Raw genomic sequence first — 287,838 nt, forward strand, 5'->3', positions numbered from 1 at the left:
AGGTGCTGCTAAGTCTCTGAAAATAGATTTTATTACCTCCATTATTACATGAGGCAGACTATGGTTATGAGTGTACACTTCACCAGTTAGCAATCCTTTGTTATATTTACACCAACTGTCTTCTTCTTTGGGACACAAGCTATGTTGGGGATTTTCATCGGTTCAAGAAGTATAAAAAAAAAGAGCCCAAACAGCCTTCTTCATTTCGTCGACACTTTGTGTATTTTGCATAATAGCCATTCCATAATAGTTCTGTATTTTGTCAATTACACTGTCAGTTAACCTTCCCTTCCCATCCAACCCTTTACCATCACTGAGTTTTTGTTTTTTGTACGAAGCTTTCAGTCGCCGAAGTCTTGTTCCCATTCGCTTCTGTACGTGTCCAATGCACTCAGATTTCTGCACTACAACATCATCACCATAGGGCTTCAGTCCTTGAACATGTTTGAAACTTTTAGAATCACCGTCACCAAAGTAATTAACATATCGCACAGCGCCACAGTGGGTCACGCCCATGTGGAACACATTTCAAAAAAAATTTAAAAATAGTTGTAGTCTTCGGAATTGAATAAATTATATATCTATTAAAAGGTAATAGTCTGCAGATTCAGAAAACGCAAAAAAGTAAAAATTGAACTTTTCATGATTTTGAGCCTTTCCGGAGCCCCTTAAGAAAGACAGGTTCAGAGGTTATCACCCTTCCAGTCACAGGCACAGTTAAGACAGCGATGCAGGAGCCTTTACAGTTGTTACCATGGAGGTATAAGGAGGGGAGATACCATGACGTCACAAACTTGAAGCCGACAGAAACCGAGCTCCGCTATTGCAGTTTGGTCAGAAGACTCGTTTCCGATTGTGCTACTGTGTAGAGCTGCTGAAGGTTTTTTCATTTTAAAATGCCGGTTTGCGTTGTTTACGGGTGTACTAACCGTTGGAATAGTGCTACCAAGTTAAAAGGAAGCATGTTCCATGGGTAAGAGGCCCCGTTCGTAAAATATTGTCGTTTATATTCGTGAGATGTGCGGCCTTGTTTACGTTTTGTGAAACTGTTTTCTTCTTATTTTATTTCAGATTTCCGATCAATGAAGCTCGTAGGGCTCTGTGGGTTCATATGCCTATTTTTCTTGACAAAGCACAAACTATGTTTGTATTTACAAATGAAATTTTGTATAAGTGTGTAAACGAGTAAGAAATATCATCCGGTATGTAAACTAGCATAGCTTTCGGGTTCTGCTTTCAGTTTACATCGACACAAATACAGTAAAAGGTGATTTGAGTTTGAAAAGAGCTTTGTACACTGTTATTTTTCATCATTCGAAGTTCGTATCCAAAAGAAACACTTGAGTTAACGAGACCAAATCAGTTGTAATGCTGGGGCAAAAACGCATTAAAAACAAAACGAAAACACCTGAAAAAGCTATTCTGACGTTGTGTTATGCATGTAAACATTGTAACACTCATCATCTGAAATTATTTCGCAGACATAACGTTAAATATTAAGAACACACAATTCTAACAAGAGCTCTGTCACTGTTTTGACCAATCAAACATGGCGGCCCACAGGCTTCAAACAGACGTACAGCAGACGGCCATAGTGCCATCTCCCCTCCTTATACCTCCATGGTTGTTACCAGTGATCAACTCCAGCATCAAAGATGTGACGACATACGTTGGTTTTTCTATTCCATACAATTAGAGTTTTTTGGTGGTGAACATTATGCAACCTATATTAGATGATGATTTTCTGTCGCATTTTGCACTGGCTGTAATCTTGGCAAATGCCTCCCTTAAAAGTGGCACACAACGTGAGAGGGAAAAGCTAATTCAGAACAACTTTGGACAATGTAACAGGAGTGATTAATGACGCAAGTAAACAGTCACCGTGCATAAACCAGCGCAGCCAAGCAACGTGAAGCACAATACAGTGCATTGTGTATGCACGACCCCTTGTCTGCCGGTTTCACAACGCATCCGTAGGGCAGTTCCAGAACAACTGGCTGCTACTGAGGCGATATTTGAGGATATACTCTGTGCTAGCATTATGCTAAGGTCAGACACCCCATGGTCACCCCTCTCACACAGCTTAGCACATGGTGCCCCTTCGGCGATTGCCACAGGCTGAATGCAAGATACTTATCCAATACCTAATATCCGAGAATTTATCTACTCTCTGGCGGGTGTAAAACTTTTCTCATTGTTGGATTACTGGAAATCTTGCAACCAGATCACAGTGGCACATACCGATGTTGCGAAGACGACAGTTATTACACCTTTCAACCTGTTTTAGTTTTTGTTTATGCCATTTGGTCTTAAATATGCAGCCGGAAACCCGGCAGAGATTCACTGACAAAGTTTTACAAGCCTTGCCATTTTGCTTTGCATATTCTGAGGACATATTAATACACTCCTGGAAATGGAAAAAAGAACACATTGACACCGGTGTGTCAGACCCACCATACTTGCTCCGGACACTGCGAGAGGGCTGTACAAGCAATGATCACACGCACGGCACAGCGGACACACCAGGAACCGCGGTGTTGGCCGTCGAATGGCGCTAGCTGCGCAGCATTTGTGCACCGCCGCCGTCAGTGTCAGCCAGTTTGCCGTGGCATACGGAGCTCCATCGCAGTCTTTAACACTGGTAGCATGCCGCGACAGAGTGGACGTGAACCGTATGTGCAGTTGACGGACTTTGAGCGAGGGCGTATAGTGGGCATGCGGGAGGCCGGGTGGACGTACCGCCGAATTGCTCAACACGTGGGGCGTGAGGTCTCCACAGTACATCGTTGTTGTCGCCAGTGGTCGGCGGAAGGTGCACGTGCCCGTCGACCTGGGACCGGACCGCAGCGACGCACGTATGCACGCCAAGACCGTAGGATCCTACGCAGTGCCGTAGGGGACCGCACCGCCACTTCCCAGCAAATTAGGGACACTGTTGCTCCTGGGGTATCGGCGAGGACCATTCGCAACCGTCTCCATGAAGCTGGGCTACGGTCCCGCACACCGTTAGGCCGTCTTCCGCTCACGCCCCAACATAGTGCAGCCCGCCTCCAGTGGTGTCGCGACAGGCGTGAATGGAGGGACGAATGGAGACGAGTCGTCTTCAGCGATGAGAGTCGCTTCTGCCTTGGTGACAATGATGGTCGTATGCGTGTTTGGCGCCGTGCAGGTGAGCGCCACAATCAGGACTGCATACGACCGAGGCACACAGGGCCAACACCCGGCATCATGGTGTGGGGAGTGATCTCCTACACTGGCCGTACACCACTGGTGATCGTCGAGGGGACACTGAATAGTGCACGGTACATCCAAACCGTCATCGAACCCATCGTTCTACCATTCCTAGACCGGCAAGGGAACTTGCGGACGTGCATTGTCCTGTTGGAACAGCATGTATCCCGTGCCACCCAACGTGCTCTAGAAGGTGTAAGTCAACTACCCTGGCCAGCAAGATCTCCGGATCTGTCCCCCATTGAGCATGTTTGGGACTGGATGAAGCGTCGTCTCACGCGGTCTGCACGTCCAGCACGAACGCTGGTCCAACTGAGGCGCCAGGTGGAAATGGCATGGCAAGCCGTTCCACAGGACTACATCCAGCATCTCTACGATCGTCTCCATGGGAGAATAGCAGCCTGCATTGCTGCGAAAGGTGGATATACACTGTACTAGTGCCGACATTGTGCATGTTCTGTTGCCTGTGTCTATGTGCCTGTGGTTCTGTCAGTGTGATCATGTGATGTATCTGACCCCAGGAATATGTCAATAAAGTTTCCCCTTCCTGGGACAATGAATTCACGGTGTTCTTATTTCAATTTCCAGGAGCGTATATTCAGTTGATGCATGAGTGCATGACAAACATATACATGAAGTGCGGCAGAGGTTGTGTAACTATGGAGTGGTAATAAATGAAGGCAAGTGTGTCATGCACAAAAGTCAGGTAATTTTCCTAGGCCACAAAGTCTCGATCGATGGCAACCGACATTTTCCTGAAAAGTTGCCCCATTGCGTAATGTACCAGCGCCAACCGACTATCAGCAACTTAGACGATTTTTAGGCATGGTAAGTTTTTACCGCCATCATTTGCCAGTAACAGCTGCCACCCAGGTACCACAAACGGATGCACCTGCAGGTAAGAATCCCAAGCACAAGCGAATATTACACTGAACACCAGAAATGAGTAACACTTTCAGATCAATGAGCCAGAATTGGAGAGACAATATTGCTTGCCCGCCCTGTCCTGGGAACAACATTGAACATTGTGGTAGACATCAGCCAGGTCGCGATTGGAGCAGTACTACACCAAGAAGTGAATGGACATTGGCAGCCTTTGAGTTTTTTTTTTTTTTTTCAGAGATGCTACAGCACAGACAGACAAAATGGAGTGCTTACGATAGGGAGTTACTGGCAATATATGAGAGTGTGAAACATTTTCGCCCTTACAAGAAGCCCAACCAAAAACGGTTTTCACGGATCATAAACCTGTCGCATTGTAAGTGACTGTTTATGTGTTTGTATGTTGGCAGTGCTATGTAGCGCTCTGCATTAATAACTCTGATAGTGCTGTGCGCACTCTGTAAGAGACTCTGCTGCTGGTCGGACTAGTAGTTGGAGGTGAACAGCCAGCAGTGATAGAAGTTGGGTGTGAGTAGTCAGCAGTGATGGAGGTTAGAGGTTAGTATTTAGCAGTGTCGGAGGTTTTCAGAATTAGCGCGAATGGACGATCTGGACGTGTCCGACTTGGAGATGATATATTATTCATGATTATATAATTTTGGAACTGGATGTCACGGACGATCATATATTTCTTTAACTGGATGTCATATTATTAAGGTAAAAATACAGTGTTTGCTTTACAACAAAATCTTTCCTTTGCTAACCACATGCCTATCAGTAGTTAGAGCCTTCAGTAGTAAGAATCTTTTATTTAGCTGGCAGTAATGGTCCTTGCAGCATTGCTGTAGTTTGGGTAATGAAGATTTTTGTGAGGTAGGTGACTTATGTAACGTATAGGTTATTGTTAGGATTTCCTCTAATTCTGGGCCATTCTTTTGTATTAATTATTTGAAGTCAGGCTACCAATTTTAGACTATGTGGATTTCAGTGTCACCACACAACCAGCTATCACTTTCTGAGCAAACAACAAAATCTTTCCTTTGCTAACCACATGCCTATCAGTAGTTAGAGCCTTCAGTAGTAAGAATCTTTTATTTAGCTGGCAGTAATGGTCCTTGCAGCATTGCTGTAGTTTGGGTAATGAAGATTTTTGTGAGGTAGGTGACTTATGTAACATATAGGTTATTGTTAGGATTTCCTCTAATTCTGGGCCATTCTTTTGTATTAATTATTTAAAGTCAGGCTACCAATTTTAAAGCAGTCAGACCGCGTTACTGTTGAATATTGTGGGTAATTAATGAATAGGAGAAGTTTGAGTTCTGTTTCTCAGGTCAAATTCTGTAAGTCAGTGTTGAAATGATAAAATAGCAATGGCTCAGTATGTTCAGTTTCACTCAGCAATTTCAGAATTAAATTAATAAGTTTCATCTTCTCAGTTATTTCAGTTTAAGTAAAAATTTACTAAAGAAATTTCAATATCAGCCTACCACAACATCAGCGACAAATCTTCGCCATGACAGTTCCAACACACGGAGTTCGTCAGCTAGTTCACTACAGACATACGACACATTAGAAGCGCAGAGAACACAGTCGCTGATTATTTTTCGCGAATACAAACAGAATGGCGCGCAGGATTGCGACTGGAACAAATAATAGTGCCAGGAAGCAAGATCAAAATACGGTGCGACACATCACAACAGAGGCCACAGCTCTACATTATGCAGCAATTCCGCAAAGTAGATTTTGACAGTGTCCACAGCTTACCACACTCAAGGGAAAATACCGCTATCAAGTTGCTAATTGGGTGTTTTGTGAGGTCTTCTATTAAAATGGATACGAGGAATTGGAGTCGCTCGTGCTTTCAGTACCAGCATTGTAAAGTAGGACAACATGTTCATGCAGAGGTCGGAAACTCTGCGGGTTCGCCGACAAGGTTTGGTCTCATTCACCTCAACGTAGTGGGTCTACTTTCACCCTCATACGGTTGTAAATACTTGCTCACTGCAGTGGATACATGCACAAGATGGGCAGAGGCTACACCAGTGACAGATGTAGCAGCCGAGACAATAGCAAAGGCATTTTTTGCACATTGGTTAGAATGTTTTGGATGACCCCTACATATTACAACAGATCAGCATCGACAGTTCGAATCTAATCTGTTCAATGAACTGGCTAGACTATGTGGATTTCAGTGTCACCACACAACCAGCTATCACTTTCTGAGCAAACAACAAAATCTTTCCTTTGCTAACCACATGCCTATCAGTAGTTAGAGCCTTCAGTAGTAAGAATCTTTTATTTAGCTGGCAGTAATGGTCCTTGCAGCATTGCTGTAGTTTGGGTATAAGACGGTGGAATGGAATGGTGGAAAGGTGGCACATAACACTGAAAGCAGCCCTCATGTGCCACCAAAAGAGTTGGACAGAGGTGCTACAACTAGTACTTCTAGGTTTACAGATTGGGTATAAGATGGACATAGGAGCATCAGTGACAAAGATGGTTTACAGAGAACTGCTGATAATTCTGGCACACTATCTCACAACAGCTGGCCCCCTGCTGCTAGTACAGTGCATTTGTGACCATGTGGTGAGGATGAGAGGGCCATCAGCATCCCGCCATGGTAAACATCCGATCTTCGTGCACAAAGTGTTGGTGAATTGCTCGCACATCATGTTGCGCACGGACGCCGTACGGGCTCCTCTACAACCTCCTTATGCTGGGTCCTACCAAGTACTGCGACGTGATGCCCATACTACAGACATTTCGAAAAATGGAAAAACTGTAAGGGTGTCCATTGAAAGAGTGAAATCAGCATGGATCGTACGATCGCCGATGCACGAAAGCAGTCCTTCAGTTTAGGATGACCGAGGGTCAGGCGCGTGTACACCCAACCGAACTGAAGAAACGAAACCAAGATATCAGAGGACTACAGAACAACCAGCCATATCTGCATTCACACCGACACAACAATCGATCGTCCGTACCAGAGCAGGACGAAAAGTCAAATTGAAGTACCCTTACAACCCATGTGCTGCATACTTTAAGGGTAAAGCTGAGCAGGAACAAGAGACTGACCAGTAGAGTGCATTGTTTATTCCTTGAAAGAATAACTGATTTTGAGAGTTGGACGTTTATTTTTTGTTTTTCTTTGGAGTTCTTACTTCCGACTGTAAGCTAACAGAGTAAATGTCTCGAAGTATATGTGGGTTTGATTTCTGACCTACAGTCCCATTTTGTGATGCCTCAACTAACTACGCCATGCTGCAACTCACCTATAAACAGCTTAATTTTGTATACTTTCATCGACGAAATTTCAATCACAGTTAATTACACAACATATCCTAATAATGACGACATGTTTTCATGACTGTTAAATGGATTGTTGCCTTAAATCAGCTTACTCACAGTGTAAGCGAGTTATAATGCGAAAATAAATAAATACAAAAATCATTTAACCACCAATGTGACGTTTCTCGTCATTCTGTTACAACAAATCGTACCAATGACGATTCGTTCCTCGAGATAATCAACGGGGTGGAGCTTAGAAACAGCAGATATTCATAGAGCCCAACGAATATGGGCTTCACAACAAATACAGTACAGTATGGCGTCCTGATTTCTGCCTGTGACGTAGGGAGTGATCTTGTTTTCTACCGGTTCTACTGAACGCGGCACGTTGCCGAAATATCGCAGAACTTATTTTGTGCTTCATGTGACGAGAAACAGGGGAACCGCGATCACAGAACTCGTAGAGCGTCACCTTAACGATCGTTCCGTGTGCCGACGGCTTTACAGCTAAATCTTGATGTGGAGTAACTTGACGTTGACAGCATGTGTGAATGCTGAAATACAGTGTGGATGTTTTCGATTTGACTTAGCGTGGCGGCAAGTATGAATTGAGCGACGGATGGATGCTCGGCAGTAGATTGTAACTGTGTCGTATGGACGCACGAAGATATGCACAGAAATATGAATAAACAAATCTTTGAATGTGGACCGACTGAACAATGATCTGTAGGATGTCGTTTGTTTCCCAATAGTTATAATATCTGTGTAAAGCAAAGATGTAATGTTTGTTGTTGTTTTGAATATTGTGCGCGTGTTGATGTTTATAATGTATAATAAGTTTGGTTAGAAATTGTTTTGTTAGTGGCACGTGACTGTCGTAAATATATAGCTTGTAATATTGTGTTCCGTTTGTGAGAAATGTGGGTCCTCAGTAATTCGAAAGGTAACTCTATTAGTAGTCAACCTTTCAGATTTTGGCAGACTTTCAACAGCATCAGCAAACTATATTTTTCTTTCAGGTGACAGGTATTATTTATTGACTGGGAGACAACATACCGTCGGACGAAAGGACACAGATTTGTTGTTACGGGAAGATCAGTCTATAAGCAGGAAACACGCGATACTAGATGTGGAACACAAGAGTGAGAATTGGGTGTGTGTTATTCAGATTGATATCTATCTACAGTTGAACTTATTTTTGCTTTTCTTTTTTGTTTACATATTTGTTACAATCTCCAGTTCCCCAGAATTTTTCCACAACATTTGGTATATAGTATATTTTAAACTACAGTAAAATCATCGGTCATACTGAGAATTTCTGAGTAGTTACAATTGGAGCTGGAATTAAAGTTTGTGAAACTGAAAATATAAAATGCAAAGCTGGTAAATACTTTTTTAAATAATGTCCATAGCTGATCGGATAATTTGCTGTACGTTACAGTCATCATATAGTGTGTGCATCTGTCTCCATCATAGAATTAAACCTTTAAAATAAGTTATGGACCAGTATTATTTTATCAGATCATTGGAGCATACTTCTGATGGAATGTCTGCTAATGACGGGAAACATTTAACAATATACCGCAACTATTCTGTTTTATTCCCCCACTCTAATTTCCTGTTCAGTAAAGTTGCAGAAGATATGCACCAAGCAGTGAGGAATACACCTTACATCCATATTAAAAATATCAGGCTTTTGATTCTGGTAATAAATTGATCGGTAGTGCCTTATTGAAAAATGTGAAGGGTCCCCAGTATGTAACTATCACCAGTTTTTGGATAAAAATTGTCTTTCTAATGAATTGACAGTAACATTTTCAGGTTAATATATAAAATATGTATTGATCTGCAATACTGTGTTCACCGTGGCCTTGTAATATCCACAAATCCAAGATGCACCAATTTCTTTGCTAATTATGTCCATCATGATGACAGATTGGTTATCACTGATTTGTCAAATAATTCCACGTGCAGTTAAAACATCCTAGTTCAGCTTTAACTGCAACCTTTAACATTATCTGAATAATTCTGGATCCATAAACCTTGAAATACACCACAGGTTTTAATGTTATGTGAACAGTGTTGGATGTGGCACAATATGATTTTGAAACAAATGTCTCCAAGAACTGCTGACATAGAGATTAACTTGTATGTAATAGTTTCTGAAATCAGATTTATTTGTTTCATGTGGAAGATATTAAGGATTAAAATACGATTGACACAGGAAGCAGAATCCCCTATATTCCGATTTTGATACTGAACAAGCCTTGCCCTTGTAAGTTGTTCACTCTACACATCATGAAGAGTATTTTGTGTTGCCTGATATGCAGACAGGATAGCATGATGTCTGTCACTAAATTGGTGAGAATCGTGGAGATTGCAGTATCCAGTTGAAGCTATGTTTCAAGTCCTTCAGTGTCTTATTTAATAATCAACAGTTTGTGTTGAGATATCAGGAATGATATTTACTTCCAAAAGTCCAGACGTTTTGATGCTTATACTGCTGTTGGTGCTACAGCATGATGCCTGTGCCCAGAATACTTTTCAATATAGACTTCCACGTTCTTCACTTGCAGTGAATCGATTTTGCACATGATTTGAACCATGGGCCCTGCTGAGACAGTGTTTCTTTTTTCTCTCTGAAATGGAGACTTTAATTTGAACAATTACTTTTGCTTTGTAAGTAGAATGCTACTGCATCCTCCAATGGTGAATTTTCAGCTACAGTCCCTCTGTTTCATCAGAGGCATGTTGAATGATCATGTCTATTACTAGCAAAACAGTACATCAATGTGCTGCCCCTGTTCTTGTCCATACTAAACTGCACTTGATGTACCCTTGTAACACAGCCAGCCATTAAATGTAAAACTGATTGTTTTATAGTTTGCAGGTCAGTATAGCACACATCTGTTATATGGACTAGTATAGTCAAGTAGTGTAATGTCAATGAGGGGAAACAGTTTTCCATCTGAATAGGAAGAAGTGTATTACTGCTGACATTTTTTCATATCCCAAGAAGTGTCCTACACTAGAAAGATCTCTCTCGTAGTGTTCAGTGCACTTTTCCTCTTTGCTTAATCACACAGTTGATTGCCCAAGTCATGTTCTTCATATTGCCCATAAAATTATTTGTGTGTTGCTGACTCATTAATTTGTCAAGCTCTTTTGTTCTGTTATCTCTGATCCTGTACACAAAAGAACACCCTCAGTTCCCATCTGGCAGGTCTGGCTAGGGCAATGGCTGATGAGAGAGCTTGCCGCAGGTTGACATTGTCTAGAGGGAAGCCCTAATTTTCCCCATTTGTCCATTGGGCTTTCAGTCTCATTCTACAGATGCATCATGTAGTTCCCATTGTAAATCACGCAAAATTTAGTGCACCTATGTTTCTTGCAGTTAAGTGTCAGTTACCCACAAATGAAAGCCTATGTTATTTTTCATTGTCAACTCATATTATCATCCTTTACCAATTTTCACATCATATTTACCTCAGAGTCATTTGGGATAACATGTAACATATGTGTCAATCAGCATCTTTCTAACTTCATGCATTTCATCCCTTATCATTACTTGTGCATATGAATATGAAGCAAATGTTTGCCTTCGCATAAGACACTATAAAAAGACTGAGTAGTCTGCAACTTATCAAAATGTTACTGAAAATAAGAATATCGAAGCTACAAAAACAGATGTATGAGATATTTTCCTGCAGCTATTAGTTTTTAGAAAATTCCTACAAAAAGAGAGCAAAATAAATGTGTAACTGTATACAATATTTTCTGTCAACCAAAATCTACATACAGATCAATCATAATTGTGAGATAATATTGTTGGTGATATTTTTGTGTCAGGAGTTGTATGTACTTAATGAAAACATATTTTACAAAGGAAACAAGAGAAATGACAAAAATGTGTAGAAATTCAAATAAACATTGTAATTGTTCTTTCTCATTGGTAGGTGAAATTAAAATCAGTAAAGCAGTTCTATTACTGCTTTCCATGCATGAACATTTATCTTTATAACCATATTGTAAATTTCATTTTATAACTGTTTATCAGTCCATAATGTCTGTCTTAAATATTTCCATACAGGGAACAAATGTCATTTGCTTTCACAATCCTTTTAAAATTCAACATATGGACCTGTTCCATCTACATCTACATTTATACTCCACAAGCCACCCAACGGTGTGAGGCAGAGGGCACTTTACGTGCCACTGTCATTACCTTCCTTTTCTGTTCCAGTCGCGTATGGTTCGCGGGAAGAACGACTTTCTGAAAGCCACCGTGCGCGCTCTAACCTCTCTAATTTTACATTCGTGATCTCCTCGGGAGGTATAAGTAGGGGGAAGCAATATATTCGATACCTCATCCAGAAACGCGCCCTCTCGAAACCTGGTGAGCAAGCTACACCGCAATGCAGAGCGCCTCTCTTGCAGAGTCTGCCACTTGAGTTTGCTAAACATCTCTGTAATGCTATCACGGTTACCAAATAACCCTGTGACGAAACGCGCCGCTCTTCTTTGGATCTTCTCTATCTCCTCCATCAACCCGATCTGGTACGGATCCCACACTGATGAGCAATACTCAAGTATAGGTCGAACGAGTGTTTTGTAAGCCACCTCCTTTGTTGATGGACTACATTTTCTAAGGACTCTCCCAATGAATCTCAACCTGGTACCCACCTTACCAACAATTAATTTTTCGTGATCATTCCACTTCAAATCGTTCCGCACGCATACTCCCAGATATTTTACAGAAGTAACTGCTACCAGTGTTTGTTCCGCTATCATATAATCATACAATAAAGGATCCTTCTTTCTATGTATTCGCAATACATTACATTTATCTATGTTAAGGGCCAGTTGCCACTCCCTGCACCAAGTGCTATCTGCTGCAGATCTTCCTGCATTTCACTACAATTTTCTAATGCTGCAACTTCTCTGTATACTACAGCATCATCCGCGAAAAGCCGCATGGCACTGCCGACACTATCTACTAGGTCATTTATATATATTGTGAAAAGCAATGGTCCCATAACACTCCCCTGTGGCACTCAGAGGTTACCTTAATGTCTGTAGATTTCTCTCCATTGATAACAACATGCTGTGTTCTGTTTGCTAAAACCTCTTCAATCCAGCCACACAGCTGGTCTGATATTCCGTAGGCTCTTACTTTGTTTATCAGGTGACAGTGCGGAACTGTATCGAATGCCTTCCGGAAGTCAAGGAAAATAGCATCTACCTGGGAGCCTGTGTCTTATATTTTCTGGGTCTCATGTACAAATAAAGCGAGTTGGGTCTCACACGATCGCTGTTTCCGGAATCCATGTTGATTCCTACAGAGTAGATTCTGGGTTTCCAAAAATGACATGATACGTGAGCAAAAAACATGTTCTAAAATTCTACAACAGATCGACGTCAGAGATATAGGTCTATAGTTTTGCGCATCTGCTCGATGACCCTTCTTGAAGACTGGGACTACCTGTGCTCTTTTCCAATCATTTGGAACCTTCCGTTCCTCTAGAGACTTGCGGCACACGGCTTTTAGAAGGGGGGCAAGTTCTTTTCCGTACTCTGTGTAGAATCGAATTGGTATCCCGTCAGGTCCAGTGGACTTACCTCTGTTGAGTGATTCCAGTTGCTTTTCTATTCCTTGGACACTTATGTCGATGTCAGCCATTTTTTCGTTTGTGCGAGGATTTAGAGAAGGAACTGCCATGCGGTCTTCGTCTGTGAAACAGCTTTGGAAAAAGGTGTTTAGTATTTCAGCTTTACGCGTGTCATCCTCTGTTTCAATGCCATCATCATCCCGGAGTGTCTGGATATGCTGTTTCGAGCCACTTACTGATTTAACGTAAGACCAGAACTTCCTAGGATTTTCTGTCAAGTCGGTACATAGAATTTTACTTTCGAATTCACTGAACGCTTCACGCATAGCCCTCCTTACGCTAACTTTGACATCGTTTAGCTTCTGTTTGTCTGAGAGGTTTTGGTTGCGTTTAAACTTGGAGTGAAGCTCTCTTTGCTTTCACAGTAGTTTCCTAACTTTGTTGTTGAACCACGGTGGTTTTTTCCTGTCCCTCACAGTTTTACTCAAAATGTACCTGTCTAAAACGCATTTTATGATTGCCTTGAACTTTTTCCATAAACACTCAACATTGTCAGTGTCGGAACACAAATTTTCGTTTTGATCTGTTAGGTAGTCTGAAATCTGCCTTCTATTACTCTTGCTAAACAGATAAACCTTCCTCTCTTTTTTTATATTCCTATTAACTTCCATATTCAGGGATGCTGCAACGGCCTTATGATCACTGATTCCCTGTTCTGCGCTTACAGAGTCGAAAAGTTTGGGTCTGTTTGTTATCAGTAGGTCCAAGATGTTATCTCCACGAGTCAGTTCTCTGTTTAATTGCTCGAGGTAATTTTCGGATAGTGCACTCAGTGTAATGTCACTCGATGCTCTGTCCCTACCACCCGTCCTAAACATCTGAGTGTCCCAGTCTATATCTGGTAAATTGAAATCTCCACCTAAGAGAAAATTCATGTGAAATGTATTCCAAATTTTCTATCAGTTGTTCTGCCACTAATGCTGCTGAGTCAGGAGGTCGGTAAAAGGAGCCAACTATTAACCTAGCTCGGTTGTTGAGTGTAACCTCCACCCATAATAATTTACAGGAACTATCCACTTCTACCTCACTACAGGATAAACTACTACTAACAGCGACAAACACGCCACCACTGGTTGCATGCAATCTATCCTTTCTAAACACCGTCTGTGCCTTTGTAAAAATTTTGGCAGAATTTATCTCTGGCTTCAGCCAGCTTTCTGTTCTTGTAACGATTTCAGCTTCGGTGCTTTCTATCAGCGCTTGAAGTTCTGGTACTTTACCAATGCAGCTTCGACAGTTTACAATTACAATACCAATTGCTGCTTGGTCCCCGCATGTCCTGACTTTTCCCCGCACCCTTTGAGGCTGTTGACCTTTCTGTACTTGCCCGAGGCCATCTAACCTAAAAAACCGCCCAGTCCACGCCACACAACCCCTGCTACCCGTGTAGCCACTTGCTGCGTGTAGTCATGTCATTCATTCATGTCATTCACGCATCACATTCAGGAAGTCTCAGTCTGAAAAAGGATCTTCAAGAGTGTGGGATGAGTCAATTTGTGTGTTAATAGACAGAAGCAGTGACTGCAGGCAACTTAATTAGCTTATACTAACAATAAATTACCAAAAAACCTAATGCTAATCTATCATACTGATAACTCTGGAAACTTCTTGTATAAGAGGCGATCAAAAAGTTTCCTTTCAAAGGCCATACAGAGCAGAGTCTGCACACCAGACAGCCAAAAGTACTGTGAGTACGGAGGCAATCATCCCACCAGCACACCAGTTTGAAGGTACCTGTTTGGTAAAACACTGTGCCCTGCTGCATGAAGGAATCCATGACAGCCTTCTGACATTCTTGTGTGACAGGACTTGCTGACCCTCCAAGGCCTTTTTGAAGGGACAAAAGGCATGATAATCACATGGGAAGAGATCAGGACTATAGGGCAGGTGCTCGAGTGTCTCCTACTTCAGTTGGCATAACTTCTACATTACTGAATTTGCGATATGGCATCTATTGTTGAATCACAAGCAGCACAGAACTTGGCATACCACTCCACAGTAGTGCTTGTCAACAGACACACTATTCCATACACATCCCTCATTCTCCGATGGATATGTACCCATGTTTGTTTGTTGGCAGCCAAGAAAAGAATAACAGCACATTGGTCCTGTCTGGGCACATTTGGTAATAACATCGCCATAGTTCATGTTTCGACATTTACCACATGCATGACAGAAAGACACAAATGCCACACTAATCCCATGCCTTCATGTTGGTGCTCATATACCTGCATCAGAGTCACATTACCGTATATTGCAGCAGTTCCCTTAAACAGAAAGTTTTTGATTGCCTCTTATTAATTGCTCCATGTATGTTTCTAAATATCAGAAGAAAAATGGAAACGAACCACTTGCTTCACCTGTTATTCTTTTACCCAGTACTAAAAGAAACTGTTTATGTAATTTTACTTGGACTACTATCAGCTGTCTAGATATTGGCTAAATCAAGATCTGTTTAGTATACACATTAAGAGTTACAATGAATTTACATTCCAGTCCAAAATATTCCTGTAAATTGCAGAAGGAGAGGCTGCTGTATTCTTCTACTTTTTTTAAATATTTGGGGATGTTCTATTATCTAGCATATATCTGTTGATAACATGTTATTGACTTATGTGCCAGAATATAAAGATCCATTCTAAATCATAGATAGAGATACATTGTCTGTATGCAAATTACTTTTACTTCTACCACTGTGATCGCGAATTGCACAATTCATCCTAAATTTGCTTGTCATTAACCACAAATATGATTAGTGAGTATATGTACTGGCCCATGAAGAGTCTTCTGTTAGATGTCTGGTTACCAACTTTACACAATATTCTTACTCCATGCTTCTGTAACAAACATTTTTTTTTTAATTATTTTTTTTATTCCATTGGAATCATTGTCCCAACAGATAAAGTTGTAGGACAGTATTGAACAAAAGTATGTGAGTTGTTCTCTGCAGTTCAACAAACTGAAGCAGAACTGAGCCTTCTGATTAACCTAACCATGTACTGGCGTCACCTCAGTGTGTTTTCCATATGGATGCTTAGAAAGTCTCTTTCTAGAAAGGCTCTGCTCATTGATCTCTCCTGTTACCTGTAAGTCATTTTCAATCAATACTAATAGTAAAACTGTGAAACTATTGTATCTGTTTGTTTGAACATTTTAATCTCCAAAACTCCTAGGTTAATTTTCATGGGGTTTTCACAGGTAACTTGAACATAGCTTGATGTGACATACAGGCCTGTGGCAGTCAACCTGGTCCCTACCACCCATTAGTTTGTTTTCCAGCTTTCATGGTGTGCAGTAGGCAGTTGGGGATTAAAGACAGGATTGCCACAATTTCTGGAAATCAGGGAATTCCAAAACGAATCAGGGAAACCAGGGAAATTTGAAAAAAAAAAAATACCGGAAAAATTACATCTTTGTCTCAGTAGATGAAACGGTTTGTTTTCTGAGATGTCGTCCATCATTTCTGGCTGGGTGCAGCTGAGTATGTGAGCTGCTTCCCTACTCCCTCATTCTTAGTGCTTTTCCCTGTCCTACCATTCCCCTCAGCGTGTAGTCAATGCTGCCACCACTTCTTGCCTCTAACCTAGCAGCTGCCGACAAGAGGGAGGGAAGCGTGAAAAGTGGTTTGTTTGGATCTGATTCTCAGAGATTATTGACGCAGCATCCGGAGACAGCAGTCAGGTGTGCATGAATTGTAGATGTGTGTATGCTCTCATTTTCTGACAAAGGCTATGATTGAAAATTTTGTCATGAGAGTTTGATTGTCTTTTCTATGTGCCTGACTGCAGCTCAGTAATCATTTTATGGTGAGTTGCTACTTATCCTCATTAGTATTGATTCTCAGAGTATTTGCGAAAGTTATCTGTTGCATTGATTGATCACTGCGGTCTCATTTCATCAACATGGTGTCTAAGACACATGAATAGCTGGCCACACAAATGGACTCCTATGACAGCCCAAAACCTCAGGCCATTTCTGTGGGTATCTCTAATAGATCGGGCCTGCCAATCTGAACCCATTGTTTCCCACTATTGTGCAAACCCTGCCCTTCAGATCTAGTCTCACCACTCTGCCTGCAGGCCAGGTCTGTTTGCATGTGAGATAATGTGGCTTATTTTTGTGGTTTATCCTGCTCTCATCAGGCCAGAGGCCATGGGTGATGGATTTCAGGAATTGTGACTGCAAGTACATTGTAAAGTGCAGTGTTTTATAAACATTTATCTAGTACATTTTGGCACTTTGATAATAATTTATATGTTAGAAAGTGTGGATGATAGGAAGAAAAATAGTGTGGCAGTCTCTATTACTCATATATTTCTCAAAAGAAAACTCACACTATACCTATAAAATAATAGACATAACACAGTGACTAGTAACTGACAATAACGAACGTAGTAGAACCAACACTTTATTGGCAGTCACCTATAGCCCTTTCAAGAGGCCTATTTTTTCTGAGATTATTTCTGAAATAAGTGAAGGTATTTTAAATTTCTTGCAACTCCATTGAAATGCTTATTTTTGTCACCAAAAGTGTTTTATTTTATTGAAATAAAATAACAACAGTGGTCTTAATGAAACATACATGCCTTTTGACTTGCTTTCTCCATATGAAAACAGTTCATTACAAAAAATGCTGATGTTAGTACTTAAAAGTTTTGCTCAAATTGGGGGAGAAATACAGAAATCCTTACTTTTTTTTGTCAACTTATGTATTTACTTACCCTTGAGATTTCAAAATTTGTCAGGAAAAGAACTTGTCTGGAAATCACGGAATTTCACTTGGGAAAACTTGTGGCAGCTCTGAAAGATATCTTCATTATGTTCTCATAAAATGTTGACATAAAGTATAGTGTAAGTAATTAGTATTATGTGCTTTAACTTATAGCAACTCTGCTTTATAGATTTTATAACATAAAGTTACTTTCCTACTTTGTAAGTCACCATTTTGGTAGAGCTAATGGGCGGGTACAAAATTTTGCTACTAACAGATATACAAAAGTGGTCAGTACAGATATACAAAAGTGGTCAGTAGGTAAAAACAGTTGACTACACCTGATACAGGCTTTATTTCATCTAAATAACACAGAAAAACACATATATGTATAATTTTATGTAAAATCTTCTGCTCAGCTTAGTAGTCTGGATGTTTACCTCAGTGACATGATCATCACAGTGTAGTATACCAAAGAACCAATAGGTGGTACTGTTATCTTTTCTAACTCAGTGACAGATGTATATTCAGAAGTTTGCATCGGTGACAGAACCTTACCTTTATGGATACAAACTAACAGTGACTTTACTAGGCTAGAATGTATGGATTTACTGATTTCACTTTGTGTATTAAAAACTTAATGACATTGCTTTGCTTCTTCTGATAGGTTTTATGTATATGCTTCACTAGGAAAATCCTATCTATTGATTTTGCTTTTTGATTTGAATGCTTGCTCATTACATGTTGATTTCATTTTGGTTACGTATAAAAATGCACAGTAAATAGTGAGCCTTTCAGAATACACCAGAAAGGCACAGTGTAACTCAAATCAAGAGTGTCACGTATTATCTTGCTTCTCACTACATATTATAAACAAGTCATCTGGCCATAGATACTTGGTGCTATCCAGGCAAAGCTGGGACAGGCTGCTAGTTGTATAATATGAGTCTTTGTAAGATAAGAAATTGACCTGTTTGCTGTGAACCAGTTGTAACCCTGTTTGATTATTCTACTGACTGTGTCTGGTGTTGGTGTGTTTGAGCCCTTTTATCAGAATACTAATGTAATCAGCAAACATCATAGTTTTTAGCACTGTCCTGATGTCCAAGGGAAATATTGTATGTAGTTTGACAATAGTAGCAGACCAGGCATCGAGTCTTGTATAGTCTCACTTCTGTTTTATCATTACTTAATGTGACCATTTAGTTTCTCTTAATAAGATATGAATTTATCCATTCAAGAAGAATGGCTTTAACAGCATGCCATTTTAATTTCCCAAGCAGAATTTCATGATCCACACAATCGAATGTCATTACAAAATCCCAGAAAAATTCCAATAGATTACAGTAATTATGTATGTTCATTTCTACTGGGCAGAGTTAGTGAGATCACATATCGCTTTCTCAGTTGATAAGACTGTATGGAAGCCAAACCAAAACGCTGTTAAAAGATTGTTTTCAGAAAGATGGGTCAATATTCAGCTGTGAACTCTTAGAACACAAGAAGAAGAAAGACATGACTTTGATTAGAGATCAGATGTTTATCCCCACTTTTGTAAATGGGTGTTATTATTACATACTTCATTCTTTCAGGTAATACTGTAAAATCCATTGACTGGTTACCGAGGTACCTCAATTGGGTACTACTATCAAATCAGCATAAGATTTTAGTAATTCTATTGAAATACCATTGTAGCCAGAATTATTACTGTTTTCCAGTGCCCTAATGATTTTTGTGATCTGTGTACCACATGATTTGAAAGCTAGCCTGGGGGATGGAGTATGCAAGGTAAGTTCATCCATCCCTTTGACGGGTCATTTTTGTTTTCAACTTCTGTTAGGGAGACATTATTGAATTTAGTAGCTAATGATTCAAATTTAATATTATTTGTCTAGCTGCTGCATTTTTCAGAGTGTTGAATATAATATGCCACGCTAAGTTTGTTCATTTCATGCCTAATAATGCTCCAAATTGCCTTTGCATTAGACAACTGCCACTTTTATACAATAAAACCTGCTACAGTCATCTCATTAGATAACTAATCACTCTAAACAAGATTGCTGTTTCACTTATATACATGAAATTAATCTCCCCTTTATATAGTACTCCTTTATATTTCTTGTTTGAAGTTTTCACTTCTCTTGTGTCTTCTGTTAATTGATATTCATTTCTCACAGTAATCTCTTTCCATTAAGTGTGGCTCAATATAAAATGCAAATAACCTTACAATCTATTTTCTTCTGCGTTGGATAGGGTGATTACATATATCTTCTTTCACTCTGAACACTTTTGACCCACTTCCTTTCATTCCTTACATCCTCCTATCACATTTTTTCCAACAACTTATTCACAGATCCTTTTCAGTCACTCCATGAGGCTTTCACCACCTTTATTCATGGCACTATCATCATCATGTTGTCATTTTCTGCTGTTGCATGTAAAACTGATTTACATGTTTGCTCCATCTTTAGTTTCCTATCCCACAAGGCTTCTGTATACTGTGCAAGCATAGCTTAGTCTTAATTCAAACCTATACCTCCACTAACATGGATTGATTTTAACATCCCCTTAGTGGATTTTCCAGTGCTCAGTTACCCCAGTGCATTCTGACTCAGTAGTTCCCCAATGCGTATTCCCAATGTCAGCCATTATCTCATTAACTGCCTTCAACAAACTGCTATTGCTCTTGCAAAACTTTATTCGTCGCAGCAACTCATTTCAGTACCTTATATACCTCCATTAAACCAGAACCCTGCTTCTCTTGAACGCTATATTCATCTTAAATCCATTACTCCATCACCCCCAATACTTTACCATTATTAAAATACCTTATCACATCTGAATTTGACACTCCCTTGGTCTGGAACATTACTACCATATGATTGCTCCACTATACACTATGTGATCGAAAGTATCTGGACACCCATATGTAATGCAGAATCGACCACTAGATTTTATGAGCAGCAGACTTGTTAGTACAGAAGGATGCAGTGAGTATTCTGTTGTCAGCAGAGAAACAGTAACACCAGATTCTATCAGTTAGGAGAGTTCAGTGACTTCAAACGTGGACTAGTCATTGGATGTCACATGGGTTACAAATCCATCAGGGACGTTTCAACCCTTCCAAAGGTGCCCGAGTCAACTCTTGGTACTGTATTTGTGAGGCGGGAACATGAAAGAACAACCACAGTTAAACCAAAGCCAAATGCAGGCAGACCGCATGCATTCGCTAACAGGGATTGTCATTGTCGAGAGTGATTGTGAAAAATCATGTGAAATTAGCAGAACGAATCATTCATGAATTCCAAGGTGCTACCAGCAGTCCAGCTAGCACAAAGACTGTGTGTAGGGAGTTAAAAAGATCGCATACAGTGGTTGACCAGCTCGTCATAAACACATTTCTATACACAGCGCTAAGCAATGAATTAGGTAAAGAGTGATTCCAGCAGACAGTGGATGGCTGGAAATGAGTGGTATTGGAGCAATGAATCATGCTGTACCCTGTGTCAATCTGATGGAAGTGATGTGTGTAATGAGTTCCTGGAGGACGTTACGTGCCATCACGTGTAGTGCCAACAGAGAAGCATGGAGGAGGTGACATTGTAATATGAAGGTGTTTTTCATGGTTACGGTGTAGTCCCCTTATTGCACTTAAGAAAACACTGATACGGTAACATTATACAGCATTGTGCACTGTGTACAGCAGAATAGCAGTTCAAATATGAAGATTGATTGTATCATTATGACAGTGCACCCTGTTGCAAAGAAGCATCTGTGAGACAATGGTTTGTGGATAATAAGATTCCTGAAAGGGATTGGCCTGCGCAGAGTCCTGATGTGAACCCGGATGTCTTAAGACATCCAGCATCCAACATCACTACCTGTAGCATCACATAAATATTAATCAGGAACTTGTTAAGTAAGAACCACAGAGATTGATAATTTCCAAAGAGTTTTGTGTGCAAATTATAAAATCACTGTTGACCTTCTTCTTTTCTTGTGACTTATGCAAAAAATATAAAATATTATTGCCAGATTTGCCTCTTGAGGTCAAAAATTCCATGATTGAAGCGGCTGTGTGACACGAGGCATTGTCTCAATGCAGCATCTACTTGTATGCAATGTCCAGCCCCACTTGATTCACCCTTTTCCTGAGTCTTTGAAGGACATCTTTGTAAATCACTTGTTTGACATCTTATTCTGGAGGAATAAATTCTTTTTCTCATGATGCCCCTACTGTCAAAAAAGCAAATCAGCATTGTTTTGATCTTTGACTTGCTCATTGAAGCTTTTTTCAGTCAGTATGCCACTCTTCACTTTGCTGCTTTGTCCCAGGACCATACCCAGAAATCCAGGAGTTAGAAAACTGCTGCGGAAGCAAAGGTAACTTCACAGCAAACATAAACATAGCCAAAGCCTTGCAGACAAACAAAAATTACGCAAAGCGAAATGTAGTGTGAGGAGGGCTATGCGAGAGGTGTTCAATGAATTCGAAAGTAAAGTTCTGTATACTGACTTGGCAGAAAATCCTAAGAAATTTTGGTCTTATGTCAAAGCGGTAGGTGGATCAAAACAAAATGTCCATACACTCTGTAACCAAAATGGTACTGAAACAGAGGATGACAGACTAAAGGCTGAAATACTAAATGTCTTTTTCCAAAGCTGTTTCACAGAGGAAGACTGCACTGTAGTTCCTTCTCTAGATTGTCGTACAGATGACAAAATGGTACATATCGAAATAGACGACAGAGGGATAGAGAAACAATTGAAATCGCGCAAAAGAGGAAAGGCCGCTGGACCTGATGGGATACCAGTTCGGTTCTACACAGAGTACGCGAAGGAACTTGCCCCCCTTCTTGCAGCGGTGTACTGTAGGTCTCTAGAAGAGCGTAGTGTTCCAAAGGATTGGTAAAGGGCACAGGTCATCCCCCTTTTTCAAGAAGGGACGTCAAACAGATGTGCAGAACTATAGACCTATATCTCTAACGTCGATCAGTTGTAGAATTTTGGAACACGTATTATGTTCGAGTATAATGACTTTTCTAGAAACTGGAAATCTACTCTGTAGGAATCAGCATGGGTTTCGAAAAAGACGGTCGTGTGAAACCCAGCTCGCGCTATTCGTCCACGAGACTCAGAGGGCCATAGACACGGGTTCACAGGTAGATGCCGTGTTTCTTGACTTCTGCAAGGCGTTCGATACAGTTCCCCATGTCGTTTAATGAACAAAGTAAGAGCATATGGACTATCAGACCAATTGTGTGATTGGATTGAAGAGTTCCTAGATAACAGAACGCAGCATGTCATTCTCAATGGAGAGAAGTCTTCCAAAGTAAGAGTGATTTCAGGTGTGCCGCAGGGGAGTGTCATAGGACTGTTGCTATTCACAATGTACGTAAATGACCATGTGGATGACATCGGAAGTTCACTGAGGCATTTTGCAGATGATGCTGTGGTGTATCGAGAGGTTGTAACAATGGAAAATTGTACTGAAATGCAGGAGGACCTGCAGCAAATTGATGCATGGTGCAGGGAATGGCAACTGAATCTCAATGTAGACAAGTGTAATGTGCTGTGAATACATAGAAAGATAGATCCCTTATCATTTAGCTACAAAATAGCAGGTCAGCAACTGGAAGCAGTTAATTCCATAAATTATCTGGGAGTGCACATTAGGAGTGATTTAAAATGGAATGATCATGTAAAGTTGATCGTCGGTAAATCAGATGCCAGACTGAGATTCATTGGAAGAATCCTAAGGAAATGCAATCCGAAAACAAAGGAAGTAGGTTACAGTACGCTTGTTCGCCCACTGCTTGAATACTGCTCAGCAGTGTGGGATCTGTACCAGATAGGGTTGATAGAAGAGATAGAGATGATCCAATGGAGAGCAGCGCGCTTTGTTACAGGATCATTTAGTAATTGTGAAAGCGTTACGGAGGTGATAGATAAACTCCAGTGGAAGACTCTGCAGGAGAGACGCTCAGTAGCTCGGTATGGGCTTTTGTTAAGGTTTCGAGAACATACCTTCACCGAAGAGTCAAGCAGTATATTGCTCCCTCCTACGTATATCTCGCGAAGAGACCATGAGGATAAAATCAGAGAGATTAGAGCCCACACAGAAGTATACCGACAATCCTTCTTTCCACGAACAATACGAGACTGGAATAGAAGGGAGAACCGATAGAGGTACTCTGGGTACCCTCTGCCACACACCGTCAGGTGGCTTGCGGAGTATGGATGTAGATGTAGATGTAGATGATCACATGACCTAACCATTTATTATGGTCATTGGAAATCCTCTGAAGAAGATCAGAGCACATGTTTCTTTGATTGTTCTTCAGCTCAGTTGTTAGGTTTTGCAGCACAAACCTTTTGCACGTGAAAACTTCGGTCAAAATTTGATGTACTGCGAAAGTGTTTAAGTTGAACAGGTCACCCACCATCCTTAGTGTTAAATGTCAGTCTGATATCATGAGGGCATGCACACATTCGATATTTTTGTTGGTTTTTGAAGTTGATGGTCTCCCTGAACAAGATTCATCTTCATTGTGTTCTTAGGGTACCAAAAATGATTTGTGCCAGCCAAAAACTTGTGCTCCTGATAAAGAATGTTTTCCATAGGCCTGTTCCAACTTTTCAAAGGTCACGCTCATGGATTCCCCAAGTTTAACGCAAAACTTGATGGCATAACATTGCCACTATTCCATTTTCGTAATATACAACTTCACTGATGACACTCTCAAAAATCACATGAAGACTGTACGGAGGTGACACTTGTACTGAGCATCTGGGACGGATGATGAGCACATCAGTGTATACAAGCAGAACAACATAGTGTTGCCAGATTGCTCGCATTGTTGTCAGTCTCGTTACTTTTGTCATACATCTTGTATGTATAATCTTATGACTTTATGAACTATTTTGTGAAGTTAAATCAAATATAACTTCAGAGTCATCTTTAGGTTCAGCCTTATCACCAGAGTGTACATAAAACTTGTTCTTCAAGAAAAGTGAATCCTCACGTGTTTTAGGTTAAGAATTTGTAATTGGAAGTTCAAAGTCCAGTGAACCAAATAGTCAGTGAAATAATCAGAGATATTATTATTATTGATCATTATTATGTATCTGTACTTTTGGTTTTGGCTCTTGAGGAAGAATTGGCTGCCATTCTTCCACAGACAATCAGACATTGCATTAAAAGTGTTCACAGTAGAGTTTAAGCTGTCATGAAGGTGAAGGGTGGACCCCTCCCCTCCCCATTAATGTCAACTAATATGTGCCTGGATCCTTTTGGTCAGCTGGTGTATATATTCACATTAGGCCTACCTGCTCTTCAGCATATGTGTTCCATTTCTATGGTGTTAACAATTCTTACCACATTTGTAACCAGACTACAGGTTGTCTTTTTGAATTATCAAGGCCTTCATTTCTCAGACAGATTTACTGCCAGTTATGTTCATTATTCACTTAATTTCTAGACTTATACCCACATGTATAAGTACTGATGCCATCCTCCACCTGAATTAAAGATTATACCCATTATTTGTTTACAAAATCAAACTCTGACACAAAAGTTATCTGCAGTATAACTATGTCTCTATAATTTTCTTCATTCATTGACGTTTACTATTAACAAAAAATAAATAAAAAAACATTTCTGATAATGCACGCAGTTCCAGTTTGCTGTCTATTTAAACAATGGAAACTCCAGATTGGAATAGCAACAAAGTAAGGAAAAGATAGATTGCTACCTACCATAAAAATGACACGTTAAGTTGCAGATAGGCACAATTAAAAGACACTTATGCAAAAGCTTTTGGCCACAACCCTCATCAGAAGAAGAAAGACAAAAACACACACACACACACACACACACACACACACACACACACACACACACACACTCTTTCATTAACACAAGCAAGCAACCCCATGCGTACATGACCAGTGTACCTCATGCACATGTGACCATCATCTCTGGCAGCTTGAACCAGAATCCATTGGCTTTGTGTGTCATGTGTGCATGAGGTGTGCTTGCTTGTGTGAATGAATGTGTGTGTGGTTCTTTTTGTGACAAAGGCTGCTGCCAAAAGCTAATGTGTAAGTGTCTTTTAGTTATGCCTGTCTGCATCTTATTGTGTCATCTTTGCGGTAAGTAGAAGCCTATCTTTTCCTTACAGTGTTGTTATCTATTTAATCATCATACTAATTTTGCTACCCTATGGTCAGATCTGGAGACACCTTGTTTTCTTACAGTTGACGCATCTATATTTTTTCTTGTCTTTCCATAAATCATGCGTATTCTAATCATTACTGTAGAGGGCTCTCTATTTTTCATTATATTCCTCTTGTGGTTCATAATTTCATGACCTCTGATCTTCTACTCATGTCTAATGATCCAGAGTGCAAGAAACACATTACATAAGTGTATATTAGGTGTGCCATCTGTAAGAATGTAAATAAGGTATGCTAGAATCATTTTATTTCCACAAAATGTATCCCTTTGAACCATGCGTAGAATTAGTACAGTTATCCATAATGACACTTTTCTGACACAATAAAGATCTATCCATCACCCACTAAAGTAAATAAAAAACAAAAATATGCCCATCATGTTAAAAGTTATCTGACTTCATTTTTTGTGAATAAAGTTGTCTAGATCACTTTTTTATATATTTCATTGTTTCAGCTACTGTTAACATCAGGTCTTTAATTAAGATTAAAGGAACCTAAGAATATCCACAGTGATCATGGACTTGTTCGGGACATTTGGTTCCCTTATTAACCAATGCCAATTTCTCTTCAGTCAGACAGAATATAGGTAGACAAACTTCTGCTTTAGAGCTTTGATGTATCACATAAGGCCTAACGGTGAAATGTACTACACTGAGGGAATCTCTCCCATAGCATTCTGCAAACTGTAGTCCAGGCATAGCCATGCATCTAATTGCAACTGAAAGTCTTTGTCCCACAAATCAAATTATTCATTTAGCAACTTTCCTTGCTGTTACATAACAACATAACATCCTCTTGTACCATGCTAAAGGACGCACACACACACACTCTGGAAGCATTGTGGTAAAATCTTGAATATTGTTTACTTTCTGCTATATTTGCAAATTTCATGTCCTATTGAGTTAACAGCTCATCTAGTCCCTTCTATTGTACTATTATCAGCAACTCAGCATATGAAAATAAATGCTGAGTGTCCATCCGACTGAACCAGTAACAATAACAGCTAAGGTGTGTCCCCACCAAGAAGGGGGGGGGGGGGGGGGGGGATTCTGCTTCCCCTCATATCTCCAGGCAGGTTGAGGGCCAATCATACAGATCCACCGCAGTATCGGCAGATTAATGTTGTGAGGTGGGGACATGGACTTTGCCCACATGGCATAGTCAGCAAGAGCACAATCAAAAAAGGCAAGGTTATTAGTTTGGGACAATCTGTCAGGAAGTTTTGTTATAGTTCTACAAAGTGAATAGTCTCCTGAAAATGTTAGTGACTTGTGGGATGTGCAGTGTGTGAACAAACAGCAGTAGACAGAATTTAAAAAGAGAAACAAGTGAATTTTATTCAGATAAAAATGAGTCTTTGTATGTACAAAACGGAGGGGCTAAAAATAGTAGTGAAGGGATTCTAAAAACAAAAGTCCTATTTCAGTTTGCATTCACAGTCATGTATATTGGCATTGCCAAACAACTAAACAGATATTGTCGTGTTAATTTACTAGACTGCTATGCGGGTTAATCATGCTCCCAGATTGCTTTTTTGTTTTGATTCAGATTTACATTTCGATTTTCCAGAATCTGTAACCATACACTCTTCTTATCTGTGAGCATTGGCACTTGTGGTAACTCGACCTCATATGTGCCAACCACAGTCTCCAGCATTGCTCTGGCACTTACTGACAGTAGGCAATACTAATCCATCAGCCAAATGTATGTGTATCAGTGCTGAAACACTACTGAGACATTTTCGAGGAAGTGGGTGAGTTGAAAGAAATCAGAAATTACATGAAGAAGAAAATATGCGTGAAGTAGGTACATGAAAATATACAGAATACCTGTGATTATTTCAATGCCTAATACATTTATTGTTTGCCAAGCCATTTAAATGACAGATGTAGAAGTGCATGAAAGTTTCAAGTGTCTTCTTGTAACAGAATTGCTGAAAACTCACTGGAGGAGACATTGGCGTAAGACCATGTTCAGAAGATTACTTCGAACTATTACATATTGAAAGTTCATTTTAAGTGAATATGTATCCTTTAAATGTAATACACATCTTGTGTTAACAATTCTAGAAAATTTTGTTAATTTTGGATAAATGACTCCTGCACTAGGGGAATTTAAATAAAATGCTACATTCTTTTACCAGCCAATTGTATATAGTACCACCAGTTGACTGTGTGTGAGCACAGAAACTACTTTCTTTGGGGGTTAAGCTACCTTTAACTTGGGCATTGTTTGGATGCTACTGTGCTTTACTAGGGTTTATTACTTCTTACATTGTACAGATATGCCTCATTCTTCTTCCAGCTTGAACAGAACCTCACCCAGCACTTTGTTGGGATATATACAGCTTTACATGAAATCCTACCCATGGTGCATTACTATAGGGGAACATCACAACATTAACTGCCAGAAAAAAATTGTAAGACCAACTTGTGATAGAACTACACACCTTTATAATTTAAAACTTACACACACAACCAGTAAACCACTTGAAATTTCCAGAAATGGTCATTAAGATGGTTTTAGTCAACCAACCATTCTAATTTTGCAGATGTTAATACTTAATTACTACTCAAACAATTCTCATTTTCAACTTTTTCCGTGATTTATTACGTTTCTTACTCTTTTGATCATTTTGTTATATCCTAGTCATGTATTTATTTAGTTCAGGCACTAATGACATTGCTCTCACATGCTCTGAATTCACACAGAAGCAACAATCATCAATCTGTTTGGAACCAAAGATATTATGCTGTTTTGCCGTATGGAGCTGTCCTAACATAATTAACATTGTATGTTATTGTGGAAATTGCACAATATTTCAGTGAGGCAGTAGCTTGTCTTCTGTAGGTGCGTCTGCAGCGAGCTGTAGTGGTGACCCAAACTATATGCTAGCTTGTGGAAAAGTGCAGATGCACAGAGGAGGGGTGGGGATTGTAAAATCATCTGACAGGAAGTAGACAATCAGAGGTCCCTGCTAGGGAAACAAACCACTCACCTTACACTGTGTGGCACAGAAGTCCTGGTTGCAACCTGCAGACCTCAGATTGTGCACTCAGCCAAGTTGCTAGTGTCCAACCTGCTCATGATGACTTTGAGCCCTATGGTGCCTTCTCACCAGATTCATTTCTGTGCAAACAGTGATGTCTTATTGCCAATAGGACTGATTTTGATGATTAAGTCATTCTCTATATGTCTTTTGACAGCTTCTGTCATGTTGGATTTTTGGTAAAAGATCTTGTCCTGTCCAGATTCCTTGATGTGTCCCGTATCTAGACAGTATTAGCAACAGCTGACCTTGTGTGGTATGACAACCCTCATTCCTCGCATCTATCTTTACCAGTGTGGCTTGTCTGGCCAATGTATGATTTCCCACAAACAGTTTTTGTGCTCCTAGGTTACTTGGCCACACTTGTGATTTATCCATTTGGAGCAGTCAGTTTCCTGGATGATTAAACTACCCATTCGTAACACCACATTATAAAAAAGGTGGAAGGGATAATGTAGACAATTTTAGATCTGTTTCTCTGCCATAAATTATTTACTAAAGTTATTGAAAAAGCTGTATATATAAGGGTATTTGATCATTCCAGTTCACATAATTTTCTGTCAGATTTACAGTTTCATTTTAGAAGTGATGTAACAATTGAAAATGCTACATATTCTCTTTTCTCTCAGAGGCACTGGATGGATTAAATGAAAAGTCATAAACACTAAGCATCTTTGATTTAACTTAGACATTTCATTATGTTAATCACAAAATATTACTGAAGAAGTTGGACCATTATGGAATAAGAAGAGTAGCTGCTCACAATTGCTTCCTCTCATAGTTTAAGAACAGGCAGAAGAAGGACATTCATCATAGTAATGAGAATGGCTATGACAGATAGGCTGATTGGGGCATTGTTAAAAGGGGGGATGGGGGTTCTTGACAGGTGATTCTGAAATATTTTTGTTTGCTTATAACACTAGCTTAGTACTGAAAGATGTCTTAAATAGTACAGTTCAGTGCATAAGTTCATGGCTTGTAGAAAATAGATTGATTCTAAGTCACAGTAGGACTCAGTTTTTACCATTTATAACACACAGTTTAACTAAAATTGGCATTTTGAATACACAGAATGGGCACATAATTAGTAAGTGAAAAATCCAAATTCTTAGACGTTCAGGTAGATGGTAAACTGTAGTTGAAAGCCCATCTTCAGTATTTTGTCCAAAAACAGAATGCTGCTGTATTTACCATTAGAATAGTATCTGCAATAAGAGTTAGTTCAACAGGAAAATTAGTCCAATTTGGTTATTTTCATTTTGCTTATGACATATGGTATTGTATTCTGGTGTAGCTCTTTCTGTTTGCAAAGCATATTTTTGGATGAGAAACAGGCAGTTCAAGTAATATGTGGGGTAAGTTCACAAACCTCCTATTGACTAATGTTCAGGAATTTGGGGATTCTGAAAGTGACCTCTCAATATATATTTTCTTTAATGTCATTTGTTGCTAACAATATAAACTTATTCCCAAGAATAAGCAGCTTCCACTGCAATCTGCATTTGGATTGCACAGCCTTGGCTTCTGTTTAGAGAGGTATGCAGTATTTTGCTGCATCCATTTTCAAAAAGCTACCACAAGAATTAAAAAATCCTAGCAGTAATCAATGCAATTGCAAGTTTAAATTGAAGAATTTTTTCTTTGCTTACTCATTCTATTCTGTTGGAGAGTTCCTAGAAAAATCAAGCAAATTCCTGTGTTATATTGTTGATTATGCTAGTATATACTCAGCAGCTTGTCATCTGCATAGGATCCATGAAGATTTTATATTATTTACTGTTAGTTTTTCTGATGTTAATTTCATATACTGACTCATTTCAAAACCATGGAGACTTGCTCCTCAGTTTGTTCCTGTGGAACTGCACAATTGAAATAAAAAGAAATTCTTAGACCAGAATCATCTTTTACAGAACCCGACATTGATTGCACTCACACTTTAGATTGAAAAACACATTTAATTAGGGTGAAGTGGGGTAAGTGTAACCATGGGGTTAGTGTAACCACAGCTTATGGTGCCTTAAAGAAGCTGTATTTTTACCTCTGACCTATCACACATGTTAATTTACTCTTTTCTTTGTTATATTGAACCATAAGTTGTCAAATCTGAAAATTGGTAATTAATTTTTGGACTTGAATTGACGTCTACATTTTCACTCTGTGAGTGAGTGACATGCTCGGAATTTGGTAGTCTGTCATTTTTGCAGTTTTAAAGATAACTGCACAATTTTTTGGTTACAAACTAACTTTTGCATGATAATTTCAAATATGAGATTCGTTTTACTCTACTGATAAAGCTCTTGATATGCCAGGCATGGTTACACTTACCCCAACTTTTTCCCATGTGTGGCAAGTGTAACCAATCGGCTGGGGCAAGTGTAACCAGGGTGGGTTAGATCAACTAAACTGGCCTTCCTGTACATATGGATACCAGAATACCTGATGTGCTGGATTTGTAGGCCTACTGAGTTTGTGTGAGATATATTTTATTTTTTATTTAAGTCTATTATATTTTTAAACCACATTTCCTTTTATAAAATATGAACAGAACTGTAAACAATGCCACAATTTCAATTACAGTACTGTATGTAAAGCATTGTTTGACTGACAACAATGTTGAGCATGATAATTCATTTCTGTGTTGTCTTTTCATATATGTGCCGGTGTATTGAGAGGTTGGACTATTGAGGGCACATCAGCAAAGTTAGAATGTATTTCTCTTAGAAAAAATAGTTACACATGAGTAAACCAAATCTTTCATAACCTATCTATCCCATTGTCAAATTGTTTTATTTCAGATTTGTGACTTAGTGTGGTAGGCCAAGTTTTATCTGTGAAACATAAAGTGCCAAAATGGTTAGGAACTACCAGAGGAAGACTAACTGTGCTACTTCCTACACAAAAGAACAGTTTTCTAGTGAATTGATGATATACAAAGAGGAATTTGTACAATACATCAGGCTAGTGCTAAATATCAAATACCCTACTCAACACTTGAGAAACACATAAAAGGTTCTCGTGGTGTTAAAAGTGTTTCTCAAGGATGATCTACAGTAATCCCATATGAAAAAGAATAGCAACTAGCAAATGGACTGACAACTTTAGAAAAGTGGGGGTGGGGCCTAAGCAGGAAGGAAGTTTTGGAATTGGTTGGGAAGTACATAAGAAGAAATAAAATACCAAACCCGTTCAAGAATTGTATACCTGAAGTTCCTGGGGTTCAAGAAAAGGCATAAACTGTCTATAAAAAAGCCACAGACCCTTGAATATGCACGAAAAAAAGCTGGCTCTGATCCTTTCATCATTGAGGGGTATTTTGATATTCTGAAACAAACACTCAGAGGCTTAGACGTTGAAAACAAACCAAAGCAGATATTTAATATTGATGAGACTAGTTTCTCTCTAGACCCAACAAAAACCAAAGTTGTTGGTAAAACTAATTCTCCATCTTCAAGAATCGCAGTGGGACCTGCTAGGGAAACTACCACTGTGTTTCTTGGTGGTAATTCAGATGGGGACAAGCTGCCTGCCTTAATAGTGTTCACGGGGAAGAATGTCTGGGACACTTGGATGGCACCACCGCCACAACCTCCTTTTCCTGAAACCTGCTATGCTCCTTCATAAATGGATGGATGGAGTCAGACATTTTTTTAAAATTATTTTGAAAAATCTTTTTTTGAAATTTTGTGGTCCACATAGACCTATCCTTCTAATCTATGATGGCCACACTACACACATTGATGACCATGTGATTAAAAGTGCTATTGAAAATGATATTACAATAATAAAGCTGCCCCCTCATTCAAGTCACATCCTGCAGCCAATGGATGTATCAGTGTTTAAGAGTGTGAAATCTACTTGGGACCAAAAGTTAACTTGTCACCAGAGACATAATCAAGGGGTAAAAATTAGCAAACGTGACTTTTTTTTCAAAAACAAAATGTATATTGTTTAAAAGTCAATAAGTCAAACTTTAAGCATGAGAAAGTTCAAAATCATATCTTCAATAACAAGTTGGCAATTTGGTTTCAAAGTTGACCTATGCCAAAACGTGGTTACACTTACCCCACTTCACCCTAATCATTTCTTGAAAAATCATGTCCCAAATGACACATCATCAACATAAAGTCAGGAAGACCATCCTTTTCAGGTTCTCCTTATGTTCTGGCTGCTCACCATGTGCAATGCTGCTGGTAAAAATTCATAATGGATCTGCTTCTCAGAATACTTATCCTGGACTAAAATATAACAGAGGTGGCAAAACTCGGCTGTTGACAAGCTCTCAGGGTCTTGCATACCTCAGGAGATAGGTGATGACACCTTGTAGAATAAATACATATCAGGTCAAATAATTGAAAATCCAAGATGGAACAACAGTGTTAGACGCGCACACACACACACACACACACACACACACACACACACACACACACACACACACCCGCCTGTTAGAGCCTGCAGTAGTATGGTGGGGACAGGGTGGTGGCAGTGGGCTTCATAGGTGCAATGTCGGGAGGCAGTGCTAGAAGGAGGAGGGGGGAAGGATAGGAGGTGGGAATGAAGGGGATAGAAGCAGAGAAGGGGAAAGGACTAAGCAGATGCACTCAGAGGATAGGTGGAGTGTACGAGGTTGGAGTGGAAGGAGGGAAGGGTGTAGAGGCAGGTGGAGGAGAGAGACTAGTGATTTTTGAGACCAGGGGGTTACAGAAATGAAAGATATGTTGCAGAGAGAGTTTCCACCCACACAGTTCATAAAAGCTGGTGTTGGTGGGAAGAATCCAGATGCCATGACCTTTGAAGTAGTCATTGAATTTGAGCACACTGTGTCACACAACATGCTCTGTAGTCAAGTGTCCCAAGTGTTCCTTGGCCACATTTTCGCAGTTGCTATTCGTGCAGACAGACAGCTTGTTAGTGCTCATGCCCATGTAGAAAATCACACAGTGGTGGAGGCCGAGGAGGTATGGATGACATTCCCAATAAACATAACACATGCTGTAATTTGCAGAACTGGGTCTTTATTTGTTGTCCAAGAGATGTGAGAAGAATGGCACTTGTGGATTTTATAATCTCATGCTGCAGGAGAATGGATGTAAGCCCATATCACAGTCTTGTGGGGAAACCAGATAAGCACACTTCTTCTGGATTGAGGGGAAGGGGAAATAAAAAATTACACTATAACCCTAGCAAATAGTGTAGTGAGGAAATACTAATCAGAGCCTGGTTTCAATAGGATACAGTAAATATAAATTGTTAATGTATACATTTTCCAGGTAGTTTACTAATGCAATTTCATTTACTTTTCAGGCAAATCCTCAGAAGCCTCCAGTTGTAAAATTGATAGAAGCTGGAGCAAAGTATGGCACATCAGTAATCCCCCAAGGTGGAGAGAAGCAAGCCTTACCTGCTGACTCAACATTCATACTTAAGGATGGGGATCAGATTCAGTTTGGTTTGCAGTGGAATCTGTGGAAGTATGTTTCTGTTTATAGCCTACAGTTACATATATTTTACCAGTATTCTTTCGTGTTACTTTAAAATTTTTATGTTCTTATGGACTAGTAGAATAATCTGTAGTTACTGTTTCAGTTTTGTCTCCTCTGATGCATATTTGGCGTATTTTACTTCCTTTCTTATGCTGATTATCCTTTAATTCATCAATTCTGCCATAGACAGTTTGTTTCTTCTGGCAGTTTCTTCAACATGGATGGGTGTCAGCAGTTCCTTTTTTCCTGAAAAGTTCTATTTATTTCCCAATTCAATGTTTTACAGATTTTCTCTCTATTTGTTTGCAGTGGTTAGCACACAGGATTCACAAATGGAAAGATGACGATTCAGATCTGCATCCAACAATCATGATTTAGGTTTTCTGTTATTTCCCTAAATCATTCCAGGTAAACACCAGGATGGTTTCTTTGAAAAGGCACAACCAACTTCCTTCCCCTTCTTTGAAAAAATCCAACCTTGCGATCCATTTCTAATGACCTTGATGCCAATGGGACATTGAACCCCAATCTTCATTCCTTTTCCTCTCTATTTGTTAGAAATTTCCCACTTTTAATAACATTACTTAATATATCCATTCCATCTGTAACTTCAAATGTAATGTCAAATGCAGTACAGACAGCAGTCATCAACAGATCAGTGCATATGTAACGTGATTTGGACTAAATATTCTTCCAGAAAAATTCTTGTTCTGTTTTCAGTGTCATCTCAAACTTCTGTAGGACTAACTTGGTTGGCAGTTCACAAACATTAGATTCGTATCTGTTATACCTGTCTTGTTCAGTAATGGAAGAGGAGGTGAGGTGTGGAGAAGGCAAGCCAGTGGAGAGGAGTGGTGTGAAGAGAACATGTTCTGCTTCCTAAGACAATGCTGATCATACATATGCACTGTGTGCTTCAAACCTAAAAACTATGAATAGAGAAAGAAAACATAAAAGTAAGCAACACTCACAGGTTTCACAAAAGTAAGATGTTGAAAATAGTGCCCATGATGAACTAGGAATTGCTTCATCACTAATTAACAGTTAAATGAGCAAACCAAATTCATGACCCAAACTTACATCTAAAGGCTACTAGAATCTTTCATTTAGTACTGTTACTTAAATTTCATGGAAAATAAAAAATGTGTACCAGGACAACTGTTCCTTAAGTGGTGGTGCACTTACCAGCTGAGCTACTTGAGCATTACTACCTGCTTCCACAACTTCAATTCTGCCAGTACCCAGTTTTTATATACCACGTGGGAGAAATGCTTCTGAAAGAGAGAATGTTATGGAGAAATAGCTTGGCCACTCCTGGCCTGCAGGATAACTCTTGTGAAGCATGGAACATAAGAGGGGGATACTGGTAGAACTGAATCCGTGAAGATGAGTCATCAATCATGCTAGTTGCTCAGTTAGTGAGAGCATTTCCCATGAAAAGAGAGATTCTGGATTCATGTCCCAGTCAGACACTCAGTTTTGACATGCCAAGAAGTTTCAGAACAGTGCACAATCCGCTGCAAAATGAAATATTTATTCTGGAGTATTGTTATGGTTAGATTGCTTAAATTAACAGTGACCAGACACAAAACACTATCAGATCAAAGCACCCTATCCTCACTATCCCACAACCTCAAAACCTTCTCTCCCATCTGCTTCATCCAGTCATCCTCAATAACCAAAAGTACCTGCTTTTTGACAGACGTCACCCCTTCCATGGCAGAAAATCACCTCCCTATTGGTTGGCTACCTGTGGATGGTGCATCTGCAGTGGCAATAATTCATTTGTCTGTTATGCTGAAGCCTCACCAACGCCTTCACAGACAGACCTGGTCCGCAAACTGATTTCACATGCTGTATCCTCATAGAACTCTGATACTCCCGCCACTCACAAAAATCAGCTTCAAAAGAGCATTATGCAATAGCACCATGGACTGTAGCAAATGAACCACATCCTTCACCAGGTCTCTGATTATCTATTGTTGTGCCCAGAGATAGACACCCCCTCCTGAAGTGGTATTGCATCGCCTGTCTGACCAAAGTGACATCTTGGTGTCAATTGCACTGCCAACTCCTTGTCCAGGTGTCATATCCCTGCAGAATACCCAGGTGCAAGAGCTGCCCAGTTCAATCACCCATCGCATCCTACTCCAGTCTTGTCAGAGACTTAGCCTGTTGCATCAGAGGCAAGACCAGCTGTGAAAGCAGTCATGCCACATGCCGTGTCTGCTACAATTACTGCACAGCATTTTATCTGAGCGCAACCATCAACCAGCTGTCCACCAGAATGAGTGGCCACTCTAAACTGTGTCCGAGAACAGAGTCAACCACCCAGTTGCACGACACACTGCTGAGCACAAGCTTGAGTTTAGTAGCTGCTTCACAACCTGTGGTATCTGGATCCTTCCCTCCAGCACCATCTTTTCTGAGCTATGTAGATGGGAGTTATCCTTGCAACACAGTCTTAGCTCCCAAAATGCTCCTGGCCACGCTCTCCACTATCTCGCTATCCTCTCACCCTCTTCACAACAGTTCCCCCTTCCTCTGTTCTGCCACACCCTCCCAATCCATGTGGTCTTCATCATGGGCCACACCTCAATTGCTCTGGTAGCTGCGTGCCACTTGTCAACCTGTCCACCTGCCATCCCTCTCTCAGGCATTCCTGTCCCGCACAACTGCTGCCTCTGCTTTCCCCCCCCAGCCATTAAATTCACCATACCCAAACTGTACTTTTACTTCCCATCCCTTTCTCCCTCTGCCCATCCCACTTGATGCAAGCCCCACCCAAGTTCACCTGCTGAACTGCAATCCCGGCATTCTGTGGCCAGCAGACACAATATAGGTGCACAAGCGGTTTTTGTGTGTGTGTGTTAGTGAGTAGTCTCCTTAACTCCTAAATTATTTATCTTCAAATTAAACATACATGTAACTTCATATAACTTGACCACTGCTTCATTGTATCACTGTTGTACATCTTAAAACATTTTCAGGGCTCTACAGGCTTGTGCAGATAACATTTGTTATCATACACTGAAGAGCCAAGTAAACTGGTACACCTGTCAAATATCATGTAGGGCCCCCACGAGCACACAGAAGTGCTGCAACACGACATGGCATGGACTCGACTAATGTCTGAAGTTGTGCTGGAGGGAACTGACACTATGAATCTTGGAGGGCTGTCCATAAATCCATAAGAGCACAAGGAGTGGAGAGGTCTTCTGAGCAGCATGTTGCAAGGTATCCCAGATATGCTAAATATTGTTCATGTCTGGGAAGTTTACCAGCAGCAGAAGTGTTTAAACTCAGAAGAGTGTTCCTCGAGCCACTTTGTAGCAACTCTGGACGTGTGGGGTGTCTCATTGTGCTACTGGAATTCCCAAGTCTGTCGGAATGCATAATTGACATGAATGAATGCAAGTGATCAGACAGGATGTCCATGTACATGTCACCTGTCAGAGTCATATTTAGACGTATTAGGAGTCCGATATGACTCCAAATGCACATGCCCCACACCATTATAGAACCTCTAGAGCTTGAACAGTCCCTTGCTGACGTGCAGGGTTCATGGATTCATGAGTTTGTCTCTACCCATACACATCCACTCGATACATTTTGAAACAAAGACTCGTCCGACCAGGCAACATGTTTCCAGTCATCAACAGTCCAATGTCGGTGTTGATGGACCCAGGCAAGGTGTAAAGCTTTGTGTCATACAGTCATCAAGGGTACATGAGTGGGCCTTCAGCTCCAAAAGCCTATATCAATGATGTTTCGTTAAATGGTTTGCACGCTGACATTTGTTGATGGCCCAGCATTGAAATATGCAGCAGTTTGCTGAAGAGTTGCACTTCTGTCACACTGAATGATTCTCTTCAGTTGCCATTGGTCCCATTCTTGCAGGATGTCTTTCCTGTCACAACAATGTTGGAGATTTAATGTTTTACCAGATTCCTGATATTCATGGTACACTCGTGAAATGGTTGCACGGGAAAAATCCCTACTTCATCGCTACCTCAGATGTGCTGTGTCCCATGGATCATACGCCGACCATAACACCTCGTTCAAACTCACTTAAATCTTGATAACCTGCCATTGTAGCAGCAATAACCGATCTAACAGCTGCGCCAGACATTTGTTGTCTTATAAAGGCGTTGCTGACTACAGTGCTGTGTTCTACCTGTTTACATATCTCTGTATTTGAATATGCCTGTTTAGATATCTCTGTATTTGAATATGCCTGTTTAGATATCTCTGTATTTGAATATGCATGCCTATACCAGTTACTTTGGTGTTTCAGTGTATATATTACCTGCAATCTGTGTTTGGTACATATATGATATTGACTGATAATATAATGTCAAACATGAGTGAATGTCAGCCACCCTGAAATACGAGACCTGTTTTTTAAGTAAGTACCATTTTGAAATTAAAAAAAGACTTGCTAAGATATCTCAATAATTTTATTTTTACATGAAAGCCTGTACCTTAATCTACTCACTGACGCCATTACAGTCTGATTCTTCCTTGTTTATGTTGTGTACTGAGTTTTTAAGATGCCTCCAATAATCGTGAGTCCCACTGACTGAAGTACGGGCTGTATAAGATTTCTTAGTGCTAAAGTCCTAAAATCGATCAATATTCATCGTGAGATCTGTGCAGTTTATGGAGAAAACATTATGAGTAATGGAATGGTAAGAAAGTGTGTGAGAACATTTAAAGATGGCTGCACAAATCTGCATGATGAACAACAGAGTGGGCGTCCTTCGGTTGTTAATGAAAGTTTGGTGCAGGAAGTGGACAATAAGGTGAGAGAAAACAGACGCTTTACGATTTCCTCCTTGCAGAATGACTTTCTTAACGTTTCTCACAGTGTTTTGTATGGCATTGTGACCGAGCACTTGAATTACCGAAAATTGTGCATACGTTGGGTACCGAAAATGTTGACGGACATGCACAAAATCAAATGTTTAGACAGTGCATTGACTTTCCTTGAGCGGTACCACAATGACGGTGATGATTTCTTAAGCCAAATTGTTACGGGCGATGAAACATGGATGGCCTACATCACACCACAATCAAAGCAACAGTCCATGGAAGTTGAGCAGGGCTTCGTTTTGCTGCAAGACAATGTCCGTCCGAATGTGGCAAATCAGACCAAAGATCTCATCACATCTTTTTGATGGGAAACTCTAGATCATCCTCCATACAGCCCCGATCTTGCGCCCAGTGACTACCATCTGTTCCTGCACTTGAAGAAACACTTGGGCGGTCAGCGTCTTCAAGATGATGATGAAGTCAAAACAGTGCTGATGCAGTGTTTAACAAGTCAGGCAGCAGACTTCTTTGAGGAGGGTATTCAAAAACTGGTACAAAGTTATGACAAGTGCCTCAATATTGACGGAAATTATGTAGAAAATTAGATTAAGGCACAGGCTTTCATGTAAAAATAAAATTATTGAGATATCTTAGCATGTCTTTTTTTTATTTCAAATCGGTAATTACTCAAAAAACACACCTCGTAATTTGGTACAGGCTACTGATTGGTGCTTATAACTTTCGTATAGGTACATTATTTCATACAGTTTTAACAACAATTGTGATTTAGTACCATTATTTCCAATGGAAATAAAATGTTTTATAAACAAGAAAATCACATGCATGTTTGGAAATATTATGAAGCTACAACAACCATATATGACCTTGTGCCTGACAGCCATTCAAGCATGTATTAAATGCTTAAAGAAAGAATAAGGCAGGGGCCATAAGTACCAAATAAAACATTTTTGTTACTTAATGAATTAGTTACTTGCATTTTCCATGGCCCATAGTTGTGATTTTTGCCAGGATATGGAAAGTTGCTGTTTACAATTGTAATATATGAGGGTTGCCCAGAAAGTAATGCACCACATTTTTTTCTTCAACAGTTCTTTGTGGAACATAATGGGAATTACACACACAAAAGAAAGGTGTTTTTCTTCACACCCAATTTTTTCCACGTAATCTGCACCCCATTCTGTGACATTCCTCCAGCGCAAAACAAGGGCGTGTATGCTCTGTCAGTACCAGTCTCTGTTGTGGTGGCGGACTGTGTGAATCACCTCCTCATTGTCCTCAGAATGTCTTCCACAAATGGCACCCTTTAGTGGTAAATGACATCAGCCCATTGCAACATGTCAGGTGTGTGTGACAGCTGTGGATGGTCTTCCCAACTGCTGCAAATTGTGGAGCTCCGCCAAACCACCTTCTGATGACCCACCTTCCGTGCCCATCAACTGACTGCACTTCTGTCAGCAGAAGATGCTCCATAGACTTTGCTGAAGTGTTTGTGAATATTTCCCACAGTTTCTCTCTCAGCAGGGAGAAATTGAATTCTCTACAACTTCTGTTGAAAACTTTGTGCAATTGTCTGGAATTTAAAAGATCAAATTGGGCCAAGTAGTTAATAAATTAAACATTTTCTGAAATTTCTTCTTTGCTTCTCTTGATGGTCTGGAAAACTACTGCAGATACACATCTGGGACATGTTTTATTAGATTCACCAGACCAATAACACCAAAATAAATGGAAATCATGCTTTACTTTAACCTCGTACAGTGTTGCGATGGCTTCATATTAGCAAAGTTGCTAAATTTCAGGCAAAATCTTTTATTAGCTGTAACTCCATAACTAAACATTTGCAGACCTATGTTTATATGAACTTTTTTCTTTAGTTTTAGTTGCAGAATAACATATTAAAATATTGGCCTATCACCCTATATTTGTCCAGTATTCTACCAATGAAACAAAGTCTGCCACCTGTCTTTCTTATAACTGACCCTATGTGATCATTCCATTTCATATCACAACAAATTGTTACTCCCAGTTATTGGCAAGATTCTCCTGTGTCCAGTTGTAACTCATCAATGTAATAGTAGAATATTACATTTCAGTGTTTTGTTAAGTGCATAGTACTACATCTCTTGAACATTTAAAGCAAGATGCACAAGTCATTGTACTAGTTTGAAATCTTATCAATATCTGATTTGATTTTTGTGCACCTTTTCAGATAGTACTTAATTATAGATGCCTGCATTATCTGCAAAAAATGTGAGGCTTCTATTGATATTGTCAGCCAGGCCATTTATATATAACAGTCGATAATAATTCAGGATATACAGTCCTACATCATAAGCAGAAGATGAAGATATAGAGAGAGTACATGAGGGTATAGAATGGGCAGCTCAGTTTGTAAAGGGAGATTATAAACTGGTAATCATGGGAGATTGGAACAGTGTAGTAAGGGAAGAAACTGAAAATTGTGTTATGGGAGAATATGGACTTGGCAGTAAGAAATGTGAGAAAGGTGAAGAAAATAATTAACTTCTGTAATAAATTTCAGCTAGTAGTAGTGAATACACTATCCCAAAAACACAAGAGGAGGAAGTATACTTGGAAAAGGCATGGAGACACGGGAAAATACCAGCAGGATTACATCATGGTGAGATAGAGATTGGGAAATCAGGTGGTGGATTGTAAGACATACGAAGGCCACACGAACACTAGGCTGAAGTTGCAGACAGTTGTCAGGAAAAATAAACATGGCAAGAAGTGAGATACTGAAATACTGACGAATGACAATATGTGTTTGATGTTCTTGCAGGCTGTAGATGTTGTGATAAAGAGTATTGTAATAAACAGTTAAATTGAAGAGAAGTGGTCATTTCTAAAAACGGTGATCACAGAATTTTGGTGGACAGTTGTGGGTACAGGAAAGGTGACAGCGAAGAAAAATTGAATAACAGCAGGTCCGGTTTAAGGTCCAAGCAACACAAGCTGCCACTGGGGCACCAGAGGCACCTCAGCTGTAAGACTTCTGTGCATGTCATTTCACAATTAGTAGTAGCCAGTTGAACCGCCAAGCTGAGAGGGGCACCATGGGTGTCCAAGTGCAAGATTTGTATTCACTGTGTGTCACAGTTAGTCTTACACATGTGAAAGGGTTCAGGGGAATAGGGTGGAAAGGGGAGCATTAAATGATAGCTCACATGTGTCCAAAAATGTTCTCAAACTGGCACTGGGTAACAGAAGAAATACTTCAACTGACTGACAAAAGAACGGAGTACAAAAGTGCTCAGAAAAAAGACAGGAATACAGCAGTATACCCCTTAGTAATGAAATTAAGAGGAAGTGCAGGAAAGCTAAAGTGAAATGGCTGCCAAAAAATGTGAAACAATTGCCAAAGAAATAGCTGTTGGAAGGACATATTCAGCATATAGAAAAGTCAAAACCAGCTTAGATGAAATTAAATTAAAAGTGCCAACATTGAAAGTTCAGGAGGAATTTCAATGTTAAACATAGAGGAGAGAACAATAGGTGGCAGGAATACATTGAAGGCCTGCATGATGGGGAGTAACTGTCTGCTGATGTGATGGAAGAAGGAATGGTAGTTGATTTGGAAGACATGGGGGATCCAGTTATTAGGGTCAGAGTTTAATATAGCTTTGAAAGGCTTGATACCAAATTAGGCGGAAGACATAGAGAATATTCCTTCTTAATTTCTAGAATCATTGGAGAAAATAGTAACCAAATGGGTATTCGAGCTGATGTGTAAAATCTATGAGACTGGAGATCATCAGAGTTTCAGAAAAATATGAGTGACACAATTCCAAAGCTGGTAAAGGAAAATAAGTGCAAGAATTATTGCTAGTTGGCTTAATGGCTCATGCATCCAAGTTCTGGATGAGAGTAATATACAGAAGCATGGAAAAGAAAGTTGAGAATTTCCCAGGTGGTGATCAGTTTGGCTGTAGGGAAGGTAAAGGCACCAGAGAAACAATTATAATGTTGCATTTGATAATGAAACTAAGAGAAGAAAAATCAAGATACCTCCATAAGATTTGTTAACCTAGAATGAGTGTTCTATAGTGTAAAATGAGACAAGATATCTGAAGAAAAGGTTTAAATTATAGGGAAAAATGGATAATATACTGTATGTATAAGAACCAAGAAGAAACAGTAAGAATGGAAGATTAAGAATGAAGTGCTCGAATTAAAAAGGGTATAAGATAGGAATGCAGTCTCTCTCCACCACTGTTCAACCCATACATCGAAGAAGCAATAACAAATAGGCTCAAGAATCGGATGAAAATTCAGGAATAAAGAATATCAAGGATAAGATTTGCTGATGCTATTGCTATCCTCAACAAAAACAAGGAATAATTGTAGTATATAGTGAAATGAATGAACAGTCGATTGAGCATAGAATATGGATTGATAGTAAACTAAGGAGAGAAAAGTATTGAGGAATAACAGAATGAGAATAGCTGCTGTGGCATTTATGCCCCATGTCAACACACATTTTATTAGATTTCATCATGCAGTATAGAAAGGCTTATGCTGCTATATGCCAGCAAGCAATTAGGACACATAGAAATCCCTTCTTCACATAAAACAACAGATGGGCACAGAGCATTAACAGGGAGAGGCGAGCAGGATCCTTGTCATACTGGAGCCTATGAAGGACACTGCAAAGCTTGGTGGCAAATATTAATATTAACTATTTAAATGTTTGTATACGACTCCAACTAGACTGCCTTCATTATTCGCACTGACAGCTACTTAACCATGATTTCAGTATCTCTGAAATCAAGCTCACATTTTAATTAGAATTTTATTTAAGATTGTCAGTCATTGGATAACTAAACTGGGGTAGAGCAGTTCTAAGCGCTTCAGTCTGGAACCGCGCGCCTGCTACGGTCGCAGGTTCAAACTTGCCTTGGGTATGGATGTGTGTGATGTCCTTAGGTTAGTTAGGTTGAAGTAGTTCTAAGTTCTAGGGGACCGATGACCTCAGATGTTAAGTTCCTTAGTGCTCAGAGCCATTTGAACCATTTAACTAAACTGGCCCATCAGGAACTCACCCTGTGCTGGCTGGCACGGAACACTGTGCTAGGTTACTAGACAGTCTTTGAGTAGTGTTCATGCTGACAACATGTACTTACTGTGAGGGAAATTTTTTATATCGTTCAACTATTAGTCAGCTTTGGGAAATGTTTACTAGGCATTCTGGTACTAATATTTGGAGAGGTAGTATGCATATGCAGTGAACTGAATATGTTTTTGCATAAAAGTGATTTAGTGAGTTAAAAGTGCCTCAGGAAATGTTTATGTACGAATTCATGAGTGTACAATTTCAGACATGTTATTAAATTCATGTGGAGATATTTTATGAACTTGAAATGGTGCTTGATATGTGATGACTAGAATCTGTGAGCTTAGATTCAAGTATTACCATTATACTGGCTCTAAAGATTGTTTTTCCCCTCTAGACGTTTCTGTTAACAATAAAAGTGGCATCCCATTATTTCGGGACTTTCATTAAAGTAATGTTGAGATTTTCTAATGTGCCACTCCATTGTTTAGAGTCAACTGTATGCTTGTATGGAGCCAAGACTTTTGGATTAGAGAAAGACCATTTGAGACATCAAGACAGCTTCACAAGATGTGATGTAAGCAAACCTCTTAATGGTGATTTAGGAAACCTGCAGGTGTGCTGGATCTTCTCTTTATGAGTTGGTCAGTGTAGCCATCCACATGCAATACTTCACGAGGAACAATTTGTGCTGTTAGCATGTCTGACACCATAATGTGTCACAGTAGGAGCACCCCTAATTAATAAATTAATTGGGAGTGGGTAAGAACCACTATACTGTGAGGCACCACTTCCTTAAAATATACTATAATTAATTAGAAGCTTGCCATCAAAATTGGAGACCACAAAGTAAATCAAATGATGGGAATGTGCACTTTGGAAGCAAAGCATTGCATAATAGGCAAAGCAAGGAGGACATAAAATGCAGACTAGCAGAAACAAAGAAGGCACTCGTGGCCAAGAGAAGTCTACTAATTTCAAAAATTGGCCTTAATTTGAGGAAAAAATTTCTGAAGATATATATCTGGCGTACAAGATTGTGCGGAAGGAAATAATGGACTATGGGAAAACTATGAAAGATGAGAACCCAAGCATTGGTGCTGTAGAAGGGTGTTGAAAATTAGGTAGACTGATAAGAAAGGAGGACTTTCTCCACTGAATTGGCAAGGAAAGAATGAAAAGTAATGCCTCCCCCTTCTTTAATTGAGTTTGGATGGGAATATTTTAATAAATCAAATGCAGAAATAATCCTTAGTATGTGATCTTTGAGTACCAATATTCACTTTTCCACATAATCACCTGCCTATCGGATACATTTCTGCCAACAATGAACAAGTTTTCTGAAGCTGTCATGGAAGAAGTCGACACTTTTTCTGCAACCACAGTCTCACAGTTCACTCAACATCTTCATTAGAAGCATAATGATGTCCCTGCAGATGGTCTTTCATTATCGGGTACCAATGGAAGTCAGATGGTGCTAAATCTAGACTGTATGGAGGATGCTATACAGTGGTGAGATTCAGTCTCTGAAGTTCTGCTGTGGTGGCACATGAAGTGTGTGGTTTGACATTGTCATGCTGCAGGAAAACATTTCCCTTTCTCTTTCGTACCCTTGTTAGCTGTTGTTTCAGAGTTCGCAGCATTGTGATGTAATGCTCTGAATTTATTGTTATTCCACAATCAAGAAAAACAACATTGATAACACCCTCTATGTCCCAGAACTCTGTGGGCATGATTTTTCCAGCTGAGGGCTGCGTCTTGAATTTCTTTTTCTGGGGCAAGTCTTTGTCTCGATATTCCATAGACTGACGTTTCGTCTCCGGGTTGTGATGGTGTACCCACGTTTCATCTCCTGTCACAATTGAATGGAGAAAGGCGTCACCTTCATTCTCATAACACGAGAGGAGTTCCTGGCAAATTTCAAGTCTGTGCGCTTTCATCTCGGCAGTCAGCACCCAGGGTACTCATCTTGCACAGATCTTCAGATAGCCAAGCAAAGCAATAATGTGACCCACACGTTCTTGTGAAATGCCTATTGTGTTTGCAGTTTCTCTCTGAGTGATACGACGATCGTCCTGAATCAGTCTAACATTTTGCTTGTGGAACTTGGTGGCTGCTGTCACAGGACATCCAACCCTTTGTTTGTCACACAGGTAAGATACTCCCATCTCAACATCTTTAAACTTACTTGCCCAATGACGCACAGGACTCACATCAACACAATCACCATAAATTTCCGTCATTTTCTGATGAATCTCCTTTTGAGTGACACCTTTTGCTGTCAAGGATTCAGTGACTGCACATTGCTTAAATCGCATTGACCGACCGTCTGCACAGGGTTCCATAGTTTACACTGTAACAATACAACCGTTCAGTGCTAAGGCTTCCCGCCAACTGGAGCTGTTGAGAAGAGGCTACGGAACAAGCCAGTACCTGCCACATACCAATGCTGCCAACTGTTGAAGAGTTGCAAAGATGGAGGCATTACTTTTCAATGAACCCTCGTATATGGAAGACATTGACAAGAAAAAGGGACAGGATGATAAAGGCTTTTGTTAAGACAACCGGAATTAACTTCCATGGTACTTTAGGGACCTGTAGAAGATGAAAGTGTAGGGGAAGACAGAGATTAGAATATATATTCAACAAATAATTGAGGATGTTGGGTGTAAGTGCTGCTCTGTGATGAAGAGGTCGCCACAGGAGAGGAAGTTGTGGCGAGTCACGTCAAACCAGCCAGAGCACTGATGATGACTGCTCCAGTTCTGGTGCCCACCTGTAGGGTCTTCGCTTCAATTTTTCTCTTTCTATCATCCCTTCACCATTCTGTTTGACGCCCTCACCCCTTTCTGCTGCTCAGTGACTTTAATACACGTCTGGGGCTCTTGTAGAACCTGTCCGAGAGGTGCCCTCTTGGCTGACCTTCTTAATCAACTCAAGCTTATCTGTCTTAACACTGGAGCATCCACTTTCCTTTCAGAGTCCTTGTTCACATTTCCCATTTGGACCTCTCGTTCTGCACTGCCCTGCATACCCGTTGTCTCAAGTGTTCCATTCTCTCTGACACGTACTCTAGCAACCATTTCCTGTGTGCCATCCATTTGCTGACTTGTACCCCACTCCTGTGTAAACCCAAGTGACAGCTTTCTAAGGCTGACTGGAGGCTGTACTTCTCCCTGACGATCTTTGCCTAGCAACATTTTCCTCAGTTGTGATGACCAGGTAGAATACCTTACAAACATTATCCTTACCGCCGCAGAAGATTTCATTCCTCGCACTTCATCTTTACCATACCATGTCCCAGTCCTTTGGTGGACTGAGGTGTGCCGCAATGCAATTCGCCCATGGAGATGTGCTTTCTGCATTTTTAACCGTCACCCTAGGATTGCGAACTGTACTTGCTATAAACAGTTGCATGTGCAGTGTCATTGCATTCTTTGGGAAAGCAAAAAAGCTAGCTGGATTTCTCTCACCAGTTCTTTTAACAATTCCACTCCGTCTTCTGCCATGTGGGTCAACCTCTGGCGGCTCTCTGGTACCAAGTCCATTCCCAAATTTCCAGCCTGACTGTAGTGGATGATGTCATTGTGGACCCCATTGCTATCTCCAACACTTTAGACCACTATTTTGTGGAGATTTCAACTCCTACCCTTTATTACCCTGTCTTCCTCCATCAGAAACGAATGGAAGAGGGTCAGGTGTTGCCCATCTCCTCTCAGAATAGTGAATGCTACAATGCTGCCAAGTACTATGAGAGAGCTAGATCATGCTCTCACTTCATCCTGATCATCTGCCCCAGGGCCAGACTATGTTCACATTGAGATGTTGCAGCACCTGTCTCTTGTGTACAAGCACTTTCTCCTTTGTGCATACAATCGCATCTGGGCAGACACCGTGTTTCTCAGACGCTGGCATGAAGCTACTGTCAAACCCATACCTAAGCCTGGTAAGAACTTCCTTCTATGTGGAAATACCAGACTGTGGCTGTGTTTTTTGATTTGCAGAAAGCCTATGGCACATGCTAGAGGACTGGTATCCTCCATACTCTATACACATGGGGCTTCTGAGTCACCCAACCCCTTTCCTTCAGGAATTTTTAAAAACAGAGTTTTCAGGTGCTATGTGAGTTCTGAATGCCAGACACCTTTACCCAGGAAAATGGGGTGCCTCAGGACTCCGTCTTGAGCATCGTCCTCTTTGCTATAGGCATTAACCCTATTAGGCCTGTCTACCACCAGGCATCTCTGGCTCCCTATTTCGTCAGCAATTTTATGATCTATTGCAGTTCTCCATGTATTTGTCTCCTTGAGTGGCATCTTCAGCAATGTCTGTATCATCCTTACTTGTGGAACATCAACAATGACTTTCGCTTTTCTACTGACAAAACGAATTTCTGTTGGCACAATGGAGCCTCTTGCTCTTCTATTCGCTGAAACTATGAGATTCCTAGGGCTCCTGCTTGATAGAAAACTTTCTTGGCCCTCCCATGTGTCTTCCCTCGCCACCCGCCACACAGTCCCCCAGTGTCCTGCTTGTCCTAAGCGGTACTTCCTTGGGAGCGGATCGGACCACCTTCCTCTATTTGTGCTGATCCCTTATTTGTTCAAAACTAGACTATAGGTGTTTGTGCACGTCCGTCCATCCCTTCGAAGTACAATCCACCATCGTGGAATCTGTTTGGCCACTGGTGCCTTTTACACTAGCCCAGTTGAGAGTCTCTGTGCAGAAGCTGCCAAACTATAGCTTGTGCAGGATATGGTGGCCAATGCACAGTTACCAGTTTTCGTCCAAAGCGCTGGGCGAGCTCAGTCATTTGTTCAGAATGGGAGGCTGATACATGTTTCCCACCTCTCATCCAGTGAGCAGTGACAGAATCAAGGCGTGCGCTCTGCAGTCTTTCTCAAATGACTTTACAGAAACTATTTGGTAAAAAAAATTCATTTTTGCTTTACTTATAGATTTACATGCCAGGTTCATTATGATGTGCCCATCATTTCATTAATGATCATAGTTATTGTGATTATGTGAAAGTAAGACACTGTGTGAAACTCAGAAAAGTGTGCAATTAAAATGAGAGGTCACTATGATTTTGTTTTTGGTGCATATTACATAATGTGTTGTCGCTTGTGAAATTTAGCTAACATATTGAATATTTCTTTAGACTTGGGTAGAGGTATCTGTCTGACACCAATCTCAAGAAAATTGATGTGATGTAACACACTCATTTGCGATCACACCATGCCAGCGATAAAGCCAGAGTGAAATATCCACAACATTCCTCATATTTTATAAGCAGTTTCAGATATCAAAATGAGATTATCTGAAAAAATTATTTTTAGATACTAACAAAAGCAGAGAGGACAGTAGATCTGTTTGAATGGTCATCATTCAAATGTGGGTGTGACGGGGCCCCACTTAATATTTACAAGAAATATGTGCATAGGCTTCAGTTTAGAATGGCACTTCCCCTCCAGCATTCGACATTTCCCCTACTGTCACTCTCCTACATTTCCCCAGCCGACTGCACCTCTAGCGGCCGTGGCATTTTGCACGCACTACACTGCTGTCGTACCGGTGTGATGTTCTCCTCAGCAGATATGTATGCCATTTATCTGCCATGCCTGGTCACCCATCCTATGCCTCCTTCTTCAATGACTCCTTTGACTGCCAGTATGTGGCACGTCTCTCTTCTCTGTAACCTCCTGGATTTCACTTTCAGCTATTGCTCCAGCAGCGTAACTTCACGCTACCTGCCACTTCCCTGAAGGGTGTGAACCGTTCACCACCTTAGCTTCATGTGGTGGTCCCTGTTCATCTTGGACTTAATTAACTTCCTAAGGAAACTACTCCAAATTGTATCTATTAGTGTAAGTTTCTCAACCGTCACGTGGAACTTAGCAATAGTACACTCCTGGAAATTGAAATAAGAACACCGTGAATTCATTGTCCCAGGAAGGGGAAACTTTATTGACACATTCCTGGGGTCAGATACATCACATGATCACACTGACAGAACCACAGGCACATAGACACAGGCAACAGAGCATGCACAATGTCGGCACTAGTACAGTGTATATTCACCTTTCGCAGCAATGCAGGCTGCTATTCTCCCATGGAGATGATCGTAGAGATGCGGGATGTAGTCCTGTGGAACGGCTTGCCATGCCATTTCCACCAGGCGCCTCAGTTGGACCAGCGTTCGTGCTGGACGTGCAGACCGCGTGAGACGATGCTTCATCTAGTCCCAAACATGCTCAATGGGGGACAGATCCGGAGATCTTGCTGGCCAGGCTAGTTGACTTACACCTTCTAGAGCACGTTGGGTGGCACGGGATACATGCGGACGTGCATTGTCCTGTTGGAACAGCAAGTTCCCTTGCCGGTCTAGGAATGGTAGAATGATGGGTTCGATGACGGTTTGGATGTACCGTGCACTATTCAGTGTCCCCTCGACGATCACCAGTGGTGTACGGCCAGTGTAGGAGATCGCTCCCCACACCATGACGCTGGGTGTTGGCCCTGTGTGCCTCGGTCGTATGCAGTCCTGATTGTGGCGCTCACCTGCACGGCGCCAAACACGCATACGACCATCACTGGCACCAAGGCAGAAGCGACTCTCATCGCTGAAGACGACACGTCTCCATTCGTCCCTCCATTCACGCCTGTCGCGACACCACTGGAGGCGGGCTGCACGATGTTGGGGCGTGAGCGGAAGACGGCCTAACGGTGTGCGGGACTGTAGCCCAGCTTCATGGAGACGGTTGCAAATGGTCCTCGCCAATACCCCAGGAGCAACAGTGTCCCTAATTTGCTGGGAAGTGGCGGTGCGGTCCCCTACGGCACTGCGTAGGATCCTACGGTCTTGGCGTGCTTCCGTGCGTCGCTGCGGTCCGGTCCCAGGTCGATGGGCAGGTGCACCATCCGCCGACCACTGGCGACAACATCGATGTACTGTGGAGACCTCACGCCCCACGTGTTGAGCAATTCGGCGGTATGTCCACCCGGCCTCCCGCATGCCCACTATACGCCCTCGCTCAAAGTCCGTCAACTGCACATACGGTTCACGTCCACGCTGTCGCAGCATGCTACCAGTGTTAAAGACTGCGATGGAGCTCCGTATGCCACGGCAAACTGGCTGACACTGACGGCGGCGGTGCACAAATGCTGCGCAGCTAGCGCCATTCGACGGCCAACACTGCAGTTCCTGGCGTGTCCGCTGTGCCGTGCGTGTGATCATTGCTTGTACAGCCCTCTCGCAGTGTCCGGAGCAAGTATGGTGGGTCTGACACACCGGTGTCAATGTGTTCTTTTTTCCATTTCCAGGAGTGTATTTTTTTGTACACTGATGGCTCTCGGATTGACTGTGGTGTCAGGTATGCCTTCGTCTTTGGCCCCGACAATTTCCAGCATCGGCTTGCAGGACTCTGTTCAGTATTTACAACAGAGCTCTTCGTCCTGTATCAGAGCATGCAGTACAACCGGCAACACAGGCTTTTCAATTGTGTCTTCTACTCCAACTCTCTCAGTGCCCTTCAGAGCCTCTGTGTGCTACACAGTCCATCCCTTAATGGAACGAGTCCAAGAAAGCTGCCACTTGATCAGTCTTGAAGGAGCCACTGTGATGTTTATGGGGTTCCTGGTCACATCAGTCTGATGGGAAACGAGCTGCTGACACTGCTGTAAAGGCTGCAGTCCTCTTACCTTGTCCCACTAGTTCTTCCATTCCCTCTTGTGATCTCTGTGTTGCTGCCTGTCAGCAGGTGATGTCACTTTGGCATCACCACTGGTCCTCCCTTCATGGGAACAAGCTCTAGGGAATTAAACCTTTCCCAGCGGCCTGGCTATCTCCTCTCAGCCCTCTCAATGCGAGGAGGTCATTTCAGCTAGGTTGCATTTTGGGCACTGTCATTTTAGCCATTACCATTTGCTAATTGGTGATCCCCCACCACATTGTGCTCATTGTCATCAACGTTTAACAGTTTGCCATTTTCTGACTGAATGCCCTTTTTTTAACCACTTACATTGTAATGTATATTTGCAGTCTGAGTTATCGGCCATTTTAGCAAATGACGCACGGGCTGTTTCCCACGTTTTGCAGTATGGCGAGGGGCATTTAATCTTTAGTTCAGAACGTCTGTTGTCTGTGCAGTATATTTTATGGACCATTCTCCAAAAGGAAGTCCTTGTTCTTAGCTCTCTTTTCTCCCATTGATTGGGCATACTTATAGTCATTTTTAACTACCTTTCCGTGTTACAGTTCTAAGGTTCTGACATGGGTGCATATGACCTTAATTGTTTTTGCATCCTAAAACAGAACAAAACAAAGGCACAAGTGAACAAGGGACAAGCGTGGGCAAACAACTAAAACATGGGTAGTCAGGGAACCAGGCCTAACGTACATTATTTTCCTACCCCGTCCGATAGCCTGTGGCAGGGGTGGCCAAGTTTCTGAATGTTGCAATAGGGCCATCTGGCAAATAGCCTTTACTGTTGTCGAGATGGTGTAAGAAGATCCCTGACAGCTAGCGGCCTTTCAACTGTGAAGCTGTAATAGCTTCAGGCAGAAACAGTAGCCATCTACAGTAACACACACACACACACACACACACACACACACACACACACACACACACACACACACACACCATTGTGTTATGCATTGAGAAATTCCTCTTTGGTGTAGAAGGAGTGGTCGAACATATGATTTCATGCCCTTTGTTTCATTATCTAAATGCTGAAGAAATCAACAGGTATATTATCTTCAGTATGAACATGCCAGTGTTTGTTTTTTGGTGACAAATGATCTGCATGTCATGTAATTTGTTGTTCAAAGTATCATCTGCTTTATTTATTGCTGTGCTGATGGTTCTAGATTAAAATCAGTTTTTAACTATATCTTCCAATTCTGTCATGTCATACATTTTTAGAAAGTTCTGACTCCACACTTTCATTACTGTGATAACTGTTGCATCTTCATGCAGTAGCTATCACCATCTGTTTTATTTTTCACTAAATTATAACAACTGTCTCCTAATACTCTCAACAAATGGTTGCTAGTTAGTTTTTTGTTCATGGTACTTGTTCACAAGATAAGGTCCATTGTTGTGTACAAATATTTAGCCTCTGTTTCAAACATTGTGCACCACAAGCAACTAAAGGCAGAATACACAACTGAAGGGGAAAAAAATATTCTCTGAGACTTTCTGCTGAACAATTTTGGATGTTGTTCAGGGATATTTTCTGAGTATTTTGTTATAAGGGGCCTCTGGTGGCTCATCAAGGATGAACTGCATTTCATTCAATTTCTTTCCCCATTTATCTTTATATATGTATTGCACTGAAAATATCTGCACAACAGTCCAAATGTTGGCAGTACATACTGGGTGTTTTGTTTGGAAATAAACTTGTTCCATTCACTCAAGAAGCTTGCTATTGACAACAGTATTTCCTCTGGGTTGTTTTCTTCTGGCAGTATTAGTTGCACTTGAACAGTGATACATAGCCAAATGGACAGGTTTACTGATGAAGAGTTGGTTCGTGTGGACCTCGTGTACGGGTTCATTGAATGCAGTGGAAGGGAGACGCGATAATGCTATACTGAGCTTTCCCACAACAATGCAACCACATCTCAGTACTTTTGTATCTGCATGTAGCCACCTATCAGAAACCATATCCTTCCATGTTGCTGTGTGTGTGTGTGTGTGTGTGTGTGTGTGAGAGAGAGAGAGAGAGAGAGAGAGAGAGAGAGAGAGAGAGAGAGTCCAACATCAACAGCGTAACTTCCTTCTTCCAGAGGAAGGAGGAAAATATGCAACCATAAATATATTTGACCACCTCCCTCGTGAATTAAAGATGTTGGCAAATATGGAAAGTTGTAAAGACAAATTGAAATCAGTTGTGCTTGACAACTCCTACACCATAGACAACTTTCTGGTTAGACAGTATCTCTGTGTGATTGGTTTACATTTATCAAATTTTATTGTATACTAAGATAAGGAAGATCTAATCATTTAAGCATTCAGAATGTAGCCATGTATACATAGGGAAACTGTTTCTTATTTATAAACCTACTGACGTGTTCCACATCACAGTGAACTGTCACAAACATGTGCTACAGAATGTGCAAGAAACTGAAATAAATAAATATATGAAGATAGTAACTGTTCTCGAAAGAACAGATACCATTGATGACCGTGCAGCTTCTCTACAATAAATGACAATTAATTGAAACAGTCAGGTGCCAACATTGAGGTATATCAACAACACCTGTCAGCAGATGAGGGTTTCAATTAATTATCATTTATTCTCGAGAAGCTGTATGGTCATCAACGGTATCTGTTCTTTCAAGAACAGTTACTATCTTCATACATATAGTTAAAGACTACCCAGCCATTGAGCTTCGTCTGTGCGAATGCGCACAGGTTGCCCGAACTCTTATGGGAATCATCACCTTAGTGTGCGGGAGTAACGAGTAGATGGGCAAATATGTATTAGGTACATTTTGTATGTATATTGTGGACAGTTGGTAATGTGGGTCTCACGGGAAGCATGCAAGGGATAAGTCCCTGCAGTCATCCTATTCAACTGTGTCCTCGGTGGCTCAGATGGATAGAGCATTTGCCATGTAAGCAGGAGATCCCAGGTTCGAGTCCCGGTCGGAGCACACATTTTCGGCTGCCCTCATCGAGGTATATCAGCAACACCTGTCGGCAGCTGAGGGTTTCAATTAATTATCATTTATTCTAGAGAAGCTGCATGGTCATCAGTGGTATCTGTTCTTTTGAGAACAGTTACTATCTTCACATATATAGTTAAAGGCTACCCAGTCATTGACCTTCGTCTGTGCGAATGTGCACAGGTTGCCCAAGCTCTTACAGGAATCGTCACCTTAGTGTGCGCGAGTAATGAGTAGATGGGCAAATATCTATTAGGTACATTAAGTATGTAGATTGTGGACAGTTGGGAATGTGGGTCTCATGCGAAGCATGCAAGGGATAAGTCCCCGCACTCACGCTGTTCATCTGTGTTCTCGGTGGCTCAGGTGAATAGAGCGTCTGCCATGTAAGCAGGAGATCCCGGGTTCGAGTCCAGGTTGGGGCACACATTTTCGGCTGGCCTCATGGAGGTATATCAACAACATCTGCTGGCAGCTGATGGTTTCAATTAATTATCATTTGAACTAAATAAGCTAGAGAGCGCAAGAGATTATTACTTGTAGTAGAAAAAAAGTAAATGCTCAGGAACTGGTGCCGATTTCTGGATTATTAACTGTACCTATTGTTCATGTTTAGGTGAGTGATTGCTTGTCCACCTCTTATGTGTATATTTTAAATAATATTGATGACAAGCCTTTCATTTCTAAAATATGAATAAACTTCCATGTTTACTGTAAACCCTCAGGTGCCACCCACACGTCTTCTTTACGTAAGCGGTACGCTTTGTCTGCTTTCTTTATTCCAACAGGTGTCAGATGGAACTTCTGTGTATGCACAGTGCTTTTATTATCTATCTCTAATGACCTCATTGTCAATTGGATAGTTATATGGTAAACTTGAATCTATTTTCAGTTTTCATTTAGCTATTTACAGTTATTTATTCAATTTTTTAATGTAAACAAATTAATCTTTTTATTCTTAAATTCGATAATGCAGTATCAGGTGGTTGAACTTTTCTTTATCACTTCTTTGTATCTGAGCCTCAGCACAGCACTTCAGTCATCTGCAAAACTATTCCTAGGTTTTATTAAACATTAAATGTTTCAAAATGGTTTTCCACGTGTCAACTAGCCAGATGTTTACTGGACATGTTTCACAAGAATCAACAATCAAATGTAATTCTTGAACCATTTTCACCTGTTTATATTAACTGAGAGCAGAGCCAGTGATCTGCTATTAACTTACAGTGGCAAGATCAGTGGGGCTGTGTAGGTGAAACAGAAGAGAGCTGTCACTACAGAGTTCTTAATTAGCCACATGTGACTACCAGAAACAACATTACTTGGTCAATTGGCAGAGATGTTACATTGCATCTCTTTCTCAGACTATAAGAGTATTGATTACCACAAAATAAAACTTTTAGCAATTCAGAAGTTTAAGAGCTCAGTAAGTCTTGTGAAATTTTCTTCATGTATATCCTTTTCTTTCTCCTGAACTTAGTCACAGTTACTTATATGTCTGTGTGAATATAAAGTAAAACATGCATAATTTACTTTATGGGTTGTATCAGTACCTATTTAAGTCATCCTGTGTAGAAGTTGGGCCCTTGAATTGCCCACATAGGATCTTTCAGTCACAAATTCACTACCATCTTCTAACTTATACATATTTCAATTCGTTCTCCCAAAATTCTATCATAAAGTGTAGCCATACAAACTGTCACACTTATCCTCTGCAACCTGTGCATAATTCTCTGTCTTCTTTGGTTTGAACCAAATGTTATTTAATCAATTTTCCTAGGACACCTTTCATCACCACAGATGTGTTTCAATGTATAACAGATGTTCTTCAAGTACCAACAAATTTATTGCTTTTAAGGCATGTTGCTGTTTCTCCCCTAGGTACAAAAGTCTTTTTATATGGTGAAATAGTTACAATTTTGACCCCATTCAAGCACTCCCTAGAATACGTAGTAGTGTTTTATCTATGTTCTTGAGTATTGTGTTCATGAAATGATGAAATGTAGCTAACATTGTTGTGTGAAACTTACATTACCTGTGAGAATAAATGATAAGAATGCAGTAACGGTACAGTTAGAAGAGATTTGCAATACAGTTTTTAAAAAAAAATATTCCCTATTTAAGTTCATGGTGTCGTAAAATCCTTTGTACTAAACAACATCTCTTAAACCAATATGAAAGGTGTATAAAATCGCTGGTGCATATCCAGGATGTCCCAGGAGGAATGGTCAATATTCAGGGACAAGAAAGGAACAATCCTTTGAAGCAAAAAACTTCATATGGACATATTACATGTTCCAAATGGTTTCCAAAGCAGAACACATTTAATATGCATCATTATTTATGTTATGTACTATTCAGTACCTTGTCAGACTTACACATGTACAACAGTTAGTAAACATTACCACATGCATTTTACAAAGCATCGATTAAAAAATACATATTTTTAACACATTCAACTGTAAGCATTATCATATACATCACATTACAGCTGTTGTACAGTTCACAATAAATGTTCGAATATCCCACATTCAGCTTAAGTGTGTTTGTCCACTCTCGAGAAAACATGTTGTGCTGGTTGCCTGAGTTCCTCTGCACATTTCTAATGAGAGCAGCAGTGTCCATGATGTGACCAGGCAGTTCACCCTACATATTCACCTCAGACTTTATGAACCCCATGAATAAAAATCTAAAGGCTTAAAGTACAGTGATCTTGGTTGCCAGTTCATTTCACTATCATGACTAATCCAGCGATTAGGGTAAATGTGGTTGAGATGTGTTCCCTCACACATCTGGTAAAATGTGGAGAGCATCCATTATGCTGAATGTAGATTGCAGTCTTCGTGGCCAAAGGAATGTCCACAAGGTGTTCAACAGACTAATTTTCCAAAAAATGCAAGTAATTCTGTCGTGATTAAGACATGTCACTAGTCCAAAAGCACATGTACATTAAGTGTATTCTATTTCAGAATAGTACATATGTCCATATAAAGCTTTTGGCTTCAAATGAGCATTTCTGCCATATCCCTGAATACTGACCATTCCTCCTGGGGCAATCTGTAGATTAATGTTAATGAGTAAAAGGATATAAACAGGTACTGTTTCTTCCCTTTCATACTTAATGCATGACTATTCTTGGAAGAATCAGTCAAAATGTCTGTAGGAAATTAATAGATCTTTACATAAAATTACCAGAAAACATCAGTGTAAATCATAATAGTCTTCCAAAAGTACAACTCAAAAAATGGGACAGATGTAGCCAAGTGTGTAAGTGACAATGAACATATGGTTGAAGTAGTTGAAAGCCTAGACTGAAGTAGGTTCTAGTCTCATCCCATTGTTGCTACTTGCCCCTGTCAAGCTATAGTGCCAGGGGGGAGAGAGAGAGAGAGAGAACAAGGTGAGCTACAAACCATTATTTTCAGTGTTGTGTCTGCCACTCAGTTTCTTCTCTGTTCGCTGAGTAGTGAGTAAACATTTGCAGTTTCTTCATTTTCCTTGTCAGTTCTACACTTACATAATTACTTTCAAAAAATGGAAAACTCAGGATGGAATGTAACAATATTATGAAAAGGAAAATTGCCACTCACCATATAGCGGAGATGCTGAGTCCCAGATAGGCACAAGAAAAAGATTGTCATAAATATATCTTTCGGCCTGTAAGGCCTTCGTCATAAATAGACCACACACACACATGACTATAGTCTCAGGCAACTGTAGCCACAGTGCAAGCAACAGCACCAGTGCATGATGGGAGTGGCGACTGGGTTGGGGTAAGGAGGAGGCTGGGGTGAGGAGGGGTAGGGATAGTAGGGTGGGGTGCTGGACAGTGCAGTGCTACTAGGGAACGCACAGGGACAAGGTAGAGAGAGGATAGGGCAGCTTTTTGCAGTCGGGAGGTTAGATGGAGGGCAGGGGACTGTGGAAGGGGGAGTGGAAAAAAAGAGAAGTAAAAATACCTGGTGGAATGAGGGCAGTATAGTGCTGGAAAGGGAACAGGGAAGCTGGATGGTTGAGGACTACGACTAACATAGGTTGATACCAGAAAGGTTATGGGAACATAGGATACATTGCAGGGAAAGTTCCCACCTGTGCAATTCAGAAAAGCTGGTGTTGGTGAGAAGAATCCACATGGATGTCATGTTTGTCAGTGTGCTCAGGGACCAGGTGGTCCACTTGTTTCTTGGCCACAGTTTGTCAATGGCCATTCATGTGGACACACAGCTTGTTGGTTGTCATTCCCACATAGAATGCAGCATAGTGGTTGCAGCTTAGCTTGTAGATCACATGTCTGGTTTCACAGGTAGTCCTGCCTTTGATGGGATAGATGATATTTGCGACTGGACTTGAGTAGGTAGTGGTGGGAGGATGTAGGGCGCAGGTCTCGCAACTAGGTCTATTACAGTGGTATGAGTTATGAGGTAAGGGGTTGGGAGGAGAGGTTGTGTTGGGATGGACGAGGATATTGTGTAGGATCAGTGGACGACAGAATACCACTGTGGGAGAGGTGGGAAGGACAGTGGGCAGGACATTTCTCATTTCAGGGCATAACGAAAGATAGTTGAAAACCTGGCGGAGTACATAATTAAGTTGCTCCAGTCCTGGGAGGTACTGATTTATGAGGGGAATTCTCTTCTGTAGCTGGACGGTGGGACTTTGGGAGGTGGTGGGAGACTGGAAAGATAAGGCATGGGAAATTTGTTTTTGTACAAGGTTGGAAGGATACTTATGGTCTGTGAAGCCTTCAGTGAGACCCTCTGTATATTTTGAGAGGGACCGCATGTCAGTGCAGATGCAAGGACCACAGGTGGCTAGGCTGTACGTAAGGGACTTCTTGGTATGGAACGGGTGGCAGTTGTTGAAGTGGACGTGTTGCTGGTGGTTAGTAGGTTTGATATGGACAGAGATACTGATGTAGCCATCTTTGAGGTGGAGGTCAACATCTAGGAAGGTGGCTTGTTCGGTTGAGTAGGACTAGGTGAAGCAACCTTGAACAAAAACAAGTCTCCTGTGCCTTATTTTTCCAGTCACCCACCACCTCCCAAAGTCCCACCATCTGGCACAGAGGACCATTTCTGTCATGACTCTGTACTGGAGCAACTGAATTACATTCTCTGCCAGGGTTTCGACGACCTCTTGTCATGCCACGAAATGAGAAATGTCCTGCCCACTGTCCTTCCCATCCCACCCACAATAGTACTCTGGTGTCCACCGAACATACACAATATACTCTTCCATCCCTACACAACCCCTGCTTCCAATCCTTTACCTCATGGCTCATACCCTTGTAATAGACCTAGATGTGAGACCTGTCCCATACATCCTCCAGCCATCACCTACTCCAGTCCAATCACAAACATCACCTATCCCTTCAAAGGCAGGGCTACCTGTGACACCAGTCGTGTGATCTACAAGCTATGCTGCAACCACTGTGCTGCATTCTATGTGGGCATGACAACCAACAAGCTGTGTCCACATGGATGGCCACCAACAAACTGTGGCCAAGAAACAAGTGGACCACCCGGTTGCTGAGTACACTGCCAAACATGACATCCTTCATTTCAATTACTGCTTCACAGCATGGGTCCTTCCATGAACACCAGCTTTTTTTAATTGCGCAGGTGGCAACTTTCCCTGCAATATATCCTACCTTCCCATAACCTTCCTGGCTTCAACCTTCGTTAGTCATTGTCCTCACCCATCCAGCCTCCCTGTTCCCATTCCAGCACTATACAGCCCTGATTCCACCATCACACCCAGTCTTTTTACTTCTCTCCTTTTCCGCTACCCGCCACTCGCTACCTGCAACTTAGCATTTCTGCCATATGGTGAGTGGCAACTTTCCTTTTCATAATACTGTTACATCAGTACATTCATCTGTGCCACTGCTCTTCCTGTCTGTTTGTCCTTTACAGCACTATATGTTTCCCAGACATATTGGGCCACACATTTGAATTGTAAAATGTTTTCAGCCATCTGTTTTTGATGTACTGATATTGAAGATTTCTTCAGTCAGTTTCTGAATTAAGTAAAGTACAAGGGTGAGTCAAATGAAAACCTTAAATTTGTAATAACAAATCAAAATTTTGCACCGTTATCCTGTAAGTTGGTAAGCGTGCTACAAACAGCATGCAGAATGGCCTATAGGGGGCAGCATAGTGCAGATGCACACATACCATCGCAGTATCAGTATACAGATGGCCGCCCCACTTGCGACTTGTACCAGGGAAGAACAGTGTTCTGTTATTCAGTTTTTGCGTAGTGAAGGTGTGAAACCTATTGAAATTCATCGACGAATTAAGGTTCAGTATGGTAATGCATGTTTGTTACAGCAGCAAGTCTACGAATTGAGTAGGAAGTTCACAAATGGTGTGACTTCAGTGGAAGATGCTCCTCATCCAGGTCAGGCACAATGAGTTGTGACTTCACAGAACATTGCAGCAGTTGAAGCCATAGTGAAGGAAAACCACTGACTAACACTGAATGACATTGCGGCATGTTTACAGATTAGTCATGGGTCAGCACACCTCATTGTGCATGATGTGCTCCAGTTTCACAAAGTGTCTGCAAGTTGGGTGCCATGGCAGCTGACTCCTGAAATGAGAGAATGACGTGTTGATGCTATTGAAGAACTTCTTTGGCACTTTGAGCAAGAAGGTGATGGCTTCCTTGCAAGAATCGTTACTGGGGACGAAACCTGGGTTCACTTCCACCAACCGGAAACGAAGAGAGCAAGCAAGGAATGGCGCCATTCCTCATCACCAAAACCAAAGAAGTTTCGAACAGAACCATCAGCAGGGAAGGTTATGTTGACTCTCTTTTGGGACGAAAAAGGCATCATTTTGGAGCATTACATATCTAGAGGGACCACTGTCACCAGTGCATCATACACAGATCTCCTAAAAAATCATTTGCGACCTGCAATCAAATTAAAGCAATGTGGTTTGCTGTCAGCATGTGTCCTTTTGCAACATGACAATGCAAGGCCCCACACAGCCCGTACAACAGTTGCAACAATCACAGACCTGCATTTTGAATATCTTCCTCATCCACCATACTCACCAGACCTTGCCCCAAGTGATTTCCATATGTTTAGACCACTCAAAGACACAATGGAAGGAAAGAAGTTCCGTTCTGATGAAGAGGTACGCCACGTGGTGCATGAGTGGTTGCGTGGACTACCAAAAGAATTTTTTTCTAAAGGAATTTATGCACTTTGTAAGTGCTGGAGGACTTGCATTGAGCATGGGGGAGATTATGTTGAAAAGTGATGCAGCACAATAAATAATATTTAAAAAAATGTTTAAGGTTTTCATTTGACACATCCTCACAAAAAATATTTGTTTGAAAATTTGTCATTCACATTACATTAACAGTATAACTGAGTTATTGATGTTATTTGATCTCCAGGTTAGAATATAAACCCCTGGTTGTGTCACTCTCTACCCTGTCATCAGAAGAGAAGAGGAATGTCAAAGCTGTGATATCGAAATTGGGAGGTCATGTAGTTGATACCTGGTCTTCAGCATGCACACACCTCACAATGTGCAGTATCACTTTGACAATTAAGGTAATGTATCAAAAGCCATTACTAAAACTACCATGTGTTATTTTTTACACATATGCAGCCAACCGCTGCTTATCTGTATTGTTTCTCACTTTAGACAATCCGTATTTTGCAACACTATATCTCAGTGCTTGGCAGGAAAGGAAAATTCTCACAGCATTGCTTGAAGTATGCATGCTTCATGAAGGGCGCCAAGTGTGAACATTTCTCATCTGGTACCAACTGGGTTAAGGTTTGTTGAAGTCAAGTTTTATGAGCTGGAGGCTAGTGTGAGTGATTCAACATTACTATACTACTTTTCAGCTACAGCTTCACCTTCATACAATTATGTCACATATTGCAGTCATCTCCTCTACCCTTTCTCTGTCCATCTCCTGCCCCTCTCTGTATCCATCTCCTCTGTCCCCTCCCAATATCAATCACCTCCCCTCTATATGCCCATCTCCTCCTTCCACCTCTCTCTGTCCATCTCCTGTGTCAGCCTGTTTTACAGCCGCTTCCACCCAAATGAGAGGTGGTGCTTACCCCCCTAGTACCCTCTTCCGGACAGTAAGTGATATGTGTACCAAGTTTGGTTAAAATCAGTCCAGTGGTTTAGGAGGAAATGTGGAACATGCAGTAGAACCCCTATTTAACGTTTTTCTAGGGACCAGAATTTTTTAACCTTAAAATGGGGGTTTACCTTAAATCGAGGTTTTGATAGAAAGCAAACCTTTTCCAGAACTCTTTGCCTGTATTGACATGAATTGCACCAACACACATAATTTACACAATAACAACAATAAAACAAGGAGATACCTACCCTACACACTATACTGCAATTACAACATTTTCTGTAGCACTAATACAGTAGTCAAAGATCATAGTTACCCAGCACATTACAAAATTTAAACATCCACAAAATACATACACAATTACAGTAATATAATAAATCGAGTTCCTTTTCCTATATACAACACATATGTACACAACTTTCACAGTGCCTCATTTTTAAAATACCTGCAATCAAAAATGGTGGTCTGCTTTTTAGCACTGTTGGATTTTAGGTTCAAAATGTCCATCTCCAATTGATTTACTCTGTCTATAACAGGTTTGTCCACTTTAAATGCTGTGACAAATCTCCAGACAATGTCTGTGCTGGCAATAGCTTCACTGAATGACGGTGTTTGCATTTCTTCATCCCTAACATCATCGTCTTCTTCGGTATCGTCATCATTCTGCTTTACTTCATCTTCGCAGATTTCCTCAACATCTCGGATGCATGTAGTGATGGCATCATCATCACAAGCCACAAATTCATCAAAAGTGATGGGTAAATTGTTAGATACCTGCACCCAGTCATGCATGTCCAGTACTGCTTCATCACTGTCATTGTCGTGAGTGCTCATTTCATTAAATCCAGCTTTATGAAAGCAATTTGAGATGGTTTCCATAGCTATCATTTTCCAAGCTCCTGTGAGCATATGCATTGCGTGCAGGATGTTCAATTTAAGCACTTCATTCTTATCAGTGAAGGCAAATGCCTTAAGGACAAGAGCTTTTCGATACTTGCTTTTCAGGCTATCAATAATCCCTATATTCGTGGGCTGGAGTCTGCTAGTGCAATTTGCAGGAAAGAAATGTACTTTCCCATTCCGCAGAAATCCTAAGTCTGTTGGATGAGCAGGACACTTATCCATAAAGAGAACAACCTTCCTGAATGAGATTTTCACTCTGCAGCGGAGTGTGCGCTGATATGAAACTTCCTGGCAGATTAAAAATGTGTGCCCGACTGAGACTGGAACGAGGAGATGAGATACTGGCAGAAGTAAAGCTGTGAGGACCGGGCGTGAGTCGTGCTTCGATAGCTCAGATGGTAGAGCACTTGCCCGCGAAAGGCAAAGGTCCCGAGTTCGAGTCTCGGTCGGGCACACAGTTTTAATCTGCCAGGAAGTTTCAACAACCTTCCTGTTTCTAGCACCCGTTCGTGCATCAAAAGCTTGCAAGAACTTTTTGAACAAGTCCGCAGTCAACCAAGAACTTTCGTTGCTATCTTACTTACATGGCAGCGTAGCACTGTTTTTAAAGCAACGTGGTTTGTGGAACTTTCCAGTTACTGTGGGATACAGCTTGTCACTGCCATCTGCGTTGCTGCATAAGAGACCAGTAATTCTCTGCTTGCTCATGGCATGCTTCTCCTTTAACACTTAAGGTTTTAGAGGGCATGAGTTGGTAAAACAGGCCTGTTTCATCCACTTTGCACACATCCCTAGATCCAAAGCCTTCCAATAGGGGTGGCAGCATCTCTTCGTTCCAGTGTTCAACACTTTCATCACTAACTGCAGCACTCTCTCCACATACTGCCCTGCAAGTTATCCCATAGCGTTTTTTGAACCTATCCAGCTTACCATTTGAAGCTTTGAATTCTGTTAGACCAAGTTTCCCTGATATCGTAGATGCTTTCATTTTTGTCAATGCCCCATCGATTGGTAAATTTTCAGCATGTGCTCCATTGAACCACTCCATTAGCTTCAATTCCATTTCTTCGTACGGCGACTTTTTAACATTTTTTTCTATGCTTTGCTTTTGAACCACACTGTGTTTCTTGATCCAGAATCTTCTCCCTATTCTTCAGTATTCCTGATAATGAAGGCTGCAAGTTCCAGGCGTCAAGCCATTTCACTTACGGGCACATTTGTGTTTGTCTCCATTTCCCAAATCAAGTTCACTTTCTCCACGACAGTTAGATTTTTTTCTGTTTTCTGCCATAGTCAACTTCACTACAACATCGAGCAAACTGATATACAGCTGGATTCTCCACGCAATACACAATAATACACGAACTGCGTAAACTGGAGCTATACTGTAATGCTGCTATGAACATACAGACTCAGGCAGAGCTCGGCCACGTGCAAGCATGCTAAGCGGCTTGAGTGTTAGCACGCTGTACATTGTTAGTCTTTGACCACGGTCGGCTTAAGTTCGTGCTTGCTCTTGCATGTAGCGAGGAATCGATATGGAAGATGATCGACCGTATCCAATATACTGCAAATGCTGGAGTTCATAGGTTCTTAAAGCCCATATTACTAGATGCTTGCATCTGGAGGCAAAGCCTATGGAAGTTCCGAAAAATCCCGCTAGAAGCCGCCGCAAGTACTGTAGTTACCGTATTGACCTGATTGCAAGCTGACCTCAAATGCAAGCCACACCCCAAAAGTGAGACTCGGGGAAATACACTCCTGGAAATGGAAAAAAGAACACATTGACACCGGTGTGTCAGACCCACCATACTTGCTCCGGACACTGCGAGAGGGCTGTACAAGCAATGATCACACGCACGGCACAGCGGACACACCAGGAACCGCGGTGTTGGCCGTCGAATGGTGCTAGCTGCGCAGCATTTGTGCACCGCCGCCGTCAGTGTCAGCCAGTTTGCCGTGGCATACGGAGCTCCATCGCAGTCTTTAACACTGGTAGCATGCCGCGACAGCGTGGACGTGAACCGTATGTGCAGTTGACGGACTTTGAGCGAGGCCGTATAGTGGGCATGCGGGAGGCCGGGTGGACGTACCGCCGAATTGCTCAACACGTGGGGCGTGAGGTCTCCACAGTACATCGATGTTGTCGCCAGTGGTCAGCGGAAGGTGCACGTGCCCGTCGACCTGGGACCGGACCGCAGCGACGCACGGATGCACGCCAAGACCGTAGGATCCTACGCAGTGCCGTAGGGGACCGCACCGCCACTTCCCAGCAAATTAGGGACACTGTTGCTCCTGGGGTATCGGCGAGGACCATTCGCAACCGTCTCCATGAAGCTGGGCTACGGTCCCGCACACCGTTAGGCCGTCTTCCGCTCACGCCCCCAACATCGTGCAGCCCGCCTCCAGTGGTGTCGCGACAGGCGTGAATGGAGGGACGAATGGAGACGTGTCGTCTTCAGCGATGAGAGTCGCTTCTGCCTTGGTGCCAATGATGGTCGTATGCGTGTTTGGCGCCGTGCAAGTGAGCGCCACAATCAGGACTGCATACGACCGAGGCACACAGGACCAACACCCGGCATCATGGTGTGGGGAGCGATCTCCTACACTGGCCGTACATCACTGGTGATCGTCGAGGGGACACTGAATAGTGCACGGTACATCCAAACCGTCATCGAACCCATTGTTCTACCATTCCTAGACCGGCAAGGGAACTTGCTGTTCCAACAGGACAATGCACGTCCGCATGTATCCCGTGCCACCCAACATGCTCTAGAAGGTGTAAGTCAACTAGCCTGGCCAGCAAGATCTCCGGATCTGTCCCCCATTGAGCATGTTTGGGACTGGATGAAGCGTCGTCTCACGCGGTCTGCACGTCCAGCACGAACGCTGGTCTAACTGAGGCGCCAGGTGGAAATGGCATGGCAAGCCGTTCCACAGGACTACATCCAGCATCTCTACGATCGTCTCCATGGGAGAATAGCAGCCTGCATTGCTGCGAAAGGTGAATATACACTGTACTAGTGCCGACATTGTGCATGCTCTGTTGCCTGTGTCTATGTGCCTGTGGTTCTGTCAGTGTGATCATGTGATGTATCTGACCCCAGGAATGTGTCAATAAAGTTTCCCCTTCCTGGGACAATGAATTCACGGTGTTCTTATTTCAATTTCCAGGAGTGTAAATAAATAAATTTTAGCCCGATTTCAAGCCGCACTTAAAAGTGAAAGATATGGCTCATCATATGATGGATAGAGTATTATGTGGCTCTACCTCTCAGGGATTTGGGACACAAAATTACAACTACATCCCAAAACACTGACAACAGTGAAAATTCATGATATCTATCGAAATACAGTATTCTGGATCTACATGCACGTGAGCTGTCAGCAGTGATGTCGCAGGTGAGCTTGCTGCACAGCATACCGGAACACAGTTGTGATTTTTCATGTTTTATTATTAATGCTAGCGACTCCTTGTCCCTACTTTCGTGCAAAGCATCATCCTCTGTACCATCAAGTGCATCAGAAATACAGTATTTTTTAAATGTGTGACAAACAGTTTCACTTGGGAGACGTATTCCAAGCTTGACTAATGCACATGCACACTTGAGACAAGCTTGCACACTTAACATGTCCTTTAGGCATTAATTGTCTATCTTCTTTTGTTAGGCACTGTGTATACATATTTTTCTGATTGTCCATAAAAGGTTCGTTTAAACAAACATCTAACGGATGCGGAATGGATGTCATCCATTCTGGAATTACAACTAAGTTCTTTGTACCCTCTGCTAACTTTTTTTTTCACAGCTGGTGTATAGTGACCTGCATACGAATCTAACACAAGCATACATGGCAAACCTAGCAAGGTACCAGGACGACGTTGCCAGACAGGTCTGATCCACTCTAAAACCACACCTTCCTTGAACCAGCCAATTTCATTAGCATGTACAACAACATCTTTAGGAAACACTTCGGACTTCGGTAAAGTCTGCTGTGTGAAATGAATGGTGGAAGTTTGTGGCCATCGGCTGTACAAGCCAGCATGAATTTCTGGTGCACAGTTTAATGATGTAGCGCTGAAATGTGATGAGTTTTTCCCCGCATTTTTCAGGCCCAATTGCAGCTCCCTTTAAAATCCTGGATTTTCTGACATGCTTTTACTTGAATTATTTCTGCCGTTACAGGTAAGCCCTGTCATTGCTTCCTCACAAAATCATTCACTACGACTTCCAACTCATAGTGGCGGCCACATTCTCATCCAGAAAATGCTTTTCTGTTGCTGGAACAAGCTGAAAGTTGTTACTTCTGCTGTCTCCATGCCTTACCAAAGTTCAAAAGCAGACTGAAACAAATGTTTTTGCGATCACTGCTCTCATTAGCTGGAGTTGTCGAAATGTAAAGCCATGCTTGTCAAGTTTCTTCAAAATGCCCGTTTTGATGGTGTATATGTAAAGAGTTTTTTTTAATTGTTATGAATATTTGAAAAATTGCTAAATTCGCCCATGATAATAAATACTTTAACATTCATTACTCAAAACTAACACAACTGTTTCTGTGGCGGCTCCTAGTGGGAAAAAGCAGCAATAAAGGCCACAAGCACTTACGGCGGCAACTAGCGACATTTTTCGGAGCTTCTTAGGCTTTGCTCCTGAATGTGAGCTGCAGGCGGTGTTTTGGATTCCAAAAACTGGAAAAAAAGTGCGGCCTACATTCAGGCCACGAAAGCTACTATTGTATTGTTTTCAATATTTAATATTCCTAACACTAAATATGGGTTTTGCCATAATGCGAATTATGTTAAATCAAATATAAAATAGCATTGCACACATATGGAATAATTTTCTGGACTTGAAACTTCTTCTGTTAAATGCGGGTTTACGCTAAATCGAGGTCACACAAAATTGGGGTTATACTGTACATACATACATACATACATTTTATAATATACTAGACTTTACCTATGGCTTCACCTGCATACGCATATGTCATATATATTGCACACATATAAATTTGATTCTCTGCTGTTTTACACCTTGTAATATCAGAGAGGATGATAAATTTATCTGTGTTATTCAGCCACAATGGTTGGCTGCATGATGATAGATGTTAGCTATGGTTTCGTCATAGAAAACAGAAAAAATTTTGATCCCTCCCATAATCTGCTTCCTCCTTCTATTTCTCTCCCACCTGCTCCATCTACATCTACATCTACATCTACATTTATACTCCGTAAGCCACCCAACGGTGTGTGGCGGAGGGCACTTTACGTGCCACTGTCATTATCTCCCTTTCCTGTTCCAGTCGCGTATGGTTCGCGGGAAGCCTCCGTGCACGCTCTAATCTCTCTAATTTTACATTCGTGATCTCGTCGGGAGGTATAAGTAGGGGGAAGCAATATATTCGATACCTCATCCAGAAACGCACCCTCTCGAAACCTGGCGAGCAAGCTACACCGCGATGCAGAGCGCCTCTCTTGCAGAGTCTGCCACTTGAGTTTGTTAAACATCTCCGTAATGCTATCACGGTTACCAAATAACCCTGTGACGAAACGCGCCGCTCTCCTTTGGATCTTCTCTATCTCCTCCGTCAACCCGATCTGGTACGGATCCCACACTGATGAGCAATACTCAAGTATAGGTCGAACGAGTGTTTTGTAAGCCACCTCCTTTGTTGATGGACTACATTTTCTAAGGACTCTCCCAATGAATCTCAACCTGGTACCCGCCTTACCAACAATTAATTTTATATGATCATTCCACTTCAAATCGTTCCGCACGCATACTCCCAGATATTTTACAGAAGTAACTGCTACCAGTGTTTGTTCCGCTATCATATAATCATACAATAAAGGATCCTTCTTTCTATGTATTCGCAATACATTACATTTGTCTATATTAAGGGTCAGTTGCCACTCCCTGCACCAGGTGCCTATCCGCTGCAGATCTTCCTGCATTTCGCTACAATTTTCTAATGCTGCAACTTCTCTGTATACTACAGCATCATCCACGAAAAGTCGCATGGAACTTCCGACACTATCTACTAGGTCATTTATATATATTGTGAAAAGCAATGGTCCCATAACACTCCCCTGTGGCACGCCAGAGGTTACTTTAATGTCTGTAGACGTCTCTCCGTTGATAACAACATGCTGTGTTCTTTTTGCTAAAAACTCTTCAACCCAGCCACACAGCTGGTCTGATATTCCGTAGGCTCTTACTTTGTTTATCAGGCGACAGTGCGGAACTGTATCGAACGCCTTCCGGAAGTCAAGAAAAATAGCATCTACCTGGGAGCCTGTATCTAATATTTTCTGGGTCTCATGAACAAATAAAGCGAGTTGGGTTTCACACGATCGCTGTTTCCGGAATCCATGTTGATTCCTACATAGTAGATTCTGAGTTTCCAAAAATGACATGATACTCGAGCAAAACACATGTTCTAAAATTCTACAACAGATTGACGTCAGAGATATAGGTCTATAGTTTTGCGCATCTGCTCGACGACCCTTCTTGAAGACTGGGACTACCTGTGCTCTTTTCCAATCATTTGGAACCTTCTGTTCCTCTAGAGACTTGCGGTACACGGCTGTTAGAAGGGGGGCAAGTTCTTTCACGTACTCTGTGTAGAATCGAATTGGTATCCCGTCAGGTCCAGTGGACTTTCCTCTGTTGAGTGATTCCAGTTGCTTTTCTATTCCTTGGACACTTATTTCGATGTCAGCCATTTTTTCGTTGGTGCGAGGATTTAGAGAAGGAACTGCAGTGCGGTCTTCCTCTGTGAAACAGCTTTGGAAAAAGGTGTTTAGTATTTCAGCTTTACGCTTGTCATCCTCTGTTTCAATGCCATCATCATCCCGGAGTGTCTGGACATGATGTTTCGAGCCACTTACTGATTTAACGTAAGACCAGAACTTCCTAGGATTTTCTGTCAAGTCGGTACCTAGTATTTTACTTTCGAATTCACTGAACGCTTCACGCATAGCCCTCCTTACGCTAACTTTGACATCGTTTAGCTTCTGTTTGTCTGAGAGGTTTTGGCTGCGTTTAAACTTGGAGTGAAGCTCTCTTTGCTTTCGCAGTAGTTTCCTAACTTTGTTGTTGTACCACGGTGGGTTTTTCCCGTCCCTCACAGTTTTACTCGGCACGTACCTGTCTAAAACGCATTTTATGATTGCCTTGAACTTTTTCCATAAACACTCAACATTGTCAGTGTCGGAACACAAATTTTCGTTTTGATCTGTTAGGTAGTCTGAAATCTGTCTTCTATTACTCTTGCTAAACAGATAAACCTTCTTCCCTTTTTTTATATTCCTATTAACTTCCATATTCAGGGATGCTGCAACGGCCTTATGATCACTGATTCCCTGTTCTGCACTTACAGAGTCGAAAAGTTCGGGTCTGTTTGTTATCAGTAGGTCCAAGATGTTATCCCCACGAATCGGTTCTCTGTTTAATTGCTCGAGGTAATTTTCGGATAGTGCACTCAGTATAATGTCACTCGATGCTCTGTCCCTACCACCCGTCCTAAACATCTGAGTGTCCCAGTCTATATCTGGTAAATTGAAATCTCCACCTAAGACCATAACATGCTGAGAAAATTTATGTGAAATGTATTCCAAATTTTCTCTCAGTTGTTCTGCCACTAATGCTGCTGAGTCGGGGGGTCGGTAAAAGGAGCCAATTATTAACCTAGCTCGGTTGTTGAGTGTAACCTCCACCCATAATAATTCACAGGAACTATCCACTTCTACTTCACTACAGGATAAACTACTACTAACAGCGACGAACACTCCACCACCAGTTGCATGCAATCTATCCTTTCTAAACACCGTCTGTGCCTTTGTAAAAATTTCGGCAGAATTTATCTCTGGCTTCAGCCAGCTTTCTGTACCTATAACGATTTCAGCTTCGGTGCTTTCTATCAGCGCTTGAAGTTCCGGTACTTTACCAACGCAGCTTCGACAGTTTACAATTACAATACCGATTGCTGCTTGGTCCCCGCATGTCCTGACTTTGCCCCGCACCCGTTGAGGCTGTTGCCCTTTCTGCACTTGCCCGAGGCCATCTAACCTAAAAAACCGCCCAGCCCACGCCACACAACCCCTGCTACCCGTGTAGCCGCTTGTTGCGTATAGTGGACTCCTGACCTATCCAGCGGAACCCGAAACCCCACCACCTTATGGCGCAAGTCGAGGAATCTGCAGCCCACACGGTCGCAGAACCGTCTCAGCCTCTGATTCAGACCCTCCATCTGCTTCGTTATATACTGTTCCCCTTCCACTTGCTTCTCAACACCCTGCCCCTCTTCCACTGCCTCGCCACACCCCCACCTCCTTCCAACAGCCTCATCACACCTTCTTACTCTTACATCTCACAACCTTTCCCTCTTTCACATGTCTCCTCAAGCCTTCATCATTTTCTGCCTTTCCACTACCCCTCTCCATCTTCTTCTTGCCTCCTATACTTCCCCCTCCTCTCCCCTATCTCTGTCCATCTCCTCTTCCTCCCCCTCCTCCCCCCCTCCTCCTCCTCCTCCTCCTCCTCCTCCTCCTCCTCCTCCTCTTTTTGTCCATCCCTCCTCCACTTATCCTTATACAATTCCTCCTCCCCCTCTCTCTGCCCATCCCTCCTCTCTCTCCTTCTGTCTACCTCATACTCTCCCTCTCTGTCCGTCTCCTCTCCCTCTCCTTCTGCCCATCTCTGTCGCCACTTCTTACTGTCCATTTTCTTCTCCCCTCACACTCTTGTCTTCTTCCTCCCCGTCTCTCTATCAATCTCCTCCTTCCCTCTCTCTCTGCTCGTATCCTCCTCCCCTGCTTCTGTCCATCTCTTTGTCTCCTTGCTCCTAGTGCATCTCCTCCTTCCCCACTCGCTGACCATCTCATCCTTCCTCTGTTCCTCCATATCAGGGTGTTTATGCCCCGAAACAACCAGGAAATCCAAGAAAAACATGGGAATTTTTTCATCTGGGACAAACTGGAAGTACTCGGGATTTTTTTTTTTTTTATTATTCCAGGAATTTTGCATTATTTTAGTTTTTAATTAAATTTCTGTTATTTTGTCTGGTGAGAACTGATACTCTAAGAAAGAATTTGACTTTAGCTGGCTACTACAGAATAATATTGCAGCAATAAAACATAAACAAGATAATAACACCAAAAGAAAACTTTAGTTGCAGAGAAAATGTGCTATTTACAGCAACAAAACACAGTGAACATACAAGCATGTGCCGACAGTAAAATCTGTAAGGCTTTAAGATGAAGACTGTGCAATACTTCGTAACAAGTCAACAGTAAAATGTGTCATAGACTTTAAGATGAAGACTGTGCAATACTTCGTAACAGCAAACTGCTTTCTATCAGTGTTACATCACAACTGTTTACGTTTTTAACAAACTGTGGGAAAATATTGAAAATGGTGATTTGAGAAGTGTTACTTTCAAAGTAAATTTCCTTTCATAGAAGACAAATTATGTTACATGTGAGAATGCACAATGAATTTCTTAAATCATGGAGCATTTGACTCTTTGAAAATTTAACACTTTGAGGAACAGCCTCTTGGAATAATTGGAAACCCGGAAGACCAGCCATTTATGCCATCATTTAAAATTTTACTGGCACATTCGTGTTTAATATACCATGAAGTGTAACAAGCACTAAAAAATACCAAGCTTCAAGGTTAGTTTTTCATATTTATTTCATTTTTTTCACAAATTACAAATTAAGCAATAACAATGACAAAAGTGTAATTACCCATAAAAAAAAGTGCAAGGTGAGTTATTGAGCAGTTTCACATGTAGTCAGCTTTTCTATGGAAATTTCAAAGTGCCCGACAGAACGTGTATTCAGCCAGGTAATCCATGAAATGTTCGATGCACAGCAGTGATTATTTACAATCAAGCATGTCAGAAATACTCGGCTACTGCAGTCTGAACTGTGCTCTTAGGATTCTGCCTAATGACATACTGAGAAAAAACAGCAAAAAATTATTGATGAACAGTATTATATGTGAAAGCTTAGCCTTTCTTTATGAAAAATATCATATAGTAGTCACATTTCACAAAGCAAGAATACATATTATTGTACCATATTTCCTTATTTTCCTGATTTCAGAGTTCTCAGCCAGGCCACTATGAACACTATTACAGTCTCATGTTACAGTATCACAGAATGGGCATCACACTACTTATATTTTGGTGTTCTGTGTTCAGAAATTACTATGCTGTATTTAATGAATTCGTATTATATTTTTGTAATACAAAAATATGCTGTGTACATGTTTCTGTACAATATAGGTCTTTTCAAAACGTGTTGTTTTTTGCTGGATGTGCCAGAAAATTCTACACCAGTGTATAAAACCTTTACCATTCAAAGGACTGATAAGTTTTACAGCTCTGATGGAAAGTATATTGTCTCTTAACACAGAAAAAATGTACTTTAGTCCAGGATATACAGGGTGTAAATTTTAAGTTGACAAACCAGAATAACTCGAAAAATAAGGTTCACATGAAAAAATGTGTAGAATCCAAAGGTGATTACTTTCAAGGGGGACATCTGCTGGTGCTAAAATTAGCCCGCCACCCCAAGCCCCCTGGAGGGGTGGGGCGGGAGGCAACTTTAAAATTTCAAATGGGCACCCTCATTTTTTATTGCAGAATTGGATTCTACATAAAAAACTACGTATATTTTGTCTTAAACATTTGTTTTGGTTCTTGGTAGTTGTTGAGGTAATCCAAGAAAATTTGGGTCAACATTTGTAAAACTCTTAATTCCTCTCTCTCAAACACTACCCTATGGGGGGAGAGGGAGAGTTTTAGTTTTAGCTAATTCAAATTTATAAAGTAAATAAGTATTTTTTATTTATCCATAACCATTTTGCACACAAAAATGGGAACATGGATTTTCTTGAATTACAGCACCAACTACCAAGAATCAAAACAAATGTTTAAGACAAAATGTACATAGCTTTTTATGTAGAATCTGATATTGCAATAAAAAATGGAGGTTCCCATTTGAAATTTTAAAGTTGCCTCCCACCCCATCCCCAGGGGGATGGGCTGGGCTAATTATAGCACCAGTAGATGGCCCCCTCGAAAGTAATCAACTTTGGATTCTACACATTTTTTCATGTGAACCTTATTTTTTGAGTTATTCTGGTTTGTCAACTGAAAAAACTTAAAGTTTACAACGTATAGTGAATTTTCCCTCAAAAAATTGCATTTTCACCCAAAAAAAATTTTTTAACTGAAAAATGTGGGGAAAATCTGGGAATTTTTTTCTTGTCCGCATATACACCTTGCCACATCCTCCTCCCTCTGTCTGTCCATTGTCTCCTCGACACTCTCTCCATCGTCTCCTCTCCCCTCTGTCCATCTCCTGCTCCACCCTCTCTCTTTCCATCTCCCCCATCCTCTCTCTCTCTCTGTTCATTTCCTTCTCTCCTCTCTCTGACCGTCTCTGCTTCCCCCCCCCCCCCCACCTCCTCGCTTCTTTCTCTGTCCATGTCCTCTTCTACCCTTTCTCTGCCCGTTTCCTCCTCCCCTGTCTCTGTCCATCTTCTCCTCTCCTATGTCTCTGTCCATTTCCCTCTCACTGTCCATCTCCTCCTCTGCCTCTCTCAATCCATCTCCTCTCACCCCACTTTCATACCCGTCCCCACCCCTGTCCATCTCTTCATATCTCTCTCACTGTCCATCTCCTCCTCTGCCTCTCTAAATCCATCTACTCTCACCCAACTTCCACACCCACCCTCACTCCCTCCCAGTGGGAGGTGGTTCTTACTTTGCAGACAATAAGTAGTATGTGTTCCATGTCTGGCTAAAACAATTTCAGTGGATTAGGATGAAATGTGGAACAAACATATGCTGACTCATTTCTATTTTTATGTATGTATGTGATGTGATCCAGAATATAAATGTAGATTGTTTGGTTTCATGATGGGACATTGTGTATTTCAAACAAAGAGGGCATGGAAGGCTCTAGAGACATGGTGAAGCCAGCTTTCTAAGGGAGTGACCCTAAAAAGAAATCCTGCCAGCTCAGGGCAGAACAGTGGCAGCCCCACTACTGCACTAACCCTGTGCAGTGCCTGTAACAAGGCCAGGGACATTTTACCCCCCCCCCCCCCCCAAAAAAAAAAAAAAAACAGAAATGTGCCTCGGAATGGGATGGAACCCCATAAGTCAAAAATTGCTAGGTACACTGGTTTACAAGTTGGCACATGGAATATTGAAAGTTTGTATAGACCTGGAGCTGTTAGGACAGTAGTCTCTGAACTAGAAGAGTATAAAATGGACATTACTGCATTACGAGAAACAAGATGGCTAGGGGAAGGGATATTATGTGAGAAGAAATCAGTGATCTGATGGTAAACATGAACATGGAATGAGATTTGTGGTGAGCGAGTGGGTGCTAGGGCTAGTGAAGGCCTTCAGTGGAGTCAGCAACAGCATATTGTGTCTAACTATTAGACATAGGTATGGCGATCTCACCCTTGTTAATGCATATGCACCAACAAACATAAGTGATGAAGATGAGAAGAGTGAATTCTATGATGAACTGAAAAGAATAGTGGGGAGCATTAGATATCATAAGATTATTCTGGGAAACTTCAATGCCAAAGTGGGACAAGAAGAGATGTATAGACCAACAGTTGGAAAAGAGAGTTTACATGCAAAAACATATGAAAATGGCCTGCTGGTAATCATTTTTGCATTAAGTCAGAATCTTGTGGTGAGCTCAACATCTTTCCCCCACAAACAGAGCCACAAAAGCACCTGGATTTCCCCATATGATAGCACTGTCAATCAGATAGATCATCTGCTGATAGATGAGAGGCACAAGAAGTGTGAGATCGTACAGAGGAGCAGATGCAGACACAGACCACTTCTTAGTCATAGCCAAATTACAGTTACAGCTGTGCTAAAAATGAAGAAGAACAACATGGCCAAGAGACAGTTTGATATTGAGAAGCTTAAGGATCCAGAGATGTGCCAGCAGTATAACATTAAAGTGCGTAACAAGTTTGAAGTATTGGCATCGGAACACGCTGATGCTAACAAGTGATGGGAAGAAATAAGGACCTCTGTAACTGAAATAGCTGAAGAAATTCTAGGAGAGAAAAAGCTAACAACTAAGAAAAATGGCTCAATGAGGCATTTGAACAAGCTGTGAACTAGGAAGAGAGCAAGGGCAGTGCACAAGCTGGACAGACGATGTGCGGAACAAAAGGAAGCTCTCAAGACTGTAAGAAGATAAATAAATAGGATTCTGAGAACATAAAAAAAAATTCATGGACAATATGATTGATGAAATCGAAAAGGCAAATTCCATATGAGACACGTAAAAATGTTTCAGATGTTGAAACATATGAGCAATGGTCACAGAAATGAAGCTTTAGCTGTTAATGATAAGGATGGAAATACGCTAACAGACAAGAAAAAAATTCTGAATAGGTGGAGAGAATATTTTGAAGAGTTATTAGATGCTGAAGATCCAGAGAGTGTCTTTCCACATGAGAAGAATACTGAGGGTGAAAGAGAAGCCACAAACATTCAAGTGACTCAACAAGATTTAGAAAGAGCAATGAGGAAACTAAAGAATAATAAGGTACCAGGAGAAGATAGGATAATGGCAGAGATATTGAAGGCAGGAGGAGAAACACAACAGAAAGAGCTGTACAATCCCGTAAAGGAAGTATGGGAAAAAGAGGAAATCCCAGAAGATTGGAAATCAGCTGTCATTATCCCACTTCATAAAAGAACAGTAATAGGAATTGTGACAACTGCAGAGGCATTTATCTTCTAATTGTACCTTATAAAGTTCTATCTTTAATAATACCTGAAAAACTTAAGCCTTTTGCAAAACTTGTTGTAGGAGAGTACCAGGTAAACTTCCAGTAAGGATGATCGACCATCGATGAAATTTTCACCAAGAGGCAAATCTGGAAAAAGTGCTGGGAATTCAACCATCAGTTTCTGGTACCATTTGTGGACTTCTCAAAGGCTTATAACAGTATCCACAGATTAAGTATGTGCAACATCCTGAGAGAGCTTGGTATACCAATGAAGTTAATAAATAAGGTCAAGGTGTGCACAGCAGAGACAAAAGCCAAAGTCAAATACCAAGGGAAGCTGTCCAAGGAATTCCATATCAGAATCGGTGTGTGACAAGGTGATGTTATTTCACCACTGTTATTTAATCTGGTTCTAGAGAGAGTAATCCAAGAAATGAAAAGGGAAAACAAAGGTGTGACACTAAATGGTAGGACAGATTTATTGGGTTATGCAAACGGCATCGCAGTTCTAGCAGAATCAAAGGAAGAGTTGGCAGAAACTGTAGAGGACCTAGCACAAAATGCAAGTAAGATCGGGTTACAGATTAATGCAGGAAAGACTGAGGTAGTGGAGGTATCAAGAGAAGCCACTAATGACATCCCATTACAGGTATGAATATGGAAATTTGCTGAAGTGGAAACTTTTAAATACCTTGGTACCTTGTTCAACAAGTGAAATAATTTAAAACAGGAAATAAATCAATGTATTGTGAATGAATCTAAAACTTATTTCAGTCTAAAGCAGATAATGTCATCCAAGAATCTGTCAATTAAGACCAAATTTAAAGCATACAATGCCATGGTAGTTCCAGTATTGTAGAGTGGGATAGAAACCCTAAGCACAACAAAGAAGAATGAAGAAAACTTGTTGGTCTTTGAAAGAAAAATTATGTTAAGGATCTTTGGGCTTGTCCAGGAAGGGAGCTCATGTAGACGTAGAGAAAACCAAGAATTATATGAGCTGATGAGGCAACCGAACAGCATTCAAAAACTGAAAGTGCGGAGAATAAGCTTGGCAGGCCACATTGCTAGGCGACCAGACACCTCTCGGGCAAAAGCCATACTTATGGGGAGACCTGATGGTACCCGTCCAATCAGAATACCCAGAAAGCGATGGGAGGATGAGCTACAGAAAGACCTTTGCCAGCTAGAAATCTGTGACAACTGGATCCAAAGTGCACAAGATCACCATCTACGGAGGAGAATTGTGAGGTTGGTGCACGATCTACAGGGTCCTCAGTTGCCGATTTGATGATGATGAAATAGTGTGCGTCTTGGTTAAACATTCTGACTGCAAAACCTCTCTAACTAAATTGTACACCAATGAAAATCGGCACTGAAACGAGATGCTTAAAGTGGGCAATCTCTATCCTATCAGTGAACGAATCTACCACCTGCTTTATCTACAACTGAACGTATGTTAACATTCCAATTTATATCATTGTGAACTGCTGCAGTCAGGTATTTGTATTCCAACTATGACTCATTGATATTGTAATTATATGACACAATATTTTTCCATTTTGTGAAGTGCACAATTTTAGATTCCTGAACATTTAAAGCAAACCACCCATCTTTGTGCCACTTTGAAAGCGTATCATGATTAATTGACTATTTGTGCAGCCATTTTCAAATAGTACTTTGTTATAGATAACTAAATCACTTGTGAAAGGTCTGAGGATACTACACTCCTGGAAATGGAAAAAAGAACACATTGACACCGGTGTGTCAGACCCACTATACTTGCTCCGGACACTGCGAGAGGGCTCTACAAGCAATGATCACACGCACGGCACAGCGGACACACCAGGAACCGCGGTGTTGGCCGTCGAATGGCGCTAGCTGCGCAGCATTTGTGCATCGCTGCCGTCATTGTCAGCCAGTTTGCCGTGGCATACGGAGCTCCATCGCAGTCTTTAACACTGGTAGCATGCCGCGACAGCGTGGGCGTGAACCGTATGTGCAGTTGACGGACTTTGAGCGAGGGCGTATAGTGGGCATGCGGGAGGCCGGGTGGACGTACCGCCGAATTGCTCAACACGTGGGGCGTGAGGTCTCCACAGTACATCGATGTTGTTGCCAGTGGTCGGCGGAAGGTGCACGTGCCCGTCGACCTGGGACCGGACCGCAGCGACGCACGGATGCACGCCAAGACCGTAGGATCCTACGCAGTGCCGTAGGGGACCGCACCGCCACTTCCCACCAAATTAGGGACACTGTTGCTCCTGGGGTATTGGCGAGGACCATTCGCAACCGTCTCCATGAAGCTGGGCTACGGTCCCGCACACCGTTAGGCCGTCTTCCGCTCACGCCCCCAACATCGTGCAGCCCGCCTCCAGTGGTGTCGCGACAGGCGTGAATGGAGGGACGAATGGAGACGTGTCATCTTCAGCGATGAGAGTCGCTTCTGCCTTGGTGCCAATGATGGTCGTATGCGTGTTTGGCGCCGTGCAAGTGAGCGCCACAATCAGGACTGCATACGACCGAGGCACACAGGGCCAACACCCGGCATCATGGTGTGGGGAGCGATCTCCTACACTGGCCGTACATCACTGGTGATCGTCGAGGGGACACTGAATAGTGCACGGTACATCCAAACCGTCATCGAACCCATTGTTCTACCATTCCTAGACCAGCAAGGGAACTTGCTGTTCCAACAGGACAATGCACGTCCGCATGTATCCCGTGCCACCCAACGTGCTCTAGAAGGTGTAAGTCAACTAGCCTGGCCAGCAAGATCTCCGGATCTGTCCCCCATTGAGCATGTTTGGGACTGGATGAAGCGTCGTCTCACGCGGTCTGCACGTCCAGCACGAACGCTGGTCTAACTGAGGCGCCAGGTGGAAATGGCATGGCAAGCCGTTCCACAGGACTACATCCAGCATCTCTACGATCGTCTCCATGGGAGAATAGCAGCCTGCATTGCTGCGAAAGGTGAATATACACTGTACTAGTGCCGACATTGTGCATGCTCTGTTGCCTGTGTCTATGTGCCTGTGGTTCTGTCAGTGTGATCATGTGATGTATCTGACCCCAGGAATGTGTCAATAAAGTTTCCCCTTCCTGGGACAATGAATTCACGGTGTTCTTATTTCAATTTCCAGGAGTGTATTAATATTTTCTGCAAGACCACTAGTATACAACATTAACAGCAAGGGTGCCAGCACACTTTCCTGGGGTGCACCTGAAGTTACTTCTACACTTGTCAATGACTCACCATCAAAGATAAGATGCTGCATCCTCCCTACCACAAAATCCTCAGTCCAGTCATAAATTTCACTTGATCCCGCATATGATTGTATTGTCAATAATAAGGATATATGTGACACTGAGTCAAATGCTATTCAAAGGTCAAGAAATACCGCATCTGCCTTGATCCATGGCTTTCAGGATGTCTTGTAAATAAAGATGTTTTTGGAACCAACATTGGTTAGCATGAAGGAGATCATTCTGTTTGAGATATTACATCTGAGTTCAGAAAATGTTCTAAGAATCTATTGCAGATGAATGTAAGAATGTTGGAGGGGATCACTTCTGCTACCCTTTTTGTGACCTGTGGTTGCTTCCAACTACTCGTCACAGTTTCTTGTTCTAGAGATCTACAGTATATTACAGTACGTTTGAAAGCGGTACCAACTCATCCGCAAATTCTGAGCAAAATGTGAAAGTTATTCCATTGAGTCTTGGAGCTTGTAATGTATCTTATCTCCACTGGCTGTGACATAACTCTCTCCCTTTAAAGATGTGCTACTGTGTTTGTTATAGTTTTCTCTTAAGTATTCTGAATTATCGATTAGGTGTTCACATGATCATTTTTATGTCTCCAATTGTCTCATTTTCACTTGTCTCAAGATAAACCAAGAAGGACAATCTTAATTAGTTCTCTCCTGATAGCTGTGGAACCGGGCAGATCCAAAGAAATTCATGCTCATGCTTCTATATGAGATTTGTTAAAATAAAATGATAATTCTCAAAATACATTGGTGTGGACTACATTATTCACTAAACTAGTCGGACATTTTATATCTATGGTCTGAATCAGACAAAGAAGTAACCAAAAGATTTTTCATCAGCCTCAGCAGCAGTAGAAAAAGTTATGTAAGAAGCTTTGTCAGTTTTAACAATATGTGCTGTTTTTCAGAAATACAGACACTAATATTTATTTTCCTCATCTTTGTTCAAAGCTTCTTATATAACTTTTTCTACTACTGCTACTGCTGCTATTGAGACTGACAGAAGAAATCTTTCCGTGCTTCTCTGCATGTTTCAGAACATAGATACAAACATCTTTTGGGATAGCAGTCTGTCACTCGTCTATTTAACACGTAAGGAGGTCATGTTGTGAAAAAAAGTCTTCATGGCTGGACTGGTAGTATTCAGACTGGAGGACAAAGAGTCAGTAATTTAAGATTCACTGTTGACACTACACTGTGCACAGAATTACAAGTGGAAGTCAAGGAATTACTGGGTGAAGTTGAGAGAGAACATGGGAAACTTGGGATGTCAGTGAATAAGAAAAAGACCAAGATCATGATAACTGACAGAGGTGAGTTATTACCAGCTACTGACGTAGTGTCAGAATATGAGGAGGTAGATCACTTTGTTTATCAAGGCTCAGTGGTTCAGAAAGAGAGTGGCTCTACATGGGAAATACAGTATATAATTGCTCTGGGTAGGGATACTGCTTTAAAGCTGATAGTGATTTGGAAAGACCAAGCCCCAACCAGACCTACTAAATTGTAAGTGCTGAAATCTCTGGCATTTCCATTTTTCCTTTATGGGGCTGAAACTTGGACAGTAATTGAAGGGGACTGCAAAAGAACTAATGATTTTAAGATGTGAACATACAGGAGGTTGCTGAGAATATCACTGATGCACAAACGAGCCAGCAGATCAGTCCTTCAAGAACTCAGGTTGGAGAAGAAGCTCTTCAGTATTTGTTTCCAGTGAATTTTACAGTTATTTGTTCATGTAGTTCGATCACATGGGGCTAACTTGGAAAAGATGATCATCCAAGGCAACGTTGAAGGGAAAAGATTGCAGAGTCTATCAAGATAATGGACAGACCAGATAAAGGAGAAGATGAACCAAACATTGGAGCATTTAGTCAATTTCTCCAAGATGGAGTATTGATGATGATCAGTAACATAACCTCTGTGTCATCAAAACCAAAAGTTACCGATAATAGAAACGTGCATTCTATATAGGCAGCTGGCACTTCTTTGTTCCCACTACACCTGGTATCATAAACACTCAAACAAAAACTCTCCACTCTTGACAACAGGCCAGTCTGAGGCCACTGTGCTATAGATTAAATTGAGCGCTGTTTGTGGCTCTCTCAATGACAACACTAGAAGACAACTGTCAGTCTCACACTTTAAGACATGCCCAATTAACAACAGAATAAAACAAGCTAAATTTTGTGCACTGAAATTAGTAAATAACATCTTTCTTTAAAAGAAAAAAAAAAAGGAAACAGAAAACTTTGCAGATAGCCATCTGTGATCCAACAGCATTTAATGTAGTTGAAGTGACTAAGTTAATTAAGTAAAAAGAACATCTGGAAGTTGATATTTCAATAGTTTATTTCCATAGTTGTTGGAAGTCTGTTGTAGAAGTTTTAAACTCACCCACTTTTTGACATGTCCGTGATAGCAAGTTTGGCAAGTCAAATCCAACAGCATCCCTACTTGTGCTGTAATTGTTCCTCACTAAGTATATGGTAAGAAAGTATGTGAGTGAGTGGAATTTTTGAAGTTAGCAGTTGCAGTGGTGAATATATCAGTACATTAATGTTCCATGCATTTTGAGAAAAGATAACTGTTTAATTAATAACACAAAGTGTTGAAATGAAACTGTGACCATCATTACAATTCTTTGAGCAGCCAGAAATAATTTCCAGAAAGTCTTTGAATTACTTGAGCAGATATTACCCCTTCCTGTATGCAACATAGCAACTGGCAACTATCGCTCATCTAATTATTGTAGCCCTAGGTGTTATGAGCTGGAATAACTCATAGTTTGAGTCGGAGTCTCCAAGAACATGGCATTGAGAGACTGTGCCCTTGTGTGGCCACATCAACTGGTGGGTGTTGCTATCCTCAGTGGCACCGCTGTTGTTTTCTCCAGAAGATGCATGTCAAGTCCACTAGAGATCAGAAATGGAGTGAGTATGAGTTCAGTGTTGAACATTGCATACATTAGAAATCAAGATGCCACATTTACTTCACTGCTAACAGGGTTGTTTCCTTTCTGTTAAAGTTCCACAAGTATGACAAGTCTGAGGAATGGGCATGGTTTTGGAAAGCATCAATCATGCGAAACTCAGCTTGCCCTTTTCTCACGTGATATACTGCAAATTATGGATGAAGGGCAATGGGCAGACACCATATTTCTAGATTTCTCAAAGATGTTTGACATGGTTCCCTATTGCAGACTGTTAACAAAGGTACGAGCATATGCAATAAGTTCACAATGGCTGGAAGACTTGTTAAGTACTAAAACCCAGTATGTTGTCCTCGATGCTGAGTGTTCATGAGAGACAAGGATATCATCAGAAGTGTCCCATGGAAGTGTGATAGGACCACTGTTGTTCTCTGTGTACATAAGTGATTTGGCGGACAGGGTGGGCAGCAATCTGTGGTTATTTGCTGATAATGCCGTGGTGTACAGTCAAGTGTCGAAGTTGAATGACTGTAGGAAGATACAAGATGACTTAGACAAAATTTCTAGTTGGTGTGATGAATGGCAGCTAGCTCTATATGTGGAAAAATGTAAGTTAATGAGGATGAGTAAAAAGAACAAACCTGTAATGTTCGGAAACAGTATAACTAGTGTCTTGCTTGACACAGTCAAGTTATTTAAGTATCTGGGCATAATGTTGGAAAGCGAAATGAGGTGGAAAGAGCATGTGAAAATTGTCATAGGGAAGGCCAATGATCGACTTTGTTTTATTGGGAGAATTTTAGGAAAGAGTGGTCGACCTGTAATGGAGACTGTGTATATGATGCTGGTGCTACCTATTCTTGAGTATTGCTCTAGTGTTTGGGATCCGTATTATATGGGATTGAAGGAAGACAATGAAGCAATTCAGAGACAGGCTGATAGATTTGTTACCAGTATGTCTGAACAACCATAAGTGTTATGGAGATGCTACGGGAACTCAAATGGGAACCCTGGAAGGAAGGCGACGTTGTTATCAGGGAACACAGTTGAGAAAATTTAGAGAACTGGCATTTTAACCTTATTGCCAAACGATTCTACTGCCACCAACGTACATTGCACATAAGGATCACGAAGATAAGATACATGAAATTAGGGCTTGTATGGAGGCATATAGAGAGTCATTTTTGCCTTATTCCATTTGCGAGTGGAACAGGAAAGGAAACGACTAATAGTGGTACAGGGTACCCTCTACCGTGCACCATATGGCAAATGCGGGGTATCAGTGTCGATGTAGATGAGAACAGTGGGACTGTTGTTGCTTACTACTTGTCAGCTTGTTCTCTCTTTCTGAAGTTTGGGAGTGTGGACTAGCCGTGATTTAGTACGGAAGTTGAGTGCACAACCTTGCTTTTGTAAAGCACTACTGGTAGTGTGATAATGACCAACTCTCAGGGTCAGACGGCTTGTAAAAATTATTTGTTTTGTGAGATTGTGTATTACATTGAAACTTGATACTAATCAAAGAGGTATGAAAATATAAAAATCTGAAAAGGGAGATGTACAAGAAAATTGTTTATGAAGTGTTAAAAACTAATAAAACATAATAAACTCTGTGTTTTGCTATTAGACCAGTCTTACAAACATACGAAATCGCCATACTGAACTCTTTTGATATGAGCTGTGAAACAAAAAAGATTTAAAAGGCACGTGACGTCTTGTGTGTCAATATCCAAAACAAAAAAAATGAGGTCACACAGTGCAGTGTTAAGACATTGTACACATTTGGGAGGTTAGTGAGTCAAATGTTTATTTTTATTTTATTTACATGTCAAGTTCCATGGGACCAAATTGGAGGGGAATCTCCAAGGTCATGAAACGTGTCAGTACATGAAATTACGACGTAAAAGTTATAACAGATAAAAATAAAATGCTTATGAACCCAAAAAAGTCAAGCCATAAATTTAAGTATATGCAATCCAATACAACAAGAATCACCTTAATTTTTCAAGGAACTCTTCAACAGAATAGAAGGAGTGATCCAGGAGGAAACTCTTCAGCTTCAATTTGAAAGTGTGTGGATTACTGATAAGATTTTTGAATTCTTGTGGTAGTTTATTGAAAATTGATGCAGCAGTATACTGCACACCTTTCTGCACAAGAGTTACGGAAGTCCAATCAAAATGCAGATTGGCTTCCTGCTTAGTATTAACTGAATGAAAGCTGCTAACTCTTGGGAATAATCTGATATTGTTACCAAGAAACAACAGTAAAGAATATATATGTTGAGAGACCAATGTCAAAATACCCAGACTCATGAACAGGGTTCGACAAGAGGTTCACGAAGTTACACCCCGTATTGCCCGAACTGCCCATTTCTGAACCAAAAATATCCTTTTAGAGTGGAGAGAGTTACCCCAAAATATAATACTATATGACATAAGTGAATGAAAATGAGCAAAGTAGACTAATTTTCATGTCGAACGATCATGTACTTGAGATACCGTTCGAATAGTAAAAATGGCAGCATTATGTCTTTGAACAAGAGCCTGAACTTGCGCTTTCCACAACAGTTTACTATCTATCTGAACACATAGAAGTTTGAACTGTTCAGTTTCACTAATCATATGCCCATTTATATCTACATTCTACAAACTACTGTGAAGTGCATGGCAAAGGGTACTTGCCATTTTACCAGTTATTCGAGCTCCTTTCCATTCCATTCACATGTGGAAAGTGGGAATAATGATTGCTTATATGCCTCAGTCAGCCAACTGCCTTACCTATAAATGACCCAATTGGATCATTCCATTTTGTATCCCCACAAATTTTTACAGCTAGGTATTTTAATGAGTGGGCTGATTCCAATTGAGCATTTTCTGGGACAACATCTTAATTGCAATATATGGAAATCGAGATACAGAGCATCAAATATTTGACATCATGTTTTCATTAATTTCAGTCCCTCGTACATGTACAAAATTACAGTCAAATAGAAATGCTGTGTTATTGTTTCAGACTAAATGATGTGATAGTGTACTATGTGCAACTTTCATACTGGTTTGAACTGATAATACAATACCACACTTAAATTGTTTTTCCATAGATCACTGTATAACATCAACAAGAAAATAACATTTTCCATGTTTTACTATTAAACAGTCGCTAAATCTAAAAGTAATGTACTCAGACCATAAAGCAACAAAGTATATTTTTATCCGACAAACATAATTAGTTTTCAAAACAAAAGTACACTGTAAATGTGTTCCTGAAAGAAAAAAATATATATATATATATTGCTGCTTGTGTCTGTATATGTGTGGATGGATATGTGTGTGTGTGCGAGTGTATACCCATCCTTTTTTCCCCATAAGGTAAGTCTTTCTGCTCCCGGGACTGGAATGACTCCTTACCCTCTCCCTTAAAACCTACATCCTTTCGTCTTTCCCTCTCCTTCCCTCTTTCCTGATGAGGCAACAGTTTGTTGCGAAAGCTTGAATTTTGTGTGTATGTTTGTGTTCGTTTGTGTGTCTGTCGACCTGCCAGCACTTTCATTTGGTAAGTCACATCATCTTTGTTTTTATATATATATATATATATATATATATATATATATACTTTCATTTGGTAAGTCACATCATCTTTGTTTTTAGATATATATATATATATATATATATATATATATATATATTTAAAAAGAAAGATGATGAGACTTACCAAACAAAAGCGCTGGCAGGTCGATAGACACACAAACATACACACAAAATTCCAGCTTTCGCAACCAACGGCTGCCTCGTCAGGAAAGAGGGAAGGGGAAGGAAAGACAAAAGGATATGGGTTTTAAGGGAGAGGGCAAGGAGTCATTCCAATCCCGGGAGCGGAAAGACCCACCTTAGGGGGAAAAAAGGACAGGTACACACTCGCACACACACACACATCCATCCACACATACACAGACACAAGCAGACATTTGTAAAGTCAAAGAGTTTGGGCCTCGGGACGGAAGTACAGAGGCAAAGATGATGTTGAAAGACAGGTGAGGTATGAGCGGCGGCAGATTGAAATTAGAAATTAGCGGAGATTGAGGCCTGGCGGATAGCGAGAAGAGAGGATATGCTGAAGGGCAAGTTCCCATCTCCGGAGTTCTGACAGGTTGGTGTTAGTGGGAAGTATCCAGATAACCCGGACGGTGTAACACTGTGCCAAGATGTGCTGGCCGTGCACCAAGGCATGTTTAGCCACAGGGTGATCCTCATTACCAATCTTCTCGCTATCCGCCAGGCCTCAATCTCCGCTAATTTCTAATTTCAATCTGCCGCCGCTCATACCTCACCTGTCTTTCAACATCATCTTTGCCTCTGTACTTCCGTCCCGAGGCCCAAACTCTTTGCCTTTACAAATGTCTGCTTGTGTCTGTGTATATGCGGATGGATATGTGTGTGTGTGCGAGTGTATACCTCAGATGTAGTCTCATCATATATCACACCAACAAACATAACACATAACAACTTGGTCTTAACGTAATCATACACAAAATGAAAGAAATGCATTTATTCAGCTGCAAACACAATACCATCCTCAACAATGATCTGCGACAGTTTGTGTGTGGTTACTAGGGATCACGTGTCTGTTTCGCATCCTGAGCAGCCATTGTCTGTCACAAGTGCAGAACTGTTGACAATATTCTTTAGCATTTCTGCATTGTCATCTCAAAGGAACTTGAGCAGTGTGAAGATATCTTTCTTCTTTGCATCCGGAATCCCAGGATGAGATGTCTTTGCCATTATCATGTCCACCTCCTGCATTGGCATAATACATCCTCGTTTCTTTATTTGGTAAGGACTGAATAACTGCATAAGTAGATGAGACGGAAAACGTGTTTCCATTGTAATACAAAATGACATATTTTTATTCCAAATAGTGTCTTTCCTTTGGGTTTTGTGACATAATATGGTGATAAAGCTGGTGCCCAGTCCTCAATAATGTCGATTCCTTTCACCACCTTAAAGGATGCTGAACTGAAATATACTGGTGCAATTTCTCAATGTTTTCAATATTCCTTAGCATTTTTCCATATAGGCCGAAGTTACAATCCCATGGACTGTATGACTGTCCCTGAACTGGAAATACATGTCGTTCGGTTACATTGTTTGATTCTGAAAGCCAAGTACAACATCGTTCCATGATCTTATTTTTATTTTGCCCTCCACACAGATCCGATAGAAGTATTATAATCTTAATTTTGTCTGGCTTGTGGAGTTTCCTACTTATGAAGTCATATAAGATGGAACAAACAGAATTCAAATCTTTTTTTGCTGAACCTTTGAGTAATCAATAAAATGCGCTTGATTACTCATTATGACAGTGAACATGGAATACATAGAGCCACAGTAGCCCCTCATAGAACTGTGCAGTAATGCTCAGTTTAAGCAGAGCAGGTTCTGTGCATAATCAGACTCGAGTACTGAGGTATCTGTTATAACGTCAAGTTTAACAAATATATTTCAGAACGACACAACACATATAAGTCACAGAGTAAGTTGACAAGCAAGACATGTGTACACGTTAGCATTGGAATGAGCACTGAATCCCAGTCTAGCGGCCGCTGCTCGGCTGGCCACTTAGATGGCACAGCTGCTGCCCGGCTGGCAGACAGCGCCGCACGTAGAGGACGCGCGTAATTGCGCAGCGACGCTTTGAATGATCAGCGAGTCATGACACTTTCCCCCCTTTGAAATTGTTGCACTGGTCTTGATGGAGGTGTCCTGGAGATGGCTAACGTTCATAGGCGTTGTTTGACTCACCGTAAAGTCTCAAGGAGGCGGCTTCCCGTACAGACGGAAGTGTCCCCGATGATAACGGGTCGAGATGACAGGAGACGTAGGGGTCGAATGTGCTGGGGCCCCCTGCACCAATCTGCCCATTGCGGCAAGTCCAGTTGATATAATACGAGACATGGGCGATGTGTCAGCGTCCGTTGGAGGAGGAGACGAGTAGATTTGCTCTAACAGAGGATGGTCATCCGGTTCCTGCATGGGCACGTCTCCTGGTGGCGTCCGTTCTTGCACTGGCATCGCGATGATGGTGAGAAGGCTGCGTTGTGAGTATTGAGAGATGCCTAGATCCCGAGCGTCAGGTAGGGCCAAAAGTGGTGTAGCGGCATTCGGAACAGGCGTTGCTGGCACACGAGGCCAAAGCTGGTCCGAATGACGCACTGCAACACCCGTGTCCGTCTGGATTTCAAACAGGCGTCTACCACGGTGTCTTAAGATGCAGCCCGGGCTCCATTTTGGCTGCCTGCCATATCCCCATACCCAGACGAGGTCGTCGGCGGTGAACCGGCCAAATAAAGGCACCCGCGGCCGTGAGGTGGAAGGCTGCAGAAGATGAAGTAGTGTGTGGGGCTGTCAGCCATGTAAGAGCTCAGCCCATGGGGGTGAAATGGTAAGACACCAGAAACTGAAGAAGCGCATCATCAGCAGCAGAAGACGTCAGAAGTTTCCACATCTGAGCCTTAAATGTGCGGACCAGTCGTTCAGCCTCACCGTTGGATTGTGGATGGAACGGCGGGGCCGTGACATGCATAACGCCGTGACGAGCACAAAAATCCGCAAATTCGGGGAGGCCATCCAAAGAAAAAATACGGGCGCGAGCACTGGTGGTGAGACGATCCAACTCCCGTTTTACCTGATCACGAAGGGCCACAGGAATGGGCCGAGCCTGAAAAAACTTAGGCCAAGCAGTGGGTTTGAGCGTGATATGAGCTTCAAAGTTGTTTGCACGGCCTAACCCAGGAGAAAAAAGGGACAAAAATGTCATCGACAAGGAATCCAGTTGAGCATAAGGAATAGCATCAGAGACAATATTGACAGAGTCATCGATGGAGAACCCAAAAACGCAAAAGGCATCGAAACCAAAAAGATTTTCTGCGTTGCTCTGGTCGACCACAAATATGGGAACCGTGCGAATGACAGATTTGTAAGATACCTCAGCATTAAACTGTCCCAAGAGAGAAATCTTATGTTTATTGTACGTCCGTAATTGCCGAGTGACAGGTGACAGGAGTGGAGAACCCAACTGAAGATACGTCTGAGAATTAATTATAGTGGCAGCAGAACCGGTATCCACTTGCATCCGAACATCTCGACCAAGGATTTGGACAGTGAGGAATAACTTCCCTGAAAGGGAAGAAGTGCAATTGACAAACAACACAGAATCAGCGTCATGTTCATGAACATCATGTATGCAGTCGGATTTGCAAACGGAAGACACATGACCTTTCTTTTTGCAATTGTGACACACAGCCCAACGTTGGGGACAATCCTCGCGTGAATGTTTCGTAAAACACCGCGGACATGAAGGAAGTTGCCGGGGGTTTTGCTGCAGTTTCGTAGCGGGTTGTTTACGGCTAGGCCGAGGCTGTGCGTGGGAGCACACTGCGGCCACGTCGGCCGGCGGGGACGCGCCGCACGCGTCATCAACAGTGCACAGGGGTTGTATTTCCCCGACATCACCCGACGCCTCTATTTGCGCCCCAGCGGCTCTAGAAATTTCAAAAGACTGTGCAATGGAGAGAACTTCATCTAGAGTCGGATTCGCCAACTGAAGGGAACGTTGCCGAACTTCTTTGTCGGGCACCGACCGGATAATAGCATCCCGTACCATGGAATTGCCATAGGATGCTTTGTGAACGTCAGTAACAAATTGACACTTTCGACTGAGGCCATGAAGTTCAACAGCCCAAGCGCGATAGGATTGATGTGGCTGTTTTTGACAATGATAAAAGGCAACACGAGAGGCTACCACATGCGTTTGCTTTTGAAAATAGACAGACAGAAGTGAGCACATTTCAGCAAAGGACAAAGATGCAGGATCCTTCAAAGGTGGCAATTGCTACAACAACCGATACATTTGAGAGGTGAAATCCAGGAAAAGAACAGAGACTTACATGGTTATCCGTCCGTGACATGAAATGCCAAGAAGTGCTGTCGAAGACGTTTTTCATAATCAGACCAGTCTTCCGCCGTCTCGTCGTAAGGAGGAAAAGGAGGTACAGCCAACGACGAGAAACGCCCCGCATTTGACGCCGCGACGAAATTGCGAATCACCGCTGTTAGAAGCTGTTCAAGGAGATTTTGCAATAGTTGCTCGACAGTAGCCATGGAACTCTGTGGGTCAATGGTGAAAAGGAAAAATCCACTACCTCATCGCCAATTGTTATAACGTCAAGTTTAACAAATATATTTCAGAACGACACAACACATATAAGTCACAGAGTAAGTTGACAAACAAGACATGTGTACATGTTAGCATTCGAATGAGCACTGAGTCCCAGTCTAGCGGCCGCTGCTCGGCTGGCCGCTTACCGTAGGTGGCGCAGCTGTTGCATGGCTGGCAGACAGCGCCGCATGTAGAGGACGCGCGTAATTGCGCGGCGGCGCTTTGAATGATCGGCGAGTCACGACAGTATCTGTGTTGCCAAGTTTGACCAACGTGAAAGTCGTGTCCTTGAGTTTATTGTACTCTGCAACCTTTAGTTTACATTATTCATAAACATCTTTACAAGACCATTTGCATGGACACTCAATATAACTTGATACTCCTTGCAGATATCACAGTTATCAGTTCATGGTTCTCGAAATGAATACAGATTATTCTCCCTAAAGAACTTATAAGTTTTATACTTCATCTGGAGTACTGTATTCATTTCATGGAGAAGATGATCTCTGAATGATGTGAATAATTTTGCAACACTAAGGTCAAGGTTGTCAAAATATTTCCTTTTGGACTTGCCTGGACAATATTGCGATGATTTGGGAGAAAACTGGTCCTGGTGAGCAGACCATGTCCCAAATTTCTGTTGCAGTTTTATGAAGTCTGTTGCTGTGTTTCCCTCTTTTGTCTTCTACTGTAAGAGCAGCAGCACCCAACACCTTTAAAACCGTTGTCAAAAGTCTGTCGGTAACTTTCAAGGTACTTCAGAATAGGAATTTACAGACTACTGTCCTATTATTGTTGCATTTTAGATGGTCTGTATAGATGGAGCTATGATTCCGACCAGACCTAGGTCTATTAGATATTCTTGGTGGTGTTTTCTTTTCAATTAAACTTAACATCAATGTATCTTTTGTATTCTTGCCACTAAAGCCAAAATCATTCATCTCTACTTGATCTTTTGGGCATATTTTTAGATAGCATTCCTTTGTGAAACATTCTTACTGACTGCAAATTTCTTAGAACAAACTCTCTTAACGGTTTTTGGTGAAACATAACACTGTCCTGAATTTCTCTTCTTCTTCGCAACTTCCGTCTTCCACTTCCCTTTCTGAATTTTACATTTCCTTCCAATTAGTTGGTTCTCATAATCACCCTCCAACTGGATATAATATCACAATCATTTCCCATAATTTGTTTACTTCCTAAGTGATCTTGGCAAATGTACATTCCATGGTACTGATGTTCCGTCACTGAAAAATACGTCTCAGAATAGCGCACATGCAACATTAGTACAAGCGATGTGGATGTTGTCTGCTGGCTACTGCAGCCAGTGGGATGATGACTTGGAACAGCACAGCCGTCAAATTTTTCTAGAGGGCATTGTGTCTGTCGGAGAGTAATGATAATTTGTGAGCCCATAGACTGGCTTGTACAGCTGCAATTACTGCAGGAAATGGAAAAATGACTTAATGGACACTAATATAACAACAAGAACGAGCAATTATTGACAGTATAATGTAAGTGGATAGATAAATAGATTTCCTTCTCATCCTGTCCAGTAAGTCTCCTGTGACTTGGGTTTTGGGTGACTTTTCTGAACTGAACCCCTTTCCCCAAACTTCTCCAGCCCTTTTCCTTCACACCTCTTCCTTCCCCTTCAACTCTTCTGCCAGAAAAAGGAGCCACTGGCTCTGAAAGCTTGAAAAAGTTAAACCATTTAGAGAGTGTGTGTGTGTGTGTGTGTGTGTGTGTGTGTGTGTGTGTGTGTGTGTTTTCCCCTACCACTTAATGGACATCAAGTTGTTTTTCCAGGAAACACCTCAATTGTGCCGTGACATTGTAGGTGTAAGATACTAATCTTCTGTGTCTGACCTTCCACATTTAGGCATTCTCTAGTTTCCCCAAATTGCTTAAGGAAAATGCTAGGATGGTTCTTTCTGCTTCCTTCCCTAGTGTGTTCTTGTGTTCTTTTCCTATGACGTCATCATTGACAAGACATTAAACCTAAGTCTTTCTTCTTCCAAAGTGGAGGACATGTCCCCAGCAAACCTGTTTACTACACTTTGGTAGATCTTCTTGCCAGAGGAGAAGGAGTTTGTGTTTTACAGAACGATGTCCTATTTGGAAGCGTGCCCATCTCATCTCAACTCATCTCTTAGGCTGCAAGTGGCTGCATTAAGCCTGGATAGTGGGTTCCACTGTGCTCAGCTAGTTGTCCTTCACGTAAGTTGCTCAGACTCTCTCTGAGCTTCAGTAGCAAAATCACTGCAGATAGAAGAACAGCTAAGTGTGTCAGAGGGAGGATTTTGGTGGTGCCCTTGGATGGGTGCTCCATTCATTGGTTCGTTGCCCAAATTTGTATGTGCCTGGAATCCAGCAGATTATCACTCTCTTTGCAACTTTTGTAAGTAGAGATGCAAGTCTTGGATGTTCTGGAGTTGTTTCTCTGCTGGGTACATGTACTATTGTCGTGAAGCATGCTCAAGGAGTTTTCACAGATTAGGAATTTTTAGCTCATATACATGCCCACTGCTCCAATTTACTCAGCATACTGTACTTAACTACACTATAGATTCTGAATCCATGTTATAAGTGGATGTTGAGGGCACAGTCATGGCAAATCATAAGGGGCAGCAGTTTAGACAGGCATATACTGATGATTCTGGTATAAGATGTTGTAAAACAATATTTTAAAAATGTAATCTGGAGTAAAGCCTTTTGTTCTTGTATTTCATTACTTATTTCTTCCATTTATTTTTTGCAGAAGACATAGATTTATTTCATTGTCAACTTTATACAAAACTTTAACAACAGTTATTCCAACTTGGACTTTCCATTGTTTTATATGATTTTTTTTTTTCCTCCTCTATTCTTCCAGGCAGTCTGTGCACTTGCTGATGGGAAACCAATAGTTACACCAGAAATGTGGAACAAATATTTGGCATCAGCTGAAGCAAACCTACCCATTCCAGATTATGAAGAGTTCATTCCTCCACTTGGAGAAACAACAATAAAGAAAAATGAAGTTTCATTCAAAGTTAATGAGAAGAGGAAAACTCTTTTCAGGGGAAAGAAGTTTTTGTTTTTTACCAGAGCACATTGTAACCAACACCAATGTCTTGTGTTGGCTGCAGGTATGGAAATATTATGTATTGTATGAAGTGGATCTTAGTAGCACAATAACAATTAAAAATCTGAAATATATAAGCCACGTAATGAACATAGATACTTATGATTTTTTATTACCATATTATAACAATAACAGGTTGAATAACACAGGTGTTGTCATCTGATTATTGGGACATTCAGTTGGGGTGTTAATCAATAGTTAATAGTGCTGCGCAGATATGTGGCAAAACAAGGGGTAAAGTGAAAGACAAAAAAGCCAGTTGGTGGAACGATAGAGTAAAAGACACAATTAAAAAACATAACATGGCAAAGAAAAACATGGAGTTTGAAAAAAGAAATCAAAACCAGGGTCTGGTGCCTAAAGATGAACACAGGGTGATAACACTGGAGAAGGAATACTGAAAAAAGAAACTCCAAGCAAAGAGAATTGTGGAAGAAGAAAAGGAGAAGAGTTGGGAAATAGTCAACCAGAATCTAGAGCAGGATAGCAAAGGGAATGAAAAACTGCTATATGGGTTATTGAAAAGTAAAAGATCTGGTAGAGAAGACATAAAAGCGATTGAAACAGAGGGTGGGGATATTATCAGGGACATGGAAGGTATCAGTGAAGAGATGAAGCATCATTTTGAAATCTTACTGAATGGGGAAGGTGCACAATAAAGTGACACTGAAGTCATTGAATTAGAGGAGGAGCAGGATCTAATCTCTTCGTTAGAAACTGAGAATTCCCTGAAACAGACAAAAAGTGGGAAGGCAGCTGGAGTAGATGAGCTGACAGCGAATATGATTAAAGCCACAGGAATCCATGGAATACGTGGTTACACCGGGGGTGATAAGGAAAGGTAGTAGAAAGAAATGCACCAACTACCGAGGAATCACACTTTTATCATACTGCATTAAGATAATGGGAAAGATCATAAAAAAAAGATTGCAGAAAATTCTAGGACACCAATTAGAGTAACAACAGCATGGGTTCAGAAGTAATAGGGGAACAATAGAGCTCATTTTCTCCCTCCGTCAGTTAATGGAGAAGTATTGGGAAAAAGGAAAGGACTTGATAATAGTATTCATGGATTTGGAAAAAGCATATGACAGTGTACCAAGGGATAAAATATGGGAATAAATGAGAAAACATAATGAACCTGATTCATTATTTAAAAAAAGTGCAGATGCTGTACGATGGTTGTGAGAGTAGTGTACAAGTAGGAGGTGGAAAATCAAAATGGTTTAAGACAAAGAAAGGTGTTTGGCAAGGCAGTTCGCTCTCCCCTTTACGCTTCATTACACTTATGGATACAATCATGAAAGAAATCAAGGAAGAAGAGAATGAAGATCTCAGTGTTTTTGCTTTTGCTGATGACATTGCCATTTGGGGAGAGATAGAAATGCAGGTTCAGAGGAAACTAGATTACTTTAACACAAAATTTAAAAAATTCAAATTAACTGTGAGTAGGAACAAGACAGTGGCAATGAAGATGAGCAGGACACCCACACCTTGTAACACCATACTGGAGGGGGAGAAGGTTGAGTGTGTGAAAATCTTCAATTATCTGGCTAGCATCATATCACACAATGGGAGTTCCAAACTAGAAGTCTTAAACAGGATAACAAAAGGATCTAGCTTCTTCCACCAAGTATGAAATCTAATCTGGGACAAGGAAGTCCCTCTAAGAACCAAACAGACCACGTATAAAACTTATCTCCTGCCAATCATGATGTATAGTCTAGAGGCCTGTGTCATAAATAAGAGAGTAGAGAGTCAAATACAAGCATGTGAAATGAAGTTCCTTAGGTCAGCTCTACAAAAAACTGGGAGAGACATAGTCAGGAATGATTATGTAAGGAGAGACCTGCAGGTGACATTGCTACAGAGGAGAGGGTGAGTGCTTTGAGATTGAAGTGGTTCGGTCATGTGAAGCGAATGCACCCAGCTTGAACTACACGTCAGTATTTGGGGATGGAGGTACCGGTAAGTAGACCAGTTGGGTGGCCTAGAAAGAGATGGACAGACCAGGTTAAGGAAGATCTCAAGAGGAGAGGAGTAACATGGGATGTAGTGGAGAGGGAAAAGCTATACTAGGACAGAAACCAATGGAAGCATATCGTTCATCAAGTTCCCATCCAGCTCGCTGGAAGGAAATACCGATGTAAGGCATATCTTTTCTGCATAATATTTGTCTCCTGCCTCAGAAGGTTCTGGCAGAGACTGTGGATGTGATTTTTTGGATTCTCCAACCTTTATTGTTTCACTAAAGCAAATACTGGTACTGTACTGGTACAAACAGCCACTGTTAATTTGTAGTCACATTATATTATTTGTTTTTTGCTACTGTCTGAAGAGTGTCAGAGACCACATAATTAAAATGAAGTTGGTAGTTCATCTCAAGTTAGTGGGTGAATTTAAGCAGTTTGCTTTGTTTCACCCTCCGTATGTTTTGGAGTAGTTGTAATTAGACTTGAACATAGTTGTGTAGAGGACTGATGACCTCCGATGTTCTGTCCCATAGTGCTCAGAGCCGTAGTTGTGTAGAACTGTGTGTGGTGGGCACCTGGTCCCAGTGCATGATTGGCTACTGCTGATTCATCTATGTTGCCTAGATAATAATTTGTCTTGAATTCCTTGTGTCAGGTGTTCATGCTTCTTTTAGTGGTACTTAAGTACACTTGAGTGCCATGGATGGCAGAGGCCGTAGATCTGAAGTATTCACTCAAATCCACAGGAAAGGTGTATGGAATTAATTGCAGTACAGAGAGAGAGAGTGTGTGTGTGTGTGTGTGTGTGTGTGTGTGTGTGTTTTGGCGCACACACGCACACATGTGTGTGCCTTTCAGATGGGTCCATTTAATTTTTATTTCTGTTAAATGGGTTGAACAATTCATTTCAATTCTTATATTAGGGAGGTATGCAGACCTCGATGTCTGCTGATTTAGCCATACCAAAAATGAGTTGTAACTTTTGCAATCAATTTCCACACTGGTAAATGCTATTTCAGGTCATGCTGAGGGCACAGGAAGACTGTATTTCTATCAAACTCAATGAAAACAAAAATAATCAATTACTGATAATATAATGTAAATGGAGAGACAAAAAAATCTACTCCTTTCAGCCCCATTGGCTCCTCCTTCTGACAGAAGAGTTAGAGGAGAAGGAAGAGGGATGAAGGAAAAGTACTGGAGATGTTTAGGGAAAGGGCTACAATTCAGAAAAGTCACCCAGGAGCCTAGGCCAGGGGAGATTTACCGTTGGTAAAGCTTGTAAAAGTTAAATCCTTTTGTGTGTGTGAGTGAGTTCCCCTGCCGCCACTTGGTGAGTAGATTTTATATCTATCCATTTGCATTAAACTCAATGAGAAGTTTGTTAACAAAAAGCCAGAAGTAGAAAAAAATAATAACCATTTTTAAGTGTTGTAGAGAAAATAGGATCCAGCTATTCATTAGAAAATGCGAGGTCGCATATGGAAGAGACAAAACGTATGTGACTTGGTAAAATTCAAATTCAGCCCACCTCTCCTACTGAAATTAGAAAAATAATAAATTCACTCAAAAGTAAAAGCTCCCATGGCATTTCCAGCAGAGTACTGAGAGTTTGTTCCCAACTGTTAAGTAGGATTGTGAGCCACATATGTAGTAGCTTACTGAAACAGGGCATTTTTCCAGGTAGACTCAAATATGCTATTATTAAACCATTGTAGAAAAGAGGGGATAGGTCTGAAGCTAACAACTACTGCCCAATATCACTTCCGACAGCTTTATCCAAAATTAAAAGTAATGTATTCAAGAGTAACTTCACATATTTGTAAAAATGAAGTACTAAGAAAATGTCAATTTGGTTTTCAGAAAGGCTATTCAGAAGAAAATGCTATATATGCTTTCACTGATCAGATATTAAATGCTCTGAATAACTGGACATCACTCATTGGGATATTTTGTGATCTCTCAAAGGCTTTTGAATGTGTGAATCAGGAAATTCTTCTAGATAAGCTTAAGTATTGTGGTATGTGTGGGACAGTGCACCAATTGTTTAATTCATATTTAACTGGAAGAATGCAGAAGGGCGAAATTAGCAGTACAGACAGTCTGCAAAAATCAGCAGAGTCCTCTAATTGGGGAGGTGTCAAGAATGGTGCCTGCAACACTAGAAGAAAGAATGATCTTCATTATTCTGGATTAAATTTGACCTCGGCACAGAAAGGGGTGAGTTATACTGCCACAAAAATCTTTTATCATTTGCCAAAAAGCATTAAAAGTCTGACGCATAGCCAAATAGCATTTAAAAATAAATTGAAAGAATTTCTGAATGACAACTATTTCTACCCAATAGATGAATTTTTAGATATGAAGTAGTAACTGAAAAAAATTGTATCAGTTAAAGAATACTTATGATAAATTTACACTTTCCATCTCATTACGAAATGTGTTCATGATCTATGGAACAAGTATTAATGTAATGTAATAATACCTTTGTCCAATCCCATGGGCTGGAGCAGTCATATGGATAAACTTGCAAGGCCTAGGTAATGGAGAACAGCATTTATGTGCTTTGATTGTCTCATTGTCGCAACATAGGTTCCTTTCAGTGCATCATATATGAATCCATATCGTACTTTACTCACCCATAAGACCTTTCACCCCACTCTCCTCCCTAAACTCTCCCAACCCCCCATTCCACTCATCTTATTCTCCAAACACAATTTCAAGTTCCCAAGCCTCTTATGCAAGGTGCTCTCTGATGTGATGTGACAAGTGATGTGAAGTGTGGCATGGCAGATACATGGCAGTGGTGTGACATAATAGGTAATCTACGTCAATAGAAGTGATATGGCATTCGTAAAAGTACATCATGTCTTTTTTGGATGTGGAAGGTGTTTTGGCTTTAGTCAACCTGATTGATGTTAATTAATGAAAGTCTGAAAGACATTGTTGAGTACATTCTTACTGGCATACTAATGTGAACAGTTGTGGTATTTTTAAGGTATTTAAAGAGCTGACTATGTATCCCTCTTTCCTTATTTATTTGTTTTTCCCAATGACACACTACCCATCAAAGAATTGTGGCTGAAACATCAAAGACAATATGAGAACATATGCAATCTGAATCACTGATTTAAATCTTGAAAAAACCAGTCACTGAAAACTGTGGAATCTGCTGAACTGTATTTACAACAGCAATCACATCAAAGTTAAAGCTTCTTTTAAATGTGGATAAATACCTTATAATTACAATTCATAGTCTCCTTTGCTTTTTCAGGTGCAGATGGATTATTTTTATCAATTAATATTGGGGAGTGTTGCTGGAACAAGTATGATAAAGTATTAAAAGAAAGTTCTTCCGGTAAATCATTGTTTGGAGTTGTGCTTCCGCTTCTGGAACCTACACTTTTGCCAGGACAAGCTTGCAGATTCCCTTATTTTGTTGCAGTTGTGCTTTTTGCTCTAACAAAACACATAATGAGAACATGCCCTCATAGACAACTAACTAATTAAAGACGCACATTTAATTACAGATTACCTAAGGGAAGAAGGTCTGTAGAATGTTAGGTTTGTATATTAGTGTCAGTGATTCAGGTTTGGATGGTTCAATAAATTGTGACATGAATATGATAGTTCAAACGATCTGTTTGTTCCATGTACCTGCCATTCACATAAAGAGATTGGCAAGCACTCAGACACTGAAGCATCACAGGGTTGCATATGTACAAGGTATTGTCTCTCTGGACTGCATCGATCGCAACAAGGACGACACACGGTAGAACAAGTGCCACCAGAGGTTCTCCTTGCCAGGGCCTTATTTCCTATGCCATGTCACATGTGTGGAACTGGATCAGCACAAATTCCACCACATCCTGGCTATAAAGGGTGGCGCAAGCCAAAGTGTCGGCAATTCACTCCATAGGAGATGTGGGCCAATTCATGTGCCAACACTTAGCAGCAGCCCATCAGTCAGAGCCCCATCAGAAGCCACCACAGCAGGACCTACGACTTTCAGCGATATCCTGAGACGTACCTGTTGGCCAGCTATGCCAAATGCTTAACCTCTGTCATTAGGGTTTATCAGTGGCTTAGTATTCACATCCACTACATTTATTCCCTGCATGTTCCAGGCATATGCCTGTTAGTGTCTGAGTAGTTGCGTTGTTTTTTATTGAAAAGAGTTTTGCTTCATTGTTAAATCTCTCTACTTCGGTCTTAATAAACCTGTGTTTTCATTTACCTGTGTCTTCTTATTTCTTATCACACATCTCCCTGTAGGCGATATAGCAGTTTGTTTCACAACATTATGCGTATTCATGATGGTGTATGTTTTAAAACAGCTATGGAGCACAATATAGACCACTCTATGAGAAATTATATCGAAAGCCAGAAAACCAACAGTGTTATGCAATTGAGAAATCAGCTGCGTAGTTTCTTTCTTAACTGAATTAGTGCATTGTCTTTTCAGAATGAAGTATGTATGTAGCTGCATACTATATACTAGGGATCCAGCAAATCAGTAAAAAGATTTGAGATAAGATTTATAGAAAACCACTTTATGTATTTCTATTTGGTTCTATACCTTCTTCCTATTCCACAAATAAATTAAAGGAATTTTGATTATCACCTATGCCTACGGTATTTCACATGCTATCATATCCCACACTTTAACTTGATCATAAATATGGGGGTATTTCTCCACAAGATCAACAAAGTCTGTCTTGACCTCAGGATTGTATGTCATTTTCCAGGGCACAGTGATAATTGCACGATAAAGCAGAAACATACCCAGCCTATCAGTAGCATAGACATGGCACAGTGCAAAAGTGGAGTTCACTGCATTCATATGGCAGTGGCATAGCATGCTGTACCACTCAGTTATGTTGTTTCAGACTGATAGATGGTGTTCCATTAGATGTATTTGTTCTGTCTGAATTTGCAAGTTAAATGCATGTTGTGCCACATCATGCACTAGATCACTTGCCATGTAACTCTGGTGGACACCCTGCTGTAGTAACTATTTTATTGCCTATACATTTGTTTGCTGTTTTTGCACGGGATCCAGCAAATACCTTCTAAACTTGCTGTTTAGCAACAGTCTTAAGTATGTAATTGTATCAGCAGAAGTTGTTACCCAGTCAGAGTCCCTTCTTACTGGACCCATTGTTCAAATGTCTTTTGTTCATCTTTCTCACTTTCCTAACACAACTGTGCCATATAATTTGGGTTTATTGTTACTGGCAGAAGTAAAGCTGTGAGTACCGGACATGAGTCGTGCTTCGGTAGCTCAGATGGTAGAGCACTTGCCCGCGAAAGGCAAAGGTCCCGAGTTCGAGTCTCGGTCGGGCACACCGTTTTAATCTGCCAGGAAGTTTCATATCAGCGCACACTCCGCTGCAGAGTGAAAATTTCATTCTGAGTTTATTGTTGTCATTTTGATCTCTTTGTGAAGGTAGTATTTGGAAATTGTTTAGTACAAAGTTATGTGAAAAAGTTAGTGAAGTGGACGTTAGTGTGGTGGAAAATGTTCCATTATTTCCCTTCCCACTCATCTTGCAATGAAGCAGTGGACTAGAGAAGCGGTCTCTATTTTTCAGCAAGATTCAACAAGATCATGTTAAGTAGTGGTCACTGCAGAACTATGAATAATTATGTAGATTTTGTAAATATATGCCACAAGACTTTTCAACAATACTGAAATGTTAAGATAGTTTTCACATGAAGGAATTTGTTTGTTTATTTCTTCTAAGAATTGTTGGGATTTTGCGAGATTAATGGCTCTACCACAAGGTGAACTCTTAACACTGGTAAAGTCCGTAATGGACATAATGCTTGGGATGCTCGATTTGATGGTAACTGAAAGTAGGTTCAGCTAGTTTAGGCTACTAGCTAGATTTTAGCGACATCCAAGCTGCCTATGTCAAACATCAATAGAGAGGAGAGACGAGGACTGAAATTGTTGCAGAAGGATGAAGATGTAGTTGTTTTACCTGCAGACAAGGGGAATGCCACAGTAATCCTCAATGCTACAGATTACCACAAGAAAGTTGGATTGTTACTGGCGGATAGCAAATATCGGATTCTCAGACGGGATCCCACATCGGTGCTCAGCAGGAAGACAAGGGAGTTACTAAAAAACTCTGGCCTCTCCGACAAACTGGTGAAGAACTTACGGCCAAGAGCACCTAGGCCACCAAGATTGTACGGTTTGCCAAAGGTTCACAAGGAGAACGACCCGTTGAGACTGATTGTTAGCACTATTGGCTCTCCTACGTACAGCCTTGCAAAACACTTAACTAAATTGTTGGCACCTGTAGTTGGTCATTGCCCACATCATATTAAGAATTCAAAAATATTTGTTGATATCATAAAACAGATGAAGATAGGCCCAAATAATATCATGGTCAGCCTCGACGTGGTTTCTCTGTTCACCAAAGTACCTGTGGATGACACATTACAACTGTTGGCTGCTCTTTTTTCCTCAGAAATTTTGAAATTGTTCCGGCATACCTTGACGACCACTTACTTTTTATACAGTGGAAATTATTATGAAATGATGGATGGACAGCCATGGGTTCGCCACTGTCACCAGCAATAGCGATTTTTTTCATGGAGGATTTTGAAGAACGAGCGTTGAGCAGTGCTCACCTCCACCCATCATGCTTCTACAGATACGTCGACGACACTTTTTTAATCTGGCCACATGGCAGTGACACGCTGCAGCAGTTTGTCGAACATTTGAATGGTGTACATCCAAACATAAAATTTACAGTGGAGGTGGAGAAGGAAGGGAAGTTACCTTGTTTAGATGTGTTGGTGGAGCGAAAACCGGATGGGCGACTGGGCCATTCTGTGTATAGGAAGCCAACGCATACAGACTTACATCTGCATAGCCACAGCTTCCATCATCCGTCTCAGAAGAGAGCTATGCTGAATACTTTAGTACACAGAGCCAGGACTATTTCCGACAAGGACCACCTCAGTCCCAAGTTTAACCATTTGACAACTGTTTTCCAGAGGAATGGTTATTCTGCTGGTGAAATTAAATCAGTATTGTCCAAGAAAGTAAGACACGATGCCATCCATAAACAAGAAGAGGACCAACACTTTAGCGCGACTTCCATTTTGTGGTGCTACAACAAGCAAGATAGGCAGAGTCCTAAAGAGGTAAGGAATAAAACCAGTTTTCTGACCATCTAGGAAAATTAAGGAAATGTTGAGACCAGTCAAAGATAGTCTCGGCTTAAGGGTGCCGGGAATTTATAGTATTCCTTGTGTATGCAATAAGAATTATGTGGGCCAGTCTGTAAGAACCGTTGCCGACCGTTGCATCGAGCACCAGCGCCACCTAAAATACAGGTATTTGGAAAAATCAGCGGTGGTTGAGCATAGCCTGCTTAACAAGCATAAGATTTTATTTGAAGAAATGAGAGTAATAGCCCACGCATCGAATTACTGGGACTCTGTGATCCGGGAAGCAGTCGAAATTAGACTTGGCGATAATAAATTTGACAGAGACAACGGCTATGCACTTAGCAACACCTGGAAGAGTGCACTGGACAAAGAAAAATTGCAGAGGAAAACTTCCCACTTTACCTCCTGATTCTAGGGATGGCGCTGCAAGCAACGCAGGATAGAAACTACATCTATGGAAGTAGAGGGCACCACTTCACTACGCGCCATATCGCTGTTGCTATGACGTATTCCAGCCAATCAGAAGCTGTCCTTTGCATATAAAAGTGGGAGCCTTGCTAGTTTATGACAGTCAGTTTTAGCCCTCCACAACCATGGAGGTAGTGGTCAAAAACTTGAAGTTTTATCCTGAATTCTAAAATAACACCTGACGCATAGTTCCTTCAACCCAAACTTGTGTGATTGCAAAAATGAGATAATTAACTTCAGTTAATGTGAATAGAAAGATGGTAACAATAACTCAGGACAACAAAACATTAAAAGAACAAATAACCACATTAATAAAAGACTTTTGTTTAAAAAAAAGACCAATTCATAAGATAAATTCTAACAGTTTCGGCAACAAGAGAAGCAGTGCAAAACTGGATTGCAAACTTCACACTTCTCTTACTACAGTTGAATTACTTGAAACGTTTAGCCGATCCTCTTCTCTGCGTATGTGGCTGCATCAATCACCACAACTTCTTTTCCAAAGAAATAATGCTGGTTAGAGGAACTATAAATGCTCTCTCTCTCTCAATAGAAATAACTCGGTACCCTCATACTTTCACTTCAGGTATATTTTCATCTCCACAAGTTTCATATATAAGCATACAAACTCTTGCAAGTCAACTACACCAATACCCATTAGATACAATTAAATATAATTACATTGTGATGGGTTTAATAACCACCAGAAATTCAAAAAACAGGTCTTGGCTTCTAGCAAGTCTAACACCAAAATTAAGTAAGAGTCTCTAGACACATCATGTTTCAATTATCTATAACAATTACAGTTATACGACAGCCAAGGAATAATACGTAGTTACTCCTTGCATCCTCCATACAGGTTCTATGGCATGAACAGCAAACACTTGTCAGTGTCGCTTGTCTGACGCAATTCTTATCGTCCCACGATAAAAGTCCATCTTGCACACACAGACATGCGTTGTGCAGTAAATAGGCTCTCTCGGTCACACTTATCTTTAAAACATCATGTGTTCGAGGCGGCAGAAGGTCAAGTGGTTCCAGACTTTTATGTGGAAATTCTCGAATCACTACATATCCCCTTCCTTAGATCGAACATGCGATATTGTATACATAATTACCATGTACATTAATATCACAAAGGATAACACTTCATTTTTCAATAATACATCTTTTTCTATTAATAATCGTAAATACTCTTTTTCTTATTACTTGGCCATTCCTTTTCTCCATTCTACTACAATTATAAAACGTGAACCTTTTAATCCACACTGGAGTTAGTGCTTTCAATATCTAAAAATCGAGAGGACCAAAATTTTTGTTTTCTGCTCTTTTTCCAGTCGTAAATTCCAGGTGTCGTGGACACTTAAATTTTTCATCATTTATTCTACTTTTTTGTACTATTTTTTCCTCAGTACTGACTAGTATCATTATTTATCGCCATCTGCAATCTGGAGGGACCCAGGGAAAAATGAACGTGTTCTTTCCGACATTCATAAAACCTAATAATGCTAGTGGCATATAGAATCCATACTTACCAGAATAATTCCTACAAAATGTGTGACTTCTGTCACGATACTGTCCTTTTCCCCTTGGATCAGTGTATTTACCTTACATATGGGTTGACCCTATGAGTGCACTTCCTCCTTCCATTTTGATAGGTACACCCATCTTAATTCTTATTCTCCTATGGTACAGGTCAATCCCCTTCTTGGTGCCCCTGTCCGCACAGTATAGGTCAGCCTTTCTTAGGTCTGCCTACTTGCCTTTTATATCCAATAAATGCTGGGTCCCCCCCCCCCCCCCTCCCCACCTTTATCCTTCCTGAGTAGGACTCGTGGTTCGTTTCCCAAGTATACATCTTTATGTACACTGTAATTAAATATCCTGTGGAAAATAAAATCTGTTTCACAGTTAACACTCATTTGTTAATACTCCACTACTCTTCCACTTCTAAACTTCCAGTAGACACCAAATTTATATACCCCATTCAATATATCATACATTTACTTATGTTATACTTGTCCCACTATCCTACAGTAACTATCACAATTAGTTCCTCCCTGACTTATGCTCATTAATTCCTCCTTGGTTTATGCTCTCCTTAATTGCTTACACTTCCTTCTTATGTATCCCTGATGTAGAATTATCATAGCTTTTTTATTTTATTTTATTTTATTTTTATCCTTGTGTATATATGCGATATAGAATCGTCATTGTTCTTTTTTTATATATAAGTTTCTTCCACGTACCTAGACAATGTAGAAATGTCATAGTAAATAACAATGTGTGCCTATTGCCTTAAAGTGTCTCTATATAACCATATATCCTAAGAAATTTTGGTCTTATGTCAAAGCAGTAGGTGGATCAAAACAAAATGTCCAGACACTCTGTGACCAAAATGGTACTGAAACAGAGGATGACAGACTAAAGGCCAAAATACTAAATGTCTTTTTCCAAAGCTGTTTCACAGAGGAAGACTGCACTGTAGTTCCTTCTCTAGATTGTCGCACAGATGACAAAATGGTAGATATCGAAATAGACGACAGAGGGATAGAGAAACAACTAAATCGCTCAAAAGAGGAAAGGCCGCTGGACCTGGTGGGATACCAGTTCGATTTTACACAGAGTACGCGAAGGAACTTGCCCCCCTTCTTGCAGCAGTGTACCGCAGGTCTCTAGAAGAGCATAGCGTTCCAAAGTATTGGAAAAGGGCACAGGTCATCCCCGTTTTCAAGAAGGGATGTTGAACAGATATGCAGAACTATAGACCTATATCTCTAACGTTGATCAGTTGTAGAATTTTGGAACACGTATTATGTTCGAGTATAATGACGTTTGTGGAGACTAGAAATCTACTCTGTAGGAATCAGCATGGGTTTCGAAAAAGACGGTTGTGTGAAACCTAGCTCACGCTATTCATCCACGAGACTCAGAGGGCCATAGACACGGGTTCATAGGTAGAAGCTGTGTTTCTTGACTTCCGCTAGGTGTTCGATACAGTTCCCCACAGTCGTTTAATGAACAAAGTAAGAACATGTGGACTATCAGACCAATTGTGTGATTGGATTGAAGAGTTCCTAGATAATAGAACACAGCATGTCATTCTCAATGGAGAGAAGTCTTCCGAAGTAAGAGTGATTTCAGGTGTGCCGCAGGGGAGTGTCATAGGACCATTGCTGTTCACAATATACATAAATGACCTAGTGGATGACATCGGAAGTTCACTGAGGCTTTTTGCAGATGATGCTGTGGTGTATCGAGAGGTTGTAACAATGGAAAATTGTACTGAAATGCAGGAGGATCTGCAGCGAATTGATGCATGGTCCAGGGAATGGCAATTGAATCTCAATGTAGACAAGTGTAATGTGCTGTGAATACATAGAAAGAAAGATCCCTTATTATTTAGCTATAAAATAGCAGGTCAGCAACTGGAAGCAGTTAATTCCATAAATTATCTGGGAGTACGCATTAGAAGTGATTTAAAATGGAATGATCATATAAAGTTGATCGTCGGTAAAGCAGATGCCAGACTGAGATTCATTGGAAGAATCCTAAGGAAATGCAATCCAAAAACAAAGGAAGTAGGTTACAGTACGCTTGTTTGCCCACTGCTTGAATACTGCTCAGCAGTGTGGGATCCGTACCAGATAGGGTTGATAGAGAAGATCCAACGGAGAGCAGCACGCTTCGTTACAGGATCATTTAGTAATCGCGAAAGCGTTACGGAGATGATAGATAAACTCCAGTGGAAGACTCTGCAGGAAAGACGCTCAGTAGCTCGGTATGGGCTTTTGTTAAAGTTTCGAGAACATACCTTCATCGAGGAGTCAAGCAGTATATTGCTCCCTCCTACGTATATCTCGCGAAGAGACCATGAGGATAAAATCAGAGAGATTAGAGCCCACACAGAGGCATACCGACAATCCTTCTTTCCACGAACAATACGAGACTGGAATAAAAGGGAGAACCGGTAGAGGTACTCAAGGTACCCTCCGCCACACACCGTCAGGTAGCTTGTGGAGTATGGATGTAGATGTAGATGTAGATGTAGATGTAGATATGTGCGATGTAGAACCCTCACAGTAAATGACAATGTGTGCAACCTTTCCTGATGTACGACGTTCCTGTCCCCCTACAACACTTGACAGTTCTCCCCTTTTTATGTGTAATATCATTATTTGTGTAATCGTATTTTTGTGTGTGTGTGTGTGTGTGTGTGTGTGTGTGTGTGTGTGTGTGTGTGTGTGTGTGTGTGTGCGCGTGTGTGCGTGAGTGCGTGCGTGCGTGCGCGTGCGTGTGTGCGTGCGCGTGCGTGCGTGTGTGTAAGTGTGTTTATGTAGCCTGATTCTTCGGCCTACTTATATAAAATAAGTTGTAGGTTATTGGAAACCACGGAAAATGAGAAGGACTTCTGCAATAGTAGTATATGAATATGGAAAGAGGGAAAGATAGATAGGTCCTCGAATGAGAAGTAAGAAAGGAAAAATTAGAAATGGTTGCTAAGATCAATGAAGAGAAAGAAGATATCCCAAAGACAGGAAACTTTTCCCACCCCCCTTTCCCAGGATCCCTATTTCACCGGTAATTGAGTGAGAAGCCGGAGGAGGTATTAAACATCTACTACAGAACAGACATTCTCACCTTCTCCTTTGAAGTCCCCGAACAAAAATCGTAGCAACACCTCTGGAATGGCAAATGGTGAAGAATCAGTCACACTTGTCTTCGAGGGTTGTTTGGAAGGTGTGGTGTGTGTTCTGTGTTAGCCATGTTTGTACTTACACTACCCACCCCTTCAAAAACTACTATAAACCCTCCCCTTTACATCAGATCTCATAAAAGATATAAAATATTTTATAAAAATAGACAATTATACACTACGATCAAATAGTTGTTTAGTTAATCACTTTACACTATATATATTTAAAAAGAAAGATGATGAGACTTACCAAACAAAAGCACTGGCAGGTCGATAGACACACAAACAAACACAAACATACACACAAAATTCTAGCTTTCGTTTGTGTTTGTTTGTGTGTCTATCGACCTGCCAGCGCTTTTGTTGGTAAGTCTCATCATCTTTCTTTTTAAATATATTTTTCCCACGTGGAATGTTTCCCTCTATTATATTCACTTTACACTATATTTTATACATACATAAAATACTCTGTTCAGTTTATGTTGTCTCAATATCACTCTGTTTGAATAGTACCATGATATTATTTTTCCATTAACTATGTTCTGTTCATTTAATTTCATGTCTAGGGATCACTGTTTATCCATGATTCCCTGGAAGTCTATTATTTTTCTGTCATATGCGGTTTTCTATGTGCTAAAATTATCGGATAGTTTAAGAATTCATTAATAGATAACAGAATAGTTTAAGATTTGAAGGGAATTCGGTGCAGGAAAAATAGTAAAGAAGAAACACAAAAACAACTCGTGATCTGACGGTCGTCACTCTGCCCATTAACACAGAATGTTATGTCCCTGAGGAATAAATGTGACTCCACCCAGATCCCATGGATCTGATATTAACTACACTTGAGTAAGTGCAGACCAGCACTCCTTATTAAATTTTATGTGTAGGTCTCCCCACAGCAAAACAATTACCACTTTACTAGGAAACACAACATTAGGTAAAGTTATTCTATTTTCTACTTTGTCATGGACAAGTTTGAATTCTTCACACAAGTCATCCATAACCTTGCTAGCATCATTAAGTTTAGAAAAAGCAACCATGTTTCTGAAGATTATACTCTCGGTAACTTCTCGATCTTTAATTAGTTCAAATGGTTCTGCCAAACTGCTTACATTTATAATGTCAAAGTTGGCTATTTTTCCTTTAAAACTTTGTCCTATATTATCTACTTGTGAACTAACAACACATGTAGTAACACCTGGGATTTTCAATTGAATAATTGACATTACTTCCTTAGGTCGATCTGTGCTCTCTTTCAAAGTATTCATTTCCTGTCTTAAGGAATTAAATTTAACATTACATACATTTTAACAAAATTTTAATTTTTCACTAAATTCAGATTCTACATTATTATATTTATCTTCAGTATCACATTCTAACTTTTTAACTAAGTCCTGAAGTTGGTTACTATGTGTTGACTCAAGTCAGTGAACAGTTGGTTTACATGACTACTTAACGAACTAGATAACTCCTCTCTCAAATATATTTTAAAATTCTCTACTTTAGTAGTTAAAATGTCAAATTCAGTCTTCAAATTTCCCGTGCCTTCAAATAACTGACTTTATTCTTTACTTTGTTCATCTATTCTAGCACTTAACAATCCTAAAGCCTCATTCTGAACATCCAATTTATTATGTAATTGAGTGTTCACTGAATCTAATTTAAGACTGAGCATTTAGAGTTGTATTTAGTTCCTTTCTTAAAGAAGTATTTTGAGCTGTGAATTCTTTGCTTTGTGCCTCTAATTTTTCACTTAAAGTTGCAATTTGAGCATTTGACTCTGTTCTTTGGCTGTCTAATTTAAGACTTAGTGCTTTAATTAAATTTGCTACCTGAGTCCAGTCTGGCATTTCTTTTGTCAGTGTCATGGCCATGGCTGGTTCTGATGTTTCCCAGTTTTTTGAGTATTATCTATATTTTTCTTACTTTTAGATCGCGTTATCATTAAAAAAATTCACTTCTGAGTATAACAACTTTACTAACAGTCTATTTTGAACAGTATCCTTGACTTCACACTCAAATAATTGTCTTTCAATCACTCGGCATAGAGTTTTAGGCTGCGTCAGTGAGCAGGAGTGGAATCAGCACCAGTGAACAGCACGGGCACCAGCAGCATCAAAGGTTGGTTTCAGCGTTGGTGTCAGTGAACGGATTTGTAGTCAGCACCAGTGAGCAGCTGCTGGTGCCGTTGGCATCGGTTGCTGGTTATGGGGTCCACACCCCCACGATGTGCGTGAGGGCTGCTTACTCTCCACACTGAATCTTTGTCGTCAAATAGATCTCGTTGTAACTCTTCTTAGTCTAAACTGTTGACATTTTCCATGTGTTATTTCTTGTATGGTATTTATTAATTTTCAACCCTTTTTACTGTTTATGCAGAACCCAGCTCTGCGAAACAATTTCCCTGTCTTGTTACTAATAGTTGCTATGGGCAACTCACAATATCCTTTTATCTTGATTTCATTTAAAAATTCCGCCTGATCACTTCGGCCACCACGTTCTAACGCTCTTTTGACGATAGAACATGTGCAGTACATATACAAACTTTATTATGTTTTCACCAATTAATGGTGTAGTTAACTATGTAGAATAACATTTTTGCATTCCACATATAAATATCTGCATCTCCTCATATTTCACTCATAGTTCGAGCTTTAGAAACACAATTAACATGTACAAACGAGTTTCGTTGTGGAACCACTCACAAATTCAAAAACTGGTCTTGCTTCTAGCAAATCTAACACCGAGGTTAAGTAAGAGTCTCTGGACACATCATGTTTCAATTTTCTATAACAATTACAGTTATTCGACCACAAAGGAATAATACATAGTTACTTCTTGCATCCTCCATACAGGTTCTATGGCGCGAGCAGCAAACACTTGTTGGCATTGCTCGTGTGACGCAACTCTTGTCTTTCCATGATAAATGTCCATCCTGCACAAACAGACATGTGTTCTGCAGTAAATAGGCTCTCTCTGTCACACTTATCTTTGAAACATCACGTGCTCGAGGCGGCAGAATATCGAGTGGTTCCAGAAGTTACGTGGAAATTCTCGAATCACTACAAAATACATAACAATCACAGTTTTATTTAAAGACAACAATCCTAGCTAATGTTACAAAATTGCAGGTCACGACAGTTGAAAAATAAGTCATTGTTAACTTTTGCAGTGGAAATTGGTCAAGGAACATGATTAGTCAGTGTCGTTAGTGCCCAGAAGAACTGATGAGGCAGGATGTGTCCTGAGGGAGAAGTTAAATTCTGGAATGAATAAAAGGAATGGTTTAGTTGTGACATTCAGAGTTCCTTTAAGTTGTTTAGCAAAATTCAGGTCCCCGAATATAGCAGTGGAATGCTTTGTATAGAAGTCCACTATTATGCAGTGATGCTCGGTATATATGTGGAGTGAAATTCCAATTGGAACACAAAGTGAAACCATAATGAGGACTGGAACAGCGTAAATTTGTTGTGATAATTCAACTGTTATTCAGGGACAATTGAATTTGTTGTGTGTGAGACAAACTGTCTTCAGAATGTTTAAAGCAGAAATGGAGTCTACAGATGTGGAATTATGTCATACAGATGTAAATAATGACGCTGAATTGCACTGCCTTTGTCTACTTGGAGGCAGGACATGTGGTGGAGTGGTGGATTGTGCTTATGCTGTGGCGGTTGAACAATCTGTGCTCGGATTTGTTGGGGAGTGGAATTTTATTTCTGCATATTCCTTCAAACCAACATGGTAGCCTTCTCCAAGATACTGGCTTGTGATCAGCATTTTTCTAATGCAAGTTTCCAAATTTTGTAAAGTTTGAACATAACTTTGCCACATCAGACAACGGTGAAAACGACAAAGCATCAACATAGTGAAATAATGTGAATAGTGACAAAACCATCTGATAGTAGATGCAGATAATGAATTATGGAGCAATAACTAAAAGAGTGAAAGGTGGCTGAAAAAGGCATACTGGTTAATTTTGGGATAACTGGAAGTGTGTAACACGCAGATGTAAAGTTAGTAACATATTAGTAGCACTGGGGTCTGTTAGTCCTATTGAATCAAGTTACAGCCACATTAGAACACAGAGTGGCACGCGGTGGAGAAGAGGCATCAGCCGTATTGCTGCCGTTGTTTAACGAAGGTCAGATGTCCACAACGAACAGGCTAGTGCTCATAACAACAATCTAGTGGGGAAGTAGTTCTGTCCAGCAAGGAATAATATCAAAATAATAAGGCACAGAGCTAACTTTACAAAAATGACACAAATGCTACACTTACGCAAAATATTCTAATTTATCAGGGGCCTGATGGGGTGAAAACACACAACAGAATCATCAATATGGCTTAACAATAGAATGACAGAAAACACTTACACTATCTCCCACCTAAGATACAAGATAAAATTTGTTCCTAATCCCTAGACCAAAATTGTACAGATGGGCAGAACATGAGTTTTAGTAGTCATTGTCATTTGCAATGTAACAGTTTTAGTGAGCATTGGCTTTTGTCTTGAATGGTTCTTTCTGAGTTTTAACAATGTGGAAAAAGATAGATTGCTACTTACTGTAAAGAAGACACATTAAGTTGCAGCTAGACACAATTAAAGGCATGTACATAAAGCTTTGGGCCACAGCCTTCATCAGCAAAAGAGAAACACCTCCCATTCATATACATGAGCAAGCACACGTCATGCACACACAACCGCCAATTCCAATAGCCGTAGCGGAGCTTCTAGAGTTGGCGGTCATGTTTACATGAGGTGTGCTTGCTTGTATGTATGAATGATGTATGTTTCTCTTTTGCTGATGAAGGCTGTGGCCGGAAACTTTATGTAAGTTTCTTCTAATTGTGCCTGTCTGCAGCGTAACATATCTTCTTTGTGGTAAGTAGCAATCTATCTTTTCCTACATTATTGATATTCCTATGTGGAGTTTCTATTATTTTCTTTCTGAGTTTTGCTAGATCCACTACAGGAGATGGCATATTGCTGCCTTGATACTTGGTTAATTGATCAGATTGAACTATAATCTTCCAATCTAGGAGCTGCAATTTGGAATTGTATTATTTGGATGGTGGAGCTGTTGTCTCTGCGGCAAATCTGCATTTTTCTGCTGAACTCTCTTCCAAGTAATCTTTAATATTTTAGCCAGTGACTTCACTTCACTGGACTTCATTCCTGGTTGCAATTTCTTGATTGTTGTAAACCAACTCAAAGGGATACTACCCAGTTGCTTCCTGCATCATGGTATTGTGGGACAAAATTAGAAATGGCAATAGTCTATCCTAGTCTGAGTGCAAAAGTTCACATAATAAGACAACATTTGAACAACAGTTTTACCAACGCTTTCAGCCCTGCCATGTAACAGCACAGGACCAGATGGCCCTCCATAACGGTTTCACACATCTGCTCATGTCTTAGTAATTTGTATGTGGCACTTCAAAACCAAAAATATTCGTGCACCCCATCGAGGGTGTAGCCAAGACTGGAAAGAAGTACTCTGTAATTTATATACTGCACTCAGCTTTAGAAAAAGAAATTGTATCAGTTTATTTGGTCATGGAGATTACATGGTGAGGATTGCCATGGGCGCAAGGGGAGATAACTCTGGTATCTCAGAGATGTAGGGCAAATTCCAAGGTAAAGAAACTAAGCCATTTAGTGTCTGCACTAAGCAGCAACTTGGAACAGAAGAGAGGAATGTTTTTGCCATGGCTCTGAGAGCCCCCAGTCTCAGAAGTCAGGTGATCATACTGCACGATTTGATTGACAGGGCAGTGTTGCTGATAATGATTTGGCCTATTCTGGCATTAAGTGCCCGATTGTTGTCACATCAGCTGAAAGGTGAAGGATGAAAAGATGGCCTCGTTGTAAAAATTAAATAATAAAAATGTCTTGCATTTAAGCCCTGTGGCACATTGTACAGGAACATAGAACCGTGCAGCAGTCATCCAACACCTGAAAAACTGTGAACTGTAGCACCGGAAACACATATGATTACCGAACTTCCTTTGATGCATTGAAAGAGAGATGTGCCAGCAATGCTGACAGAATTGTTGTGGTGTGCAGCACTTGCATTAATTGAGGCTGCTGTTGGTAATCCTTTTTCTAGTAGTCCAGTTGTTTTTGAAGCAGTCCTGCCTGCTCATTATGTATGTATTTACGTGACTGGAAAAATTTTAGCAGTTCAGTGCCCACAAAACACACATTTTGTAGAATTTTTCTTTTTCAAAAAAGAGTTTACTAGGTCACATTTCACAGGCACATACAACAGAAACAAGTACCAAGCAGCCAGCACCTTTGAGTAGCCAGACTGTCATAGTGGAGAATAGCATTGGCACGGTATTGGGCTAGATTAAAGTTCAGGAACACAGTACATTCTCCTCCTTTAGTTTGTATAGTATAAATATTTACAGCCTGTATAAATGTGTTCAGTAAACATCAGCCTCATGTTCTTTCTAGGTGGAACTCCAGTTTGTATAGAGGACACAAGAGTATCAAAACAGGAGCTCATTTCACCAGATGTAATTGTTATGCAAGTTGCTGATCGAAGTTCCCAGTCATCACAAATGCCCAGCTTTTATGCTGACTACATAAGTACCTACAAATTTATTAACGTATTTCTTTCTTCACTCTTTTGTGCTGCAAATATTCCTTCAGATGTAATAACTGCAGTGATATACTGCATAACTATTTGAAAGTATAGTATGTAGTTTATTAGATGATTTATGTCTTTCAGGACACTTAAAGTTACAAATATAAGTAATGTTTATCATATCTGATCTTCAGACTATCTGCAGGCATCATCTAGGAGACTTATACCTGTGAGTGAAATTGGCTTAGCTATTTTACATTGCTCACTGGAGAAATATTGCAATCCAGCATTCAGCTTTGCATCTAAACTATTACAAGGATGTAAAGGAACAGTGATCCAAGACTCTTCTGAACCAGTATTGGCACTGGACACACAAGAAGCAGAAGCACTTTGTGGTAAAATTAAAGCATCTTCTAGTAACCTATTTGAAAGAAAGAAAATAATACCAGCAAGTGGAACAAGTGACAAAGATTGTGAAAGTACTTCAGGAGTGGCACAAAGATTTGAGAGTGATGAACATCAAAATACAGGCTCAATGGACATTACACCTCCAAAGCAAGTACTATTTGTAGAACCACATGCAAGACTGCAAGAAAGAGGAAAGGATTCACCATTGTCAAACAAAGTGAAGCCTTTGCCCAGTCACTCCAAGAGGTATGTTAAGTTTTCGTATTCACGCATATCTTTAGTAGGGAAAAATTATGTATGTAAAAATTTATGCAGAACTAAAATATCCCAGCCATAGTGAACTTGGTAAATACTCATAAATGTAATGGCTATTATTCAGTAGTTTTGTACAAAATTATTATATGTGTGTCACTGATGTTCCTGCACCCCAGTATATTAATACAGCAACAAAAACAATTATTGATAGTATAATGTAAACAGATAGATAAAAAGGTTGTATCAGGGGAACACACACACACACACACACAAGAGGATTTAACTATTACAAGTTACAAGCTTTCAGAGCCATTGGCTCCTTCGTCTGGCAGAAGAGTTGAAGGGGAAGGAAGAGGGCTGAAGGAAAAGGACTGGAGAGGTTTAGGGAAAGGGGTACAGTTCAGAAAAGTCACCCAGAAATCCACGGCAGGGGAGACTTACCAGGTGGGATGAGAAGGAAATACTGATTGAGATTTGAAAACCTGAGAGCTTAAAGGTGGAAGACTGGCTAATATGCTAGACAGAGATTACTACTAAAACATCGTGCATGAGTTAATAAGAGTGAATAGCTAAGTGCATTATATGTAAAAGAGGTTTGAGGGGGAACAGCGAAAAAGTCATGGCCTTGTTGAAGTAGCTGATTGATACATTCAAGACCAGGGTAATACTGGATGACAAGTGGCATGCTCCAAAGTTTTTTGGAAGGATCAGCGGTACCAGGATTGGATGTGGTGGCCCGGGAAATCTGCTTTTGAACTAGGCTGTTGGGTTAATTATGTCCAATGAAGGCTGAAGTGAGAGTAGTGTTGTATTGCTGTAAAGAGTCTGTATCTGAACACATATGTTTGTCTCAAATACCAAGACTGTACGAGGGAACGTTTGACTTGGAAAAAAATGGCAGCAGTCAAACTGTAAATACTGTTGTTTATTAGTAGGTTTGAGGTGAACAAAAGTGTGGAGCTGGCCTTCGATGAGGATCAGATCAACATCAAGAAAAGTGGCACAGGATTCGGAATAGGACCACGTGAAATTTAATTGGGAGAAGGTATTTAGAAATTCCAGGAATTTTAACAGGTCAGCCTCACAATGAGTCCATACAGCAAAGATGTCATCAATGTACCTGAACCAAACCAGGGGCTGAAGGTTTATGGATCTCATGAAAGCCCCCTCCAAGGGGCCCATGAAAAGGTTGGCATAGGAAGGAATCATCCTCGTTCCCATGGCCATACTCATGATCTTTTTGTATGTCTGCCGCTCAAAGGTGAAGTAATTGTTGGTAAATATAAAGTTGATTAAAGTGAGCAAGAAGGATGTCATAGGCTTGGAATCAGGTGAGTGTTGACTGAGGAAATGTTCAGCACCAGACAGACCATTTACGTGGGGGATGTTGGTATAGAGAGAGATGGCATCAATCGTGACAAGCAAGCTGTCTGGTGGGAGTGGGACAGGCATGGATTTCAGATGATCTAGGAAACGATTGGTATCTTTAATATAAGAGGAAGGTCTTTGTACTATGGGTTGCAGGTGTTGGATCAACTAAGGCAGATATACATTTGGTGGGTGCTTTGAAGCCAGCAAGTATAGGACGGCCAGGATGATTGGGTTTGTGGATCGTAGGAAGAAGGTAAAAGATGGGGGAGTGTATGGTTTGGGTGTGGTAAGAAGTTCTATAGATTGAGATTAAGACCTTGTGAGGGGCCTGGGTATTTTACGATGGACTGCAGGTCACTTTGAATCACAGGGATGGGATCTTGATGGCAGATGCTGTAAGTAGAGTTATCGGGCAGCTGGCGTAGACCTCCACTGACATTCTCCGGTGTGTCAAGTACCATAGTGGTAGATCCTTTGTCTGATGGGAGGATAATGATGGAGTCATCAGCTTTTAGGGAATTTAGAGCCTGGGGTTCTGCAGAGGAGAGGATAGGGTCATGTTGTAGGGACCTGAGGAAAGGTTGTGAAGCAATACTGGATATGAGGAATTCTTGGAAGGGATGATTCTGAGATAGTGATGGTGGATCAAGTTGGGATCATGGTCAGAACTTTTCAAGGTAAGGTTCATGTCATGTTTTCTGTTGGAAAGGTTTTCAAGTTGGGTTGCAGTGTGATATTTCCAATTGAGAAGGAAAGATTGATCGTTGGGGACTCCACTTTATGAGCCCAGTGCAGTCAGCAACTCTGGTACTGCGCACTGCGGAATTTGAATCCGCGCCAGACGTCATGGACGTCGCAGACCCATAGAGGTCTCTGCACCATGTCGCCGAAAGCTGTGGCGGCGCTCGCCTCCTGGCCCGCTTTTAGTGTGGGGGCACCACAGTGGAACACGTGGTCCCAGTGGCCAATAGCGGCGCCCCCAAGAGCGTACTTAAGCGCCAGCCAGTCGCTCAGCCAGTCAGTCTTATCTCGCTTACGTCAGTTTACACCGTCAGTTTACACCTTGCTTGCGCTAGACTGCTTTCTTCCCGGTTCGTGTACGAGTTTGTTTCCATGTGACTCTGTTGCTCGGTCTTGTCGTATTCATTCTGTCCTATGTTGGTCGTGTCTGTCCTTTTCCATTGTGTTGTTGTTCGCAGGCCTCTCCGCAGGTCCCGCCGCGCCTTTCGTCAGTGCTACCCTGCGACCATCCTGGTCACAGTTACAACATTTTGGTGACGAGGTAAACGGTGGTCGTTCTTGGTATGGAGGCGAAGTTGGTCTGTCTGCTGGAGTAACAGCAGCAGCTCATGCAGCAGCAGCAGCTCCAGTTAGACATCTTACAAAAGTCGCTGCAGTTGCTAATGGACAAAGTCGATGCCCGGGACGCGTCACCGCACCAGCTTCAGGTTCCTCGGGTGTCCAATGCTCTCCCGCGTCCACCGTTGTTTCCACCCTTTAATGACGATGAAGAGGACTGGGAAACCTACTTACATAGGCTGAAACAACATTTTGCGGCTTTTCAAGTCACGGACGACTCCTTGCAGCGGTCGTTGTTTTTGTCTTGGGCCTCTCCGGACACGTTCTTTCTTCTCTGCAAGTTGGCACCATGGCTCTCTCTTTCCAGGAGATCTGCCTTTTGCTGATGAACTATTATTCCCAACACTACCATGTAGTCGCCTCTCAGCTGGAGTTCCACCAGTACCATAAACAGCCTGGTCAATTGTATCGTTCCTGGGTCACGGACTTGCAGGGTCTCAGTCGGTCGATGCGATTTTACGTGCACCAATCAGCAGTGTAAGGCTTCGTATGTGGACTCCCTGACCCGGGATGTGGTGGTACAGCTGGCTCTCGATCCTGAGGTCTGTACTGCAGCGTTGAAACTCGACAACTCCTCCTTGGAAGACATTCTCCGCATTGCCCACTCCTTTGAAATTGCTCAAGCGGCTAACGAGCATCTTATGGCACGACCGCAGGTGACAGCAATTGCGGTGTCCCGGCGGGTTCCGCCCTCACGACATCGATGACGTGGCCCGGCCGACAGGGGCCAGCACCGTCGGGACTCTTCGTGTTCCGACATCTCTATGGCATCGGCACCTTCAGTCGCCCCTCGCCACCGGTCACACGGCCCACTTCCATCTTGCCCACAGTGCTTTACTGCCCATTCGTGGGCTGATTGTCCCCACCGCTGGAAACAGTGCATGCTGTGTAACAAGGAGGGCCACATCCGATCAGTTTGTCATAGTCGCTCGACTCGATCCAGTCCTGCCCCTCCTGGGCCTCGAGATACAGTCCAAGCTGTGCAATCGGTCGTCCCACAGGATGACCCATCAGCGAGGAAGCTTTTCCTCATGCTCCGCATTTTCACTGAGGATGTCAGTTTTCAGGTCGACACTGGGGCCACCGTCTCCCTGATTAATATGGCGACATATACACAGCTGGGCTCTCCTGCGTTGTCGCCTCCCTCTCGCCATTTGGTCGCCTACGGCGACAGTTCCATTCCCCTTCGTGGGCAGTTCGTCGTCCAGGCGACATACAATCATGTTCCGCGGCTCCTTACCCTCTTTGTCATCGACCATCCGTCGGCTTCGAATATTTTTGGCCTGGATGCGTTTCAACTGTTTGGCCTTTCAATTTCTGATGAAGTTAAGGTTGTTTCCACAGCTGTTCCCTTTCAGGACTTGGACGATCTAAATCCGATTTTGCGTCGTTGTTTGCCCCGGATCTCGGATGTGCTTCCGGCTTTCAGGCGCACATCACCCTCCAGCCGGATGCACAGCCTCGCTTTTTCTGGGCCCGGCCCCTTCCGGTGGCCTTACGGCCAGCGGTCAAGCAGGAACTTGATCGGCTCCAGGCCGCTGGCGTGCTGGAACCTGTAACCTATAGTACATGGGCGACACCGCTGGTGCTCATAAAGAAACCCAGTGGGTCCCTTCGGTTGTGTGGGGACTTCGGCACTGCAGTCAAGGCTCAGTCCCTCATTAACACTTACCCCATTCCCCGACACAAAGACCTTCTTGCCAAGCTTGCCGGGGGACAGTATTTTTCCAAGATCGACCTGGCTGAGACATACCACCAGTTGCCCTTGGATGCCGAATCTCAGAACATCATGGTTGTCAACACGCCTTTCGGATTGTATAAGTACAAGCACCTTCCCTTTGGTGTCTCTTCGGCGCCGGCCATTTTCCATCGATTCCTGGAGCAGCTTACCCAGCCTATCCCTGCATGTGTGAATTATCTGGATGACATCTTGGTCACCGGGCGTTCCCGCCAGGAACGTTTGCAAAACCTCAGCACCTTATTTCACACTCTGCAGTCTGCTGGTCTCCGCTGTCGGCTGGACAAGTGTTGTTTTTTTTTCAACCGGAAGTGGAATACTTGGGCCACTGGCTTAGCAAAGATGGCATCGCCTTTCAGGTTGTAATGTTGCGGCCATTGAGGCCCTTCTTCGTCCCAAGGACTTATCGGAACTGCAGGTGTTTCTGGGCAAGGTTATTACTTAAAGTTCTTGCCCCAGGCTGCCTACATCTACATCTACATCTACATTTATACTCCGCAAGCCACCCAACGGTGTGTGGCGGAGGGCACTTTACGTGCCACTGTCATTATCTCCCTTTCCTGTTCCAGTCGCGTATGGTTCGCGGGAAGAACGACTGTCTGAAAGCCTCTGTGCGCGCTCTAATCTCTCTAATTTTACATTCGTGATCTCCTCGGGAGGTATAAGTAGGGGGAAGCAATATATTCGATACCTCATCCAGAAACGCACCCTCTCGAAACCTGGCGAGCAAGCTACACCGCGATGCAGAGCGCCTCTCTTGCAGAGTCTGCCACTTGAGTTTGTTAAACATCTCCGTAACGCTATCACGGTTATCAAATAACCCTGTGACGAAACGCGCCGCTCTTCTTTGGATCTTCTCTATCTCCTCCGTCAACCCGATCTGGTACGGATCCCACACTGATGAGCAATACTCAAGTATAGGCCGAACGAGTGTTTTGTAAGCCACCTCCTTTGTTGATGGACTACATTTTCTAAGGACTCTCCCAATGAATCTCAACCTGGTACCCGCCTTACCAACAATTAATTTTATATGATCATTCCACTTCAAATCGTTCCGCACGCATACTCCCAGATATTTTACAGAAGTAACTGCTACCAGTGTTTGTTCCGCTATCATATAATCATACAATAAAGGATCCTTCTTTCTATGTATTCGCAATACATTACATTTGTCTATGTTAAGGGTCAGTTGCCACTCCCTGCACCAAGTGCCTATCCGCTGCAGATCTTCCTGCATTTCGCTACAATTTTCTAATGCTGCAACTTCTCTGTATACTACAGCGTCATCCGCGAAAAGCCGCATGGAACTTCCGACACTATCTACTAGGTCATTTATATATATTGTGAAAAGCAATGGTCCCATAACACTCCCCTGTGGCACGCCAGAGGTTACTTTAACGTCTGTAGATGTCTCTCCATTGAGAACAACATGCTGTGTTCTGTTTGCTAAAAACTCTTCAATCCAGCCACACAGCTGGTCTGATATTCCGTAGGCTCTTACTTTGTTTATCAGACGACAGTGCGGAACTGTATCGAACGCCTTCCGGAAGTCAAGGAAAATGGCATCTACCTGGGAGCCTGTATCTAATATTTTCTGGGTCTCATGAACAAATAATGCGAGTTGGGTTTCACACGATCGCTGTTTCCGGAATCCATGTTGATTCCTACATAGTAGATTCTGAGTTTCCAAAAACGACATGATACTCGAGCAAAAGACATGTTCTAAAATTCTACAACAGATCGACGTCAGAGAGATAGGTCTATAGTTTTGCGCATCTGCTCGACGACCCTTCTTGAAGACTGGGACTACCTGTGCTCTTTTCCAATCATTTGGAACCTTCTGTTCCTCTAGAGACTTGCGGTACACGGCTGTTAGAAGGGGGGCAAGTTCTTTCGCGTACTCTGTGTAGAATCGAATTGGTATCCCGTCAGGTCCAGTGGACTTTCCTCTGTTGAGTGATTCCAGTTGCTTTTCTATTCCTTGGACACTTATTTCAATGTCAGCCATTTTTTCGTTGGTGCGAGGATTTAGAGAAGGAACTGCAGTGCGGTCTTCCTCTGTGAAACAGCTTTGGAAAAAGGTGTTTAGTATTTCAGCTTTACGCTTGTCATCCTCTGTTTCAATGCCATCATCATCCCAGAGTGTCTGGACATGATGTTTCGAGCCACTTACTGATTTAACGTAAGACCAGAACTTCCTAGGATTTTCTGTCAAGTCGGTACCTAGTATTTTACTTTCGAATTCACTGAACGCTTCACGCATAGCCCTCCTTACGCTAACTTTGACATCGTTTAGCTTCTGTTTGTCTGAGAGGTTTTGGCTGCGTTTAAACTTGGAGTGAAGCTCTCTTTGCTTTCGCAGTAGTTTCCTAACTTTGTTGTTGTACCACGGTGGGTTTTTCCCGTCCCTCACAGTTTTGCTCGGCACGTACCTGTCTAAAACGCATTTAACGGTTGCCTTGAACTTTTTCCATAAACACTCAACATTGTCAGTGTCGGAACAGAAATTTTCGTTTTGATCTGTTAGGTAGTCTGAAATCTGCCTTCTATTACTCTTGCTAAACAGATAAACCTTCCTCCCTTTTTTTATATTCCTATTAACTTCCATATTCAGGGATGCTGCAACGGCCTTATGATCACTGATTCCCTGTTCTGCACTTACAGAGTCGAAAAGTTCGGGTCTGTTTGTTATCAGTAGGTCCAAGATGTTATCTCCACGAGTCGGTTCTCTGTTTAATTGCTCGAGGTAATTTTCGGATAGTGCACTCAGTATAATGTCACTCGATGCTCTGTCCCTACCACCTCCGTTGCTCAACCCCTCAATCACTTGCGTCGCAAAGGGTACCTTTTGTTTGGACTCCTGCCTGTGACCAGGCTTTTCTCCATTTAAAGGCAATGCTGAAGTCCGCCCCTTGCCTTACTCCCTTCTCTCCGGACCGCCCCTTGGTTGTGGCAGCTGATGCGTCGGCATACGGCATTGGGGCCATCCTCGCACTCTGGGATGCCGATGGCTCTGAACAGCCCATCGCTTATGCCTCTAAGACATTGCCCCGGCACAATGGAACTGCTCCCAGATTGAAAAGGAGGCCTTGGCGATAGTGTTCGCTGTCCAAAAATTTCATTCCTATCTCTTTGGGGCAAAGTTCACTCTCCTGACGGACCATAAACCCTTGGTTACACTTTTCGGGCCCCACTCTCACCTTCCTGAGCGGACGGCTCAACGTCTCCAGCGCTGGGCATTGTTTTTACATAATTACGCTTACACCGTCCGGATGGTATAAGCCCACCATGCTAATGCAGACACTTTGTCACGTCTCCCAGCGGGCCCTGTTCCTGCCTTTGACCAACAGGAGGTCCTCTGCTTTCACATTGATTCCGCCTGCCGGGATGCGCTGGACGGTCTTCCTCTTATGGCTGATGACGTTGCTGCGGCTACCCGCCACGACCCTGTCTTGCAGCAGGTTCTCAACTATGTGGTCCACGGGTGGCCGTCCTATGTTACTCAGTCCGATTTCAGCCTCTGGCGCCATCTGTCCCACAGGCTCTCTGTGGTCGATGATGTCCTTCTGTTGGCCACGGAGTCAGATGCCCACCTGGTAGTCATCCCTCCGGAATTGCGGCTTCAGGTGCTCAGTTTGTTACACCGCGGGCACTGGGGTATGTCCCATATGAAAGTTTTGGCTCACCGGCATGTGTATCGGCCCGGCATCGATGGCGATATTGAGTGCCTGGTCCATGGCTGTACTGTCTGTGCGCGTCACCAGGTAAGCCCCCCTCAGTCATTTGCACCCTGGCCTGTGCCTCGCCAGCCCTGGGATCGCATCCATGTCGATTTTGTGGGCCCGTTTTTGGGGTCCATGTGGTTACTCATCGTTGATGCCTGCTCCAAATACCCATATGTTGTCCGAATGGCATCCACCATCACAGAGGCTAATCTCATGGCCCTGGCCCAGGTTCTCGCCATTGAGGGCCTGCCCCACATGTTGGTCTCCGATAATGGTCCCCAAATCACAGCACCCTCCTTCTACGACTTCTGTCAGGCCAACGGTATCAAGCAAATCCGTAGCCCCCCTTTCCACCCTTCGTCCAGTGGCGTGGCGGAGAGGCTTGTCAGCACTTTTAAACACCAGCTGACTAAGGCAGTAGCCACATCTCCAACCACGTCGGCCCTCACCCTGTTTTTAAGCACCTATCGCACTACGCCCATTGACGGTCGCAGTCCGGCAGAGCTCCTTCATGGGCGAAGGCGCAGACCCTGCTCCATTTGCTGATGCCGTCTTCCTCCCGCCCTCACTCCTGACCCTCGCAGCGGTATGCCCCTGGCACGGCCGTGTGGGCCCACGAGTACGGGCACAAGGCAGGTTGGACACCCGCCACAGTCGTCGCGGCCCACAGGCGGCGTGTTACTTCGGTGCAGACGTCGAAAGGGTTGGAGCGCCGCCATCATAATTAGATCCGTCCTCGTGCTGCCACGGGACTCACGCCGCCGCCTCTTTCCCTACCTCCCTCAGGTACGGATGCGGTCCTCGAGTCACCGTCCCAACCCCCGGTTGCCGTCACCCCGCGGGCCTGCCGCCGCCCTCTCCACCTCTGGGTGGATCGGCAGCTCCCTCCCCTGCCCTGGACTCTGGAGTGGCTGCCATGGATGTCTTGGGTGTCCTTTCCTCCCCGCCGCTAGCGGTTGATATGGCCAGTTCCTCTTCCCACTACCGCCCACCTCGGCACCTTCCGGGGCGTTTCCGCCCCTATGCGCAAGTTTCAGGGGGGAGTGATCTGGTACCACACACCGCGAAATTTGAATCCGCGCCAGACGTTATGGGTGTCAAAGACCCATAGAGGTCTCTACACCATCGTGCCGCAAGCTGTGGCGGCGCTCGCCTCCTAGCCCGCTTTTAGTGTGGGGGTGCCACAGTGGAACACATGGTCCCAGCAGCGAATAGCAGTGCCCCCGAGAGCATACTTAAGCGCCAGCCACTCGCTCAGCCAGTCAGTCTTATCTTGCTTATGTCGGTTTACACCTCGCTTACGCTAGACTGCTTTCTTCCTGGTTCATGTACGAGTTTGTTTCCTTGTGACTCTGTTGTTCGGTCTTGTCGTATTCTTTCTGTCCTATGTTGGTCATGTCCGTCCTTTTCCGTTGTGTTGTTGTTTGCGGGCGGGCCTCTCTGCGGGTCCCGCTGCACCTTTCGTCAGTGCTACCCCGCAACTGTCCTGGTCGCTGTTACAACACCAACAATCAGTCTTTCCTTCTTATCCCATCCACTAAGTCTCTCCTGACCCAGAGTTCTAGGTGACTTTTCTAAACTTTACCCATTTCCCTAAACCTCTCCAGTCCTTTTCCTTCACCCTTCTTCCTTCCCCTTCAACTCTTCCACCAGAAGAAGGAGCCACTGGCTCTGAAAGTTTGTAAAAGTTAAATCCTTGTGTGTGCGTATGTGTGTGTGTGTGAGTGAGAGAGAGAGAGAGAGAGAGAGAGAGAGAGAGAGAGAGAGAGAGATCCCCTGCCACCGCTTGGTGAGTAGATCTTTTTATCTGTCCATCCACGCTGTATTATCAGTTTTTCTTATGTATTTCCAGCATTTTTTTCATAGGGTCGATCTAGGTACACCATACAAATCACACCTTTTTCTATACAACAATATGCCACACTAAATGTCATGAACAGCTTTATCTGAAAGTTCCAGGTCATAATTACACCATACTGTAGTACCTTTCCTGCTTTTACACATTCTTGGCATTGTCCAAAATCACCCCAAACAGTACACGGTTTTATAAATTTACACAAAAAATCTGACAAATTTATACAAAATTTATCTCAATGCCATTGGCCATTGAACTTGTTGACAATTGCAGTTATGAAACTTTCCCACCAGTCACAACAATAGAAAGTTTCCCATTGACGATACATTGTGAACTTTCAACATTGAGGCTGTTCATCGGATATTTGCCTAGGTAAACAATTGACCCAAAATAAAAGTCAAGGAATTTGATAAATACAATCTTGTGATTAAAATAACTGATGCACAAAAGTGAAAATGAGCAGCAATTCGTTGCTATGCAGCAGGAAATTCTCTTGATGTTCAAAATCACCTGATTTGACAGTGTAGACTACATAAGTGTTTTGTTAGCAGTGCCTTTGAGAGAAAAACTGCAGTTTCCCGTTATTGTACCAATGAATTAAACTCCGCCATTTTTTTCAGTTTAAAATCAAATTTACATGATCATTATATCTCATATCCCCATACATTGTTACTTCCATGTGTTTGTATGAAAGATATATTTCCAGCTATAAATCCTTTACATGTCATCGAAAGCTGCTAGTTTTCACTTCCTGTCATCTAATGGAATTATCCTACAGGGCTATGTGTCTGTAGTAAGAAAAGTATTTATTCAGATGAAGTTAACAGAAATAATATTGTGTAAAGTAGATATTCATTCACCTTGCTGAAGCCTCTTGTTACCCTCACTTTTCAATTCATTTACACCTTAGTGGTATTTGTTGCTAATAATAGGAGACCACTTCACCTAAATTGTAATTTGCACAACAACAATAGATGACACAAAAATAAATTTAAATATGATATGGAATGTCCTGACAGAATGTAAATAATCTAGGAGTAGAGGTAGCATCAAAGAGTAGAGGCATCGAGCTGCTGACGGGCACATAAACAAGTCTGAAAACTACACTATCTTTCAAACGAATCCTTCTTCAAGTTAGAGTGCACAGACAAATGTGTGCACACGTTTGCTGCCCCCCACCCCCTCCACATACACGTGCACCTGTACAGCTACATGTGCCTGCTGAATTCACAATGACAGGAGACGGGAATGGCATCATTGAGCTCACGCAGTGCTCAATGACAACAACATGGAGAAAGGATTGGGAGAGGGTGACAGAACAGAGGTAGGGGAAACTGTGGAGAAGAGGATGTGGATGCAGAATGAATGAAGTTATGGTTCTGAGGCAGGTTGGAGGTGGGTGTTGGGCAGGAGGCTAGGGGAGACCAAGGCCAATAGGTTTATGGGAATGAAGGGTGTGATTCAAGGGCGCCTCCTACCTACATAGTTCAGAAAACCTGGTGTGATCCATATCACACAGGTTGTGTAGCAGCCTTTGAAATCAAGAACGTTGTGCTCAGCAGCATGTTTTGCCACTGGATGGTCAACTCTGCTCCTGGCCACAGTTTGGCGGTGGACATTCATTTGGCTGAACAGCTGGTCGATGATCGTGCTCATATAAAACACTGTGCATGAATTGCAGCAGAGCCAGTATTTGACATGACTGCTTTCAAAGGGGGCCCTGCCTGTATTTTTTAAGGAAAACTAGATTCAGGGGTGTTCTAGGAACATGTTTCAGTTAGAATTAATTTTCATGTACATTGTCTGCATTCTTTTCGTAATTCCTCTAAATGCCATATTGGAGTCATTGTTTATGATTATTTGATACAATACTTTTCATCCGTGATCTGAGCCTAAAGATTCCCCACAATTACAGCAACCAGTCACCTTCTGTTTTGTCATTCAATTTTTATTTTCCATTACCAGTTTCGAATTGCCTAGTGATTCATCGTGAGATGGTACATATTAATTGCATGTTTGTAGTATTGTGGAGGTTGTGTAGCGATAGCAAAATGTATAGATGAAACATGTAAGCACTGAATGTGGTGAGAATTATTCACATTATGAGATTGATTTAGTTGCATTACTTACAGTTAGTAGTAGCTGTTGGTTTGTTCTTGGTGCTCACATTGTTTTGGAAAATATAATGTGTGTTTTCCAGTGATTTAAATTTTACATCACTTCATAAATTTAGCCATAGATAACAACTTCCACATGCTTTACAAAATATAAATAAACCAAAGAGCATGATTAAAGATATGTTCTAAGAGTTTGTGTCAGAGCAGAGGGCTTCTTTGTTCAGCATTTGCACTAGACATTGTGACAGTAAATATGTATCTATTTATATTATTTTCACTACTACAAAAATAACAAATTTACATTACAAACTTGACTTGTGGTATTTACAAAATATATTAAACAATGAATTTGGATGATATTTCTTCTACAATTTTAGTGCTGAAATTACATTTGACATTTAACTTGATGTTCAATAGACATTCACCATTACTGATGAAATAAACATAAGAACTCTGTATGAAGCATGTGTGTGTGTGTGTGTGTGTGTGTGTGTGTGTGTGTGTGTGTGTGTGTGTGAGAGAGAGAGAGAGAGAGAGAGAGAGAGAGAGAGAGAGAGAGAGTGGGGGGGGGGGGGGGGGAGGTTGGAGGGTGGTGGTGCTGGTGGTTTCCCTGGGTTGTTTTGTCTTTCAAGTTTAAAGATTGTTTGAAATTTTGAAAAAATGGGTTGTTTGCTAAATGAGTTTGTTCATTTAAGATGGCGAGGGGTGATTTATTGTTATAGGTGAAAATCTATAATTGTTCCAGGAGGTACATGTTTATTCCATTGTCTACACTGTGTAAAATATGTAGGTTTGTTTTGACGTCTGTGCTCTTTATATCAAATTGCAAAGTTTCTTTCTGTTTGCCATATGTAGTAACAGGTGTCAAATGTTAATTTATGTATACCAGTTCTGTGAACTGGTGGGTTTTAATGTTATGAACTATTTTGTTATTTGTGTCGAAACTTATTTTGACTTTGTGTGGTTTAAACAGTTTTGCAAGTTGATATGAGACACTGCCAAGGAAAAAGGCATGGAGTTATAGTTAGTTGCTTCTGATATTGAAGACTGTATTGTTCATGCTATTTGGTTGGTTTTTATTTTTTCATATAATTTGTCAACTGTGGATGAGTCATAAGCATTGTTGTGGGCTATTGTTTTTAAAATGTTTAGTTCTTTGGTTTTTACATTAAGTTCGCCATGAATTTTGTTGATCCAAAAAATGCATGATGAGTTACTCCTGTTTCTCAAGGAGTTCCTTGCGGGTTGGGGGAGTGGCTATGTATGTAAAAAATAGTATTCCATTTGAGTCCATAGATGTATCACGACACTGCACTGAACAGATATTTGAATGTTTGTGCAGGGGCACTTGAATTTAGTGAAACTAAACTTCTAATTGTTGTTGTTTATAGGTCCCCTAACTCTTGACTTCAGAGAATTTCTGCTCAAGCTAGAGAGGGTTCTTGATTCACTTTGTAGGAAGTAGTTATATGTGGTGACTGCAATATTAATTTTGTGTATGATGGTGCAAGAAAAAGGATGTTGGTAGATCTCCTAAATTCATATGATCTGATGCAGACTGTTTTTTCCAACTAGGGTGCAGGGGAACAGTAGCATAGCCATAGACAATATTTTTATTCATTCTTCATTACTAGACGGGCATTCTGTTAATAAAAACGTGAATGGCCTTTCAGACCAGGATGCACAAATTTGGACACTAAAAGGCTTTTGTACTCAAACAAATGTCATATTTAATTACAAACTATGTAGGAAAGTTAATCCAACAGAAATAGAGCGTTTTTTAAACCTTGTCAAGGAGAAAGAGTGGCAGGATGTTTATCGTGCCGATAACATAGACGATAAATACAATGCTTTCCTTAATACATTTATCATGCTCTTTGAGTGTTGCTTTCCATTAGAATGTTATAAACAGGGTACTAGAAGTAATAGGCAGCCCATGTGGCCGACTAGTGGGGTAAGGATATCTTGTAGAACAAAGTGGGAATTATATCAAAATGTTAGAAGTAGTCACAATCAAGCTACAGTAGCCCATTACAAACAGTATTGTAAGGTGCTTAAGAATGTTATTAGGAAGTCAAAGAGTATGTCATATGCAAATAGAATAGCTAATTCACAGTAAAAATATTTCTGTTACTGATAAATCAGATATATTACAGTATTTAACAATCATTTTCTGAGCATTGCTGGTGAATTAAATAAAAATTTAGTTTCTACAGGATATCATATAACTTCCTTGGCAAATGTCTTTCCGAGATTGATGTCTAAAATACTCCTCTGTGATACAGAAAGAGGGAGATTGAGTTAATAATTAAATCACTGAAGACTAAGGACTCTCATGGTTATGATGGAATGTCTAGCGGAATATTAAAGTACTGTGCTGTACATGTTAGCCCAGTATTTAGCCATATTTGTAATTTTTCCTTTAGGAATGGTCAGTTTCCTGAGCGATTAAAGTACTCAGTAGTAAAGCCGCTTTATGAAAAGGGGTAAAGGGATGATGTAGATAATTTTAGAACTGTTTGTATGTCATCAGTGTTTCCAAAGGTTATTGAAAAGGCTTTGTATGTAAGGATAATTGATCATTTCATATCACACGATTTGCTATCAAATGTACAGTTCGACTTTAGAAGTCATTTAACAACTGAAAATGCTATATTCTCTTTTCTCTGTGAGGTACTAGATGGGCTAAACAAAAGGTTTTGAACGGTTGGCATATTTTTTGATATAACTAAGGCATTTGAATGTGTTGATCACAAAATATTGCTCCAAAAGTTGGGTCAGTATGGAATACAGGGAGTAGCTCACAATTGGTTCACCTCTTACTTCAGCAACAGCCAGGAAAAGGTCATTATTCACAATGTTGATAACAGCTGTGATGTGGGGTCTGAGTGGGGTACTGTCAAGTGGGGGGTGCCCCAGGGATCAGCATTGGTGCCACACCTGTTCCTTATTTATATAAATGATATGTCCTCTAGTATTGCGGGTAACTCTAAAATATTTCTGTTTGCTGATGACACTAGCTTGATAGTAAAGGATGTTGTGTGCAACATTGGCTCGGTTTCAAATAGTGCAGTACATGACCTAAGTTCATGGCTTGTAGAAAATAAACTAATGCTGAATCACAGTAAGACTCAGTTTTTACAGTTTCTAACACATAATTCAACAAAGCCTGATGTTTTAATTTCACAGGACAGGTATATGATTAGTGAAACTGAACAGTTCAAATTCCTAGGTGTTGAGATAGATAGTAAGCTGTCATGGAAAGCCCACATTCATGATCTTGTTCAAAGACTTAATACTGCCATTTTTACTATTCAGACGGTATCAGAAGTGAGTGATCGTACGACACGAAAATTAGTCTAGTTTGCTTATTTTCATTCGCTTATGTCATACGGTATTATATTTTGGGGCAACTCTTCCCATTCTAAAAGGATATTTTTGGCTCAGAAACGGGCGGTTCGTGCAATAAGTGGTGTAAGTTCATGAACCTCTTGTCAAACCCTGTTCACGAGTCAAGGTATTTTGACATTGGCCTCTCAATATATATATATTCCATACTGTCATTTCTTGTTAACAATATTAGCTTATTCCCAAGAATAAGCAGCTCTCGCTCGGTTAATATTCGGCAGAAATCAAACCTGCATTTGGATCAGACTTCCTTAACTCTTGTGCAAAAAAAGTGTGCAGTATACTGCTGCATCCATTTTCAATAATTACTCTATTTAAAATCAGTCATTTGTTTCACATAAATATTGCTTCTTTATTTGTCTATCATAAGTGCTCATGTATATTCATATTGTCAGTCAAACGGGAATTAACATTCTCCATTAACAGGAATCTCCTTAAAACCACCTTTCTATATCTGTTATTTTCATCCTCGTCACTACCACTACTGCTACTATTATCTTTTACGTAACCACTACTGCCACTTTCCATCTTTCTTTTTGCTCCCTTCTCCAATACCTCCAGCTTGTCTTTCACCTTTAGCCCACAGACGCTTGATTCAGTCACGACCTTGGACGTACCTGTAAATATGTCTTCCCCCGTGAAATCCAGCTTTTGTCCCTCTTCCGGCCAGCAGGTAGACGGAGCGCGCTCGGTTCTACAGGCGGCCACAATGGGACGGACCGGTTCCGGCGGCGGGCTCTTTGTGGCCCACGCGAACGCTCAGTCGCTAACAGCTCACTTCGACGAGTTCTGTGACCTGTTCTGCCAATTGCTGTTCCATATTATCCTCATCTCTGAAACTTGGTTGAAACCAAACATTTCTTCCGACGCTATCCGAATCACTGGTTACTCTCTCCTAAGGGCAGATCATGAAACACGACGCGGGGGTGGTGTGGGTGCCTATGTTCGCTCTGATCTGAGACCTACTATACTATGCACATCGGATGCAAAGGGCGAAGGAGAAGCAGAGTTCTTGTTTTTCGAAATAAATACATCAAATCAGAAACTGCTAATTGGAGTAATCTATAAACCTCCAAACGTCGGTGCTATGTCCTCCTTTCAGTCTGCCCTGTCCTCGCTCGTGACACTGTATGAACACATAATCATTACGGGCGACACAAACATCAACTTACAATTAAAATCTCCCTCTGCAGAAAAACTAAGGAGACTGTTCCACTCCAATGATATGAGTTTAACACCGCTGGACCCAACTCATCACACGCCACACAGCCATACACTCATAGATATAATAGCAACAAAGCGACCAGATAAAATAATTCGCGCCAATCAGACATCCGCTCCAGGACTCTCTGCTCATGACGTGATGTTCTTAAATTACTCAGTGCATACTACCAAAGAAAAATCTCACCTGGTAACCTACAGAAACCTAAAAAATGTTAACCATGACGCTCTTCAAAGAGATTGCTCAGACATCCCTTGGCATGATATAAGCAATGAATTGACTTTAGACGGAAAAATTTGGGAATTATGTCACAAAATTATTGCACTGTATGATAAACATGCTCCTCAACGCACTGTCAGGGTAAAGAGAGCTCCCGCTCCGTGGCTCACCACTGCATTACGCCAGTTAATGAATAAACGTGATGCTGCACATAGGGCCTTCAAGCGTAACCCAACTCCCGAGGCGTACGAAGCTTATAGGAAACTCTGAAATAGAACCAAGCAAAGCGTGAGGAATGCCAAAATCAGACATGCCCGCTCTGTCGTATGCAGCATATCAAAACCTGCTGCACTGTGGAAAAAGCTGCACAGTTTCGGTATAGGGAAGTGAAGTTCTGACACTGTTTATCAAGCGTCTGCAGAAGAATTAAACGATTTCTTCTCAACAGCTGTAAACTGCCACGCAGCGACAAATTACCAGCCCCAAGATATCAATCTCTCGAGAGACAAGTTTTTCCTAAAACATGTCACTACCGGCACAGTACACAAGGCAATTATGAGAATCTCTTCCGAGGCAGTAGGAAATGATGGAATGAGCATTGGCATGATTAAGAACGTCGAAGACACTATTACTCCAGTTATCACAGACATCTTCAACCTGTCTCTTGTCAGTAGTATATATCCTACTGAGTGGAAGCAAAGTTTAATTCAACCTATACCCAAGACTGACAACCCTAAGTCGCCAGGTGACTACAGGCCGATCAGCATACTACCTGCAATATCTAAAGCCCTAGAATACATCGTCCATGAACAGCTGACGGATTACCTCAAAACTCATAACATCCACGACAAATATCAGTCAGGCTTTTGAAAGCACCATAGTACAGCAACTGCATTAATCAAAGTAACTGATGACATTAAACATGCTATGGACAGACATGAAGCTACCATCCTAACACTGCTTGACTTTAGCAAGGCTTTTGATACAGTTGACTTTGATATATTACTAATTAAAATGAAGCAGCTGAATTTCTCAAACAGCGCAATACACTGGTTCGACAGCTACCTCAAAAACAGAAGTCAACAAGTCATTTGTGGGTCAGAAAAGTCATCATGGAAAAACGTACGCTCTGGAGTTCCCCAAGGCTCCGTCCTTGGTCCATTACTCTTCTCACTGTACATTAATGATATTTCTTCAGTGATTCACTCGTGCAACTATATACCAACGACATCCAACTGTACATAAGTGCAAGCCCCAAGAACATTGCTGACGCAGTAGCGAGTATGAACGCAGATCTTTGCTCTGTTTCTCGATGGGCACAGAACCTAGGTCTGAAACTAAACCCCAAGAAATCCCAGGTCATACTTATATCTCATCCAAAGTTAATCAGTTGGTACTTTCGCGAAACAGTCCCTCAAATACTCCTCAATGGTACTCAACTACCATACCAAAAAACAGTAAAAGACCTTGGAATAATCTTGGATGAACACCTAAACTGGGAAGAACAAACAGTCACAGCTTGCCGGAAATCGCTCTCCTCCCTACATGCAATTCAAAAATTTAGAAAAATATTTCCAACCCATGTTAAACAAAAATTAGTCCAGACACTGGTCTTGCCTAATCTTTACTACTGTGATGTACTTCAACACTTAGATACGTATGCAATATACGGTTGTAAGATCATATCAGTCCTTCATACTCCCAGCTAGGTTGGATATGCCCACATAAGGCACGCGATCTCCACACGATGTGCTTACTTCATCGATTTCTTAGCCACTGGTGCCCCCAATACTTATCTTCTCACATTAAACACCTATCATCATTCCACAACTACAATACCAGATCAGATACGTCTAGCATCTTGGCTGTACCTTTACATAACACAAAATCTTTCTCCGTGTCATTCTCCATCTCAGTCATACCACTATGGAACGCGCTCCCCTGTGATCTGCGTCTTATCCAGAACCACTCAACATTCAAGAGGGAACTCAAGACTTACATATTAGGGACGGTATAGCCACCATTGTTGTGCCCCTCTTATCTTTTTCTTTCTCCTCTCCATCATAGCTTCGAATTTTACCATTCTATTTCTCTTCCTCTAACCTATCTACCTCTTCTATATCTCTTTCACCCCATTCTATCGTCTTATGTCTCTGCTTGATGAGAATAACTCACAAGCTGCAAGAATATAATGAGAAAATTCCCAACTAGCAATAGGACTGACATTCATAAAAGAAAAATATGTTTACTTTCATATACATAGTCATTACTATTATTATTATCTTTTTGACTTTTTTTTCTCAGACTTAAGTCTGGTTAAAAATGGAACGTGACGCGGACCTCGGTCAAGCGTGACTTCTTTGTAACTGTATGGTATATGTTATATTGCATTTAGGAACTTTCGGGTAATTGAACATGTATCAATAATTACAGATTTTTGTAGTTGTATATATATGTTTGGATGTAGCTGTATTGCATTGATGTACTGGTGAATATTGTGAGGTATGACTCCTGTAGTTGATAGTATAATTGGGATAATGTCGACTTTATCCTGATGCCACATGTCCTTGACTTCCTCAGCCAGTTGGATGTATTTTTCAATTTTTTCTCCTGTTTTCTTCTGTATATTTGTTGTGTTGGGTATGGATATTTCAATTAGTTGTGTTAATTTCTTCTTTTTATTGGTGAGTATGATGTCAGGTTTGTTATGTGGTGTTGTTTTATCTGTTATAATCGTTCTGTTCCAGTATAATTTGTATTCATCATTCTCCAGTACATTTTGTGGTGTGTACTTGTATGTGGGAACGTGTTGTTTTATTAGTTTATGTTTTATGGCAAGTTGTTGATGTATTATTTTTGCTACATTGTCATGTCTTCTGGGGTATTCTGTATTTGCTAGTATTGTACATCCGCTTGTGATGTGATCTACTGTTTCTATTTGTTGTTTGCAAAGTCTGCATTTATCTGTTGTGGTATTGGGATCTTTAATAATATGCTTGCTGTAATATCTGGTGTTTATTGTTTGATCCTGTATTGCGATCATGAATCCTTCCGTCTCACTGTATATATTGCCTCTTCTTAGCCATGTGTTGGATGCGTCTTGATCTATGTGTGGCTGTGTTAGATGATACGGGTGCTTGCCGTGTAGTGTTATTATTATTATTATTATTATTATTATTATTATTATTGATTGTTATAATTATTTTTTGATTGTTATAATTATCATTGTACTACTTTTATAATCTCTATTTTTTTCTGTAACATTAATACTGTATAACATGTTATATGTCCTTAATGTTCTGTAGAAACTGAAATTTGTTGAATCTGAGTATGCCTGGTTAGGTGTAAGAGAGGGCCTGAAGGCCCTAATCTTGCCAGGTAAAATAAATGCATAATAAATAAATAAATAAATAAATAAGCTACCACTAGAATTCAAAAATCTTAGCAGTAATCCACGCGCTTTCAAATCGAAACTGAAGAGTTTCCTCATGGGTCGAGGAGTTCCTTGAAAAATTAAGCTGATTCTTATTGTATTGTTGATTGTGTTAAACTTATGGAGTGACTTTTTTCGGGTTCATAAACATTTATTTTTTATCTGTTATTACTTTTATGTTGTAATTTCATGTACTGACACGTTCCAGGACCTTGGAGATTTGCTCCTGAATTTGGTCCTATGGAACTTGACGTGTAAATAAAAAATAAATAAATGACGCATGATGTGAGCTACCTATAAATTTAGGATTATGTTTATTGTTGTGGAAGGTTATGTTTAAGTCAAGAAAATTAATTCCATGTTGTGTTTTATGTGATGGACGTATATTATTAAGTTTCTCAGCTAAGCTTTCTATTTCAGTGGTTGTCCTATTGTACAGTATCAAGGTGTCATCAACATAATATTTATAATAAATTATTTATCACTTTCTATTGTGTCTGCTGTAAAAAATTTGGTTTCTACATCATTAATATAGATATCAGCTAATAGGCAGATAAGCTACTGCCCATTGGTAAACTATCATTGTTAATATAGATTTTGTTATTAAAGGAAAAACAATTGTGAGAAAGTACTAACTCACACAAATTAGTTCATAGATTTCTACATTCGTGAATTTTTGTAGCGCGCTAACTTATCTTTGATTATTCAGAGCGTTTCTTGTATGGGTATGTTGATGAAGAGGGTAACTATGTCGAGGGATGTAAACTTTGCTGCACTGGGTATCTCTGTACTCCCCGCCCCCCAGACACACACACACACACACACACACACACACACACACACACACACACACAAAGATGTTGTGACTTACCAAACGAGAAAGCACTGGTAGATAGACACATTAAAAAACACACAAACACACACACAAATTTCAAGCTTTCGCAACCCGAGGTTGCTTCATCAAGAAAGAAGGAAGGAGAGGGAAAGACGAAAGGATGTGGGTTTTAAGGGAGAGGGTAAGAAGTCATTCCAATCCCGGGAGTGGAAAGACCTACCTTAGGGGGAAAAAAGTACAGGTATACACTCGCACAGACAGACACGTATCCATCTGCACATATACAGACACAGGCAGACATTTGTAAAGGCAAAGATGTTGGGCAGAGATATCAGTCGAGGCGGAAGAGAGAGAGAGAGAGAGAGAGAGAGAGAGAGAGAGAGAGAGTGTGTGTGTGTGTGTGTGTGTGTGTGGGTGGGTGGGTGTGGGTGGGTGGGTAAGGAGTCATTCTAATCCCGGGAGCGGAAAGACTTACCTTGGGGGGAGAAAAGAACAGGTATACACTCGCACACACACACACACACACACACACACACACATATCCATCCACACATATACAGACACAAGCAAAAAAATTGAAAAATAAAACAAAAGGCAGTTGATTGCAGTAATTTGTGGAAACCTTTACTCATCACAATCACAATGTTCCACATCCATAATAGAAAAAAGTATATTTTATTGTTAAACCTTGACCATCTTGGTCAAATATCCCATTGTCGTTAAACCTTGACCGTCTTGGTCAAATATCCCATTGTCAATTGCTTTTGCATCAAAATCACTGAAAATGGTTGGGTTTAAAAACAAGTTGTCAGTTACTGTTGCACTACATTCTTCAATCTCTAATGTAAGAATAAATCCAGAGCTAGACATCTACAACTTTAGATGGCATCAATCAGTGATACCTGACAGAAAATCATTATTAAATTCTCGACAAACAGTGAGTCTCCATTTAAGTCTGCATAAGCTTTTGAAATACGGCAGCATAAAAACCATGGTGCAAAATAAATAATGGAAGGAGTAAATTATATTTGCAGTGTTGAGGGGTTGATTGGCACAGGAACATGTACCCATAATATTTTGACCACCTCCATGAACCAGCTGCAAAGGAGCACCCCGCACATTATCCATTGTCACCCTGACCTTGAACTATTTAACCAGAACCTTTGCCATGGCTTTTACAATATTTTGTGTGTGGAAATGAGGTACATCCTACCCAATATCCTTCCCACTCCTCTCAAAGTATATTCTGTGACCCACCCAATCTGTGAAGTATCCTGGTCCGTCCTTATGCCACATCTATTCCCAGCCTCTTGCTGCATGAGTCATGCACCTGTGGAAAAATTTAGTAAAAGGTCTGTCATATGCACCCACCCAGATCGTACTATTTCAGTCATATCACGACCATATCCAATCCTATAGAGGCAGGGACATACTATGTACCAACCCAGCTGTGAGCATGACAACCAGCCAGCTGGCCACCCAAAGGAATGGCCATCAGCTATCTGTGATTAAGAACATATTTGACACACTGCTGGGAACAACATGTTCAACCTCAAGTGGCTGCTTCGCAGCCCATGCCACACATATTGCATCTGCCCCTACATCCGCCACCCTGTCAAGCAGAAAGGAACTGCTGCTATGAACTGCAAAGAAGAGAATTGTCCTTATACCTCCTCTGATCCAGCAACCCTTCTGGCCCCAGTCTCAATCTTCAATGGTCCCTGTCCCACATCAAGCTACACAGCTATCCCCAGCATCCATCCAAACCTCCTCACCTCTCTTTTTATACACTCACACTTCCATTTTTCAGTATCTCTATTCTTCTGTTCTGTCTCCTCCTCCCAGTTCACTCCTCCACGTCATTGTGTGCCACACACAACTCCTCTTGCCTACTCCAGAGTGAGCTCTCTGGTGCCACATCCCTATCCCAATATGTATGCAACCTCTTTCTTCCCTCCCAGCTGTCAGGCAACCTTCCCTCCCTCTCTCTCTCCCACTTTCCCCATCTCCTGTTTCCCCTTGGCCACTACACCCAATACAAGTTTCTCAGTCTAGTTAATCTGTAGTGTCTGTAAAATGTAGTTTGCAGGGATAATGGTGCCAAGCCAGTGTATGTATATGCATGTGCCTCAACTATACCGTGAATGTTTACCTTTACTCCATTGTACTGATTGGCAGCGGCCACTTGTTTTGGTTGACAACTAGCAGATTTTCATGCTCACATAATAGGCTGTGCAAACGTTACATTCGAATAGGAATATAATATGGCCCTGTCTTTGAAGAATAGGATATGCCTATGACAGTAAATCCTCGGTGGGTGCATAGGACAGATCTAGTACCTGGGTCTTCCACAGGTGCATGGCTAATGTGGCTAATGATTGGGAATAGGTGTGAGATAAGGATGGACCAGGATGTTTCAAATATTGTGTGGGTGGCAGAATATCACTTTGGGAGGAATGAGAAGATTGTGGATAGGATGTTCCAGGATAAATCTTGGTTTTGTCTCAGTAGATGAAATGGTTTGTTTACTGAGGCGTCATGCATCATGGCTGGCTGGGTGCAGCTGAGTATGTGTGCCACTTCCTTGCTCCCTCATTACTACTGCTTCTCCCCTTGCTACCACTCCCCTCAGCTTGCAGTCAGTGCTCCCATCACTTCTTGTCACTAGCCTAGCAGCTGCCAACAGGAGGCATGAGGTGTGGTTTGTTTGGATCTGATTCTCAGAGACTGTAGATGCAGCAGCCTTAGACAGTGGTCAAGTGTGCATGTGTTGTGTTTAAGTGATTGTGTGAATGTGTGTGTGCTTTCATTTTCTGATAAAAGCTGTGGCTGAAAATTTAGTTGGGAGAGGATGATTGTCTTTTCTACATGCCCATCTGTGGCTCAGCAATCATCTTTACGGTGAGTTGCTGACTATCCTCATTATTATTCAGGGTGTATACGACCCGGGACAACCGGGAGATCCGGGAAAAACCCGGGAATTTTTTCATCCGGGAGGAAACCGGGAAGAACCCGGGGATTTTTTAGAATTCCGGGAATTTTTCGTTGTTTTAGTTTTCAGTTAAATTTTTGTGATTTTGACTGGTAAGAACCAATACTCTAAACAAAGAATATTACTGTATCCCGCTACTGCAGAATAATACTGCAGCATTAAAACATGAACAAGAGAAAAAAACGAAAATAAAATTTAAATTGCAAAGGAAATGCGCCATATAAAATAACACAGTGCTCGTACCAGCATCTGCCAACAGCAAAATGTGTCAAAGGCCTTCGGAAGACTATGCAATGCTTCATAACAACAAACTGCCTCCGATGAGCGTGACGTCACAACTGTTTACATTTGACTTATTAAATCAGTTACGAGCGGGCTCATGCACACTCGCAGTTGAGTCGCATACAAGTAGTACCTTCTCCCGCTTCTGGCTACAGAAATGTGGCTGTTGGCTGTGTAAGCAGCAGTAGCAGCAACCACCCACATGGTACCCAAAAAATTTTACTGGCGCACCCAAGCTGCCAGATTCATGCGTGCACAGCAATCCCGGATCTATTGGGGGGTGGAGGCAAATCTGGGTATCTGAACCGGGTGGCAATTTCGCAGGCAGGGGACGTATTCATATTCTCGAGGAAAAAACCTTGTTTCGCTAAGCAACTAATCCAGCGCACATCGGTCTATCAATTACTCATATGATTTTTAAATGCACCCCTGCTGGTTATTGAACACATTTTAAGTTGATTTCTGAATGAATTATAAGTTGATTTTTGAATGCGTTTATAGTTTACGTGATGTCTCTGTCAGGGGAATCCTCGTCACATCTAGAAATAAACTTTCCTGCAGACAATACGGGACGGGGCTATGCGAGCTGAACGGAATAAAGCCGAACCGGTGAATGCCAACTGCTGCTTGTTTATGTGGCTAATTCGGTTTGCGAATGCTCAGCATTGTTATAATTACTAGCGAAATCCACAGGTTCAGACTGTTGTTGTTGTTGTTGTGGTCTTCAGTCCCCAGACTGGTTTGATGCAGCTCTCCATGCTACTCTATCCTGTGCAAGATTCTTCATCTCCCAGTACCTACTGCAACCTACATCCTTCTGAATCTGCCTAGTATATTCATCTCTTGGTCTCCCCCTACGATTTTTACCCTCCACACTGCCCTCCAATACTAAATTGGTGATCCCTTGATGCCTCAGAACATGTCCTACCAACCGATCCCTTCTTCTGGTCAAGTTGTGCCACAAACTTCTCTTCTCCCCAGTCCTATTCAATACTTCCTCATTAGTTATGTGATCTACCCATCTAATCTTCAGCATTCTTCTGTAGCACCACATTTCGAAAGCTTCTATTCTCTTCTTGTCCAAACTATTTACCGTCCATGTTTCACTCCCATACATGGCTACACTCCATACAAATACTTTCAGAAATGACTTCCTGACACTTAAATCTATACTCGATGTTAACAAATTTCTCTTCTTCAGAAACGCTTTCCTTGCCATTAGTCTACATTTTATATCCTCTCTACTTCGACCATCATCAGTTATTTTACTCCCCAAATTGCAAAACTCCTTTACTACTTTAAGTGTCTCATTTCCTAATCTAATACCCTCAACATCACCCGACTTAATTCGACTACATTCCATTATCCTCATTTTGCTTTTGTTGATGTTCATCTTATATCCTCCCTTCAAGACACCATCCATTCCGTTCAACTGCTCTTCCAAGTCCTTTGCTGTCTCTGACAGAATTACAATGTCATCAGCAAACCTCAAGGTTTTTATTTCTTCTCCATGGATTTTAATACCTACACCGAATTTTTCTTTTGTTTCCTTTATTGCTTGCTCAATATACAGATTGAATAACATCGGGGAGAGGCTACAGCCCTGTCTTACTCCCTTCCCAACCACTGCTTCCCTTTCATGTCCCTCGACTCTTATAACTGCCATCTGGTTTCTGTACAAATTGTAAATAGCCTTTCGCTCCCTGTATTTTACCCCTGCCACCTTTAGAATTTGAAAGAGAGTATTCCAGTCAACATTGTCAAAAGCTTTCCCTAAGTCTACAAATGCTAGAACCGTAGGTTTGCCTTTCCTTAATCTTTCTTCTAAGATAAGTCGTATTGCCTCACGTGTTCCAGTATTTCTACGGAATCCAAACTGATCTTCCCCGAGGTCGGCTTCTACTAGTTTTTCCATTCGTCTGTAAAGAATTCGTGTTAGTATTTTGCAGCTGTGGCTTATTAAACTGATTGTTCAGTAATTTTCACATCTGTCAACACCTGCTTTCTTTGGGATTGGAATTATTATATTCTTCTTGAAGTCTGAGGGTATTTCGCCTGTTTCATACATCTTGCTCACCAGATGGTAGAGTTTAGTCAGGACTGGCTCTCCCAAGGCCGTCAGTAGTTCCAGTGGAATGTTGTCTACTCCGGGGGCCTTGTTTAGACTCAGGTCTTTCAGTGCTCTGTCAAACTCTTCACGCAGTATCATATCTCTTATTTCATCTTCATCTACATCCTCTTCCATTTCCATAATATTGTCCTCAGGTACATCGCACTTGTATAGACCCTCTATATACTCCTTCCACCTTTCTGCTTTCCCTTCTTTGCTTAGAACTGGGTTTCCATCTGAGCTGTTGATGTTCAGACAAGTGGTTCTCTTATCTCCAAAGGTCTCTTTAATTTTCCTGTAGGCAGTATCTATCTTACCCCTAGTGAGATAAGCCTCTACATCCTTACATTTGTCCTCTAGCCATCCCTGCTTAGCCATTTTGCACTTCCTGTCTGTCTCATTTTTGAGACGTTTGTATTCCTTTTTGCCTGCTTCATTTACTGCATTTTTATATTTTCTCCTTTCATAAATTAAATTCAATATTTCTTCTGTTACCCAAGGATTTCTACTAGCCCTCGTCTTTTTACCTACTTGATCCTCTGCTGCCTTCACTACTTCGTCCCTCGGAGCTACCCATTCTTCTTCTTCTACTGTATTTCTTTCCCCCATTCCTGTCAATTGTTCCCTTATGCTCTCCCTGAAACTCTCTACAACCTCTGGTTCTTTCAGTTTATCCGGGTCCCATCTCCTTAAATTCCCACCTTTTTGCAGTTTCTTCAGTTTTAATCTACAGGTCATAACCAATAGATTGTGGTCAGAGTCCACATCTGCCCCTGGAAATGTCTTACAATTTAAAACCTGGTTCCCAAATCTCTGTCTTACCATTATATAATCTATCTGATACCTTTTAGTATCTCCAGGGTTCTTCCATGTATACAACCTTCTATCATGATTCTTAAACCAAGTGTTAGCTATGATTAAGTTGTGCTCTGTGCAAAATTCTACCAGGCGGCTTCCTCTTTCATTTCTTAGCCCCAGTCCATATTCACCTACTACGTTTTCTTCTCTCCCTTTTCCTACACTCGAATTCCAGTCACCCATGACTATTAAATTTTCGTCACCCTTCACTATCTGAATAATTTCTTTTATTTCATCATACATTTCTTCAATTTCTTCATCATCTGCAGAGCTAGTTGGCATATAAACTTGTACTACTGTAGTAGGTGTGGGCTTCGTATCTATCTTGGCCACAATAATGCGTTCACTATGCTGTTTGTAGTAGCTTACCCGCATTCCTATTTTCCTATTCATTATTAAAGCTACTCCTGCATTACCCCTATTTGACTTTGTGTTTATAACTCTGTAGTCACCTGACCAGAAGTCTTGTTCCTCCTGCCACCGAACTTCACTAATTCCCACTATATCTAACTTTAACCTATCCATTTCCCTTTTTAAATTTTCTAACCTACCTGCCCGATTAAGGGATCTGACATTCCACGCTCCGATCCGTAGATTCAGACTACCGGAATGGAAATAAACGACTACCAGGAATAACAGGTGAGAAATATTATGTATTATCTTCTCGGTGTATCCAAGAAAGTGAAATTTTCACAGAAAATATTTGACCAGATCGCTACACTAGACAGGGCCAGTTGTAATCCCCGGCTAGCAGCCGCTAAAGTTCCATTCTGAGTAGCGCGGAAACCCCATTGTACGAACACGTAATAACGCCTAACTGGAGAATAATCGCTAGATAACTAAACTGGTGATTGTGGCAGGGTTAATGAAGTTAACCAGAGAATGAGTTTTGACAGTGGTAGAAATAGTTACGGAATTAGTGGTGACAAGACTTTGTTAGAACGAGGAAGAAGAAGAAACGAGGAATCTCACAAATTATGGAAGAATATGACGATTCCAAATTTATACAAAAATTTGTTACTACTGCTTTTCGGTCTCGTGCATGAGTAACTGGAGAGTATGAATGAAATGTGAAACTATTCCCTAACGTAAAGCCTTTTGCTTGCGGTAGGCAAAATAGGTATTTCATTTTGGTGCTAAGTGAATTATATTCTGTCGTATTATTAAAATTATCATCATTGCCAAAACAGTCTCGCGTATTTGGTGTGAGTTGCAGTTGATGCAATGCAAGTCCTCTTCTGTTTTATCCAGCACACAGTGACAAAATAGACGTAATCAGATCGAGAAACCACACCAGTCTTGGGTACTATTTGTATTAACAGCTTTTTCGGTATTAGACAATGACATTTCTATTTTTCATGTAGCGAAACGTCTGACGAACTTTATAAGGTGATAGTTCTTTCGCTGAAAGGAAAGCACGCCATGTAAATCTGTAGCAAGATTAGAGAGAAAAGTCGCTAGGACCTAAGGATGTGTACTGTCTTGCCTGTTTCTTGTCTTTACTGGTTTTACGTATCCTATCTTTAATTTTGTCACACAGAAGAGCAAGTTATTAGTTAATAGGCAATAAAGAGTCCAGATTTTCTGAAGAGTTCTTGTTCTCCTGGTTACAAATAATCATACCCAGTACTAATTGCGAGGTTTTTTTTTTATATATATATATATAAAAAGAAGGCAGGGTGTTTAATTTCCACTGTCCTGAAATAGTTTGATTGCATCCATTACAAAATATACACTCTTGAGTTCCACAGAGTGACATACAGTGACGTGCGGTATAAGAATGTTGTTTGAAGAGGCGTGGCACTGCACTGCACACTTTAGTTACGGAAGGCCAAAATATGTTACTAGTTTTAGATTTTATTTTATTTCCACCTTTCTGACAGTTAAGCATTAATCGCCTTGCAGAACAATAAAGTTATTTTTGTCGGTTTGCTAAAGAAATTTGGCTTTTATTAAACTTTCCTGCTGAGGCAGCCAATATATTTTAAACGAAGTGGTTAGTTTCAACTGTTCACTGCATTTCAAGTGCACGTTTTCATCTTCTAGCACATATGGCATTATGCCATAATAAAGAAACAAACATGAGATAATACAGTACTGGCACTCCAAGAAAATTTACGTCACGAAAACCGCACTGAAAAGCTTCCTGTCAGGCCGAGGCCTACATCATTGGGAATCTGGACATACGAATGTGCACTGTAAGGGTATCTGCGCAAGCGCGGTGACGCTTCTTATCTGGGGCTCTCTGGCAACTGCTGAAATGAATCTATTTCTAACAGGTCGCGGGAAAATATTGCGAATTGTTGTTCAAAAAGCGTTATTTTCAAAGTAAATTTACCTTTTACGCAAGATGAACTTTGTGCGAGAATGTACAATGAATTTCGTAAATCACAGAACGTTTGCTCTCTTTTAAAAATCAACTCATTGATGACAAGCCATTTAGAAGAACTTTGAGCCCAGAAGATCAGAGATTTAAGTCGGTATTAAAAATTTTACTCGTGAATTTGTGTGATGTCTCTTAAAGTGTAACATGCGCTAAACAGATCAACGTTATATGTGAACGCTTAGCTTCTCTTGTAGCTTATTAATCTTCGAGATAAATATTATATGCGAAAGCTTTTCTTTTCTTACAGCAACACTATGAATATTAATTTAAACCATTAACTTTTCCTGTTGGTGGAATTTGAATTTATACTTTAGTAACACGAAAATATGCAGCGTACATGTTGCTGCACATCAAAGATCTTTCCAAAATGTGTTTTTTCCCCCTAAGTTTCGTTTTCTAAAGGGCCGGGAAATTTTAAGCTGCTGTATAAAACCATGTCCATTCAAAGGATAAGTTTTACCATTCCGAGAGAAAGTATACTGTCACTTAATACGGAAAAAGTGTATTTTCACCCAGGAGAAAATGTATTTATAACCGGGAGATCCGGGAAAAATCCAGGATCTTTTTTTTCCTTGTCCACGTATACACCCTGTATTATTATTCTCAGAGTATTTGAACAAGTTATCTGTTGCATGGATTGATCGCTGCAGTCTTATATTTTAAATCTGTCTTGCGACTCCAAGGAAATGCCTATTTTTGACACCAAATGTGTTTCATTTTATTGAAATAAAATAACATCAGTGGTCTTGATGAAACACTTATACCATTTGGCATGCTTTCTCCATCTAAAAACAGTTCATTACAAAAGATGTTAATGTTAGTACTGATTTTTGCTCGCATCTGCTTGCAAGTTTTTTTAGATATTTCCTCATTTGCACTATTGTTTCTTGTACTGTAGCTGCAAAGACAGATTGTCAATGTACGTCTTAACTTACCCATGAGATCTCAAAAAGGGAAAAATCTGAAAACTTGTCTGGAAATCAGGGAAATATCAGGGAATTTCACTTGGGGAAATTTGTAGCAACCCTGTCCTTGTTTTCACACACCATGATACATACTTGAAGCCCTGGAAAAGGACATGATTAAACTGTTTAATATGAGGCTGGTACTGCATAATGAGCAGAGTGCTCTTTTGAAGCTGGTTCATGGGGGTAGTCACCGAATGAGAGGTATGACTTTGTGTGTCTCTTGAGCACTGAACACTGCAACTATACTTCAATTCTTCCATTATTTATATTCCACCAAGAACTTCCCATTACCATATTCTAATTGGATAATGCTGACTTAAAAGGAGTGTTGCTGCTTGTGGAGACTTTAACAAAGACTTTCTGTCATATAGCACTGACTGAGGATATCTAGAAGGCCCATTGGAAGGCATGGAATACAATGACAGATGCTAGATAATGCTCCTACATCTGCTGGGGTGTCACTGCTGCAAGTGCCACCATGAGGATACGCCCATGTTGCTGGCTCATCATTGCCCGCAGCTGCTCTTTAAAGCCAGCAGTGCAGCAAGCTCCACGGAAGTCAGTTGAGATTTCTCTCTGCTATTGAATTGATCTCACTGCTCGCTGCATGTCATTGTCTTGGTTCTGAATTTGCTACATCTTAGACTTTCGATCTTGTGGACTTGTTATTCTGCCATTTGTTTGTCTTTCTCTAGTTGTTTTCCACCTGTTTACCCTCAGGCGACTTGCTTTGATGCCCTCAGCTGGTCAGCTGGTTTCTAGTGGTTCCTGAATTGTTCCCAGTCTTGTCATATTCTAGTCACTATAACTGGTGATGAAGTAAAAAGTCAGCAGTGTCCCATGGACACCAGACTTGTGCAACTCATGGAACAGCAGCAGCAACTGTAACAGCAGTTCCAATAACAGTTTCAACAACAGCAACAACAACTGCTGCAGCTTGCTGAATTCCTTCATCAGAAAATTGGGCTTTTGTAGGATCGACTGCAGGTTCAGGGTTCACAGCTCAATATAAGCGATAGTTGCTTCTCAGGCAGAGAGCTGCACACCCGTGTTTTCATCATTTAATGATGCCAAAGAGTATTGGGAGACACATTTTCAGTGGCTGAAACATTACTTTCCTTCCTTTTCAGTTTCTGATGATTCTCTCCAGTGGTTGCTTTTTCTTCCTTGGGCTTTTCCAGAGGCATTTTTCATACTAAGGAAGTTGGCTCCACTGTTAAATCCTGTCACACTCACTTTCGAGGAAATGTGTTTCTTGTTTCAAATTATTAATTGCAATGATTCCACCTGGTCACATTGTGCCTCGAGTCTCATCTATGCCACAAGTAAACTGGATAGTCATACCGCTTGTGGGGAACAGATTTGCAAGGATTGAGCCCCATTGCTACTTCACTTGCTGACTTGCAGAACTTTATGTGCAGATTCCTTGATTCAAGACGTAGTGGTCCCATTGGCTCTTAATCCGGCAGCTCTCAAATGGGACAGCCTTTCCTAGGATTATATTTTGGAAGTTACACACTCTTTTAAGGTCACATAGGCAGCAAATTAAAGCCTCATGGCTCGACTCCAAGTGGCAACAGTTGAGTCGCCATCTCGGGGGTAGCATTCTTGTAAGTCATTTTCTCAACAGCAGCATCATGATTCATCAGTTTCAGACACATACACAGCCTCTGAACAGCCCATCACACCACATCAATGTCAGCAGTGAGATCTTCCCTCGTGTCGTGACTGCTTCCCAGCTTACCCCATGCAGACTGTCCGGATTGCTGGATGCACTGCATCCACTGTGGAAAAAGATTGGTATTGTCAGAAACCATCAGGACACTGGGATTCCACTCCCCACATGCGTCAAGGGACAGTGCACAAACTTAAGGGAGTTGTTCCTCGGGGCAATTCTTCTGCTACTTAGTTGTTAATCCCCCTCATAATTGTGAACCAGGATGTCTGTTTTCAGGTGGACAAAGGAGCTATCATTTCTGTGATTAACCTCCACATGTATACTCATCTGGGTTCCCATGTCTTGGTCCCACCCTCCCATACATTGGTTGCATATGGTGACAGTTCAGTTCCTCTCTGGTATCAACACACAGTCCACACTGCATACAAAAAGGTCACACAGCTATAACTCTGTTTGTTGTCAGTAGTCTATTGGCTGGCTACATTTTCAGTCTGGATGCCTTTCACTGTTTGGTTTCTCCATCACTGATGAGGTTCAGGTTGTCTCAAACATTGTTACCTTCCAGGAGCTCGATGACCTCTTTGCTGGCTCCATGCCTCTATTCGCACCTAGCTTGGTGTGCACTGTAGAATTCTAGGTTCATATCTCCTAACATCCAGTGTCCCATTTCTGCTGTCACATCCTGTTTCCATCTCCTTGTGGATGGCCGTTAAGCAAGAACTCAATCACTTCCTCAAACCTGTAGTGATTGAACTTGTTAAAACCAGTGCTTGTGCCACACCCCTTGTGTTGGTCAAGAAATCCAGTCAGTCTCTCTGGCTATGCGGAGGTGCAAGTGGAAACCTATGCCATTCCACATCTGGAGGACCTCCTCACAACGACCTTGCTGATACATATTTCCTGATCACAATGGACGAGGAACCACATTGCATTATAGTCAACAACATTCCCTTTGGCCTACAAGTGTTTGCCCTTTCAGATCTCTTCTGCTCCGGCAATCATCCAGAGATACCTAGAACAGTTGACTATGTCCATCCCTACTTCTACCAACTATCTCTATGACTTAATTGTGATGGGTGCTGCATGTCAGGACCACCTGCATAACCTTTGTACCTTCTTTACTATGTTGCATGATGCTGGGTTCAAGTGCCGCTTGACCGAGCAAGGTAGTGCAATAGTCAGCACACTGGACTCGCATTTGAGAGGGTAATGGTTCAAACTTACATCCGGCCATCCTGATTTAGGTTTTCCGTGATTTCCCTAAATTACTTTAGGCAAATATCATGATGGTTCCTTTCAAAGGGCATGGCCAACTTCCATTCCTATCCTTCCCTTAATCTAATGGAACCAGTGACCTCATTGTTTGCTTCCTTCCCCAATCAACCAACCCATCAATCAAGTGCCGCTTGCACAAATGCCAGTTTTTTCGGGAGCTATTGGAACACCTCAGACAGCTGCTCAACAAAGACAGGATCCATCCCACTGACTGCAATGTTTGTGCTATTAACTCTTTGCCCAGCCCCCAAAATTTACAGGAGCTGCAGGCCTTTTTGGGAAAGGGGCATATTTATTGTAAGTTTCTCCCACAGGTGGCTCACATTCTGCATCCACTCAACCACTTGCAGAAGAGGAGGGTTAAGCACAGATGGACGACTGACTGTCAGCATGCTTTCACATGGCTGAAATATGTGCTGCACCTGCTGCCCTGTCTTGTGCCCTTTTCTCCATCATGTCCCCTGGTTTTGGCTGCTGATGCATCTCTGATGCTCGAAAGAACGAATCTTCGTTTAAAGAAAAAAAGTTTGACACTTATCTTTCCCCTTAAGAAGTTCTGTGTTTACCCATTCGGGACAAAGTTTTTGCTCATTACAGACCAAAAACTGCTGGCAGTAATATCTGAGCCATGCTCTCGGCTTCCAGAGCAGATGCCCCAACAGATCCAGCATTGGTTGCTTCTTTCCTACAAATATACCATTAAATGCAAGCCCACAGCACAACAAGCAAATGCAGACACTCTGTCTTGTCTACCCTCAGGACTCAACCCAGCATTTGACTAACAGGAAATCTCCAGTTTCCACATCATTGTGAAATGGCAGCATGCTTAGGACAGGTTTTCTATTGCAGCTACTTATATTGCTGCAGACACATGCCCCTACCCTATCTCACAGCACATCATGCACTGGGTGCTCCATGGGTGGCCCACTTATTTTTAAAAGTCCGCTGATCCTGAGCTCTGCGGCTGGGCTTGCTCTTCCTCTGTTTTTCACTCATCTCCAGTGTTCTCCTACTTAATGCAGAGGCAAATAATCACCATGTTGTCATATTGCCAACCCTACACTCTCATGTTTTGCATCCATCCATTGTCAGCCTTTGGGTATGTCATGGATGAAAGCCCTTACACGGCAAATTGCCTACTCACCCTGACTGAAAAAAGTTTTAGACGTCGTGGTGTGCAGTTCTCTCTGTTTGTGCCTGACACCAGGCTACTCCACCCCAGTCTTCTGCTGCCTGGCCCCCCACCCTCCCCTACCGTGCCTGGGACCATATTCATCTGGAATTTGCTGGCCTCTCTCTCGGCTCTTTGTGGCTCATTGTCGTGGACACTTATTCTAACTAATCCTATATAGTTAGCATGGTGCCCACCACAACTTATGTCACTCTCGATGCATTCATCCAGATTCTAGCCATCAAAGGGCTTCCCCACACCGTCATGTTGGTCAATGGGCCCTAATTTATGTTGACAGCTTTTGAACAGTTCTGCACCTCCAATGGCATCAAGCACCTGTTTCTTCCACTGTTTCACCTACCCTCCAATGACAATGTGAAGCATATTATGTGCACATTTAAACAACAGATGTTTAAAGCAGTTGGTTGTTCCACCACCACAGCTGAGCTCACATTTTTTCTGAGCATCTACAGGACCACCCCTGTCCATGATCATAGCCCGGTGGAGTTCGTCCATGGGCGGCAGCCATATACTCTCTTCCACGTTCTGGCCCCACAGCCTACAGAACTGCAGAACTGGCACACCAAGTGATTTCTGTCGTGCTCAGCTGTGTGGGCACACTCATATTGGACAAAACTCTTTTGGATGCCAGCCAAAGTGGTTGCCACTCAAAGACGGCGGCTTATGACAGTTGACGTCCAAGGGATTTGATGTCTCAGCATACCAACCAGCTCTGACTGCACCTACCAACTGCATCACCACCGCCAGCTCAGTCAGACCTGGACTGCCCACCCTTGCCACTCCCACAACCACAGGAGTACAACTTGCATTCCAGTGTACTAGCGGCAATTCCCATGGACATAGACATGAAAGTGTAAGTCTCAGTGCGACCTCCGCCTTCTCAGCAATCGTTGCCCACACCATCATTTCCAATGCCACCACACCCCGGCACATTACCACATGTCCCACTTCTTCCTCCCAGATGGCGGGCTTCAGCACTGGGACTCTGCGCGCATCACCAGTTCGCCTCCCCAAGAATTGTGTGGGGCACTTCTGGCCCTAGATACCCATTTGAGGGGGGAGGGATCTGATACTCAAAACCGGCAAGTTTGAAGGCCCACTGGGAGATACAGACTTGATGACAAATGCTGGATGGTGCAGCTACATCTGCAGGCACTGGTGCTACCACTGCAAGCACAACCATAATCAGTGCTACACAACTGCCCTTAAAGTCAGCAGCACAACAGTTCTGCAGTTGATCATGATTTCTCTTCACTATTGTGTTGATCTCACTATGCCTTAGGGGTCGAGAGAGAGAGAGAGAGAGAGAGAGAGAGAGAGATGATAACATGTGCAAACTATTTGTGAATGTGATTAAGTAAAAGAATGAACTATCTGACCTCTGAGAAAAGGACCCAGTGCATGTCCTAAAAAGAAATGTAAGTTCAATTGAGGTTACAGCTGTTTCCCGTTAGAAATCAAGTACTCATGCTGTGAATCAGTGGACAGGGCCACAGTAAGCCAGATATTTGAGTATTACACTGACCAGCCAAAACATTATGACCACTGTCCACTGCGATTTTGGATGCCATCTGGTGGCATTGCAGGCATGTGATGCAGTAACAAAAGTATGTAAGCAGAGCAGACACGGATGGCAGTTCAATCTAGTGAAGGTATTCGCTGCAAATGGTAAAATCCATTGAGATAAGTGACTTTTACAAAGGACTGAGTCTGTGAATGAGTATCTTGAAAACAGCAAAGCTGTTGCTACTGTCATGAGCATTTATGGAAAGAGGTTTAAGGACAATAAAACGACTACTAGCCACTAAATCGCTGGACATCCATGACTCTCCATAGTATGTGGGGTTTGGAGACTTGTCTGCGCTGTAAAATAGGATAGATGGTGGTCTGTGGCATCTCTGCCTAAAGAGCACAATGCTGGTGCACACACAAGTGTTTTGGAGCTCACCGTTCATCATACATTGTCAAACATGGAGCTCTGCAGCAGACCATCCATACCTGTTCACCTGTTGACCAATGACATCATCACTTATGATTTCAGTGGGAATGGGACCATTGGGATTCAACCATTGATCAGATGAATCATTTTTGCTATGCTAGGTGGATCTCCACAGATGGCATCCTTGAGGTGAATATCAGCTCAAAATGTGGGGAAAGGCTGGTGAGTGGAGCAGTATTATGCTATGGGAGACATTCTCCTGCGCTTACGAGAGACCTGTGATAGTAATTGAAGACAGACTGACAGATGCGAATCATCTGCATCCCTTCATGTGTAATGTCATGCCCAACGGCAATGTCATCTTTCAGCAGTATAATTTGCCGTGTCTCAGAGCCAGAACTGTGCTACAGTGGTTTGAAGAGCATTATAGCAAACTCATGTTTATATCTCGGTGACCAGATTTGCCTGATGTAAATCCTATGGAGCCCATCTGGGTCACTATTGGGTACCATCACCATGTACACAAATCAGCAGCGTATTATTTCTGTGAACCACATGACCTGTGTGTAGACATCTAATGCCACATACCTCCATAAACCTACCAACAAACTGTTGGATCCCTGGTATGCAGAATCAGGTATGTATTTCACTCCAAAGATGGACAAACAAGCTATTAAGCATGTGGTCAAAATGTTTTGTGTATGAGAGTGATGAAATCAAGTCAAACTAAACTTCCATTTAAACAAAGCATTATTTGAAATGTCTGCCTTTATAGCTGAGTGGTCAGTTCGCCTGACTGCTGAGTAAATTCAGTTCCCAACACTGACAACAATTTTTACTTTGGTTTTTTGTTGTTGTGGTCTTCAGTCCAGAGAATGGTTTGATGCAGCTCTCTGTGCTACTCTATCCTGTGAAAGCTTCTTCATCTCCCAGTACCTACTGCAAACTACATCCTTCTGAATTTGTTTAGTGTATTCATCTCTTGGTCTCCCTGTATGATTTTTACCCTCCATGTTGACCTCCAATACTAAATTGGTGATCCCTTGATGCCTCAGAATATGTCCTACCAACTGATCCCTTCTTCTAGTCACGTTGTGCCACAAATTTCTCTTCTCCCCAATTCTGTTCAATACCTCCTCATTAGTTATGTGATCTACCCATCTAATCTTTAGCATTCTTCTTGTGTAAACTATTTATCGTCCACGTTTCACTTCCATGCATGGCTACACTCCATACAAATACTTTCAGAAATGACTTCCTGACACTTAAATCTATACTCGATGTTAACAAATTTCTCTTCTTCAGAAACACTTTCCTTGCCATTGCCAGTCTACATTTTATATCCTCTCTACTTCGACCATCATCAGTCATTTTGCTCCCCAAATATCAAAACTCTTTTACTACTTTAAGTGTCTCATTTCCTAATCTAATTCCCTCAGTATCACCTGATTTAATTCAACTACATTCCATTATCCTCGTTTTGCTTTTGTTGATGTTCATCTCATATCCTCCTTTCAAGACACTGTCCATTCCGTGCAGCTGCTGTTCCAGGTCCTTTGCTGTCTCTGACAGAATTACAATGTCATCAGCGAACCTCAATGTTTTTATTAATTTTCCGTGGATTTTAAATCCTACTCCAAATTTTTCTTTTGTTTCCTTTACTGCTTGCTCAATATACAGATTGAATAACATCAGGGATAGGCTACAACCCTGTCTCACTCCATTCCCAACTACTGCTTCCATTTCATGCCCCCCAACTCTTTAACTGCCATCTGGTTTCTGTACAAATTGTAAATAGCCTTTCGCTCCCTGTATTTTACCCCTGTCTCCTTCAGAATTTGAAAGAGAGTATTTCAGTCAACATTGTCAAAAGCTTTCTCTAAGTCTACAAATGCTAGAAATATAGGTTTAGCATTCCATAATCTATTTTCTAAGATAAGTCGTAGGGTCAGTATTGCCTCACGTGTTCCAACATTTGTATGGAATCCAAACTGATCTTCCCCAAGGTCAGCTTCTACCAGTTTTTCCATTCATCTGTAAAGAATTCGTGTTAGTATTTTGCAGCCGTGGCTTATTAAACTGATAGTTCCTGTGGGATTGGAATTATTATATTCTTCTTGAAGTCTGAGGGTATTTCCCTTCTTTCCTTAGAACTGGTTTTCCATCTGAGCTATTGATATTCATACAAGTGGCTCTCTTTTCTCCAAAGGTCTCTCTAATTTTCCCGTAGACAGTATCTATCTTACTCCTAGTGATATAGGCCTCTACATCCTTACATTCCTCCTGTAGCCATCCCTGCTTAACCATTTTGCACTTCCTGTCGATCACATTTTTAAGACGTTTGTATTCCTTTTTGGCTGCTTCATTTACTGCATTTTTCTATTTTCTCCTTTCATCAATTTAATTCAATATCTTGTGTTACCCATAGATTTTTACTAGCCCTCGTCTTTTTACCTACTTGATCCTCTGCTGCCTTCACTATTTCATCTCTCATAGCTACCCATTCTTCTTCTACTGTATTTCTTCCCCCCATTCTTGTCAATTGTTCCCTAATGCTCTCCCTGAAACTCTCTACAACCTCTGGTTCTGCCAGTTTATCCAGGTCCCATCTCCTTAAATTCCTACCATTTTGCAGTTTCTTCCATTTTAATCTACAGATCATAACCAATAGATTGTGGTCAGAGTCCACATCTGCCCCTGTAAATGTCTTACAATTTAAAACCTGGTTCCTAAATCTCTGTCTTACCATTGAATAATCTATCTGAAACCTTCCAGTATCTCCAGGCTCCTTCCATGTATACAACTTTCTTTCATGATTCTTGAACCAAGTGTTAGCTGTAATAAAGTTATGCTCTGTGCAAAATTCTACCAGGCAGCTTCCTCTTTCATTCCTTACCCCCATTCCATATTCACCTACTACATTTCCTTCTCTTCCTTTTCCTACTATCAAATTCCAGTCACCCATGACTATTGAATTTTCATCTCCCTTCACTATCTGAATAATTTCTTTTATCTCATCATACATTTCATCATTCTCTTCGTCATCTGCAGAGCTAGTTGGCATATAAACTTGTACTACTGTAGTAGGCGTGGGCTTCGTATCTATCTTGGCCACAATAATGAGTTCACTGTGCTGTTTCTAGTAGCATACCCACATTCCTATTTTTTATTCATTATTAAACCTACTCCTGCTTTACCCCTATTTGATTTTGTATTTGGGACACTGTAGTCACCTGACCAGAAGTCTTGTTCCTCCTGCCACTGAACTTCACTAATTCCCACTGTATCTACCTTTAACATATCCATTTCCCTTTTTAAATTTTCTAACCTGCCTGCCCTATTAAAGGATCTAACATTCCACGCTACAACCCGTAGAACGCCAGTTTTCTTTTTCCTGATAACAATGTCCTCCTGAGTAGTCCCCACCTGGAGATCCAAATGGGGGACTATTTTTACCTCCTGAATATTTTACCCAAGACGACGCCATCATCATTTAACCATACAGTAAAGCTGCATTCCCTCGGGAAAAAATTACAGCTGTAGTTTCCCCTTGCTTTCAACCGTTCGCAGTACCAGCACAGCAAGGCCGTTTTGGTTAGTGTTACAAGGTCAGATCAGTCAATCATCCAGACTAGTGCCCTGCAACTACTAAAAAGGCTGCTGACTCTCTTCAGGAACCACATGTTTGTCTGGCCTCTCAACAGATACCCCTCCATTGTGGTTGCACCTATGGTACGGCTATCTGTATAGCTGAGGCACGCAAGCCTCCCTGCCAACGGCAAGGTCCATGGTTAATAGGGGGTGGGGTGTTACTTTGGTTTAATAAATGGAATGGGTTGCGCACAGACTCATGAGGGCAAACAAGGAGTTACTTGAATGAATAGTGGCTCTCGTTAGAAATGCTGACATTAATGGCCAAGAAAACAGGTCTGCCAATTACATATCCATGCATAGTGATGACCAAACTACACTTTACGCAAACAATGAACTAATAATTGGTTGGCAACACCTGACACCCTTGACACAACATGAAATTTAATTTTTATTATTTGAAATATACTAGTGCTACAATATACCATACATTTAGACCATATTGAAACTAATAGGCAATATTGAGCATTAGAAATTAATTACATCAATTTTGTTTACACTTGTGTATTAAGGTTTAAGTATATAGTGTAAATTAACATTTGTGTACACGAGAAACTGATATTTTTTTCCTTTTATAAGACGATCTGATGAAGAACTTGCTCCATCTAAAGCAAAAAGACAACGTATAAGCGTCCATGAAGGCCATGATGCTGAAGACCTGTTTGCATTCGCTTGTGATAAAGAGGATAAGAGAAAAGAGGAAGATTTATTTGCATTTGCCTCTGATAAGGAGGAAAAGAGGAAAGAGGATGATTTATTTGCATTTGCTTGTGGTAAAGAGGAAAAAAGAAATGAAGAAGATTTATTTGCGTTTTCTGAAGATCTCGCAAGAGGATTAGAAGCCAATGAGCCAACAGTGAAAACGAAGACAGGAAAAAGAAAAATGCCAGATAACAATTCTTCTTACAATACACCTAAAAAGAAAAGTCATTTAGATTCAGTAATGGAACCAGGACCCTCCAAGGAATGTCCTGATGAAAAAAAATCGGATACACAAGAGGAGTTCATATCAATATGCCCAAAAGTTGAGGTATGCTAACTAATCTGAAATACACAACTGTCTTTTTGCAATGCTTGCTTAGAATTATAGGTGCAGCTCTTTCTTCTTTGATACTGTTATATTATAAAATGTCTTAAGTAGCTTAGAGCAGCTTGAGATTTTTGGGAGAGCCAGTATTCTACCTGATATTTAAGACACGAGAGAGAGGCAAACTACCCTCTGGCTTGGTGAGGGACATTCAACACTTAAAGAGACAAATGGATGTAGGGAAAAAAACTGTGCATTTTTGCAAAATGACACTTTTATTACTTCTTATCATAATCCCCACAATTATTAATATGCCTGTCCCAACTATGAACTGGTCTTTGTTGTTTGGGCCACTTTTCCATAAATTCTTTGACCTCCTTATTGTTTCTGAACATTTTTCCATGTAATGTCTCCCTGAATGAAACTAAATTTCATCACAAGTTAAAACTTTGTTTGGAAAATCCACACCTCTTTTTCATAGTGTTCTTGCAACTCTGTATGCATTTTAAGTCTTCTTTCCTTGTGGTGTTGCATTAAACCTCTCAGGACCTACATTGCACTTCTTTTGCTCTACTTGACTTTGTTACTGGTAATGTTATGATCTGTGCCAATGCTTACTGCAACTGTTTTTGCTATATGTTTAACTGTAACACATCACTCTTCACAGATAATATTGCCACTGCGAAGGAGTTGCCACTCCAATTGTCTGGGCAGGATGTTGCTTGTCAGTCACTGAGATTTGACCATTTTTGAACTGTTGTAATCATTTGCAAAAATTTCCCTGCTTCATACTACTTTCTCCATTCTTTGAAACCAATCGGTAAAAGATTTTAACCATTTTTTCCACCTTTAGGAAGCAAAAAGTGGATCACTAAAGATTGTTCATCTAATGTGGAAACTTCAAATTGACATGCCATTGTCAAATGCTATATTGAGTTTATAAATTAACAATTTTTATCCATCAGCTTTGCTGAGCTCATCCCAGTGATGCCAATCTAAAGCCTTGAAAGTATAAAACTCCTCATAGAAACTGTTTCATTTCTACATCAATTTGCCATTGTAGTCATTTGATGTGCCGTGACAGGTGTGAAACCATCAGTTTAATAAGTCATAGTTACAAAACGCTGACACAAATTATTGGCAGAAAAATGGACAAATCTGGTAGAAGCTTGTACTGGAAAATATCACTTAGTGTTCTGGGGAAAAGTAGGAACACCTGAGGCAATACTGACCCTATGACTAGTTTTAGAAGACAGACTGAAGAAAGGAAAAGTTATGTTTATAGCATTTGCATATTTATAGAAAGCTTTTGACAGTGTTGGCTGGAATATACTGTATGAAATTTTGAACATAGCCAAGGATAAAATACAGTGATTAAAAGGGTATCTACAACTTGTACGGAAACCAAATGGCAGTTGTAACAATTAAAGAGTGTGAAATAGAATCTGTATTTGAGAAGGTATTGATACAGGATTGTAGACTATCGCTGCTGTTATTCCAGCTGTACATTGAGCTGAAAAGAAGGATAAATTTGGCAAGAGAATTCAAGTTGAGGGAGATGTTAAAACCTATTGTTCCATTTTATTGTGGTTCACATTGATAAGGCTCCCACGACTGCCATTTCAATGTGGAATTGATGGGTACAGGAGAGTCTTGCTCAATACTGTTTTGGATTTCACTGACCCCATGCAACTACTGCCCAAAAGGGAACACATATTGCTTACTAGGGCTTGCAGGATCTTACACTCACGTCACATACCTAATGTCAGAAATTAGCGTGTTTTTGTCAAAACAATGGACAGTGTGGTGACATCTGGAGCATCATGGGCTGTCAGCACAGTGCCCATGTTTACAGCTTTCCTTCACGTGGTAGCAGAAAGCTCAGGCCAACTGCAGTGGACTCAGTGAAAAAAACTGAACACAGGACTGGCACCACATCACCTTTTCAGACAAGTCCTGGTCTGCATACAGTGTTACAGTAGACACATCCATTTTTAGAGTCTCGGCGGAGACTGGGTGCATTCATCATTGTCGTACAGTCCTGGCATATGAGGTGGTATGGCATGCCATTGGATACAGCCACTACAACTGTTTAACTCTGGCATAAAGTTCAAACAGCATGGAATGATACACCCGTATCTCTCATCAAAGCACATTTTGGCTCAGTACACAGCTAAGTTAGAGGCACTGTTGCTGCCAGAGCTGGCACCTGTGTGTACTGAATTTCATGCCTCCCAGATTACCTAAAAATTTAATCAAATGTTCTCCCTACTACAGTTTATAAACATAATAAGTAGGATTTTGTAATTTACTATTCTTCCTGGAGTTATAATTTATCCTATGATCTTTTTTGGTGAAACATTTTGTGAAGGAATAATTCAGCATTCGGCTTTATATTTATCATTGGCCATTTAGCTGTTAGAGAGGTCAACAAGCAAATGTCTAGATTGGCTGTAATTCACTGACTGACATTACATAAGAGTAATTCACTGGCTGACATTACATAAGACAGCTTCTTAAGATATTTTGTAATTTGTTCAACAAGTTATTGATTTGAATTTTTTAAATTCTTTTCTTGTTGCTCCTTGTTTGCCAGCATGTGTCAACTTTGTTTTGATCTGTGTTGAGGCCCTTGGTCTTTTCCCATCCCCCACATTCTTTTTCCAGAACCTGCTTGTCTGAGATCTTGCATGGAACCCAAGAATTTCATTGATTGTCAATGTTGTCAGTCCCAAAACTGCATGTTTGATGTTGGCTTCTCAAACAGTATTGCCATTTGTGTAAAAAGGATTACTGTGAAGTAGTTTCTTAAAGTAGACTTTATGTTTGGTGTGTGAAAGGTTAAGCAAGGACTATGCAGCACTTTTGCAAATATAATTCATGCATGCCATGGAATTTTCTATTGATTGCTGTCTTGAATGTAATAATGTGACATTTGTCTTTTGTTTTTATCATTGTACTGCTGCAGTCAGTAGCTTGTGTTTGGTTGCAGTGTTCTGACAAATAAAATTTTTCGTAATATGTTCACATTAATTTCAGTAAAGGGGCTGGATTTGAAAAACTAATCTTGGTGACACTTCCCAGATTTAGGCTCACAGAAGATTTGGACAGCTTTTTTCTGCAGCAACACTAGCCTATTTAAATCACATCAGTTTGTTCCATACTACATTTCTGTGAAGTCTTTATTGTAATAATATCTTTCTAGTATTTTCTGATTGTATTGATTGCAAATATGCTCTTACTCTCATTTACTGTAAAGCAATCTCTTGATTGGTTACATCAAGAGAAATATTATATATGAAATTATGGTCTTGTATAACTTTTTTAGAGCTTGACCTCAAGATTTATTTACCGAGCGAGGTGGCGCACTGGTTAGCACACTGGACTCACATTCGGGAGGACGGCGGTTCAATCCCGTCACCAGCCATCCTGATTTAGGTTTTCCGTGATTTCCCTAAATCGTTTCAGGCAAATGCCGGGATGGTTCCTTTGAAAGGGCATGGCCAATTTCCTTCCCCATCCTTCCCTAACCCGAGCTTGCGCTCCGTCTCTAATGACCTCGTTGTCGACGGGACGTTAAACAACACTAACCTAAACCTCAAGATTTATTTGCATTTAGAACAATCTACGTTTTTTCCTAAATTACTTTGTATTTCATTTCTAAGTTGTATTTTTAATTGTGATAATCAACATACTTTTCTAGAACTGTCATTATAACCTTTAGGTTATGTTGTAGGACCTCATGCCCCCTGTTTGGCTGGCAGGAGTTATACCACGGACACATTGTGGACTTTAGTAGATGCAGGTTATTGTCTGTCACTTCCAGCCACTCTTCTTTTCTTCAGCACATGACTCTCGTCCACATAAGACATGAAGTGAAGGAATTCTGCTACCTTGGTGGCAAAGTAACAAATTACGGGTGGAGCAAGGTGGATATAAGTACAGACTAGCACAGGCAAGGAGGGCAGAGTCTGCTGTTATCAAGTATAGGTCTTACTTTGAGGAATAAATTTATGAGAATTCTGGAGTACAGCATTGTGAGGAAGTGAATCGTCAATTGTGGAGAAACAAGAAAAGGAGAGAATAAAAGTATTTAAAATGTTATTTTACATAAAAATGCTGAAATCTTTTTTTTTTCCTTCTCTATAGTTTGTATTAATGTATTTTAAAGGTTAAGTTGAACTTTTCAAAACATGTAGAAGATATAGATATTGAAAACTGCTAGGGCATTATTTTCATTTTTCAATCAAAGAAAGAACATCTGTTTTTATATCTTAATGTTTCACTTTATTATAGTGTATGAGGGAGCGTATAAACTGAATAATAGGTGATGTATTTGTTGGTTGAATGTGTTGTTGTTGTTAATTTCAACAATTAGAAAGTGGTAAATTGCTACTCACCACATAGAAGAATTGGTGAGTGGCAGACAGGTCATTTGAATGAAAGAAGGCTGTTAGAAATTACAAGCTAGTGTACAGAGTTATTGTTCAGATTTTGAAAAAAACACACACACACGGCCATTGTTGTCTCTGGGTGCCTTGAGATGACAGTAGCTGTGTGTGTGTGTGTGTGTGTGAGAGAGAGAGAGAGAGAGAGAGAGAGAGAGAGAGAGAGAGAGAGAGCTCAAGAAAGGATTCGTCCAAAAACTAGCAAAGTTTTCTGTCATGTTTATGTGCCTGTTGATGACTCATCACCTCTGATATTTGGTGAGTGGTCACCTTTCTTCTAAATTGTTTATGTTTCTACTTCCTCATTTTTTTAAATTTTTTTTAAAGGTCAAAGTAGAAGATGATGATGATGGCCACATTACTATTGGTGTGAACAAGACAACTATCCTGCTGAAGGACTTGGTCATCCGAAAAAATGAATGTTCCTCTGTTAGCAGTGTTAAAGAGGATAACACAGTTGAAAACTTCAAAAAATTCAGAAAGGTATGTGTTTTTGTGGTTCTTGTAGTTGTTAATGTACAGCTCACCATTCACTTTATCCAACACCTAGCCTCACATGTATTTATTAACTTATTAGACAACAATTAATTTGATTTGGAATATATATGAACGAAAGCATATCATTTTCCAATAGATTTGCGAAAGAGTAGGAAGGGAAGAATGAAGAATCAGTCTCAGCGGTTTCCTCAGAGGTCAGTTTTTTAAAACAGTGAAGTCATATTTAAGAAGAGTCGCATTCAAATCCTTGCCTGATCATACTTGCGTTTGGAGGTAACACAGGGGTTTTTATGTTTAGATGAGATGACCTTTCACCTAGTCCATATACTGATAGCTGTATGAAACCCCCAATCATACTGTCATTGTTGGAACGGATTTTAATCATTCAACAGTCATTTGGGAAAATTGCAGTTTTATTACTGGGGTGTGTGACAAGACATCCTGCAAAATATTACTAAATGATTTCTTTAAGAACTAACTAGAGGAAATTGTTTGATAGCTCACTCGTGATGGAAATATATTGAGTCTAATGGCAACAAACAGACCTGACCTCTTTGAGGATATCCACATAGAAACTGGTATCAGTGACCTCGAGCCATTAGTAGTAACAATGATTACTAAAGTACAAAGTGTAACTAAAACAAGTAGAAGGGATTAGAGTTTCAGAAAACTAAAACAATAAGCAGTAGTGTCATAGCTTATGAATGCACTCAAAACATTTATTTCTGGAAAAGAGCATGTAGAAGAACTGTGACTCAGGTTTAGGAGAGTAGTTGACCATGCACTTGAAAGATATATACCTCTTAGAATGCTTCATGATGGGATGGCCCTCCATGGTATACAATCACTATAGAGGAACTTCTAAAGAAACAGAAGAGACTACTACCACAGTGGGTGTATAGGGCAATAGTTAGAGGGAGAGTGAAACATATTTGGCTGTCTAGAAGACAGTACATAAAAGCATCGATAATTACCATTAGAGAATATTATTGAAGGCTCTCTCACGAAAGCCAAAGAAGTGCTGATAAGGCTGCTAGTGGTATCAAAGTTAGTGTCCAGACACTCATGGATGAGACACAGAATGAAACCGGAGGGTAACATAACAATAACAGAAACACTGAACTTGGGTTTCAAATTTTCCTGTACAAATGAAAATCTGGAATTGTTGCTTGCTTCAGATGAATTCTCACACCGCTCCAAAGATGAGTGATATACAGTAGATATTACTGTCAATGGTGTTGAGAAACAGCTGGATTCACTAAAATTGAACAAAGCTTCAAGGCCCAATATTTCCGTATCAGATTCTGCATCAGATTTGTGGCTGAGTTAGACCCTCATTTAACTACAGTCTACTGTGAATCCATCATACAAAAGACAGTGCCCACTAGTTGGAAGACATAATGACCTCCTCCATACCAGCCAGTATAGGTTCCGTAAACATTGATGATGTGGAACTCAACTCACATTTTCCTCACATGACGTTCTGATAGCCATGGATCAGGGCAGTCAGGTAAATGAAGTATTTCTCAATTTCCAGAAAGCATTTGACTTACAATTTGTACTACATCTATGCTTTGAGGATTTTTTGGTAGGAAGTATGCACCATGTTGTCTTGGCTGGAGAGTTATCGACAGATCTACATGTACAGCTACATCTACGTGCATACTCCAGAATCCACCATAAAGTGCATGGCAGAGGGTACCCTGTACTGTGGATGCTCATTTCTGTTCCTGTTCCACTCATAAATAGTGTGAGGGAAATGTGACTGTCTATGTGCCTCCATATGAGTCCTAATTTCTCAAATATTATATCTCCATGATCCCTACACAAAATTTATGTTAGTAGAATTGTTCTGCAGTCAGTTTCAAATGCTGGTTCTCTAAATTTTCTCAGTAAGGTTCCTTGAAAAGATCGTCACCTTCCCTCCAGGGATTGCCATTTGAGTTCCCGAAGCATCTCCCTAGCACTTGCATGTTGTTCAAACCTACCTACCGGTAACAAATCTAGCAGCCTAGCTTTCAACTCCTTCGATGTCTTCCTTTAATCTGATCTGGTACAGATTCCAAACACTTGAGCAGTACTGAGAATAGGTCACACTTGCATTCTGTATGCAGTCTCCTGTACAGATGAACCACACTTCCCAAAATTCTCCCATTACACCAAAGTTGACCATTTGCCTTCCGTACCACAATGCTCACATGCTCATTCCATTTCATATCACTTTGCAGCTTTATGCCCACATATTTAAATGATTTGTCTGTGCCATATAGGTCAATACTAATGCTGTATCCAAACATCAAGGGTTTGTTTTTCTTACTCACCTGCATCAACTTACATTTTTCTACTTTTAAAGCTAGCTGCTATTCATCACATCAACTAGAAATTTTCTCTGAGTCATCTTGTATCCTCCTACAGTCATTCATCTTCCACATTGTACCGTACACCACAGCATCATCAGCAAATAACTGCAGATTGCTGCCCACTCTGACTGCCAGCTCATTGATGCATATCAAAAATAAGAGCAGTCCTATTGCCCTTCCGTGGGGCAATCCTGATGATACCCTTGTCTCTGATGAACAATTGCCATCAAGGACAACATGCTGGGTTCTATTACTTGAGAAGTCTTCAAGCCATATGTACCTATTCCATCTGTTTGTGCCTTTGTTAACAGCCTGCAATGGGGCACTGTGTCAAACATTTTTCAGAAATCCAGAAATATGGCATCTGCCTGTTGCCCTTCATCTGTTCGCAGTACATCACGTGAGAAAGGGCACGCTGAGTTTCACACGAGTGATGCTTTTTAAAACCGTGGTGATTGATGGACATAAGCCTCTCAGTCTCAAGAAAATTTATTATATTCAAACTGAGAATATATTCAACGATTCTGCGGCAAACCAGTGTTAGGGATATTGATCTATAATTTTGTGGGTCCATTCCAACAGGAGTGACTTGTGCTTTTTTCCAGTCACTTGAGACTTTGCGCTGGGTGAGAGATTCGTGATAACTGCAAGCTAAGTAAGGGGTCAATGCCATAGAGTATGCTTTCTAATTCTGAATTGAGTTTCCATCCATATGTGGTGACTTATTTGTTTTCAACTCTTTCAATTGTTTCTCTACACCAGGGATGCTTATTGCTATGTTGTCCATATGGGAGTCTGTTTGATGGTGAAATGATGGTATGTTTGTATTTGTGCTAACTAAGTCATAAGCAAGAAATTTAAAACTTCAGCTTTCTTTTTGCTAGCTTCAACTGTTGCACCAGACTGGTCAATGAGTGATTGGATGGAAGCCTTAGCTTACATAGGACCAGAATTTTCCCGGATTCTCAGTCAGTCTTTTGCTAAGGTATGACGGTGGCAGTTGCTGTATGCTTCATGCATAGATCGTTTCAGACACATGAATCTCTATTACCCTGTGCCTGTTGTGTCATAGTAATTACAGGTGTACCCAGGGAAGTATGTTGGGTCACTTGATGTTCATGTTGTATATTAACAACCTTGTGGACAATATTAATAGTAATCTCAGGCATTTTGAAGGTGATTCAGTTAGCTGTGATGAAGTACTGTCTGAAGAAAGCTGCATAAATTTTGAGTTAGATCTTGATAAGATTTCAAAGTGGTACAAAGATTAGCAACATGCTTTAAATGTTCAGAAATGTACAATTGTGCACTTCACAAATCAAAAAAATGTAGAATCCTATGACTGTAATATCAGTGGATCACAGCTGGAATCAATCAACTTGTACAAATACCTGGATGTAACTATGTTGTAATGTGAAATGGAATGATTGCATTGGGTCAGTCATAAGTAAAGCAGATAGCAGATTTCAATTTGCTGGTAGGATACTATGGAAATGCAATCAGTGTACAATAGAGAGTGCTTAAAAATCACCTAAAAAGAAAAAAAAACCTGGGCCACTGAAACATGTCACTTCAAGGTCACTCCCCAAGCACCGTAGAGTTGGTACTATAACTAACAAACAAGTGAAGAATGGGAGGCACCGCGTCTTCTGAACCAGTAACAGCACCGAACAAAAGCCGGTTCCGGCGTTGATGCTACCACATTGCCAGCTTCCATGTAAACATTGTATGTTAGTGCGCTGTTGTGTTGTGTTGTGTTGTGCCGGCCGGTGTGGCCATGCGGTTCTAGGCGCTCCAGTCTGGAACCGCGTGACTACTACGGTCGCAGGTTCGAATCCTGCCTTGGGCATGGATGTGTGTGATATCCTTAGGTTAGTTAGGTTTAATTAGTTCTAAGTTCTAGGTGACTGATGACCTCAGAAGTTAAGTCACATAGTGCTCAGAGCCATTTGAACCATTTTTTTGTTGTGTTGTGTTGTGTTACCGCCTCGACTACAGTTTTTGTTTGTTAAACAATGTCACCAAAATGATGTGGTTCACCATGCTACAATCCATTGTGCCGTGGAGTGCCATTAAATAGTCAGGCTTTGGAATTGCTACGGAGGACACGTGAGTTTTATAAGCAAGAAAAAGAATTTGTTTCTGTTCATGGGCATGCATCGATTCCTGCCAATAAAGTTTTATAGCGTACCTTGAAAACTGGAGCAACAAATTTTTAAACCACTGTAGTAACTGTGGGTGGTCCATGTCCTCACCATACTCACCGGTTTTTTTTTCGATTGAAAAACTAGAAGTCCTTAGGCACAAAGTCATTTGAAGATCCTGCATGGGCCACAATTAATCAGAATCCTCTTCCTGTTGGCTGCTATTCAGATTATCAACTGTCCAGCATTTCTCAACTGATTCTCCAGTGTTAACCCAGGTTTCGTCTAACCATATGACTGAGTCTATGTCCTTTCCTACAATTTTGTGTAAGAAAATGGGTACGAGCTGCAAAGACACGAGCTTTTTCTAGTAACAGTTTTTGTCCATCTAACTTTTTAAAACGGAAGCCCATACTTTTTAATATCATCTCAAGTGATGTTTTCCCCCCTGAGAAACGTTCACTATCTTTTAAAGAAATTAACAACTTCGCTATTGTGGGGTATTCTTTCCTTTTATAGTACCCGTATATGTGCCGACGAATTACATCGGATTGGAAAGAATCAATATCTGTAACAGGACGAGGCTGCCTTTTTTCCTTGCCCAGAGTATTTAAAAACACCCTGTTTCTTCCACAGGGGCTTTTTTCCACACTGTTTACTTCACTGTCTTATAAGTCTTGAAGTAGCACCCCTTTCATTATAACTGTTCTTTCACTGAGTCCTAGAGTTTTCAAGGTACGCTATAAAACTTTATTGGCAGGAATCGACGCATGCCCATGAACAGAAACAAATTCCAACAGTTTTTGTGATGGACAATGCACCGTACCATTCCGTGATTTTAGATAAAACTCCCACCACTAGTGACCGTAAAGAAACTATGGTGCAGTGGTTGCAGGCGAGAGACATTGCTGCAGACATGAGCATGACAAAGCTGCTGTTATACTCGCTCCTGAAACAAAATAAGCCTGTGACGACTAAATATGTTGTACATGAAATTGCAAGCGAACAGGATCACTTGCTAATTAGGCTACTGCCTTATCACTGTCATTTTAATCCAATTGAATTGGCTTAGAGTGAAGTCAAGGCGTACATTAGAAGTAACAACAAGACTTTTACTATAGCAGAAGTGGAAAGACTGCTACATGAAGTTCTTGCTACTGTAGACGCTACTTCATGGAGGAAAAAAGTAGACCATGTTGCTAAACTAATAAGAGAAGCACATACTATAGATGGCATTATAAATGAAAACAAATATTAATGATTTCTCTTGATGATGATGATGATGATGATGATGATGATGAAGACAACGGTCTTGGCGCTAATTCCGATGACAGTGAAGGAGAACTGGATGGAATTGCGCCATTGACATCGTAAATTGGCTAGTGTAAATGTATACAGAATGAATTTTTTTTCTCTCTGCAATCGGATAGGCTATGCACACTTTGCTTTATTTCTTTCTATGAGTGTGGCTAGCGTGTTATTTGGTATGCTTAGATTACATTATTATACGACGTTTCACATGCAGCTATTACTGTAACAATTTGGAATGACTTTTTGTAGATATTGTCATTAACTTCGGGTGTTTTTATTTCCTGGTTTAATATACTATCATACACTTAGTCTCCATCGTCATTCTCTCCATTATTAGAAAAATGTTCTTTGTTGCACCTACGTATCAATGTTGATTGTAGCTTACATTTACAAAACATACTTCAGAGTTGTGGGCGTGTGCGGTGGCAGCTATTGCAACCTCGCAATCGCTGTGTAGCCAACCACATGTGAGCTGTAAAGTGACATGTTTCACCGGCCCAGGTATAGGTGACCCATCCTAGAATATTGCTCAAGTGTTTAGGACCCGTACCTAATAGGACTAACGGGGGAAACTGAATGTAAACAGAGAAGGGTATTATGAATGCTTATGGGTTTGTCTAACCAGTGGGAGTGTGTCACAGATATCCTGAAGAAACTGAACTGGCAAATGCTTGAAGATAGACATGAACTATCCTGAGAAAGCCTATTTACAAAATTTTAAGAGACGGCTTTAAATGATGACGCTAGTCTTATCCTATGACCCCCTATGTATTTCTCCTGTAGGAATCATGAAGACAAGATTGGATTGATTACAGTATGCACAGAGGCATATCTGAATGAAACGGGAAGAGGCCCTAATATCTGGTACATTGGAAAGTACCCTCTTTCCTTCCACTTCACAGTTGTTTTTCAGAGGGTGGATGTAGATGTAGTTGCCGTATCAGTTCAAGGTCCAAATTAATCTCCCCCAACAGAGGAGATGATTAAAATCTTAGTGATCAACTGCTAATGCAATCACAACTAAGTCCCAGACATTGAAGTAGTGGAGCCCATAATAATACGAGGTATAGCAGGCTGGCAAAAATAGCAAATTGGTAGCAGCCAGATCTTTTATGTAAATCTGAAAATACATTGAACTCACCTACTGGAAAATGTAGGTGATGTCTTGTCATAGTTGACAAAAAACCCAAACCCATCGAGATAGAAACTGAGACTGCATCGAAGTTCATTTGGACAGGACTCAGTCCCAAGGGCAGGCATAAATATGTATTTGGGTCCTCCTATAAACCATCAGACTCGTCCCCAGGTGTAACCACAAACTTAAGCAGAAACCTCAGACTTTTGTTAGTGCATATGTTTCCCAATCATACTGCTGTTACTGGCAGGCACTTGAATCATCCAACAGTTCATTAGAATGTGACTCTTCAGTTACAGCTTGCCAGCAGTAACAAACAGCCACCACTTATGATATTGAGCAGTTGCCTCAGGATAATATTGTGGGATACACAAAATGTGAAGTGCTCACCAAAGTACCTTATCTGGCATACTACTGATGCCTCCTCCATCATCTTATTGACTGTTGTCCTCACTACATCTTGGGAACAGAGTAGTCTGCCTTTCCTTTTTGATCCTCCCCACTCTCTCCTATCCAAGGGAGGAATTAATAGCTCTAAAAGCTAAGATAATGTCATCACTTTTACTTTTACACATGTCTGTCAGTGGTGCTAAACATTTTACTAACTGAAGGTAAGTGCCAACCAGTAATTCAGTGTCATATTTGTTACTTTTCTCAGGTGAATTTTCCTTTGATGGAATTTATTCAACCAACATTAAAAGTGTTTCTTTGATTACTGTAGAAAGATGGCATGGCTCATTTTAGCAATTTTTTGTGCGGAAAACTAGTGCTTGGAAAGATTTAATAGTTTTAAAAGAATAAGTTTGAGTCTTCATTTGAGATCAGAAAGCAAATCTAGTGTTTCGTACATCTGTTGAAGTAGATCATGTGGTAGGATGGTCATTTTGAGTTGCTACAGTGTAGGAAAAAATCAGTGCATTTATTGGTAGTACTTTTAGATTATTCAGCTCTGCTTCTGGATCACAGGAATGAATCATTCCTGCTTGACATAAATTTATTTGTGTTGTTTTTTGATATTCCTTGTGCAGCTTACTTTATGAAATATTGTAATATAGAGAAAAACAGCAGATGCAAGATACCCACTCCATTATAAAATGTATTAATTGTCTTCTCTGTTTTCCTTCTATTAAGGCTCGTCTACCATATCAGCGTTCTACACCTCACATTATTGGAGGAAAGGAGTTAATCTTGTATGAAACAGCAACAAGTTCCTTCAGTAAAGTACAAGAAAATGGTGCAGATAGTGATGAAGCTGATGATGTAGAACATGACCAATGGGCATTCCAGCCTTCACAGAAATCAAAAAGAAATAGATAGACTTTGGGAAAGAGACAAGCTGAAAACTGTTATAATACTTTTTGTTTGCATAAAAAATGGCACTGCAATATAAGAATTAAAAAAAATTTATACACATTGTATTTTATTGTTTTCAGTGTAAATATCAACAGCTCTCCATCCATATGTCCACTTGTGTTGATTTATGTAGTTGACCATACAGAAGAAAAGGAAATTTGTGATAAGTTCCTATGGAACCAAACTGCTGAGGTCATCTATCCCTAGGCTTACACACTACTTAATCAAACTTAAACTAACTTACGCTAAGGACAACACACACACACCCATGCCCGAGGGAGGATTTGAACCTCCAACAGGAAGAGCCGCGCGAACCATGGCAAGTCGCTTTAGATCATGCAGCTACCCCGCGCGACCATACTGAAGAGGTGCTGGGTAGTAGACAGCATTTAAAAATTTTTTTAGAAGCTGAACAATTCATAACAACTTTGATATATCAAAGATAAATTTTTTTCTTTCAGTTTCTTTGGGATCCACTTTATGATGTGATAAACATCTAAAATCGGATATGGAATTGAATAAATATATCTAACTTGACTGAGCTGTTTTTAATGAAATGGTCCTCTTGTAATTACAACAGCCAAAACAATATTACAATGTTCAGACAGGTATGGATGAAACCCTCCGTCACTCTTTTCCAACTGAGCTGGTGCTCCAGTAATGACATCTGTCTTGATGAAAGATAAAACTATAACCCATCAGTACTTTGTGATTTGGAATGAGAAATGGTTTATATTGATTTCTACACTTGTATTTCTAAATAATAAGATACAAATGAAATACCAAAAGGAAAACTTCCATATTAACAACTATACAAGAAATGCACTAACATCCAGAAGTTTAGCATGATTAGAAAAAAGGAAATTTTTTTAAACAGAAAAACAGAAGTGTTAATGAAAGAGATAGACTAACTACAAGACTTTTGTCGTAAACGGTATCCAGAACATGTAATTAGGAATGTTATGTAACTAAAGATATACATCTCATGAAAAAACAAAAAAAAAAAAAAAAAAAAAAATTCTGTCCATTATAATAAACAATTTAGGTATATGTTTATACCAGTTTGCCACACAACAGTACGCAGCATTGTGGTACAGCTGCCTATGAGATGAGTCAAGTCCTCTGTTATCGGTCTACCATCATCATTAGAGAGAGCTGTTCCCATGTATGGTGGAGTCCTTTGGTAGTAGCCGTATTTGTTGCAATTCACCTTCCCATTGCATCCCAGGTAAACTTCATAAGATTAATACCAGTGATTTTGCTGGCCATTCCATGCAAAGGATACTTTCACATGCAAGAAATGCATCAACCAGATTAGCTTGACACAGATGGGTATTACTTCTCAAGAAGATGAAATTTGAACCAGTTCTATACCTAAAAAGAGTGCACTTGTGGCTGCAGTACCCCAGCTCTCACCCCCTAGCTGTCAATACCATTGAAGATGTGAATCACCTTATTCTCATCTCACACATTGTCTCTCTATAGCCCACTCTACAACCATCAAATTGGTATCTTTGTGAAGGTGGAGTGGTCTTTGTGCCTCAACGACACTGATAGTTGTACTGTAGGTGCAATCCAACAGTGAAGTATCTATAGTGAGACCAGAGTAGCCTGTGATTCCTAAGAGTGGCAGCAGTTTTTTGAGTAGTTGCAGAGGCAACAGTCTTTATAACTGACTGATCTCTCCTTGTAACACAGTATGGCCTTACTGTGTTGGTACTATGGCAACCATTATTTCTCCCAAGGGCATGCAGCTCTACTGTTTGACTTAATGATGATTTCATCCCTTTGGGTAAAATATTCCAGAGGTAAAGTAGTCCCATCCAGATTTATGGCAGAGACTATCCAGGAGGATGTTGTCATCAGGTAAAATAAAACTAGCAATCCATGGAGAGTGGGATGTTCTAAGAGCTATCCATAAAGTAACATTTGAAATTAAAAAAATAACAATATGGAAAAATCAAATTTTGTTACACGTATTTTAAAGGTACACTCTTAAGCTATCTTTATGCATAATTGCCATTCAGAGTGAGGCATTTACCAAACTGTGGTACAATACTTTCTCTGTAGAAATCTGCCACCTGCAATTGCAACCACTGGTTTATACCAGCATACAGTTGGGCATCAGTATCAAAGCATTGTGTAGCGAGCCATGTCTTCATTCCAGGGAAGAGACGGTAGTTGCTCGGCGCCAAAGCCGGACTGCGTGGCCAATGATCAGACAACTCCCATCCAAAGTCCCATAGGTGCTCTCGGGTATGATTGTCTGTGTGTGGACATGTGTTGTCAAGAAAAAACAAAACTTTTGCGATTAGTTTTCCCTGACACTTGTTTTGCATTGCTCACCTTAACTTTCTCAGTGTTTGATAATACCTCTTTGAGTTAATTGCTGTGCCACGTCCAAGGAAACCAATGAGAATCACTCCCTTAAGAGTCCCAACACACAGTAGCCATGATCTTCCTTGCAGACAGTGTTTGCAAACGCTTTCTTGGTTTCTTGAGGGAATTTATGTGTCCCCTTCCTTTTTGTTTCACAACTGACTTGCGTCACCCAAGTCTCATCCCCAGTTAGAATACAATTGATAATTTTGTTACCATTTTTCTCATAATCTTCAAGGAAGGTCAGTGCTGCAGCCAGTCTCTGTTTTTGTGTTCTTTCTTTAGGATTTCGGGACCATACCTGACACAAAATTTGTGGTATTCAAGCTTCTCAGCCACAGTTTGATGCACCAAATTCCGTGGAATTTGGGGAAATGTTGCAAAAGTTCTCTAATCATGAAACGATATTTCACAAATTTTGTCAGTGATTTTCATCACCAGTCCATCAGTGACAAGGCTAGACCTACCACTCAGTCCTCATCATGAACATTGAAACAGTCATTTTTAAAATCAGTGCACCACTGCTTCACCCAGGTTTCACTCATTATCCTTTTCTGCACACGTCACAAAGGTCATGATAAATTTCAATGGTCGGCACTTTTTTGCCAACAAAAACTTAATCACAGAAGACATCTTACAAGTGATGGGATTTTCTATTGTAGCACCTATTTTAACATGTCACAGAAAGTAAGTGTGTTACTTTCTGGATGGCTCTCATAGATCCCTTAATCAGGTAAGTAGGTTACAGTAACTTATAGATAGGTTGAAATTAGATATAGTGGAATTAGCAAAGTGTGGTGACAAGTAAGTACAAGATTCACAATATAAAATTAAAAGGGGCAATGCAGAGGTAGCTCTAATCATTAATAAGAAAACAGGAATGATGGTAAGCGATTGTGGACAGAATAGTGAATGAATTACAGAGCCAAGATAGACACAAAGCCAACAGCCACCAAACTATTACAAGTTAGTATTCCGACCAGCTCCACAGATAATGAAGAGATTGAAAGACTGTATGATAAGATAAAACAAATTATTCAAATAATTAATGGAAATGAAAAATTAATTTTTATGTAGGACTGCTCGATGGTAGGAAAAGGAGAAGGGAGAAATATAGTAGGAGAGCATGGAAAAGGGGACAGGAATGAAAGAGGGAGCCGCCTGGTGGGTTTTGGCTCAGAGCATAATTCAACACTTTGAGTGCCACACACACAATATTATGTTGCCTTCAATGATGGAAAGAATTCCACGCCCATCATAAAAGTTCTATAAATGCTGTAAGTGAATTTACTGAAAACATAAGCTCCACATTAGATAAGGATAAAAAAATCACAGGAAACTTCTGTGACCTGACAACGGTTTTTGATTCAGTTGATCGTGCATTACTTCTTTACGAATTACAAACATATGGTATCAGGAGCAGCACCTAGAAGTGGTGCAAGTCAGATCTGAAAGAAATGAAACAGAGAATGATTATAATAGTGAATGTAAGCAATTACTTTTTGGACTGAAAGACAATTTTCCAAGGGGTCCCACAAGGTTCAATAATGGGTTCATATCTGTCTCTGTTGTATATAAATGACTTGCCGGTAAATGCTGATGTTCATTCAGCCTTATTCACGCATGCTACCTCAGTCCTAGTTGAAAATGATTACCTAGAAAAAATCCCAAGGAATGTACAAAATACTCCTATTATTATTTATTATTTACCGTATGATGATAGAGAGCTTGGATCATATACATAATTTTAAGGGTATACAGTGTAAGAAATGACAAGCAAAATACAGGTACAGAATCAAATGTCCAAAGTATTATGCTAAATGCATTACATAAGTTCTTAGATTACAAAATACTCTAGAATACCTGGAATCCTGGTTTCATCAAAATGAACTGGAACTGAATGTGATAAATCCCAATATCATGTCATTTAGAGCTAAATCACCACACATGGTTGGAATAAAAATAACTCACAGTTATCAAGAAAGCCACAAACAAGCCCAGTGAAATTTTTAGACCTAGAACTAGAAAAAAAATTAATTGGAAGGCACTTTTAGTTAAAGAGCCTAGTTTTTGCCACTTACGTAAGCACAAGAAAAAGTAATGTACCATAGCTGCTTTGAGTCAGTTATTAAATATGGTATAATCTTCTGCTGTAAATCAGTCAACAACAATATTTGACTTCTAACATTTCAAAAGTAAATCACCAGAAGACGTGTCAAGCCCAAAAGGGAAATTTATGTCACCCACTATTTAAAAATTACTTGCCATGCCTTCTCTATACATTCATGATCTTTTGATTTTCCTCTACAAAAACCACTGTACACTCGAAAGTTACCATTTTGAGTGCAATTATAACACTCTTCACAAAGAAATTTTCAAACATCCAACACATGCATTAAAACTTTATGCTCAGATACCACTACAAACAGGATTAAAGATTTATAATAAACTTAAGGACAGGGATATATTTCACATGGAACTTGACTCACTGAATTGGCAGCTGCACAAACTTTTAGTAGACAAGAGTTTGAGATTTAGGAAATGGGGAGAGTTTGGTAAATTCACCCAGAACTCTGGATGAGGGAAGACTTACTAGATGTGTATTTCCTTCTCATGCTACCCAGGGTTCTGAGAAACTTTCCCAAACTCTCCCCATTTCCTAAACCTCTCCAGTCCTTTTCATTCGTCCCTCTTACATCACATCATATCACAAGGACCTCAGACCTCTTAAGGTGCCTGGATTCAATGATATCCATCCAGAATTCCTGATCCATATGGGAGGAAAAGCTAAGAAATGGCTGGCAGAATTCTTCACTGACATCCTGCTGACTGGTCAACTTCCATTGGAGTTTAAAAAGGCAAAGATAATATATGTTCTGAAACCTGGCAAACCCAGCAACATGGCAGAAAGCTATCACCCCATTGCCCTACTTCGCTGCTGCTACAAGCTTCTTGAAAAGCTAGTACATAACAGACAGAATAAGCAGTGCTATTGTAGAGAATGTTCCAGTTGATCAGGCAGGCTTCAGACCAGGGCATAGTTGCTGCAACCAAGTATTGTCCCTCACATCCTTCATAGAGTCAGGATACCAAATGAAGCAGAAAACATCTGTGGTGTTTGTTGATCTAACTGCCGCCTTCGACACTGTGTGGAGGGAAGGGCTTATCTACAAATTTCTCCACATCATACCCTGCAGAACAATGGCTCGACTGATAAACAGCATGCTAAGCAATCGGAAGTTCCAGGTAATCACTGGAAGCAGCGTACGTAAGGAGAGGAAGCTAAACAATGGATTGCTCCAAGGATCAGTTCTCTCATCATTACTGTTCAATCTATATCTATCTGATCTACCAGACACTTTGCCCAGAAAATTTTGCTATGCTGATGACCTGCCTCTAGCTGTACAACACCAGGAAATGAAGAAAACAGAAGAGATTCTAACCATTAACCTGTTTGTATTAGATAATTACTTCAAAATCAGGAGGTCCCAACCCAGTGTGAGTAAAACAGAAGTGTGTTGCTTCCATTTAAATAATCGGTTGGCAAATGTAAAACTGGAAGTAAGTTTCTGAGGCAGAATTCTTTGTCATAACTGGAACCCAAAATATCTTGGTGTCATCCTGGACCATACACTATGCTTCAAACAACATCTTCTTAACTTAGCTCAAAAATTGAGGACTCGAAACAACATCCTCCATAACCTATGCGGAACTACCAGGGGATCTTCAGCAATCACCCTGTGATCTTCAGCTCTGGGCTTGGTGTACTCAAGTGCTGAGTATTTTGCACCTGTTTGGATGAACAGTCATCATACAATGCTTGTTGATACCCAGCTGAATATGACAACGCACATAATACCTGGTGCAATCAGTTCTATGCCAGTTTATTGGCTTCCACTGTTAACCGGTATAATGCCTCCTGATCTACGCACATGTACTGCCCTTATGAGGGAATTCCACAAGATCTCCAGGAATTATAACCTACCCGTGCATAGCAACCAGCCACTTTTAAATTGTAAGAGACTGAAATCATGCCATCCAACTCTGTGCGATGCTGCTGACATGGTTGCCAAGGATTTCAAACCCCCTGAAGAATGGAAAATTCGGTGGGAAGCAGTGACAGGTGTGCACCTTCATAACATCTTCTCAGGTGCTAAACTTCCATGTGGATTCGACCTACCACACAAGACCTGGAGTACCCCCCACAGAATCCGTACGGGCCACGGCCAATGCAGCAATGCTCTCTTTAAGTGGAAGAAGCTGCCTAATTCAGCCTATGACTGCGGGGCTCCATACCAGACTGTTCCACATTGTCAGTGAATGCAGGATTTGAGCCTATCACAGTGCTGAAGAAGACTTCCTGCTAGCAATTCCAGATGCAGTGCGCTGGATTGAAGGACTGGATATTCAGTTGTAAAGCCAAACTTAAGTTTCTTGTGTGTAAATATGTACATATGTATATGTACTTTAATTTTATGATATGTCTATATTACTCATACGCTAAATAAATAAATGAATAAATAATATATTTACAGAAAGACAGAATTGACAGCAGTGATATTTTTGAAGTAAATCTAAGTGTTTGTTGAAGGGATAGGTTATTGGGAAATGGAGGTGGTGTATCTGTTGCAGTAGACAATAAACTCAAATCAAACCAATATAGAAATTGAAGCTGTATGTGAAATTATTTGGCCAAGGCTCCTTGTGTCAGTGGTGGGTTTAAAATTACAGTTGGATACCTGTACTTTCACTGAGCACAACTCACCCACAGATGTAACCAAACACTTTAAACCCTTCAGCTCATTGTAATAAGTTCCCCATTCACACTGTCATCATTGGAGAAGAATTTAATCATCCATGTAAGTGGTGGTTGCGATAAAATGTCCTACAAAATATTACTAATTAATGCTTTCTGTGAGGAATACTAAGACCAATAGTTCAGTCACCTGCTCATGACGGAAATATATTAGTTACTGGGTGCAAGGATACCTGACTTCTTTGAAGATTTCCCCAGTGAAACTAGTATCAGTGACCATGAGATAGTTTTGGTGACAATGACTCAAAGTACAAAGGGCAACTGAAAACAGGAAGAAGGATTTTCATGTTCAGTAGTCTACCTAATAGAAAAATCATGATGGGAAGGACTCTCCACAGCAAGGTCAACTGCAGTATGTCAAACTGCTTGCGAGCATGATGTGGAGGCTCCATGTAGGCCTATGCTTGACCTGTCTCGGATTTGCTCGGTATTTTTCAGACATACTCGGTACAACGTGAAATTCCATTTAGCCTTGCCTTGTGGCACTTTTTGGTCAACACGACTGTCTTTAGAACAGCAGAATCATGGTGTCAGCACTGTTTACCCTGTGCTATTTGTTTGTGATCTAAAAGAAATTCACAGGTCCAGTGTCTGTTTGCACAAAAGAGGCAGTCTAGTGATCTATTGTCATAAGCCTTTAAAACTGAATGGGAATGACAGAAGAGAAGGATATCTGTTATGCAATATACAATCTGCTATTGATTGACATTACAATACTATGCAGACACATTTTAAAGATTTAGTTTAAAGAGCAAAAAATTACAACAATTAACAAACAGGATTCTTTGTTTTGTACGTCAAGAAGCACTTTGTGTTAAATTTGCAGGCATGGAGCATGATGAAATTGGTGGTTCAAATAGTGAATTTTTTGAAGTTGCACATGTTATACCAACATCAGTCACAACAGTTTTCAAAGGAATTTACACTGAGTATTGAGGCTTTATACATTACTGAAAATTACATTATGCCCAGAATGAATTTTCAGTTTAAAATTAGCTATTGTTGAATTTATGAAGGAAAAAGGAGAGCAGAAACAGAAATTAGAACATCCGGAATTGATTTAAGACCTCATATTTTAAGTGGACTTGACTGAGACATATTTCTGATTCAATGGGATGCATTTAAAAAGAAAATCGCATTGTGTAAGGGACAAATTCTGATCAACTAAAAAAAAAAGTTCCGTTTCCCTAAACTCACTGGTGTCAAAGAAAGCGTGACATTTGAATAATTAATTGTGGTTTTGAAAGGATTACAAGGATAGTTTGTTAAACATTTTGAGGACACAACTGATCTTACATCTGTTTTCGAGACCTTTTGCCATTTCAGTTGAAAGTGCCCCTGTGCATGTCCAGATGGAACTGATTGATCTGCAATGAAATTCCCATTAAACCATTAAAAACCTCTTCCCCCCCCCCCCCCCCCCCCCTTTATTCTCAGGCAGTGGCACTGGGGGAAGTGTGCAGCTGGGCGAGAAAGCTATGGCACATGAGCCAGAGGCCTGTTTGTGAGCTGAGTTCTTGGCCAACCCTGCTCCATAACATACAGAATCTGTAAAGAAACTCCCAAAGAAACAGTGACTACTGCACATTAGGCATAAAACAAAACATAGACCTTTGAATAGAGAAATGCTAAATAGAACACACTTGTCAGTCATAAGGACAGTATGTGAAGAATTCAGTGACTGGTATTGTATAATCTTATTGGAAGATCTGTCACAAAACTGAGATTAATTCTGGAGATGTGTAAAGTCTGTCAGTAACACCAAAGATAGTGTCTAGAAACTCATGGATGATGCTGTTACTGAAACTAAGTGTATCATAGTAAAAGCAGAAGAGCTCAAAATGATTTTCGAAAGTTCCTCTATAACAGAAGATAAGGGAGTACTGACCTAGTTTAATTCTCACACCACTGCAAAGATTAGTGACATAAGTTGTATAGATAATAGTGACTGTGGTGTTGAGAAGCAACTGAAATTGCTAAAACTGAATGAGGCCCCAAGGCTTGATGGAATCCCTACATGATGCAGCACAGAACTCGTGACTGAGTCAGCCCCTCTTCTAAATGTAATATACTATACTAGGGTGCCCATACTCGAACGGCAGAAGGGGTGAAGGGAGGGCATTGCCCACCTCCCCGCAACTCCCAGGGAAAAAATATAGTGTAGTCAGTTGTTTTTACTTCAAGAAAATGTTACAAAAGTCAGTTTTACACAGGTTTTTATGGCTACTTACATGTTGCCACCTGTCTTCCAAATTATTAAAAATTCTCTATGCCCCCAAGGTCCCCCTCCCCCTACAAACTGAAGGAACAATTTAACAATTGAGGTTCCCTTCAATGCTCCTAAGGGGTGTACATGCCTTTAGAGGCATGCTAATTAATAAAGACAATAATAAATAATGGGGTGTGCCTGAAGAGGCTTGTGAGCTGGTTCAGATATATTATTCCCAAAAGCTAACAACTGCAATAAAGTTTAACGAGTTACTACCTCTTAATCAAGAGGGGGAGAGGGATCCTCACTCATGGCAGAGTCTTTGAACAGGACAGACAATGAACGGTTCACAGCACTTTGTTTCAGCATCTTCCAGTGGCACCAGGAAACTTTTTTCAGTGGCACACTTGGCAGTAAAGAGGTGCCAAAACAATCAGGGACAGAACGGTAGTAAATCTACATGGTAACCCTGGTGCACACTGCATTTCACTGCACTACGTACATCGTGGTACACCACACTGCACGCAGTATTCCAGGTACTTATACCGTTGGAAAGGGGGGTTGGGGGGTGAGGGGGGGACGAACCAGGCACCTGGGGTCAGGCTTGGTACAACCGCAGTTAAGAGAAGCCCCCCGAGGGAATGCAGCTTGGTAAGGCAGCACAGAAGACATGGTAGTGTCTTGTTAACCAAATCATGATAAAACTCTGACGATGGACACGGGTGCAAAACCTGCTGTCTGCACATACTCTGGCAGAGTGCATCAGAGTAAAGCGCAAACCACATGGCGATGTGTGATGCGAGCTGCTGAGTTGGCTTGTACATGCAGACTTTTGTTGTCCTTGGTGGTAGTTTCCTGCAGTCATATCTTGATTAAATTTCATATTAATGCAAAGATTGGCAACTTACTTTAAATATTCACAAACTTAAAACAAGAACTTCATAAAAACAAAAACATAGTATCCTATGACTAAAATATCTTGTGTTATGTTATGTGGTTTATTCATCTCATTACATACAATTTTCAAATAATTTGATTTGATGTACAGGAGACATGTCAAGGTTTACAAAAGAAACTTTTTTTCACTTTTTTAAGAGAAATACAAAAGTTTACATTATATTTTACATTTCTAAGTTATAGCTACACATGTACATAAAATAATAAATGTATTACAATCCCTGTGTTCAGATTGCGAAGCTGTCCTCAATTAATTCATCGACAGAATAATAACACTTTTCCACCAGGAGAGTAAAGAGCAATCTTTTCAGTGAACCAATCTCCATTTTAAATATATTACTGCCTTTTATTTTATTGAAAATTTTTAACCCCATATACTCTGGCGTTTGGGCATAAAGTTTTAAATGATGTGTTGGAAGTTTGAAGTTATCTCTGTGGCGAGTGCTGTAGTTGTGGTCAAAATGGAAATTGTCTAGTATATGTTGATTTCTATATAGGAACACCACCATCTCATATATGTAAAGTGAGGGGATAGATAGTACTTTTAAATTTTTTAACAGTGGTCGACAGGATTCCCGTTTTTTTGCAACACACATGTTTCTAATTACTTTCTTCTTTTGTAATACTAGGAGCCTAGTGACATTTGCTGAGTTTCCCCAGAAGATTATGCCATAACGAATAAGTTATAATCAGGCAACTCACACAAATATCTAGGTGTATCAATTTGTAGGAATATGAAACGAAATGATCACATAGACTCTGCCTGTGGTAAAGCAGGTGCCAAACCCATCCTAGAATATTGCTCAAGCATGTGGGACCCACATCAAATGTGAATGTTGAACATATACAAAGGAAGGTAGCATGAATGATGAATGGTGAGAGGTTTGTGTGCGGCACAAGAAATAGATGCAGTAATCCTGGAAAACCTGAACTGAAGATAAGTACAAACTATCTTGTGAAAGCCTACTTACAAAACTAGTGACAAGTGAGGACTCTAGAAATATAGCACTCATACTGCAAGAAGTTATTAGCTTAATTACCACTCACGCAAACATTTATGGAGTCATTCTTCCCATTCACACTGCATATGCAAGTAGAATAGAAAGAAACCCAATACATGGGGCAGTAGGAAGTACCCTCTGCCATACACTTTACAGTTATTTATAGAGTATAGATTTAGATGTAGATTGCACACTCCCTTTCACCTGACTGGAATTTTTTTTTGTTTTATTAATAAATCTTGTGTCCATTCAAATCATTATTGTGAAAACAACTGTAGCTTAGGCTTTCGATTTAATGAACAATGAACTTCAAGAAAAATCATATTTTGACAAAACAACATAAAATAGTGTGCAGGCAGTAATTTCACTGATTACTATTCTATATGAACTTTAATTAGTTTAACTTCAAAATTACTTTGCTCCTGTCTGTTTGCTGGTTAGACAGCAACTGCTCTCTCACACGAGTGCACTCCCGAACATCCCCCAGCCCCAGGCTTCCCCTACATTTCTCCAGAACCCAAACTGATATTTCTTGTGTTCATCATCTACCAGTGTTTCCATTCTTCTGTATGTAATTCATGTTAACATTTTGCAATCATGATTTATTAAATTGATGGTTTGGTAATACACCTCTCAGCAGCCACTTCCTTTGGAATCGTGATCAGTTCTCCATAGCTCTCAATAATTCTAAGGGAATGCCGTCTACTGCAGGTGCTTGGTTTTTTACTTAGGTCTTTCAGAATACTGTTAAATTCTCCCCACAGTATTACATCTACCATCTCATCTTCGTCTACTTCCTCTTCCCTTTCCATATTGTCTTCAATTTTTTTTTCCTTTTCCCTCTTCAGCCCTCCCTTCTGTGCGTAGTATTGGCTTGCCATCTGAGATCTTGACATTCATACAGCTGCTTCCCTTTTCTCCAAAGATTCCTTTAATTTTCCTGTAGGCAGCATCATAGTCATGCAAGCTTGCACAGCTGTGCATTTCTACACTTAATTGTTTAGATGTAAGCTTTTGCCTGATTTGTTTGCTTCCTTTTTATATTTTCCTCTTTTGCTAATTAAATTTAATATCTTGTATGTTATCCAACTGGGACTTGTATTTATGCCAATTCTATCCTCTGCTGCCTTTTCTACTTCATCTTTAACAGAAGATGTATGGATGCACAAATACCACACACAGACTACACTTCTATATGAAAGAATAAACAACTCTTCTGCAGCAATAAGAATGGAAAAAAAGTTATAAGAGCTATGCAGTTTCATACCAAGACAGACAAGCCCACCCAGCTAGCCGGGTGGTCTAACACGCTGCTTCCCGAGTGGGAAGGCATGCCAGTCCCCAGCACGAATCCCACCAGTGGATTAGTGTCAATGTCCAGTGTGCCAGCCAGCCTGTGGATGGTTTTTAAGGTGGTTTTCCATCTACCTCAGCGAATGCGGGCTGGTTCCCCTTCTTCCGCCCCAGTTACTCTGTGTTGGTGATTGCTGCGTAAACACCGTTTCCACGTACGCATACTCCATAATTATTCTACCACTGATACATTTTGGTTTACAATTATCCGGTATAAAACACTCCCAGGAGGAGTCCACTGGGGACCGAACCGCACAATAATCCTAGGTTCGGTGTGTGGTGGTGGGGTGGGGTGGGGTGGGGTGGGGTGGATGGACTGCTTAGGCCTGTTTTGGGGTCGTGAACCACTGAGGGCTATGGTGGGACGAAGCATCTCCATCATTTCTAGTTCCCCTGTTTAATACGTACATGCTATATACATACAAGACAGCAAACATTTGCAAAGTCAAAAATAATTGCTCTTGCCTATTTGCACAACATCAGTGCATTGGACTCACATGATTGGCAGTGTCATGACCAAACAATTAGTTATGTAAAACAAATCCTCTTTTAGAGCAAACATTATGAAAGAAGCAGGGTTGACTTTTTAAAGAAGCTGTTGAACTTTGCTCACTGCATACCATTTTGTGCTCTCCCAGTTCTTGCAAATGCAGTGAGAACTGCATATGAAGACATAAAATCTAAAAGGAAAAATGAATGTTTAATTTAATGAAAGAGCTGAAATAAACAATTCATTAGATATCAGTCTATATCTAACACTGTACCTGTGTTTCTGTAACAGTATAAACCTCATGATAGGCAGGACCTATGCATAACAGTATGCATTATGGATTATATTGTCTATATCTACACCAAAATGTAAATGTATTAGAGTGCCTACACTGCATGTATCAAAATGCACAAATATTACTTTACTGTGATAGTAAAACTCTTGCTGTTTTTGCCGATGAGAGTGAAATGGAGAACAGAGCAGATTAATGTTATGTCACACTTTAGCACAACCTCATTTTGGTAATGCCTCCCTGTACTTCAGGTGTCCTCTGTTTCAAAATCATGCTGTCTTCTCAAGTGCCAGTGTGGAGCATTCAGAGCTTGTCTTCATGCCATGGTATTGACACCAACTAATGTCCTGCTAGTGAAGATTAACTAATTCTCGCCTCATGGTTAACATCGGTATCTCTGTGTGAAGTTTGTATTTAAATGAGCACTGAAAGACCTGAGTCGAAACAAGGCCCCCGGAGTAGACAACATTCCATTGGAACTACTGACGGCCTTGGGAGAGCCAGTCCTGACAAAACTGTACCATCTGGTGAGCAAGATGTATGAAACAGGCGAAATACCCTCAGACTTCAAGAAGAATGTAATAATTCCAATCCCAAAGAAAGCAGGTGTTGACAGATGTGAAAATTACCGAACAATCAGTTTAATAAGCCACAGCTGCAAAATACTAACACGAATTCTTTACAGACGAATGGAAAAACTAGTAGAAGCCGACCTCGGGGAAGATCAGTTTGGATTCCGTAGAAATACTGGAACACGTGAGGCAATACTGACCTTACGACTTATCTTAGAAGAAAGATTAAGGAAAGGCAAACCTACGTTTCTAGCATTTGTAGACTTAGAGAAAGCTTTTGACAATGTTGATTGGAATACTCTCTTTCAAATTCTGAAGATGGCAGGGGTAAAATACAGGGAGCGAAAGGCTATTTTCAATTTGTACAGAAACCAGATGGCAGTTATAAGAGTCGAGGGGCATGAGAGGGAAGCAGCGGTTGGGAAGGGAGTGAGACAGGGTTGTAGCCTCTCCCCAATGTTATTCAATCTGTATATTGAGCAAGCAGTAAAGGAAACAAAAGAAAAATTTGGAGTAGGTATTAAAATCCATGGAGAAGAAATAAAAACTTTGAGGTTCGCCGATGACATTGTAATTCTGTCAGAGACAGCAAAGGACTTGGAAGAGCAATTGAACGGAATGGATGGTGTCTTGAAGGGAGGATATAAGATGAACATCAACAAAAGCAAAACGAGGATAATGGAATGTAGTCGAATTAAGTCGGGTGATGTTGAGGGTATTAGATTAGGAAATGAGACACTTAAAGTAGTAAAGGAGTTTTGCTATTTGGGGAGCAAAATAACTGATGATGGTCGAAGTAGAGAGGATATAAAATGTAGACTGGCAATGGCAAGGAAAGCGTTTCTGAAGAAGAGAAATTTTTTAACATCGAGTATAGATTTAAGTGTCAGGAAGTCATTTCTGAAAGTATTTGTATGGAGTGTAGCCATGTATGGAAGTGAAACATGGACGGTAAATAGTTTGGACAAGAAGAGAATAGAAGCTTTTGAAATGTGGTGCTACAGAAGAATGCTGAAGATTAGATGGGTAGATCACATAACTAATGAGGAAGTATTGAATAGGATTGGGGAGAAGAGAAGTTTGTGGCACAACTTGACCAGAAGAAGGGATCGGTTGGTAGGACATGTTCTGAGGCATCAAGGGATCACCAATTTAGTATTGGAAGGCAGCGTGGAGGGTAAAAATCGCAGGGGGAGACCAAGAGATGAATATACAAAGCAGATTCAGAAGGATGTAGGTTGCAGTAGGTACTGGGAGATGAAGAAGCTTGCACAGGATAGAGTAGCGTGGAGAGCTGCATCAAACCAGTCTCAGGACTGAAGACAACAACAACAACAACAGTTCATAAAAGATAATCTTGCAGAGAATATTCAAGAGTGAAGTCATATGGCAACTGCTGATGTTCAAAGTCAAAACCACCACTGCACGCATCAGCTTCAATCTCAATTGCTTTTAGAAACACATCAGTCTTGCACCATCCCTGGTGTGTGCATGTGGTGGTGAATTAACCTTCTTCAGTTGCATAAACTGTTATAACTCCATGAATCTGCTCTAACTGAACTGTCCTCTGACGTCTTTGATAAAATTAGTTTATAGGAGAGAAACTACAAGGTATACAGGTTCTCCTACACATTTTTAGACAATTTTCAAATGCCTTTCTATTTGTGAAACACAAACACTGTTGTGTGAAATTAGTAACAGACTGTCAACTTTTTATTTGACTGTAGTATGTATTAGTTACCAATAAAGGGTGTTCAGAAATTTCCATTACAGACTTCAAGGACTTGTAGAGGGGAGTGGGTACATAGTACTTTGATTAAGAACCCATGTCCAAAAATGCACCATTTCTATGCTAGAACCATCTGAAAACATGTTGGTGATGCAACCACTTTTACAATTAATTTGTTAGGCATGACTCAGAGCATGCCACTTGTTTTACAGTTCCCGTCATTAACAACCAAAGAAACAGAAAGGAAACTTAATCAGTTTTCACAAACAGTTCCAATTCCTTGGAGCACCACACTTATGCCTGCTGATGGTGAAGGTACGCATTTCTCAAAGCTGTTGTGTAATTGTGTCAAGAAGGGTATGTGATGATGAATCAAACATTGTAGATAATGGTCATGATAAAGGTGACAAGCAGCTTTTCCATTACTGTGAGCTTCACCATACAGAAGGATGACGTCAATGTATTCTGCAAACGTGTACCCAACCATGTCAGTCTAATACTCACAGACACATGAAGATTAGCTGAGCTTGTACTTCTCATTAACATAATTGGTCAGGGAAGTCAAAGTTAGCAGTAGAGTTTGAGACAAAAGCTTTCGTCAGAGAGATGATAAATCTAACACCTATGCACTAAAAAAATGTGGTATAACATTTTTTCAAGCATGTATGGCTCTGCACAAGTTGACTTTTATTTTCCTTGCTGCTCATGGAAAGAACTGTTTCTGATTGTTATTTTAAAAACACTTCCATGAGGGCTGGTGTACTATAGTCAAGGAGAAATGACAGCCACACAAGAAGGAAGACTTTACATAGGCTACCTACAGCATCAGCTCAGAACAAAAATCCATGTAATAAGATGCCGATTGTTTCTCAGAATGTTCCCTTATGTCATAAAAAGAGAGAGGAGGAACTTTATGATGTACAGCAACAGTATGGTCAAGTTTGTGGTTGGCCACAGTTTGGTGGTGGCCATTCATTTAAGAAGACAGTTGGTTACTTGTCATGCCCACATAAATGCTGTACAGTAATTCAAATATAGCTGATACATAACATGACTGCTTTCACAGGTGGTCCTACCTTCTATTGGGCAGGAAATGCCTGTGCCTGAACTGTAATACTAGGTGGTGAGTGAGTGTATGGACCAAGTCTTGCACATGGGGCAACCACAGGGGAATGGCCATGGTGTGCAGATTTGGGAGTAGGAGTGGAATAGGAATGGACAAGGATATTCTGTAGGTTGGGTGGATGGTGGAGAATTACGTTGGGCGATATGGGTAGGATTTTGGATAGGATATCCCTCATCTGAGAGCACAATGAGAGGGAGTCAAAACCTTGGTGGAGAATGTGGTTGAGTGTTTTGAGGCCAGTGTAATTATGGGTGATCAGAGGAGTGACAGTCAGTGACTGGTTAACAAGTTTACTGGTGTCAGAGGAGCAGATGGCATGGAAGATGTGTTTATGGATGGGCTGGAGAGCATACTGTCTGTCAGTATAGGCTGTGGTAGGGTATCAGTATGTTTTGCCAACTCCTACTTTCACTGCAGATCAGTATACGAAGTGGCAAGGCTGTAAGGGAGATACTTTTTGACATGGAATGAGTGGCAGCTGTCAAAGTGGAGTTACTGTTGGTGGTTGGTGCACTTGATTTAGACAAGGGTGTCAATGAAGTCATCTGAGAGGTGCTGGGGATACTTGTTTTAATGAGGATATTGAATGGCTTGTTATAGAACACACTAGCATTTATAATGAACTTCTACTCTCCAATGTTTCTTAAACATATAATGGTGTGGTTCATTTTCCATAAAGTGAGTGTGTTCACATCCCAACAGTCAATCAAGTATAGTTTCTGCTTTTGATCATCTGTTCTCTTTCTGAGCACTTACCCTTTTTAGCTTTGATTTAGTATGCTTTCTGATTAATTTTAATTTTTCTGTGTAACTGTTATGAATTTATATCTAAATGTGAATGGGCACTAATGATCATACTTCCATGTGCCCCACTTATTAATCAACTTAATTAAAACCTTTTTCCCAAACGTATGTACAGCCCACAGTCCCCCTCATGTATAACCCACAGTCCCCTCCATTATATCTGATTGTCTTAACCCTGGGTACTTCCTGCCCACCTTTTGTAAATATTGTAATATAGGCATGTCCTTACTATTTTAAAAGTTTAAAAAAATGATTTATGGTTTTTAGTGAATTCTTTCACCAGATTATATAGTTTTTTCACTTAAACATGACCCCAAAATTTTAGTAGCAGTAGTAGTTGTAGTAGTAGCTGCAGCAGCAGCAGCAGTAGCAGATGATGTGACTCTCTGCAACAAATATCATATTCAATATTTTCAGATTCTGGACCCTTCTTATACATCACTAGATCTTTAAAAAATGTGTTGTTAATAAAAGTCAAAAAACAACTAATAAAACTAGTATTTTTTAAATTTTTTGTGGTGGTAATAAAGTACCCCTGACTGGTAATATATGTTCTTGAATATTTGTTGGTAGGGCTAATCTGAGTTCTGACCCCTACTCATAATTTACAAGACACGGGATGAAACAGTGCACTAAACACACTCTCTACCACAACCCTTCTGCATGACATAATATATTTTCAGATATATACTACAAAAAATAAATGCTGTGAATAAACTATTTTATAATTTCCGTTGATTTCACTTTGGGTATTTGGTGAAACATGATCAAAGGGAAAAACACACTTTTCGCAACCATTTCACTAATTACTAATATTTGTTATTGTGACCTATGTTTCCGGTTGTTAACCCACTGTCTAGTGTCACTGGAAAAGATGTAAATGTGTGTACTGATACAAATGTAAACAAAGCAAAGACTGACAACTATGAAAGAAATTGACTTACACTAATTGTAGAAAATAACTCTTTCGCAACCATTGAATACTAAAGTACATTACTGCGAAATCCATTTATAACAAGACATATTTTAACAAAGATGTACTGGGCAATCATTGAGGATTGTCAGTGTCCAGGAGCAGAGAGTAACTGAAATTTGTTTGTTCATTCAGCAGTTCTAAATGGTTCTTGTGATGCCCCTCCATTTCCAATGTTTGATATAGCTGCTGCATCTGAGTTTTAGGTAATGCTCTGCAAAAGTGAAGTTCATTTTCTGTAGCTTCCAACTTCTGTGGTGTTCTTTAAGTCTGCTGCACACTGAGCTACCTATTTTTTCTGTGTAGTATAAGCCACACTCTTAGTAGCCGATCTTATATACTCTACTATTGTTAATTGAAGTCTGTTTGTGCTTATGATTTAACAAATTCTTGCCAACTGTCTCTGAGGTATAGTAGGTCACCAAATAAATATTTTTCTTCAAAAAGCGAAGGTTTCTACCATTAAATATGTTATCTTACAATTATACGCTACAGTTCACAGATATCTCAGTATGTCAATGTAACTCTTTTCTTGCTGCATCCTCATCACGTCTCAATTACCGAACTCAGAAGCCATCTGATAGACAAAACGAAAAGTGTACAGCCACTGAAGTTGTGATGATTAAAAGATTTTACTCTAATAAATGTGACCCCAACCAACTCATTTTAGCTTAAAATGCCAACAATGACTATCAAAATATCATCTTATCACATGGTAAGCCTTTAAACTCTCAGTACATGGCATGGAACCCTTGAAGGATTATGTTGCAGCAATTGATAAAATGTGGCCTCCCATGAATACAAAATACATTTTTCCAAATCTTCCTGGGTAGGGTCAACTATTACAGGTAACAAATTGCAAACTTAGAACTCTCTTAGGCACTGAACCAGCTGCAATGCCAAGGTGCACATTTCAGTCACCCTATTGTCAGCAAGCTTTCCAGCCTTTAAAAGATTGCCTGAAGCACGCTCCGTGTTTAACTGTGTGCACTCCTGGTTCACCTTTGGTAGTAGCAATGGACAATTCCTCCCCATGGTATCAGTGCAGTCGACACCAAGTACCCTATCTGTCTCTCAGAAAAGCTGTTCTCAGATGGAAAAGGAGGCACTTGCCATTATTTATGCAGTTCATAAATTTACATTATTCCTCCATGTACAGAAATTTTATCTTGTCACAGGTCATCACCCCAAGTCCTGTCATGCCTCAGCCTTCTGCAGTGATTCCCATGGGCATCCTCTATGGCTTTGTCATCTCCTCTGGCAGTCGCTACTTGAGGGGAAGGGGGAGAGGAAGGGGGGAGGTGATGCAGTGGCACCACCCGATGTTGCCATGGAAACTGAGTAGCAAGCACAACATTACTACTGACTGCTTTAGAACCACTACTTAGATGGTGTGCATTATCGTATTTCCTATGGTGTTATTCTGGTGAACTTTATTTGTAATAAACGGAACTCTGATATGGCCTGGTTTGGACTTTGCTGGGGAATATGGACTTTTGTTAGTGGCATTTTGTATATGCAGAGTAGCCCATCAAAAATAGTATAGCCATCTTGCTAAGATGTTGGTATGTTCGTGTCATCTGCTGCATCCAAATGGACATTTATAGTATACCATTTAGTCTGGTATGGAACAGTGGAAAGTGCAGGAGAGTTCTGTTGTATGCAGAGCATTACGACTGTCCAATGTGCAATGCACTGTGAAAAAGACAGCCATTTACATGTTCCAGAGATGAGAATATCCAGGTGGACAAAACAGTGGTATAGGACAGGTTCTGTAACCAATGTGAAGCATAACGGAACTGAAATGACAGTGCAAACAGTTTGTGCATGTCTGTAATGGTTCCCACAGCAATCTGTCCACCACCCTACCAGAAAATTACAAATCACTCGCACATCTTTGCAGTTGATTGTGATACAGGATTTAAAGTTTCATTTTCAGTTTCAATGTCTACATAACATAACTGGACTGAATGGATCATGATAACGCATTTCTGATACATCTTGTGATATATGATGAGGCAAACCTTCATTGGAATGGGCCCGTCAGTAAACAAAACTTCTGAAATTATTTAGACACACACCAGCAGCTCATTCATGAGCTGTGGGTTACAGGTCATCATCTGAAGTTCTATTGGACAGTCCACTGGAATCAAAATAATGGTCAGCCAATGAGTGTCATTTCCAGTTTGTATGTAGAAATGATTAATAATTTCTTCATTCTACAGTTGCAGGGATATTCCCATCTAAACATGAAATGGTTTCAGCAAGCAGAGGCTACAGTCCAAATGGCCCATAATTCAACGACTACACTGAGGCACCACTTTCTGCACTGATTATTCTCACGATTTGGAGATATCCAATGGTCAACGAGATCATCTGATTTTTCACCCCTGATTTTTTTCTCTGTGAGGTCATGTCATAGACAGAGTTGTTTCATGGAGACTCCACAATACTGATTAGTTGATAGCCACAACTCAGGAAGAGACAGAGACCATTCCTAAAGAAATGATTGAGAACGTAATGATGAGCTTCAGTGAATTTCTACAGCACTGCACTGCCAATGATGGAAGTCGTCGTGTGTTGTACTTTTTAAGAAATAAACAGGTGTTTGTCTTTCAGCAATGGCAATGTGTGTATAACAGTTATCTATAATTTATAATGTTGTAAATATATGCTGGACCTCAGAATAAACAAAAGAAAATGTACTGCTTCCAGTGTGCTACTACATTTTCATGTGAATAAACTCCATTGTTTACTGGTGCAGATCGCCTTTTACTAAAGTAGCTCAGAGTAAACTACAAAAGATGTCAATTCTTCCATCTCAGTCATATGAAGCTGACAACACCCCTCTGACTATCTTCATCTACCTGAACTTCCACTTTCCAGTCCCCTCCTGCCTCTCTCAGTCCAGCTCAGTTCTTATGCTTGTCTCCATATAGGGGACCAAGAGCTGGATATCATATCAATCAGCAGTATCCCCATGCATGTTACATTTGGACACTACATGCTCCATATCACACACAGACATTTCCAATTGCTGCCAGCTCATCTTGACAAAACTAAACTCTGTGATTGGGCAGTGAAGACCAAGTGTTGTCAACTTGCCACCTTGTCATCCTCTGCCATGTGGCATCATGCAGATGGAGTATGGAGTGTCATGAGACCAACACACTAATCTCCCAGGCAATGTTGGCATTCCTGACCTAGGAGCTGCTACTTCTCATTCAGATAGCTCTTCAATTGGCATCATGAAGCTGAGTGCATCCCATTCCAATCTTCCAACCAACCAAAAATCCTTGGCAGTCCAGGAATTGACCCTTGGTCCTCTGCATGAAAGTTGGACACACTGAGCCCTCAGCAACAGAGGCAGACTCATCTTGATAAGTTCTGACACATGTTTCGAGACACAGATATCCACGAATACTTCTAGTGGAGAGCTGTCTGAAATAAAGCATTCTTGCCAGTTCCATCATCTAGATGGCTACGTCTTTTTAAGACATAACACATGGGGGAGATGAAGTAGGAGAATACATATTCTTTGATTTTTACCTATGATGCTACATGTTTCCTCCCAAAAACGGAGACAGCAAAATGCTCAGTACAGATCACATCCCGTCATAGAAAGTGCCTAATCTTTTTTCTCTTCTAACCTCTTAAAGTAGGTGAGTTGACTTGTTTTTTAACTGTCATGTCAAGTCCCAAATAGATATAGGGCATATAATAACTGCAGTAACACTAACATTGATTTTCTGTACAACAGTCCCTTCACTGTGAACTTCAAGCATATGCTTTTTTGTGAGATGTGATACTACTTTAGCTTTCACCTATCCATCATGCAGCCAGCAATCATACTCTAATAGATACCGTATTTACTCGAATCTAAGCCGCACTCGCATCTAAGCCGCATCTGAAAAATAAGACTCGAAATCAAGGAAAAAAAAATTCCCGAATCTAAGCCGCACCTGAAATTTGAGAGTCGAAATTCAAGGCGAGAGAAAAGTTTTAGGCCGCACCTCCAAATCGAAACAAAGTTGGTCCATTGTAATATGAGACACAATTTAGGTCGAATGAATGACGATACAGCTACAGAAGTTTGGTTCAAGTCGTAAGCTTAGCAGTTAAGCTTTACCAGGTAGCCATTGCTATGCGTCAGGCGCTCCATCCGTATTTATACGGGTACCCTTCCTTTATCACGTGCTTCGTCTGGTTTGAATTAATTGCTTATTTTTCTTTGACCTGATAAATGCCGTTCTTTTTCTTATAGGTGTTTACATCACTCTAAGTTGAAAAATGCATTACTGTACTGTGTCATGCATTGTCTGTCTAATTCTGATAATGAGTGTTTACTACCTGTCGCCGCTCGCGGCATGGCTTGCTTTTGTGCGCGTTATCGCCACTTACAATTAAAAAAAAAAAAAAAAAAAAGAGGAATCCTCTCATTAGCGAAACAATGGTAAGAGACTGCTATTTGTTGTTACTTACACAGCTGCTTTCTTTGATAATGATCAACAAGAACCAAATAATAGACTGCGTATGATAGATGATGTTCTGAACAAGAGTTTAGCGAAAATTTTTCTCCGTTTGAAAATCTTTGCGGCCACTTCTTTATTACATCAAATTCCGCACAGAAATTAGAGTCATCTTAGATTTAAAAATCTAGTCAATTGCCGTGCTTCATTTCTGACTGTATCACTATTAGGCATAAGAAGAATACGAATATAAACATGGCATGATATGTATATTCTTCCGCGTTTGCTGTTGTCTCACTCTAGTTTCGTAGTTTATTAGGCAGACAGGATTAAAATGAGGTAGCAGCAAACACAAAAGAATACATGGCAAAATGTTTATTTTCATATTATTCTTATGTTGAGAGAATACTGCATGTGATTCACAATTCGTAAAAGTTCCTATTAGCAACCACCGCTTCTCACAGGTAGGAAAAAATTCAGAACGTAGAGTTGGCCATATTGACAAACATCCCAAACAGTCTTGCCAGTCAGATTTTCATAGTACATTGGAACGCTGCAACATTCAAAGATGAACAATACGGAATTTGTATTTACTTCCTTGGATAATGTATGAAAATGCAGTGGTCGAAACTCGGGGCGGAGAAAAAAGCTCGTCTTCCACCTTTTTTAATTTATTTACTGACGCAGAGGTTTTGGCGCCAGTATTTATCTTTGTGTCTGCAAATCATGCCTATGTAGCGCTACATATATTCGACGGCAGAAGTTAGTTGTGGCGGCACCTACCAACGTCTCTCAGAACTTCCGCTTACTTTGTACTCGATTCTAAGCCGCAGGCGGTTTTTTGGATTACAAAAACCGGAAAAAAAGTGTGGCTTAGATTTGAGTAAATACGGTATATTTGCAACTAAAAACTTACAGAAGAGTAATTCATACCACTCAAACATCTGCCCCTGGCATGTCTTATCACATATCATTTTTAGGATGTTCTCATTAGACTGATAAACAAAGAAACCAAACTGACAACATACATATGCTTTAAATGTATCAGTGTATCTGAACTTGCAGCTGAAGTGCAAGAAGCAGTCATAGGGATGACTACTGTTCCCTTTCCAGACATGAAAGAAAAACTTCATGTACACTCCTGGAAATGGAAAAAAGAACACATTGACACCGGTGTGTCAGACCCACCATACTTGCTCCGGACACTGCGAGAGGGCTGTACAAGCAATGATCACACGCACGGCACAGCGGACACACCAGGAACCATGGTGTTGGCCGTCGAATGGCGCTAGCTGCGCAGCATTTGTGCACCGCCGCCGTCAGTGTCAGCCAGTTTGCCGTGGCATACGGAGCTCCATCGCAGTCTTTAACACTGGTAGCATGCCGCGACAGCGTGGACGTGAACCGTATGTGCAGTTGACGGACTTTGAGCGAGGCCGTATAGTGGGCATGCGGGAGGCCGGGTGGATGTACCGCCGAATTGCTCAACACGTGGGGCGTGAGGTCTCCACAGTACATCAATGTTGTCGCCAGTGGTCGGCGGAAGGTGCACGTGCCCGTCGACCTGGGACCGGACCGCAGCGACGCACGGATGCACGCCAAGACCGTAGGATCCTACGCAGTGCCGTAGGGGACCGCACCGTCACTTCCCAGCAAATTAGGGACACTGTTGCTCCTGGGGTATCGGCGAGGACCATTCGCAACCGTCTCCATGAAGCTGGGCTACGGTTCCGCACACCGTTAGGCCGTCTTCCGCTCACGCCCCAACATCGTGCAGCCCGCCTCCAGTGGTGTCGCGACAGGCGTGAATGGAGGGACGAATGGAGACGTGTCGTCTTCAGCGATGAGAGTCGCTTCTGCCTTGGTGCCAATGATGGTCGTATGCGTGTTTGGCGCCGTGCAGGTGAGCCCCACAATCAGGACTGCATACGACCGAGGCACACAGGGCCAACACCCGGCATCATGGTGTGGGGAGCGATCTCCTACACTGGCCGTACACCACTGGTGATCGTCGAGGGGACACTGAATAGTGCACGGTACATCCAATCCATCATCGAACCCATCGTTCTACCATTCCTAGACCGGCAAGGGAACTTGCTGTTCCAACAGGACAATGCACGTCCGCATGTATCCCGTGCCACCCAACGTGCTCTAGAAGGTGTAAGTCAACTACTCTGGCCAGCAAGATCTCCGGATCAGTGCCCCATTGAGCATGTTTGGGACTGGATGAAGCGTCGTCTCACGCGGTCTGCATGTCCAGCACGAACGCTGGTCCAACTGAGGCGCCAGGTGGATATGGCATGGCAAGCCGTTCCACAGGACTACATCCAGCATCTCTACGATCATCTCCATGGGAGAAAAGCAGCCTGCATTGCTGCGAAAGGTGGATATACACTGTACTAGTGCCGACATTGTGCATGCTCTGTTGCCTGTGTCTATGTGCCTGTGGTTCTGTCAGTGTGATCATGTGATGTATCTGACCCCAGGAATGTGTCAATAAAGTTTCCCCTTCCTGGGACAATGAATTCACGGTGTTCTTATTTCAATTTCCAGGAGTGTATTTACTTGATTATATGCACCACTAAAGACAAGAAAAGTGAGAAGGAAACCTGCACCTTGCCTAAGTGATGAGCTAAAACATCTCATGAATCTCAGGGACTCTGCATACTGAGCATACAAACTATGCTCTTGCCTAGAAAATCACATTGCTTTCAGGCAGAAATGGTGTCGTCAGTCAGGCTCTGAGAAATGGTAAACTTAGCCACGCCTACGCATTAACAGACAACAGACATGGACCGGCCATTCTATGGAAAAACCTTTTTGTTGCTTTATTGAGGACCACAATCGAACTGAAAAAAAAACATCAGGTTGATTGATTACTTTATGGTGATAAATGATGATAAACAAGCTCCACATCCAGGTCCTGAAGGCCTGAGAGATGTCGATCGGCCGCTGTTCATCCTCTGCCATGCAGCATCATGCAGATGTGGTACGGAGGGACATGCAGTCAGCACACCCCTCTCCCAGCCTTTTTGCCGACTTTCCAGACTGCACAGCCACTATTTCTCAATCACGTTGCTCGTCATTTGGCATCAAAGGCTGAGTACACCCTGTACCAGTCCTCCCGACAAGGGAAAGCCCTTGGTACTAGCAGAAATAGAACCTGGGTCCTCTGCATGGCATCCATCTACGCTAACCATTCAGCTGCAGGTGCGGATGGTATGTGTCACAAAAATTATGTCTTACACTTGTTACTGGCAATGCCACCAGAAAGTCCATCATGCATATACGAATAGCATCTAGAGGACACAATGGCATCACAGCCCAAATCATGATGCTACTAGATGAATATCAATAAAGTTTCTGCAAACATTGCAGCACAATATCTGCTTGAATAAAATTAACAGACAACCAGAAGCCAGCCATAGATAAACAAGAGCCACCTATCACAGTCTTCTTACACTTAAACAAAACCTTTGACACTGTCAACAAAACTTTTCTTGCCACACGTAACGGCCTAAATTTCTCTCCGGGTGCAGTGCAATGGTTTCGCTTGTACCTCACGTCTAACCAACTATATCTGGCACCATAAAGTTGCAGATGTCCAGATTTTGATACTCATTGTATTTCAATAACGTCATCAGTTCTGCAATACTCTAAATACAACACATATTCCTGATGACCACCAGTTACATTTAAGTGTAAAACCAATAAAGATGAAGACAGTTATCGAGAAGATCAACACAGAATATAGGGTCAGTCCACCCAAAATCCAAGTGATTCTAGCAGCCATTCTCAGCTGATTAGCACAAGATACCGAGAATCTTTACCACCCTTCATTTCTAATGGGGCAAATATCAGTTTCTTTCCCTCAGCAGGAGTCTAGGAGCAATACCAGATTTTGTATTCATGAAATTTTGTAATGATAAATGGAAAACTAGGCCTGAGCATGTAGCTTCAGTATACAAGATGCATCAGTATCTCTCCATGCCTCACAAAAATACAAAAAGCTCTTCCTTTTCTACATGAAAAAACAAGACTGCATTTCCAGTTGTTGATTATGGCAATACTTTTTGGGAAAGCTCATTAAGCTTGGAACTGACAATAAATGTCTGCATATGCTAGAGTTGTGACATTAAACTTTTTGATCATTTTTCATCATCTTATGCACAGCTACATGCAAACACATGCAGGGGTTTTTCCTCCATTATCCTTTTGAGTACCAGCAACCTGACTACCTCCTTCAACTTATCAGAGAACTGTTGTCCAGCTTTAAAAGACAGTCCATTATATAGCTGCTAAAGCAACAATAACATTTGCCTTTGTTCCTGTCTGCACTTGGTTCCCCATAATAAGTAATACCCTTCTTTTTAACCAAAACTCTTTTATTTCCCAAAGCACTTACCCAGTGCAGTCTAACAAATTTCTTTCCCTCAAAACCACTATCTCAAAAAAATCTTACCTTTATATTAATACCATTTTATTACTGTTTATTCTATTAAAATTATCATTTCAAAAGTAACTATGATGTAAAAAATAATGCATGTGTAAAACCCTGGTCCAATGTAAGAGAGGTTCTGAAGGCCCTAATCTGATAGGGTTAACTAAATAAATCAATAAATAAATTCTGACAGCAAAATAGTCAGCACACTCACAAATAATCATATTTTCTGTGCCTTTTACTCATTACCTATTTCTTCTTTTTTTAAAAAAACTGTTTTCTATTTAAAAAAAGCTGATTTATTAAAAAATAAAGGGGAAAATGGCGTTACAAAATTTTGCCATAAGTATGAGGAAAGAGTGTGCCATGATCTTCATTTGCATTATTTCTGTATCCTATGCAAAATGTGACAGTACAATAAAGTTCAGCATCTTAGCTCTTTCAAATCAGCACAATGACTTGCCTAACCTCAGGATTTTTTTCACTCATTTTCAGTTCACTGAGTAAGTTGGAGCAGTCATTAGCACACTGGACGCACATTCAGGAGGAAGATGGTTCAAATGCCCATCTGGCAATCCAGATTCAGGTTTATCATTCCAGACAAATCCTGGGGTGGTACCTGTGAAAGGGCATGATCAATTTCCTTCCCCTTCCTTGAAACTATTTGAGCTTGTATTTCATCTCCAATAACCTCGTCGACAGTCTAAGTAAAGCAGCCCTTGTGATTATGGCTGTAATACCTACATTGAGTTGCAGATGGAGCTGAACAATGACAGTACAGTCTGCAAAAATTTCAACAAAATTGAAGATGGTAGAGCTAGGAGCATATTACTGATTTTGTCACTCGACACAGAATGACCCAGTAATACAATCACACAAGTGCAGAGGTATTCACACACTCAGTGGTACTACTACTTATGTCGTGTAGACAGAATAATCAGCTTTTGATAATCTTAACCCTTCTGCACCATGATGGAATTAATTTATTTTTACTATATTATTATAATTATTTGCATATGGTAGAGTCATTCCACATGAGAGCTAACAATGAATATTGCCAACAGTTTTATCACACAGCTTAAAAACTATCGCATGTATTGCAAAAAATTAATTGCACAGTGCCAGAATATAGCAATATTATCCTCACAGTGTATACAGGGCAAGTCAAAGGCACTTCATAACTTTGGAATGATACAGAAATTTATTGAGGTAATGTACAAAATTGCTAGATGTATCATTCTGTAGCAAACAACCTTAAATTTGATTCACGTAGTGCATCAGTACCCCATTCTACCACGAGGTATCAGTGTAATGCACAGTCAAAATGGCTACTTTCACTAGCATGGAGCATGCCCACTGTGTGTTTTCATTTCATGAAACTAACAGTGTATCAGATAGATTACGAAGATCGAGATAGGGTGGTTTACTACCAGCAAGACGGTGCACCACCTCATTTCCTAGAGGAAGTTTAAGGTTTCCTCTTAATCGCTTGCAGGTCAGTGGATTGGCTGTGAAGTGCCAATCGCATGGCCATCTCGCTGTCCAGATTGGTTACCACTGGACTCCCTTTCCTGGGGTTTCATTACAGACTGTGTGCATGTTACTCCCCTACCAAAATGTTTAGCCAACCTGAAAAATCCAAACTACGCTGCCATTGCACAAGTTATGCCTGATTTTTTGCATTGAGTCTGGGAAGAAAGTGATTACCAGTGGGATATTTACCATATCATAAACGGTAGCCACATTGAACCAAAATGACACTTGACACTTTTATGTTAAACTTGAGGTTCTTTGCTACAGAAATATGACACATCTGCTGATTCTGTAACTTATCTTAATAAATTTCTGTATCATTCCAAAGCTGAAAGGTCGTTTTTGATCCACCCTGTATATTTTATTGCAATGAAGAAAAACAGCTATTGCAACTTGACAAAGAAAACCTACTGGTTGACTATTGAGCTACATTGATGACCGACAACTGTCTATGTTGTATAGTATGTGCTAAAAATTTATAGGTTCTCTTTCATCTTTTTATGTATGCAGGTACAGTGATATAGGACAAGTCTTGTGATATGAGATGCCTGATGACTTAAAAGACACATTTTTACAGTAGTGAATAGTGACAAATCAAATAGTTCAACATACACTAGAGAACCAAAGAAACTGGCACATCTTCCTATCATGTAGGGCCCTCACAAGCATGCAGAAGTGTCACAACACAATGTGGCATGGACTCAACTAATGTCTGAAATAGTGCTGGCAGGAATGAACACCATGAATCCTGCAGGGCTGTCCATAAATTCGTAAGGGTATGACGGGGTGCAGACCTCTTCTCAACAGCACGTTGGAAGGCATCCAAGATACATTCAATAATGTTCATGTCTGGGGAGTTTGGTGGCCAGTGGAAGTGTTTAAACTCAGAAGAATGTTCCTGGAGCCACTCTATAGCAATTCTCGATGTGTGGGGTGTTGCATTGTTCTGCTGGAATTGCCCAACTCTATCGGAATGCACAATGGACATGAATGAATGTAGGTGATCAGACAGGATGCTCACATATGTGTCACCTGTCAATCATATCCAGACATATCAGGGGTCCCATATCAATCCAACTGCACACGTCCCACACCATTACAGAGCCTCCACCAGCTTGAACAGTACCCTGCTGACATTCAGGGGCCATGGATTCATGAGGTTGTCTCCATACCCATACACGCCCATCAGCTTGATACAATCTGAAACAAGACTTATACGACCAGGTTACATGTTTCCAGTCATCAACAGTCCAACATCAGTATTGACAGGCCTCAGCAAGGCGTAAAGCTCTGTGTCAAGCAGACATCAAGGGTACAAGAGTGGACCTTTGGCTCCATAAGCCCATGTCAATGATGTTTCATTGAATGGTTCACACACTTACACTTGTTGAAGGCCCAATGCTGATATCTACACCAGTCTGTGGAAGGGTCGCACTTCTGTCACGTTGAATCATTCTCTTCAGTCGTTGTTCGTCCTGTTCTTGCAGAATCTTCTTCCAGCCGCAGTGATTTTGGAGGTTTGATGATTTACTGGAACCCTGATATTCATGGTACACTTGTAAAATGGCTGTGTGGGAAAATCCCATCTTCATCACAACGTCGGAGATGCTGTGTCCCATCGCTCATGCGCCGACTATAACACAACGTTCAAACTCACTTAAATCTTGATAACCGGCCATGGTAGCAGCAGTAACTGATCTAACAACTGCACCAGACACGTCTTATTTAGGTATTGTCTAACGCAGTACCACACTCTGCCTGTTTACATATCTCTGTATTTGAATATGCATGCCTATATCAGTTTCTTTGGCATTTCTTTGTATATTATACAATATATTGTTGTAACAATTTTAGTACCTACCCCTTTCCTCATACACCTAACTAATGTTACCATAAGCCACAACTACTTCTCATTTGAAGGGAAGGTATATAAACAAATATGTAGACAGCCATGGGCACCCATGTGGCACCCTCCTATGCCAACTTTTTATGGGCCATCTAGAAGAGACCTTCCTATCCTCCCAAAACACCAAACCCCTAATCTGGTTCAGGTTCATTGCTGATACATTCACGATCTGGACTCAAGGTCAAAACACCCTATCTCCATTCCTACACACCTTCAACACCTTTTCTACCATCTGCTTCACGTGGTCCTCCTCAACCCAGTGTGCCCCCTTTGTAGATGCTGACCACCTCCTCTCTGATGGCTTCATCTGCACCTCTGTCCACATTAAACCCATCAACCACCAACGGTACCTGCATTTTGACAGCTGCCATTCCTTTCACACCAAAAAATCCTCCCATATAGCTTGGCCAACCAGGGACGTCATATCTACAATGACAAAAACTTCCTTGCCCAGTATGCAGGGTCCCACCAAGGCTTTCCCAGACAGGCACTATACCCCAGACCTAGTCCGCAAACAGATGTCCTGTGCCATTTTCCCTCACACCCCCAATCCTGCCAGCACCCCCTAGAATCACTCTCAAAGGAGTGCCCCCTTCATTGCCCAGTACTACACCGGACTGGAACAACTGAACCACATTCCTCGCGAGGGCATCGATTACCTATCATTGCATCCTGAAATGAGGTACATCCTACCGAGATACTTCCCACCCCATACTAAAGTGGTATACCTTTGCCCACCCAACCTCCACAACATCCTAGTCTATCCCTAAGCCACTCCCAATCCCAATCCCTTGCCCAAGGATCATATCCCTGTGGAAGACACAGGTGCAAAACCTGTCCAATCCATCCACCCAGCACTTCCTACTCCAAAACCTGTCCAATCCATCCACCCAGCACTTCCTACTCCAGTCCTGTAAAAGATTTATCCCACCCCTTCAGGGGCCAGACTACCTGTGAATGCAGCCACATTATTTACCAGATCTGCTGCAATCAATGCACAGCTTTTTATATTGATATTACTACCAGCCAGCTGTCCACCAGGATGAACGGCCACCGCTAAACTGTGGCCAAGAACAAAGTAGACCACCCTGTGGCACAACATGCAGGTCAGCATAACACACTTGATTTCAATGGCTGCTTCACTACCCAAGCCATCTGGATCCTTGCCTCTATGATCAGCTTCCTGTACTGTGCAGATGGGAGTTATACTTACAACACATTTCTGCTCTCGTAATTATCCCAGCCCCAACCTACAGTAACATACTATGCTTACACCTTCCACCCAACAGTTTCTGCCACCTGTGTCCTATCGTCTCCTCGCCATTCTCATCTTTCACCCTGTTTATTTGCAGCCCTCTGCCGATGCATCCACCTGTCTTTATCCGCTCCTCTCCTTTTTTCCCACCTCCATGTCCCACAACCTCCTGATGCTGCTCATGTTGGCAGTCTAGTCTCTGCATACTCCACAAGACCACATTTGTGTCTATGCCCAAGCATACACTACTATCCCTTCCCCTTCCCTGCCCCCCTCCAAATTGCTGCTTGCATCCCGCATGATGTTGCATTCTGGACCGAGATACTGGAATTGGCAGTCACGTGTGCATGATGTTGCTTGCTTGTGTGTGTCTCTTTTACTGACGAAGGCTGTGGCTGAAAGCTTCTTGTGAGTGTCTTTTGATTGTGCCTGTCTGCAACCTGACATGTCTTCTTTACAGTAAGTAGCAATCTGTCTTTTTCTACATTGTCAATATTCCGAACTGTAGTTTCCATTGCATCAAGTTTGATTCATGTAGTTCATCAGTAACCCATTCTACCACCAGTAGCACCAGCACAGAGCACAGTTAAAATGGCTACTTTCAGTGGTGTGCAGAGTGTGCTCACTGTGTGTTTTGGTTTCATGAAATGAACTCAGCAACAACTGTTTGGCATAAATTTCACACTGAATATGCTACAGAACTTCCAAGCACACCTACAATTTACTATCGGCACAACTACTTTGTTGAGATGGGTTGTTCACTGCAACACAATAAATCACCCGGTTGCCCGCATGTTGATGATTATGCCGAACACGTTAGGGAGATCTTTATCCGCACTTCATAAAAATCAATGCAACGTGCATCTCGCAATACTGGCATTCCATATACGGCTGTTTGGTGAGTACTGCATAGATTTGTTCGTTTGGTTAGCTTTAGGGTGCAAAAACAACTGGGGTCATATGTGCCCAAGACAAAACTATAGAACACAAAGACAGAGAGGAGTTAAAAAAAGACCACATGTCAATCCCAATCAATGTAAGAGACCACAGCTACAAACAGGAACATGGGGAAAGGGCTTTGAAATACACTGTAGAGAAACAGGGCCCAGAACTAAAAATTAAATGGCCTTCACCATATTGCTACGACGGATAAAAAGTGAAACATTGTTGACAGCCTGCATGTCATTTGCTAAAATGGCCTATAACTCAGACAGCAAACCCAATCGGGAATGCAAACAGCCAAAAAATGAGCATTCCATTAGGAAATGGCAGACAGTTAAAACTTGGGCACAACGTGCAGAGCCACTTAACAAATGGCAAGGGCTAAAAAGGCAGTGCTCTATACACAACCTAGTTAAAATGACCTCCTCCCAGTGGGAGAGCCGAGAGCAAGTCATCCAAGGCACTGGGAGAGGCTTAATAATCTGGAGCTTATTCCCATGATGGGAGGACCAATGGCGGTGCCAAAGTGACACCACCTACTGACAGATGGCAACACAGAGATCATCAGAGGGAATACAGGAACAAGTGGGCTGAGGTATGAGGATTGCAGCCTTGTTTCCTGGCAGACCGATATGACCAGGAACCCACATAAACATCACAATGGATCCATCAAGAGTGAGCAAGAAACAGTTTCCCTGGACCTGTTGCATTAAGGAATGGGCAGTGTACAGCGCACAGAGACTTTGATGGGCACTGAGTGAGTCTGAGCAAAGGGCACAATTCAGAAGCCTATGTTGCCGGTTGTACTCCATGGCCTGATAAAGGGCGAAGAGCTCGGCTGTAAATACTGAGCAGAGTGCTGGAAGCTGATACCGAAAAACATTGGCACCAATGATGAAGGCACACCTGATACCACAGTCAGTCCAAGAGCCATCAGTGCACACAAAGGTACTATCATGAAGTTCCATGCAAAGGTCGTGAAACTGAAGGCGATAAAGTGAGGCTTGAGTAGTGTCCTTAGGTAGCAAATGAAGGCCAAGGTGAACATGGGCCGCCACATGAAGCCAAGGTAGTGAAGTGTTAACACACACTGGGAAAGTTGCAGGTAGTGTGAAGTTCATCCACTGGAGCAAGTGCCAAAAGCGGACTAGAGGAAGTACCACTGCACCACAGGAAGTACCACTGAGGACACATACAACATTGAGTGACTGTGTACAGTGGGCTGCCAGATAAGACACATGGGAGGATCAAGAAAGTTTTCTATCAAGCATGAGTCCCAGCAATTTCGTAGTTTCAACGAACGGAAGAGCAACAAGCCCAAGATGTAAAGATGGTGGCAGCAACCAAATGCGCTGCCAGAAATTCAAACAAATGGTTTTGTCAGTGGAAAAAGAAAAACCATTTTCAATGTTCCAGAAGTAAAGATGATCGAGACATTGTTGAAGACACCACTCAATGAGACAGGTCCGTAGAGAACTGCAATAGATGCCAAAATCGTCAACGAAAAGGATAGCAAAGAGGACGACACTCAGGACGGAACTCTGAGGCACTCCATTTTCCTGGATAAAAGTGTCCAACGAGGCAGAAACCACACGTACCTTAAAAACTCAGTCTTTTAAAAATTCCTCAAGGACACGGGGCAGGCGGCCATGGAAACTGCATGTGTAGAGAGCAAGGAGGATACTAGTCCTCCAGCAGGTGTCATAGGCCTTCTCCAAACCAAAAAACATATCCACAGTCTGGGATTTTCACAGGAAACCATTCATGACATGGACGGACAAAGTGATGAGATGGCCAGCTGCGGAACAACGCTCTCTAAATCCACACTGTGCAGTGGTTAGTAAATTGTAAGACACAAGCCATCATGCCAGCCGGGCATGAATCATTCATTCCACCACCTTGAAAACACAACTAGTGGGAGGGATGGGGCGGTAGCTAGAAGGAAAATGTTTCTCCTTACCGAGCTTAGGTATGGTTATCATGGTGGCTTCAAGCCAGTGTCTGGGAAACGTGCCCTCTGCCCAGATGCGGTTGTACGTATTAAGGAGAAAGCGCTTGCCTGCAAGAGAAAGGTGCTGCATCATCTGCATGTGGACAGCGTCTGGCCCTGGGGCGGAGGATCGGGATGAACTGAGAGCATGACCTAGCTCCCTCATAGCATAGGCGGCATTGTAGCACTGACAATTCTGAGAAGAACAGGTTATCATCTGAGCCTCCTCTGCTCGTTTCTGATGGAGGAAGGCAGATGATAGTGGGAAGAGCTCAAAATTTTCATGAAATGGTGGCACAAGGTGTTGAAGATAGCAACAGGGTCCACCTTGACATCATCTGCCACTGCCCGGCTGGAAAATGGGGATTGGATCTTGATCCCAGAGAGAGGTCTGAAGATGGCCCACATGACAGAGGAAAGAGTGGAACTGTTAAAAGATATAGTACTGTGCACGCATCTGTTTATAATGAATGCAGTTTGCCATCATAGGATGGCGGCTAAAAACATGAAGAGCACGTCTCCACATGCAAATTGCATCGCAGCATGCCTCAGTACACCAAGGGACTGGGACACAGCATTGTAAAGGGGAAGTGAGAGGAATGGAACATTCTGCAGCAGTAAGGGTAACGTTTGTAAGATATCCCACTTGATCATCACAACTGGGGAAATATTTTTCTTTGAAGGTCACCAGGGAGGAGTAACGCCATCAGTCAGCCTTAGTAAGCTACCATTTGGGTGTGAACACAGGTGGGGTAGGTGTCAGCAGACAGACAGCAGATGAGAAACGTTCGCTCGAGTAGGTGTCAGAAAAGAACGGACCACTCGTGATGATGGGCAGTGCAGAAGGATAGGTCCAAATGGGAATAGGTATGCAAGGAGTCAGAACGGAATGTGGGTGCTCCTGAAGAGGTTAAGTTGAGTGAGAAGGTCAGCCAAGAGTGCACCTCTCAGACGGGTTGTGGGAGAACCCCAAAGGGGATGATGTGCATTAAAGTCACCGAGTAGCAGAAATGGGTGACGTCGTTACCCAATAAGCTGGAGGAAGTCTGCCCTGGTAACATCAAATAACAGAGGGATATAAATGGTACAAAGGGAAAAAGTCTGTTGGGGGAGCAAAAGGCGTACTGCAACAGTTGAAGACAGAGTGTCAACACGGCAGCTGCCAAATGCCAGCCTGTGAAGACTCGCTGTTACAGGGCACAGAGACAGGAGGATCCTGCTCCATGAGGCCCACAGAAGAATTGGTTTTCTTGTGTTGTCAGTCTGTGGAGTCCAACACAGGAAAACTGTTGGTGGTGCGCACCATCGACACAGATGGCAGCCGGGTGAAGGTATCACATGGCTACACCATCGAAGAGGATCTTTGTGTCAGCTAAGGAGAAGACCGTTTGCCTTTGTTGGTCTTCTTTGAGTCTTTCTGGTTAGCAGAGGAAGACCCAGGTGTTGGTTGGGTGGAGGGAAGTAGGAAGTCTTCATGAGAGTAGTCCTTCTGTCCTTTCTGGCCTGCTGGTTGTGTAGAAGGTGGCTTCGCCCCTTGAGACGAGAGTTTTATTGCTTGTTGCACAGCTGGACGAGGGGACAGCAATGCTACCTTAACAATTCATAACAGACTCAGAGCTGAAGTTGAGGTCACATGTCTGCGTACCCTTGTCCTTCATGGAGCAAGAACAGAACTGTAAGTGCCAGACAGTAGAACATAGGGTTTGCAACTAGCCAATGGCTTGCGAGTGACTGGGTAATGCGATTTTTCCTTTATCCTGATCTTCTGGATAGGACAATCTTGAGAGGCAGCAGTATGGCTGCCATTGCAGTTGACACAGCGGGAAGGACGCTACAGTTTACACATTTGCCTGGTTGTTGACAAGACGTTCAAGGTGGTTGAAACGATGACACTGGTAGCAGCGCATCAGGTTCGGAATGTACAGTTGGACTATGATAATTTCATAGCCTGCTTTGATTTGGATGGAAGCACCACCCTATCAAAGGTGAGAAAAATGGTGCATGTGGACATTAAAGAGGCATCTACTTTTTCCATCACCCGATGAATGGTAATGACACCCTCATCAGAGAGGTATGACTGAATTTCAGCCTCGGTCAGACCGTCGAGTTGCCTAGTGTAAATAACACCACAGGAAGAATTCAAAGTTCTATGAGCCTCGACACAAACAGGACAGCCATGGAGAAGCAAGATGTCAAGCAGTTGTGCTTGGAAATCAGAAGTAGTCTCCAAAAGCAAAGTGTCATTCCATAAACAAGAGCAGGATTTCACAGGGCCGGCAACGGCATCTAACACCTTTCTAAATAATAAATGGATTTACCGATGCAAAGGACTGACCGTCTTCAGTACGTGAAACCAAGAGGTGGAGCTGGGTGAATCGGTAGCCTCATTCCATTTAGTTTCATAGACGTTGATTGTGAAGATGATTGACTCATTGCAAGAAAATCCCCCACGATTGCCAACGTCTCTGATCATACCGCTTGGACACCTGACAGAGAGACCAATCGGCAATTTGGATAGGTAGCAGCTCAGGGAATCACCCCTCCCTTGGCCTGTCCTTTACCAGGGGTTACTTGCGATCCTTACCTGTCGACCCGTGGCTAGAAATTACGTGTTACCCAGTCACCTGTTACGCATCATATGTGTGGTCCACCCTTCAGGAGTGCACAGGGAGGAAGAAGAAAACGAGGAACCTCAATCGCCAAAGTGGAGGAAGGACAGGAGACAGGAAGCAAAGAAAGGAAAAGAGAACGAAAAACAGTGGTGAGTGTTCTTATGTCAGTGACAAACAATGCGGAACATTCCCAATAACACCCCACACATGTTGCACAAGGGAGGGGAAAAAGAACAGCAAGAGGATAGACATGCAGCACAAAAGGGAAAAAAATGCTCTGCAAAGGTAGCCAAGCACAAACCCACCAACGAGTGGCGAGTCCCCTGGTGGGGAGGGGGGGGGGGGGGGGGGGGGGGGGGAGGATGGTTTACTACCAGCAAGGTGCTGCACCACCTCATTTCCTTGCTGAAGATCGAGGTTTCCTTGATAACCACATCCCAGGTTGTTGGATTGGCCATGAAGGGCTAACCACACGGCCACTTACTCCTCAGATTTGACAGCACTGGATTTCTTTATCTGGGGTTTCATTAAAGACCACGTATGTGTTCCTCTCCTACCAAACAATTTATCCGACCAGAAAAATTGAATCTACACTGCCATTGCACAAGTTATGCCCAATTTGCTGCAATGGATGCGGGAAGAAACTGATTATCAATGTGATATCTGCCGTATCACAAATGGTAGTCACATCAAACCAAAATGACACTTTAATATGAAACTTCAGGTTGTTTGCTTCAAAATGACACATCTGTCGATTCTGTAAGTTATGTCAGTAAATTTCTGTATCATTCCAAAGTTGTAAGTCCTCTTTGACTCATCCTGTGTAGTTACCAGTATCTTCACAAGTTATGTGATCTCAAAGATATATAAGCATGGAAGTGGAATTAGTAGTATTTTAACAGTGGCTTGCATAAATTCCTGGGATGGGTCTTTTCAATAGTTCTAATAATCATGTTTTGTGTTAGTTGTAAGTCCTCTGACTCATCCTGTGTAGTTACCAGTATCTTCACAAGTTATGTGATCTCAAAGATATATAAGCATGGAAGTGGAATTAGTAGTATTTTAACAGTGGCTTGCATAAATTCCTGGGATGGGTCTTTTCAATAGTTCTAATATTCATGTTTTGTGTTACAAAGCAACTTCCACTTGCATGAGTATTTCCACAGAACAGTTCTATTTGTAACAAAGAGTCTGTGCACAGTACACATTTTTTATAAACTGCTGTGTTGTGGATCTTGTTGGAATTTTTTTACATTAATGTGCTACTTAATTTTACATTCACATGTTCATCCCATATAACTATCTTGTACTCACAGCCCAAGGAATTTAGTGAAATTCATACTTTCTAGACAGAGCTATGTCCAGATTTTGTGTACATATCCTCTGCAGGGCATGTAAATGGTCTCCAGTTGTTTTTCCTACATTTATTATCACTGTTTTTGAAGAACCACTCTGTAATCCATCATACATAGACTTATACAGGGTGAGGCAGTGAAACGGCACGATTTCGATAGTGGTTGTCGGGCGCGGAGGGGGGTTGCGAGAGTGGGGGAAGTGACCTTGGGCGTCTAGAGTGGTGGAAGTTTCAGTAGCCATGGAGCGTTGGTCGAGTGCGCAACGTGCATATGCCGTAAAGGCATATTACAAAAACGCGGATAGTGTGGTTGGTGCTCAACGCGCCTTTCGTCGTGAATTCAACCTGCCGCCACGGGCTCCCGTGCCATCAAGGAAAGCCATTCTCCTTTGGGTTAAAACCTTTGAAGCTACTGCTAGCACAACAAAGAAAAGAGGCGGCAGCACAAAAACAATCCGGACACCCGAGAACATTAATCGTGTGCGCGAAGCGTTGGGACGAAGTCCGCGAGACGGCACAGCGCAGAACTTGGTCTCAGCAATCGATCAGTAAGACGGATTTTGAAGAGTGACCTTCACTATCATCCATACAAAATTCAGGTAGTGCAAGCCCTTAAACGTAATGACTACAATAACCGTATACGCTTTTGCCAGTCAATGCTTAACGTTATTGAACGAAATGAAGAAAGAGTGCATAACTTATGGATGAGTGATGAAGCCCACTTTCATCTTAGTGGGTACGTAAATAAGCAAAACTTCAGATATTGGTCCTCAGATAACCCGCACGAACTTCATGAAAAACCTCTCCATTCTGAAAAAGTAACAGTCTGGTGCGCAATGTCATCTCGTGGAATCGTGGGGCCCTATTTTTTTGAAGATGAAGATGGCAACACAGTGACGGTAAACTCTGGACGTTATGCTGACATGTTGACCATTTTTGGTCTGCCTGGAATTGATCGACATGATCCAGATGCTGAAACACTCTTCCAGCAAGATGGTGCAACAAGCCATACTGCTAATGTCTCAATGGAATTGCTCAGACTTGCATTTCCACGACGTCTAATCAGCAGGAATGGCGATTTCCCCTGGCCTGCCCGTTCACCAGATCTGACGGCACCAGACTTTTTTCTTTGGGGCTACCTCAAGTGCAAAGTCTTCCAGGAAAATCCACCAAGAACAAAAGAAGACCTGAAGGAGCGAATTCGACAGGAAATTAACAACATTCCAGTACAGATGCTACGAAACGTCATGGGACAATTTCATCTCAGGCTTAGACAATGTGTGCAAAACCAAGGACAACACCTCACTGACACCATATTTAAAAAATGATTGTTTTTAAGTTAAATCTTTAATTTCCACTCTTGTACTTGAGATCCATGTTCAACTATTATGATTTTACTTGTAAATAAATCTTTGGTGGTTTTACAAAATCGTGCCGTTTCACTGCCTCACCCTGTACTTCATCCTGTAATTCCACTGCAGTCTTCCTCCAAATTAGTTTATAAATCAACGAAAATAATACATTTTTGAAAATATGTTTGGATAAGTAATAAAATCTACTCACCAAGTATATGTGACTGTAGGCTTTCCCAGCGTAAACTACTGATAAAGGTTTCTCAGGTCTCCAGCTGGGTCGTAGCGTTGATATCTCACGACATTTCGGGAAGTGTCATACTACGCGTGAGATATCAAAGCTACCACCCGGCTGGAGACCCGAGAAACCTTCATCAATACCAATCAAGTGTTGGCAGGAGAAAACACATACAGAGGTAATAGAAATTTGAAAGCTTTGGAGCCAGTGGCTCCTCGCCCTTGCAGAAGGGTTGAAGGGGCAGGAAGATCGCTGAAGAAAAATACTGGCAAGATTGAGGAGGCGGGAAGAGTTTGGGCAAGTTGCCCAGAACCCCAGGTCAAGAAAGACTGATTGTTGGGAACTGCACTGGATGAGATTTGAAAACCTGAGAGCTGATAGGTGGAAGGCAGGGTAACAATCAAGACAGATTACTGACAAAACATCATGCAAGAGTTAAGAGCAGAAAGCTAAGTGCATTGTATGTGGTAGAGGTAGGGGGGGGTGGGGAAAAATAGACTGGTCAGAAAATAAAAAGGTATACAGAACTAAAAGGAAATGATGAAAGGAATAGTTATAGAGAAGAAGTGCTGAGACCTGAGAAAACAATTAAGATAAATTCAAGCCAGGTGGGTGACAACTGAGGAAATGTTGTAGCACCAGTCCCCACCTGAGTAGTTCTGAGAAACTGGTGTCTGGGCGAACAGTCCAGATGGCACATATGGTAAAATAGGCACTCAGGTCATGATGGAGAACATGCTCTGCACCAGGATATTGCATATTGGCAGTATACACTCTCCGTCTCAGCCAATTCATCCAAACTGATAACTTGGTGGTAATCATACCAGTGTTTATATAAAAGCTGGTACACAGCTGTCTCCCCTTTTGATAGTATGTTTTTCCAGTTACAGGGCTGGCACAGGCGGTGGTAGGAACGTAGGGAAATGTGTGCAGCAGTAGTACAGTATCTGACCAGGCTAATGCAGAGATGGAGAGGGCAGGAGGGTCACCAAAAGCTACTCTAGGTGTGGTGGGTAAAATGTTGGACAGAATGGACCTTGTATCAGGACGTGAGTTTAGGAAGTCATAGCCTTGTCAAAGAAATGTACTCAGCTTTCTGCTCTTATTAACTTTTGCATGATGTTCTGTCAGCTACCTGTCTTTCTTATACCCTATTTTCCACCTTTAAGCTCTCAGGTTTTCAAGTCCTCTAGTGCAGACCTGTCATCCCTGAACCAGTGTTCTGGGTGACTTCCCCACTCTTCCCTTTCCCCAAACCTCAACAATCCTCTTCCTTCCCTTTCTGCCAGGGAAGCCACTCTGCCTCCAAAAGCTAGCACACTTTTAACCTTTTCATGTTTTTTTCCTGCCACTACTTGCTGAGTAGATTTTATTTAATTATATTAAAACTAGTTGATTAGTATCATCTGCAAATTTAATAAACCTTTGGAATGAGGTGGACAATTCTAAATAATTTATGAACAGTAATAAAAGGACCAGGCCTAACATTGAACCTTGACATACACCACATTTTAAGTTACGTTATTCTGAATAGCATACATGTATATACTGTGCATTCATTGCAACTACCGTACATGTTTCCTGGAAATTAAAATCTTGGTATGTAATCCCAATATTTGCAAGCTGCATAGCACCACCTGACATATTTGCATCTTTCCCTGAAGGCAGGACTACCCACTTTAGAGTTATTCTGAAATTCCTCTTTTGAAAGTAATAGCTTATGTTTATGACATATTTGTGAAGTCCAAAAATATAATTGTTAGATGTTCATGATACAGTTAAGTCAATGCCTCATTAATGCAATCAAAGATAGCTCTTTGTGTAGCGTCACGTTTCTGAAAACCATGCTCTGAACAATAAAACAAAATTTTTTCCTTGTAAATAATAGATTTCAGCTATCAATCATCCTTTTGAAATCTTATTGGCAGATCTAGATTTCACCTAGAAACTTGCCATTCTCAATGCATGTAATGCCTGTTGGTCAGGCTTCATCCACAGTTCATTCACTTCCGTTTGTATCCAATGAAATGTGGATGAAGCCCGACCAACAGGCATTACATGCATTGATCAAAAATTATAGTGCTTTCGAGAATCGCTAGTTTCTAGTTGAAATCTAGATCTGCCAATAAAATTTCAAAAGGATGACTGATGGCTGAAATCTATTATTTACAAGTCAGTATAACAGTCACTGTGTGCAACAGCCTTCTGAATGGAAGGTAACCTGATAAAAAATGTTTCCTATGAAATGTGCACGACTTTTGTAGAAAAATTTGTTCTGAAGTTTTAGAGAAGCCAGAAAATGTGTGGTCTATAATGAATTGCCTCCACTGAATAGAAGTGTCATTTCTGTCATCTTCAATTTTTCAGGAAATACGTCTCGAGATGGGAGAGTTGCTTCTCGCTCTCAATAACATTTGTGATTTAATCAGAGCCAGATAAGAACTTTGATTTGAGTTCACTGATAACGTTTAATGACATTTGTCTCTAATGCTTGGTACAAAAAATTGTTTCATTTACACTGCTTCCTACTTGTCACTTTTGCGTACAGTTTTACAAGGTACCTGCAGTTGATGTGTGTTTATTTGCAGAAAAGCTTTCACCTTTATGTAATAGGGCTATAACACGGACAGGACCGCTTTCACATAATACTTTGTAACTTGTTAACTGCCACACACACATCGATGGATGTTTCACTGCCAGGCACACGGTGTAAGGCTCTGCTGTGGTGTCCCAGGGCAGTCAAATGTTAAGTAGCAATTCCTACTCTACGTGTTATAGGTGTAATCCAGTTGTGACAGCTGTACAGGACATTGGCTACGATTTTCTGCCATCACTTTTAGAGCAATGAAATGAAAATTGTGTCCTTACCATTTGTAGTTCAGACCAAATAGATATCAAGCATATGAAACCTCTGTCTTTGGATTTGTCAGCACACTAATCTAGAGATGAGACACTCTTGTCTCCCAATACTTTTCCAACATTACTTATTTTCCGCCCTTGCTTACATTAGGCCCTGTGTATCCCATCTTTACTTTTATACAAAAGTTTCAAGTAAGCAGCAGTGTAATATTTCCTCCCATGTGGAGACTCCGGTACTTACCTTTTTTCCCCAAATGTTAAACAAGGCACAGGGTGTGTTGCACATTTTGTATTTACACACACGATTTCTTGGTCCACTTTTTAATTGAACCAAACAACTCCCCTTAGCATTAATACAGCTTTCTTCAATAATCCACTCTATAAAATGCAACCCAGTCAATCATAGATGATCATTATCTGAGCCCTCTCCTGCATGAACTTTTTTACATTTTCAACAGGCTTCCATCAGCACACAGCTCTTGATTGATGAAATCCACTATGGAAACAAATGTACAGATTTATTGAAAATATTCCTTAATTTCAGGATTACATTGGTTTTGAAAGCACATTCTATCCCCGACTGGCTTTACAAGAAAGTCAATGACCATGTCACACAAAGGAAGTATGGGAATGTTTAAGGCATAACAAGAGTTTCCAATATCACTTAAGGCACTTACATTACAAAACCAACTGCTGTGTTGTTCCAAAATGAAATTTCGTGTTGATTTGAAAACTCAGTAGGAATCCGTCTTTTGGAACCTCTCTTCATTATCATAATGGATGAAATAAAACATCCAACAACTAATGTCTTAGTTTTTGCCAACAAAGCATTGCTTTGGGATGAGACAGAAGTGTAGGTAGAAAACAAACTAGATTTTTTTCTTGAAGAATTTGTCATTACAGGTCTTAAAAATAAGGCAAGTGATTTATTAGGTAAGCACTCTCCAACAGTTTGTCTAAGAATTATATATGTGGTGGACAACTTCCAGTAGTTGGGTAGTGTCATTTCCTGAGATAATACTGTACATAAAGAGACTAGAAACAATACAAAACCTACCATGTTCTACATCAGATATACTAGGATGGAAAATGTTCACTAACGTCCAAGAACAGCTTGTACAAAACATGCCTCCTGCCTATATTAACACATGGACTAAACAACAGTAGCTGGACCTAATAAGATTCATCTCCAGGCAACAAATTAAATTCCTTGTCTAGCCTACAGAGGACAAAATAAGGTATGAAGATAACAGATTACATAGTAGTCCGAAGTGTCATGTAAAATGAGATGATTGAACCATACTGACATTGTTTTGAATCCAAATCACCAGAAGCATATTATTACGCATAAAATAGACAACAAAAGTTATCACCCTAATCAACATTGAATTTATCCTAAATAACAAATTTGCTGAGCAGTCAAAAACAAACAAGACACTGGGCCATAACAGGCAATACTCTCACTCTACAAGGCCAAAAACAAAGATTCTGACAAGAGTACAGGGGAGTGTGTTCATTGATACGTATACAACAGTTCAAGAGCTAACATGAAAATGTTGAAAATGGAGTGAGACAACAAATAAAAGTTTAGATTTGTAAAAACAAATATCTTATTTATCAAATTAGCTTATCATTGGTCATGTCCGTCCATAAATTTTACTACAAGACTGCATGCACATATCTGTGAAGCTGTTAATGATTGTATATAAATGTTATCTTCAATTTTTCCCCGTATTATGAAAATGAAGGTATAGTTGCAACATTTATGAAAAATTTGAACTCCCTGATTTCTTAAACTAGCACATGCTAAAATTATATTCAATAAACTGTCATCTGGCACCAAGCCTAGACAATCACATTTGTAACTTTTAAAGAGGCACTCAATCTCTAAAAAGAATATGACAGTGTGAACTGTCTACTGATTAGCATTTACATTATCCACTGAGGATCAAAGGTCATCCCTCCTTTCATGTAATTGTACTGAATAAGACCAGAAATCAAAAAACTGCATTTCCCAGTAACAACAGATCTTTTACTGTTATGCTTTCAGAAAAGTGGTGTGTGCGCTCACACACAGGTGCCCTTGTAAGGGCATCTTGATGACACGCTTACTGGACTTGCAGTCCATTGGCTGTACTTTAACAGCCACAGCAGGATTTTGAAAATACTGTTCTATACACATCAGCAATTCTCATAAGGCTCATTTTCAAATACCAATAACAAAGCTGTGACAAACTAAGTTATCACTTATTTCCTCTGCTATTATGTTTCACTAGCCTTTCTAGGCAAATTCAGAGTTGCCTCTAATGAAAGTGATTGATCATTTGCAGGCCAGTAAAGTCAATAAATTAACCACATTACCTTCCATGCCACAAACAGTATTGCACATAACTGAAGAGTTGTCCATTAGCCACATCGACAAATGCTACATACTATGAGCTGATATTACCGGTGCAGGAGACTGCAGGCAATTTTTGGTATTCAACATGTGCTTGATGAAACTGTTGGAGATGTAACACCAGAAAGTATTACATATATTGAAATTTGCTGCACAAGAATTACAATGCATTACACCTTCACAGACAGCTTGTTGCTTCACGAGGCAACATTGTTTTAGTACTGGATATTAACAAATTACAAATGTTTTAATTCCACAATCACCTCCAATTCTGTAACTTGCTAAACTTACCAGTCATTAGGGACAGGAAATCATTTCGCTCTATAGTCTTCAGAAGCCCTCAGCATTTTTAATGAAACTTTAACGAGTCCTATTTTCAATATGTGGCTAACATTCTGCACTAGAACTTCCCTCTAAGCTCTAGACTGTCTTAATCAGTCTTTGGTTATCCACCATGACAATAGACAAATGTATGATAGAAGGAAGAAGCTTCCCATATAGGAAAAGTAACAACAGAGCGAATGCCAGTTTATATGTTCGAAACTTTCTTTTTTAATCATTTAACACACTGACGGCCACAAGCATAGTGATGGATGTTTCACCCTCAGGCTCTGGCCACAAGCAGCTTCACGGCAGTCAATGCGTTAAGTGTCCTTTCACTGAAACTCTACAAAGAAATCTTTCCTCTGTGAACCAGACACCTGTTAAAGTGGATAATGAAGCAGCTCAGAAAAACAGGAACTATATGGTAATGTGGGTACTTACCACACTTAGGAATACAGGTTACTTATAAATGGTGGAAAAATCGAAATTTTTTTAATGACTTAAATTCTATAATCTTTCTCAATTACATTTATATATACATTATATAGTTTCAAATGGAAAATGACCAATATATATACCAAATTTTGTAGTTACGGTCATGCATGCCGTTACAGAAACCAGTATTTCGAAAAGAACTGAATGTTCTGTTTCCAGCTATTATACATATGATACATTGTATATCCTGGTAACAGTGCAGGTTTCTAAAGTCTGTAAATGATTATCTTTCCTAGTATTTACTTTCGTCTCGCTGAAGCAGTTTGTTCATGTGTTACTGAATGTTTGTCGCCCAAGTGCTACATATATTTGTGGTAGTACATATCCTTTAGTGTGCAATAAATATGAACCATGCCAGGCATCAAGAAATTCAATAAAAGGAAATTCCGTGGTAATCAGTTCACCAATAAAACAAGCCACACTACTGAAAGTAACCTATGTATCTGTTCTTCAGGGGAGAAACTCCCACATGCCACACCTCCTGGTGATTCAAATTTTTGTGTTAACTGACGCTGTTTGTAGTGGATTTTTTGTTGTTGATGATGATGATGATGTGGGCATCATATCTTCTTTGATAAAGGAGGTGGCGAAAAGTAAACAAGGTGATAGTGTAGGCTGTCTGGAAATAACTGAACAAAGTAGAAGGAAGGGTTTAATATCAAAATTAGTTGTTCTGTGTAGATCCTACAATAAATCTACCTCGAAAATGACTTCTAACATTGTGCATAATTCATACGACGTGAATTTTAAGTTAGTGTATGCAACAGGGAAAGAAAATATGGCTGTTCAAATGTTTTGCGGTTTGACGGACCCTCCTCCCAGTAGGTTCAGCAAGTACCTTAAAATATTTTAGGTGCCTTGACAGTGTCTAAAGCATCTACGAAACGTGCAGTAGAAGAAACTAAATATTAGTGGAAGCAGGGACACTGCTGTTGCGCTTGATGGGACATGTCAGTGTCAAGGACATCGTACCTTGAATGGTGCTGTAGACGCTACTTCTCTGGAGAATGGAAAAGTTGTTTATGTTGAGTGCTTATCTAAGGACTGCCATACCCGCCATGGTAACACTGAAAGACATATTGAACATCAGTGTTCTAAGAATTATGATGATTACAGTGGAGCTCTAAAAATATTTCCGAGGTCGGTGCCTGTTTATAACATGAGATATATGAAGTACCTAAATGACAGACACAAAGCTTACAATAAAATTAATGAGTTTAACGTTTATGGCATTACCTTAGTAACAAAACTTGAGTGTTGTGGACATGTGCAAAAGAGGATGGGTGCTAAATTGAGGAAGCTACAAAGAGAAGTGAAACGAAATTACTATCTGATGGAAAATCTGTCTGGCTGAGGCAGATTGACAGAAACTGAAACAGACCACCTTCAGAGTTATTATGAACTGGCCATTAGATGAAGTGAACCTCTGAATTATGTTATAGCAATGAGAAAAGCTGTATATAGGCCACCTACCTTCCTATGTTATCCACAGATGACCACACTGTTCAAATGTGTGAAATCTTATGGGACTTAACTGCTAAGGTCTATTACACAAAATACCCAAAATTCTAAATTAACTAGTCAAAATGACCTAAGTTTGGTATCCAAATTTTCAGAAATCCTCTTTTTAGGCCCAACAATAACAAACAAGGAGTGATTTATGAGAGGTTTTTCCTATAGTTAGATATCATACACTACTAGCCTCATATAGAGCAAGAACACTTGTTTCCTTAATTTAGGAATTTTTGAAATTTGATAATTTTCATTTTTTGTTAAGTTACGGGTTAGCTATTTCAGGTGCAACTGAATTTAAAAATATGATTTTTGCAGTTTGTACACCTATATGATTGCAATGTACTGTGAGAATTCCAACAATGATATCTGACTGGACAAAGATATGAATTTTTGAAAGTGAGGAGATAATTCACATTACAGCTGATCTTACAGCTGTTGCATTTTCATGTGTGATATTGGAGGAATATAATCAATTATTAGTGAACTGAGGTACTGAATTATATAAAAGTGGAAACATCAATGAAATTAACATTTATATTATTTTGAGATACTTAAATATTTTTAATTACTATCCTTCAAGATGCGACTGTTCCTAAACCTGGTGGTGAATGTTAAGAAGAATTATTTCTTCAGACAGCTTCTGTGATATAAGACCTCCCAGTTAAGATAAGTTCAAGCACTGAAAGTTTCCCTAAAACATTTTTCAGTGGTATCCAAACTTTGTCTCTAGTAGATTTCGTGTTGTAACTTAACCCAATGCAGAGATATTCATATTTTAGCTAATGTGTCTAAACTGAAACATCATCGCAAGCTTACAAACGAAATGTCCACCATTCAGTCAAGGTGGAAGGTAAAAATTTATTTAAAAACTGTTTTGAACATCTCAATTATAGGAATATCACATATAAAAAAATTAAAGTATTAAAAAATGGTCAAGCAACCAACTTAATTTTTATTGGACCACTTCATTTGGATTGACCCTAATCTTCATTTGCAGTTTCCCACAAGTTTTATTTTTCAGAATTCAGATACAAATATTTCCTGAAGTTTATAAAGCATTGTTCTAATTTTCAATGGTCCATACGTACATAGTAGACCTAAGTGTTATTGCAGAGTCAACTAAATTATAGAACAAATAACATTATCAGGAAAAAATTATAAAAATTGAAATGTAAGATGTGATTTTTTTTATCCTTGTAATATACATAATAGGTGGAATTAAATAGGTCTCTTACCTTAGCCATCTTGTCATGCATATCTGGTAAAATTTTGGTCTCCTTCAAATGTGTAACATTTGATTAGCATCACATTCTTTGTAATTTTTATAATAACCCTAAATAGGTTCAAAAATATTTAAAATACTTCTAATTTGTTTAGAAAGTGTGCTACATTACCCAGTATCTACAAAAATCTGTAAAACATATGCACTGTTAACAGTGCCTGAAAGAAATTGGTGTTCATTTTTACATAATATTGAGCCAGAAAAGTACCCTGTATATTTCAAGTGTAATAAGTATGACGAATTTGCACACTCCACTGGTTCAATTTAACCTGTTTCAAATTTTGCACAATGTACGTTTCTTTGCATTATCTCACCAACAAACACATCAAAAGAGTTGCACTCTAATAGTGTAAAATAATCACATGGAGCAAAAAAGGAGTACCTGCAGACCTCGTTGACCAAATGTACAAACTACTTTGATGCTGCTAACTGCAGGAAATTTTTACCTTTATACACCCCAAACTTGTGGCATCTCCATACAAAATGAAAAATGAAGTCACCTGCCAATTTCATAGCTTAGACAATTTGGTGACAAACCACATAACACTTTCTCCTGCCAAATTTACTTTATGCATAAAGCAAACACCCCCCCCCCCCCCCCCCCACACACACACACACACAGACAGACAGACTTCACAAGTAAAAAGTATAACAAGTACATAATTTATAAATTTTATTTTCTCAGACTTTATACATTATTTCTTGGGCGCTGGCTTGGACTTTGGTTTCTTCTCTTTCTTGGCATCCTTTGATTTTTTCTTACCATACAGGGTTCCTGCACGAGTTGCCTTCTTCTTGAGCTTGTAATATGCTAAGCTACGGACCTTGTTTCTAAGTTGTTTTGCTTTACGCAACTTGAAGCGATCGAAGTCTGTCATTGCAACTCTCTGGAAATGAAGCCTCTTTTTAGAGAATGTTAATGGACAAAACTTACATATTACATCAGATTCAAGATTCAGTAAATAATTGGCTTCATTTATCGATCAGCCGGCAATTCCTATCAAATTGGTTCATCATTATCACAAAAATGTTACAACCACCAGGGATTAATATTTACCTTTTGCTTGGCTTCCAATTTCTTCGCCCACAAACTTTCCTTCCATTTTTCATCAACTTTTCCATCAAGCCATGCCTTCCTCACAACCCTACTGCGAGCAGTAAATGGAAACTTGACCCTAAACTTAGTTAGGTGTAGCTGTGTCAATCTTATCTCACCTCGAGGCACACCAGTTACTGGTCCATCAATTAAAGCCTGAAAGATATACTAGTGCTTTAGATACATCAAATTTTAACACTATAATTTAGTGTGTTTGAGTACATGGTCAGTAATGAGTTGGCTTCATTTATCGATCAGCCGGCAATTCCTATCATGTATGTTCATCATTCCATGTGATCCATAATTGTAGCACAAATTACTTTAAATTGCAATCAAGCTCAATAAATGTACATTAAAAGATATGCATTAAAAATTACACTACAGCCATTCTGGAAAACACACAGGGTCAACAGAAACATCCGATCTCACGCGTCGGCTTTGACCCGTGACGTAAGGGTGTTGTGGTGTGTGACGTCATAACGGCGCGGAGTTTGGTTTGTGAGTGTGGCGTGTTTGTAGATGTTGCCTCGTTGACGTTACCTTAGTAGGAGTTTTAGGGCCTGTAATATATAGTTTACCTTTTTACTGTACTTTTTGTTTTAACGTCGTCTATGAGGCTTTTATCAGTTTGCCATTAGATTGTTCAATATTTATGGTCTATATGTTATGTCTAATGAATCAATATTGGTTTTTTCTTTTTTTTATCTTTTGATTGACCTACACATTGATCTGTAGCGTAGCCCTGAATACGAGGTTAGGTTGGGAGGTTTTTTTTGGCCGGGGCGGGGGGGGGACCCTGCCTGGTCTTGAGTACCACTTGTTTATTATTATCTTTGTTTGCTATCAATGTTAGCAGATTGTTCTTGTGAAACCTTTGTGTGTGTTGTTTTTCTATGTGTTTTCGTCTTTGTGATACGTATGCAACGTTTTTATATCCGCCATATTGGAATTGTCGTTTATGGCAGTTTCCGCCATATTTGTGACATCATGGGTCAAAGCCGACGGGTTAGATCGGATGCTTCTGTATTTCCAACACACACTACCAGATTTGTAACAATGACACAGACAGTACAAAAACAAGTTTGTAAAAATTTTTAAACCATAAGACAAAAATACCATTGATGGTTCAATATTCCACCTTGTGTCTAATTTCACCACAACTATTTCCAATTGCATCAGGCACTTTTGTACAATGCTTAATCTCCACATTTATATTCTACACTTTGAGACTACATTTAAAATGATATACAAAATTTCCAAGTTTTCACTTATTGTACACTTTTCAGTAAAAATTACAGAAATATCCATAAGAAATTTCACAAATGATTACAAGCAAGCAATGTAAACATACCTTATCAGAAATGGACAAAACCAAGTGCCAAATTAAAATGGACATTGAATCCCATACATTCTTATGAAAGTAGGACTGTTGTAAATGTGTTTCTATTACCACATGTACAGGTTTATTAACAGTTGTAACAGTTACAAACTGACAAAGTCACCTATTCAAATCAGACTAAGCCAACACTTAATAAGAAAAAATTTAAATGCATAAACCCCCATATTTCTTAAGAAATGGTTGTCAAAATTTACGTTTTCTGAGGCAGTGTAAAAATATGAGAAGCAATTTTTAGGAACATAACTGAAGTCTTTCTACTGGAGCCATTAGATAAGTTGTTACTCGCAGCATAAAACAAGACTTCAATGACTGCCTCCATTCTCATCACGGACCAATTTGTACTTATACCCGCGTCGGTGAAACATTGCACTTGACAGTTCACTTTTTGTCTAGTTAGGTTGGCTATACTGTAATAGTGATGTTGCAACAGCAACCTCTATACACACAGATGATACAGTTTTCCGTCCCGTCTCGTAAATGCAAGCGATTGAGCAGTTACAGTGTATATAAAAACTCGCTTTTAGTTGTACTACAATGACAGGAAGTAAACAATTGTATAACAATGCACACCATTTCGATAACGGAGCAAAGAAATACAAAAACAAGCATCTGACGACTGGTACTTTAAAATCAATAACGTACGTAGTTTACAAAATAAATAATAACCGAGATTGCAATAAATAACCAATATTAGTAGTTTGTCACTCACCAATTTACAGCAATAATGGCGCAATTCCATCCAGCTCACCATCGTCCGATTCATTGCCAAAACTGTCTTCATCGTCATCATCAGCAAGACAAATCATTAATTGTTCATGGCCACTGATAATGCCTTCTATTGTCTGTGCTGTTTGTATAACCTTCTCGACATGCTCTACTTTTTTTCTCCATAGGGCTGCATCCACAGTCACAAGAGCTTCACGCAACAGCTTTTCCACTTCTGTTATTGTAAAGGACTTCTTGTTGTTCCTTACATACATTTTTACATCACTCCATATTAACTCAATAGGGTTGAAATGGCAGTGATATGGTGGCAGCCTTATTACAGCATGACTCTACTCCTTGGCAATTTCGTCTACTACATATGTAGGTGTTGCAGGATTATTTTCTTTAACAAGAGAATATAATAGAACTTTTGTCATAATCATATCCGCTGCAATATTTCGAGCCTGTAACCACTGCACCATAACTTCTTTCCGATCATTTGTGGTTGGGGCTTAATTCTGTATCACCGAATGATATGGAGCATTGTCCATTACAATTGTTGTAGGGACAGGAAATTGTTTTAAAAGGTTCCTGAACCGCTCAACAAATCATGTGTGATCCATATCTTCATGGTAATCACCGGTCTTTTTTTATCTAAAAACTAAAAGCGCGTCAGGGACAAAACCACTGGAGGAGCCTGCATGGACCACAATTAATCTAGCTCCTTTTCCTGTCAGCTGATGGCCTCTAATGCTGGATGCGTTATCCATCCAGCATTTACCGACAGCTTCCCCGGCATTAACCCACGTTTCGTCTAGCCAAATTATGGAATTAATGTCTCTGCCCACAATTTTGTGCAAGAAAATGCTATGAGCGGTAACAATGTGCCCTCTCTAACAGTACTTTGCGTCTGTCTAGCGTTTTGTAACAGAAACCCATATTTTAGCACAATTTTTTGTGATGTTTTACCACCCCTGAAGAGTTCACTTCCTTTAAAAGAGACTAATAACTTAGCTACAGTCGGATACTCTTTTCTGCTGTAGCAAGCATAAACATGCCTACGAATTGCATCAGTCTGGAAAGAATCTAAATCTGTGATAGGACTAGGCTGCTTTTTCTTCTTTGCCGGGGTTGTTAAAAATGTATTATTTGATCCAGACAGCTCGGAATCATAATGGCTCACTTCAGTATCTTCCAAGTTTTGTACTAATACTCCCTTACTATGGTTCTTGCACTAATTCCAAGAGTTTTCGACGTACGTTCCACCACTTCATCGGCAGGAATTGATGGCTGTCCATGAATGCTAATGTAGTTTTTCTCCTGTTCGTAAAACTCACGAGTTCTGCGTAGTAACGCCAGTGCCCGGCTGTTTAGTGACACCCCTCGACGCAAAGGATTGTCACTATGTGAACGGAAGTCTTCTCAGTGGCATTTTCCAAGTATGTAAACTCACAACGTAACAAAAGTCACAACAATATAGCACACAGTACAACAAAAACACGCGGAAAACAACATACAATTCACGTTGTATACACATTCACTAAACAAAGCCAGCAACGCGGGAACTTTGACGTCACAGCACGTAACAGCAGTGCTCACTGCGCTGCGATTGGCTGGCGCCCCACGCTGAACGCCTATCGTTCTTCACTTGTTACTCTGTTACGCTGCCAACTTCATACGTAAACGTCAAGTGGAATGTTTCGGCGGCCCTGGTATAGCCCCAACGACAATGATGGAGATAGTCACAAAAAAAAAAAAAGCTCAGGTTGCATCCATATTTGATGGGCAAACAACCTGAGAACTTTATCCATTTCTTAAGAATCACTCTACAATTTCTGAAAGTTAGTCTAAATGTGAGATCACATGGATTGCTGTGTGCCTTTAGTACACAAAAATTAACAATTCATAGGTATAACTTATGTAACAGAGGACACCCTTCTCTTGCATTTCCTGTTTATGCAATATGCACCAAACTACTTTGAGACTTATGCATTAAATATACCAAAATGCGTAATATAGTGTGAAGTAAACATCTGGTGAAAACAACCTTCCTTTCACTTCCCTGGCATCAACAACCAACCCAATTATCACAATCCCACCTAACCTACACTTCATGATGTACTAGCTGTTGCAACTGCCAAGATGCAAGCCCACTATCACACTACACCCTTTCGAAGTTGTTTCTAGTGAGGTTCAAGCACCATCCATGAATCATGTGGTTAGCTGAAACTTTGGACCCTTAATGTTAAAAAACCTATGTATTGAACCAGTAAACGCTACGTATCTATTCTGACCCTTGACATCAAAACAGTGGACACACACCACTCAAAATACGACGTGGCCACAAGAATGATTTTATATTAATATTTGTTGGCTGAACCAACTGAAACTTTCCAAGATATCTGCTACACAACCTTCAGACCAAAAAAATGTAGACTCATAACATTGTTTAAGTTCTGTTCTATATCTGGAGGTGGATGATGATACACAGAAGTTGTCAGAGCAAACATCTGCTAATGGCAGGTCAAACTACACAAAAGCATTCATACGAAGGGTAGCAAATGAAGTGGGGGAAAAAAAACCACAGCAAAACTAAATTGATACAAGGGTGATAACAGATCAATAGCATCAGTGATGTATGTAACACTTTTGGATCACCAAGTTGAAGCAATAAAGACTTGCAAGCAGAAAGTGCTCTTGTACCAAGAAATACTTACCAAACTCTTCTATTGTCATCACAAATTACTCTTAATGGATCACATAGTTTTATTTTTCACAATGCCTCAGTTATAACTGCCAATCACTTCCACTCAGCTTCTTGGAATACTGGCACCAGCTATTTCTCACGACAGTACTCTTCTTGTCACCTGCCCCACCCCACTCTTGTTGCGACAACTTTTCTGCCCACAAACAAGGTAGCCAGTGCGTGCCTGGCTGTTTTACTGAATACAATGTGTGACTGCTCATGTTCTGATTGTTTTCTGTCACATTCTCAGCAAGCTTTTCTACATATGTTAAGTAAAATTCTTTTTTTTATTTTTAATATTAGAGATCATAACAGCTCACATTCTGAATGTTTTTACCAGGTAGAGCCCATCAAAACTTTATATTTTTAGAAGTTTGCAAGAATTTGACGAGAATGAAAGAAAAAGTGCCAATTCAATTATCCCAACATTTTGAGGAAATCAATTCAGACTTGAGTGAGAAAGGAATAAATTCAGACCTCAATTCTGAAACTGAAGGTAGTGAAGGGGAAGACCAAGATGGTCTGAAGATTTTTATGCTGAGAAGGATAATAAAGTTATGAAATGATTCATATCAAGTTTGCTGAAATCTTCAAAAATTAAAAGAACGCAGTGAAAAAATTTCCCTGATCTAAGAATAGTAAGAGATTCTATATCTCTAATGTATGTATTTTTATAAGTTTTCTATGTAAAAACAACTGACGAAATTCTAAGAGACTAATTCAAAAATAAATATTGAAATAGGATTGAAAAACAGATGAATGGCAAATGGGGAAAAGTTATGCTGAAAGGATGGGAAATAACACCTTAGAGCAGCCACAAGTTCTCAAAGGTTTCTACTAATTTCTGAAAACCCTTCAATTTAGTGAAAGCACAACCCAATAGGAAAGAACGGAGCTTGATAAACTTGCTGCCATTTTTCATAGCTGTGTTCAAAATATAAAACAACCTTACAGAATGAACAAACTTACTGTTGAAATTTTGCACCCATTCCATGGACACTGCCATATATGGGATTAAAATGTATGCACTGTCTAATGCAAACCCATATTATTGTGGAAATTTGGAGGTATGTCAGTAAATAAACACTAGCCCCATAAGAAGTTGCTAAGCGTCTTCTTGAGAACAGTCAATACAAACAAATTTAATTGCCAGTAATTGAAGACTTTAAATAAAAAAGGCTATAAGTGATAATATGGAATTTTAAGTTTTGTGTAAAATGGGATGTACATTCAAAGCCCAATAACATATAAAAGGTTATAACTGTCACAGATGGAAATATAGTACCCAATGCAAGAAACAGATGGCACACACTTAAAACATGAATGGCAATTTTGAGCCTTACCCCTCAGCATTAAATAAAATAGCAGAGGCAGCAGAAACTAAAGCTTGAGAGGAAAGAAACAACAAATTAAAAGGCCCTACAGTACAGTTGCTGAAATGAGGAAAAATGGAGAAGATGAATACGCAAGTTCAAGCAGTAAAGGTATTCAAACAAAAGCCTTATTACTGATTGCTAAACTACTCCAATACCTGGACAGGGTGTTTATTCTTGTTCATTTTGCATTTAATCAACAATAAGCTATAACTAAATTGTGTTGATTGTGACAAAGGAAAAGAAAAGCTCTTGGCATATAGTGCACAGGATTCTACATCTACATCCAACCACCTTCATAATAATTCTCTATTATTCCAACCTTGTACAGTGTGCAGAAAAAACGAATACCTGTATCTTTCGGTGTGAGATGTGAATTACCTTAGTTTATTAGGGTGATCATTTCTCCCTCTGTAGATCAGCTTAAATAAAATAATTTTACTTTCGGAGGAGAAAGTCTGTGATCGAAATTTCTTGAGAAGATTCCAGTGCAACAAAAAACACCTTTGTTTTAATGATGTCCACTCCAAATTCAGTACCATTTCAATGACATTCTCTGCTCTATTTTGCGTAATACAAAACATGCTAAAAACTTCTTCGGACTTTCTCGACGTACTCCGTAAATCCTATCCGGTAAAGATCCAACACTGCAGTAGTATTCTAAAAGAGGGCAGACAAGCATAGTGTCCTTGTTTCACACTGTGTGCATGCATGTTCAAATGCAAGAACTTCAGCAAAAACAAAAAGTCAATCTGAAAATTTTTATGCCCTGGGAGATATTGAAAAGCAATGGAGTTACTTGATGGATTGATGCAAAGTATCAAGTGTTGAAGATTTCATGGCACCTATGATAACCCTTCACAGAGGGCAAGGTGATGGTGAAGGTTTGTTAAAATGTTCTCAGTAACTCAGAAGAAAATCCTGTTTCCAACTGAAAATGACCTTACCATGTGCAAGGAGACTAGTGGTAATAAAATGCAACACAGAAAATTCAGTGTCGCAATAGAAAATCAAGTGTACAGCACGTTTTCCAAGAGAGGGATCACTATAGCAGTTGCAAAACTGGAAAAGAATAGCTCTGACCCCCAACGATCTTAATATACATTAAATGTTCAACACCTTCAAGAACATCAACAGCGACTCATACTGTTTTCATTATTATACTTAAGAAGCATTTCCCTGACCTCTCTTTCCACCATACTCATTCAGTTACATGCGATGACTAACCCGCAAAGATTCTCATTAACGCACTTGACAAATAGGAACTGCCAGCTCAACTGAGGTTACAGCAAGGCAATGTTGAAAAAGATATGACTATAATGAAGCAGGACCAGAATGAATCCCATAAACCTAGTAGTGTTAGTCATACAGCATCCACTGATTTGTAAGTGCTGTTCATAGAGTCAAATATTTTACCCCTGATATCTTGCAGTTTACAATTTCAGTGTGCTTATTGCTATAACTGACACATACATGACCCTCTGGCATCAAGGTTTGACAGGGCATAGTGCAAATTAAATTGCTTCACATTTGTTTAAAACTTTTACAAACAGCACACCTTTAGATAAGAAACCTGAATCTTGAGTGATGACAGCTATGGACAAAACAAAAACAGTCATTCGGTTTCTCTGGATGTATCTAATTATAACCAATGTCTTTCAAGGAATAAACCCAAGTACCCTGAATGAGGTCATTCCTTAAGCTGCAACATGGATTTTGCCCTGACTGACTTACATATCCAGAAAGCAGCAGATTGTAATTAAAAACACAGTGAAACTAATCATTTCAAAAGTACAGTGCCTATTGTTGGACAAATGTATGCCTCACATATTTAAGACCAGCAGAAGCTTATATTAAATTGAGACATGGGACAGTATCACTATTTTAAGAAAAGGTGAGTACAGGAATCAAGAAAATGTTAACTACCTACCGTGGATGTTACAACCTACATCTCTAAAGAGAAGATTTGACTGACATAATGCAAAACCTGGCAATGATCACTTAGTTTTACCAAAGTGTTACAATTAAACTTGTTTATGAACAAAAAAAATTTTGCTACATTTGTTTGTCCTCTTTACTATCTTTTGCTGAGAACTGAACTACAGCAATTTCCACTTCCAGCAAGTTTTTCACACATTTGTAAGTACCTTTGGAAACTAGATCCATACTAGGCTTGACTGATTTCAAACACATTAATACTGCAATTACAGCCATTAATTATCTGAAATACTTTAAATTCATTTCATTTTTCTCAAATTCATGATCCTGCATGTAGAACCTTTTTTTAATTCAAGTCGAACTGGTACACACCTATGCCCCTGGATACATACCTTACACCAAAAGTTGTTATACTTTTAAGATTATGAGAAAAGGTGCAATTCCTATAGATTTTTTTCCTGAGAAGAAAAGAGCTGTAAGCTTTCCAATATTTGGCCACCAGAAACTGGGGTCAACGGAAGCATCCAATTCCACCCATCTGTTTTGATCCACGATGCAAGGGTGTTGGGGTGCACGATGACATTACGACACGGAGTTTATGAGTTGGTTGTGTTTTTAGATGTCTTCTTGTGTGGTGCTTTGGTATCGTCAGCTGCAGTTGATCTACATAGGTCAAGGGAAGTGCCTCAATTCCTGTACATTTTTATTTTGGTTCATGATGTGTATTTTGGGATCGGGGTGAGTTCTTTTACTGTCATATTTAGCTTGTCCCCTCCCTAAAACAGCCAATTTCTCGCATTTGTCCCATTAGTTGGACAATTTTTGGAGGTAGATGTTATTGTCTTATTTATACGTATTTTCATGTTTGTTGCCATGTGGATGTAGTGACATCCTAGGCGCCATATTGGATACACTTAGAATAGCCATTTCAGCCATATTGATGACATCACGGGTCAAAGCTGACTGGAATTTGACACTTCTGTAATCCCAAATGTGACCAAAATAAACCAGTTTTTTGATAACAATGCACAATACAGGCAGCCAAAAAGTGGAAAGCCAGACAGTATTCTGGTACCAGAACAGGACAGCAGTTTCTATAGATTTTTTCAACCTCAAATATATCTGGAAAGAATACCCAGACAATGTAAGTAATGCTGAAAAAATATGAAAGACCCATTTTATGTTGATTTTTTGAAAATAATGTCCTTTAAACTACTGAAGGAACATGAATTCCACCATTTCTATGGCTCCAGTATCCACAACCTTCAACATAAAGCCCTCAAGAATGAAGCTGAGTGGGACATTCTCTGTTCCCTGCAGAGGGCGAAAGAGATCCACAACAATGATGTTTAGTATATACAGTCACTCTATATAAGGTAAGTTTGCAATAATTGTCAGCAATACATACTGCAAATAATCAGATTCAATTATATAAATAACACTAAATGTGCGTTTTACAATCGTTTTTATATATCAAATGTAAAAACAAAGTTGTGCAATACGTAGCCACCAATGTGACAGATATTGGTGTGACCGTTGGAAGGATGAACCTAGTTGCTCACACACCGTACCTCCCAGTTGTGAAATGAAGGTGAAATTACCAAATCCCAAGAAAGACTGATGCAATAGATTTTTCAAAATAAAGGTATCTGTTAAATAAGTACTGCACAATTAGAAACACATTTGTACTGTGGAGAAACATTTGGCTCAGGATATTTTCTTGGTGATGTGCACTGGGCATCCACCTAACCTATCTCACCATCTTCCTACAGTGAAAACCTAACGATACTAAAAGTAACACCCCAACCAAATTGGCCAATGAATGTGAAACCTGCCCTAAAACACCCAAGGCCTGCAATGAATACTGGCCTAACACTGAAAGTACATGAATGTGCATTGATATATATATACAACTATGCTTTGCTCCTTATACAGCTAGTACTCAAAATGCAGTCTTATCTACACAAGTCACAACATTACAATATTACAATATTCAATTCTAAAACTCAAGTTTCCATTAGCTGCATTTCCTTACAACTTTCAAATAGCAAAATGTCTCTTAGAACAACAAACATATTGCCGTCTCCTCAAACTATATAATTCCACATTAAGTAATCACACATTGGAAAACTACAACATTAAGTCCCAGCACCCAATATCCAATAGCTAATTTCCCTTTGTTGTACAATACACATACTCAAAAAGCACCACTGTCTGATATACAAAACAGTTTTTCAAAATATTAGAATCATTTAAAGTTTGATAAATATGGAGTGAACTTAGAAGTGGGGTCACTAGACTGTTCAATCTTATCACACCATTTAATCTATACTGACATTCTACAGTTGCACAAATTGTCAACCAAACTCAACTTCCAATGTACCATACTCCAAATGCACTACAGATCAGTCACCATGACCATTTTCTTTGGGGTGCACAAACCCAGCAGACAAATATCACAAACCCTAGATCATGGCATGAAGATTTATTTTAAACTGTAACAATTCTACTTCATAACTACCAATGCAGTGGTAAAATAAACACTGCAGCAAGACATGCAAAAGGCAAGCTTTCTTGCAATTACTTTAAACATTAGCAGTGTGTCTACAAAGTATGTCTCGCACAGTCAACAGCTTATTAAAAACTAACAACTAATATTTCTTGTCATTTACAGAAACAAAGTCCGAATCAGAGGTGTCATAGAAAATGTATCAAGTGGGTGGTCGAATGATACTAATAAAACATACTAACACGAATGCATTTGTTAAATTTGAGGTATCGTATCTAGGTACGAATTTACTCCCACAGTATCATGGAACACTTTTCGAAATTAACATGTGGTCAACCATACTGTAATTGGTCACAAGGGAAAATTTCACAATCAAGACGCTGTGTTCGTGATTCTAACCACCTTCGATGTTAGAGAAGCAAATAGACACTAATCTCTGTAGATCATATTTTTTAATGACCAAGAATGCACGTACCTTATTTTGATCAATGACGTCCACTATGGAACATAGTTTTCCTTTATGTGGCCCATCGGAGATGTAAGCCACTCTCCCCGTTTCCACAAACCTCTTGAAAGGCTAGAAGTAAAAGGTACATGATTAGAAATGCAGTATAACATCTTAAAACCGTTCATCGTGTCGAAAACAACACCATGTGGCACAAGCAAAATATTTAAACTCTTTATATGTTCGAGTTCAAAGTACGAAATTAAAGGTCATAATCATAAAACGACACAAATTTTAACGAAAACGTTTGATATTTTTACATATCTTCCTATATAATAAATTTTACAACAAAACAGAACGCCACAATTCCCACTCACCATCCCTACCGGAAGAGACGAGATTTAAATGAAAGACTCTCCTCTTCGACCGAGTCCAGTGATCCTTGGTCAAAGATGAGACATCCAAAGATATTCAAGACTGAAAGAAACCTTCGACCACAGTCGCGACACTTCGCCTCGATTTTGTTGCCTACAGCGTCAGCAGCGCCCCAAGCGGCTGGTAGGTTGAACTGTGAGTTCGGCGCAATCGTGAAAGCGAATTGTGATTGATTATTTTGATTTATACAATGGTTTTTACCATCGGGAGCGTTTGTAGCGCAATAAATTGCAGCAACAACAGGAATAAGACACCACAGCTGTCTCTTTTTAGGTTTCCTAAGGATGCTGAGAGGTATATACCATCATGTTACTAAACTGTATCGTCAGGATTCACTTGCAAACTATATGTGTATAAATGATGAATGTATCGTTTTAGGAGCAGAAAATGGCTTGTTAATAGCAGACGAGAAGACCTTATGAAGAAAGACCCAGTTTACCTGTATAATAATATTTCGAAGAAAACCAGTTCATGAACGCAGACAATAACAAACTCGTGTGGAATGCAGTACCCACACTGTTTGACATCCTAAATAAGCCACCTCAACTGACGATGAAGAGGAAACTGCCACAAAGATTCGACAGTCAATCTCAAGCTGCAAAACAGTCGTATGACACAGAAGCAGCCAGTTCAGTTCTCCATGTATCAGGGCCAGATTCGTGCGAAACGTCACCACAGACGTGCTTTGACGATAAAGTGGTTAGATTAAGTGCAGCTGTTCATGTCTTACAAAAGCGTGTGAAGTATCAGAATGTGCAGATCGAGCGAAACTATTACGGGACAAGGAAAGTGCCTACAGACAGATTGTTTGAAAATTATTCAAATATTTGGTTTTTCGTGAAATGTAATGTAATCAGCTCATTATAATGTTTTCAGCGTATTTCTGCAACTATTTGGCAGTTGCTTTACCCACATTGAATAATATAAAGATTAAGGTCGCACTTGTGGCAACAGGCAACAATGACACACACAGTAGGTCTACAGAACGATAAACGAGCTGTCGATCGCTTTTGCATGTAGAGGTACATGTCTGTGCTTCTTACATGTGGATCTGTGTGTTTGTATTCTTTTGATATCAACGTGGTAAGTTGCAATTCTGTCCAATGTCACAAGTGTTTCTTCACGAATGTGTTGTAGCTTGCCACTCTATTCATGGTTTTTGTCCATACTTGCGCTTATTTTAGAATCATTAATACAAACATATATGCCTTCCGATACTAAACAAACTCTTAGAGGCAAGAAAATAACTCGAATAATTCGGAAATTACGTAGGAAATGCATGTAAACAAACATTATGCTTACAACGCGTCTGACGTTCACCTTACCTGCCGCTTGGAGCGCTAGTGTCGCTCCATCTGTCAAACGTCAACAACTTTTACAGCAGTGAGTGTCGCGACTGTTATGTTAGACTGTGCCTTCGACCATACATTTATGGTCGAAGAAAGAAACACGAAAGACTTTAAAAATAGATACTTACTACACACTATTTACTTCATTTACAAAGTGGTTATAATATTCACTGACTTTCCCTCACATGAGCTTCAAACCACAAAGAGAAATGTTATATCAACTGAGCGCCAACAGAGCGTTACCGACATTTTTCAAAGTCATTTTGTAGAATCCTTTTCATTATAATTGGTTTAAATGTTCAAAAATGAGTGAAATGTATTGTACATAAGTTAGATGTCAAAATTACTATTATAATTAATGTCTCTATTTACAAAAATCTCTTCGGCACAATTGCCACGTATAATATTTAGCAAACAGCTGCATACATGATCACCAAATCAGAAACTGTAATTGCTTGTACCTGGACAGAACGAATAAAAGTAAAACCCAAACCACAATTTTTTACCAAGGTGTCAAGATATTCAATAAATTGCCAAAAGAAATCAAAAACATAAAGGAACACTGTAAATTTAAAGCATTCCTTAAAGAATATTTATTAAAAAATAGTTTTTAATCGATTAGAAAATTCATGCAACATAAAATTGGCATAAATAAATAATCAGGTTAATCAATTATAAAGTGGACATTCTAGATTGTAATTCACCCATACAAGTGCTAGAGGAGTCTTGCGACCTATTTCTTTTGATTGAAGCAGGTTCCTCTGCATTACGTAATTCAATGATAAATTGTGTGTTTAAGATACATACACACACACACACACACACACACACACACACAGATATATATATATATATATATATATATATATATATATATATATATATATATATATATATATATATATATATATATATACAATGACTTTATTATATATAGCTTGTATTTCATTATCTTATGTGACAAAATAATGTACATATGTATGTATAATGATGACATCCATACAAAGAAATTTGTTTACGGATGAATAAATGAATAAATAAATAAATTGCTGTTGACTATTTTTTGTCGTTATTTGGCAATTTTATATTGTAAAATACTTTGTCGGGTGCAGCTGAGACTGGGGCTGCTCGCCTTTGTTAAGCGTGCTTCTTCAAGACGTGAGAGCGTATAAAAATTATCCACTCTCGACGAACTCGGAACAATTAACTTTCCAACAAGGGTGTATAAAGACAGCAGGATTCTAAATGATAATTTTCCTTTGATGAAAGTCAAAGCAAGAAATTAACTGTTTACTCAGAAACAAATGCTCTCTCTGATCGCAACGCACATGTAGTTATGATAAATAACCTAGTGAATTACACTATGGGTACTCCTCACTGGAAATTAGGTAGAATAATTAATGACTCCAGCTCAATTGTTTTTAAGAATAGCTTACAGGAGATGACAAGGGGATGTAATTTATAACGAACCAAGTGCTAAAATAAAATTTAATCTACTTTGTGATAAATTCATATCGTTATTTGAAAGTAACTTTCCGCATAATCTAATCAGAAAGTACACTAAACAGCCATGTAAAAACCATGGATTACTATAGGGATTAAAGTATCATGTGAAAGGAAAAGGTAACTGAATCTGTTGGAAAGAACAAGGAGGGGTCCTACAGTAGTTACACACCACAAAAGCTACTCAAAATTACTAAGATATGGTTTTAAAAATGGAGGAACGTGCATATAACGTCAGAAATCAGTACTTCCAACAATGGACTTAAGGCTATATGGAATGTAGTTAAACGGGAGGCAATGTCTGAATAATAGCCATGTTCAGAACTGTATCATTCCACATCATTACGATCTATCTTACAAAATGATCCATAACACAATTAACTAACGAAGACCTTTTTATGGAAGGGAAAAAAGTTGTATGCAATCCATTACATTATTGAGAAGATGTCTTACATGAGTGTAATATCGTCCTTAACACACTGGGAAGCAAACAGGGAATAATTAGTAGCACTAAAATTGTAACTATGTACAACTAAAAAGACGATGAAAGAAAGACAAAAAATAAAAACACTTTCACTGTATCATCGTCTGTGGTGGCAGTCGCAGTTTCACATGGCTGCACGATGACAACATGCAGCAGGTGATGATGGAAGACGATGATGTGTCGCTACTTCAGCTCCTGTGTTGGAAGTGGGCGTCATTTCCGAAACGTGCAGGCAAATGCACATACAGTCCAGAGTGGGTCGTGAATACTGGCTGTGGAACTGAGTCAGAATGTTGCTCAGTTTATAGGTGTTCTTGAGTTTGAGGTCATGGTTGCAACTGCAGTGCTGTCACAGAGGAAGGAAACTATCTTCGTGCAACATTGGCCAGTGACACGTCCTGAAAGATATACGCTGGTTTCATCTGGTCAGTGGAGACAGTCGTGGTCCTGTCCTTGACGGAAATGTCTACTGTCTGTGCACCTATTGTAACACTCAGTGTGGGACCCATGTATAGAGCTTGCAGAGAAAGCTTCACACCATCTATACATAGCTTTGACTGTGAACAGATGGCCAAATCCTGATACATGTAACAGGGTGATGTGCCACATCTAGAACCTTGATGTGGAAGAAAGCAGGCGATGCGCTCATGCAAGTGATGGAGAAAATTTGTCTGATCTTGAGTGGCAGACTAAAGAGAATGAGGGTGGACGAAATCGCCTGGAAGACGAATTGATTCACTGAAAACCATTTCTGCCAGTGAAGCCTCTATGTCCGACTTGTAAGAGTTTTGGAACCCAAGTATCAAGATCGGCAGAGCAGTTGTCCAAGTCATATCATGGCACACAAGAAGATGTCATCTCTCTATTAGAATGTCTCTTAGTGTGTGGTAACTTGTTGTTTTGTGATGGACATATCTGCAGAAAATTGCATGTGTCAGCACTCTATCAGACCGTCGCTTGCTGGGTGATAACTTTTTGATTTGCAATGGAAGTACCCACAGGAAATTGCAAGGTTGGCGAATAACTCCAAATAAAATTGCCTGCCATGATCTATTATTATGTGCAGTTGGCAACCAAATCTTGACAACCGTGTGGTGACAAATGGCTCTGAGCACTATAGGACTCAACATCTCAGGTCATCAGTCCTCTAGAACTTAGAACTACTTAAACCTAACTAACCTAAGGACATCACACACATCCATGCCCAAGGCAGGATTCGACCCTGCGACCGTAACAGTCGCGCGGTTCCGGACTACAGCACCTAGAACAGCATGGCCACTGCGGCCGGCATGTGGTGACAAAGGCAGAGTTCTGTGGAGCTGTTGTTCTATGTTACTGCCTCTTGTCATAGGGTAAAACGATCTATGGTGATCTAAAGGTGTTTCTGGCCATCTAATGAAGGTAATGGACACATGACATCCAGGTGGATGTGTGCAAAATGCGAGCTGATGCCTAGAAATTTGCCCAGTGGTGCATGTACGTAGCATTAAATTTTTCTGTGTTGGCATGGTACATGTGTACACATCCACACACAACAGTTCTTCTCCATTCCTGGTCAGACAAAGTGCTTTGACATCAGGTAGAACACCAGATGAACTCCGGGATGAGACAAACTGTGTAAATTGTTGAACGCTTGCATGTAAAACTTAGCAGGCAGGAACGACCAGGCCTTCCTTGCAAGGCATAACTTTTAGCACCTGCATTAGCGCATTCACGAGTTGCATCTTCAATGCATAACTGGTGTCATTCAGGAACATATGACGCTCTTGATCAGCCTGTTGTGCCTGAGGGTGTGCGTTGAGGTCAATGTGGCTTGAAACATGTTTAACTCGTCAAGAATATTGGCTACCATGCTGTCCATACAAGAGATGTGCCTGAATGCATACATTAATGGTTTATGGTCTGTGTAGATAGTGAAGTCTATTGTTTCTATTTGTGGTCAGAAGCATTTGATGGCTTCATAAATAGCGAGAAGTTCTTGGTTGAAGGTACACCACTTGCTTTGAGATAGCGACAGTATATAGGGATAAAAGGCTAGCAGTTCTTCTGCTTATTGTTGCAGTATTGCACCTACAGCCGTTAGGCTTACATCAGCTACAATCGCTAAGGGTGCATCTCGTTTAGGACGCTCCATAAATGCATTATCTGTCATATTTTGTTGAACGCCATCGAAAGCGGAGTTCATTACCTCCATCCACTGTGCCAGAGAGTTCCATTTCATCTTACGACCAAACAGCATTGAAATGAATTGTTCTTGTAGCTCTAATGCTTATGGCAGGTGCCTGTGATAAAAATTTAGCCACCTAAGGAACTGACGTAACTCTTTTTGGTGCTTGGCTTCTAAATTTGCAGAATAGTTAGAATCTTGCCTTGTAGGCTACACGATAACTAAGGAAATCGAGTTCATATCAACCAAATATATATTTAGCTGTGTACAGAACAACACAGTATTGCTCCAACCATTTGAACACATCTGTAAGGTGTTGCTGGTGCTCTTCTTTGGTGGCTGAAAAGCTCAAAATGTCATCAAGGTGGGCAAAGCACAAGATTAGCCCTTGCAGGAGAGAGTGAATAAATCTTTGACAAGTTTGAGCCATGTTGTATAGACTGAAGGTCATAAACATGCTCTCAGACAATCCAAATGGTATAATGATTGCTGTTTCCGGTATTTCATACTTTGCCACTTTTATTGGGATGGAAGCCTTGGCGCAATCTAGCACACTACAGGTCATGGCACCATGCAAGACATGATTGTAATCTTGCAACACTGGGACTGGGTACAATCTGGAATCGTTCACCACATTGACACCATACTCCACCCGTCTTAGGGACCACGTGCAGCGGAGACGACCATGGGCCACTTGAGGGTGGGATAATGTCTTCCTTTTCAACATACTGGAAAACTCGGCTTGAACTACTGCCAGGTGATCCAGCGCCAAACATCTAGGCCTACATGACATTGAGAGGTTGCTGTGGTTTTAATAAAATGTTTGGAATTATGCTGCACCTGTTTTGAAGCTCCTGGGGGCCTCGTCAAAGCAAAAAATTGGCATAATATGAAAGAGTATTTACAATCTTCAGTTTCCACTGATTTGACGTTGTGCTGAGGTGAACCCTGACTGAGGCCAGTCTTGTTGTCCACCAGTCGAGAATTCGTCATGTCCAGCATCGGCTGATACAACGGTAGGAAATCCACGCCGATGGTTGGCTCCCACATGTCGGCGATGGTAACGTCTCAGATCAAAGGAAGGCATAGTTCCAATTCCAGATCCATACACTGAGTACTGTACGTTGATACTGACGAATTATTGGCAGCCGACAAGCAGAACATGTTCGGTGGCCCACAATGATGCACTGACATCAGTGGCAATATGCTCAAATCAGAATCTGAACCTGTTAGATGCTTAGGTATGATCTTCTGTCACTAACAAGCAAGCTCTGTAATCTCGCCCAGCAGTCAGCTGTGTCTGAGATAGACGCAGCTTGTGGTTGGACGTGAGCATGCACTCATGCACTTGTGCACCTGTTCGCCAACCTCCGATGATACCAGCATACTGACTGACCTGTATTAAAGGACGAAAGATTATTTGAGTATCATCTCCTGGATCTACTACGATAATGTCTTTTTTCTGCGCTGGCGCCTTGTCGAGATAGTAGTTTACCAAGCTCCTCCCATAGGGCATCTTTCTTCGCCACTAACATATCATGTGATCTACATGTGTAACTGCTACTTTTGTCACTGTATTACTGCTTGGCTGTGTCACAACGTTAACTCATGTAGCAGTGATAGCCTCTTGTATATGGCCTACAAGTTCCTCAACGGCGTCCAGTGACAGCTACGTTTGAGACACTGTGATCGCCTTAACTTGTGGTGGTAGGCGATCGCTCCATATTGAACACAGAGAGTTGTCAGAAACAGTATCGATGTCCACTTTGCTCTGCAAGTGCCAGAGGTAGTGGGACAGCTTACAATCCCTGATGACTTCTTGTTTGAACACCTGTAGGCTACAATCTTCTTGTGAAGCGGCTATTCTTTGGACGAGCTCGGTTTTTAGTTTCTTTTATAATTCTTTCACCAGTGGCGCAGTTATGATATCCTGTACGTCAGTAGCAAATTGATGGTCGAACTGGCTCGCTGCCAAGGAAAACACTATTGAATCAGCAGTAAGTTCTGCATAATAAAAACTTGTCTCCACTTGTGCAAACCATAGCGTGGTATTACACAGCCAAAAAGGTGGCCAGCACATGGATAGTCCGGATGCTCTGGCTTCTTCTGACATCTTGTAAATGACTTTCTTGTTTGTCATCAGGCTTGAATCACGTCAGGGTCACCAGTTGTCAGGTGTAGCTGAGATTAGGTCTGCTCGATTTTGTTAAGCAAGCTGCTTTAAATTGTCAGAGCATATAAAAGTGATCCACTCTCGATTAACTTCGAACAATAGCTTTATTTATCGAAGAGAAAACAATCGTATCCGATCCGTTAAATTAGTGAAAAGATGTCTTACATGGGCGCAATATCGTTCTTAACAAATGGGGAAGACTAATGGAGAATAAGCAGCGAGCTAAAGTAGTAACTACGCACAATTACAAAGAGAATGAAAGAAAGGGAAAGAATAAAAACACTTCCACTGTAGCATTATCTGTGGTGGCACGCGCAATTTCACTCGACTGTGCAATAACCACGCACAGCAGACGATGGTAGATGACAACGACATGTGGCTACAACTTCAGTTTACTCTTCATCCACGCATTAGTGCTGCACCTGTTCCGCACCTCCAGGGGGCCCAGTCAAAGCAAGAAATTGGCATAATACGGAAGAGTATTTACACTCTTTGGTTTCTACTAAATTGGCGCTTTGTACGACTGTAGTTGTAGTGAGGCTAGCCTTGTTGTCTATGAGTCGGGAATTCGTCACGTCCGGCATCAGCTGATATAACGCCAGGAAATCCGCTCTGATGATTGACGACGGTAACATCCCAGATAATGCAAGGTACAGTCCCAAGTCCAATTCCACACGCTAAGCTCTGAATGCTGATACTGAGGCATTATTGGTGGCTGACAAGCGGAACATGGTTAGTGGTCCACAATGATGCACTGAGAGCCATGGCCAACATTCAGCTGAATTCGTATAGAGCCAACGTAAACATGTGTGATGCACAGATCACAGCTGGTGCATTTGCAGTTTTGAGCGCGAATAATTATATTTTGTCAATGCAAAACGAAAAGAGGAAAACACATAAAAGAAAATGGTGGGCTACATCACTTCATACATCTAGAAATCAGTAAGTTTTAAAAAGGTTGTAAGTTATTACTTAGCATTATTAAACCTTCACCAACTTGATTTTATTCCTAATTATTCTCACAAGTATGATGGCTGTAAATTATTAGGCCACTCGATACATGAACCCTAAGGAAAATTTGATAACTTTTGTCATATTTCATCACTCGTTTTCTAACTGCTTCTTCAAATGATTAAACCCAAAATAAAAAAGAAAGATACATTTTGGAGAGAAGCTGTATTTACTGAAGTTCATTTGGCAGTGACACTTCAATTTCTTGCTGCAGGATACAGTTTCAAAAGCCTACATTTCCTTTTTAAAATATCCACTCAAGTGATGTTACTGATAGAGCCCAAAGCTTGCAAAGCAATATGTGAGTCCTTAAATGACTATGTTAAAGTAACGACCACTTTTAAAACTACATTCAGTAACAGAGTGTATCAAAAGCACAGTTATGTTTGAAATGCCCATGTTTCCTTCTTAAATATCCACTTAAGTGACGCCACTGATAGTGCCTGAAGTTTGCAATGCCAATATTTCTAGCACCATAAAATTCTTCTACCAATTTAAGGAAATATAAAATAGATGCAGTAAGTAAGTGGAAAAAAATTGGTAGTTGGATAAAGAACACTTTATTAGAAAATAAAATTTAATAAATACGAAAAAGGAAGCAGTCACTATTTTCCATCATTAGTAATGACCTTTATAACAAGTCCTCCAGTGTAGGCATAACCTGCTACTTGGAAGTCCTGTGTTTTGTCACCCACCAAGTTAAAGACCCCCAATGATTCTCTCGAAAGCCCATCACACTCCGACAGTGCTGTTCCATGAGTTATAAGACTATCTAGTCCTCCGTCTGTCACTGACTAGGTAAACAGCTATGACAAAGAGAAAAATAGCACACTAACATACAGGAGGAAATTCATAACCAAGTAGAGTACACACTAACTGCACAAAGAAATTCTGAAGCAAAACATCTACAGTTTATCGCTTTCGAATGACTGACTGTAAATGATCTAGTCTCCTTTTTCATATTCCTATGATTACCACGTTATAAATACGACAGTATAATGGTGTCCAAGTCTTCATTGACAGCATACTGTCTCTCTCTCTCTCTCTCTCTCCTCATTAATTTTGTAACATACAACTGAATAAAATTACAAACTGTAAAAACTTCGGTAACATCACCTGGCAGAGAAATTAATAGCATTTTACTGCTTCTCTCTCTCCTGATATATCAGGAAACAAATACCGTTTGCGAGTTGACACCGACCGTATGTGGTGATTCCATTCAATATACATGTATTGGCACACTGGAGCATGCAATCAGTGATCGAAGTCGCTTCCACGGACCTGTGTAAGGTTTCGTCGCCTGTATTGGAGGAAGACGATGTCACAAAGAAAGGGTTCTTGTGTTGTTTCATAAGCAGTTCGATACATCTTTTTTGCTGTAACGTATCGAAGCAGTGAGTGACTACAGCTGTGCATACAGTCATGCAATTTATTTTTCTACTGAGATTTCAAGGTCTGTGTCAGGTGCTAAACTAACATTAATACATTTCGATCTATTGGCTCTCATGGGAAGCTGGACATCATATGGTGTAAACTATGCTGCTCCCACAACACACAGAATTCTTGAAATAATAGACAGAGGAGATGTTTCTCATTGACAGAAAAGTGTATCTCGAAATGAGTCACATTTTTCGAACCTATCTGCTAAGGTACCCATACAACAAAACTCCAGTGTGGTTTTACACAGTCTCTCTGCATCTTGTAACTGTTCCTCAGTCACTGCTCCACCCTCCCTGCAGCTTTGTCCATCAGGTCGTTTCAATTTAAGTCGGAACTGAGCAGAGGTCAGAGAGTGCTATGTCTACCACCTTCTGTATCCATGCAGAAACAGGGTGAGAGGTCATAGCTCTAACAATTGTGTAGTATGTGTAATGCCAAGACCAAACGAAGCTTTCTCCTGCAACACGGGGTAGTAGAAAAGACAGTAGGAGCAGTTGCAGTGGTGTTTCTTATTGAGAGAATTAGGAAGGCTCCATGTCATACAGGAACTGGAAGAACCTACTGCACTGCGGTGCATCTCCAAACGACATACAGATACTGCAGTCTGAAGGAGATCTGCGTTCCTCAGGGTGTATTCATGTCTGTCACTCAAACATTCCCTCTGTCTTCGTTATTTTGTAGCATCTAACAGAGAAAAACTACGAACTATAAAAACTCCACTAACATCACCTAGTAGAGAACTCGATAAGATATTACCACATCCCTCTCTTCTGATATAGCGAAAACAAATACCATCTCCATGCTGACATCGATCATATGTGATGATCCTACTCCTATTAAATATAAAGGTATTGATCCATTGGAGGAGGTGTCCAGTGATGGATGTCGCTTGCACGGACCAGGCTAAAGTTTTGTCTCCCAGACTGTAGCAGGCCCATATCCCACAGACTATCAGTTGAAAGAGAGGGTTCCTGTGTTGCTCTTTCATAAGCAGTTTGATACATTATTTTTTATGCTGTAACACATCCAATCACTGTAAGACTACAGCTGTGTACATAGCCATACCTGTTGTTTCTCCTTCACAACTTCGATGTCTGTGCCAGGTGCTAAACTGACATTAACACATTTTGATCCTCTGGCTCTCATAGAATGCCGGACATGGTATGATGTAAACTATGCTGCTCCCACAGCACAGAGGATGGTTGAAATAAAAGACAGAGGCGGTGTTTGTTATTGACAAAAATGTGGAGGAGCACATTGCAACATATGGAAACTGGAAGAGTTTATGACATTGTGGAGCCTTTCCAAACAGCTGCCTGCTCTAAATTTAATCTCATTTTTCACAGTGATGAAGTAGCTGATGTCTAGGTGTTCTGTTTTCGAAGAGACCCTGAGCATTGGTTCCTTATATTACAGCCATGTTCGCGATCACTGTTTCGTTGCTGGCCATCCCTGGAAGCTATTGATTCCACCAAGACTCTCTCCATTCAAAACAAGTGGTGTCAGTCAATCATTAAGTGGTAATCAGCGACGTCCCAGTGGACGGGTGGGATGCAAAAGACACCGACGATATGAGACGACGTACTGTAACAAGCACCACAGTTAACTGTGCGATCAATTCTAGGAATTTTACCAGTTTTTCCGTAATTTCAACTCGATCAATGACACAGCACCATGTTTCCCAATTTATTATCATCGCTAAAACACCTCTCCACTTCTTTGAGTACTATACAGGGTGAGTCACCTAACATTACCGCTGGATATATTTCGTAAACCACATCAAATACTGACGAACCGATTCCACAGACCGAACGTGAGGAGAGGGGCTGGTGTAATTGGTTAATACAAACCATAAAAAAATGCACGGAAGTATGTTTTTTAACCCAAACCTACGTTTTTTTTAAATGGAATCCCGTTAGTTTTGTTAGCACATCTGAACATATAAACAAATACGTAATCAGTGCCGTTTGTTGCATTGTAAAATGTTAATTACATCCGGAGATATTGTAACCTTAAGTTGACGCTTGAGTACCACTCCTCCGCTGTTCGATCGTGTGTATCGGAGAGCACCGAATTACGTAGGGATCCAAAGGGAACGGTGATGGACCTTAGGTACAGAAGAGACTGGAACAGCACATTACGTCCACATGCTAACACCTTTTTATTGGTCTTTTTCACTGACGCACATGTGCATTACCATGAGGGGTGAGGTACACGTACACACGTGGTTTCCGTTTTCAATTACGGAGTGGAATAGAGTGTGTCCCGACATGTCAGGCCAATAGATGTTCAATGTGGTGGCCAATCATTTGCTGCACACAATTGCAATCTCTGGCGTAATGAATGTCGTACACGCCGCAGTACATCTGGTGTAATGTCGCCGCAGGCTGCCACAATACGTTGTTTCATATCCTCTGGGGTTGTAGGTACATCATGGTACACATTCTCCTTTAACGTACCCCACAGAAAGAAGTCCAGAGGTGTAAGATCAGGAGAACGGGCTGGCCAATTTATGTGTCCTCCACGTCCTATGAAACGCCCGTCGAACATCCTGTCAAGGGTCAGCCTAGTGTTAATTGCGGAATGTGTAGGTGCACCATCATGCTGATACCACATACGTCGACGCGTTTCCAGTGGGACATTTTCGAGCAACGTTGGCAGATCATTCTGTAGAAACGCGATGTATGTTGCAGCTGTTTGGGCCCCTGCAATGAAGTGAGGACCAATGAGGTGGTCGCCAATGATTCCGCACCATACATTTACAGTCCACGGTCGCTGTCGCTCTACCTGTCTGAGCCAGCGAGGATTGCCCACGGACCAGTAATGCATGTTCCGTAGATTCACTGCCCCGTGGTTTATGAAACCCGCATCATCGGTAAACAGGTAGAACTGCAACGCATTCTCTGTTAATGCCCATTGACAGAATTGCACTCGATGATTAAAGTCATCACCATGTAATTGCTGATGTAGCGACACATGAAACGGGTGAAAGTGGTGACGATGCAGTATGCGCATGACACTACTTTCACTCAGTCCACCGGCTCTCGCAATGTCCCGTGTACTCATGTGTGGGTTCATGCCAGCAGCTAACGCAGCAGCTGCACCCGTTTCTCCTGTGACGGGCCTGTTACGGACCCGTTTGCGTGCTACGACCATACCTGTTGCATACAGTTGGCGGTAGATGTTTTGCAATGTGCGGCACGTTGGATGCTCTCTGTCCGGGTACCGTTCTGCATACACCCTGCAGGCTTCAGCTGCATTTCGTCGACACTCACCATAGATGAGTATCATCTCCGCCTTTTCAGAGTTCGAATACACCATGGTCACAGTTCCTACAACAGTACACTATCACACACGTCTGGTAACACGGTGCACCGCAGTTGGTCTGCGTGCGGAGACGAATGCAGAATAACAATAGCAGCAAGCGCTACATGCAGACACTGCGACAGCTAGACCAAACCACAACAGTGCACAGCAGCCACACTCGTAAACAAGGTCGTCATCGTAAACATGTCCCTGCAGATGCTGCTGGCCGACCGTGACTCGTGTTTGTTACAACACGCAACTGGACGTCGGAGGTTTCAAGCGTCAACTTTAGGTTACAATATCTCCGGATGTAATTAACATTTTACAATGCAACAAATGGCACTGATTACGTATTTGTTTATATGTTCAGATGTGCTAACAAAACTAACGTGGTACCATTAAAAAAAACGTAGGTTTGTGTTAAAAAAACATACTTCCGTGCATTTTTGTATGGTTTGTATTAAACAGTTACACTAGCCCCTCTCCTCACCTTCGGTCTGTGGAATCGGTTCGTCAGTATTTGATGTGGTTTACGAAATATATCCAACGGTAACGTTAGGTGACTCACCCTGTATACTAGATTTCGAATGTAGATAGATGATAGGCTCCTTCAGACTGCAGTATCTGTGTGTCATTTGGAGATGCACCCCATTGCAGTAGGTTCTTCCAGTTCCTGTATGACATGAAGTCTTCCTAATTCTCTCAATAAGAAACACCACTGAAACTGCACGTACTGTCTTTTCTACTACCTCGTGCTGCAGGGAAAATCTTCGTTTGGCCTTGGCTTTACACATAGTACACGATTGTCAGAGCTATGGCATATTTCTCATTTCCACTGAGTGGTCAAACCACTCAGGTATTTGCTTCTTGATATATAGGAAGAGAGAGTTGCGATAAAATGTTATTAATTTCTCTATCAGGTGATGTTACCGAAGTTTGTACAGTTTGTAGTTTTATTCAATTGTATGTTACAAAAGTAATGAGGCGAGAGAGAGAGAGACAGTATGCTGTCAATGAAGACTTGGACACCATTACACTGTCGTATTTATACCGTGGTAATCATAGGAGTATGAAAAAGGAGATTAGATCATTTACAGTCAGTCATTCGAAAGCGATAAACTGTAGGTGTTATGCTTCAGAATTTCTTTGTGCAGTTAGTGTGTACTCTACTTGTTTATGAATTTCCTCCTGTACGTTAGTGCGCTATTTTTCTCTTTGTGATAGCTCTTTAACTAGTAAGTGGCGGGCGGAGTATTAGATGGTCTTCTAAATAATGGAATAGTGGTGTCCGAACGTGATGGAATTTCGAGAGAATTATCAGGGGTCTGTAACTTGGCGGGGGAGATCTCTTGCTCGTCGAAATGAGGTGGATTCAAATGCAATGTCGAAGACTGAAAGATTCGGAGAATACGAGAGGTAAGTGATAGTCTGATGGAAGGGGGGTTGAGAGGTGAGCTCTACACCGTTTCTTCTAAGTGTTGTGCGCAAACATATTGCAACTTCTCACGTATTTCTTACGAAGTGATTGCAATGAGAAAGTTAGGAGCTAATACGAAGGTTTCTATAAAGAGAGACAAATAGCAGCAGAAGTTCAATTGTTTGTATTCTAGATAAATAAAAGACAACATTCTTCTGTGAGTTTTATCTACCTATAAATGGACGGACTGACATCTTGATAGGTAGACTAAATTTACATTTAATCTATGCGCTTACTCTGCAAGCCATCATACGGTGTGTTGCACCACTACTAATCATTCCCTTTTCTATTCCACTCGCAGATAGTGCGAGGGAAAGAGCCTAATTACATCCCTCCCTACGAGCGCTAGTTTCTCGTATACCTTCGTGGTCCTTATGCGAAATGTACGAGGACAGTTCAATAAGTAATGCAACACATTTTTTTTCTCGGCCAATTTTGGTTGAAAAAACCGGAAATTTCTTGTGGAATATTTTCAAACATTCCCGCTTCGTCTCGTATAGTTTCATTGACTTCCGACAGGTGGCAGCGCTGTACGGAGCTGTTAAAATGGCGTCTGTAACGGATGTGCGTTGCAAACAACGGGCAGTGATCGAGTTTCTTTTGGCGGAAAACCAGGGCATCTCAGATATTCATAGGCGCTTGCAGAATGTCTACGGTGATCTGGCAGTGGACAAAAGCACGGTGAGTCGTTGGGCAAAGCGTGTGTCATCATCGCCGCAAGGTCAAGCAAGACTGTCTGATCTCCCGCGTGCGGGCCGGCCGTACACAGCTGTGACTCCTGCAATGGCGGAGCGTGCGAACACACTCGTTCGAGATGATCGACGGATCACCATCAAACAACTCAGTGCTCAACTTGACTTCTCTGTTGGTAGTGCTGTCACAATGGTTCACAAAAATCTGAACGAACTTCTCCTTCTTCATGACAACGCAAGCCCTCACACAAGTCTTCGCACCCGAGAGGAGCTCACAAAACTTCAGTGGACTGTTCTTCCTCATGCACCCTACAGCCCCGATCTCGCACCGTCGGATTTTCATATGTTTGGCCCAATGAAGGACGCAATCCGTGGGAGGCACTACGCGGATGATGACGAAGTTATTGATACAGTACGACTCTGGCTCCGACATCGACCAGTGGAATGGTACCGTGCAGGCATACAGGCCCTCATTTCAAGGTGGCATAAGGCTGTAGCATTGAATGGAGATTACGTTGAAAAATAGTGTTGTGTAGCTAAAATATTGGGGAATAACCTGGTGTATTTCAATGCTGAATAAAACAACCCCTGTTTCAGAAAAAAATGTGTTGCGTTACTTATTGAACTGCCCTCGTACGTTGGCGGTAGGATAATCCTCCTGCGGTCAGTTTCGATTGCCAGTTCTAAATAGCGTTCCCGTCCAGGGATTCTCACTTGAGTTCTCGAAGCATCCATCCACAAACTTGGCTCGATAGGAACGCCTCCACAGGGCTGGATTCAGAGGGAAACCTAGGTCTGCAGAATCGTTCACATTCGGGAAGTGGCGGTCAGTACTATTTTGTTATTGCTCACTGCGTCAGCCTTTCTGGGATACTTCGAAAACACGTCTCACAACTTTGTGGTTTTGCAGGAGTGATGAGGGGAAGCTCAATACCCTGATATTTACCCCAACGACATTTAAGCAGCCAGTCCTCTGAGAAGGCTAAGACAACTTTTGCGAGTCTGGAATCATTAACAACTGTCTGGCACAGGGAGCGGCACACTCCTGACGCTTTGGCGGAAGTTCGCGACCCGGTGACAGCAGTTAACACGTAACTCAGTGACGGAGGTATTGTGGCTGTGGAGAAGAGAGGTAAACATCCTACTGCTCCCCATAGAGCGACAGTTTTCAACATAATTAACTCGGGAGTAGTATACCTGAATTCTAAGTGATTTACTTCCACGAGCACGACAAGATAACTGAGAGTCAGGACGCAGTTAACGTTGAATGTCCTAATCTACCTGACAACAGTCATCACTCATTTTGATATCGGAGGAAGTGACTACTTAGTTTGTGGGAAGCCTCCAGAGATGTCACTGAAACGTCTGTAACGGTTACATGGCGGGCGTAGTCCGACTGCAAGGAAAACAATTACTCGCCATGAAAAGGGGATCTCATGGTCAATTAATTAGTCGACAATTTCGTATAAATTATGTGCCACCGGGTGGATGGATTGGAGGGTGAGAGAACTGCAGATATGATTCGGGAGTTGTAGCGGTAATCAGGCTTATTTTCATTGCAGCAAGATCTTTTAACGGAATTTCAATCTCCCACCTGCACAGCGAGAGATGATCATTGTAATTTAGCTATATTATCGAGTTTATAAGGTGATACATAGTATGAACCTGATAATTACAACTTCTCTGTGCTGTTACCTTAAGAGACTTCGTATCCAAGGAGACATTTGTTTATTTTAAGAGAGAGTTCGAAAGTGAGCATCATGTGAAAGAGGTAAAGCATGCTCTTAGCACTCCGTCATGAGCCAAAAATGAGTTTAATATTCTAGTCCTGTGATGCAGTACGTAACAGACAAGAGAAGATATTTTTCTACCTGATCAGAGAATACTTAGAGGAAATATAGCCTATGCCACAGTGCCATCCAGGATTTTCACAACAATTAACGATACTTTAGCGATGTAAAAAATCGTGACTCATCCGATTTCTTCTGTATTCGAAAATAACTCCTATAAAGGGAAGGAATCTTCATTTCGTGTGGAAAATTCGAGGTGTATGGTCAACAACATCCTCGTCTCGGATTTTTTAAACTGGGGGATCTATTTCAGGGATGGGGCTGCAGTTAACCCGAGTCGGGTCGCATACTGCCGCGCCTGGTGCTGGGAAACACGAGGGGGTCGTGCAGCGACGGGAAGTGGCGAATTAGTGTGGCCTCTGGACACCGGCTGTATCTCAGCTGGCTGGCTCTTCAGGTACACAGAACACTCGGTAGATGGCGTTGGACTAGACTGGACGTGGCGGGTCAGCTTCTTTTTTTTTTTCGTCTTGAGATCCATTGTTCAGGTAAGATAATGAGCACTACTCCTAAAGAGGTATAAGAGTGTTTCATTCTCAGATGAGGTTGCTACAGGAGTCCTATATATAGGGAAGGCTGATGCAGGTGCAGTCCCCCCTCCAGTCCACCTCCTATAGGAAGTCGATGACACCGCCTTCTTTGCCCTCGCTCCCACCCTTCAACAGTCCCATTGCCTTCTCTACACTCACCTTGACCTTCTCGCCACAAGGGGTGAAACCAGTGGCTCCTGAAAGTCAATCCTTCCAAGACCAAGGCAGTCATCATACGTCATACCACTCTTTCCTTCTGTCTCCTTGATTTTTCCCTTACCGTCTGTGCAAGTCCTGTTCACTTCTCCTCCACCCTCACCTGCCTTGGACTCACCATTGAACGTCACCTTACCTCGATCCCCCATCTCTGCTCTGTCCAATCAAAAGCCCACAAACACCTCCATCTCCGTAAACTCCTCTCTGGCTGGACATAATAGGAATTGAACCCCATAACCATCCTCCACACCTTCAAATCGTTGGTCTGTCCCATCCTCTTGTATGCCAGTCCCACCTGGACCTCTGTCCCCCCCCCCCCAAATTCCATATTCCCTCCAGATCCTCAAACACCATGCACTCCACATCACCTTCCGTGTATGCCTCCCGTCCCCCATGCAGATTCTCTATGACCTGATTCCTTTCTCCCATCAACCTCTGACGGACTGCTCAGGTGATGGCTGTGGATCCCAATCTAAAAATTGCAGTACTTTGACTTCGGTGGGCCACTTACAATTAGGCATATTGGCGACCCTGCCATATGCTGTTATTTTGTGCTTGGGTACGGCTTATCAGTACAGCAAGGTGTCATTCTCTTAATCCTCTTACATACACAGAATGATCAGCCCCACATCGTTGTGCCATGGTTGCTTCAGGAGAAAGATCCCAACTTTCTCAGTCAAGGCCATTGGGGCATGACTATATTGCATATGGGTCAGTATGGATGCTCAAATAAACAAACAATTAACCTCACAATGTTCAGCAAGTGCGAACACAAGGCTGCCCCCCTACAAAAGTTTATCATCATGGCAACCACTCTCACAGGGAATAGGTGGTGTAAGTTTCAAGAAGCCAATCTATCTCCAGTACCACCAAGTACGATAATAAGCATACATTGTATGGTATACGTTACATGCACATTGACTGAGTGATAATACAGGACAATAGCTTTAACAGTGCATTTAACCGAGCATCATGTCATAGCCTCACGTTGGCTCCCTTTAAGTACTCGAGCTCTCTAGCTCTCAAGGAGTTGATCATTTTGATTGATGGCATTCACAGTAATAACACACGATTCCATGATTACGATACTGAAGCGAATCTGTGTCCTAGATACTCCAGAAAAATCTACGAACCAGCCAAAGATGTACCTGAGATGACTGTATTCACCTGGTGAACATTATGCTGTTCGCCACCTACCCTTGCTAATGGGGAAGCTGACTGTCTTCCAACAACAATACGTTGTGGAGTGCTGACAGCACCGAACTTCAGTGTGGAGACCAGCAGCAAAGCTTCTTGCGATCTACTAGTCAACACTTAGGCACCTCTGGGTGCTGAAACCTACCTGACTGGTAGGAAGGTGATTGACCGACCAAACGACTTCCAGCAACACCACATCGCGTATGGGTCATCAAGGCTCAAAACAGAATTTTGAGTGGATCAAGCACACTCCAGTAGCTAGTATGAGACCTTTCGTGCCGGTCCATAGCAGCGCTGGCAGTGCGTCATGGCGAGAGGTCACTCACTCTTCACTTTGGCCTGCAGACGAGCATCTAACTCGGCAAGCTTCAGCGGGAATCCAATACACTGCTGACTCAGTCGTTGGCTGTGTGGCCAGTGGGGAACAAGACGACTGTAAACAAGGTTAATAAATAATTGAACTTTGGCATTGTTTTACTAGTGTCAGACACGCCTCACAAGTATCCAACTGCTATCCTGACTTCATGCAGAGGTGTCTCCACATGACACCTCTGTAAACTGGTGTCAGAACTGTGCACTCCAACGCCGTCATCAGAGGATTTGGCATCGGAGGTGTTCAACTACAGCGCCTGGAATTCGGACGCAGTGGTCTGCCCTTATAGTTTTCATACTTTGCAGCAGAAACCGCAACACAGTGCACACAAAAAAACGTTTTTCTTTCTTTATGACATGGCAGAATTTAGGCGTATGGACGGACGTGCTATGTCAAAAGTAAAACCATCATAGACTGTTGATTTATCAGACTTCAGAGGTAATTGTAAAAAATTTTTTGGTACCAGTGAGACGTGCTATAAGTAATTTAACAGGTCCTCGTGAACTGTGCACTGCGTTTGTAGCGGCAATTTTTTCTTCTTGTGGACATTATGCTCACGCAGCACAGGACTGTACTGCGTGTTGTGGGACGATGATCAGCCAAAAGAAGTAACTGAGTACCGTTTCGTACAGTGTAAGTCACATTTTTCCTGTCTGATATATGTTGATGCAGATATTTTTGGTATACATACATGGTGACAATTATTGAACTATATGAAATATAATCGTCATAATTTCTGAACATTTTGCGTTAGGACGTTCAAACTGCACAGCTGGCCACGGGGCATGATTGGAATGATGATAGTATGCATATGCATGTTTGGGTTTAGCGTCAATAAGCACACCTGGCGCATTTGGGGGGCCTGAGAATCTGCGTTTCGCAATCAAGAAGTCTCTTCACCCTCAGTGGGTGACTGTGTGGTGTGCAACGTCCAGTCACGGAATAATCGGTGCGATATTCCTTGGTGGCATGATGACTACCAAATGGTACATGGAGGTTTTGGAAAATGAATTCATTCTCGTTATCCAAAGTGACCCTAATTTCGAGAAGATGTGGTTCATGCAAGACGGATCTCAACCCCATCGAAGCAGGAGAATGTTTGATTCCCTGGAGGAGCACTTTGGGGACTGTGTTCTGGCTCTGGGGTACCTAGAGGCCACAGATGGGCCTCGGTTGACCGCCATTTCGCCGGATCTGAACACACGCGACTCCTTTTTGTGGGGCTGTGTTAAAGACAAGATGTACAATAATAACCCCAAAACCATTGTTGAGCTGAAACCAGCCATTCAGGAGGTCATCGACAGCATCGATGTTCCAACACTTCAGCTGGTCATGCAGAATTTCTCTATTCATCTGTGCCACATCATCGTCAATGATGGCAGGCATATCGAACATGTCATGACCAAACTCTGAATATCTGCATTGCCGATTATATGTTGAATAACGTGTGTGCACGCCATAGTTTGTCACTAATTTGTGTTTTTCTTCATATAGTTCAATAATTGTCACCCTTTATAAGATAGTGGCAAATTGCACAAATATGTCAAGTGTCACAGTTGTTAGAGAATAATGCTAAATAGAAGTTACCATATGATGAGTTGGTGGCACAGTTAGAATCTTTGCAGGCCGCATGGGATTCGTAGCTAGGTTTGAGTCATCAGCAGCAATGCCCCACTTTTCAGTAGATTCTTCAATAGCCAAACGCATCACACCTTTCTCCGGCAAAACAACAGAGGATGACATGGTATTCATTAATGATGTACTGGCTACAGCCAGAATGTATAATTGCTCAGATGAAGTTACTCTGCGGATGGCCAATTCACGTATTACGGATGAAGCTAAGACATTCGTGATGTATCATTAGACACTGGCAAGGCAAGCAAATTTTAGGAGTTAATGGAAGGTTTGCGTCGGTGATACTGTAAACGAAATAATGCCAGGTTTTTTAGAGAGTGGGTTGACACAGATGACAAATGAGACTGTAGAGACTTTTTCAGACAGAATCCGTAAAATAAATGCACAAACTTATGAGTTGATGGAAAATCCTACCACAGATTGTGTCATACTCAGGGTGCCAGGAAACAGATCACTCAATGTGTTTTTGCGAGGAATTCCTGCGAAGTTTTCACGAAGTGTCCGAATGGAAAATCCTTTGGATTTGGATGTAGCACTTTGTTTTGCCATGCATCTGCAGGAGAGAGATATTGCTACACGGGTGCCCATTGATAAGCGACTTTTTGCTTCTGGAAAGAATTGTTGTCGTTGTGGGAAGAAAGGGCATTAGAAGGCGTAATGCAATCAGTCACAATGTTGCATATGTGGGCGTTTTGGTCACAAGGCAAACGCATCTGGGAATAAGAAGCAAAGTAAAAGGAAATAATCAATGGAAAACGTTAAATATAAACGGTGGTATTTTGTCCGTCGGAAAACATTCTCGGAAGTTGGAGTACTACAGACACTAAGGCAGAGTCGGATTGTTGTTTGAGGGGCTTTGGAAATGCTAAAGAACGTAAATTTCTAATTGATAATGGTGCACATTTATCTATTATTAGTCTAGAACTTGTAAGTAGGAAAAGATTATGGACTCCAACGTATGAGCTATATGAAGTGGGAAACAACGACTTTGTGTCATTGGGGACAACACAGCTTGTTTTTAGGATTGGAACTATAGAGTTTCGTGAGCATATGGAAGTGTTGTAAACAGATGAGGGTATTTTGCGATTCTTGGATTTAGCTTCCTGGATAGGCATAGAGTAAAAATTAATCTCTCACAGTGCACAGTTGAAATTGGAAGGTACGCGTTTCCAATGAGCCCAAAAGCTGCAAATGTTTCAGTGTCGCAAGGTACATTGATTGCTAAAATGTCACCAACTGAACTTTGTACATGTATATTAAAGATGATCATGTGTGTACTGGTACAGGGAAGTGGTTTGGGTATCTGTAGATGCCGATGTGCCACAGCAGAGATTATGTGTGGTTGAGACATTGCAGAACAATGAAGGATTAGATGAAATGCATTTTTTTTTTATACGAAGAAGTGTTGCACCAGTAATCATCGTTAATGGGGAACATTCTGGTATGCTTGAATAACTTCAAGACAGGTGAAATGAATCTTTCGAAAGGAATACTTATAGCGAATTTAAAGTTACTCGAAGATGAGAACATCGAAGTGTCATGCAGTGATCACAGCATCAAACAAACCATCAATGCGTCTATACTACGTGATAAGGTTCGTCTCTTGAAAGATACTGAATGAGAAGCCATGAAAGATTTGTTGTTAGAATATTCAAACTTATTAAGTTCAGATGGTCTACTACCAGCAGCACCTATCATACAACACCACATGCCAACAGGCGATAATCCTCCAGTTTATAGGAAACCATACAAGACAATAAAATACCTATAGCCACTAGTAGTCGAATTTATAGATCAGCAATTGTGTGAGACTATTATCGAGTGTATCGATAACCCTTGATCGGCAAACATTGTCCTTGCACCCAAAAAAACAGTTGACGATACCAGAAAATATAGATTTTGCTGTGACTATCGTTACTTAAACGCACGAATCGCAATGGATGCATATCCAATACCGAATATAACGGATGGATTAGACAACGTAGGAAAATGCAAATATTTCTCAACGATTGATCTTATTAGAGGTGGTTATCAATCTTTCCTGAAGACAGACACAAATCTGCTGACACAGCAAATTCAGGGCAATACCAATATTGAAGAATGCCATTTGGATTGAAAAATACTCCAGCTATGTACCAACGACTATTAGATGGTGTACTTCATGGATTAAAACCTACAGTCTGTATAGTATATATTGACAATTGACTATAGAAGATCTTGTTAAGTGTCTGGATTAAGTGTTTAATAGATTGAGGGCATTACACCTTATACTAAGTGTGGAGAAATGCCATGTTGCTGACGTTCTAAGCAGAAAGACAGCAACTTTGTTTTGCAAATAGTAGGTGGAAGCCAGACAGATTGGATAAAGGCACAAGCATTGACATTGGATGCCAATTCTTTCGAACACAGCTTCAGTTTGAGACACAAGAAGGTTTGCTATGCAGATCTACAAAGTGCGGACCTCGCACATTAGTTCCTGCAGCACTGAGAGTGGAAGTATTACGTCAAGTGCACAACCACATATTATGGGGCTGTGAAGGAAAATGGACAACTAATAGACGTGTAGCTGAAAGATTTTGGTGGAAAACGCATCATAGTGATGTAGAACAAAATGTAAGGAACTGCATACCATGTGTACAACAAGCAGAGCAGATTTGAGTCATCAGAAAATTCAGTTACTACGACTACCAGAAGCTGACAGAACATTCCCTTTGTTAGGATTAGTCACCCTGGGACCTTTTAATAGAATACAAGCAGGTAATAAATATGTTCTGAAGATGTAAGATCATTTTTCAAGACATTTAGTTACAGTATCCATTCCTTATCAGAAAGTGAGTATGGCAGCACAGGAAATGGTAAACAATTGGTTATTAAAATTTGGTGTGCCAGAAACCATTATTACAGACCAAGGCAGTAATTTTGTATCACATCTAACGAAACAGCTATGTGGCTTATTAAAAATTAAGAAGTAACTTATCAACCCATTCCATCCTTAAATGAATGAACAGACAGAATGCCTCCACCATAGTTATCCAAAATGTAAAGCCATTACATGAGTTCACAGCATTCTGATTTAGATATGTATTTAAGTTTTACCGTCTGAGCATATAATTCAAAAGTTCATACTAGCTAGTGAGGTAGATCTCCTCACCAACTCTGTAGTATAGCTTTGAATGTCATTTAATTTTGAAAGAGAATCAAATAATATGTGGCAAAATTCCAACAATACCACACACTTCTTAGGGGACCACACGGAAAGCATAACATTCTCTGCTTCTTAACTAACATATATTGTAATTAAAAACAAGAGCGTTTGCTAATTTAAACACAGGGTAGTTTTTCCAAGAGAGCTATATGTGTCGCAAAAAGGTATTGCAGGGATTTCACTCTATAGTCAAACAATGAAGACAATGAAAATATTGCTTGCAGTCAATCATCTAGTAATCACTGAAGTTCCTCCATATCTGAATGTGAGAAATAAATTTCAGTATTGGAACTGTCACCTGCTATGCTGATAACAACTCGATCAACAATGAAATCCACAAAGCCATCCAAGTGCCACATTTTCTGCTCTTCGTTCGACATGCTGTTCTATATGTCATCAGCATTTGGCAATGAAATGGGACATAGCTTCATGCGTTAGCATCAGTACACCCGGTAACTTAAATGTCTTGTTATTTATCGTGACAAATCCCTTAGCTAGGCTCCAGATCAGTTGAGTTCATACTGAAGTGGTACAGTAGCAAATGTAAAAATGAAGCATTTGTGTGGTGTGCCCGATGCTGTGAAAATGATTGTTTTCCACTTTTCTGTATCACTTATCTCTCTGGCTGATATGAGACCACACCAGTGGAAACAGACTACGTCAATGGAAATAGTCCAAATAAAGAATATTTGATTTTTTATTGTTATCCTAAAAATTTAATTTGTTATGTTTTCTGAATTTTTATAAAATGTCAGTAATTAAACATTTATATTTGCAATGATAACTGGAATTTTGGATGCAGTATGTAATTAGAAACAAGAGGACCTGCGTTTTTCATAAAATAATGATTTTTAGAGTGTTTTGATTAACATAAATTTAATGACTGTTACATTTAAAAGATGTAGGTATTCCTTATTGAACAAAGAAAAGAAAAGACCATAGTGAGATTGGAACTATCGATTCATGGAATGTACATCATAATGCTACCAATTCAATTATGCATACAGTCAAAAAAAAGAAGGAAAATAGCAAACCTTTGCCTGTGGTAAATACAGTTCCTTTGGAAAACTAAAAAAGAGGATTTGATTTTTTCTGTAAATGTGTGAAAAGCATTAGGAGCAATCGGTTTCTAGCCAGCTTTTAACGGTATTTCATCAGATTGTCTTGGTACTAACTGCACTTTTCCTTACAGAGCAGGAAGCTTCGTCAGCCATTTCCACAATACCCAAGAGTGCGACAATCACAACACAACATTACAGAGACAGCAACTGTACACGATTTTTGAATCAAAAAAATGCATAGCTGAATCATGATTAGAACAACTTTTATGGCTGTTAATACATTATAATGTCTTAAACAAGTGTCATTTACCATTACTCAGTAATAAGATATCTAATATTAATTAGGACCTACTTCCAAGTGCATAACACCACTAGTGTATGTATGCTACAACTGTTGACCAACCATCGTGTTTATTCTTATGATGAACAATGTATACACATAGTCACTATTTTCAATTCTGTACATCATAAAACAAACACATTACTTTATTACACTTCCTACTATTGCATTATTACTGCCATCTATTAATGCTTATTACCTAAACACACATAGCTACTCATGCAATAACGCAAACAATTTTAGTAGCAATAAATGATATGTTTGGGTTACTCCTTTTTCTCCGGTCATCTTCCCCACACTACTCCATGGCTTCCTCAGGTTTTATGAAGCCCCTTCTCGTGACCCCACACCTATGATAAAAAATTGGTCCTACATCTAAAACATAATAATTTCACATTTCACCTTTCAGTGACATTAGATTACAACACACATCAATGAAATGAAATACATTCTTGAAAAGCATCAAATACTTCGTTAGAATGTACACAATATTTCAATCATAAAATTACTTCAATTTAACCAATACTAAAGAAAAATAATTTATCTTAAAGCTGTCATCGATACTGATGGCACACACTTCTATTAGAACGTACTTTATCATTCGCCTGTCTTCCATAGTCTCTCCAGTTACTTCCATTCATCCATATCTTTCGCCTGTATTATTATCTTACCAAGCTAAATTCTTCTCATCTCTTTTTATTCACATCCATCCCTTCCGATTTCGTTGTTTCCATGTATTTCTGTGTAGGCCCATTCGCGTCATTCTCTTGCTCCTGGAGTAGCGATTTAAACTACTCCACATCATTTCCACATTTTCCAGCCAGAATGATGTGGCAAAGATGCATGGCTATGTTCATTATATAAGTTCATATCAGTTCGGCCAGACTGTATGTGTTGTATAGGTATTGTTTGGACTCCAGCATATGCTCAAAGAGCCGTGCAGGACTCATGAACCTAGATTGACTGGTACTCGCCAACATTATATGATGGCTGAATGAAAAGTAGTGCCTCCACTTTCGTTAATTATTTAATAAATCAAATGCAGAAATAATCCTTAGAATGTGACCTTTAATTACCAAGATTCACTTATCCACATAATCACCAGCCAGCCAACTGGATACATTCCTGCCAATGATGAATAAGTTTTCTGAAGCCGTCACGGAAGACGTCGACACTCTGTTTCGGCAACCGCAGTCTGACAGTTCCCTCAACATCATCATCAGAAGCATAACGATGTCCCCGCAGATCGTCTTTCATTATTGGAAGCAGATGGAAGTCAGATGGTGCTAAATCTGGACTGTATGGAGGATGCTGTACGGTGGTGAGATTCAGTCTCTGAAGTTCTGTTGTGATAGCATGTGACGTGTTAGGTTTGCTATTGTCATACTGCAGGAAAACATTTCCCTTTTCCTTTCAGACCATTGTTAGCCGTCGTTTCAGAGTTCGCAGCATTGTGATGTAATGCTGTGAATTTATTGTTGATCCAATATCAAGGAAATCAACATCTGCGTCCCAGAGCACTGTGGCCATGATTTTTCCAGCTGAGGGCTGTGTCTTGAATTTCTTTTTCTGGGACGAGTCTTTAACTTACTCCCCCAACGCGGCACAGTACTCACATCAACACAATCACCATAAACTACTTTCATTCTCTGATGAATCTCCTTTGGGGTGAAATCATCTGCTGTTAAAAATTCGATGACTGCACATTGCTGAAATAGCATTGACCGACCGTCTGCGCAGGGTTCCATACTTTACACTGTAACAGCACAACCATTCAATGCTAAGGCTTCCTGCCAACTGGAGCTGTATAGAAGAGGCTAGGGAACAAGCCAGTACCTGTCACATACCAATGCTGCCAACTGTTGAAGAGTTACGAAGGTGGAGGCATTACTTTTGAATCAAAATTCCATGCTTGATTCCATCCTGAGGGAACTTAACCCAGAACTCCAAATGAAAAGCATTGCAGAAGCCATGCATCACGGCCCACATTCGTGCTACTGAGCTCATTCTTGTTACTGGCTCACTTTCCAGGTAGCCACACATAAATTTTATTTTATAACTGCTTGATCAAGCAGTGGACATATTGTATTAGATGAACTTCGAAATACTTTGAATTTCTGTCCTGAGAGGAAATACTTGTAATCAAAGCCCTGCATTTCCTGTGGGGCCAATCTGTCATAAAGGTATCTGTGCCTCTCCTGCCTGCTACTGACACTGTTATGACCTGGCCTTAATTTGCAGTCATCCTCGTGATCCGAATCACTCTCGTCATAGTCAGCACAGGGGTTTTTCTGTGTGTGTGCCCTAGCCTCAACATCATGTCATACAATGTTTTGTACTTGCAACATGCACTCACTCAGTTCATTCGCGATACCACGATGCCTTCAGTTTATTTCATACTGACATTGTTGGAACTTCAGAAAGGACCTTATCTCTTCACTTTCCTAAATCGTTACGGATTCCATCCTATTACTCTTTCCAGAAACCATTAACCCCTGTATGCTCTCTTGAGCCCATCCAGCTGCTCTTTGTGCTTTAAATCCTCCTCTGTGCCCATTAGCTTTAATGTTCCGTATTTGTCCTTTAATTGAGGATGGCGTTATTATTCTCTTCAACCTTATCTGCTTTTAAATGCGATAAAAAATTCCTCGTGTTTAAACCATACTTTTCACTTAACATGTGAAGTTCAATTTCTAAATTCTCATCTCATGATTTAATTACTACGCTCATTCCTCCTCTGTCGAATTTAAATAGATTTCTACATGTTCAAATTTTGTTCCAAGCTCTGCAGTGATTTTCAATTTAAATCGCCAAGTTTCTGAACCTCTCTTCAAATTCACCAATTAAATGTGCCAACTTCGAATTTTCCTTCATTAATTCGTCCTTTAGCTTGTCATCCTGCTTCACATATACCCCAGTATTATTCGTAATCAAATTCTGTTCCACTTTGTCACTCAGCTTCACATATGTAGCAATGTTACAGGTCATTCGCGCATTTAACTATTTAACGATAAGACAACAAACGTTATGCTAGCTTATTTAATGGCTACGCACCTGAGCCAAATACACAACCTCCATTTTAGCATTTGGAGAAATGTACTCACAACGAGCGTGTTTCTATTTCAGGGATACACATAATATTTTGTTTCCCACGTTTATGTCCATCATTAAGTCATTAATAACTATTCAAACTTAACTAGCAGACAAAACATTGCCTGACATTGGGCTACATTAAAATAGTGTTCATATATACAAAATTTACACAAAGCTTTCCACATATGAGGGCACAAATTATTGCTTCAAATGAAAATTCTAGTTTCCGTGCTAGTCATTCCGTCAAGCTGTACTTATTAAAAGTTTGCTGCCTCGTACAAGTCAATATACAGGGTGTTACAAAAAGGTACTGCCAAACTTTCAGGAAACATTTCTCACACACAAATAAAGAAGAGATGTTATGTGGACATGTGTACGGAAACGCTTAATTTCCATGTTAGAGCTCATTTTAGTTTTGTCAGTATGTACTGTGCTTCCTCGATTCACCGCCAGTTGGCCCAATTGAAGGAAGGTAATATTGACTTCAGTGATTGTGTTGACATGCGACTCATTGCTCTACAGTACTAGCATCAAGCACATCAGTACGTAGCATCAACAGGTTAGTGTTCATCACGAACATGGTTTTGCAGTCAGTGCAATGTTTACAAATGCGGAGTTGGCAGATGCCCATTTGATGTATGGATTAGCACAGGGCAATAGCCATGGCGCGGTATGTTTGTATCGAGACAGATTTCCAGAACGAAGGTGTCCCGACAGAAAGACGTTCGAAGCAATTGATCGGCGTCTTATGGAGCACGGAACATTCCGGCCTATGACTCGCGACTGCGGGAGACTTAGAACTACAAGGACACCTGCAATGGACGAGGCAATTCTTCGTGCAGTTGACGATAACCCTAATGTCAGCGTCAGAGAAGTTGCTGCTGTACAAGGTAACGTCGACCACGTCACTGTATGGAGAGTGCTACGGGAGAACCAGTTGTTTCCGTACCATGTACAGCATGTGCAGGCACTATCAGCAGCTGATTGGCCTCTACGGGTACACTTCTGGTAATGGTTCATCCAACAATGTGTCAATCCTCATTTCAGTGCAAATGTGCTCTTTACGGATGAGGCTTCATTCCAACGTGATCAAATTGTAAATTTTCACAATCAACATGTGGGCTGACTAGAATCCGCACGCAATTGTGCAATCACGTCATCAACACAGATTTTCTGTGAACATCTGGGCAGGCATTGTTGGTGATGTCTTGATTGGGCCCCATGTTCTTCCACCTACGCTCAATGGAGCACTTTATCATGATTTCATACGGGATACTCTACCTGTGCTGCTAGAACATGTGCCTTTGCAAGTACGACACAACATGTGGTTCATGCACGATGGAGCTCCTGCTCATTTCAGTCGAAGTGCTCATACGCTTCTCAACAACAGATTCGGTGACCGATGGATTGGTAGAGGTGGACCAATTCCATGGCCTCCACGCTCTCCTGACCTCAAACCTCTTGACATTCATTTATGGGGGCATTTGAAAGCTCTTGTCTATGCAACCCCGGTACCAAATGTAGAGACTCTTCGTGCTCGTATTGTGTGTATTCCATGCGACGGAGGGCGGATGCATGTATCCTCGCTAACGGAGGACATTTTGAACATTTCTTGTAACAAAGTGTTTGAAGTCACGCTGGTACGTTCTGTTGCTGGGTGTTTCCATTCCATGATTAATGTGATTTGAAGAGAAGTAATAAAATGAGCTCTAACATGGAAAGTAAGCATTTCTGGACACATTTCCACATAACATATTTTCTTTCTTTGTGTGTGAGGAATGTTTCCCGAAAGTTTGGTTGTACCTTTTTGTAACACCCTGTATACAAAAAAATCATAGTCTCACATCATTTAGAAAACATCTTCAAATAATTCGAAATTACAGTTCCATTTTGGTCATAGCGCAGATGTATTACCTTCTCTTTAAGCTACTAAACTAATATACATCATAGATTAACATTTTAGCTTTATAGATCATTTCTATTTGAAGAAAAACACAGACAAATGCACGACACATTTTGCATGTAAAATATTCTTATAAATAACTCCATTCAGCAAAATTTTACACAGAAATCAGAAAAATTAAACATTAAAGAAATTAATTACATTATCATGAGTATATTGACATTTAATAGCAAAATGTTCATCAGTTGGTTTCTAATAGTGTGACATTGTTCATACACTAGTATACTTGACATTTAACTTTTCCTTTTATGATTTGCAAATCTATGCTCATAGATGTGATGCCGAAAGATAACTCCTTTGATGTGGTATGTTTACTATCCTGTATGGACCTGTGTACAGTAGCTGCCATGTACAGTTTTTCTTACATAGAGCTGAAGAATGTGCAGAGTATACTGGGTTTTACCTAGTCTTTTGTCATATGACATTTTTTGGAGGGTACTTAGTTTGTAAGCACAATTAATGTGTCTTGTCCCTTGTGGTGAAGTAATGATTCTTTTTTGGCAGTTGAGGCAGAGGCTGCAGCCATTCATTCTTTTCTCTTCTGTTAAACATTAGTTTAGCAGGTGTCTATGGAGTATTGTATATGGGCAAATTGTATACTATTTCTTCAAAAGTTTTAATTTAGAACAGTTTGAAGTAGCATAAGTACATATAAATCTGTTAAAGTTTCACTGCATCTTCGTTGCAGAATTACTTTCTTGGCGGAATTTCAAGATAAGAATATGTTTAATGCCCTGTACCTTTAGAAAATCTTTCCACGTTTTACATGCGAAATTTGGAGCATTGTCTGTAAGAATTTTGTCAAGTTTTTCTGTCAATTGGTAAATAATGCTGTGAGAATCTTCGTGTTCACTAACACAACGTTAGAGACTTTGCAGCCTTGTATTAGGAGTATAAGAATTTTCGTGGCTTCCCTTATTTTTGATACACAATTTGTTGTCAGGTCTGTGTCGAGAACTATAGTGTTAGGTATTTTGCCTACAATTCCTTGTAATTTAGTCTGTACTGCCATTTGTGCCTTATGTTGCCACGTGTGTCATTCCTGTGTGAGTTCGTCCTTGATGTCAATACGATCGCTGTATGTAAGGTTTGGTTTTACTTGTTCTCTGCCCCAGACTGGCATTTGAGGTCTTAATGTGGTCGGTTCTCGTTAGTCGACACAGTTTGTACATCGTCGGGCATCTGCTCAATGTAACCTCCACTCTATTTGCAGAATGCCATAGTTGTCCAAGCAGTACCCAGGTAACATAGCCTCTGATGTTCGCAGCATATTAATATTTTGAGGACAGTTACTAGTATTCACGTTCTGGTTAGACCTGCTCCAGTACTGTGAGCTGTGGTTGGCATTGTACTGACTGTTGGCACTGCCCAGATATCCAGGGTAGTATCTGTTGTTAGACATCTTTCTGTTTTTAAAGTTATTCCGCAGTCGTTGATTGGTAGGCTGACTGTCATAGCTTCATGACATGCGCTTTGACGTCATGGACTGTACCCCTGGTGCCCTTCCTGGCCCGCTGTTATTGTTGCTATATCACAGCTGACCTGGCTGCTAGGACTCATTCTTATTATTCATGCTATTTTGATTATAACTGACTCTCACATACTCGAGTATCAGCTAAATTGTATCGAGGGCAGCCATTAACTGATCCACGTTGTCTTCGAAACTATACACCAAATGTTTGCGTATTTTTGCAGTTAGCTTCCCTTTAAGGATTCTTATCACGTCTTAGTGCGAAACCGGCTCATCCCAGTATCGCATTGTGTTCAGGTATTTTTCGAAATATCGCTGTCTTGTTTGTCATTAAAGGGTTCTGGACTGAAAACCTATTTCCTCAGGCACTCCTGTATACATGTGTACCAGTTATTCTTTTAAAAAGTCGTTTCCAAATTGCACATATGATTCGCATGTTCCAGTCGTTTCAGTTGCCCATATGGCTCTATCACCCTGGAAATATCCTACCACGAACTGAATCTTTGGATGCTCTGTCCAGGTGGGGGATAATACACTGCGAAAAGATTTAATTAAAACCAGAGGATGAGGAGCACATTTTTCTGGATAGATGATTTGGAACTGTCAGCACATTATCACACTTTCCTCAGGTAATAATGGAGAAACTGTGTGGTTTGTGTCCGTTTCGTAATATCTGCATGGCACAGAAACTTTGTGTCTGCCTCGTCACTAGAATCTGACGGATACTCCTCATGATTAGGACTATTGTCAAACGTTTAGAGAATTTTAGTGATGCAAAGGGAGTGTGTACTTCATCGCGACATTTAGGTAAATCTTTTTGTAATACATCTCTGATCTGAGACAATTCGTTTTACAAATTTTCATTGGTACTATCAGGTTTTCCTGTTTTTTATGCGATGCTTTCTGTCACTATTTTATTCAAATCTTGGTTCACCTTTTCCACTAGTTTGGCATGTTTTCTTTCTCGCCAATAGTAGTAACTGTCTGTGACGGTTTGACATTGTGCACTAATCAGTTGTTTTAGGTGGCTATACTGCTTGCTAGCTCCATTTTTCATACAGGTTTCAATATTTTTCATAGCATTTCTTAACTAAGTTTATGCTCTGTTGATGGGAGGTCGTTACATACATTTTCAAATTGTCTGATTTCTTTATCTACAGTGGTACATTGCATTGACAGATTATCAAAATTTTTATTTAGTGTATCTATGTCATCTGAGTGTGTCTATAACTGTGTACAGATATCATGTAATTGTTGCTTTGTGACAAGATCTTTTGTTCTTTCATCTAAATTCAAATAGGGTTAATTAGTTCTGTTTTCAATTGAGATCTTAATTGATTGAATTTCATATCTAAACTGGTTTGCAGAGATTTTGTCATTGTCTGGTTTGTTGTGCCTAGCATTTAAATTGGTTTGTAAAGTGATATTATCTGCTTGTAATTTCTAAAAACATCTTTTGAAACTATGCCATTATATCAGCTCTTGGGGGGCTGTGTAATATGTGCACTTTGGGTGCAAAGAGATGTGTCTAACAAGACATTGTCTCCATGCTGCTCACTTCCAGTATCGATTTGTGCATGCACGATATTCCTGTTCAAAATTTCTATTTCTTCTAACTTGACATTGATTCAGATTCAGAAAGGACAATTGTTCACCGTTTTGTTCAACCAAATCATCTGACTCAATTTCATCACCTGTCAACAAATCGGCATTGTCTTCCACAGACATTGTATTAAATTTGCCTATCTTCATCATACATGAGAATCTAAATAAAATTCGACAGAGAATATTTTGTAGCTATGGATCTAGAAAAATATCTATGAGTGATTTGAAATATATTTCACGTTAAGTATCTTCGTTAATAATTACATTTACATCCACTAACAATTGAGGCTGGCTTCTTCGCTATTATGTGTTACAACTACCAAAATGCAGCCATTCTGAAATTCACAATACAACAATTAAACTGAATATAATTGAAGTTCTATTTTATAATACAGAATAATCAACTTCTGGACATGAATTTGGAATAAATGATATATAACGTGCATCCATGAAAGATATTTTCTCATGGGAAGTTTTGATGTCTTGCTTTGATTATGGAGAACTGTGGAAGTGAAGTCGACAAATTTCCTGGACCAGGCTGAAGCTCTTACTTTCCCATGTTTCTGCTTCATCCTTTAGATTTTTGTTTTGTACTCTGAATCATCAGAAGTGGCTTAGAAATTCTGAAAATGTGTTGTTCATGAAACAGAAAGAGGATTTATATGGCAATCATTCAAAACGAGTCCTGTCACAGAATCGTCAATTTGTATCTGCATCTTTCTCCCTCATGTATTTTGTGAGTTTATATCTGTTGTTTTACTAAGAAGAGATGAGATGAAAAGAGGGCAATGATTTTTGCCATATGATCCCGTGAAGGGTTTAGTGGTTGGATACTGGATTTTGCAATTAGTGATCGTAATGGTTGTAGCCTATCCCCGATGTTATTCAATGTGTATACTTAGCAAGCAGTAAAGGAAACAAAAGAAAAATTTGGAGTCAGAATTAAAAACCATAGAGAAGAAATAAAAACTTTACAGTTTGCCAATGACGTTGTAATTCTATCACAGAAAGCAAAGGACATGGAAGAGCAGTTGAACGGAGCAGACAGTGTCTTGAAAGGACGATATGAGATGTACATCAATAAAAGCAAAGTGAGGATAATGGAATTTAGTCTAAGTAAATCAGGTGATGCTGAGGGAATTAGATTAGGAAATGAGACACTTACAGGAGTAGATGAGTTTTGCTATTTGGGGAGCAAAGTAACTGATGATGGTCGAAGTAGAGATGATATAAAATGTAGACTGGTAATGGCAACAAAAGTGTTTCTGAAGAAGAGAAATTTGTTAACATCGAGTATAGATTTAAGTCAAGAAGTCATTTCTCAAAGTATTTTTATGGAGTGTAGCCACGTATGAGAGTGAAACATGGATGATAACTAGTTTAGACAAGAAGAGAATAGAAGCTTTCGAAATGTGGTGCTACAGAAAACTGCTGAAGACTAGATAGGTAGGTCACATAACTAATGAGGAGGTACTGAAGAGAATTGGGGAGAAGAGGTAATTTTGGCACGACTTGACTAGGAGAAGGGATCAGTTGGTAGAACATGTTCTGAGCCATCAAGGGATCGCCAATTTAGTATTGGAGGGCAGCATGGAGGGTAAAATCCATAGAGGGAGACCAAGAGATGAATACACTAAGCAGATTCAGAAGGATGTAGGTTGTAGTAGTTACTTGGGGGTGAAGAAGCTTGCGCAGGATAGATTAACATGGAGAGCTGCATCAAACCAGCCTCAGGACTGAAGACCACAACTACTACAATTTACTTTATCTGAAATGGAAGAATCAGATATAATGAAGCATCTTGCATGTGGAATGGCGTAAGTACGTGATACTGGCTGGAAGTATCTTATTGAGAAGATATTAGCAGTTGTGCCATTACCTGTTTGCAAAGGGATGCCACGATCTCGTTATTTGAAGATGAAATAATGGCAGAATAATCTGAAGGCACCGGACTTTGAAATCCCTGAACTAAACGTTCGAGAAGATGAGGTTCTCAGACATTTTGGTTGCGCAATTTGCACTAACACCATTGACAATGCCTGCTGGCCAAATGCCTCCCTTTGTAATTGGCGTGCAGCGACAGTCCCACAGACAATCTAAAACTGTAATGAGAAACATGGATAATTATTTAATACAGTGATGATTAAGGTTAATTAAATTATTAGAACAACTGATTGACGTAACTTAAAGATAGTATGTGATATTTACATAAAGCTAAACATTAGAAAATGACTACTACTCCTGTAAAGGAATAGTCACATCTATAGGTAAAATAGAAGTGTGTCTCCCTCTTGGCAGCAAGGGAGATGTAAAATGGTCATTTGTATACACGGGTATTTTGCAAAGTAAAAATATACCGTACGCCAGAGAAACAGAAGGGTTTTGGCGAGCAAGTTGGCAGCACTGGTGTTAACCTTGAACCGTTAGCTTTCTCCTCGCGGTCGTTTGGCAGTTGAACATTGCTTCTGGTTGGAGTAGGTCGTGTTTAAAATAGCTGCGCCGACTCAGAATCCCGCCAAATGCGAAGTGCGCTCTGTCATACGTTTTCTTCATGCAAAAGGTCAGCGACAATCGGATATTCACAATTTCTGTTTATGGGAACATTATGAATCGACAAAATGTAACGAACTGGTGTCGTCATTTCTCTGAAGGGAGGATGATGTTCGTGACGAACAAAGAACAGGTCGACCATCTGTGATCTCTGATGCCCTTCTTCGGAGAACCAAGGAAGCAATTCGTGCGAATATCCGTCTCGCATTGAAAGAATTGCATCAGATCATACCGGACGTGTCAATAACAACTTTTTATGACGTTGTGACTGTCAAGTTAGGGTACAGGAAATTGTGTGCGCTCTGCGTTCCAAAACTGTTAACGGAAGAACACAAAAAGAAAAGGATGGGCTTTGCACCTGACTTCCTCACACGCTATGCTGAAGCAGGTGATGAGTTCCTTGATCACCTTGTGACAGGTGACGAGACGAGGGTTTATCACCATACACCTGAATCCAAGCAACCATCAATGCAATGGCGCCATTCAAATTCACCAAAAGCCAAGACATTCAAAACGTCGATTTCAGCGAAGAAAATCATGGCTTCTGTTTTTTCGGACAGACAAGGCATTCTTCTGTTGGAATTTATGCCTCCTGGAACGACAATTAATGCTGCTGCATATTGCTAGACTTTGAAACGTCTTCGAAGGGCAAATCAAAACAAACGCAGGGGAATGCTGACAAGTGGAGTATGCTTGCTTCATGACAATGTTCGGCCTCACACAGCGCTCGTAACCAAAGCACTACTCAAACAATTCAAATGGGACATATTGGACCATCCGCCATACAGCTCGGACCTTGCGCCCACAGACTTCCATGTCTTCTGTTACCTGAAGTCACATCTTGGTGGAAAATCATTCCACGATGATGAAGAGATCAAAGATGAAGTTGAAATATGGTTCCAACAACAGGTGGCAACCTTCTATGACTTTGAGATACAAAAGCTTGTGCAACGACTTAACAAATGTATGGATAACGGGGGCGATTATGTCGAAAAAAAACAAATAATCCAGTTAATAAGATGTAACTGACGTTTTCTAAATAAATGTTCCATTTAAGGACTGCAAGCCATTGTATCTTTACTTTTCGAAATGCCCTCGTATTTGAACAAAATACATCACTGAGAATAATAAAAGGTTCTTAAAACGCAGCTCATCGTTGCTTTATCGATTAGACGCTTTACACATAGTAAAATCCATGTGAATTTCGCGTACGGCACTACATTTATTTCGGAACAAGTTGCAGTTGACATACGAAATAATTATTTTTGGCTACCACAACTGTCGCCTGTTGCAAAGAATCGCAGCATTAGTAATAGCCATTCTTCTGCTGACATGGCAAGCTGATAATTTGCATCTTGTTTTGAAATATTCGGTTCAATTGCAGCTAGAAGAGAACGAAACGTTTTACAATAAACCAAGAGATTGGTGCTGCTGCAAATCGCTAATCATTGCTAACCCACCAATTTTTTTTTACATCTGCACAAAACTTCAGACATCCAGATTTTTCTGTGTCCAAGCCGTTTTGTTTTCTAACAGTGTGCTCACCATATGGAAAAACGAAGTTGTGTGTTCCTGTTCTCCATGATTGGGTATTGAATATAAGTTAAGTAACTTAATTGTGACAACATTTTAGTGCTAAAAAACGAAACATCTCGTACGTGTTCTATTCTGTTTTCTCCAGCGTAAGTGCTTATTTGCAGTTACAAGACAATGATAGCGCACACAAGCGAATTCTACGTGCACTGCCTGTGCACTTGTGTTATACCATTCTTATAAGGCAAACAATGATTGTGCACTTTCAGACAGCATTTCTGAAATGAACATATCTTGGTTACCTGCACTTCCACGCTCAGGAGTAACAGGTTTTCAAAACAGCGAAAAGTCACTTTATTTCTAAAAATCAGTAACTTATGGCAGCAAGTATTCCAGATGTGCACTTAGTGCACACTGCTGTCAGACTCCATATGACCCCAAAGGTCGATAGAAATAGCCTATGAGGCAGTTGTTAAATTCATCTTGGTCACACTTTTCTATGATGTCACTATGGTGTGTACATACCCAGTTTCGACTATTGGGGATGTCCATCGACTTTCAAGGTCGCATCGAGTTTTGAGAAGTGGGGAAGCCATACCGAATTCTGTCACTTCAATGAATCTCATACTTGATAGGCTTTAAATTAAGATTCTATGAGCATATGCTGCTTCAAATGTTAAGGTTCTCTTGACTCTCAAAAACGCATTGTTACTGGTATGAATTGTTATAGTTAAATGTAGAGTAAAAACATTAACAGTTAAAATCTTCTGGAAGTCTGAAACAGAAACAGAGATTTATTGCTATAGCCCATAATACTAGGTGGAAATGTTGAGTAAAGAAGTAGAACGTAGTTTCTTCACTATTTAGAGCCCTGCTCATTCTAATATTTTTCTTTTACCTTCGCATTTCTTAGAGACTGTGTGACCTCATTAATTTAAGAAAAATATGTTGTGTAATATACAATGTTATGCACATACTAGTGAACCTGGCCATTCTTCACATTTTGTAAATATGAATTGGATGTGCATCCTAATCTACATCTCCTCCCTGCCTCTGTCCATCTCTTCCTTCCTCCTCCTCCTCTTCCCCCTTTCTCTGTCCATCACCTGTTCACCCCCTCTCTATCGCTATCATCCTCCCCCCCCCCTCTCTCTCTGTCTACTGCTTCTCCCTCTCTATGTTCATCTCCTCCTCCTCTATGTTCATTTCCTCCTCCTCTCTGTTCACTGCCTCTTCCCGCTTTCTCTGAATCTCAACCTAGTTTATTGGATTGCAAAGCAGCCAGCAAAACTGTTTACCTTTGGCAATATCTTACCGTCTTCCTCTCTCATCTGGAACAGACATGCCCCCAGACCCTGCGAGGAGGCATCTGTGCACAGACAGAAGTCCTTCTCCATATCAGGTGACTAAGCGTATTTGCATTCACTAACGCCACTTTAATATTATTGAAATCCTCTTGGCACTTGTCATCACACAGCCATGGTTTGCTTTTGTGCAATAAATTAAGCAGGGTGTCACTGTTCATCAGTTGTTTGGGTATGAACTTATAAAAGAATGACGCTTATCGTAAATAAGCTTTACATTTTTTCTTGCTCCTAGGTGCAGGGCAACTACATAAGGCATCGAGTTTCTTAGGATCAGGGGGATACCTTGTTTGGAGATAAGGGGACCAAGAAATTTTAGCTTCTCCCTAGCAATGTCAGACTTTTTTATGTTAGCTGTTACCCTGTAGTCTGAAAAACGTTGTAAAATTTTGCTCAATCAGCTGAATATCTTCTGACAAAGTGGGGGTGGCGATTAACAAGTCATCAACATAGACCATAACCTTGCTAAGAAGCTCTGATCCCAATACTTTATCTAATACTGCGATGAATACACCTCCACTTATATTCAGGCCAAATGGCAGGATGCAGAATTCAAGGCTTCTACCACCACATACAAAAACTGTGCACTTTCTACTTTCTGGATGGAGTTTTATTCGCCAGTAGATTTCGGAGGTCCAGTATGGTAAAATACCAGGTATTATGGAACTTCCACAGTTGTTTTTCCAGGTTGTCAAGCTTGATTCAAACTGGTACTAGGATCTTATTAATATCTCAAGCATCCTGAACCAATCTTACCGATCCATCTTGTGTACTTACAGGCAATATGGGGCTATAAAAAGATGAAAAGGAAGGTTAAATGATCACCCAGTTAATCATTCGATTGATTTCTTCTCGTACTGCCTTTCTTTTTGTCCAAGGAATGGGATATGATGATACACAAAAAGTTTCATTTGGATAAACATCCATTTTGTACTGATAATCCTTGATAAATCTGGGTTGTTTTCCAAATACATGTGCATACTTAAATAACAGACCTGTAAGTTCGTGTTGCTCCTGTTTATTTAAGATGCTTGACTCACTTGCCTTTTGCTCTATAATTTCTTAGTTTATATCTGATTCTGACACTTGTTCATTATAGTGAGTGTTTACAAATAATACAGTAGGAAATACAAATTGAACTGTTACATCAGACTCCTTCTCCTACTTGACCTTCTTGTCTGATGTTTTTATTAAATCGATGGAAAATACCTGTTCACTTACCCTGAAGTAGCATTTACCCCTTCCTATATCAGTTATCATCTTATAAGTTCTAAACGTGTCCATTCCAATCAAGCAATTTACTATTAATTTGTCAGTGATGAGGAAATTGCATTTGACAGTAAAGCATACTATTTTCAATGGCATAAGTGCTTGTAACTTCACTACTTTTGATTTGTTTCCACAATCTATATTCTACAATTCTGCACTGGGAAGATGAGAATTTTGCATTTTTTCCTATTTGCATTAACTCATGGAAAAATTCAGTTGACATTAAGTTAGTCATTGCACTTGTGTCTAGAACTAAGTTTACATCCATGTCAAATATCGTTGTCTTTATAACTGCCTGTACCTGCTCTTTGTACAAGTTTTCCTGAACTTCTTCCTCATTTTGATATAAATCATTATTCATGTCACCTTCTTCATTGTATCTTACAAAACATGTGTTTATAAGTGTATTGCCTCACTCCATACCTGGTCGACAGAGTGGGGTCTCACTGCGACTGGTTGGAGTTTTCCACTGGTGCAGGAGCATTGACTTTGGTGACCAGAGCAATTTCAGTGAGCTATACAGCGTGTGTTGTGTTACGCCAATTCGGTCATTTGTTGCATGTGACCAATTCTTGCACGAATTGCGAAATTATAGTTCGCGCTATTATGTTGTCCAAGGTTGACTGCTGCACAACGTGTGGCATTTGATTGTTGCCGACCGCTTGCCAATGTACTGGGTGGCCACTATCACTTATGGTCGGTGGATAGCCTTGCACTGGCGGACTGCAGTTTGCTTGTTCATTGTAATTGTTCTTGTTGTTCTGATAACCTCGCTTAATTCTGGTTTTCCCGATTCCCATTACCATATCTATTCCCTTTTTGTATGTATTGTGTCAGATATTGTTGCCATGCCTGTTGTATAGTAACAATATTATTTACTTGTTGGTTTCCAAAGATGGGTTGAGGTGTTCATTTATCTGCTGTTTTATGTTGCCATGGTGCCTCTTCATAAATCAATGCAATCCAAAACTGACAAAAAGTAATCAGTGTCGTGTTCTGGTGTGGTTTTCCCTTATTTGTGGCGGACGTCGGCTCCTTAATATCTTCAATACATCTGCCTGTGATTTGGGATTGGTCCAAAATTTGGTTTTATTTAAATATTTTTCGAAATAACCCCACAAGCTTCCATGCTTGCTATTAAATGGAGCAGGTTTAAAGACTTAATGTCTTAATCTCTCTTGAATGGCTTCCGACCAGTACTTGTCTAAGAAAGACTTACCTTGCTCGTAGCTGTGACCACGTTCTGCCATTTCAATGTCCCACAAAAGAACGTCACCTTGGGTGTAACCAACAATAAATCTTATTTTCTGAGCCTCTGTCCAGTTATGCGGAAGTATGTTGTGGAATGCACTAATAAAAACTACCTGGTTCATCTGCTTTCCATCTGTTGATTACATGGGAAACCTACCTATGTCTAAGCAACCCTTCATCAGCGAAGATGGATTTTACACATGTGGCATTATCTGACATCGGTGTGTTGTTACTAGTATGCAGAGCACTGTGTGGTAATTGCGCATGTGTTGTAGGTACTGCTGTAGATAAATTATGGATTTTGCAATCTTCACTTCTGATCGCTATCGGGCTTGTGACCAGATGTGGATAACTAGGCAAAGGTAGTTGAATATTAGCAACCTGACCTACTTCATTTGATGATTCGGTTTCCCTTTTCTTCATGGCCTCTTTTAAAACATCTACATATACTTTGCATTCAGATATTACCTTCTGCACTAATGTACTACTTTGATCTAGGGTATCTGCTTCTGCTCTTTTGATTATATTATAATTTTTTCTTGTCTGAGTTGGTTCTCTTTTGGCACATTCAGACTCTAATTCCAAGCTTTCTACTATTACTGTTAACTCTTCTACTGGCAGTGGTAAACCATCATAGTCCTTGTGCAGCTTGTTGACAGTAGTGGTCACTTTCTTTATGTTGTTGTTGTGGTCTTCAGTCCTGAGACTTGTTTGATGCAGCTCTCCATGCTACTCTATCCTGTGCAAGCTTCTTCTTCTCCCAGTACCTACTGCAACCTACATCCTTCTGAATCTGTTTGGTGTATTCATCTCTTGGTCTCCCTCTACGATTTTTACCCTCCACACTGCCCTCCAATACTAAATTGGTGATCCCTTGATGCCTCAGAACATGTCCTACCAACCGATCCCTTCTTCTAGTCAAGTTGTGCCACAAGCTTCTCTTCTCCCCAATCCTATTCAACACCTCCTCATTAGTTATGTGATCTACCCATCTAATCTTCAGCAATCTTCTGGAGCACCACATTTCGAAAGCTTCTATTCTCTTCTTGTCTAAAGCATTTATCGTCCATGTTCCACTTCCATACATGGCTACACTCCATACAAATACTTTCAGAAACGACTTCCTGACACTTAAATCTATACTCAATGTTAACAAATTTCTCTTCTTCAGAAACGCTTTCCTTGCCGTTGCCAGTCTACATTTTATATCCTCTCTACTTCGACCATCATCAGTTATTTTGCTCCCCAAATAGCAAAACTCCTTTACTACTTTAAGTGTCTCATTCCCTAATCTAATACCCTCAACATCACCCGACTTAATTCGACTACATTCCATTATCCTCGTTTTGCTTTTGTTGATGTTCATCTTATATCCTCCTTTCAAGACACTATCCATTCCGTTCAACTGCTCTTCCAAGGCCTCTGCTGTCTCTGGCAGAATTACAATGTCATGGGCGAACCTCAAAGTTTTTATTTCTTCTCCATGGATTTTAATACCTACTCCGAATTTTTCTTTTGTTTCCTTCACTGCTTGCTCAATATACAGATTGAATAACATCGGGCAGAGGCTACAACCCTGTCTCACTCCCTTCCCAACCACTGCTTCCCTTTGATGTCCTTCGACTCTTATAAGTGCCATTTGGTTTCTATACAAATTGTGAATAGCTTTTTACTCCCCATATTTCACCCCTGTCACCTTCAGAATTTGAAAGAGAGTATTCCAATCAACATTGTCAAAAGCTTTCTCTAAGTCTACAAATGCTAGAAACGTAGGTTTGCCTTTCCTTAATCTAGCTTCTAAGATAAGCCATAGGGTCAGTATTGCCTCACGTGTTCCAATATTTCTACGGAATCCAAACTGCTTCCCCAAGGTCGGCTTCTACTAGTTTTTCCATTCGTCTGTAAAGAATTCGTGTTAGTATTTTGCAGCCGTGACTTATTAAACTGTTCAGTAATTTTCGCATCTGTCAACACTCGCTTTCTTTGGAATTATTATATTCTTCTTGAAGTCTGAGGGTATTTCGCCTGTCTCATACATCTTGCTCACCAGATGGTAGAGTCTTTTCAGGACTGGCTCTCCCAAGGCCGTCAGTAGTTCTATTGGAATGTTGTCTACTCCCGGGGCCTTGTTTCGACTTATGTCTTTCAGTGCTCTGTCAAACTCTTCACCCAGTATCATATCTCCCATTTCATTTTCATCTACATTCTCTTCCATTTCCATAATATTGTCTTCAAGTACATCGCCCTTGTATAGACCCTCTATATTCTCCTTCCACCTTTCTGCTTTCCCTTCTTTGCTTAGAACTGGGTTTCCATCTGAGCTCTTGATATTAATACAAGTGGTTCTCTTTTCTCCAAAGGTCCCTTTCATTTTCTTTACCCCTAGTGAGATAAGCCTCTACATCCTTAAATTCATCCTCTAGCCATCCCTGCTTAGCCATTTTGCACTTCCAGTTGTTATCATTTTTGAGACGTTTGTATTCCTTTTTGCCTGCTTCATTTACTGGATTTTTATATTTTCTCCTTTCATCAATTAAATTCAATATTTCTTCTGTTACCCAAGGATTTCTACTAGCCCTCGTCTTTTTACCTACTTGATCCTCGGCTGCCTTCACTACTTCATCCGTCAAAGCTACCCATTGTTCTTCTACTGTATTTCTTTCCCTCATTCCTGCTATCTGTTCCCTTACGCTCTCCCTGAAACTCTGTACAACCTATGGTTCTTTCAGTTTATCCAGGTCCCACCTCCTTAAATTCCCACCTTTTTGCAGTTTCTTCAGTTTCAATCTACAGTTCATAACCAATAGATTGTGGTCAGAGTCTACGTCTGCCCCTGGAAATGTCTTACAATTTAAAACCTGGTTCCTAAATCTCTGTCTTACCATTATATAATCTATCTGAAATCTGCCGGTATCTCCAGGCTTCTTCCATGTATACAACCTTCTTTTATGATTCTTGAACCAAGGGTTAGCAATGATCAATTTGTGCTTTGTGCAAAATTCTACCAGGCACCTTCCTCTTTATTTCTTACCCTCAATCCAAATTCACCTACTACGTTTCCTTCTCTCCCTTTTCCTGCTACCGAATTCCAATCACCCATGACTATTAAATTTTTGTCTCCCTTCACTATCTGAATAATTTCTTTTATTTCATCATACATTTCTTCAATTTCTTCGTCATCTGCAGAGCTAGTTGGCATATAAACTTGTACTACTGTAGTAGGTGTGGGCTTCGTATCTATCTTGGCCACAATAATGCGCTCACTATGCTGTTTGTAGTAGCTTACCCGCATTCCTACTTTTTATTCATTATTAAACCTACTCCTGCATTACCCCGATTTGATTTTGTATTTATAACCCTGTATTCACCTGACCAAAAGTCTTGTTCCTCCTGCCACCGAACTTCACTAATTCCCACTGTATCTAACTTTAACCTATCCATTTCCCTTTTTAAATTTTCTAACCTACCAGCCCGATTAAGAGATCTGACATTCCACGCTCTGATCCGTAGAACGCCAGTTTTCTTTCTCCTGATAACGATGTCCTCTTGAGTAGTCCCCACCGGGAGATCCAAATGGGGGACTATTTTACCTCCGGAATATTTTACCCAAGAGGACGCCATCATCATTAACCATATAGTAAAGCTGCATGCCCTCGGGAAAAATTACGGCTGTAATTTCCCCATGCTTTCAACTGTTCGCAGTACCAGCACAGCATGGCCGTTTTGGTTAGTGATACAAGGCCAGATCAGTTAATCATCCAGACTGTTGCCCCTGCAACTCTGAAAAGGCTGCTGCCCCTCTTCAGGAACCATGCATTTGTCTGGCCTCTCAACAGAAACCCCTCCATTGTGGTTGGACCTACGGTATGGCTATCTTTATCGCTGAGGCATGCAAGCCACCCCACGAATGGCAAGGTCCATGGTTCATGGGGGAGGGGAATTACTTTATAGTATTACATATTTCTTTTTGATTCGCTCTTATACTGTTATTTGTGTCCACGATTTTCTTTAATTCACCTTCTACATGTTCTTCATTGTCAGTAATCGAACGTACCTTTACATTCAAAACATTAAGACTTCCTTTAAGCTCAGAAATAACCTGCTGCTTTAATTGTTTCGTCATTTCTTTTAAATTTTCAGATATCTCTGTGTGTAGAGTTTCTGTCAGATCATTGAATCTGTGTGTGCCTCTATTTTGGAAGTCTTCCAAAACCTGTTTTTGTTCTGTTTTGAAATGTGAAAAACCATTACATTCTGTGTTCAAGCTACTAAGCTGTTGTGCAACTGTATTGAATTTCGTGTTCATATCATGGGATTTAGTGTCCACAGTTGTCAGTAATTGCTGTAACAGCGCATTGGTGGTACTATTATCTTTGCTATCAGTTGTACTTTGCATAGTAGTATTCGGATTACTGATAACCGGAGTCTGTCCTATGTTGTCAAAATACATTGCTGAAACTTCCTGGCAGATCAAAACTGTGTGTTGGACTGAGACTGGAACTCGGGACTTTTGCCTTTTGCGGGCAAGTGCTCTAAATATGTCAAGAAGTTTCATATCAGCGCACACTCCGCTGCAGAGTGAAAATCTCATTCTAAAATACATTGCTGTTTCACGTTCTTCTGTTTCGTTCAGCATCGATTTATCGCTTCGGGAGATGCGTTAAACAGTCTTATCAATAGTCATCATATCAATAGTCATCATGCTGTCATTTGTTACACCTGTGACACCTATATCTGATTTTTGTTGGCTTCCTGCTAGCTGTATGTCACCTTCTGAATTATGATCAACAAAGTGTAATTTTTGGTCAGCCATTTTGAATGTACTAGCAGTTACCAATAAATTAATAAAATTAGAAGAAATATTTTTATGTAAATATGTCTTGCACCTGAAACCTGCAATTTCCTATGAAATCACGTTTCGATAAATACTTGTTAATTTGTTGAAAAATATTACGACACAAATGATTTAAATTTTCATAATAATTTCCACTGCACTATTGAGTAAAAGTTTGGTATGATTTTAGAGTGCTTTCGATTAATAAATTTACTACAAGCGAAATCGTGAGAAAAAAGGAAAGAGAGCAAGCTACGATAAGAGAGGCGCTACTTAGCATCATCATGCAAGCTATTGTGCAAATTTCTTACCTTCTCTGCGTAGTTAAGCAGCTCACTTACATCTCCCGTTGGTGGATAAAGTGGTCTTTCTAATTTTCTGCTCCTCATGTTAATATAATATGGCTTCTGTTGCACTCATATTCAAGCAATAAGAAACTAGACAAAAATTAGTTTTTCTTTTACACAATAATGACAAAATTTTTGGATATGTTCATGTAACATTCGCTAGAAAAAGTCTTTTCATGTTTAGCTCTGACTTCGTCCTGGGAAATTGGTCGCTAATTGTGCTGATCAATTTGGAATAAACATACAGGGAGGCAGCCCAACACCGAACACAAACAATATGAATTGGCATGACATTTACATAATGAGAGACGATTACTACTTGCAGTACTGGGATTAAAGCACGGATTCTTGTTGAAACTAAATTGGTTCCATGAACAGTCTTTCTCAGAGTGTAAGAAAAATATAATGCAATGCACAAATACTAAAGCCACAAAAATGAATAATTTATCATAATAATTTCTCTTACACGATCGATATAGATTTTTAGAATGACTGAAAGTTGTAGCAAACTAGGGGCTTAACAAAAAGCCAATTGTTCAATTCTTACACACATATATATGTAACAGAACTCAGAATTATGTTACGATGACATCATTAATTTACCTCTAATTTTCTGTGGTTAACGATAATACAGTCCATCCACTAAATCCTGATTATTAGCACATATATATTTCAACATGTCTTCCAGGATGGAAGAAATTACTGCCTCTTCTTATGATTGCAGGCGAAGGCCATGCTTGTGAACGAATATTAATGTAATAAAGAAGAATATTTTGTGGCTTTGATAACTTTTAACATGTATATACACACACAGCATTTACTAAATACATTGTTGGTGCAAAAGTAAAAATTACACGTCCTTATGGTATGGGATGTAAAACATAACTCTCAAGCAAAATTGAAACAAAGTTGTTAAAAACTTGAATATTCTCTGGCTGTTGCTCTTGTGTTATGAACGTAAATTTAAAAGCCATCATCTGTGGCAATGTACAAATTTATTATTACTAACAAGGAAAAGAAAACATTCATATAATTAATAATTAGAGAAAAAAATAAAAAATATTTGATTCTGGGAGCTAGTTGTTTAGTTATTGCTCAGAGAGAGATATCTCCAACTGCTGGATCTGTGAGGACAGTGTCTCCAATGACAGTATTTCATATTGTTTTAATCCGCTAAAGATTGAGATTGCAAAGTTTCAGATGTTTCAAATTCTATAGTAGTATTCTAATTACAGTCTGACCCACATACGCTAAATAATAAATAAATCACAATCTGATAAGCCATAAATACAACTCTTCTGTTAAAACTGACTGCATGGAATAAAACAAAACAGTGCAATGTTGTGTATATACATTTCATTTAAAATTACATATAAGGAAATGATAATATATAAGAGAAACAATTTTTATGATAATTTAAATACCCTGACATCATAGTTAAAACTTGCTGTGAGGGAGAAAACTAAACCACATATCTTCACAGCACAGCATTTTCCTTTTCACAGAGGCATTTAACTAAAAACTAGTACATTATGGTTTTAAAAATGTATGGGCTCTGTCTGTGTTTTTGAATATTTGTTAGAGTATTGTGCAAAAAGTCAACCAAATCGATCAAAAACTATTTCAGATTTTTATAACACGCATATATATATATATATATATATATATATATATATATATATATATATATATATATATATATATATATATATAAATGATCATATGGCATTGTTGGCCAGGAGGCCCCATGCAGGGAAGTTCGGCCGCCGTATTGCAAGTCCTTTTTTTTTAAGTTGACGCCACTTCGGCGACTTGTGAGTCAATAATGATGAAATCATGATGAAGAACACACAACACCCAATCATCACGAGCCAGAGAAAAATCCCTGACCCCACCGGGAATCGAACCTGAGACCTCGTGCATGGGAATCGAGAACGCTACCGCAAGACACTTCAAAAATATAATCTATGGCCATACAAATTTTATTAGATTATCACATGAAAATTTGAAGTATATTGGCCAAAAGCTTTCAAGATTTTTGATAATCAAACAATCTTAACACAACACAATGGTAAATGTTGTATTGATAAGAATATTTACCTTCTGTATATCATGTATACATTTATATACTATATATATTAAATTTATGTCGTCTATGTCTGTCTGAAGGTTTATTAGAGCAAATGTGGTGTAAGTTGGTCAAGCACTTTTAGAGATTTTTGGTTATAATGTAAACGATGCTTTGCCTTTTTATTGTATGTGTGTGTGTAAATTTTAAACAATGTAGCTCCAAATTTTTAGCGGAAGATCATGTAAAAATTTGCAGTTAATCAATCGAGAACTTTATAAGATTTTTGGTAACAGGGTTAAACTACAACTTGTCCTTATATCTACATCTACATCTACATCCATACTCCGCAAGCCACCTGACGGTGTGTAGCGGAGGGTACCTTGAGTACCTCTATCGGTTCTCCGTTCTATTCCAGTCTCGTATTGTTCATGGAAAGAAGGGTTGTCGGTATGCCTCTGTGTGGGCTCTGATCTCTCTGATTTTATCCTCATGGTCTCTTCGTGAGATATACGTAGGATGGAGCAATATACTGCTTGACTCTTCGGTGAAGGTATGTTCTCGAAACTTCAACAAAAGCCCGTAGTGAGCTACTGAGCGTCTCTCCTGCAGAGTCTTCCACTGGAGTTTATCTATCATCTCCGTAACACTTTTGCGATTACTAAATGATCCTGTAATGAAGCGCGCTGCTCTCTGTTGGATCTTCTCTATCTCTTCTATCAACCCTATTTGGTACGGATCCCATACTGCTGAGCAGTATTGAAGCAGCGAGCGAACAAGTGTACTGTAACCTACTTCCTTTGTTTTCGGATTGCATTTCCTTAGGATTCTTCCAATGAATCTCAGTCTGGCTGCTTTACCGACGATCAACTTTATATGATCATTCCATTTTAAATCACTCCTAATGCATACTCCCAGATAGTTTATGGCATTAACTGCTTCCAGTTGCTGACCTGCTATATTGCTATATTGTAGCTAAATGATAAGGGATCTTTCTTTCTATGTATTCACAGCACATTACACTTGTCTACATCGAGATTAAATTGCCATTCCCTGCACCATGCGTCAATTCGCTGCAGATCCTCCTGCATTTCAGTACAATTTTGCATTGTTACAACCTCTTGATATACCACAGCATCATCCGCAAAAAGCCTCAGCGAGATTCTGATCTCATTCACAAGGTCATTTATGTATATTGTGAATAGCAACGGTCCTACAACACTCCCCTGGGGCACACCTGAAATCACTCTTACTTCGGAAGACTTCTCTCCATTGAGAATGACATGCTGCGTTCTGTTATCTAGGCACTCTTCAATCCAATCACACAATTGGTCTGATAGTCCATATGCTCTTACTTTGTTCATTAAACGACTGTGGGGAACTGTGTCGAACGCCTTGCGGAAGTCAAGAAACACGGCATCTACCTGTGAACCGATGTCTATGGCCCTCTGAGTCTCGTGGACGAATAGCGCGAGCTGGGTTTCAGACGACCTTCTTTTTTGAAAGCCATGCTCATTCCTACAGAGTAGATTTCTAGTCTCCAGAAAAGTCATTATATTTGGACAAAATACGTGTTCCAAAATTCTACAACTGATCGACGTTAGAGATATAGGTCTATAGTTCTGCACATCTGTTCGACGTCCCTTCTTGGAAACGGGGATGACCTGTGCCCTTTTCCAATCCTTTGGAACACTACGCTCTTCTAGAGATGCACGGTACATCGCTGCAAGAAAGTGGGCAAGTTCATTCGTGTACTCTGTGTAAAATCGAATTGGTAACCCATCAGGTCCAGCGGCTTTTCTTCTTTTAAGCGATTTTAATTGTTTCTCTATCCCTCTGTCGTCTATTTTGATAACTACCATTTTGTCACCTGTGCGACAATCTAGAGAAGAAACTACAGTGGAGTCTTCCTCTGTGAAACAGCTTTGGAAAAAGACATTTAGTATTTTGGCCTTTAGTCTGTCATCCTCTGTTTCAGTACCATTTTGGTCACAGAGTGTCTGGACATTTTGTTTTGATCCACCTACCGCTTTGACATAAGACCAAAATTTCTTAGGATTTTCTGCTAAGTCAGTACATAGAACTTTACTTTCGAATTCATTGAATGCCTCTCGCATAGCCCTCCTCACACTACATTTCGCTTCGTGTAATTTTTTGTTTGTGTGCAAGGCTTTGGCTATGTTTATGTTTGCTGTGAAGTTCCCTTTGCTTCTTCAGCAGTTTTCTAACTCTGTTGTTGTACCACGGTGGCTCTTTTCCATCTCTTACGATATTGCTTGGCACATACTCATCTAACGCATATTGTAGAATGGTTTTCAACTTTGTCCACTGATCCTCAATACTATCTGTACTTGAGACAAAACTTTTGTGTTGAGCCCTCAGGTACTCTGAAATCTGCTTTTTGTCACTTTTGCTAAACAGAAAAATCTTCCTACCTTTTTTAATATTTCTATTTACGGCTGAAATCATCAATGCAGTAACCGCTTTATGATCGCTGATTCCCTGTTCTGCGTTAACTGTTTCAAATAGTTCGGGTCTGTTTGTCACCAGAAGGTCTAATATGTTATCGCCACGAGTCGGTTCTCTGTTTAACTGCTCAAGGTAGTTTTCAGATAAAGCACTTAAAAAAATATCAGTGGATTCTTTGTCCCTGCCACCCGTTATGAACGTTTGAGTCTCCCAGTCTATATCCGGCAAATTAAAATCTCCACCCAGAACTATAACATGGTGGGGAAATCTACTCGAAATATTTTCCAAATTATCCTTCAGGTGCTCAGCCACAACAGCTGCTGAGCCAGGGGGCCTGTAAAGACATCCAATTACCATGTCTGAGCCTGCTTTAACCGTGACCTTCACCCAAAGTATTTCATATTTCGGATCTCCATCAATTTCTTTCGATGCTATTGCAGTTCTTATCGCTATAAACACGCCTCCCCCTGCACTGTCCAGCCTGTCTCTGTGGTATACATTCCAATCTGAATTTAGGATTTCGTTACTGTTTACGTCTGGTTTCAGCCATCTTTCTGTCCCTAGTACTATGTGGCCATTGTGACCATTTATTAATGAGAGCAGTTTTGGGACCTTTCTATAGACGCTCATGCAGTTAACTATTAGCACATTAATATTGTTATTCCCTGTTTCATTTTGCCTACTCCTACCTTGCCGCGTCTCAGGAGGCATCTTGTTGGGCCTAGGGAGGGAATTGTCTAACCTAAGAAACCCACATGTGCACTCCACACGTACTCCGATACCCTTGTAGCCGCATCCTGCGTGTAGTGCACGCCTGACCTATTCAGGTCTTATACATAGATTTATATGCCACACATATTAAAAAACTGTTGCTTAAGTCAGTCCAAACGTTTATTAGGATATCACATAAAAATTTGAACTAAATTGGTCAAGAACTTTCCAAGATATTTCTGCTAATGTTGGTTTTGCTGTTATATGATACACATATTTATGCATTACATATGTTAAAAAGGATATAGCCTATGTGAGTCCAAATATTTGTCATATGTGTATGTGTGTGCGTGTGTGTGTGTGTGTGTGTGTGTGTGTGTGTGTACTTATATATATTAAAATGTGTGCCTACGTCCATGTAAAAGTTTATTAAAGTATACTGTAAAAAACGAAGCGGATCAGTCAAAAACTTTCCGAGATTTTTGGTAACAACATTGAACTACTATTTGTCTTCACATATGTAGCCTATGTCGATTTGAACGTTTATTGGAGTATCGTCGAAAAATCTGAAGTAAATTGGTCAAATACACTTTGAGAATTTTGGTAATAATGTTAAACGACGACTTGACTTTATAAAGGGCACTCTCTCCTGGAATTCAGAAGCTATTGTCAATAATTTACAAATTATTCATGAAACACGAAAATGCTAGTAAATATTCAAAACATGCTGATCATCTGGTAAAACATACTAAGTACCACTCAGAATAAAAAGCAATGAAAAGACTGACACAATTGAAAAAGGATTAGAAGGTAACTTATACTTTGCCATCTGTAAAAGAAAATTTACAAGCTATTTATTTGAAAAGATATTTTTTAAATAGGAAGATCTTCTATTAAAATACATACGCAGGTGAAATATATTCTGGCACTGGTTTCTGTCTCTTCTCCTTGTTTCAGTTGTTTTGAGTGCAAAGGAATAAGATCTTCTTCCCACAGTGAATATAGTTTT

At 40.7% G+C, this 287,838-nt stretch overlaps 2 protein-coding genes across 2 annotated transcripts; one reads left to right on the forward strand and one right to left on the reverse strand.

The window, feature by feature from the left end:
• Window positions 1-8,118: 8,118 nt before the first annotated feature.
• LOC126188116 (nibrin) lies at window positions 8,119-172,026 on the forward strand. The gene is made up of 10 exons (XM_049929588.1): window positions 8,119-8,344; window positions 8,421-8,554; window positions 34,373-34,539; window positions 62,547-62,706; window positions 95,250-95,505; window positions 116,296-116,430; window positions 116,623-117,082; window positions 158,284-158,734; window positions 163,507-163,662; window positions 171,759-172,026. Exons 1-10 carry the CDS (start codon window positions 8,320-8,322, stop codon window positions 171,942-171,944), a joined length of 2,130 nt encoding a protein of 709 aa, XP_049785545.1. The 5' UTR covers window positions 8,119-8,319; the 3' UTR covers window positions 171,945-172,026.
• Window positions 172,027-222,302: 50,276 nt separating this feature from the next.
• On the reverse strand, window positions 222,303-234,325 carry LOC126188142 (60S ribosomal protein L14). The gene is made up of 4 exons (XM_049929638.1): window positions 234,235-234,325; window positions 233,888-233,989; window positions 222,704-222,898; window positions 222,303-222,533 (listed from the first exon to the last, which is right to left on the reverse strand). Exons 1-4 carry the CDS (start codon window positions 234,235-234,237, stop codon window positions 222,342-222,344), a joined length of 492 nt encoding a protein of 163 aa, XP_049785595.1. The 5' UTR covers window positions 234,238-234,325; the 3' UTR covers window positions 222,303-222,341.
• Between the last annotated feature and the right edge of the window lie 53,513 nt (window positions 234,326-287,838).

This window comes from Schistocerca cancellata, chromosome 5, assembly GCF_023864275.1.
Source record: "Schistocerca cancellata isolate TAMUIC-IGC-003103 chromosome 5, iqSchCanc2.1, whole genome shotgun sequence".
Classification (NCBI taxonomy): Eukaryota; Metazoa; Arthropoda; class Insecta; order Orthoptera; family Acrididae; genus Schistocerca; species Schistocerca cancellata.

What these genes read in the sequence shown, in the direction of transcription:
- LOC126188142 (XM_049929638.1), bottom strand. An exon ending in ACGTCATTGATCAAAATAAG is followed by an intron (nt 222,899 to 233,887) that starts GTACGTGCATTC and finishes TATATCTTTCAG; the next exon opens with GCTTTAATTGATGGACCAGT. An exon ending in AATTGGAAGCCAAGCAAAAG is followed by an intron (nt 222,534 to 222,703) that starts GTAAATATTAAT and finishes CTTCATTTCCAG; the next exon opens with AGAGTTGCAATGACAGACTT.
- LOC126188116 (XM_049929588.1), top strand. Translation starts at nt 8,320, where the DNA reads ATGTGGGTCCTCAGTAATTCGAAAG. An exon ending in GGTCCTCAGTAATTCGAAAG is followed by an intron (nt 8,345 to 8,420) that starts GTAACTCTATTA and finishes TTTTTCTTTCAG; the next exon opens with GTGACAGGTATTATTTATTG. An exon ending in ACTTCAAAAAATTCAGAAAG is followed by an intron (nt 163,663 to 171,758) that starts GTATGTGTTTTT and finishes CCTTCTATTAAG; the next exon opens with GCTCGTCTACCATATCAGCG.